Source organism: Scyliorhinus canicula, chromosome 3, assembly GCF_902713615.1.
Source record: "Scyliorhinus canicula chromosome 3, sScyCan1.1, whole genome shotgun sequence".
In the NCBI taxonomy this organism is placed as follows: Eukaryota; Metazoa; Chordata; class Chondrichthyes; order Carcharhiniformes; family Scyliorhinidae; genus Scyliorhinus; species Scyliorhinus canicula.
In genome coordinates, this window is record NC_052148.1 from 34,284,753 (window position 1) to 34,548,379 (window position 263,627).

The 263,627-nt window shown below is 46.3% G+C and overlaps 2 protein-coding genes across 3 annotated transcripts; both read right to left on the reverse strand.

Moving 5' to 3' along the window:
• Nucleotides 1–39,884: 39,884 nt before the first annotated feature.
• Nucleotides 39,885–90,105, reverse strand: LOC119963896 (transmembrane protein 127). Its single transcript, XM_038793278.1, has 3 exons — nucleotides 89,835–90,105; nucleotides 52,747–52,911; nucleotides 39,885–40,677 (listed from the first exon to the last, which is right to left on the reverse strand). The coding sequence occupies exons 1-3, from the start codon at nucleotides 90,019–90,021 to the stop codon at nucleotides 40,409–40,411; spliced, it is 621 nt and encodes a 206-aa protein (XP_038649206.1). The 5' UTR covers nucleotides 90,022–90,105; the 3' UTR covers nucleotides 39,885–40,408.
• Nucleotides 90,106–105,068: 14,963 nt separating this feature from the next.
• On the reverse strand, nucleotides 105,069–239,312 carry LOC119963897 (DDRGK domain-containing protein 1). 2 transcript variants are annotated; one of them, XM_038793279.1, is made up of 9 exons: nucleotides 239,154–239,312; nucleotides 165,700–165,852; nucleotides 147,671–147,783; nucleotides 140,852–140,953; nucleotides 123,143–123,265; nucleotides 121,497–121,535; nucleotides 110,726–110,782; nucleotides 105,558–105,606; nucleotides 105,069–105,288 (listed from the first exon to the last, which is right to left on the reverse strand). In XM_038793279.1, the coding sequence occupies exons 1-9, from the start codon at nucleotides 239,239–239,241 to the stop codon at nucleotides 105,116–105,118; spliced, it is 897 nt and encodes a 298-aa protein (XP_038649207.1). In that variant the 5' UTR covers nucleotides 239,242–239,312; the 3' UTR covers nucleotides 105,069–105,115. The 2 variants fall into 2 exon arrangements, with proteins under 2 accessions (XP_038649207.1, XP_038649208.1); XM_038793280.1 differs by having other exon boundaries at nucleotides 165,700–165,849; nucleotides 239,154–239,302.
• Nucleotides 239,313–263,627: the final 24,315 nt, after the last annotated feature.

A 263,627-nucleotide genomic window follows, 5' to 3' on the forward strand; every position in this document is an offset into this window, starting at 1 on the left:
TCTCTCTGAACAGCGGCATGCTTTAATATTTTATCGTTTAAATAATAATCCCGTTTGCTGTTATTCCTACCAAAATGGATAACCTCACATTTGTCAACATTGTATTCCATCTGCCAGACCCTAGCCCATTCACTTAACCTATCCAAATCCCTCTGCAGACTTCCAGTATCCTCTGCACTTTTCGCTTTACCACTCATCTTAGTGTCATCTGCAAACTTGGACACATTGCCCTTGGTCCCCAACTCCAAATCATCAATGTAAATTGTGAACAATTGTGGGCCCAACACGGATCCCTGAGGGACACCACTAGCTACTGATTGCCAACCAGAGAAACACCCATTTATCCCAACTCTTTGCTTTCTATTAATTAACCAATCCTCTATCCATGCTACTACTTTACCCTTAATGCCATGCATCTTTATCTTATGCAGCAACCTTTTGTGTGGCACCTTGTCAAAGGCTTTCTGGAAATCCAGATATACCACATCCATCGGCTCCCCGTTATCTACTGCACTGGTAATGTCCTCAAAAAATTCCACTAAATTAGTTAGGCATGACCTGCCTTTAACGAACCCATGCTGCGTCTGCCCAATGGGACAATTTCTATCCAGATGCCTCGCAATTTCTTCCTTGATGATAGATTCCAGCATCTTCCCTATTACCGAAGTTAAACTCACTGGCCTATAATTTCCTGCTTTCTGCCTACCTCCTTTTTTAAACAGTGGCGTCACATTTGCTCATTTCCAATCCACCGGGACCACCCCAGAGTCTAGTGAATTTCGGTAAATTATCACTAGTGCATCTGCAATTTCCCTAGCCATCTCTTTTAGCACTCTGGGATGCATTCCATCAGGGCCAGGAGACTTGTCTACCTTTAGCTCCATTAGCTTGCCCATCACTCCCTCCTTAGTGATAACAATCCTCTCAAGGTCCTCACCTGTCATAGCCTCATTTCTATCAGTCGCTGGCATGTTATTTGTGTCTTCCACTGTGAAAACCGACCCAAAAAACCTGTTCAGTTCCTCAGTCATTTCCTCATTTCCCATTATTAAAACTCCCTTCTCATCCTCTAAAGGACCAATATTTACCTTAGCCACTCTTTTTTGTCTTATATATTTGTAAAAACTTTTGCTGTCTGTTTTTATATTCTGAGCAAGTTTACTCTCATACTCTATCTTACTCTTCTTTATAGCTTTTTTAGTAGCTTTCTGTTGCCCCCTAAAGATTTCCCAGTCCTCTAATCTCCCAGCAATCTTTGCCACTTTATATGCTTTTCCTTCAATTTGATACTCTCCCTTATTTCCTTAGATATCCACGGTCGATTTTCCCTCTTTCTTCCGTCCTTCCTTTTTGTTGGTATAAACCTTTGCTGAGCACTGTGAAAAAATCGCTTGGAAGGTTCTCCACTGTTCCTCAACTGTTCCACCATAAAGTCTTAGCTCCCAGTCTACCTTAGCTAGTTCTTCTCTCATCCCCTTGTAATCTCCTTTGTTTAAACACAAAACACTAGTATTTGATTTTACTTTCTCACCCTCCATCTGTATTTTAAATTCCACCATATTGTGATCGCTCCTGCCGAGAGGATCCCTAACTATGAGATCATGAATCAATCCTGTCTCATTACACAGGACAAGATCTAGGACCACTTGTTCCCTCGTAGGTTCCATTACATACTGTTCTAGGAAACTATCGCGGATACATTCTATAAACTCCTCCTCACGGTTGCCTTGACCGACCTGGTTAAACCAATCGACATGTAGATTAAAATCCCCCATGATAACTGCTGTACCATTTCTACATGCATCAGTTATTTCTTTGTTTATTGCCTGCCCCACCATATCGTTACTATTTGGTGGCCGATAGACTACTCCTATCAGTGACTCTTTCGCCTTACTATTCCTGATTTCCACCCAAATGGATTCAACCTTATCCTCCATAGCACCGATGTCATCCCTTACTATTGCCCGGATGTCATCCTTAAATAACAGAGCAACACCACCTCCCTTACCATCCACTCTGTCCTTCCGAATAGTTTGATACCCTCGGATATTTAACTCCCAGTCGTGACCATCCTTTAACCATGTTTCAGTAATGGCCACTAAATCATAGTCATTTACAATGATTTGTGCCACCAACTCATTTACTTTATTCCGAATACTACGAGCATTCAGGTAAAGTACACTTATGTTGGTTTTTTTACCTCTGTTTTGAATCTTAACATCTCCAGTTTTATTCCTTTTGTTATTACTGGGCCTATTCACTGTGCTCCCCTCAGTCACTGTACCTTGTACTGTCGCCCTTATGGATTTCTGACTATGTCTTCTCTGCCTTGCACTTTTCCCCTTACTTCCTTTTGTTTCTGTCCCTGTTTTACTACCTTCCAACTTCCAGCATTGGTTCCCATCCCCCTGCCACATTAGTTTAAACCCTCCCCAACAGCTCTAGAAAATACCCCCCCTAGGACATCGGTTCCAGTCCTGCCCAAGTGCAGACCGTCCGGTTTGTACTGGTCCCACCTCCCCCAGAACCGGTCCCAATGCCCCAGGAATTTGAATCCCTCCCTCTTGCACCATCTCTCGAGCCACGCATTCATCCTATCTATCCTGACATTCCTACTCTGACTAGCTCGTGGCACTGGTAGCAATCCTGAGATTACTACCTTTGAGGTCCTACTTTTTAGTTTAATTCCTAACTCCCTGAATTCCGCTTGTAGGACCTCATCCCGTTTTTTACCTATATCGTTGGTGCCTATGTGCACCACGACAGCTGGCTGTTCACCCCCCCCCCCCCCCCCCCCCCAGAATGTCCTGCAGCCGCTCCGAGACATCCTTGACCCTTGCACCAGGGAGGCAACATACCATCCTGGAGTCTCGATTGCGTCCACAGAACCGCCTGTCTATTCCCCTTACGATCGAGTCCCCTATCACTATAGCCCTCCCATTTTTCTTCCTGCCCTGCTGTGCAGCAGAGCCAGCCACGGTGCCATGAACCTGGCTGCTGCTGCCTTCCCCTGGTGAGCCATCTCCCTCAACAGTATCCAAAGCGGTATATCTGTTTTGCAGGGAGATGACCGTATATATCTGTCTGTAAAATCTCTATCTCCTCTTCACTGCCTGCTTTCCCACCTATTTTGGTATCATCTGACTGGTTACACTCTGTCCCTGCTTCCAGATCATTTATATGAATTGTGGATAGTGGGAGAGGGCAAAATCGACAGACCATTTTGTGATTCACCCGGGCCCACTCCCGGTGGCGAGTTCCGAATCACACCCCAAAATGGCGAGAATATCATTAACCCTCATTTGCATTCATTTAAATCTCATGAACGAGATTGAAGCCGAATGCAGCAGTCCCCCCCCCCCCCCCCCCCCCCCCCGGAAATACACAATTCCCCAGCGGGATGTCACGCGGGCATTGTTTAGCATTCCTTTTCAAAAACGGGAACCTGGTGCGATGGCTACTGAGGTAGTGAGGAGCCATTTCCATTTTCCAGCAGGCAGCTCAAAGGGCACTGGAGCTGCTACCCCAGAGCCCAGGGGGAGGGGAGACCAGAGGGGAGTCCCTCAGGGGGGTTGGGCTTGGTCAGGGGGCTGAAGTGTTAAAACATAGAACATAGAACGATACAGAGCAGTACAGGCCCTTCGGCCCACGATGTTGCACCGACATGGGAAGTCAAAAACTAAAGGCCATCTAACCTACACTATGCCCTTATCATCCATATGCTTATCCAATAAACTTTTAAATGCCCTCAATGTTGGCGAGTTCACTACTGTTGCAGGTAGGGCATTCCACGGCCTCACCGCTCTTTGCGTAAAAAACCTACCTCTGACCTCTGTCCTATATCTATTACCCCTCAATTTAAGGCTATGTCCCCTCGTGCTAGCCACCTCCATCCGCGGGAGAAGGCTCTCACTGTCCACCCTATCTAACCCTCTGATCATTTTGTATGCCTCTATGAAGTCACCTCTTAACCTTCTTCTCTCTAACGAAAACAGCCTCAAGTCCATCAGCCTTTCCTCATAAGATTTTCCCTCCATACCAGGCAACATCCTGGTAAATCTCCTCTGCACCCGTTCCAAAGCTTCCACGTCCTTCCTATAATGAGGCGACCAGAACTGTACGCAATAATCCAAATGCGGCCGTACCAGAGTTTTGTACAGCTGCAACATGACCTCATGGCTCCGGAACACAATCCCTCTACCAATAAAGGCCAACGCACCATAGGCCTTCTTCACAACCCTATCAACCTGGGTGGCAACTTTCAGGGATCTATGTACTTGGACACCGAGATCCCTCTGCTCATCCACACTACCAAGAATGTTACCATTAGCCAAATATTCCGCATTCCTGTTATTCTTTCCAAAGTGAATCACCTCACACTTCTCCACATTAAACTCCATTTGCCACCTCTCAGCCCAGCTCTGCAGCTTATCTATGTCCCTCTGTAACCTGCAACATCCTTCCGCACTGTCTACTACTCCACCGACTTTAGTGTCGTCTGCAAATTTACTCACCCCAACTTCTGCGCCCTCCTCTAGGTCATTTATAAAAATGACAAACAGCAACGGCCCCAGAACAGATCCTTGTGGTACGCCACTCGTAACTGAACTCCATTCTGAACATTTCCCATCAACCACCACCCTCTGTCTTCTTTCAAATAGCCAATTTCTGATCCACATCTCTAAATCACCCTCAATCCCCAGCCTCCGTATTTTCTGCAATAGCCGACCGTGGGGAACCTTATCAAACGCTTTACTGAAATCCATATACATCACATCAACTGCTCTACCCTCGTCTACCTGTTCAGTCACCTTCTCAAAGAACTCGATAAGGTTTGTGAGGCATGACCTACCCTTCACAAAACCATGCTGACTATCCCTAATCATATTATTCTTATCCAGATGATTATAAATCGTATCTCTTATAATCCTCTCCAAGACTTTACCCACCACAGACGTTAGGCTCACCGGCCTATAGTTACCGGGGTTATCTCTACTCCCCTTCTTGAACAAAGGGACCACATTTGCTATCCTCCAGTCCTCTGGCACTATTCCTGTAGCCAATGATGACATAAAAAGTGTTCTAGGTCAGGAGTCAGCGCTGGGCTGGGGGGGGGGGGGGGGGTGGGGGGGGGGGGAGCGGGGGAGGGCTGAGGGGCTTTGCATCTGTGAGGCCTTCAAGCCAACTTCAAATATTGCGGAGACCCATAACGGGGGCAAGCACAGCTGTGGCCTGTCTGTCCAACAGACCCTTCCAGGAAGCCCTGCTTCTGTCCTGAAATTCAAATTTCACTCTCTTTGACTGTGAGCAGCCTCTAGCTTCACAGCTGAAAGCTATTTCAAATGAGCAATTCGCCTTGTTATGTGTGTTAGCACCACACACTCCTCAACTCTCAATTGCCTACTGCAGGGTACATGTGCCATGTCTCAGAGGATGATTAATGCACAGCATCTTAAGGAAACTTTGAAGCTTGAACAGTCTGCCAGAAATCTAGGAGCGTCAGCACCAAAGGGACAGTTTCCAACAATCAAACATTAAAGAGCAGGGCTTTAACATGTAGGATCCTCTCACAACCAAAGGGTGAGTGTGCAGAGCAAGGTTTGCCAGCATAACTGGCATGCTGGATGGCATTCTGAGAGAAGGCAGGACAGTCATGGTAAGGGTGAGGGGGTTGAGGGTCCCGGGATGGATGCCCTTATTTTGCTTGTGGCTGCCAAGGTGGAGAGACGCCCGAGAAGGCAGCAGCGACAACTCAGCCTGCACGTGGCACCTCATTCACACCTGAAGACACAGCCGCCCATCAGACTGAGGAGGGGCCCAGAAATAGGAGGCCAGCAGGGTCCAAGTTAGAAAGGCGTCGTTGCTGGCGGACACCATGAGCTGCGGAAGACTGCATCTCAGTGGGGAGACTGTGTGTGGCACCTGTGCCATATCCTCATGTGCATGACCCTCAACTTCCAAACCATCGGTTCATTCCAGGACTCGGGCCGTGACCTGTGTGGCATATCCCAATATTCCGCACACAAGTGCTTCCGGAAGGTGACGGATGCTCTGTATGCTCGGGCATCAGATTATATCACCTTCGAGCTGGACAGACTTATCAAGGTGCCTGGGCTGTAGGGTTTACTGTCATTGCCGAGATCCCCTGAGCCCAGAGGGTGATCAGTGGTGCGCAGGTCGCTCTGCAAGCATCGTGGTATCAGTGAGTATCCCTGGGAGCGTGCATGACAGCTACATCCTGGGGTACTTGGAGATCCCCGGTGTCTTTGAGGACCATCTCAGGCTGATGGGTTAGCTCTAGGGGACAAGGGATACCCGCTGATGGCATAGTGCAGAGGCCTGAGACCGAGGCGGAGATACATTATAATGAGGCTCACGTTGCCACCCGGGCTGTCATTGGGAGGTGCATTTACTCTGTTCCTCTCTCCACAGATGCGGTTCTCCCATCCCACTCTCCGGCCCTCCAATCCCACCCTCCAGCTCTCCGTCTCACCCTCCGGCTCTCCTTTCCCACCCTCCAGCTCTCCCATCCCACCCTCCGGCCCTCCCATCCCACCCTCCGGCTCACCCATTCCACACTCCGGCCCTCCCATCCCACCCTCTGGCTCCCCCATCCCACCCTCCGGCTCTCACATTCCACCCTCCGGCCATCCCGTCCCACCCTCCTCCCAACCTCCGGCTCTCCCATCCCACCCTCCGGCTCTCCCGTCCCACCCTCCGGCCCTCCCGTCCCACCCTCCGGCCCTCCCATCCCACCCTCCGGCCCTCCCATCCCACCCTCCGGCTCTCCCATCCCACCCTCCGGCTCTCCCATCCCACCCTCCTCCCACCCTCCGGCTCTCCCATCCCACCCACCGGCCCTCCCATCCCACCCTCCGGCCCTCCCATCCCACCCTCCTCCCATCCTCCGGCTCTCCCATCCCACCCTTCGGACCTCCCATCCCACCCTCCGGCTCTCCCATCCCACCCTCCGGCCCTCCCATCCCACCCTCCGGCTCTCCCATCCCACCCTCTGGCTCTCTCATCCCACCCTCCGGCCCTCCAATCCCACCCTCCAGCTCTCCCGTCCCACCCTCCGGCTCTCCCGTCCCACCCTCCGGTTCTCCCATCCCACCCGCCGGCTCTCCCGTCCCACCCTCATCCCACCCTCCGGCTCTCCCATCCCACCCTCCAGCTCTCCCGTCCCACCCTCCTCCCACCCTCCGGCTCTCCCATCCCACCCTCCAGCTCTCCCATCCCACTCTCCGGCTCTCTCTTCCCACCCTCCTCCCACCCTCCGGCTCTCCCATCCCACCCTCCGGCTCTCCCATCCCACCCTCCGGCTCTCCCATCCCACCCTCCAGCTCTCCCGTCCCACCCTCCGGCCCTCCCATTCCACCCTCCTCCCACCCTCCGGCTCTCCCATCCCACCCTCCGGCTCTCCAGTCCCACCCTCCGGCTCTCCCATCCCACCCTCCTCCCATCCCACACTCCTCCCATCCCACCCTCCTCCCACCCTCCGGCTCTCCCATCCCACCCTCCGGCCTTCCCATCCAACCTCCGGCTCTCCAGTCCCACCCTCCGGCTCTCCCATCCCACCCCCCTCCCACCCTCCGGCTCTCCCATCCCACCCTCCGGCCTTCCCATCCCACCCTCTGGCTCTCCAGTCCCACCCTCCGGCTCTCCCATCCCACCCTCCGGCCTTCCCATCCCACCCTCCGGCTCTCCCATCCCACCCTCCGGCCCTCCCATCCCACCCTCCGGCTCTCCCATTCCACCCTCCTCCCACCCTCCGGCTCTCCCGTCCCACCCTCTGGCTCTCCCATCCCACCCTCCGGCTCTCCCATTCCACCCTCCTCCCACCCTCCGGCTCTCCCATTCCACCCTCCAGCTCTCCCATACCACCCTCCGGCTCTCTCTTCCCACCCTCCTCCCACCCTCCGGCTCTCCCATCCCACCCTCCAGCTCTCCCATCCCACTCTCCGGCTCTTTCTTCCCACCCTTCTCCCACCCTCCGGCTCTCCCATACCACCCTCCGGCTCTCCCGTCCCACCCTCCGGCTCTCCCATCCCACCCTCCAGCTCTCCCATCCCACCCCCCTCCCACCCTCCGGCTCTCCCATCCCACCCGCTGGCCTTCCCATCCCACCCTCTGGCTCTCCAGTCCCACCCTCCGGCTCTCCCATCCCACCCTCCGGCCTTCCCATCCCACCCTCCGGCTCTCCAGTCCCACCCTCCGGCCCTCCCATCCCACCCTCCGGCTCTCCCATTCCACCCTCCTCCCACCCTCCGGCTCTCCCGTCCCACCCTCTGGCTCTCCCATCCCACCCTCCGGCTCTCCCATTCCACCCTCCTCCCACCCTCCGGCTCTCCCATTCCACCCTCCAGCTCTCCCATACCACCCTCCGGCTCTCTCTTCCCACCCTCCTCCCACCCTCCGGCTCTCCCATCCCACCCTCCAGCTCTCCCATCCCACTCTCCGGCTCTCTCTTCCCACCCTTCTCCCACCCTCCGGCTCTCCCATACCACCCTCCGGCTCTCCCGTCCCACCCTCCGGCTCTCCCATTCCACCCTCCAGCTCTCCCGTCCCACCCTCCGGCCCTCCCATTCCACCCTCCTCCCACCCTCCGGCTCTCCCATCCCACCCTCCGGCCTTCCCATCCCACCCTCCGGCTCTCCAGTCCCACCCTCCGGCTCTCTCATCCCACCCTCCTCCCACCCTCCGGCTCTCCCATCCCACCCTCCGGCCTTCCCATCCCACCCTCCGGCTCTCCAGTCCCACCCTCCGGCTCTTCCATCCCACCCTCCGGCCTTCCCATCCCACCCTCCGGCTCTCCAGTCCCACCCTCCGGCTCTCCCACCCCACCCTCCTCCCACCCTCCAGCTCTCCCATCCCACCCTCCGGCCTTCCCATCCCATCCTCCGGCTCTCCAGTCCCACGCTCCGGCTCTCCCATCCCACCCTCCGGCCTTCCCATCCCACCCTCCGGCTCTCCAGTCCCACCCTCCGGCTCTTTCATCCCACCCTCCTCCCACCCTCCGGCTCTCCCATCCCACCCTCCGGCCTTCCCATCCCACCCTCCGGCTCTCCCATTCCACCCTCCTCCCACCCTCCGGCTCTCCCATTCCACCCTCCAGCTCTCCCATACCACCCTCCGGCTCTCTCTTCCCACCCTCCTCCCACCCTCCGGCTCTCCCATCCCACCCTCCAGCTCTCCCATCCCACTCTCCGGCTCTCTCTTCCCACCCTTCTCCCACCCTCCGGCTCTCCCATACCACCCTCCGGCTCTCCCGTCCCACCCTCCGGCTCTCCCATCCCACCCTCCAGCTCTCCCGTCCCACCCTCCGGCCCTCCCATTCCACCCTCCTCCCACCCTCCGGCTCTCCCATCCCACCCTCCGGCCTTCCCATCCCACCCTCCGGCTCTCCAGTCCCACCATCCGGCTCTCCCATCCCACCCTCCGGCCCTCCCATCCCACCCTCCGGCTCTCCCATCCCACCCTCCGGCTCTCCCATTCCACCCTCCGGCTCTCCCATCCCACCCTCCGGCTCTCCCATCCCACCCTCCGGCTCTCCCATCCCACCCTCCGGCCCCTCCCATCCCACCCTCCGGCCCTCCCGTCCCACCCTCCTCCCACCCTCCGGCTCTCCCATCCCACCCTCCGGCTCTCCCGTCCCACCCTCCTCCCACCCTCCGGCCCTCCCTTCCCACCCTCCGGCCCTCCCATTCCACCCTCCAGCTCTCCCATACCACCCTCCGGCTCTCTCTTCCCACCCTCCTCCCACCCTCCGGCTCTCCCATCCCACCCTCCAGCTCTCCCATCCCACTCTCCGGCTCTCTCTTCCCACCCTTCTCCCACCCTCCGGCTCTCCCATACCACCCTCCGGCTCTCAGGTCCCACCCTCCGGCTCTCCCATCCCACCCTCCAGCTCTCCCATCCCACCCCCCTCCCACCCTCCGGCTCTCCCATCCCACCCTCCGGCCTTCCCATCCCACCCTCTGGCTCTCCAGTCCCACCCTCCGGCTCTCCCATCCCACCCTCCGGCCTTCCCATCCCACCCTCCGGCTCTCCAGTCCCACCCTCCGGCCCTCCCATCCCACCCTCCGGCTCTCCCATTCCACCCTCCTCCCACCCTCCGGCTCTCCCGTCCCACCCTCTGGCTCTCCCATCCCACCCTCCGGCTCTCCCATTCCACCCTCCTCCCACCCTCCGGCTCTCCCATTCCACCCTCCAGCTCTCCCATACCACCCTCCGGCTCTCCCTTCCCACCCTCCTCCCACCCTCCGGCTCTCCCATCCCACCCTCCAGCTCTCCCATCCCACTCTCCGGCTCTCTCTTCCCACCCTTCTCCCACCCTCCGGCTCTCCCATACCACCCTCCGGCTCTCCCGTCCCACCCTCCGGCTCTCCCATCCCACCCTCCAGCTCTCCCGTCCCACCCTCCGGCCCTCCCATTCCACCCTCCTCCCACCCTCCGGCTCTCCCATCCCACCCTCCGGCCTTCCCATCCCACCCTCCGGCTCTCCAGTCCCACCCTCCGGCTCTCTCATCCCACCCTCCTCCCACCCTCCGGCTCTCCCATCCCACCCTCCGGCCTTCCCATCCCACCCTCCGGCTCTCCAGTCCCACCCTCCGGCTCTTCCATCCCACCCTCCGGCCTTCCCATCCCACCCTCCGGCTCTCCAGTCCCACCCTCCGGCTCTCCCATCCCACCCTCCTCCCACCCTCCGGCACTCCCATCCCACCCTCCGGCCTTCCCATCCCATCCTCCGGCTCTCCAGTCCCACGCTCCGGCTCTCCCATCCCACCCTCCGGCCTTCCCATCCCACCCTCCGGCTCTCCAGTCCCACCCTCCGGCTCTCTCATCCCACCCTCCTCCCACCCTCCGGCTCTCCCATCCCACCCTCCGGCCTTCCCATCCCACCCTCCGGCTCTCCAGTCCCACCATCCGGCTCTCCTATCCCACCCTCCGGCCCTCCCATCCCACCCTCTGGCTCTCCCATCCCACCCTCCGGCTCTCCCATTCCACCTTCCGGCTCTCCAGTCCCACCCTCCGGCTCTCCCATCCCACCCTCCGGCCTTCCCATCCCACCCTCCGGCTCTCCAGTCCCACCCTCCGGCTCTCCCATCCCACCCTCCGGCCTTCCCATCCCACCCTCCGGCTCTCCAGTCCCACCCTCCGGCTCTCTCATCCCACCCTCCTCCCACCCTCCGGCTCTCCTATCCCACCCTCCGGCCTTCCCATCCCACCCTCCGGCTCTCCAGTCCCACCATCCGGCTCTCCTATCCCACCCTCCGGCCCTCCCATCCCACCCTCTGGCTCTCCCATCCCACCCTCCGGCTCTCCCATTCCACCTTCCGGCTCTCCAGTCCCACCCTCCGGCTCTCCCATCCCACCCTCCGGCCTTCCCATCCCACCCTCCGGCTCTCCAGTCCCACCCTCCGGCTCTCCCATCCCACCCTCCTCCCACCCTCCGGCTCTCCCATCCCACCTTCCGGCCTTCCCATCCCATCCTCCGGCTCTCGAGTCCCACCCTCCGGCTCTCCCATCCCACCCTCCGGCCTTCCCATCCCACCCTCCGGCTCTCCAGTCCCACCATCCGGCTCTCCAGTCCCACCATCCGGCTCTCCCATCCCACCCTCCGGCCCTCCCATCCCACCAAGAGATGTTTTTCAAGATTTGACATTGCAAGCCTAAAATACCTATTAAAACCTGCAACAAACAATTATACTTCATCAAACACACAACGACGTGTGACACCGAGGGATCCTGCATTGTAGCTTGTAGTTTCTGAAAAACAATCTTGTTAAATGCCAAGGCTGATACTTTGATCTAACTTACTATTTTAATATCTAAGCAAGAGAAAATAATTATGAATCAAAGTGACTGAATTCAGGCTGGTATCACATTAGTAATGGATGTAATTTCGTTACGGGTATACCTCCGTAATATCACCCAACATCACCTTTCCTTATCACATCTGCCACTGAAACACTACACGATATCTTTGTTATCTCTAGAGTTGACTATTCCCTACATGACTGGCTGATCTTATTGTACATACCAAAGAATCGCCTAAAGGCAGGTGTGTGTACTGGAATAGGCCTCTGTGTGGGTGTTTATTGTGACATACCCCCGGGAAGCATCATCTAATTCGAGTAGCTGATATGCATGACCCATATCCAGCTTTGTGTAAGATTGACCTCTTGCCAGCTTTGCGTATAGGTCTTCAATTCTCAGGATAGGATACTTATCCAGCTTGGCAGCCTGATTAATTGTTAGCTTATAATCGCCATAAATGCGGACGGTTTTGTCTGGTTTCAATACGGGGACAACAGGTGCTGCCCATTCCGAGAGCTGAACTGGCTGAAAAATGCCTTGTTCTTCCAACCTGTGTAACTCAGTATCCACTTTCTCTCATAAGGCACATGGTACCAATCTTGCCCCAAAGGCTCGGGGAGTCACCTCTCGATCCACTTAAATCTCAGCTTGTAACCCTTTGCTTTTGCCTAATTCATGACAGAAGGTGCTTTCATACTGTCTTATCAGTTCAAGCAGTTCACCTTCCTGCACTTGATAAAACACGGCCCAATTCAACTTGATTTCTTGAAGCCAGTCAGGGCCGGGAAGGATTGGTCCTTCACCTGTCACTGTTATCACTGGGAGCTGGGTAGACTGTTGTCCACAGCTTACAGGTACCATTGTGGTGCCTTTTATTTCCATTGCTTCTCCTGTATAAATCTTCAACTCAGCGGAGGTGCTCTTCAAGCTTAATGGTTGGACTCCCTCTCTGAGATACTGAAACGTATGGAGAGTTTACCTTTCCAGCCACACTGCTAATCTGTCTACAGACATATCTTTTAACTGAACTGCAGTGAGAGTAAAGTCTTGATGTCTGCTTATAGCTTCATCTAAAACTTCACTGACCAGATTTTCTGCAAACTGCCTAATACCATAGCTCCACCCAATAACTACATTATCTAATCAAGCTGAAATCTAAATAACCCCACAGAGAAACCCACTAAACCCAAATAAAACTGCATTAACTCAAGCTTTTTACGATGCGCTAATTGCACCCCTGGCTCCTGACCTTTCAAACCAGGATTCATTTAAAACATGACTGCAGCAGTCACACACACACTAACTTAACCCTTTCTGCACCAAATACCTACAACACAATGTATCTGAATTTCCAACATTCATCACAAGAATAATTAGCTTACTTTTACGACATCGCGATTGCATATTTTGCCGCCATTAAAGTCTGACTGTCCAGGATTTTAAAAATATATACACACCCTACCCCAGGATTTGAAGAACATTATTGCACCGTTTACATATAATAGAATATACATTGTTTGTTCTTTGTTGTTTAAGCATTACTGATTGACTGCCCATTCTGTACCTTTTTGTTTTGTTGGTGGCTGAAATTGTTTTTCGCTTTGTGGCTACTTCAGCAGTTCGGGCACAAAGGCTCACTGCAGTCTCCTGCCCTAACTGGTGAACAGCGCCAATTTGTGTACTCTGCAGCTCTTGTGCAGTTTCTTCAGTGCTTTCCAAGACCAATGATATCTCCATTGCTTATTTTAAATTAATGTCGATCTCTGCAAGAACTCTGCATTGAATAGCATCATTGTTCATGCCACAGACTAACCTATCTCGTAACATGTCATTTAGGGTGGCTCCAAAATCATAATACTCTAATAATTGCTTCCTTTTACCAATATAAGGCTTAACAAGAACAAAGAACAAGAACAAAGAAAAGTACAGCACAGGAACAGGCCCTTCGGCCCTCCAGGTCTGCGCCGACCATGCTGCCCGTCTAAACTAAAATCTTCTACATTTCCTGGGTCCGTATCCCTCTATTCCCATCCTATTCATGTATTTGTCAAGATATCCCTTAAATGTCACTATCGTCCCTGCTTCCACCACCTCCTCCGGCAGCGTGTTCTAGGCACCCGCTACCCTCTGTGTAAAAAACCTGCCTCGTACATCTCCTTTAACTTCAGCCAGAGAGTGGTAGGTCCGTGGAATTCATTGCCACAGAGGGCGGTGGAGGCCGGGACGTTGAGTGTCTTTAAGACAGAAATTGATAAATTCTTGATTTCTCGAGGAATTAAGGGCTATGGGGAGAGAGCAGGTAAATGGAGTTGAAATCAACCATGATTGAATGGTGGAGTGGACTCGATGGGCCGAATGGCCTTACTTCCGCTCCTATGTCTTATGGTCTTATGGTCTTTAAACCTTGCACCTCGCACCTTAAACCTATGCCCCCTAGTAATTAACCTCTATCCTGGGGAAAAGCCTCTGACTATCCACTCTGTCTATGCCCCTCATAATTTTGTAGACCTCTATCAAGTCGCCCCTCAACCTCTGTTGTTCCAGTGAGAACAAACCGAGTTTATTCAACCGCTCCTCAGAGCTAATGCCGTCCATACCAGGAAACATCCTGGTAAATCTCTTCTGAACCCTCTCTAAAGCCTCCACATCCTTCTGGCAGTGTGGCGGCCAGAATTGCACACTATACTCCAAGTGTGGCTGAGCTTGATCAATTCATCTGGGGCTCTCACCCATGAATTAAATTTGAATCTCTGGAGTATGACAGATTTATAATAATAAAGATTATTATTATGACTGAGGTTGAAATTGAGCCTTCATTAAATCCATGATCTAACTAAATGATTTGGAGTTGGGCACACTTGTGACTGTAAAACTATGAATACGATTATAGGTCTGAGTTCCTAAAACACTTAGGAGAATTGCTTTGCATTTTGCCTCCTCCTCTATTTCATTTGCTTGGAAATAATACGCAAGGTGCTCAACATATTGTGTCCAGTACTCCGTGGAGAGGTCAAGTGGGTCAATTCACCCAAATAAAGATATTCTGCTGAGAGATATTCAGACTTTGATTAAAACAGGATACTCTCAGGTGTCGTCGGGTCAGAGGCAGAGCCAGAATAATTTATCCTCGTCGCCAGATAGAAACAGACTTCATCCGTGAAAACATTTATTAATATTAATAAGAATTAATAATTATTAATAAGAATTGTGCAGCAGCCTCGTGGCTGTAGCTCGCTCCCAAAATCTCTCTTTGCCTCAGAAGCCTCTCTCGTCATGGGGTGATTCCACACACTGAGTCCTGATTGACCCCACAGCCCACGTGACCCTTACACTGTTGTGTTGGGCTTAAAGGGTCAATCACCAGACGTTCCACATTGTACCATCAGTAAGCCTGAGCTCATCCAAAACTGTGTTGCTCTGACCCAACTCACACCAAGTCCTGTTGACCCATCACCCCTTCATCCCTGTACTGGCTGACCTGCGCTCACTCCTGGTAACGCAATGTCACGATTTTCAAATTTAAACATTTTCATCCTTTTTTCCAAATCCTCGCCCAACTCTTCCACCTCCAGAAACCCCCCCCCCCCCCCCTCCCCTCCCCCAATCTCTGTAACCTCCTCCAGACCAATAGCCCTCTGAGATAAATGCACTCCTATAATTCTGACCTCTTCTGTATCCTCGGTTTTTTTTTTAAATTTTAGATTACCCAATTATTTTTTTTTTATATTAAGGGGCAATTTAGCGTGGCCAATCCACCTACTCTGCACATTTTTGGGTCGTGGAGGTGAAAACCCACGCAGACACGGGGAGAATGTGCAAACTCCACACGGACAGTGACCCAGAGCCGGGATCGAACCTGGGACCTCAGCGCCGTGAGGCGGTTATGCTAACCACTAGGCCACCGTGCTGCCCTTTGTATCCTCGGTTTTAATGGCTCCAATGGCAGTACCTGTGGCAACTCTGCGTGTGGGGCAATGGTCAACAAAATGTCTGGTGGGCCGCACCCAGATGGGCCACATGTGGTCCCCGGGGGGGCCGCAGGTTGCCCACCACCGGCCTGGGTCTGAGGATTTGGAATTCCTTCCCTGAAGTTCCCAATTTTGCTGTCCCCCTTTAGGACAGGGCTTAAAACATCTCCCCTAATATCTCAAGTAAAAGCGAAATACTGCGGACGTTAAATGAGTCATACGGCCTCAAAACTTTAACTCTTTCCTTCTCCACAGATGCCGGCAGACCTGTTGAGTCTTTGGCGCACTTTCTATCCCCTAACATCGCCGTGGCTCAGTGTCATATTATATTACTGCTCTTTTGAAGGGGAGCCTCCCAATTCCCTCCCCCTGGTCTCCCGAGTGTATTACAAAGACCTCACTTTTCCCCAGATTTAATTTATATCCCGAAAAGTCCCCGAACTCCGCTAGTATTTCCATAACCTCCGGCATTCCCCCCTCCGGGTCTGCCACATACAGCAACAGGTCATCCGCATAGAGCGAGACCCGATGCTCCTCCCCTCCCCTTGTCAGTCCCCTCCACCCCCCTGAACCCCTCAGTGCCATCGCTAACGGTTCAATCGCTAATGCAAAGAGTAAGGGGGATAGGGGACATCCCTGCCTAGTACCTCGATGGAGCCCAAAATATTCTGACCTCCTCCCGTTTGTTACCACACTCGCCATCGGGGCCGAATAGAGCAGCTTTACCCACTTGATAAATCCCTCCCCAAACCCAAACCTTTCCAACGTCTCCCACAAGTATTCCCACTCCACCCTGTCAAATGCCTTCTCCGCGTCTAGCGCTACCACTATCTCCGCCTCCCCCTCCACTGCCGGCATCATGATCACGTTTAACAATCTCCGGACATTTGTGTTAAGTTGGCGTCCCTTCACGAACCCCGTCTGGTCTTCATGGATTACCCCTGGCACACAATCCTCTATCCTGGTTGCCAGGACCTTTGCTAACAGCTTGGCATCTACATTTAAGAGGGAGATAGGCCTGTAGGACCCGCACTGGACCGGGTCCTTGTCCCGCTTCAAAATCAAGGAGATCAGGGCCTGCGACATTGTTGGGGGCAAAACCCCCCCCTCGCGCGCCTCATTAAAGGCTCTCACCAGCACTGGGCCCACCAAGTCCACAAATTTCCTGTAAAACTCCACCGGGAACCCATCCGGCCCCGGCGCCTTCCCCGCCTGCATCTGGCCTATCCCTTTAATTAGCTCCTGCAGCTCTATCGGCGCCCCCAACCCTTCTACCAGCTCCTCCTGTACCTTTGGGAACCTCAATTTGTCGAGAAAGCTCTCCATTCCCCCTCTCCTCTTCGGCGGTTCAGACCTATACAATTCCCTGTAGAAGTCCCTGAAGACCCTATTCACCTCTTGCCCCTTCTGCACTACGTCCCCACCCCTCTCTCTCACTCCCCCAATCTCTCTGGCTGCATCTCGCTTACGAAGCTGGTGTGCCAGCATCCTGCTCGCCTTTTCCCCGTACTCATACGCCGCACCCTGCGCCCTTCTCCACTGCGTCTCCGCCTTCCTAGTGGTCAGTAGGTCGAACCTGGCCTGTAAACTGCGCCGCTCCCTCAATAGCCCCTCCTCTGGTGCCGCCGCATATTTCCTATCTACTTCTAGGAGCTCCCCACCAGCCTCTCCCTTTCCTGCCTCTCCTTCCTCTCTCTGTGTGCCCTTATGGAGATCAGCTCTCCTCTAATCACTGCTTTCAGGGCCTCCCAGACCGTCCCCACCTGCACCTCACCCGTGTCGTTCGTACCCAGATAGTTCTCAATGCCCGTTCTAACCCTTCTGCACACCTCTTCGTCCGCCAACAGCCCCACATCCAGGCGCCACAACGGGCGCTGATCCCGCGCCTCCCCCAATTCCACGTCCACCCAATGTGGTGCATGGTCCGATATCGCAATGGCCGAGTACTCCGTGTCCTGCACTCTCGGTATCAGCCCCCTATTCAATACGAAAAAGTCTATCCTGGAGTACACTCTGTGGACGTGGGAGAAGAAAGAATACTCCCTCGCCCTAGGCCTACCAAATCTCCATGGGTCTACCCCTCCCATCTGCTCCATAAACCCCCTTAACACCTCTGCCGCTGCCGGCCTCCTATTCGTCCTGGAACTCGATCTATCCAGCCCAGGGTCCAACACCGTATTAAAGTCCCCTCCCATGATCAGGCCCCCTGCCTCCAGTCCCGGGATGAGGCCCAGCAGGCGCCTCATAAAGCCCGCGTCGTCCCAATTCGGGGCATACACATTCACCAGCACCACATTCTCTCCCTGCAACCTACCCCTCACCATCACATACCTGCCCTCCTTGTCTGCCACCACTTCTGCCGCCACGAACGACACCCTCTTTCCCACCAGAATCGCCACCCCCCGGTTCTTGACATCCAAGCCTGATTGGAACACCTGTCCCACCCACCCCCTTCTCAGGCGGACCTGATCTGCTACCCTCAAGTGAGTCTCCTGCAACATCGCTACATCAGCCTTCAGTCCCTTCAGGTGCGAGAAGACCCTTGATCTTTAACCGGCCCATTCAGCCCCCTTACATTCCACGTAATCAATCGGATCGCTGGGCGACCCGTCCCTGCTCCCTGTCGATTAGCCATGTTCTGTCCCTTGCTCGCCCCGGGTCATCCCCCCTTTCTGACCCGTTTCCCATAGCGATGCCCCCCCCCCCCCCCCAGCTCTCCCCTTCTCGTCCCTGGTCTTTCCAGCAGCAACCCGGTATCTCCCCCTAACCCTCCCTCCCCCCCCCCCCCCCCTCCCCCCCCCCCCCCCCCCCCCCCCCCCCCTGGCTAGGACCCCTCCTAGCCGCGATGTGCCCAACATCGTACTCCCGAGAGTCAGCTGATCTCCGCTGACCCGGCTGCTCCTGCCACACTCCGACTCCTCCCGGTTCGAGGGGGGGGGAGGGGCCTCCCCCCCGCCATTCCACTCTGACCCCGCTCCAGCGCGGGAAAGGCCGCCATTACTGGCCACGCCCCACTCTTCTCCCCTCCTCTCTCCTCCATCCCGCACGCGGGAAAAACAGAGGAAAGCCCGCGCTTTCGCCCGGCCACACCCCGCCCCCCCATCTTCCACTCCCCCCATCCCCATCCACGCCCGTGAAGGATCCCCTTAAAACCCCAGAGATAAACCCGCATGATCAACCCACTCCCCCCCGTCCTGTCTTCCCAACTTGACAATATAAATACCCAATGGCAACTAAATACATAAATACTTAACTACATACTTAAATAACAAAATAATTAAATAGCTATCAACTAACAATGTGCTTAACCATCACCCTCCATCAAACAGTATAAATAACCACAGATAACCATAACCAGAAAAGGAAGAAAAAAAAAAAAAAGGGACCAAACACCCGAAGAAAAAGGGGTAAAAAGGGTAAATGACTAAGGGAAGTTGGAAACGGGAAGAAACACACCATAAGAAGAAAACGACCCGCAATAGAAATTTCAACAGTTCAAATATACAGAAACACCAAACAACTCGAAACCTTCAAGATATTCAAAAAGTCAAACGTTCAAGAAAAGCCAAACAATCCAAGAAACTGTTACCCAGCTCCGACCTGGCCTGAAAAGATAAGGGCCACTTGCTCAATCAAGAGTACCCAGGCGGCTACGACCGCCGGTGCTCCCAGGTTTTAGTTCATGTCCAGCTTTTCTTCTTGTACAAAGGTCCAGGCCTCCTCTGGGGACTCAAAATAATGATGTTGGTCCTTGTAGGTGACCCACAAGCGCGCCGGCTGCAGCATTCCAAATTTGATCCTCTTCGCGTGTAGCACCGCCTTCGTCCGGTTGAACCGGGCCCGCCGCTTTGCCACCTCCGCACCCCAGTCCTGGTACACCCTTACCGTCGAGTTCTGCCACTTACTGCTTTTCTCCCTTTTTGCCCACCTCAGGACTTTCTCCCGATCACATAGCCGCTGGAACCGCACCAGCACCGCCCTCGGGGGGTCGTTTGCCCTAGGCCTCCTGGCCATGACCCGGTATGCCTCTTCCAGCTCCAGGGGCGCAGGACCGGCCCCTTCCCCCATCAGGGAGCTCAGCATCTCCGCAACATATCTCGGGAGATCCGACCCCTCCAGGCCTTCTTCTAGGCCCAGGATCCTCAAATTTTTCCTCCTCATCCGAGTGTCCAGCTCCTCGAAACGGCTCTGCCACTTCAGGTGGAGTGCCTCGTGCACCTCCACCTTTGCCCCGAGGACCGTGGCCTCCTCCTCCCTCGCGGTCATCTCCTGCTGCAGCTCTCTGATCGACGCCTCTTGGGTCGCCTGGGCCCCCACCAACCTGGCGGCCGTCGCGTTCATGGACTCTAAGAGCTCCACTTTCAGCTCCGTGAAAAAACGGAGGAGAGCGGCCTGCTGCTCCTCCGCCCATTTCCTCCACCCCTCCGGTGCGCCGCCGGCCGCCATTTTGATTTTCTTCCCCCGCTTTTTTTGGGGAGCTGCTGCCACTTTTCTTGCCGCTCCACTCCGAGTACCGACCATAAAATCGGTCTAGTTCTCCTCAGGGGACCTTCCCCCACCGGGATTCGTCTTTTCAGCACCGTTGGGGCCCTCCAATTGGCCCGAAAACACCTTTGTCGCAGGAGCTTCCAAATGTGCGGCTTAGCTAGTCATAGCCGCAACCGGAAGTCGTGTCATGTTATATTATATAAAGCTCCTGCGAAGAGCCTTGGGACATTTATTGTGTAAAAGTCGCTGTATAAATGCAAGTTGTTGTTGTATGTTTGGATAAAAAGACACCGCAAACCTTGAAGGCTTGGACTTTTCATGGCTATGACTATTTGGCATTATTCCTGTCACAGATTCTGAATCTATGGAGGCAATGGAGAAGGAGGCAATGGAGAAGGCTCCCTTTGTGCATTATCCAAACTAAAACCCTGAATATGTTCATTATAAACAGGTTTGCAATTTTACATTAAGCACGCATGAGAAATCTCTCCCTCAAAGAGCATCATCAGACATTACATCTGCTTCACAGAGGGGTAGATGCAGAGAGGAACATCCAAAGGTGAGTATATTAATTGAAGGAGAGCGGGAATCTGTCAACCTGTTTGTGGAATACTCCTTCAGGTGTGTGGCACACGGGAGGCCCCCCTGCTGTGTGGTGCCTGTGTGGCCCTCTCTCTCATTCTCACCTTGAAAATGTCCTCTAAACCTGTGCATTACCTCAGCTGGAGTCACTTGAGAAGCAAAATCAGGCTGTACTCTGCTGCCATCCTCTGGGCTATCCAGGTATGACATGCCTCCACAGACCACAAATAAAGATCGTACAAGTTGAATGAGAACACAAAGGGAGGTGAAATTTGTTTATCCGGGCAAACTTACCTCAATTCACAGATGTCAATTAAGACCGTCACGCAGGCTCCGCCTGGGGAATCAATGGAATGCTCTGTACACAAGCAAATTTCTCCCAAAGCACAGCAGGGCTGACAGCAAATGTGAAGAAAGAGATTTTCAGCTCAATGATGTCTCATCAGTACAAATTGAAGTTTTAGTTACTATCAGCAATTATGACTAAAAGAAATGGAATAACAATCACACCAAATACTTTAATACATGTTTCCCCATAATATGTTTTGTTTTTATTTTGACATCAGGTAAGTTTACAGCTGGTGATACCACAGCTGCTGTGAAGATTAAGTCATTGTCAGTGTACCTGCTTCCGGATGGCCTAACGTCTCCAGACTAAGGATAGATTGAGTGACCGGGCATGAGTTCCACAGTAGGTTTGGGGTCAATTTACAGCAATGCACCCTGGGTAGTATAACAGCTTATCGAGGGCCAATTAATTCCACCAAATGTAAAGTGCGCCTCTCATTTCATTGTAAACTCATATGTAAACAATAGTGACAAGACCACAGCACTTCGCAAATCTAGTTGCCCTGGTGGTGATGGGCCTTCTCCATGTGATAACTGTGAAGAATGTAGCAAATATTTATATATATTATACTATGTGTCCATTGCAGTAAAGTTATTAAAAGAACTTGGGTAAAGGTATCCAGATTACATATCTGCTGAAGCTGTGATTAAGAGGTTAACAGTAAGGCAGGCTGTAATGACATTCATGGGAGTGGCTGTTTTTAGTTTCGTTTTCAGCCCTGCCCCGTGTCTGTTGTTTTTAGTTTCATTCTTAGAGTTCTGCCCTGGGTTCTGAGGAAAGGAAGGGTGTTTTCTCAGACTGATTTCTGAAAGCTTCTCGCCCAAGGACTTTGTGCATCAGTGTAAGCCACTGAGTGTTAACTTTATTGATAAGTTGCATTTGACCTGTGTGTAGATTTTGCTTAATTGAAAGTTTGTAAGTTGATAGGAAATTAAGCTCAAAGACCTTTCTTTTTTATTTAGAACTATTGAACTGCTAATGGAAACGCTGTTTTTTTTCCTTAGCTGTTAATGGGTTAAGGGGGTTATATCTGCGTGCATAATAAAGTTTGTTTTAATATAAAAGATCCCTCGTTGTCAGTGGAATCACTCCTGGAGCGAAGTGTAATTTCCTCACAAGTTTGCAAACTAAAAAATTGTTTGGGTCTCATCCTAATATAAATTAGGATTTGGTCCAGATACCATATCAGTGACAATGTTCCCATAGGAAGAGAATTGCTAATTTTTGACTTAACAATGAAGAAATGGCAATACGTGTCTGAGCCAGCACAGCATGATCTTCTGAGAAGCCTTGCACCTTCCACACTCTATAAACTTCATCTAAATGTCTGCTGCCCAAACCTTAACTCACACTAGGTCCTGTCCACCCATCAATCATTCACCGAAACTGGCTCCAGGTATGGCAACTTCTCAATTTAACATTCTCACCTTGATGCTCATATCCCTCCATGGACTCTCGTTCATCCTTGCAACACTTCCTGATCGCTGTGCTCCTCCAAATCTGGCTTTCTGCAGATCCCCGACTGCCTGCTCCACCGGGAATGGCCGTGCCTTCAGCTGGACAGCTGGAAAACCCTGGAATTCCCTTCCTAAACCTCTCTGCCTCCTCACTTTGCTCTTCTCTTTCCCTAAAACCTTTGATCAAGTGTTTTAGTCACCTGCCTTATGTCTCCTTCTCCGGCTCAGTGTCAATTTCTTTTTGTCTAATTACGTACTTGCCATAGAAATGCAGGTTATTCTTGTTGATCTTGAAAGTGGACCAACCTTCAATTTTCTTGACCCAATTCTGCCCAACCTGCTGAACGCCCTATTTTCATGTTTGGCCCTGTGCCAGCTGACATTGTACGCAATCCCCTCTCTTCAAGTGCTGTCATCGTCCCTCTTAAATCTGTGAACACCCCGTCTTAAAATAAACCATTGACCTGCTCTATCCTTCAAAGCTGCCACTCCATCACCAAATTCTCTTTCCTTCCAAAATGGGTTGTCTTTCCCACAATTTAATATCTAAACCTTTCGACTCAGCTTTCACCCCCCACAAAAGGTTGTATTAAAGTCATAAATTGCATCCTATTTGACAATCCCTCATCATCATTTTCAATCTGGCTGCAGCTTTCAACTTCACTAACTAAATTGATCTTTCCAATGCCACTCCTCTATTGTTCAGTTGGGGTTGGCAGGTGACAGGTTGGGAGGCCGATGGGGGGGTGAGGGGTTGGGGGTAGGGTGGTATTGTCCTTGACAGAGATCACTCATAGCTATCCAGTCTTAGCCAAAGAGTCTCCGGCACTGGTTTTTCTTCCCAACCTGCAGAGTGGTTAGCACTGCTGCCTCACAGAGCCAGGGTCCCAGTTTCAATTCCAGCCTTTGATGACTGTCAGTGTAGAGTTTGCACATTCTCACAGTGCCTGCGTGGTGCTCATGTCTTCTCCCACAGTGCAAAGATGTGCAGGTTAGGTGGACTGGCTATGCTAAATTGCCCCTTAGTGTCCAAGGTGTGCAGGTTAGGTGGGGGTCACGGGGATAGGTCGGGGAAATGGGCCTGGGCAGAGTGCTCTTTCAGAGGGTTGGTGCAGACTCGATGGGCCGAATAGCCTCCTTCTGCACTATAGGAATTCTATGATTCTATGATCTGGTCTAGTATGCCCACATTGTTGTTTGGAAGGGAGTCCCTGGATTTTGATCCAGTGACAGTGCAGGAACGACAATGATTTAGTTCCCATATGCCATATGTCTGCTGGGGTCCTGTACCTCTAGGTGGTAGAGGTCATGGGAAGGTGCGACCAAAAGAACCTTGGTGAGCTGCTATATATTGTTGATAATACACACTGCAGCCACTATGCACCAGTGAAAATTCAAAATGGTGGATAAGGTGCTGATCATTCAAGTTGTTTTCTCCTGGACAGCTTTAGCTGCTTGGATGCTGTTGGAGCTGCTTTAATCCAGGCATAGGGGAAAGGATTCTATCACACTCCTGAATTGTAGCTTGTAGATGGTGGAGAGGTTTTGAGAGTCAGGTGGTGAGTTACTTGTCGAGGATTCCAACTCTGCCCAGTCTTGTAGTCAAAGTATTTGTATGTCTAGTCCAGTGCAGTTTCTGGTCAACGGTTAAACACTACCCCCCCACCCCTACCACCAGGATTTGGGGAATCAGTGATGGGAATGCTATTGAATGCTAAGCGGAGATGTTTTATGTTCAAGATGGTCATTGCCCTGTCTCCATGGTTACAATTCTCCAGCCCTTGACGCTGGCAGTATCTTCCAGTCCCACCAATGTGAGCAGAGATTTCAACGGCTCACCTTGGCAACGAGAAAATTCTGGCCCTTGTCCCTGATCTCTGTGCGGCTAAACGAGACAGTGACAGGCTTCTCCGGATTGGAAATGGGGACACAAATCAGCCATTGAAACATGAGAGCAGGAGGCCATTCAGCCCCTCAGGTGTGTTCCACCATTCAATGAGGTCATGATTGATTCTATCCCTAATCACCGATGGAAGCTGTGTGCACTCACATTGCCAGGCTTGCTTCTGCTACTGTCAGTAGGCAGATAGCTACCGACACCAATTGCATCGGCTCACATTTGAAGTAGAGAAGGTTCTGGAGAGTGGTCGGCTCCTGGAGAAGTGTGCTCCGCCGTGGCTTTAGAGTAGAAAGTGAAAGTGGGGCTGTTTAGCACAGGCTAAATCGCTGGCTTTGAAAGCAGACCAAGCAGGCCAGCAGCACGGTTCGATTCCCGTAACAGCCTCCCCGAACAGGCGCCAGAATGTGGCGACTAGGGGCTTTTCACAGTAACTTCATTTGAAGCCTACTCGTGACAATAAGCGATTTTCATTTCATTTCATTTTTCATTTCAAATACTGAAGGGTGATGGAAGATTCATTTGTAACATTTCACAGAGCAGTAGATGAACACACTTTCCTCTAAATTGATTAATATGACGCTCACTTTGTCGTATCTTTAGCCCTCCTGATTCATTGCACGCCCCCCAAAAACTAAAAAGTCAAACATCTCATCCTCGGTTTTACTTTTAGAAAACAACGCATCTGACAATTATATGCAAAATAAATAAAACATATATAACAAAAAGGTCACTTGTGATGAAACAGGAAAACAGATGGTTGCTATCCACGTCATATTCTTATCTGCAGAAAATATGCCAAATCAATTTGCATATTTAGGTTCCAGCACAGCATGCTGTCTTCTAATTTATCGAGTGATGAAGCCACTTCTATTAGTGTGATGCTAGCAGTATGATACCATGCATCTCAGGGCCACCAAGGGCCTTAGCAACAGGCTCCTTGCTGGGATGTGTTATTGTGCCTCTGCAAAAACCAAATTGCTCACAACTGGGTGATCAATAACAGCGGCAGATCCTACTATTGCTCTCTCTCTCCTCTGACTTGACTTCTCCTAAGAGATCTAGCTGTCTGCTTTCTCCCTTCACCAGGGTTTCCTTGATCATCCCCGATTTTCCATACAGCCTTTTCCCCAATGGAATCCATTCATTATTTTGATGAAAGTAGTTATCAGATTTTCTGCTTTCGGTTCTGTTAACTCCTCCAACCCCAGATGTTCTGGCTCTCGGATTGGATTGGATTGGATTGGATTGGATTTGTTTATTGTCACGTGTACCGAGGTACAGTGAAAAGTATTTTTCTACAAGCAGCTCAACAGATTATTCAGTACATGGAAGAAAAGGGAATTAAACAAAATTCAAGAAAATACATGAGAATACATAATAGGGCAACACAAGATATACAATGTAAAGCATTGGCATCGGTTGAAGCATACAGGATGTAGTGTTAATGAGGTCATTCCACAAGAGGGTCATTTAGGAGTCTGGTGACAGTGGGGAAGAAGCTGTTTTTGAGTCTGTTCGTGCGTGTTCTCAGACTTCTGAATCTCCTGCCCGATGGAAGAAGTTGGAAAAGTGAGTAAGCCAGGTGGGAGGGATCCTTGATTATGCTGCCCGCTTTCCCCCGGCAGCGGGAGGTGTAGATGGAGTCCACCACTGCTGACCACACATGTAAGGGGCCAGTCCCTCATTTCTAGAATTCCCTCCCTACCCCTCTCTGCCTCACACTCTTCCTTTGCAATGCTCCTTAGAATCTATTTCCTTGATTAAGCTTTGCTCATCTGTTCGAATGTCTTCTTATATGACTCGGCGTCAAATTTTGTTTCCTAACGCTCCTATGAAACACCTTGGAACATACTGACGGTGTTATATAGATACAAGTTGTTGTCAGTGTTTCCCGCATACAGCCGACCTATCAGTTACTCTTGAAAGAAGGTACTTGCATTTATATAGCACCTTTCATTACTTCAGAATATCCCAAAGTACTTTAGCAGCGCAGGAAGAACTTTTGAAGTGTTGTAATGTTGGTAACGCAGTAGATTTGACACAACAAACTGCTACAAACAGCTACGTGATAATAGCCAGATATTCTGGCGAAGGGATGTTGATTGAGTGATAAATATTGGCCAGGACATAACTTGCCTGCTTTTATTCTATGAACCCGTGTGTGCGTGGGTTTCCTCCGGGTGCTCCGGTTTCCTCCCACAGGCCAAAGATGTGCAGGTTAGGTTGATTGGCCATGCTAAATTGCCCTTAGTATCCAAAATTGCCCTTTTGTTACTAAGGTAGGGTTACTGGGTTATGGGGATGGGGTGGAGATGTTGACCTTGGGTAGGATGCTCTTTCCAAGAGCCGGTGCAGACTCGATGGGCCGAATGGCCTCCTTCTGCACTGTAAATTCTATGAATCTTTGACAGATCCCCCTGAGGGGAAAGAAGCTTTATTTTATCACTTCTGCTGAAATATAGCACCTGTGACAATGTAGTCCCCTCTCAGAGCTGTGTGGTCAGCCTAGATTTGTACACTCCAATTCCTGGACTGGGACTTGAGTTTTCTGACTCGGAGGTGAGAGCGCTGCCTACTGAGCCCGGGCTGAATTTCATCACTCTGTTCTCCATATTACTCCCTTGATATTTTCCCAGCCCATAAATACACTGAGAAATTCTCAGTATTAACAGCTTCCATCACTGAGAGTGCCAATGTCTCAGCATCCCTGTTTGCAAAATAGCTTGGTCTCAATATTTCAGAAAGTAGTTCCACAACTTGCAAATCCCAATGGAACTCTTTGGCACAAGTATATTTTTTAAAAATTCATTTTTACTGGACGTGGGCTTCGCTGGCTGGGCCAGCATTTATTGCCCATCCCTAATTGCCCCTGAGAAGGGGGTGGTGAGCCGCTTTCTTGAACCGCTGCAGTCCTGGAGGTGTAGGTACATCCCTTGTGCTGTTAGGGAGGGAGTTCTAGGATGTTGCCCCAGCAACAGTGCAGGAACGGCGCGATATTCCCAAGTTAGGATGGTGAGTGACTTGGAGGGGAACCTCCAGGTGGTGGGGATCCCAGGAATCGGCTGCCCTTGTCCTTCTAGACAGTAGTGGTCATAGTTAAGAAGGTACTGCCTAAAGAGCCTAGGTGAGTTCCTTCGATACATGTCTTCAATATATAACCAGTTCGCATGTAGAATTATGTGGCTGGTGCAGAGATATTCTCTATATAGAAAAGCCCAGCACAGTAAGGCTGCCACTTGTAGGTCACTTATTACCTTGTATTAATACTGCCTACATTTCAATAAATCAGATCTGCAAAGAAAACCGCCTCTTTCTTTGTTCTTTTAGGGTGGGGAATAGAGGGATATGGTCCCCAGATGGGTAGGGGTTTTTAGTTCAGACGGGCAGCATGGTCGGTGCAGGCTTGGAAGGCCGAAGGGCCTGTTCCTGGGCTGTAATTTTCTTTGTTCCATGGGGCCGATAACCCAACACGTCCTGTATGATCTACAATTTCCGTTAATTTGATATTGGGAAGACCAAGGCCATGGACGTCAGTTCTGCCACAAACTCCATACCTTCACCCGTACTCTAATCCTCTCCTGTTCTCTTTCTTAGTCCGTCCACAACTGCGGAGTCCTACTTAATTCCAGAACATGCTGACAAATATATTTCTTCTCTATCAGAAAGTCTGCCCACTTCCATCTCCAAAACATCTCCCACTCAACAATCTGTTGTTGAATATATACCCTTTGTCAACTCCAGCTCTGACTAATCAAATGGTTTCCTGGCTTGCTTTCTGCTTTTCATTCTTGGTAAATTCCAGCTTATCCAAATTCTTCGGTCTCTGTCCTACCCTGCACCAATTCCTGCTCACCCATCACCCCACTGCCTTGATCCCCCAATGCTTCAAATTAATTTCTTATCCTCATGCTTAAATCGTTCATTGGTTTTGCCTCGCCCTAACCATGGAACCTCTTTCACCACTAGAACCAGTCCTTGCACTCCCACCACCTCCTCTAGAATTCCCTAATTGGTCACCGCCTACCTTCATCTTGTTACAAGCTGTTATGCCTTCAGCTGCGAAGAATCCCCTTCCCTCTCCACCTCCCTCCCTTAAGACCTACACCTTGGACAGGTGTTTGACATTTCTCCTTCTTTGTTTCCAAGTCCCTTATGTCTTTTTAAAAAATATTCATTCTTGGGATACGTGCATCGCTGACTGGGCCAGCATTTGTTGCTTATCCCTAATTGCCTTTGAACGGAGTGGTCATTAGACCATGTCAGAGGGCAGTTAAGAGTCAACCACATTGCTGTGAGTCTGGAGTCACGTGTAGTCCAGACCAGGTAAGGATGGCAGATTTCCTTCCCTAAAGGACATTAGTGAACCAGGTGGGTTTTTACAACTGAACTGAACTCATGGCTCTGGATCATCAGTCCAGGTCTCTGGATTATTGTCCAGTAACATTGGCACCAAGCAAGCACCCTCCTTGGGAAGATTTTAGTTCCGGGAGGTTGAGGGAAATGTGGATTCACACTGCTCATGTATCGCAATGTCTTGGGTTGTTTAAAGGATCGACACACAATGGGTTAAAACAATTTTCAGCTCTGTTGACGAGGGATGCTTTGTGAGATTTGAGAAACTGAATTGATGGGAAAGTTGTTCATCCATCTCTGGAGGATCTGGTGCATATTGTTTGGTCAATGTTTATAATGAGAAAGAACTGAAGTTTGGGTGGATCATATAACCAGGGTAATGGAATTATTGGCAGAAATTGATTTACATAAGTATATCTTGGATATTTCTGAAAGAGAGACAGCAGTCTTTTCTCCTGTAGTATAAATTGCTGTGATCTTTCAAAATCTGACAACCTTGCATTTGTCAACTTGCCGTTAGTAGATGTTGTAATTATTATGAGATCTCAGTTCACCGGTAGGATTTTGGTAGAGTTGGCTTCTCAAACCCAGGGAACCTTTAGTCCAAAAGAGAGAGATGGAGGGACAACAGCCTTCAGCATGCTCCCTCGACTGAAGACTTTCTTGACTTTGCCTGCGTCATTTGCAATTATCTCTCTCTCTAGTGGCTCGGCAAACTTGCCTTGAAACACTCTGCCCGATTTTTAAAAATATTTGTTCAGGGGACGTGGGCAATGCTGACTGGGCCAGCATTTATTGCCCATCCCTAATTGCCCTTGAACTGAATGTGAGGCCATTTCAGAAGGCATTTACAGTCAATCACATTGCTGTGGATCTGGAGTCACGTGTAGGCCAGACCAGGTAAGTGTGGCAGATTTCCTTCCCCAAAGGACATTAGCGAATCAGATGATTTTTTACCACCATGGTGGGATTCGAACCTGGACCGCCAGAGCAATAGCCTGGGTCCAGTGACAATACCACAGCGCCATCGCCTTTTCAATGTGTATTTCCAAGGGTTTGGGGTGGGCTTCTCTGTGGTAGCCATTGCTTCAATATCCAGTACTTAGCATTTTTAATGTCCGCCTTAGACAGTTATGGGTTTTGGTGGGTGTCTGCGTTATAGGAAATGTCTCTCTTCACAGTGCCCTGATTTGTGTGTTTCTCAAATCCACCTTGGAATGTAACCTGGCATTTTTAAACAGTTTGCTCTGTCTCAGTTCAAATTGCAAAATTTCGAGTCAGTTGAAAGTTTGAATATCGTGGCCCGGATTCGGTGTCTGTCAGAAATGACAGTCGCGCGCGCGCAGTCAATGCGGCACCAGTCGGGGGCCGTTGAAAGAGGCCCGCGCAGCGATTCTCCGCGGACAACCGGCCCAAGTTCCCGCCGGCGTAGTTCACGTATGGTTCCACCTGAGGGGTGCTCGGAGTCGCGGCTGCGGTGGCCGTCCTGGTGGGGAGTGGGGGGGTGGGGGGAATCTGTCACTGGGGAGGGGGAAACGATGACCAGACCCGCAATCGAGGGCCACCAATCGGCGTGTGATCTGGGGGGGCCCACTTCATCGGCGCCAGTGCGGTGTGTGGGCCCGACATGTCGTGCGGGGCCGGCGTTGCAGGTGGCCGCCGCGCGCCTGCGCAGACCCACAGCCGGAAGTGCAGGGCCCCGTATTGGCAGCCAGAATTGCGTGGAGCACCCCAGGGCCCTGCAAGCCCCTTTAAAATGGAGAATCACCCCAGACTTTCTAGATAAAAGTCCAGAATAATTTGCGCCCATTTTCTCGCGGGCAGGGGGTCATAACCCCATTATTGGAGAATCTCGCTCCATGTTTTAATAAAAACAAAGGGGCATTGTCTCTGAGACAATGGAACAAATCCTATCCCAGCATGCGCTGAAATTGATTTCAATTAATGTGGTAATTAGTGGGCTGGTATTAGAAAGATGACCATAAAGGCAGGCGAACTGTTGGTAAGAAAAAAACTGTTTTACTGATGTCTGTTCAGAGGAGGAATCCTGACACCCCCACCCTGTCTGGCCTACTTTGTGACTTCAATCACACAACACCTGATTGTTTCTTAACGCTCTCACGGGGAATAAATTTGCCGTCACCATATCACCCATATTCCGAGAACAAATAAATCTTGGGCATCATATTTACTTCCAACAGTTCCGAACATGATACGACAAGTTAGCAGTTGATATGCTGAACATCGTGACACTTACCAGTAAATTGACACTTGACTTGGATGAAGAGTAGGCTTTCAGAGTGAAGAGTAGGCTTTCCAGCCATCTTTTGCATAATGAAAATTTGTGTGATCCAGGAAAGGATCTAATTTTATTCTGAAAAATACTGCTGTACGCTCATTTAAAGGAAAACATGTGTCATGTTTAGCCATATTGACTGTCGCACTAATTTTAAAAAAAGATTGCTTTTCCCCTCGAGGTTAAGTCCCGGTCCCAAATATTGATTCACTTGGCAATTATTCAAAGCAAACATGAGCACTCGAGTCCATACAAAGGGCAGAGGTGCAAAAATCCACCAAAAGTGCTATACGCCCCAGTGCAGCAGGGGGGGGGCATAGAATTCACAGTGCAGAAGGAGGCCATTCGGCCCATCGAGTCTGCATCGGCCCTTGGAAAGAGCATCCTACTTAAGCCCCACATGTACATCCTATCCCCTTTATCCCCGTAACCTAGTCGTGACACAATAACCCATACATTTATCTATTGTAAAAAATAAAATAAATTGCATTTATAGAGTCTTTTACACCCAATAGGTCCCAATTGTAGTAAATAAAACTGTAACCATTGCAGCAATGTCAGAAAACATGGCAGACAACCTGAAAGTCCCAGTAAACAGCAACAAAGTAAATGGCTAGAACACCTGTGTTGGGTGTTGGTTGAGGGATGTGTTGGCCTCGACTTGTCTTCAACTACAGCTCTGGGATCTATCACACCAACCTGAGAGGACAGACAGAGCTTTAGTTTAACGCCTCATCTTAAGATAACACCTCCAACATTACAGTACATTACCTCAGCACTGCATCGAGGTGCCAGCTGGGATGGTGTGTCCAAGCCTCCTGAAGTAGTGCTTGAAGCTCACAACCTCCCTGGGGCTGGTTTAGCACAGTGGGCTAAACAGCTGGCTTGTAATGCAGAACAAAGGCCAGCAGTGCGGGTTTAATTCCCGTACCAGCTTCCCCGAATAGGCGAATGTGGTGACTAGGGGCTTTTCACAGTAACTTCATTGAAGCCTACTTGTGACAAGAAGCGATTATTATTATTATTGTTATTAGAAGGTCAGAATGCTACAACTCAAACCATGAATTATGCCTTTTTAATCCAATCCTGCTCATCTCCGTGGGGTTAAGAGTGGAGGGGGTACGTGGCAAAGGTGTTTTGGGACAGTTACAGGGAGTAGGCCTACCACAGACATTTAGGTAAAGAGGGACCCAGGAGCAACGCACATTATATTGTTTTTATCTGAGAGGATTATGCTGACGGCTAACTGTAGAGAAAAAGTAACAAATAAGAAGAGACTACAAACTCCACAGATTACCGAAAACAGAATGCAACATTCAGTCATTTTTCACCAGATTGACCACTTGAAGGTCTTTGAATTTAGTTAAATGGCTTTTATGAATGAGAATTATTTTCAGTATGAGGTGTTTTGCTGAGTGAGAGCTCTATTAGATTGTGAGAAGTTTATTTTTATTTTCATTTCTGCATGGCTGTTGAGGTCTGCCCAGAGTGAATAGTGAATAGTGAGGTCTGCCAGGTGTAGTGAATTGATGGTCTCATCAATTTAATCTACTTAAGAAACAGTCAGGATCAATCATGGAATCAACCCTCAAGCCTGAGCGACTGGAACTCGACCCACAGGATGCAGAGGCAAAATACATTTTTTTCTCATTGGCTCCGGTGTTTTAAAGCCTGCCTGGCAGAAGCAAGCTCAGCCGAAACAATGGAGGAGCAGAAACTGAGCCTACTGCACGCAAGGGTGAGCCACAGAATCTCTACTCAACTAAACTGTGCCGGTTCGTATACTGAAGCCCTAGCGCTACTCGACAAAATGTATATGAGGCCTGTTAATGAAGTCTATGCACGACACGTGTTCACTACTCGCCGCCAGCGGCCTACGGAATCGCTCGCAGAATTCCTGAGAGAGCTTAAAACTTTATCTAGTGACTGTAATTACCAGGCGGTTACCGCGGCAGAACATAGAGAACTTGCTGTACGCGATGCCTTTGTTGCGGGCCTTAGGTCAAATTACGTGTGCCAGCGACTGCTGGAAAAGGGGGCCCTAAATCTTGAAGCGACTGTTGAACTTGCTACCACTATGGAGGTCTCCTTCCGCAGCCTCACCTCGTTCCCTGCGGACCCCGCGACACCATCATCGGCCCCCGACCAGCGACTCCACCAGGCCTGCATGCGCGGCTGCCCAGCCACAATGCTACCCCAGCCTGCCACTTTTGTGGCCAGAATCAGCACTGCCCGGCCCGCAACGCGACCTGCAGCAGCTGCGGGCTGAAAGGACACTATGCTAGAGTGTGTCTGCCGAAGAAAGCCCCAGCCTCTAATCCTCCCATGGCTCAAAGCACTCGTTCCGCCCCAGCCTCTAACCCTCCCACGGCTCAAAGCACTCGTTCCCTGAATTCACAGGCCTGCAGGCCCCGAAATGCTGCAGCCTGTATGCCGACTCCGCCCCCACCTGACATGTGCGACTCATGGGGGTGGCCATCTTGGCAATCTTTCTCCATGCGGCCGGCCATGTGCGACTCATGGGGGCAGCCATCTTGGAAATCCTCCTCCATGCGGCTGGCCATGTGCGACTCATGGGGATCCATCCCCTTCAAACTCTGAAACTCACCTCGAGGACTACGATCTCAGAGGTCAGTCATCACGGGGCCACTCCACCACAGCTGATCGAGCCTCCGACTACCCGCAACTCAGCGCAGTCACTCTGGACCAATCGCGCCCGAAGCATCTGCAAAACTTGATGACGACGGTCCAAATTAACGGGTGCAGCACGCCGTGCCTTTTCTACTCCGGGAGCATTGAGAGCTTCGTACACCTAGATCTGGTAAGACGCTGTTCGCTCCCCGTCTTCCCCCCGCGGCAAACTATCTCCCTCGCTTCGGGCTCCCACTCTGTCCAGATCCAAGGGCGCACCGCCGCGATGCTCACAATCCAAGGCGCTATCTATGCCAAATTCCAGCTCTACGTCCTGCCCGAACTCTGCGCCCCACTCTTATTGGGCCTAGATTTTCAGTGTAACCTCAAGAGTCTCACCCTCAGTTTTGGCAGGCCCCTACCCCAACTCACTATCTGCAGCCTAGCCACACTGAGAATCTCCCCCCCTCCTCTTTTTGCCAATCTCACCCAGGACTGTAAACCCATAGCCACTCGCAGCAGGCGGAACAGCCTGCAGGATAGGGTATTCATCAGATCAGAGGTCCGAAGGCTTCTCAGTGAGGGGATCATAGAGGCCAGTAACAGGCCCTGGAGAGCTCAGGCGGTGGTCGTCAAGACCGGGGAAAAATTCTGCATGGTCGTAGACTATAGTCAGACCATTAATAGCTCCTCGACGCGTACCCCCTCCCCAGGATTGCAGACATGGTAAATCAGATCACCCAGTCTCGACTCTTTTCCACGGTGGATCTGAAGTCTGCATACCACCAGCTCCCAATCCGCCCGGAGGACCGCCACTACACTGCATTCGAGGCCGATGGCCTCTTCCATTTCCTCCGGGTTCCCTTCGGCGTCACAAATGGGGTTTCTGAGTTTCAACGAGCAATGGACCGAATGGTGGACCAGTACGGGCTGCGGGTCACGTTTCCGTACTTGGATAACGTTACCATCTGCGGCTATGAGCAGCAGGACCACAACGCCAACGCCTACCGTTTTCTCCAGACGGCTCAGAAACTAAACCTCACCGATAACAAGGAGAAATGCGTTTTCCGCACGACCAGACTAGCCATCCTCGGCTATGTCGTGGAAAACGGAGTCCTGGGTCCCGACCCGGACCGTACGCGCCCCCTCTTAGAACTCCCTCCCCCTCATTGTCCCAAGGCCCTCAAATGGTGCCTGGGATTCTTTTCCTACTACGCCAGTGGGTCCCTCAATATGCGGACAAAGCCCGCCCACTCTTTAAGGCCACACTATTTCCCTTGTCAGCTGAGGCGCGCCAGGCCTTCAACTGCATCAAGGAGGACATCGCCAAAGCGGCCATGCGGGCGGTGGATGAATCCACCCCCTTTCAGGTTGAGAGCGACACCTCAGAGGTAGCTCTAGCAGCCACACTAAATCAGGCAGGGAGACCAGTCGCATTCTTCTCCCGAACCCTCTCCGCTTCGGAACTCTGACACTCAGCAGTCAAAAAAGAAGCACAAGCCATTGTGGAGGCTATTCGTCACTGGAGGCACTACCTCGCAGGTAGGACGTTCACCCTCATCACCGACCAAAGATCGGTTGCCTTCATGTTTGACAACTCGCAAAGGGGCAAAATGAAAAACGATAAAATTCTGCGGTGGAAGATCGAACTCTCCACCTATATCTACGATATTAAGTATCGACCGGGAAAGCTTAACGAGCCCCCAGATGCCCTATCCCGCGGGACGTGCGCCAGCGCGCAGAACGACCGCCTGAAAGTCATCCACAACGACCTCTGTCACCCGGGGGTCACCCACTACATCAAAGCCCGAAATCTGCCTTTCTCCACTGAGGAGGTAAAAGCGGTCACCAGAGACTGCCCGATCTGCGCGGAGTGCAAACCGCACTTCTATAGACCAGACAGGGCCCACCTGGTCAAGGCTTCTAGGCCCTTTGAACACCTCGCTATCGATTTCAAAGGGCCGCTCCCCTCAACCAACAGGAACGTTTACTTCCTAAACATCATAGATGAGCTCTCCCGCTTCCCCCTTTGCTATCCCGTGCCCCGATATGACCTCCCACACAGTCATTAGGGCCCTGCATAGTATCCCCAGCTATGTACACAACAACCAGGGTTCGTCCTTCATGAGCGACGAGCTGCGTCAGTACCTGCTCAACAAGGGCATCGCCTCGAGCAGGACTACCAGCTACAACCCCAGGGGGAACGGGCAGGTGGAGAGGGAGAATGCGATGGTCTGGAAGACTGTCCTACTGACCCTCTGGTCCAGGAATCTCCCAGTCTCCCATTGGCAGGATGTCCTCCCACATACGCTCCACGCTATTAGATCACTCCGACCAACCAGACCCCTCACGAGAGGCTCTTTATCTTTTCCAGGGGCACTACCACGGGGGTCTCACTCCCGGCATGGCTGAAGATACCGGGCTCTGTACTCCTGAGGAAGCACGTCAGGACACACAAAACTGACCCCCTTTTAGAGAAGGTGCGCCTGCTTCACTCAAACCCCCAGTACGCCTTCGTAGAGTTCCCTGACGGCCGTCAGGACACCGTATCCCTCCGGGACCGAGCACCCGCTGGATCCAGCATCCCCACTATCACTGCAGAGATACCCCTCACTCTACACCCCACCCAGCCACCCCCTCGCGCTCCTGAGCCCACTAGCTCGCTACAATTGTTTCGCGCACCCACACCGACTAACCACCAGCGCCCCCAGTCCCCAGTCGAACCAGATGGGTATGGAGCTCGGACGGAATCACCCCCGGAGTCCGCCATCATACCCCAAACCACAACACCCATCCAGTCACCACAAGAGGCTGCAACCCCGGTGCTCCGCAGATCGCAGCGGACAGTTCGACCACCGGACAGACTCAATTTATGAACCACCACCACCGCCGGACTTGATTTTTTTTGTAGGGGGTGAATGTAACTCTGTAATTCACACTGTGAGATATATATATGAGACCGTACGATTGTAAGCGCAGTTGTGTTTCCCGACCACTAGGGGGAGTAGCTCTGGAAATGCTTAGGAGTTTGTACAGGGCTCCACCCTTGACTCCTCCCCCTGGACTGCTGTATGAATATCGATGCCCAGAGCCAGCCGACCAGTTCATCGAGAGTTCAACGTGTAACAGGCTGGCTCTGTAGTAAGTAGATTAAAACCACTGTTCATATCTCAAAGCACATGTCTAGTGAATTGATGGTTTCATCAGGGGCCTGGGTTAGAAGGGCTGACATTCACCTTTAAAACTGGGCAGTTGTCCCAGTAAACAGAAGCTGACGTTCTAACTTGCTGGCTTGGCCATCTGCCTGCCTCCGTTGCCACCTTGGTTGTGCCTAACTCGATCCTGCCCCTCCATCAACCGGAAGCAAAAATACAGTGCACCAAGGCTGTTTTAAAGAGGACAGGCATGCCGTGGCGGGATGTTTCCCGACTAGGTTTTCCCACCTCCTCTGAGAATTCCGCCCAAAATATTTGTTCAACGTTCCTTTGTTTTTTATAAATTTAGAGTATCCAAATCATTTTTTCCAATTAAGGGGCAATTTAGCTTGGCCAATCCACCTATCCTGCACATCTTTTTGGATTGTGGCAGTGAAACCCACGCAGACACGGGGAGAATGTGCAAACTCCACACGGACAGTGACCCAGAGCCTGGACCGAACCTGGGACCTCAGCGCCGTGAGGCAACAGGGCTAACCACTGCGCCACCGTGCTGCCCTGTTCAACATTCCTACCAGTCCTCATTTCCATAATTCTTCCTGTTTCTGTCTCTGAGGGACAAACTTTACTTTAGTTACTCTCCTTCTTTTAAAATGTTTGTAAAAGCTCAATCTCTATTTATATTCTTAATTCAATCTCAATCAATTTCTCCCCTTTGTAATAACTTCAATATTGCTTTTTGCTGATTTTTGAAACTCACTCATTAATATTCTTCATAATATTAGAAGCCTCTTCTTTTAATCTAATACTATTGCTAACCTCCTAGTTTTTGTTTTTTTAAACAGATCCCCAAGGTCCATTTGTGACTAAATTAAAAGCAAAATACTGCAGATGCTGGAAATCTGAAATAAAACCAGAAAATGCTGGGAAGAGCCATCAGGTCCAGCGGCACCTATGGAGAGAGAAACAGAGTTAGCCTTTCAAGTCTGTAATATTCTTCTTCAGAGCTCTGAAGAGTCATATGGACTCAAAACATTCACTCTGTTTTTCTCTCTCCACAGAGATGGGGCTGCGTTTTATTATTCCTTTTGCTCCCAATCGCCTTTGGTCCTCCCACACCGGGTTTTCCATGTTTTCTTGCTCCCTTGCTAAACTCTTTAAATTGCAAAAGCTTTAAATTGTAAAATTTCACACCATGTGGGAAATGCTCAGTAGCCATATGCATCACCCTTCCCGAGTTGTTCCGGGATGGTGGCCTTCTTGAATCCCAGAATTTTTTTGCGGAGATGGTATTGATTAGGAAATTCCAGCATATTAGCCCAGGCTTGCTGCTCTCGTCATCACTGCCAAAGACTAGCAGAGCGGTGCTATCAAAGTTCATTGGTAAGTTCCAGCATTGCACCTTAAATATTGCGCACACTGTAACCATGGCATGTCAGAGGTGGGCAGGGTCATATTTAACTACTGGCGCGTGATCGCCTTGGCAGCTTTCCCATTAAATTTGTAACTTTACGAGACAAAATATTTGTGATATCAGTCAATACAATCTTTTCAGTAACTATATTAGCCCAGTTTGATACTGACACAATACAAGATGAGAATAGGAGGTGTAAGCGAGTTAGCCCCTTGAGCCTGATCCATCATTCACTAAAATCTTGGCTGATCTGATCATGGACTCTACTCTACTTTCTGCCTGACAATTTCCCCCCCCCCCACCCCGGCATAACCCTTCAACTCCCTCATAGATCAAATTCTATGGGGCAGCACGGTAGCACAGTAGTTGGCACTGTTGCTTCACAGCACCAGGGTCCCAGGTTCAATTCCCGGCTTGGGTCACTGTATGTGCGGAGTCAGCACGTTCTCCCCGTGTCTGCGTGGGTTTCCTCCGGGTGCTCCGGTTTCCTCCCACAAGTCTTGAAAGACGTCAGTTTATGTGAATTGGACATTCTGAATTCTCCCCGTGTACCCGAACAGGCGCCGGAATGTGGCGGCTCATGGATTTTAACAGTAACTTCATCGCAGTGTTAATGTAAGCCTACTTGTAACCATAAAGATTATAAAAATTCTGACTAACTCAACCCTGAATATATTCAATGACCCAACGACCAAAGAGATAAGATCTCCTGAGAGAAGTTCCCCCTCATCAACAGCACCTTAAATGGGTGACCCTTATTTTGAATCTCAAAATTGTTAGGGTACAGAAGGAGGCCATTTGGCCCATATGTCTGTGCAAGGAAGCTGTGCCCCCAGTTCTAGATTTCACATCCTCTCAGCATGTACCCTGCTACTAGAGACGTGGCTTTGAAATGGAAGAGAGCTCGGCTCCGTTGTCAGTGGTACTCACATTATGATTTATATTGACCAAAATACCTAGCATTCATTGGTAGCTTCTTTTAAAATGATGTGGGCACCATTGGAAGGGCCAGCATTTGTTGCCCATTCCCAATTGCCCTTTAGCCGAGTAGTTTACCAGACCACTTTGGAGGGCAGTTAAGAGTCAACCACATTTCTGTGGAGCTGGAGTGACATACAGACCAGACCAGGTCAGAGTGGCACATTACCTTCTCTAAAGGGCATCAGTGAACCATGTTTGTTTTTACAATAATCAATGACTGTTACATGGCCACCATTACTGAGGCTAGCTTTAAATGTCAATTTAAAAATATAATTGAACTTAATTTCCACCAGCTGTCTCATTGGGATTTGAACCCTTTGCACCCAGAGGATTCGCCTCGACCTCTGGATTATTGGTCCAGTGACACAGCCACCAAGCCACTGCCCCCCCCCCCCCAAACCTGATTCTATACTGATTCAGCAAAAAAAAAAAACACAGAATTGGGATTAAAAAGATTAGAAGTTTGCCAAAAAGGAAAAGAGAGCATTAATAATGAGTTCCATACTTTACTGCAAAATTCTCTGGATAGTAATCAGGAATCTAAAGAGCATCTGACTGTTCCACTTGACCTTGCCCAAGACAGTTAGGTTAATTGTAATGTGTCAACAGTTGCCACAGCTAAGATTGATAAATCCAGCACATAACAGGGTATCAAAGATGGCGTGTATGGCTCAGTGCCTGTTATTGATTTTAATCAGTGATTGAACAGCCACTTCAGAAAATCTACCACTACTTCAATCGGTGACAGCTGTAAAAAGAATAAAAATGTACAAAAGAAAAATTTAACTATGAAACATTAAAGCTTCTTGCATTGGCCTGAGCCATGAATATCCTCAGAGCAGTTAAAGCCCCTGGCTCTTTTCATTCTGTACTGAGCAGTCCCTTCTGCAGCATGGGCTGCATAATGTCCCTGGGTGCTGCATTCCTCCACCGCAGCATTGCAACCTCAGCCCGGGGTCAACGGCACAGATCCAAAGAAGTGTACGCCGATGTAGTACAAGTAGTTTCGTGAAACTAGTCATTGTTTTCGCATTGCTCGTGCGCTACCAGTGTGGACTCCTCTTCTGTTCTGTTCCCCCGCAGTGTCGTATCCTTCAACAGGGACTTGTGTAGACTTAGGGCTGCAGCAGTTACTGAGAACATCACACCAAAGACGGCAATGAAAAAGCTTTCACCCATAGTGGTCTTCATCGGCGTCTTCTCAAATTCTTTTTTCCGCAGCTTTGTCTTCACCTGAAAGAACAGGTAGCAACACAGTCCCAATGACCCAACATTCAGAATGGCTGAAAAACAAGAGAGCACAGCAGTCTCAGCCTACATTCTCATCATCTCATGCAACAACTATAATTGGTTAAATGGAGGAAAATCATCACTAGTAGCACACAGTGGGTTACCTTAACATAATTGCGTTAATCATTGTGCTAGCGATTCACATTTCTACAGAATCCTGTATGAACAGACATTTGCCCGAGTGTAGATTATTGAGCAGGGAAAGTGGATAATTAGGATTGTTGGAGGTGTGGGGAAAGAAATTACAAGTAATTAGTACCTGGAGCCAAATGCATTCTCAAATAAAAGGGGGTTAAGCGTCTTTACAAAAACTAAGGAAATCCTCCGAGTCTCCCAAGGACGATCGCTTAATGAACATGGAGCATAATGTTGGCAGCGAGCAATGATCAGATATTCAACTCAAGTGTTATTCCTTCATGGCTGAAGATTGCTTCATTACAAGTTGCATGGCTGAAGAGTCTCATCACCTCCCCTGGGAGGTGATGGCATAATGGCATTGTCACGGGATTAGTAATACAGAGAAATGCTCTGGGGACCCATGTTCGTATCCCACCACAGCAGATGGCGAATTCAAGAAAGATCCAGAATTAAATATTCACCGGCCTTTAGGGAAAGAAATCTGTCACATCTATCTACATGTGCCTCCAGATGAAAAGTAATGTGGTTGACTCTTAAATGCCCTCTGAATTGGCCTAGCAAGTCATGCAGTTGAGAGGCAATTAGGACTATTTACCCTTTCAAAAGTTATCATCTTGAACGCACCTTTTTTTAGTTCTGCCTGAAGGGAGGAGGTGGTGGAAGCAGGGACGATAGTGACATTTAAGGGGCATCTTGAAAAATACATGAATAGATGGGAATAGAGGGATAAGGACCCAGGAAGTGTAGAAGATTGTAGTGTAGTTGGGCAGCATGGTCGGCATGGGATTGGAGGGCCGTGGGCCTGTTGCTGTGCTGTACTTTTCTTTGTTCTTTGTTAGTAATCTTAAAATTGTGTCAAATCTGAGTCAGATAGAAGAAGAATGCATTGTCCGTTGCTTCTAAATCCTACCCACTACTACTTACAAGCTCTGTACTCTTTCAATACATATAGTCAACTCTTGAAAGAGGTGACAGATATGGTAGATCACAGAAATGCACACCACGTGCACAGACGTTCAGAAAGTGTTTGCCAAGAGCCTATGGAAGATTAAAGAATATAGAATCAGGATAGAAAATTGGGTGAAGAACTAGTTGGAAGGGGAAAGGGAATAGGGGGTTAAGGACAGTTTCTCATACAGGCTGGAAGACTCACGTTCTCACAGGACTGCTTTTACTTGTGTGTATCAGTTTGGATGTTGGGCTATTGGGAGCGATGTACAAATTTATATACTGTCATGAGGCTACCCCTTTATTTTTCCAAATTACATTTTTCATCTTTCAACTAACTGGAAATGTCATGATTTGAAAGCAGATAAAACAAATTTTTAAAAAATGCTAAATCACCCTCAGGGTAGCGTGAAGAGGAAAACATTTGCTATAATTCAGAGAATCATTGTAACGCATCACTAAGGAAGGGACATTAAATTGTAAATCGCTGATATTGAAACAATGGCTGCCACTGATAGTCACACCCAAAATGCCTTGGAAATACACAATGGGTGAAGTATAACAAGCCAAGGTGCAGCAGAGCAAAATTGCAAGAATGGTTTCAGCAGACAAAACAGGCTGAAAGATGGACTATCTCCTGTCTCTCTCTTTTAGGTCAGGTGTAATATTTGGTTCAGAAGGCAACATTATCAGAACTCTACGAGTGAACCACAACCCTTTAACTGTAACATGTTCTACAACTGACAGCATCCACAAAACCAGCTAATCCAAATCAGCTGCAACCATTTAAAAATCTACACCTCAAGGACAATAAAAGGGCACTAAACCGTATATTCTTTTAGCTTTTTTCATCGGCCTCTAACTCCCCTTATTCCTGATAACTGTGCAAGTGCCATGTTTTTAATCCCCTTCCCCCCCCCCCCCCCCCCCCCAATTTGGTTTGGTGGTTCAGAAATGGACTTTCTTTGACTTAAGAAAATCTTGTTTGATCGGCACCACAGCTTAAAAACTTAAAATACATTTGGATTCGGAAAAGGTATATCCTTGAGAAAATAGTAGTACACGTGTTTGTTGTGCACATTTGTTGTAATCAAGTGAGGAGGCTGACTAGAGGGAATACAGTTCAGTCTTTTTCACCTGGTCATAACAATACAACTAAATCTGAGGACCAAAAATATCGTTAAGGTGATTCATTGTTATGAAGTGTGAGATAGTGCTCCCTGATTAATGAAATGAAATCAAAATCGCTTATTGTCACGAGTAGGCTTCAAATGAAGTTACTGTGAAAAGTCCCTAGTTGCCACATTCCGGCGCCTGTTCGGGGAGGCTGTTACGGGAATCGAACCGTGCTGCTGGCTTGCCTTGGTCTGCTTTCAAAGCCAGCGATTTAGCCCAGTGAGCTAAACAGTTGTCAGTTTTCCCCCTGGACATTACCCCATATGTGTTCAAACATTTCACTCACTACTGAAATTAAATAGGCTATTGTATATTTTCTAGGTTCATATCTCACTCCATGTATTGATCAACCCTCAGTCTGCGGGGACAATTCCTGTGTTTAAGGAACTCCTGAACATTTATCAGAGCATTAGCCATTTCCTTTCTCATTTCCTTTACAACGTTAAGAGTCACGTCCCAGCTGACTCAGATAGCCTGCAGACACCTGGGGATTTTATTTCTTCTGTTAATGCACTACTACATTAATTTGCATAAAATTCATAGAGGTGTCATTTTAATTAGGTCATTCATCTATTTAAAATAAGCAACTGTGTTCAAATAGCAAAGGAACTTTACATGAACATATTAACTGGTACCCAGGAGACGTGGAATGAGAGGCAAAACTGGTTTATTTTATACTGCTCACCACAGGAACTCGTATTCTACGAAGCCCATGGGGAGTTCAATCAGCAATCCCCCGTGGCCCTGATGAGGACTATCACAGGACTAAAGGAAATTAAATGCTTTTGTTCTTTGAGCTGGTATAAGGCTCACAATTTACTGATATCTATTTGTTGTCTGTGGTCTCTTGGTCCTCCAGATTTCTCCTCAACATACCCTTAAGCAAAAGGTTGGTCATTAACACACGTCCCACAGCTCCCAGTCCTTTAACATGGCAGGCAGCACGGTGGCACAGTGGTTAGCACTACTGCCTCACAGCGCCAGCGACCCCGGTTTGACTCCGACCTTGGGTAGCTGTCTGTGTGGAGTTTGCAAGTTCTCCCCGTAACCACGTGGGTTTCACTGGGTGCTCTGGTTTCCTCCCACAGAGATGTGCAGGTTAGGTGCACTGATCGTACTAATTTGCCCCTTCATGCCCAGGGATGTGCAGGTTAGGTAACAGGGTCATGGGGATAGGGTGGAAGCTGGGGAGCACTAGGTGGGGTTCTCTTTTGCAGATCAATGCAGACTCAATGGGCCACTAGCCCTCCTTCTGCACTGTAGGAGGTTCTATGTTTTCTTAAGACCCCCCTCTCACTGCTTGCTGCTGTTTTCTATTGTTTCAAACCCATTATACCTTCCAATATTTTATGGTTACACTTTTCTGTCTTATGCATGAATTGAACTTCAATAACCTTTTAGTCTTAGTAACTTTCACAAATAATGTATTCCAGGTCGGAGGCCTGCCTACCTTTTAGCTGAGTGCCATAGAAATATCAAGCAGAGAACGATTGAAAAGCTCCAGTTCTCATTTTAATCCAGGTGATGGCGCACAGCTTGTCCAATTTACCAAAGGCCTCTATTTGAAGCAATTTTAATTAGTATAATGACTGAAGAGTTGACCGTTCCGCCAGCTGGATTGCTTTACTCATTCTAAATCTTTATTAAGTCAGCAGAATGATATTATAATGAGCAGCGAATGAAACCACAACCTCTGACTGGCATCAGGAAGAGATGTTCAGCAGAGATTAGAAGAATTTAATGCACACTTGCCTGCTCTTGAAAACTGCTCTCACGCTTCCGATGGCCAAAGATGGTTGGGGCCTGCGTCAAAAGAAATTCAAGGAGGCCACATGCCCTTTTTTTAAATACCTGAACCAGCTGCTTTAGGTTTAATGGACCCAGTGAAATTGACAGGTTTGGGGGGAGTCTAAGGTTAGTGCATAGGATCTGGGTGGGGGTGGTTGGGGGGAGGGGTCAGAGGTCAGGTGAGTTGGGTACGTGGGCATTTGGGGAGTGTTGGGGGAAAGCCGGGGAGTTGAGGGGCAGGTTGGAGGTCAGGGGGTGGGGATGTCAGGCGGGATTGCAGAATGGGGGGGGACTGTCAGGGGAAAGGGGTGAGGAAGGTTTGAAAGGTGGGGAAGTCAGGGGAAGGGGGTGGCACTGCTCTCTGTGGCACACCACTCCACATCTCGTCAACCTGAACAAGATTCTTTTATGCCTACCTTCCCTTTCCTGCTGCCAGCCAATCTTCTATCCTATACTGTGAGCTTTTATTTTACACAATACCTTTGATGTGAAACCTTATTAAATGCCTTCTGGAAATCGAATGCATCCACCGGTTCCCCTTCATCCACAGCACATGTTACTTCTTCAAAGAGCTCCAATAAATGGGTTAAACATGATTTCCCTTTCACAGAAATATGTTGGCCCTGCTCAATTATCTTGAATTCCTCCAGGTCCGCTGCTATAATATCTTCAATAATAGATTCTAGCGTTTTCCCTGTGACAGATGTTAAGCGAACTGTTTCCTACTTTCGTTTATCCTCCCTTTTTGAATAAAGGGAATAAATAGGAATGCTGAACACAGATGTTTTGGATTATAGCAGGAAGAGAGGTACAAGGTACAGGGCGACATTGCAGACATCTGTGTGCAAAACACAGCAATCATCCAAACTAATTTCATTCCTGTCTGTAAATTATCCGATGATGAACAACTTAAACTCTCTCAAAGATGTGGCTTCCAAAGGTTGTTTTAAGGGATTTCTATTTGTATTGGTAAACATTAGAAACAAGGTATAGTTTTAAGTGGGTTTAAATTGAATGTTTCTGTGCCTGGAAGGGTAGAACCTATAGTTAGATTCATGCTGGATAAAGGTCTTTATATATGTTTGGGGGGGTTGGTTAAGTTCCAGCTTCATTGCTATTGTAATTAGAGAGGGTTACAGTGTGAAAAATAAATGAGGACAAGCATGAGGCCGTTGCTTAGCAACTGGAGGTTCTTGCAAGGTAAAAAGCTTTTACGTTTAGTTTAGTTAGTTTGAGAGCAGTTGGAGCCAAGTCACCGAGGAGTGAACAGCTCTCAACTCTGACAGAAGACGTGCACAGGACAAAGGAGTTGCAAAGATGCAAGCTTCTTAAGAAAGAAGATACAGGTCGCGATTTAACCACCGCGTTACACCCGGTCCAGTAGTGCCGGTTAAATAGCGGGAGAGACCAAATAGAGATCCACAGCCGGCATGAATCAGTTCGCTACCTAACCGGCCCACTCCCACTTTCAGCTCCAACTGTGAGCAGCCTCGAACTTTACAGCTGAATGCTATTGCTAATAAAGAATTGGCATTGTTAGTTACGTGAAAACTTCACAGCTCCCAAGTGCATACTCGTGGCTACAGTACCATGTCTCAGACGAGCATTATTGCTGAGCATTCCAATCAAACTGTGAGGTCTGGCCACTTTTCCTGAACCCTGGGGGCATCAGCATTCATCACAAAGGCAGCCGCCAACAATCAGACACTCAGGAGCTGGATTTGTGCACTGGGGATATCCCTGAACCAGAGGGCGAGTGGGTTGATCAGGGGAGAGCTTCTGAGCATGGTCTCCCTAATGTTGCCGGCAGGGATATGGGGTCTGGGGTGTAGGGGCTCCTCCTGTTGCCGGGGTTGAGTGTGCAGAGTGGGGTTTTCCAGCACAGCTGGCTTGGTGGATGGCACTCGGAGACAGCGAGGTTTTGCTTCTTTCTAGCTAACCACTTGTTTGCAGAGTGATTCAGCTTCTTGCATTCAGAACACTGCTTTCCCCACGCTGGACAAGCCTCCCTTTCATTGGTATGATGACCTTTGCTGTATTTGCATCCTACCCTTTGTACGATTGTTCTACTCTTTCAGCCTGAATGTCTCTCAGCAGAATGTATCTCCTGGTCTGTTCAGCCGCACATCTGATCAAGTTGAGGTTTTACAACCTCTGCACTTATCCACGTCTTTGTTGAGAGTAGGTTTACATAGATACATAGAAGATAGGAGCAGGAGGAGACCTTTTGGCCCTTCGAGCCTGCTCCGCCATTCATCATGACCATGGCTGATCATCCAACTCAATAGCCTAATCCTGCTTTCTCCCCATAGCCTTTGATCCCATTCTCCCCAAGTGCTACATCCAGCCGCTCTTGAATATATTCAAAGTTTTAGCATCAACTACTTCCTGTGGTAATGAATTCCACAGGCTCACCACTCTTCGTGTGAAGAAATTTCTCCTCACCTCTGTCCGAAATGGTTTACCCCGAATCCTCAGGCTGTGACCCCTGGTTCTGGACACACCCATCATTGGTAACATCTTCCCTGCATCCACCTTGCCTAGTCCTGTTAGAATTTTATAAGTCTCTATGAGACCCCCCTCATTCTTCTAAACTCCAGCGAATACAATCCCAACCTAGTCTCTCCTCATATGACAGTCCCGCCATCCCTTGAATCAGTCTGGTAAACCTTTGCTGCACTCCTTTGAGAGCAAGAACATCCTTCCTCAGATAAGGAGACCAAAACTGCACACAATACTCCAAGTGTGGCCTCACCAAGGCCCTGTACAATTGCAGCAACACATCCCTGCTTCTATACTCGAAACCTCTCGCAATGAAGGCCAACGTACCATTAGCCTTCTTTACCGCCTGCTGCATCTGCATGCTTACCTTCAGCGAATGGTGCACAAGGACACCCAGGTCCCGCTGCACACTCCCCTCTCCCAATTTACAACCATTCAGGTAGTAATCTGCCTTCCTGTTTTTGCTTCCAAAATGAATAACTTCACATTTATCCAAATTATGCTGCATCTGCCATTGATTTGCCCACTCGCCCAACCTGTCCAGATCTTGCTGTAGGATCCCTGCATCCTCATCACAACTCACCCTCTCATCTAATTTGGTATCATCTGCAAACTTTAAGATGTTACATTTTGTTCCCTCATCCAGATCATTAATATATATTGTGAATAGATGGGGTCCCAGCACCGATCCCGGTGGTACTCCACTGGTTACTGCCTGCCAATTTGAAAAGGACCCATTAATCCCTACTCTTTGTTTCCTCTCTGGCAACCAGTTTTCTATCCACCTCAATACATTTCCCCCAATCACATGCGCTTTAATCTTGCACAATAATCTCTTATGCGGGACTTTGTCAAATGCCTTCTGAAAGTCCAATATACCACATCGACTGGCTCCCCTTGTCAACTTTACTGGTATCAGGCCCGAAAAAAATACATTCAAAAGATTTCCAACAGTTTTGGTCAAGGATGCTTGGGCCCTTCATACAATCCATGCTGAACTCTGACTGATCCTGCCACTGTGTTTCTAAATGTTCGCTATAAAGGTCCCTTGAAAATGGGATTCAAGCATTGTTCCCCACTACCGATGTTAGCTTACGTGGGTCTACTAATTCCCTGATTTCTCTTTACTCGTCCCTTTTTGAATATCGGAGTCGGTGGAGCTACCCTCCAATCTGCAGGGAAACTGTTCCAGAGTCTATAGAAATCCCAGAAGATCAGATCCAATGCATGCCACGATTTCCAGTAGCCACCTCTCCTTAAGCACTCTGGGATGCAGATGCTCAGGCCCTGTGGAGTTTATCCCGCCTTCAATCCCATCAGTTTCCCAGCACCATTTCTCTACTAATATTAATCTCCCTCAGTTTTTCCATCTCACTAAACCTTTCATTCTCCAACATTTCTGGGATCTGATTTGTGTCCTCATTTGTGAAGACAGAGCCAAAGTATGTATTCAATTGCTCAGCCATTTCTTTGCCCCTTATTATGCATTCCCCTGTTTCTGTCTGTAGTGGGCCTACATTTATCTTCACCAATCTCTTTCTCTTTACATATCTGTAGAAACTCTTAGTGTCAGTCTTTATGTTCCCCGCAAGCTTCCTTTCATACTGCACTTTCTCCTTCTTATCAATCCCTTCATCCTTCTTTGCTGAATTCTAAACAGCTCCTAATTCTCAGACTTATTATTTTTCTTGGCCACTCTGTATGCTTCTTCCTTGTATCGGATATTATTTCTAATTTCCTTTGTAAGCCATGGATTGGCCCTTTTACCAATGTGCCTTGCTTTTGTGCCAGACAGGAATGAACAGTTGCTGTAGTTCCTCCATGCGTTCCTTGAATGTTTGCCATTATCTATCCACTGTCATCCCTTTAAGTAACTCTCCCCAATCTATCAAAGCCAACTCACGCCTCATATCCTCATAGTTCCCTTTATTAAGATTCAGCACCCTAGTCTCCGAATCAACTACTTCACTCTCCATCTTGATAAAAAATTCTATCATGTTATGGTCGTACAGCCAGATTGGCAATGATTCCCTTCTCATTACACAGTACCCTCTGTCGGTGGACTTTTTCTCATTGCAGGTATCTAATACCCAAGACAATTCTATCTTTAATCAGATCATCTTTTAGTTGGTTCATCGCCCTAAACATTTGCTCTCTCCATCACTAGTGAACGCTGGCTGCAGTGTGTACCGTCTACAAGTTGCATGGCAGCAACTTGTCAAGACGTCTCGGTCAAAACCTCCATCATTCAGAAGAAGAAAGGAAGCAGACACATTGGAAACAATACCATTTCTCTTCCAAGTCACACACCATCCTGCCTTGTTAATATATCGCTGGGTCAGAATCCTGGAACTGCCTCCAAACAGCTCTGCGGGTGAACCTGCACCACATGGTCTCCAGAGGTTCAAGAAAGTGGTTCACCAGTGAATGAATAAGCAACAATCGCAACTTATGTTGCTATCGCGTCTTTAATGTAATATAATAACCCGAGGCGCTTGGCAGGGGTATCCCAAAAACAAATACAACACCAAGCCACATAAGGAGCTATTAGGACAGATGACCAATAACTTTGTCAACAAAGTCGGTTTTCAGGAGTGTCGTAAAGGAAGGAAGTGTGGTCGAGAGGCAGAGAGGTATAGGGATGGAATTCCAGAGCATCGGAGCTGAAGGCATTGGCACCAATGGCGAAGTGGTTAAAATCAGGAATGTTCAAAAGTCCGGAATGAGATGAGCAAAGTTGCCTTGAAGAGTTGTCGCCTTGGGAAGATTAAAGGGTTAGGGTGGGACAAAACCATGGAGGCACACAAAAACAATATGGGAATTTTAAAATCAAGATGTTGCTTGAACAGGACCTGGCATAGATCTGTGAACATGGGACAATAGGTAAACTGAACCTGGTGCAAATTAAGACACAGGGAAGTGGAGTTTTGGATTACCTCAACTTTATAGAGGGTAGAATGTGGGGAACCTGCCAGGAGTTGATTAATAAGAGGATCAGGGGTTATGGGAAGAAGGCAGGAGAATTAGGATGAGAAACATGTCAGCCATGATTGAATGGCAGAGCAGACTCGACTGGCCGAATGGCCTAATTCTGCTCCTATGTCGAATGGTCTTTTGAGTGTGTCGGAATAGTCAAAAAAGTAATGACTGACACACAATATTCTAAATGTTGCAAATGTTCCAAATCCAGGTTGGAAGAACTTGTTTTTGCCTATAGTCAAATTCCAGTACGACAACATTGAGCCCTGCTATGAAAATGCAACATTCACTGTCCAAACTCATGTTTGGTCCGACACACTCAAAAGACCATTCGACATAGGAGCAGAATTAGGCCATTCGGCCAGTCGAGTCTGCTCTGCCATTCAATCATGGCTGATATGTTTCTCATCCTAATTCTCTGGGCTGGTTTAGCTCACTGAGCTAAATCGCTGGCTTTTAAAGCAGACCAAGCAGGCCAGCAGCACGGTTCGATTCCTGTACCAGCCTCCCCGGACAGGCGCCGGAATGTGGCGACTAGGGGCTTTTCACAGTAACTTAATTGAAGCCTACTCGTGACAATAAGCGATTTTCATTTCATTTTTTCATTTCCTGCCTTCTTCCCATAACCCCTGATCCTCTTATTAATCAACTGCATGGAATTACCTGCATGGAACTTATTTTTTATCCATTTTTGGGATATAGGCGTCACTAGCAAAACCCATACTTATTGTCTATCAACAGTGGCTTGTTCAGATGTTCAGAAGAGTCGACCAATTTGCTGTGTGTCGGAATTGATTTATAGGCCAGACCAGATAAGGATATTAGGCTTTATAGAGAAGCAGGAGTAGGCCATTCAGCCCGCTCCACCATTTGATAAGATTGTCTGACCTGAATGCAGCTTTAACTCCACTTTCCTGTTTGTGCTCTGCAACTCATGGACATTTTGTTGGTCAAAGATCTGTCTTAACTAATTCTTGAAGATATATAATGACCCAATGCCAACTGCTCTCTGAGGATGAGAATTCCAAAGAAAATGGCACTCAGAGAAGAAATTTATCTTCATCACTTGTCTTTAATTTAAGACTCGAGTTGAGGAGGAACTTCTTCACCCAAAGGGTTGTGAGCCTGTGGAATTCCCTGCCCAATGAACCAGTTGAGGCTACCTCGTTAAATGTTTTTAAAGCAAAGACAGATAGATATTTGAACAATGAAGCAATTAAGAGATATGGTGAGCGGGCGGGCAAGTGGAATTGAGTCCACAAAAAGATCAGCTGTGATCTTATTGAATCGAGGGGCCAGGTGGCCTACTCATGCTCCTAAGTTCTTATGTTAATGTGAGACCCCTTATTTTTGGGCGCAGAATATTTAGAAGGGATTTGAGGAAAGACTTTTTCATCCAGCGGGTGATGGGAATCTGGAACTCATTGCCTGAAAGGGTGGTAGAGGCAGGAACCCTCCCAACATTTAAGATGCATTTAGATGAGCACTTGAAACACCTTAGCATACAAGGCGATGGACCAAGTGCTGGAAATGGGACTGGAATAGATGGTGCTTAATGACCAGAGCAGACTTGATGGGCTGAAGGGCCTCTTTTTTGTGCTGTAAAATTCTGTGACCCGATGACTCCAAGATCACGTTTTGTTCTTCTGAACTCCAATAAGGATAGGCCCAACCTTCTTAACCTTTACTGATAAGGCAACTCCTTCATCCCAGAAATCAACCTAGTGAATCTTCTCTGAACTGCTTCCAATGCAAGTATACCCCTCCTTACATTAGGAGACCAAAACTGTGCACAGTATTTTAGATCTGGTCTCACCAATGCCCTGTACAGATGTAGAGAGGCTTCCCTACGTTTATATCTATTCCCCTTGCTTCTAGCATTTTCCCAATATCAGAGGTGAGGGTAACTGGCCTATAGTCTGCCCCTTCCTTTCTGGAAGTTTTGCAGTCCGTTGGGTCCTTTCCAGAATAAGGGAATTTTAGAAGATTACAACCAATGGCTCCACTGTTTCTACAGACATTTATTTTTAGAATGAAGGTCATCAGGTCCAGGGGATCTGTCGGTTTTTAGTTCCATTAGTTTTGCTAGATTCATGAATTAATTGAATTTAAATTCATCCTGCTATCATGGTGAGATGTGAACAGAGCATTAGCCCAGGCCTCTGAATTAAAACAGAAAAGACTGGACAATTTCAGCAGGTTTGACAGCATCTGTGGAGAGAGAAGTGAGCTAACGTTTCGAGTCTGGATGACTCTTTGTCAAAGCTATTGCTGTCTTTGTTTCAGATTCCTGCATCCGCAATAATTTGCTTTTATTTAGGCTTCTGAATTACTTGCCCAGTGATATTGCCAAAATTCTATCATCTCCCTGTCTTTGCAATATGAGCCATCAGCTTTCAAAGAAAAACGTTGCCCCAGACAGTTCCAGTATTTTATAAGAAAGTAGGTACTTTTGCAGCACAGTCATTCTTGTCAGGTAAAAAACATAGCCAATCCAATCATGCCTTGCTGCCATCACGGAAAAGGTTTACCTGTTATAAAATGCAACGTCGTTGGTAAGTTAAACAAAAGTGGATGTCTTGATCCCAAAAAGCTAAGAATGAAGGCTCCAAAAGCGGTCAATATTCCAATGTAGCTGCAGGTGGCCATCACGATTAGCAGAGAAATCCCTTCATAGTTGAGGACAGTATTTGGATCTACAGTTTAGGAAATACAGGTTAGCGCAGCACATTAAATCAAATAAAAATCTTTTATAGAAGTCACAGCAATCCATCAATCATTCTTAATTACTTCTTCATTAATGTACTTGAATTGAAAAACTTTTAAACGTCCCTCCAAAGTGTCGATAGCAATGTTTGGATTTTACACTAAACTCTCCGGAGTTCGGTCCCAAAACATAAGAAAGTTGCAACCATATTAACGTTGACTCTCTTGTTGTAGGTCAGATTTCAAGTCAAGCTATTGCAAAACTGGTGGTCTGGTTTTCATGTTACAGCATGCTGAGGGATTTCCACTCACTGTCTCAACGGGAGAGCATGTAAAAATAATAATTATTATTTATGAGTGTCACAAGTAGGCTTACATTCCACTGCAATGAAGTTACTGTGAAAATCCCCAGTCGCTAGACTATGGCGCCTGTTCGGGTACACGGAGGGAGAATTCAGAATGTCCAATTTACCCAACAAGCACGTCTTTCGGGACTTGTGGGAGGAAACCAGAGCACCAGGAGGAAACCCACGCAGACACGGGGAGAACGTGCAGACTCCGCACTGACAGTGACCCAAGAGAGAATCAAACCTGGAACCCTGGCGCTACGAAGCAACAGTGCTAACCGCTGTGTTAAAGAGGCAACAGAGAGAGCTGGGGTCTCTGGGATTGGACCGAGCAGGTGAGCCCATCAAGCTGAGGGTTCCAGTCCGGACACCACGCTTACAACTATGGGCAAATAGCACACCTCTCAAATTTGAATTCACATGGTTCAATGCAGAGTTTACCAAAGAAATTCACGTTAGACTTAACGAGGGTCATGGTGTTGCAGACTCTCTTAAACAGAGTATGGAGTTGCCATAGCATCTCACCGACAACAAATGTTTGTCTTCTGAAAGCCCTTGTGTGACCAGTGACAACGTAAGGTTGTGAAAATTGGACCAGCAGAAGACTGACGAGGCTTCAAATAAGAAGGTTCAAAATTAAAGGACCCAGATGGTTACTATGTGCATTATGGGCAGCCAAGCGACAAAGGAGTAAGTGCTCGAGGAAGCTGGTGTGAAGAGGAACCTGCTTGAGGCCGTGTTGTTAAGAGGAACCTGCTTGAGGCCGTGTTGTCAAGGAAGCTCATATATTTGGACATGTCATGCGAATAGGAGTTTGAGCGTTTGGAAAAAAGTAAGTGCAAGGTGAGGCATTTGGAAAACATGCATAAGGAAAACCTAAGGTGGCATGAAATGAAAAAAGAATGAAAATCGCTTATTGTCACGAGTAGGCTTCAATGAAGTTACTGTAAAAAAAAACCCTAGTTGCCACATTCCGGCACCTGTTCGGGAGGCTGGTGCGGGAATTGAACCGTGCTGCTGGCCTGCCTTGGTCTGCTTTAAAAGCCAGCGATTTAGCCCAGCGTGCTAAACCATAAGTAGGCTTAGATTCCACTGCAATGAAGTTACTGTGAAAATCCCCAGTCATTACACTATGGCGGGATATCCCTGTGGAAGGATAATATTTGAATGTGGACTGACCACTCTATAGGGCAGACATTTAGAGCAGTGGAGAATAGAAATCAGTGAAGATAGGTTGTTCACGTTGTGGCCAAACTTTGGAACAAAGACAGATGAAAAGATAGTCTATCAACAATGAATGAAAACAGTTTCTGTGATTATCCCTGGTTAACAGTTAAAACCTGAGAGTTTCTCACTCTTTCAAAGCCGAAGAAACTCATAAGCATGTAGTACCGATGCCAGCACGACAATGAACGGACCAGCTTCAACTCCCCCGGAGTAGCTGATTAACACTTAAAATTACAATTACAAAAGTATTGTAAATGTTCTAAAAATTGGTTCAGGCAATACAGATAAAGACCAAACAGTACCAGTCTCAAATGTTTCATGGTTAACTTCCCAGTGACAGCTCAAAATTACCGGATATTTGAATTCACAACTAGTGAACTAATTCCACAGATAAGGTTTAAACTGGTAACCTCTAGGTTTCCAATTCAATACCATAACCAGTAACAGACTATGTTCAGAACATTCAGAGGCACTGTAGACCACCGATATCTTCAACTTCTGTTAGCCCGCCCCTGGAAATTCTCAGAGGGCATCTCAAAACTTTGGGACCATTTTGCTGGATTACCTTTTGTATGCCTAATGCTGTATTGTATGCACAATAAAATAAGAGACTGAACCAAATATTCATTTTATAATATTTGGCAGTGAATGAACTGTGTACATTTTTAAAGCACGATTTGTTCCTGTGCATCATGAACTTCTCTGTATAGGGTATCGTGTGTCCCACAACCTATTAGGTAAGGGGTTACCACTGATAGATGGCTGCACAGCCAGAAAATAATTTGCTTAGAATATAGAAAAGTTTCTGTTATCTCCAGCTACTTCTGATCAACTTGCAATGTCTCCTTTGCTATTGTCATTTTAGGCTTCTGAAATTAACATGCAGTGTCTAACGTCACTTCCGCATGGCTGCTTTAAGCAAAGAGCTACTACTTTCATAGCTGATCCAATGTGAGCAATGGTGTCACCTCTTGAAGGATCTCTCCTCACGCCATGTGATCAGTGTGACTGCAGAATGGTTAGGATCTGATCATAAAACAATGAGCATCTATGAGGTCTCAAATCTACTCCTCATAATTGCCTGAGACTACTCTTCACCTGGAGTCAAGGCTGCGTCTTGAAGTACTGAATACACAATTAGGGTTTAATGCAATTCTGCCTGTTGCTGATCGCTGACAGCACTTCATTTCTATCAATACTGCTCTGCATAGATGCTCTGCAACACTTAGCTTGGCGCGGATGAGGTCAAATTGATCAATAAGGGGATCAGGGGTTATGGGGAGAAGGCAGGAGAATGGGGATGAGAAAAACATCAGCCATGATTGAATGGCGGAGCAGACTCGATGGGCCGAGTGGCCTAATTTTGCTCCTCTGTCTTATGGTCTAATAGGTTTGCCATTGTGTTGGCTTCCCTCGCCACATGCCACAAGTCCAGTCTGACAGATATCTCCTTCAGGGCCTGGCCAGCTCAGTCAGTAGTGGTGCTTCTCAGTCACTCCGGTGATGGGCACTGAATTCCTCCAGCAAGAGAACATTCAGTGCCCTTGTTACCTTCAGTGCCTCTCGCATTCTCAAAAGCTGAAAGCTGTTCTCCAGATAGCGACCATCATCGAAACATACATTTCCTCTCATGGGGAGAGATGCCAATTACTCCAGCTGACATGTACTGCCCCTCCCCCACCCCACACCACTTATATTTTAGCAAACCAAGATAGGTAAACGTAATGGCAATGTGCAGAATGAGCATTTGAACTTTTTCTTTTGTGGGATGTGAGCATTGCTGTTTGTTGTCCATTTCTAATCGCCCTTGAAATGAGTGGCTTGCGTGGCTACTACACAGTCAACCACGCTGCTGTGGTTCTGGAGTCACATTAGGCCAGACCAGGAAAGCATGGCAGATTTCCATCCCTAAAGGACATTACTGAACCTGATGCGCTTTTTACAACAATCGGCAATGGTTTCATGGTCCCCATTCCTGAGACAAGTGTTAGGTTCAAGATTTATTAATTAAATTTAAATGCCACAATCCCAGAATGGGATTTGAACCCATGACCCCAGGGCTTTAGCTTGTGCTCCTGCATTATGACTATGTCATCATCTCCCCATAACTGTTTTTAATTAATTTAATATGAAATGAAGTATTTTAAAAATAATGAGATAGATGGGATTTTCAACCACTTCGAGAAACGTGGTTTGCAAATACTGTAAAGCCACAGATGAAGCCGATTACTGTTAATTCATTAATACATTTGTGTTTTGCTGAAAAAGGACATTTTGTCAAAACTTTTTGTCTTGGACTCATCTGGACAATCACAAGAATACCAATGTCAGGGGAAACAACAACTTCATACCATATGAGAAGAGAGTGCGGATTGGTCGGTAAGTGGACTGTGAGTGGTAGAAGCCTTGTCACGGAGAATACGCCAGTTAATGGTGACTAACAGTTAACTGCTAAGCATTATTTGAAATTTAAACCATACAACTTGACTCTGATTGGTCAAGGCATTGTGCTGTAGAATGAACCAGCAAATAATTGTCACTTACTTTGTTTAGCTGAAACAGGCACAGTGTGTGTACATGTCCTTGCTGTCTGCAAAGAACAGGGCCCTGCATATTAAAATATGTAGCTTCCAGTACATGCAAATGCTCCACACTGTGAGCCCAACTGACAATCTTGAATTGGTTATAGCATAACTTTTAGCACACTGCGGATTATTTAGCAAATGTTGTCCAATCTCGGAATCACATCTAATGTTCGACACTGTGTAGTGCACTTTTCAAGCACGATCTGGTTGGTTACGGTCTGAACCTTGTCCATTGTGAACAGGAGCTGGAACATGCTGTATGAAACAATCCACCAGTCTTTAGGATGTATGGCCTACATTCCTGGCGTCACACTGGCACTGAAATTCGTCTATCACATTAGTCAGTTGTGTGATAGGCAGAACATCCTTACATGCTTAATACATGCGTTGGGATTCTTACAGTTCCAAGCATTGTAAGATATGTCTCATCAGCAACCTCGTAAATAGGGCCATTTGCCCACCATGCAAGCTTGATGCTGAATTGAGGCACATCAAAGACAGGGTGTACTAGCTAGATGGATAAAGAACTGGCTGGGCAACAGGAGACAGAGAGTAGTGGTGGAAGGGAGTGTCTCAAAATAGAGAAAGGTGACTAGTGGGGTTCCACAGGGATCTGTGCTCAGACCACTGTTGTTTGTGATATACAATGATTTGGACGAAGGTATAGGTGGTCTGATGAGCAAGTTTGCAGATGATACTAAGATTGGTGGAGTTGCAGATAGCGAGGGGGACTGTCAAAGAATACAGCAAAATATAGATAGATTGGAGAGTTGGGCAGAGAAATGGCAGATGGAGTTCAATCCAGGCAAATGCGAAGTGATGCATTTTGGAAGATCTAATTCAAGAGCGGACTATATGGTCAATGGAAGAGTCCTGGGGAAAATTGATGTACAGAGAGATCTGGGAGTTCAGGTCCATTGTACCCTGAAGGTGGCAACGCAGGTCGATAGAGTGGTCAAGAAGGCATACAGCATGCTTGCCTTTATCGGACGGGGTATTGAGTACAAGAGTCGGCAGGTCATGTTACAGTTGTATAGGACTTTGGTTAGGCCACATTTGGAATACTGCGTGCAGTTCTGGTCGCCACATTACCAGAAGGATGTGGATGCTTTAAAGAGGGTGCAGAGGAGGTTCACCAGGATGTTGCTGGTATGGAGGGTGCTAGCTATGACGAAAGGTTGAGTAGATTAGGATTGTTTTCGTTGGAAAGATGGAGGTTGAGGGGGGACCTGATTGAGGTCTACAAAAGTGAGAGGTATGGACAGGGTGGATAGCAACAAGCTTTTTCCAAGAGTGGGGGTGTCAATTACAAGGGGTCACGATTTCAAGGTGAGAGGGGGAAAGTTTAAGGGAGATGTGCGTGGAAAGGTTTTTACGCAGAGGGTGGTGGGTGCCTGGAACGCTTTGCCAGCGGAGGTGGTAGAGGCGGGCACGATAGCATCATTTAAGATGCATCTGGACAGATATACGAACGGGCGGGAAATAGATCCTTGGTAAATAGACAACAGGTTTAGATAAAGGATCTGGATCGGCGCAGGCTGGGAGGGCAGAAGGGCCTGTTCCTGTGCTGTAATTTTCTTTGTTCTTTGTTATCCTGCGGGTTAATGGCTACCCTGGTCAAATCATTTTGTGCTGTACATCGCACAAACTCAAGAACAGGCCTAAGGCTGTCACTTTTGGCCCTGAAAAGTGCCCAATCTATATCCTATTACACTGGAAGGGCAAGGTATCTCAGAAATTCTGTGCAATGGGTGGAGCTAGCTGTTTCATCCTGCTATTTTGCCGTAGCAATACGAGTGGTTTCCACCACTAACAAGAAGCTGCCATCAAGCCATTCACACAAATGGATAACATTGTACAGGCAGTCCTTGGATTTATGACATGATTAGTTCCTGGAAACCGCGTCATAAGTCAAAATGTCATAAGTCATAAGCTTTCCCCAAAGGGATTGGTTAAGCCAGTGGGGCAACGCAGTATTTTTACCGGCCAGATTGTGATCTAATTTTCCGTGGGTTTTAGATGTTTGTCCCAATGCATTCAGGCACCTTCCGGCAGACCACAGCGACAGTGCTTCGTAGCTGGCCACACAAAATGCCTGGGCTCCAGCTTGGTCAGACAGCGCTCTGCTATCCGGCCACAGCGGCCGTTCTCTGTATCGACCATCCGGCCTGGTGAGAGAAGGGTGCAGGAGAATTCACAACTTGGCTGGGCTTATACAAAACATATCACATTGATAAATCGTATTTGTAAAAACAAAGGATGACATGGCATTGCAAAGTCAAAATCAATGTCATAAATTTGAAAAGGTGGCAGCACGGTGGCGCAGGGGGTTAGCCCTGTTGCCTCATGGCGCCGAGGTCCCAGGTTCGATCCCGGCTCTGGGTCACTGTCTGTATGGAGTTTGCACTTTCTCCCCGTGTTTGCGTGGGTTTCGCCCCACGATCCAAAGATGTGCAGGTTAGGTGGATTGGCCACGCCAAATTGCCCCTTAATTGGAAAAAATTAATTGGGTACTCTAAATTTATTTTTTTTAAACTTGAAAAGGCGTGACAATTTTTACATTTTGTCACGTCTGTCGTAACTCGAACATCCTGAAGCCAAGGATTGCCTGTATATGAATTTCATTGCCAATGTGATTCTAGGTATGTCGGGTGTACGTCCCAAGGACTGGTGGATCATATCAAACAGCATGTCCCTTCTGCTCTTTGCAACAGACAAGGTACAGACTGTACCCAACCTGCCGGTGTTTTCAAAACATAAAACAGTATCCAATCTCAGATGTGATTCTGTAATTGGACAACGTTTTCTAAATAAAATTACGCTGACAACCAATTTAAGATGGTCACTCAGGCTCTTAGTGTGCAGCATTTAATGGGCTGGAAGCTACATACATTGATACACAGGGCCCTGTTCTTTGCAGACAGAAGGAGCATATACACACACTGCACATGTTTTGGGGAAACAAAATAAATGACAGCATTAATTCATTCCACAGGGCAATGTCTTGACTAATCAGAGTCAAGCTGCATGGTTTAAGTTGAAAATAATGCTTGGCAGTTAACTGTCAGTCACCATCAACTGGTGCATTTTCCACGGCAATGAGTCTACCAATCAGAGTCCATCCACAACCAATCATCACCCTCTTCCCATTCAGTATAAAGTTGTTGTTTACCCGAACATTGGTATTCTTGTGATTGCCCTGATGAATGCAAGAATACAATAAGGGGAGGTTGTGGCGTAGTGGTGTTGTCACTGGACTAGTAATACAGAGACCCAAGACCCCTGGGATCCTTTTTTAAAAACATTAGAGTACCCAAATATTTTTTTTTCCAATCAAGGGGCAATTTAGAGTGGCCGATTCACCTACCGTGCACATGGACAGCGACCCAGGGTCGGGATTGAACCCGGGTACTCAGCGGACTCCAGATGTGGTTGACTCTAAAATACCCCGGAAAGGGCCGAGTGAGCCACACAGTTCAAGGGAAATTAAGTCAGTGACACCCACATCCCATGAGAGAATAAAAAAAAAGGCGAAAACCTTCGACAAAGTGTCTTTTTTCAGCAGTACTCCAGTTCTGTACGACCAAACAATTAGAACTAAATTTATCTCCTGAAACTTGTTATGATGCAAGTGTAATATTCTTCCACCCACCAAAAAAATATATATCACACAACCTGAAAGCTGAACTAGAGTGGCAAGCCTTTTCTGTTTGATCCTGAGTCACGCTACATTTACCTAGATTTGGGCAGATAAAGGCATACTCTCTTTCGCAAGTGACACAGGGTTTGCTTAACAAAAGTAGCCAGGGCGAGTCTAATGTATAAACCAAAACATTATCATATTTTACCTTCACATTATTCTCCTCTCTGCTGGGCCAATGCTAAGCTACAAAGGGGAAAAATCAAGACGTGTCCCACCATCTGTTCACGGCCTGGGATTGCTGCCGAAAGTAACACAGGCTCCAAATGTTAAGCGAGAGGACTGTACGTGGCCGTAACACGTATTTGATAAAAGAGCCTATTGGGGTGCACTTATGAATGATGGTAATTGGGGAGCGGGAGAACTGTTGTTGCCGACGGAGCCACATCCCCAATGTAAATCAGCCTCTTCAAGAAAGCAGAGAAGAAACCGGAAGGGTCAAAGTCCCTACCTAATTAACCGTCATATATCTACAATATATTACAAAATGCCCATATTTGATTTACACTGCAGTTCGACCACTGATCATAACTCAGCAATGGGCGGCACGGTGGCACAGTGGTTAGCACTGCTGCCTCTCAGCTCCAGGGACCCAGCTTCAATTCCACCCGGGTGACTGACTGTGTGGAGTTTGCACTTTCTCCCCGTGTCTACATGGGTTTCCTCCGGGTGCTCCGGTTTCCTCCCGCAGTCCAAGGATGTGTAGGTTAGGTGGATTGGTCATGCTAAATTGTCCTTAAGTGTCCAACGGTTAGGTGGGGTTTCTGGGTAATGGGGATAGGTTGGAGAGGTGGGCTTAAGAGGGGTGCTCTTTCCAAGGGCCGGTGCAGTCTCGATGGGCCAAATGGCCTCCTTCTGCACTTTAAATTCTATGATTCTATGATTCCAGCAATGATTCATCGAATGAGTTGTAGGTTAGCCCACTATCAGATTACAAATGACATCCAATACTTATCCCTCCCAGTCTGCAATAGGTTATGGTTTGGAAAATATGACTGTGAAACAAGCCATACTGTATCATCCCCCATACAAACCACATACCCACAAACTGGTGTTACAGTGACAGAATTAGAACCAATTTGACACACAGCTCATTTGGTACAGGATAAAACCTGATACATGTGAGGTGGGGTGGATATAACCATTAAATGATATATCACACCCACCCCAGCTAAGCCCATTTTGTTTTCACTCTACCTTTTGCAGCATTGTTCTTGGCTCTCTTTGATGTATAGTGGTGATATATTCCACTATTAGAACCTGAACCTAGGTCTCAGGAGGTCACTGGAAAGTCCCTTCCCACTGATGTGTTGGGCAGGCTGGGTCTATGTGGACTGCGTTTGATGCAGTGTAGCGAGAGACAGACTTCCAACATTTGATGAGACGCAACAGGATTTTATTTAACATCTAACTATTTTACATGTTCAACTGTGAGTTGACACTATGCTGACTTGACTGGAGACCTGAGGCTAGCCTGACCAGACTAACTGACTACCACATGGTGTTTGCACTGGCTAATGCTCACGAGCTCTGACTGTCTCAGAGGCTGGATCCCGAGAGAGCGGGAAAACTGGTGCCCTCTGGCTTTATAGTGGTCGTGTCCTGTCTGGTGATTGGCTGCTGTGTTCTGTGCGCTTACTGGTCATCCTGTGTGTCAATCAATGTCTGTCTGCACTCCATTATATACATGGATGTAAATTATGACACCCACATCCTCCCCAATCTAACTCATAGGAAGTGTTTGCAAATGAAGCAATGTAAAATAATGCTTTACTTGTCATAAGTATTGGATTCAAAAAGTATACTCACAATTGAAATCGCATAATTTCAATGAAATCAAGCATGCAAAAGTTATACATGGGAAACAACCCCAGGACATTCTAAATTTCCCAGGACCACATTGTAGACTCAGCTATGGTCAGCTCCCTCATGATTGAGTGCAGAAGTGGAGTGGGGCTGTTCATCGGTGATTACACAAAGCTCAGTTCCAGTTCCTCGAGTAGTTAGTGATCAATGTTAGAATCAATGTCTACACGTAACAACACCGGGTTAACATTAATGGAAAGCAACGTCCATCCCAGAACAATGGTAGCCAAAATAGTAGCCACTCCAACAGAAGGAAACCAAACCACCCTCACTCTCTAACATCAACGTCCTGCGGATCACCATTAATCTTAAATAAGTCAACCACAAAACTGGCATAACTACTGGAGATGGTCAGTGCATGGAGATCCTGCAGGATGGACACGAGTGAACCCAATCTTTTTTTTTTACAACAATCCAGTAGTTTCATGATTATTATTGAGACTACCATTTTATGACTATAAATATCACTATGATTCTGTTCATTGGCTGGAACGATGTCTTGTGGGAAGTAACAAACTATTGCCATGGAACAAACACCACATGTTGGCACTATTTAGGAGTAAAGATTAATAAATAATCAAAATATGGTTAGTTGTGTGGCTAAAACTGATAAAGACAACCTTATCATTTTTATGAGAAAATGATTAGTTACAGGGGTAAGTTACATAGACTCAAAAGTCACAAGTTTCTGGCTACAAATTCTTTGTGTTTGGCTGCTATAAATATCAACATATAAGTAGCCCACACAAGTAGTGATGCATAAACCTGTCTATTAGCTGTAAGAATGGTTTCCTGTTTCTCACTGGGACACATTTTCAAAGATGTTCATGTCATGAGTATGGGGGAGGCAGGAACTGGTGGAATTTATCAAACCTAAAAGGCAGAAATACTTAATTTAAAAAGTGAAGAGAGTGTATAAAGGAATATGGGCAAAAATTGGAAAGCAAATATTAAGAAATTGTACATTATGTAGCAGCTGCCCCACATTTTTAAGTATCTAATCTGAAATCTCTGAATCGGCAGTAACTGCACTGATTCAATACAGGGACATTCAAAAGTTATAGGAACTCGCAGACTTTTGAATATATTGCATCAAATTTACAGAGCAATAAGGCAAGAAACAGAAAGCTATAGGCGATATTAGGAGAGGCAGCTAAAGGCTTTGTCAAACTGATGAGTTTCAAGGAGGGCCTTGAAATTGGTGGGACCAGAGAGGTTTAAGGCTTACATTCCAGAGCATAGAGCCTTTGCGGCTTGATATACAGCCGGCGGTAGTGAAGCAAAGGAGTGAAGACCACAGGGAGAGTGTGAAAAAGGCTAGAGTAAGAGGGGAAAACTTGATTTTGCAGTGGCAGGGGGAGATGGGCTGTAGAGCTGAGTAAGGTTACGGACATAGGAAGAGTACACCATTTGGCCTCTCAAACCTGCTCTGCATTCAATAGGATCATGGCTGATCGGAGTTTGGCCTGAACTCCACTTTCCTTCATACCCACTATGCCCTTTGACTCCTTTGACATATTTAATTCAGCTTTCAAAGTATCCAATGACCCTGCCTCATCTCCATCTTAAATGAGAGACCCTTTGGGCTGGATTTTCCAAAGATGGGGCTCTGTCCACACGTCATAGAACGTAGAATATAGAACATAGAACATAGAAAAATACAGAACAGAACAGGCCCTTCGGCCCACGATGCTGTGCCAAACTTTTGTCCAAGATTATGAACAAATTAATCTACACCCCATCATTCTACCATAATCCATGTACCTATCTAACAGCCGCTTGAAGGTCCCTAATGTTTCCGACTCAACTACTTCCACAGGCAGTGCATTCCATGCCCCCCTACTCTCTGGGTAAAGAACCTACCTCTGACATCCCCCCTATATCTTGCACCATTCACCTTAAATCTAGGTCCCCTTATAATGGTTTGTTCCACCCAGGGAAAAAGTATCTGACTGTCTGTCTATTCCCCTGATCACCTTATAAACCTCTATCAAGTCGCCCCTCACCTTCTCCATTCTAATGAGAAAAGGCCTAGCACCCTCAACCTTTCCTCATAAGACCTACTCTCCATTCCAGACAACATCCTGGTAAATCTCCTTTGCACCTTTTCCAAAGCTTCCATAGCCTTCCTAAAATGAGGTGACCAGAACTGCACAGTACTCCAAATGTGGCCTTACCAAGGTTTTGTACAGCTGCATCATCCCCTCACGGTTCTTAAATTCAGTCCCTCTGCTTATGAACGCTAGCACACCAGAGGTCTTCTTCAGAGCAACTTTCAAAGATCTATGAACATAGACCCCAAGAACTCTCTGCTCCTCCACATTGCCAAGAACCCTACCGTTAACCCTGTATTCCGCATTCATATTTGTCCTTCCAAAATGGACAACCTCACACTTTTCAGGGTTAAACGCCATCTGCCACTTCTCAGCCCAGCTCTGCATCCTATCTATGTCTCTTTGCAACTGACAACAGCCCTCCTCACTATCCACAACACCACCAATCTTCGTATCGTCTGCAAATTTACTGACCCACCCTTCAACTCCCTCATCCAAATCATTAATGAAAATCACAAACAGCAGAGGACCCAGAACTGATCCCTGGGGTATGCCACTGGTAACTGGGCTCCAGGCTGAATATTTGCCATCCACCACCACTCTCTGACTTCTATTGGTTAGCCAGTTCGTTATCCAACTGACCAAATTTCCCACTATCCCATGCTTCCTTACATTCTGCATAAGCCTACCATGGGGAACCTTATCAAATGCCTTATTAAATCCATGTATACTACATCCACTGCTTCACCTTGGGGAACCTTATCAAATGCTTTATTAAATCCACGTATACTACATCCGCTGCTTTACCTTCATCGACGTGCTTGGTCACCTCCTCAAAGAATTCAATAAGACTTGTGAGGCAAGACCTACCCTCACAAATCTGTGCTCACTATCCCCAATCAAGCAGTGTCATTCCAGATGCTCAGAAATCGTATCCCTCAGTACCCTTTCCATTACTTTGCCTACTGAAGACTAACTGGCCTGTAATTCCCAGGGTTATCCCTATTCCTTTTTTTGAACAGGGGCACGACATTCGCCACTCTCCAATCTCCTGGTACCACCCCTGTTGACAGCGAGGACGAAAAGATCATTGCCAATGGCTCTGTAATTTCATCTCTTGCTTCCCAAAGAATCTTGGATATATCCCGTCAGGCCCGGAGGACTTGTCTATCCTAATGTTTTTCAAAATGCCCAACACATCTTTCTTCCCAACAAATATCTCCTCGAGCTTACCAGTCTGTTTCACACTGTCCTCTCCAACAATATGGCCTCTCTCATTCGTAAATACTGAAGAAAAGTAGTCGTTCAAGACCTCTCCTATCTCTTCAGACTCAATACACAATCTCCCGCTACTGCCCTTGATCGGACCTACCCTCGCTCTAGTCATTCTCATATTTCTCACATATTTGTAAAAGGCTGTATCAAGGTTTTCCTTGATCCTACCCACCAAAGATTTTTCATGCCCTCTCTTAGCTCTCCTAATCCCTTTCTTCAGTTCCCTCCTGGCTATCTTGTATCCCTCCAGCGCCCTGTCTGAACCTTGTTTCCTCAACCTTACATAAGTCTCCTTCTTCCTCTTAACAAGACATTCAACCTCTCTTGTCAACCATGGTTCCCTCACTCGACCATCTCTTCCCTACCTGATAGGGACATCCATATCAAGTACATGTAGTACCTGTTCCATGAACAAGTTCCACATTTCAATTGTGTCCTTCCCTGACAGCCTATGTTCCCAACTTATGCATTTCAGTTCATCTGACAGCATCGTATTTACCCTTCCCCCAATTGTAAACCTTGCCCTGCTGCACGCACCTATCCCTCTCCATGACAAGTGAAAGTCACAGAATTGTGGTCACTATCTCCAAAATGCTCCTCCACAATGCTCCCCACTAACAAATCTATCACTTGCCCTGGTTCATTACCAAGTACCAAATCCAATATGGCCTCCCCACTGGTCGGACAATCTACATGCTGCGTTAGAAACGCTTCCTGGACACACTGCACTGCACAAACTGCACAAACACCACCCCATCCAAACTATTTGATTTAAAGAGTTTCCCCTCAATGAAATGATATTTCATTTCCCAATCAATATTTGGGAAGTTGAAGTCACCCATGACTACTACCCTGTGACTTCTGCACCTTTCCAAAATCTGTTTCCCAATCTGGTCCTCCACATCTCTGCTGCTTTTGGGGGGCCTATAGAAAACTCCCAACAAGGTGACTGCTCCTTTCCTATTTCTGACTTCAACCCATACTACCTCAGTAGGCAGATCCTCCTCGAACTGCCTTTCTGCAGCTGTTATACTATCTCTAATTAACAATGCCACCCTCCCCCACCTCTTTTACCACCCTCCCTAATCTTATTGAAACATCTATCACCAGGAACCTCCAACAACCATTTCTGCCCCTCTTCTATCCAAGTTTCCGTGATGGCCACCACATCGTAGTCCCAATTACCAATCCATCCCTTAAGTTCACCCACCTTATTCCTGATGCTTCTTGCGTTGAAGTATACACACTTCAAACCATCTCCGTGCCTGCAAATACTCTCCTTTGTCAGTGTTACCTTCCCCAGTGCCTCACTACACACTTTGACGTCCTGAACATCGGCTACCTTAGTTGCTGGACTACAAATCCGGTTCCCATTCCCCTGCCAAATTAGTTTAAACCCTCCCAAAGAGTACTAGAAAACCTCCCTCCCAGGATATTGGTGCCCCTCTGGTTCGGATGCAACCAGTCCTGCTTGTACAGGTCCCACCTTCCCCAGAATGCGCTCCAATTATCCAAATACCTGAAGCCCTCCCTCCTACACCATTCCTGCAGCCACGTGTTCAACTGCACTCTCTCCCTATTCCTAGCCTCGCTATCACTTGGCACCGGCAACAATCCAGAGATGACAACTCTGTCTGTCCTGGCTTTTAACTTTCAGCCTAACTCCCTAAACTTGTTTATTACATCCAGACCCCTTTTCCTACCTATGTCGTTGGTACCAATGTGCACCACGACTTCTGGCTGCTCACCCTCCTCCTTTAGGATCCTTAAGACACGATCCGAGACAGCACGGTAGCATGGGCACTGGGCAGCACGGTAGCATGGTGGTTAGCATCAATGCTTCACAGCTCCAGGGTCCCAGGTTCGATTCCCGGCTGGGTCACTGTCTGTGCGGAGTCTGCACGTCCTCCCCGTGTGTGCGTGGGTTTCCTCCGGGTGCTCCGGTTTCCTCCCACAGTCCAAAGATGTGCGGGTTAGGTGGATTGGCCAGGCTAAATTGCCCTTAGTGTCCCAAAAAAAAATAAGGTTAATGGGGGTTGTTTGGTTACTGGTATAGGGTGGATACGTGGGCTTGAGTAGGGTGACCATTGCTCGGCACAACATCGAGGGCCGAAGGGCCTGTTCTGTGCTGTACTGTTCTAATTCTAATTCTAATTCTAATCCCTGGCCCTGGTACCCGGGAGGCAACATACCTTCCGGGAGTCTCGCTCGCGACCACAGAATCTCCTATCTATTCCCCTAACCATTGAGTCTCCTATCACTATTGCTTTTCTATTCTCCCCCCTTCCCTTCTGAGCCCCAGAGCCAGACTCAGTGCCAGAGACCTGGCCGCTAGGGCCTTCCCCCGGTAGGTCATCCCCCCAACAGCATCCAAAACGGTATACTTGTTTTGAAGGGGAATGGTCACGAGGGATCTCTACACTGTCTGCCCGTTTGTTTTCTTTCACCTGACTGTAACCCAGCTACTCTTGTCCTGTACCTTGGGTGTGGTTACCTCCCTGTAACTCTTGTCTATTACCCCCTCTGCCTCCATTCCCTCTTACCTTACAGAATACAACTGCACTGTGGACCAACTGGAACTCCGCCCTCCGACTCTGCTCCTCGTCAGCTGCACTCTCTGTAAACTCCCGGCTCACTTCACGCTTTTTGAGGAAACGTAGGAAATGAAATGAAAGGAGCACCTGACTCCCTCCTCACCTAACTCCCTCAGTCACCAAACTCTCACTATAGCACTCAAATGCACCCAAATTCAGCACTCAGTGCAAACCAACGCTGGCGTTTCACTGCAGATTTTCCTAAAAAAAATAAAGAGCAATTCACCTCCCTGCAGGGGGCTGGTAGGGACCAGGGGAGCTTCACGCAGCTTTGGCTGGAGATACAGACCCCCGCACTTCCGGTTCCAAGTCCGCGCATGCGCATGGTGACGGCCTCCAGCGGCCGCGCCGAATGCAATGGCGGACTCAGCCGGTGGACCTGGACCAAGAAACAAGGTCCCACCGTTCCGTCCCGCACCGCTCCATGTGACCCGCCCGATTGCCGCCCTGGCGGCCCATAAGGCCCCACCCCCGGTGCTTGATTACTCTGCCCCCCACCAGGGCGGCCGCAGACTGAATCCGCAGGCCGACTCGAGAGTCCCAACCGGCCAGACGTGGTTAGAACCACGCCGTCGGGAATTTGGCCGGTCGGGACTGGAGTATCGCTGGATGGGCCTCTGGCAATGGCCCCCAGCCGCGCCGCATAATTCGCGGGTGACTGCCTGAATGGCGTTTGCACTTTCCCGACGTGTCTGCATGGGTTTCCTCCTGGAGCTCTGGTTTCCACCCGCAGTCTATAGATGCGGTTAGATGGATTGGCCAGGTTAAATTGCCCCTTAGTGTCCAAAGATGCGTAGGTTAGGCAGGGTTACAGTGGCAGGTGAGTGGGCCTAAAGGAGGGTGGTCTTTCAGAGGGTCAGTGTAGACTCGATGGGCCGAATGGCCTCCTTCTGCACTCCAGAATTCAATCGAGTGAACCTTCTCTGTGCTTCCTATAGGAGACCAAGCTATGCGTGGTATGGTTGATGTGGTCTCACCAACACCCTACACAAATGGAGCAAAACTTGGCTACTTTTGTATTCCATTCCCCTTGCAATAAATGACAACATTCCATTCACCTTCCTAATCACTTCCTGTACCTGCATATTAACCTTTTGTGATTCACTTACCAGGGCGCAGGCTGAGAGGGCCCGTAGGGCTGTTCCTGTGCTGTATTGTTCTTTGTTGATACCCACATCTGCCACAGTTCTGTTATCTCTCTCCATTTAAATAATATGCTGCTTTTCAATTCTTTTATGCTGCTTTTCAATTCTTCCTACCAAATGGACAAGTTCACATTTTCCCACATTATGCTCTGTCTGCCACTTTTTTTATCCACTCACTTAACCTATTTATATTACCTTAGCAGACTCTTTAGGCGCCGGAAAAGCAGCTCGCCACAGCGTTGCCATTGAAAGCCAGGAGACCAGCTCCCGGGATCTACCCTGATCGCAATGCCGCGCGAGATTCAACGCAATCTTGCGAGACATTTCAATGCATGGGATCACCTTTATCAAATCTGCATATTAGGGCGAGCAGTAAGCCTCACTCTAAAGTGCAGATTCTCGTGGTATCAGAGGCTTTGTGATTCAGCCCCTTCGCCTCAGAGACCTTAGGAGAGCGCCGTTCAGCACTGGTCCCCACAGACAGGGACCAGGCAGAACGGCACATGTGGGGTCTCCCAGGGGATCACAGGCCTCCTGTTGCATGCCCTCTAGGAAGGGTGGTGCACTGGCATTTCAGTGCCAGCCAGGCACCCTGAGTGCCATCTAGGTGCCAGCCGGGCACTGCCAAGGTGCCCGGCTGGCATTGCCAGCTGGCATGGGCACTGTCTGCGTGTGATTGGGCCAGGGTTGCCCAATGTCGGTGTTGGGGACCTGGGGCAGGGTGAAGGGGGACGGGGGTGGAGAGAGGCCGGGCACCTTCCCGTATGGGGGGGGGGGGGGGGGGGGTGATTGTTTTGGGGATCTCGGAGATCGATACGCCAATTAAAGGTGGTGTCCTGATCTCCAGCGAGCGGAGCTCCCCCGTGTACAAAACGGGACTATGTACAGCCTCAACTGTGCATTCCCTGTTCAGGCCCCTTATTCAACGCGAGTCACGTTGAATAGCCATGTATTTCTCGGCACTGCGAGCATCGGGAAACACGGAGCTAACATGCTCGCTATGGGACTTTGTTCGCTTTTGGCAGAACCATGTTCCTCGTGTCCTCTTCACAACTTACTTTCCTACCTATCTTTGAGTCATCAGTAAATTTAGCAATCATATATTCAATCTCGTCAACCAAATCACTAATTTATAGAGGCCATGAATGAACTTAAACACAAACTCCAGCTGGTGATGGTTATCCAGCACCCAGAGTTCCCACATGGAACAAGATGTGCACTCCATGGATTGGAACCGCCTTCCCATTCCACTATCTTTTAGAAAATAAACCGTACTACTGAAAAACAAAAGAGAAAATTTGAACCCATGACAAAGAATAAATGGTTTGCTGAGGGAGATGGCGCTTCAAACATTCTGAGACAAGCCAAATCCAGAAGATACAATCTGAGTAGTCACACAAAGTAGATAATTCTTGGGCACTGGAGGGGGGTTCTGGAGTGCATCATTTCAGGGAAGATTATATCAGTACTGACTAACATTATACAGTCAGTTCTGAGCTTCTCCAGTAACCCTTCCAGAAATTACAGTTCTCAGTACTAATTGCTAAATTGCTATTCATAGAGCTTTTTCTAACGTAGTTGTTTTTTGGCACAGATATCAGCTGTTAGCAGAAAGCTTCAGGAAGTTCCCATGTACTTTGTTAGTGGCAGATACGCTTGCCATTTGATCTAACTTCCAGTATCAGTACAATGACGACAGCAACAGGAACAAGTTACATCACCTCTGCCAATAAAGTTTCTAAATCACTGGCGAATGGCACGTGACTATTGGACCAGATGCCTGGGGGCAAGAAAGATCTACAGAACAGTTTGAATTCAGACTTTGCCTCGCCACATCTCTCGCAAGCTTTAAAAGCCCCCTCAAAACTACCTCTTCCACCCGTTTTCAGTTCCCATCCTAAACGTCCCACCCGCTTTCAGTTTGGTGCCCCTGACTTCCCCTGAAAGGCACCTTTGTTACTGAAAGGGTGCTGTATGAAGATCAGTCGTTATCATCATGATAGTGTTAAATCACTCAAGTTTCCTCCCTCAGCAGAACCTCATCTTCCAAAATCGGGACCATCTTTTTCCCAATAATACTAAGCAGGTGGGCCCAATAACCTAGTCTTGACTGAAAACCAGAGACAAAAAGGTGAATAAAAGACATTTTGCATCTGATTAGGAGATTGGACCTTGAGTACTTACTTTCAAGGTAACAGGCAGGAGGTTACTCCTCAATAACAATTTAAAGGCACTCATGAGACTTAACTTCACAAGACAAATTGTATTTGTGGGAAATGTGCTAAAAAAGGTTGAACATTTGTATAACAAAGAATCATAAAATCTCTACAGTGTTGAAGGAGGCCATTCGGCCCATTGAATCTGCACAGACCTTCCGAAGGAGCACTCTACTCGGGTCCACTCCTTCGTCCAACCTGGCCTATCCCCGTAACCTAACTTGCATTTCCCTGGACACTAAGGAGTAATTTAGCCAAGTCAGAACGTTTAGTGTGCGTTTCTTTCTCCCCATGCAGGTATATTACAACTGATCACAGGAGGCAATCGAACAATGCAGAAAATGTGGTGTTGACAGGAAGAGAAAGAAACAAACCCCCAATTTGAAGCAAATTTTGACTTCTGCTCAACTAGAGACATGAGGTATGGTGCTCAGGGGCAGCATTGTGTACCATATGCAAGATGCACTGCGGCAGGGCAGCACGGTAGCGCAGTGGGTTCGCCCTGCTGCCTCACGGCGCCAAGGCCCCAGGTTCAATCCCGGCTCTGGGTCACTGCCCATGTGGAGTTTGCACATTCTCCCCGTGTTTGCGTGGGTTTCGCCCACACAACCCAAAGATGTGCTGAGTAGGTGGATTGGCCACGCTAAATTGCCCCTTAATTCGAACAAATGAATTGGGTACTGTAAAAAAAATTTTTAAAGATGCACTGCGGCAACTTGCCAAGGTTCCTTCAACAACAGCACCTTCTACCCCCGACCTCCACCACAGGGTAAGGCAAGGGCAGCATGTAGCCATCTGGGATGGCCACTTTCAGTATATAAAATGGATATTTCAGAGTCTATAGGGAAATATGGACAATGCAAAGCAACAAGCAGGCACAGAGCCTGAATATATATTTGGAAGGCAGTCAGCAGACGGAACCGAAACTCTGGGTCGATTTACATATTGATGTTCCATTTCCGAGGAACAAAGGACTAGTACTCAGGTAGCCGATACTATCTCAGACATTCCGGCACCACTACCCCAACCAGACACACACAAAGCAAGGCCAACGGCCACTTAGGACACGCCCAGCCATCAAGGCACCCGCCCCTTTATTGGTTTAGATCGATGACAATGATCAAGAAGCTGCCCAATTAATTGGGACCAAGTTTAAGGCCCGTCTAAAAGCGCGCAAAGCCCCTCCAAGTATAAGAAGGAACCCCCGCGAAAGGTTCGCTCTCTTGGAATTGGCTCTCAAGCAGAGAGACCCTTCCACAAGCTGCACCAGAAGCAAGTAAGTTCAAGGTCAACGCTCACTACCAGACGGATGACCTTAGCTGTACTCCTGTTACCTCTTCAAACCCAACAGCCTCAGATCCGAACAACGGCCATTGTCCCTCTGACTTAAGTGGCCACCCGAAGTTAAGTATAGGCGTTAGTGATAGATATAGTTTAGCCTGTAGTGTTATTGTGCATGAGTAAATCATACTGTGTGTAAATAAATACCATTGACTTTGAACTAACTAACTTGTGTCTTGGCTCTTTGATCGGTATTCGGGTTGAACCTTGTGGCGGTATCGAGAGATACCTGGCGACTCTGAAAGTATACTCACAATTAGGATTAAGAAAGGCGACCTTATTAACTGCTACATTTATAGCAAGTAAACAGAGCAACAAGCGTTCGCCTGAAAAAGCCACGACCTGCAAGTTCCCCATAATGGCGGCACATCAACCTGACGTGGAAATGTATCATCATTCCTTCATCATTACAGCGTTGAAATCCTGGAACCCCCTCCCTCATAGCACTGTGGGTGTACCCATACCACATTAAATGCAGTGGTTCTAAAAGGAGGATCACCACTATTATCACATGTATCATGGTGATACAAGGACTGATGGGCACAGGTTTAAGATTCTGGGCAAGAGTTGAAGGTGGAAAGTAAAAAAGAATGTTTTACATAGCGTGTGGTAATGACCTGGGACGTGGGATGGTGGAAGAGAAAATGATCAATGACTTCAAAAGGAAACTGGGTGGGCACTTGAGGGAAATAAACCTTCAGGGGCTAGAGGGATTGCACATGGACCCACTAGATTGCTCCCCGGGGAGCCCACATGGACAAAATAAGCTGAATGGCCTCCTTCTGGTAGGCAGGGTAGCACTGCAGATTATGGTTGACCACAGCCTCACAATTCTTCTTCAGATGCTGGGATCTTTAAAATCCACCTGAACAGACACGGGGGACTTCAATTTTGATTTTAATTGTATACATTAATGGGATGTGAGTGACATGTTAGCACTGTCGCTTCACAGCTCCAGGGTCCCAGCTTCGATTCCCGGCTTGGGTCAATGTCTATGCGGAGACATTTCTTCACCCAAAGAGTGGTGAGCCGGTGGAATTAATTACCACGGAAGTAGTTGATGCTAAAACATTGAATATATTCAAGAGGCAGCTAGATATAGCGTTTGGGACGAATGGGGTCAAAGGATTAGGCTACTGAGTTGGATGATCAGCCATGATCGTGATAAATGGCGTAGCAGGCTCGAAGGGCCAGAAGTCCTCCTCCTGCTCCTATCTTCTATGTATCTATGTCTGCACCTTCTCTCAGTGTCTGCATGCGTTTCCTCCGGGTGCTCCGGTTTCCTCCCACAGTCCAAAGATTAGCAGCTTAGGTGGATTGGCCATGCTAGATTGCCCATCGTGCCCAAAGAGGTTCGGTAGGGTTTCTGGGCTAAGGGGATAGGGTGGAGGTGTGGGCTTAAGCGGGGTGCTCTTTCCAAGGGCCGGTGTCGACTTGATGGGCCGAATGGTCTCCATCTGCACTGTACATTCAATGATTCTGGGCTTGAAATGACTCTGACCATCACCAACCCATAAGGAATGGTAACAAGTTCTGGCCTTGCCAGCAATGCTCACATCCCATTAATGTATATCGTTAAACTGAAAATTGAAGTCCCACCTGTCTGTTCAGGTGGATTTTAAAGATCCCAGTATCTGAAGTTGAATTGAGAGCTTTCCCAGGCTGTGGTCAAATATTCCTCCTTCAAATATTACTATCTACAAAGAAAAACCCCAAATAATTTCTTATTCATCTCTATTGTTCATGGAATATTGCTGATATAGAAAGGCTGGTGCATTCACCTGCTTAACAGTCATTGTATGAAGCACCTATGACATGTTTCAATACAATAAGCTGCACTGACAACCAAATATTAATTGACCAACATTCAAACTTTCACCATTTCTTTCTGGAAGGCACTGACACTTGGTGTCTCATGGTCAATGTTATATTGACCAAGTAAACACTTTCCACGTGTTAACTAGGACAGCACCGGTTAACAGGCTAATCAACAGTAGGCTTCCCAGTTTAGAGCAATCCTGTCCTTATCTGTTCACAATAATTCCAGCAAAACCTATTGCATAACTATCAGGACCGGAACAATGGATGATTTTCACACACCGTGCCCTTAAGAGTTCTTAGCATGGTCTAGAATTGCAGTTTCTGGTTTGTCTGTAAAATAGACCTCTTAAACCACCCCCACTTTGTGGCATTTTGCTGCAGATTAAGCACTTCAATGAAGGTGGTTCAACCCTCTCTTTGAGTACGTTTGTTCTCAGGATGTGGGCACCACTGGCAAGACCGCATTTATTGCCCATCCCTACTGAGACGGCACAGAGAGTAAACTACATTGTACAAGTCTGCAACTGGTAACAACGACAAGTACCCTTCTGCAACTGGCCAACGCTCCACTTTCCTAATTTGCAAGATTACAGTTTCCCAATAGACACTCCATGTCACGTCCCTAGCCGTGATTCCTCGACAATCATCCAAGCTATTTTTGTAACAGCAGGGTTTGCACCTGCGAGAAGAATGGTTGAAACAATTATAGAGTGAGAAGAGAGGTTGTTAGCTTTTGCAAGGTTAAAAACCATAACAGTGGATAAATATCTAAATCATATAACTATAATAGATATAAATACAGGGTGGGATTACAGGTTGTGTTCTAGAATCATAGGATCCGTAGAGTGCAGTAGGAGGCCATTCAGCCCATCGGGTCTGCACCGGTCCTATGAAAGCTTACTTCACCCAAGCCCACTTCCCGTCCTATCCCAATTATCCGTTACTGTAACCACCACATCTCTGGACACCAAGGGGCAATTTAGCGTGATCAGTCCACCTAACCCACACACCTTTGGATTGTGGGAGGAAACTGGAACACCCGGAGGAAACCCACACAGAAATAGGATAATATGCAAACTCCTCAGAGTCACCCAAGGCTGGAATTGACCCGGGTCCCTGGCGCTGTGAGGCAACAGTGCTAACCACTGTGCCACCTGTGAAGTTCTAGCTTTTAAAAATTCTTTTATGGGGTGTGGGCATCACTGGCAAGGCCAGCATTTGTTGTCCATCCATATATACCCTTGAACTGAGTATCTTGCTAGATCATTTCAGAGGGCAGTTAAGAGCGAACCACATTGGGTCTAGGGTCACATGTAGGCCAGACCAGGTAAAGATGGCGGATTTCCTTCTCTTTTAGTGAACCCAATGGTTTTGACAACAATTGGCAATGGTTTCATGGTCACTATTACTGAGGCTGGCTTTCAATTGCAAATTTTATTCATTGTGTTTAAATTCTACCAGTTGCCATTGTGGGATTTGAGTCCATGGTCTCTAGCGAATTAGCCTGGACTGTTGGATTACTAGTTTAGTAACATTAACATGCTCCAACTCCATTGGAAGCATTAAGAGCCTTAATAACAAATGTCTCCTGTTCCCAGTAAAAACTAATTTTCTATTTTAGAAACCTGACCTTTGGTTTCCAATTTTCTAGCTTAACTAAAAAGGCTCCAAAACCAGGAGTCCAACAGACCAGATAAATGCAATTCAACAACTTAGAACATAACTGCATCATACTAAACTCAATCCCTGACAGTTTCTTTACTAACTTGTATCGTTATCCAAAACTCCATATTATACTGTGCTTCATATCACCAGCTGTCTCTGTGCAATCTTCATCTAGGAGGATCTGAAGGTATATTTAGTGGGCTTATAAGTGCACTTATAATAAAGCAATGGAGAAGATGTAACTTTTCTGTGGTCCGGTGTTCTCCATTATAAGTCATTTTATTTGAATTGAGAAATAAATGCTGTCTACACTGCCCCATCTGGCAATTTAATTAATGCGGCAGACCCAGGGAGCACCAACCTGCAAGTTCCCTTCCAAACCACACAGCATCCTGATTTGGAACTATATCGCTGTTCTTTCACTGCCACTGGGTCAAAATCCTGGAACCCCCTAACAGCACAGTGGGTATACCAACACCACATGGACTGCAGCAGTTCAGCAAGGCAGCACATCATCAACACCTTTAACGGCAATTAGGAATGGGCAATAGAACATAGAACATCCAGTGCAGAAGGAGGCCATTCGGCCCATCGAGTCTGCACCAACACACTTAAGCCCTCACTTCCATCCTATCCCCGTAACCCAATAACCCCATATAACCTGATTGGACACCAAGGGCAATGTAGCATGGCTAATCCACCTAACCTGCACATCTTTGGACTGTGGGAGGAAACCGGAGCACCCGGAGGAAACCCACGCAGACACGGGGAGAACGTGCAGTCTCCGCACAGACAGCGACCCAGTGGGGAATCAAACCTGGAACCCTGGCGCTGTGAAGCCACAGTGCTAGTCACAGTGATGGGCGGCATGGCAGCACGATGGTTACCATTGTTGCTTCACAGCGCCAGGGTCCCAGGTTCGATTCCCGGCTTGGGTCACTGTCTGTGCGGAGTCTGCACGTTCTCCCTGTGTGTGCTTGGGTTTCCTCCGGGTGCTCCGGTTTCCTCCCACAGTCCAAATATGTGCAGGTTAGGTGGATTGCCATGATAAATTGCCCCTTAGTGTCCAAAAAGGTTAGGTGGGGTTTCTGGGTTACGGGGATAGGTTGGAGGTGTGGGCTTAAGTGGGGTGCCCTTTCCAAGGCCCAGAGCAGACTTGATGGGCCGAATGGCCTCCTTCTGCACTGTAAATTCTGTGATTCATAGTCACTTGTGCTACCGTGCTGCCATGTTGGCAATAAATGCTGGTCTAGTTAGTGACACCCAAATCCTATGAGAGAATATATATATAGAAGCATACAGCAGTGTGTGGCTGCCCTTATATTTCGCTCGCTGCCTTTCTCAGTAACATTAACATTTTGCAATTATTAAATTAGATTTTGTCCACATTATGAGTAGATTGCCTACTTGCATGTGCTTTTTATACACTAATCAGATTACATTCCATCTGCATTAAATGTTAAAGGGCTCCTTGATTTGCTCAACAACAGGGATTCTGTGTCTTGCGTAGTCACAAGTGATAAAGAAAAGTTCTGAGGGAGTATCATGTGGTCTCTCGCGTTAAAGTGACCTCATGCAGAAACAATAATGAAATGCTTGTTTGAAATCAAAGGCTATTCTAAGCTAGCTGCTTATTTTCAGTTTTCCTCCTTTCCCTGATCGGCAAGAATCAGTAAGATGCCAACATGCAGTCATTCCTTAGCCCTGAGTCTAAAGACTATTTACCTGGTGCAAAGGCATGAAGGAGCAACACAACCAAATTCAATGGCAATACCCACAGGGATACAATTCCCAGTTCCAATCACTGGAAATAATCCACGTAGAACACTTCCATCTGAGGCTGGTTTCATTTTGACAATGGTTACTTTTTAACTCAGGAACAGACTTACCAATCTATTTTTAATAGACTTAACAATAATTTTCTTGCTATTCAGCAAGATACCAATATATTGTTGTTATGGGCAATCAGTTGTAAAACGATCCTGTGGGTATTTAAGAATGCATTAATGAGGTGAAGATATCGAATGACATAAAACACGTTAACTAAAACATACTCGTCAAATCATTGTTGAAGCAACATGTTTCGGTACATGCAGGTTAGGGCGTTTGCCAGGCGGCAGATGGAGGAGTTCCCCTTGTTGCCCCCACGTGGGGTACGGGACAGGGTGCTCTCGGGGGTGTGGGTCGGAGGAGGGAGGATTTCGGACATATACCGGGTAATGCAGGAGGTAGACGAGGCCTCGGTGGAGGAACTGAAGGATAAATGGGAAGAGGAGCTGGGTGAGGAGATTGAGGAGGGGACGTGGGCGGATGCCCTGGAGAGAGTGAATTCCTCCTCTTCCTGTGCGAGGCTTAGCCTCATACAGTTCAAGGTGCTGCATAGGGCCCACATGACTGGGTCGAGGATGAGCAGGTTTTTCAGGGGAGAAGTCAGGTGTGCTAGGTGCTCGGGGAGCCCAGCGAACCACGCCCATATGTTTTGGGCGTGCCCAGCGCTGGGGGAGTTTTGGAAGAGAGTAGCAAGGACGGTGTCGGGGGTGGTGGGATCCAGGGTCGAGCCAGGCTGGGGACTCGCAATTTTTGGGGTGGCAGTGGAGCCGGGAGTGCAGGAGGCGATAGAGGCCGGTGTTCTGGCGTTTGCATCCCTAGTAGCCCGGCGGAGGATCTTGCTCCAATGGAAGGATGCGAGGCCCCCAAGCGTGGAGGCCTGGATCTCGGATATGGCGGGGTTCATTAAATTGAAGAGGGTGAAATTTGCCCTGAGGGGATCAGTACAAGGGTTTTTCAGGCGGTGGCAGCCTTTCCTGGACTTCCTGGCGGAACGGTAGGGAAATAGGCCGACAGCAGCAGCAACCCGGGAGGGGGGGGGGGGGGGGGGGGGGGAGGGGGGGTAAGGATTGGAGGGAGGGAGAACTGTGCACATGGGTTTGTGGAGGGTGCTATCTCTTTCCCTTTTGTTGTCTGGGTGCTCTTTTGATTTTTTTTGTTTTTGTTCTTTCCTTTTGTTTGAAGTTGCTCTTGAAGCTGGGGGGTATTGTTCATGGGGTGTTACCGCGGTTGTTTGTTAATAGAGTTAAGATGTTTATATTTTGTATTTTGTAAAAATGTCAATAAAAATTATATTTTTTTTTTAAAATCATTGTTGAAGCTCCTATTGTGTCCTGTGCTAACTTATGAATGAATGGACCATTACCAAAGAGGTCACAAATCTTCCAATTACAAGAGATAAAAGATAAAATCAGAATGTTTTGAGTGAGTACTTGGTTGCACAATAAATATTCACCTTCAAAGAATCACTCAGTTTTGCAATGCAGATTTAAATTACTAGTCCTACCAATTCTTCAGAAAGTTGTGGGCTCACGCCTTATCACAAGACCATAGCACACAATCTCCGCAGGCCTGGGGGATTACTGTACTCTCAGAACAGTCATCCTTTGGTTGAGATGTTGATCAAGGATTTACCCACCTATTCTGTGGGCTAAGGCGAACCTTCAAGATCTCAAAGTACTGGTTGAAGGTCCGAAGGGCTAGTTCTCCCTGTGTTCTGGTCGCTATCCCCTCCTCAATACCCAAGAAAATATCAACTGGTCATTCATCTCTTCATTGTTTAACGGCCCTGCAATTGCATAATTATTCGCAGCACAGAAAGAAGCCATTCAATCCAACAGGTCAGTGCTCGCGTTTATGTGCCAGACAAGCTTCCTCCCTTCTTCATCCAACCCCATTAACATACCCATCTATTCCTTTCACTTTCATGTGCTTATCTAGCCATGAGTTACATTTCTGCTGGGCTTGCTTGCACAGTAAGAAGTGCTGCAATTCAGTAATTCACTGTGGAAAGAGTTTAAAGCCATTTCTTTTGTTAGCAAACAATTTTATTGAGGTATTTTAGGCATATAGAAAAAGTGACATTGTACAGTACAAAAAAAGTCAAGACACAAATTAAACATAGTGCAAACCACGGCTCTGTTCACGCACAGACCTGCCTTAATATCCCCCAAATCTACTCTACCCTAACCCTCCCCCCCTCCCCCCCTGCTGACGCTTACTCCTCTGCGAAGAAGTCAATAAATGGCTGCCACCTTCGGGCGAACTTGACTTTCTCCAGGCCAAGAAAGCTCGCCATGACCGATAACCATCCCTCAGCCCTCGGGGGCTTTGAGTCCCTCCGTGCTAACAGTATTCGTTGCCGGGCTACCAGGGTAGCGAAGGCCAGAACGTCGGCCTCTCTCTCTTCCTGGACTCCCAGCTCCTCCGAAACCCCAAAGATTGCCACCTCAGGGCTCATGACCACCCCAGTTTTCAATACCCGGGACATGACATCTGCGAATCCCTGCCGATACCCCCTGAGTTTAGGGCACGACCAGAACATGTGTATATGGTTAGCCTGCCCTCCGGCGCATCTAGTACACGTCCTCCAGCCCGAAGAATCTGCTCAGTTGGGCCCCCGTCATGTGGGCCCGGTGCACGACCTTAAACTGGATCAGGCTGAACCTGGCACATGTTGCGGTCGTGTTTACTCAGCTCAGGGCTTCTGCCCAGATACCGTCCTCCATCTCCTCCCTGAGCTCGTCTTCCAACTTAAGCTTCAGGTCCTCGGTCTTCGTATCTTCAGCTCCCAGTTCCTTGCAGATGCCTGAGACTCTGCCCTCTCTCACCTCTCCCCAAGAAACTACGCGGGAGACGCGGGAAGGACGTAAGCATGTTGGTTCAGGGAAGAATATTGGCCAACAGATTGCTGATTTTTTTTACAGCTCTCTGGATTTTTAAACAGACATCTGAGGCAACCGAACGGGCAACATTAGCTTTGGAAGGACCGTTGCCTGTACAGCATTGGGACACCGGCCTTCCCATCAGATTTTATCTGGCCACAGTTCAACAATCTCGATTGGTGGTCATGCATTCAGCTGCCTAGACCCCAAGCCCTGAATTTACTGTCTAAGCATTTTCACCTGTCTGCTTCACTTTCCACCTCTAGGACACTCCTTAAACATAAAACATAGAACATTACAGCGCAGTACAGGCCCTTCGGCCCTCGACGTTGCGCCGACCTTTAAATCCACTCTAAAGCCCATCTACACTATTCCCTTATCATCCATATGTCTATCCAATGACCATTTGAATGTCCTTAGTGTTGGCGAGTCCACTACTGTTGCAGGCAGGGCATTCCACGCCCTTACTACTCTCTGAGTAAAGAACCTACCTCTGGCATCTGTCCTGTATCTATCTCCCCTCAATTTAAAACTATGTTCCCTCATGCTAGACAGCACCATCCGAGGAAAAAGGCTCTCGCTGTCCACCCTATCTAATCCTCTGATCATCTTGTATGCCTCAATTAAGTCAGCTCTTAACCTTCTTCTCTCTAACGAAAACAGCCTCAAGTCCCTCAGCCTTCCCTCATAAGATCTTCCCTCCATACCAGGCAACATTCTGGTAAATCTCCTCTGCACCCTTTCCAATGCTTCCACATCCTTCCTATAATGCGGCGACCAGAATTGCACGCAATACTCCAAATGCACCAAAAAATGCACCAAAGTTTTGTACAGCTGCAACATGACCTCATGGCTCCGAAATTCAATCCCTCTACCAATAAAAGCTAACACACCGTACGCCATCTTAACAACCCTCTCAGCCTGGGTGGCAACTTTCAGGGATCTATGTACAAGGACACCAAGATCTCTCTGCTCATCCACACTACCAAGAATCTTACCATTAGCCCAGTACTCTGTCTTCCTGTTATTCCTTCCAAAATGAATCACCTCACACTTTTCTGCATTGAACTCCATTTGCCACCTCTCAGCCCAGCGCTGCAGCTTATCTATGTCCCTCTGTAACTTGTAACATCCTTCCACACTGTCCACAACTCCACCGACTTTAGTGCCATCTGCAAATTTACTCATCCATCCTTCTACGCCCTCCTCGAGGTCATTTATAAAAATGACCAACAGCAGTGGCCCCAAAACAGATCCTTGTGGTACACCACTAGTAACTGGACACCAGTCTGAACATTTCCCATCAACCACCACCCTTTGTCTTCTTCCAGCTAGCCAATTTCTGATCCAAACAGCTAAAACACCCTGAATCCCATGCCTCTGTATTTTCTACAATAGCCTACCATGGGGAATCTTATCAAACGCTTTACTGAAATCCATATACACCACATCAACTGCTTTATCCTCATCCACCTGTTTGGTCACCTTTTCAAAGAACTCAATAAGGTTTGTGAGGCACGACCTACCCTTCACAAAACCGTGTTGACGATCTCTAATCAAATTATTCCTTTCCAGATGATTATACATCCTATCACTTATAAACCTTTCCAAGACTTTGCCCACAACAGAAGTAAGGCTCACTGGTCTATAGTAAACAGGGTTGTCTCTACTCCCCTTCTTGAACAAGGGGACAACACTTGCTATCCTCCAGTCTTCTGGCACTATTCCTGTAGACAAAGATGACTTAAAGATCAAAGCCAAAGGCTCAGAAATCTCCTCCCTAGCTTCCCAGAGAATCCTAGGATAAATCCCATCCAGCCCAGGGGATTTATCTATTTTCACAATTTCCAGAATTGCTAACACCTCCTCCTTATGAACCTCAAGCCCTTCTAGTCTAGTAGCCTGTATCTCAGTATTCTCCTCGACAACATTGTCTTTTTCCTGTGTGAATACTGACGAAAAATATTCATTTAGCACCTCTCCTATCTCCTCGGACTCCACGCACAACTTCCCACTGCTGTCCTTGACTGGCCTTACACTTACCCTAGTCATTCTTTTATTCCTGACATATCTATAGAAAGTTTTAGGGTTATCCTTGATCCTATCTGCCAAAGACTTCTCATGTCCCCTCCTAGCTCTTCTTAGCTCTCTCTTTAGGGCCTCCCTAGCTAACTTGTAACTCTCGAGCGCCCTAACTGAACCTTCACGTCTCATCTTTACATAAGCCTCCTTCTTCCTCTTGACAAGTGTTTCAACTGCTTTAGTAAACCACGGTTCCCTCGCTCGACCACATCCTCCCTGCCTGACGAGTACATACTTATCAAGGACACACAATAGCTGTTCCTTGAACATGCTCCACATTTCCATTGTGCACATCCCCTGCAGTTTTCCTCTCCATCCCACACATCTCAAGTCTTGCCTCATCGCATCATAATTGCCTTTCCCCCAGATATAACTCTTGCCCTGCGGTATATACCTATCCTTTTCCATCACTAAAGTAAACGTAATCGAATTGTGGTCACCATCACCAAAGTGCTCACCTACCTCCAAATCTAACACCTGTCCTGGTTCATTACCCAGTACCAAATCCAATATGGCTTCGCCTCTCATAGAACATAGAACATAGAACAGTACAGCACAGAACAGGCCCTTCGGCCCTCAATGTTGTGCCGAGCCATGATCACCCTACTCAAACCCACGTATCCACCCTATACCCGTAACCCAACAACCCCCCCCCCCCTTAACCTTACTTTTATTAGGACACTACAGGCAATTTAGCATGGCCAATCCACCTAACCCACACATCTTTGGACTGTGGGAGGAAACCGGAGCACTCGGAGGAAACCCACGCACACAGGGGGAGGACGTGCAGACTCCACACAGACAGTGACCCAGCCGGGAATCGAACCTGGGACCCTGGAGCTGTGAAGCATTTATGCTAACCACCATGCTACCCTGCTGCCCCTAATTCCTATCTACATACTGTGTCAGGAAACCCTCCTGCACACATTGAAACCCTCCTGCACAAAAACGGAACTATCTAAAGTACTCAAACTATAGCGTTTCCAGTCAATATTTGGAAAGTTAAAGTCCCCCATAACAACTATCCTGTTGCTTTCGCTCATATCCAGAATCATCTTTGCAATCCTTTCCTCTACATCTCTGGAACTTTTCGGAGGCCTATAGAAAACCCCTAACAGGGTGACCTCTCCTTTCCTGCTCCTAACCACAGCCCATACTACCGCAGTAGACGAGTCCTCATCAAACTTCCTTTCTGCCACCGTAATACTGTCCTTGACTAACAATGCCACCCCTTCCCCTCTTTTACCACCTTCCCTGAGCTTACTGAAATATCTAAACCCCGGCACCTGCAACAACCATTCCTGTCCCTGCTCTATCCATGTCTCCGAAATGGCCACAGCGTCGAAGTCCCAGGTACCAACCCATGCGCAAGTTCACCCACCTTATTCTGGATGCTCCTGGCATTGAAGAAGACACACTTTAAACCACCTTCCTGCCTGCCGGTACCAGCTTTGACCAACCTATTGGTCATTTGACCTAATATCTCCTTATGTGGCTTGGTATCATATGTTGTTTTATAATGCTTCTGCAATTGGCCAAGGAACATATTAATAATCATCTTTATTAGCGTCACAAGTAGGCTTACGTTAACACTGCAATGAAGTTACTGTGAATAGGGGAGATGTCAGAGATAGGTTCTTTACACAGAGTGGTGGGTGTGCGGAATGCACTGCCAGCGGAGGTGGTGGAATCAGAGCCATTAGGGACATTTAAGCGACTTTCAGACACATGGACAGCAGTAAATTGAAGGGGTGTAGGTTAGGTTGATCTTAGATTAGGATAAATGGTCAGCAAAATATCATGGGCCAAAGGGCCTGTACAGTGCTGTACTGTTCTATTCACTTCCTTGACTTCCCCGAGTCCATTTCTGATGATAGGCTATCAACTAATATTCCCTAGAAACCCACTGATTCGCACTGTTACCTTGACGACACGTCCCACACTCCGCTTCCTGTAAGGACTCTATTCCATTCTATCAGTTTCCCCGTCTCTATCATGTGTTGACAATGCAACCTTCCATTCTAGCTCTTCATATATGTCTTTGTTTTTTCCTCAACCAAGCGACCTACTCAGTGCGGTTGACAGGGCGCTCCACCATGCCCAATCTATTTCACGTACTTCTGCTCTCACACTTCCCTACCTCCCAGAACCATGCTAGGGTCCCCCTTGTCCTTACCTTCCATTTCAGCAGCTCCCATATTCAATGGATCATCCTTCCCCCAGCATTACTACCTCCAGTGCAATGCCACCACCAAACAAATCTCCCCTGCCCTCCCCGATGGAACCCTACCATGTCACTGCAAGAGATGCAACCCATGCCATATTACTTCAATCCATCCCACCATCCAAGACCCCAAACACTCCTTCCAGTAAAACAGTGGACTGAATTCTCTGTTTGGAACACTCAGTGTTCCCTCTGAGGCTGAATTGCATGTGATTCACATTTCCGTTCGGGATGCTATTCGGTAAGTGTGTCAGCACAAATTGAGAGCAATTCCCGGTTCAAAGGGCATTATAACCGTTGAGGCCGGAATTAGCGCTAAAGAGCCTGACTGCTGGAGCTGGTTTTAAGCACTCAAGCCGGTCTTCCTGAACAGCGCCTGGGAGGTGGTGGCATAGGCGGTCAGTGCTGCCAACCTCACCAAGAGGAGACAGCTGCTAATTCTGAGGGGTGGGGGTCACTGGTAAGGCCTCTACCCTGAGAGGGAGGGTTTCAAAGGCCACGGTGCAGATGTCCTTCGGTTGGAGTGAGCTCTGCTAATCCCCTGCTTCCTCTGCAGTGGGGCAGCGCTTCTGAGGAGTTCCAATTGGTGGGTCACTGACTGAGTTGGGCATGAACATCCCCTTGACGATACAGTTGGGGTATGAGGGTTTTCAGAGTGGCAGCCTGGGTGGGCTCCCAGATGACGATAGGCGCTTTGAGCATTCACAGGACGCAATAAGCAATATGAGTAGCCAGGAGCCTGTAAGTAGCGCCAAAGGGGTGCATTTAAATCACATGCTGTAGCAATGGTTGTCTGAGCCAGGACACCCCGATCCTAAGAGTCAACGGACTTGGCACCCTCGGCTGGGACAGCCCCCAGCAAGCCCAACACGTTTTGAGGCTATTTCAGAGTTTTGTTCAGCCTCCCGCTCCCCCTCAGCATTGACTCTGTTTTTCCCTCCATAGTTGCAGCCTGACCTGCTGAATTTATTTACAATACAACCTCCCCCATCCCAAGCGAGGACAAGTTGTGAATGGAAGGCAGAGGGGTAGTCTGGGGTAAATCACCAAAACAAACTGTTATTAAACCATAAAAACAGGGTGAGGATTCTGTAATCAATGAGACACAACGTAAAGCAAGACGAGTGTACAGGACTTTGCTCAAGGAAGAATGCAAGCTGTAGAGTTTTGGAGTGACTGGAGTTGGTGAAGGTAAATGGGAGCCTGAAGAGCAGGCATGGATTAAGGTCAAGGTGGCAGAGGAGGAGGGGTCACATACAAATGAGGCACAATTCCCCAGCTTCGAGGATAAGTGCTCCTGCCTGCGGGGAATCAGGACTGCTTCCTACTAGCAGTATGCATGAGCCATTCAACGGCACTTAGAAAGTTCTTGTCACAGTATCGGGTTTTATGTTGAACTTGAGAGGGATCAATCCTAAACTCGCTGACAGGTCCCTCTCCTCACAGATGGAGGTACCATTTGTTTTGGTAAATTTAGAGCACCCAATTAATTTTTTCCAATTACGAGGCAATTTAGCGTGGCCAATCCACCTACCCTGCACATCTTTGGGTTATGGGAGCTAAACCCACGCAAACACGGGGAGAATGTGCAAACTCCATACGGACAGTGACCGAGAGCCGGAATCGAACCTGGGACCTCGGTGCCGTGAGGCAACAGGGCGAACCCACTGTGCCACCATGCTGAGGTACCATTTTTAAAGGGTGCTCCGATCTCAGAATATTGCTGCAGCCCTCCCCCTAATCGCTGGATAAGCCCCTTTGCCTCAATTAGTGGCAGCCCCGCCCCCCACCCCCCAAGTGAGCAACACTTTGTTATGGGTTTGCCAAATGCCTCCCCCCACCTCAGTTTCGCCCTTCAGTATCCGCCCCTTGGCAGCACCAACCTGGTGCCTAGCACTCCAAGGGGAGTAAGGGGGGTGAGTACCCTCCCTACACTTGCCTCCAAAGTGCCAAGGGGGGATCCCTCAGGGGATATGAGGTCAGGGGAAGTGCTTGGGCTGGCCTGGAGGGGCTCAGGTCGGGAGTCTTTCCTGGGATGGAGATTGTTTGGCTGGTCTTCCGATCTGTAGCCTTGAAAATAATTAAACATGTCTTTCAGCCTGTCATGTTTCAGTTTACAATCTTCCCTCTGATGTGTTGGGATCTCCCAACATGTCAGGATCAATGGCCAAAAGAAGAAAGTGAAAGTGTTCCCTCTGTAGCCATTTTCTTGGTATCCGTTCCATCAAAACCTTTCATAATTTTAAAGAATTCAAGCAGGTCGATGAGAGGGAACCAAAATGTTCCGGAGATGAAAAAGATTTAAGGCTTAGGAACTGAGCACTGCGACGTAGCATGATCGGCACGGGGCCAAATACAGTCGCCATAGTGCCAAATGACCATAGGCTGCTTTCCCCTTTGAGGGGGAGAGCTGACTGGTGGTGATTTAACCTGAGGATCACCACACCTCAGGCCAGGGGCAAGGTTGAGAAGGCGGGGCCTTCATGAATAACCTCAGATGATATGGGAATTAAACCCGTGCTGCTGGCCTCGTGCTGTATCACGAACCAGCTGTCCAGCCAACTAATAAAGTGCGCCTTGAGAGCATAGGGAAGGTGGTAGTGCCTGTGGTAGCACAGCCCCCAAGTCACAAGGTTGTGAATCCAGGCCCTATTTCAGAATTTGAGCGCTTAATTGCATCTGAACCCTTCCAGTGCATTATGTTGGAGGCAAAATCTTTTAGATGAGAGATTAAACCCACATCTATCCTTTCAGATTGCCAAAGTGCTGATTGAAAAAGAGCACCTGGTCTTGTGGGTCTCTGTAATGATCCCACACCAACATCACCAAAACGGAATCTTGTCAAGAGCACCAGTCTTCAATGCGGAATGGTAGGGCTGTGCAAAAACCTGGCCAACTGCCTGCCCTACTTTTGATCGACCAAGAAGTACCTCATTGGCTTTTTAAGGCACTTCAGGGTATCCCTGGGGGAGATGGTTAGCAGTTTCAAATTCCTAGGGGTGCACATCACCAAAACTCTGTCCTGGTCCACTCACATCGACGCTATCACCAAGAAAGCACAACAGCGCCTATACTTCCTCAGGAAACTAAGGAAATTCGGCATGTCCACATTAACCCTTACCAACTTTTACAGATGCACCATAGAAAGCATCCTATCGGGCTGCATCACAACCTGGTATGGCAACTGCTCGGCCCAGGACCGCAAGGGACTTCAGAGAGTCGTGAATACCGCCCAGTCCATCACACGAACCTGCCTCCCATCCATGGACTCCATCTACACCTCCCGCTGCCAGGGGAAAGCGGGCAGCATAATCAAGGATCCCTCCCACCCGGCTTACTCACTTTTCCAACTTCTTCCATCGGGCAGGAGATTCAGAAGTCTGAGAACACGCACGAACAGACTCAAAAACAGCTTTGTCCCCACTGTCATCAGACTCCTAAATGACCCTTATTGACTGACCTCATTAACACTACACCCTATATGCTTCAACCGATGCCAATGCTTATGTAGTTACATTGTATATCTTGTGTTGCCCTATTATGTATTCTCATGTATTTTCTTGAATTTTGTTTAATTCCCTTTTCTTCCATGTACTTAACGATCTGTTGAGCTGCTTGCAGAAAAATACTTTTCACTGTACCTCGGTACACTGACAATAAACAAATCCAATCCAATCCTGAGGTGGTGCAGCTGGCATGAATGTGTTCATGTTATTTTCCATAACTCAACCTGGCAACTTTGATGATCTAGTTCGTAATTAGTGTCACCCCTCTAGTTAACTGGGGCATATTTTCTGTGTTCCCCCTTCCTGGGGGGGGGGGGGGAGGTTTGGAAAGTAAAGTTTAAAGCGAGGAGAGGGGAGGGGGATAACAACTGGTGTTGGTGTTTATGAAACTCTCAGGCTGCTGAGGGAGGCGGGGGTGGCCGCCTCTAACAAGAGGGATGCCGAGCGGTCTACAAGTGTCACTGCCTTCCCCCCCCCCCCCCCCCCCGCCCCCCGGCCGCCGCCGCGCCGCCGCCGCCGCCACCTCCTCCTCCTCCCTGCTCGGTCGCTTTACCTGCGGTGAGGTTTCCCTGCAGACGCACCACATAAGCCACTCCGTAGATCTGCGAGGAGGTGCCGTTCAGGGAGACCTGGAACCAGTTGGGATCGGCCACGGCCGTGCACAGTGCCACCACCGAGAAGCACTGGGTGACAGCGGCCGGCAGGTTGCGATTGTGCGGCACCGACAGCCCGCTTTCCATTCCCGCCCCCGCTGGCGCTGGATTGCCACTGAGCGGCGTCTCGGAGAGGGGAGGAGAGCGAACAGGAACCCGGCCTGACGTGCGCACTGCGTGGCCGCGGTGACACACAAAGGACTATTAACCCATTGGTGTGTGTCGAGCAGGTCCCGGGCGTATCGCAATGTTAAGATCACTATTTCCCCTCCTCCTCCAACGCTACCTGTCCTCCAATGACCAGCAACTCCGAGGAGGAGGAAACGCCTGCCCGCCCCAAAGCTGGGCCGTGCCCTGTCCACTGGGAATCACCAACTCACAACATAATTTCACATCCCGACTTCTGGATGTCCGGGAAATGAGACACACTGCTTTAGAAAGAAATTGGTGCTGCAATGCAGACTTTCTTGAGGATTTTTCAGGCTTTAGAATCATAGAATCCCTTCAGTGCAGAAGGAGGCCATTCGGCCCATCGGGTTTGCTAGGCAGCATGGTGGTGCAGTGGTTAGCATTGCTGCCTCGTGGCGCTGAGGCCCCAGGTTCGATTCTGGCTCTTGGTCACTGTCTATCTGGAGTTTGCACATTCTTCCCATATTTGCATGGGTTTCACCCCCACAACTCAAAGATGTGCAGCGCAGGTGGATTGGCCACGCTAAAATTGCCCCATAATTGGAAAAAATGAATTGGGTCCGCTATTTAAAAAAAGGGTCTGCACCGTCTTTTCGAATAATGACGTGCGTACTGCGTGGTCGCGGTGACACACAAAGGACTATTAACCCATTGGTGTGTGTCGAGCAGGTCCCGGGGTATCGCAATGTTAAGATCACTATTTCCCCTCCTCCTCCAACACTGCCTGTCCTCCAATGACCAGCAACTCCGAGAAAAGAGGCTGTTCCCCCCCCCCCCCATGTCCACTCCACCGTATTCCCATAACCCCATAACTTAACCTCCATATCCCTGGACACTTGAGGGGCAATTTATCACGGTCAATCCACCTAACCTGCACATCTTTGGTCTGTCGTAGGAAACCAGAGCACCAGGAGGAAACCCACACGTAAGACCATAAGACATAGGAGCAAATTAGGCCACTCGGCCCATCGAGTCTGCTCCACCATTCAATCATGGCTGATATTTTCTCATCCCCATTCTCCTGCCTTCTCCCCATAACCCCTGATCCCCTTATGAATCAAGAACCTATCTATCTTTGTCCTAAAGACACTCAGTGATTTGGCTTCCACAGCCTTCTGTGGTAAAGAGTTCCACAGATTCACCACCCTCTGGCTGAAGAAATTTCTCCTCATTTCTGTTTTAAAGGATCGTCCCTTAAGTCTGAGATGGTGTCCTCTGGTTCTAGTTTCTCCTACAAGTGGAAACATCCTCGCCACGTCCACTCTATCCAGGCCTCGCAGTATCTTGTAAGTTTCAATAAGATCCCCCCTCATCCTGCTAAACTCCAACGAGTACAGACCCAGAGTCCTCAACCGTTCCTCATACGACAAGTTCTTCATTCCAGGGATCATTCTTGTGAACCTCCTCTGGACCCTTTCCAAGGCCAGCACATCCTTCCTTAGGTGCGGGGCCCAAAACTGCTCATAATACTCCAAACGGGATCTGACCAGAGTCTTATACACCCTCAGAAGTACCTCCCTGGTCTTGTATTCTAGCCCTCTTGACATGAATACTAACATTGCATTTGCTTTCTTTACCGCCGACTGAACCTGCACGTTAACCTTAAGAGAATCGGGAACAAGGACTCCCAAGTCCCTTTGTGCTTCTGATTTGCTAAGCATTTCCCCATTTAGAAAATAGTCTATGCCTAAATTCCTCCTTCCAAAGTGCATAACCTCACACTTTTCCACATTGTATTTCATTTGCCACTTCATTGCCCATTCTCCTAGCTTATCCAAATCCTTCTGCAGCCCCCTTGCTTCCTCAATACTACCTTTCCCTTTCCAGATCTTTGTATCATCTGCAAACTTAGCAACAGTGCCTTCAGTACCTTCTTCCAAATCATTAATGTATATTGTGAAAAGTTGTGGTCCCAGCAGAGGCACACCACTAGTCACTGGCTGCCATCCTGAAAAAGACCCCTTTATCCCCACTCTCTGCCTTCTGCCAGTCAGCCAATCCTCTATCCATGCCAGGATCTTACCCTTAATACCTTGGGCTTTTAACTTATTTACCATCTCCTATGCGGCACAAAGAACAAAGAAAAGTACAGCACAGGAACAGGCCCTTCGGCCCTCCAAGCCTGCGCCGACCATGCTGCCCGTCTAAACTAAAATCGTCTACACTTCCGGGGTCCATATCCCTCTATTCCCATCCTATTCATGTATTTGTCAAGATGCCCTATAAATGTCATTATCGTCCCTGTTTCCACCACCTCCTCCGGCAGCGGGTTCCAGGCACCCACTACCCTCTGTGTAAAAAGATTTGCCTCGTACATCTCCTCTAACCCTTGCCCCTTGCACCTTAAACCTATGCTCCCTAGTAATTGACCCCTCTACCCTGAGAAAAAGCCTCTGACTATCCACTCTGTCTATGCCCCTCATAATTTTGTAGACCTCTATCAGGTCACCCCCTCAACCTCCGTCGTTCCAGTGAGAACAAATTTCAGTTTATTCAACCGTTCCTCATAGCTAATGCCCTCTATACCAGGCAACATCCTGGTAAATCTCTTCTGCACCCTCTCTAAAGCCTCCACATCCTTCTGGTAGTGTGGCAACCAGAATTGCACACTATACTCCAAGTGTGGCCTAACTAAGGTTCTATACAGCTGCAACATGACTTGTCAATTCTTATACTCAATGCCCCGGCCAATGAAGGCAAGCATGCCGTATGCCTTCTTGACTACCTTCTCCACCTGTGTTGCCCCTTTCAGTGACCTGTGGACCTGTACACCTAGATCTCTCTGACTTTCAATACTCTTGAGGGTTCTACCATTCACTGTATATTCCCTACCTGCATTGGACCTTCCAAAATGTATTACCTCACATTTGTCCAGATTAAACTCCATCTGCCATCTCTCTGCCCAAGTCTACAAACGATCTAAATCCTGCTGTATCCTCTGACAGTCCTCATCGATATCCGCAATTCCACCTACCCTTGTGCCGTCTGCAAACTTACTATTCAGACCAGTTACATTTTCCTCCAAATCATTTATATATACTACGAACAGCAAAGGTCCCAGCACTGATCCCTGCGGAACACCACTAGTCACAGCCCTCCAATTAGAAAAGCACCCTTCCATTGCTACTCTCTGCCTTCTATGACCTAGCCAGTTCTGTATCAACCTTACCAGCTCACCCTTGATCCCGTATGACTTCACCTTTTGTACCAGTCTACCATGAGGGACCTTGTCAAAGGCCTTACTGAAGTCCATATAGACAACATCCACTGCCCTACCTGCATCTATCATCTTTGTGACCTCTTCGAAAAACTCTATCAAGTTAGTGAGATACGACCACCCCCTCACAAAACCATGCTGTCTCTCACTAATACGTCCATTTGCTTCCAAATGGGAGTAGGTCCTGTCTTGAAGGATTCTCTCCAGCAATTTCCCTACCACTGATGTAAGGCTCACGGGCCTGTAGTTCCCTGGACTTGTCAAGAGCCTTCTGGAAATCTAAATAAATCATGTCCACTGGTTCTCCTTTGTCTAACTTCCTTGTTACCTCCTCAAAGAACTCGAACAGATTGACAAAGCCGTGCTGACTCAGTCCTATTTTACCATGCGCTTCCAAGTACTTCGCGATCTCATCTTTAATAACGGACTCTAAAATCTTACCAATGACCGAAGTCAGGCTAATCGGCCTATAATTTCCCGTCTTCTGCCTCCCTCCCTTCTTAAACAGTGGTGTTACATTAGTCACTTTCCAGTCCTCTGGGATCCTTCCTGCCTCCAGTGATTCCTGAAAGATCATCACCAATGCCTCCACAATTTCTTCAGCTGTCTCTTGTGGGACACTGGAGTGTAGTCCATCCGGTCCAGGTGACGTATCCACCTTCAGACCTTTCAGTTTCCCCAGAACCTTCTCCTTAGTAATGGTCACTGCACTCACCTCTGCACCCTGCTTCTCCTGGAGCTCTGGAATCCCACTAGAGTCTTCCACCGTAAAGACTAATGCAAAGTAACTATTCAGTTCTTCTGCCATTTCTTTGTTTCCTATTATTACTTCTCTAGCCACATTTTCGTGGGCCAATGTCTATTTTTGCCTCTCTCTTACCTTTAATATATTGAAAAAAATCTCTTCCCATCTTCCTTTATATTACTAGCTAGCTTGAACTCATACTTCATCTTCTCCCCCCTTATTGCATTTTTAGTTGTCCTCTGCTCGCTTTTAAAGGCTTCCCACTAATCCTCACCACTTTGTATGCTTTTTCTTTAGCTTTTATGCTGTCCTTGACATCCCTCGTCAGCCATGGATACCTTGTCCTCCCCTCAGCATGTTTCCTCTACCTTGGGATGAATTTCTGTTGTGCCTCCCTAATAACCCCCAAAAACTCCCATTATTGCTGTTCCACTGTCTTCCCTGCTTGGGTCCTTTTCCAATAAACTCTAGCCAGCTACTCCCTTATGTCTTTGTAGTTACCCTTATTTAATTGTAATACTGTTACATCTGGTTTAGCACAGGGCTAAATAGCTGGCTTTTAAAGCAGGCCAGCAGCGCGGTTCAATTCCCGTACCAGCCTCCCTGAACAGATGCCGGAATGTGGCGACTAGGGGCTTTTCACATTAACTTCATTTGAAGCCGATCTGTGACAATAAGCAAGTTATTTTCTTTTCTTTTTTCTGATTGCAGCTTCTCCCTCTCAAACTGCATGGTGAATTCTATCATATTGTGGTCACTGCTTCCTAAGGGTTCCTTCACCTTAAGTTCTCTAATCAAGTCTGCCTCATTACACATCACTAAATCCAGAATTGCCTGTTCCCTCGTAGGCTCTGTCACAAGCTGCTCCAAAAAAATTTAGACATTCCACAAATTCCTTTTCTTGGGATCCACTCCCAACCTGATTTTCCCAGTCCACCTGCATACTGAAATCCCCCATGATGATTGTAATATTGCCTTTTTTACATGCCTTTTCTATCTCCTGATTTATTTTCTGTCCCACATCCTGACTTCTGCTTGGGGGCCTGTACATAACTCCCATCAGGGTCTTTTTACCTTTGCGATTCCTCAACTCTACCCACAGAGTGTATGCCTTCTGATCCTATATCGCTCCGTGCTATCGAATTAACTTCATTCCTTACTAACAATGCAACCCCGCCCCCTTTGCCCATCTGCCTGTCCTTTTGATAGGACATTTATCCTTGGATATTTAGATCCCAACCCTGATCCCCTTGCAGCCATGTCTCCGTGATGCCCACAACATCGTAGCGGCCAATTTCAATGTGCGCAACAAGCTCATTTACCTTGTTCCGTATACTGCATGCATTTAGGTACAACACCCTCAATCTTCCCCTTTTACACTCACCTCAGTCACTGTACTCTGTACTGTGGCCCTTTTTGATTATGGCTTCTCTGCCTTACACTTTCCCCCTTACTGCTTTTTGTTTCTGGCCCCGTTTTACTTACATAGAACATAGAACAGTACAGGCCCTTCGGCCCTCGATGTTGTGCCGAGCAATGATCACCCTACTCAAACCCCAGGTATCCACCCTATACCCGTAACCCAACAACCCCCCCCCCCCCCCCCCCCCCACTTAACCTTTTTAGGACACTACGGGCAATTTAGCATGGCCAATCCACCTAACCCGCACATCTTTGGACTGTGGGAGGAAACCGGAGCACCTCCAACTTCCTGCATCGGTTCCCATCTCCCTGCCACGTTAGTTTATACCCTCCCCAACAGCACTAGCAAACACCCCCTCCCCCACTAGGACATCGGTTCCAGTCCTGCCCAACTGCAGACCTTCCGGTTTGTACTGGTCCCACCTCCCCCAGAACAGGCAGATGTGGGGAGAACGTACAAACCCCTCACTGACATTGACCCAAGGCTGGAATTGAAGCCAGGTCCCTGGCGCTGAGGCAGCAAGGCTGCAGGTTTGTCTCCATGCCCATGGCAACTTTGCGAATCTCTCCTCAGCTCCAACCTGCCATGGACATTCATTCTCCCCCCCCCCCCCCCCCCCCGGCCGCCTTACATCCTTTTTCAGTTCTGTAGAAGGGTCCATGTTAACCCTGTTTCTCCTTCCACAGATGCTGCCAAACCTGTTCCTTTTATCCAACAGTTTCTAGTTTTATTTCTCGATAGGGTTGGTCTCGCCAATGCGAGCTGCTTCCTCGCCCTCTCAAGTGTTGCTTTTCACAGCTGGTGACGGCATGCATTTTTGAAATTAATTCCACCGACAACCAGTTTTTTAACGTTGGAAGGATATTCAAGTGTACTTTCTCCCCAAACAGGTGCCGGAATATGGCGACTAGGGGCTTTTCACAGTAACTTCATTTGAAGCCTACTCGTGACAATAAGCAATTTTCATTTTCAAGTGTACTTTCTCCCCAAACAGGCGCCGGAATGTGGCGACTAGGGGCTTTTCACAGTAACTTCATTGAAGCCTACTCGTGACAATAAGCGATTTTCACTTCACTTTATTCAGAAATATTCAATGACTTTGGGTAGCTTTAGGATTTTCTTGCATTTAATAAGGGTCAGAGCTCAGTGCTGCCATTGGGTACGTAAGCATGAAATTCTTCCAAGGAAGCGCTAGAATTAACAAATGACGAGAAGTCGTAGGCAGCATTTTTACAAAGTGTGTGCCTGACAACAGAAAAAAGTGATGAAAGTGGAATCCACTCTTCCTTATCGTTTGTATGGTGTATAAAATATATTGAGTGACTAAAATCTAAATAATGTTATAAAGCCTGCTTTATATTAAACATTATGTATTTACCATCTGAAAACTATTGAGTTTTAGAAGGCTGAAATAAATAAATAATAAAAAAATAAACAATAAACAACCATTATTGTAAAAAGTAGGCTTACATAAACACTGCAATGAAGTTACTGCGCAAAGCCCCTAGCCGCCCAATTCCAGCGCCTGTTCGGGTACAGTGTGAGAATTCAGAATTCTCAGCTGGTATGGGAATTGAACCCATGCTGCTGGCTTTGTTCTGCATCACAAACCAGCTCTCTAGCCCACTGAGCTAAACCAGCCCTCCAATATAATTCTAGTGATCTGAAATAACAGTTTCTAAGATGACTATGCCTCACAAATTCCATCAAAATAAAGACAACCCCATAAGACAATCTGAATGTGAATGGGACCATCTCCTGAACATTTCGCAAAACATTCAGCCAATCACTTAATGTACTCAACTGGCCCAAGCATTGGAAGTAATCAACTGAGACAATGAACTCTGGCTGAAAAAGGAATTCATCCAGCCATAATCTATGAGGGAGGATCATTGATGAGGCAGCGAAGATGGTTAACCTCGGACACCACCCTGATGTCCTTCTACCGAGATGTTCTGGGACTAAGATGATGGACTTACAACAACCATCTTCCTTTGTGCAGGTATGACTCCAACCAGCGGTGTTTTACCTCTGATTCCCATTTACTCAGTTTTGCTGACGCTCCTTGATGCCACACTTACGCAAATGTCGCTTTGATATCAAAGACAATCGCCCTTGCATGACCAAAATTCAGCTCTTTTGTCCAGGTTTGTACCAAAGTTACAATGGGCTTTGGAACTGGTTGGCCGTGGTAGAGAATCCAAACTGAATGTCAGCGAGCAAGTTGTTGCTAAATAGGTGCTGCTTGATAGCACTGTTGACAACATTTTCCATCCCTTTGCTAATGATAGACAGCAGGCTGATGGGGCAGTAATTAGGTTGGATTTGTCCTTTTTGTGGACAGGACTACCCTGGACAGGGCATACCAGGACAATTTTCCACATTGCCTGGTAGAGATCAGTGCTATAGCTGTGATGGAGTAGCTTGGCTAGGGACATGGCTAATTCTGCAACGCAAGTCTTCAGTGCTATTACTGGAATGTTTTCTGGGCCCATCTTAGCCTTTATAGTTTCCAGTGCCTTCAGCTGTTCCTTGATATCATGTGGAATCAATCAAATTAGCAGAAGACTATGATGCTGGGGACCTCAGGAGGAGGCCAAAGTTGGATCATCCTCTTGCCACTTCTGGCTGAAGATGGCTGCAAATGCTACAGCCTTATCTTTTGAACTGATGTGCTGGGCCCCCCATCATGGGCATATCTGTGGAGCCTCTTTCTCTAATGAGTGCATAGAATCTACAATGCAAAAGGAGGCCATTCAGCCCATCTGCACCTGCCCTTGGAAAGAATACCCTACCTAAGCCCGCACCTCCACCCTATCCCCATAACCCCACCTAACCTTTTTTGACACTATGGGCAATTGATCATGGCCAATCCACCTAACCTGCACATTTTTGGAATGTGGGAGGAAACCATAGCACCCGGAGAAAACCCACGCAGATACAGGGGGGGACGTGCAGACTCTGCGCAGACAGTGACCCAAGCTGTGAATCGAACCTGGGACCCTGGAGCTGTGAAGCAACAGTGCTAACCACGCCACCCCAAATTGTTTAATTGTCCATCACCATTAACGGCTGGAAGTGTTAGGACTGCAGAGGGTTCTGGAATTGCTTGGTTCTGTCTATCACTTGCTGCTTGGGCTGCTTGGCAGACAAGTAGTCCTCTGTTATAGCTTCACCAGGTTGACACCTTATTTTTAGATATGCTTGGTGCTGATCCTGGCATACCCTCCTGCACTCAGGTTTGTCCCCTGGTTGTGGTAGAGTGGGGGATGTGTTTTTTTTTTAAATACATTTACGGGATGAGGGTGTCGCTGGTCAGGTCAGCATTTATTGCCCATCCCTAGTTGCCCTTCAGAAGGTGGTGGTGATTTACCTTCTTGAACCGCTGAGGTGTAGGTACACCTACGGTGCTGTTAGGGAGGGAGATCCAGCATTTTGCCTCAGCGACAAGGAACAGTGATATATTTCCAAGTCAGGGTGATGAGTGACTTGGAGGGAAACCTCCAGGTGGTGAGGTCCCAGGTGTCTGCTGCACTTGCCTTTCTAGATGGCAGTGGTCATGGGTTTGGAAGGTGCTGCCTAAGGAACATTGGCAAGTTACTGTAGTGCACCTTTTAGATTGTACACACGGTTCCAACTGTTCGTCAGTGGCAGAGGGTTTGAATGTTTGTGGACGGGGAAGCAATCAAGCGGGCTGCTTTGTCCTGGATGTTGTCGAGGCTCTTGTGTGTCTTGGGAGCTGCACTCATCCAAGCAAGTGGAGAGTAATCCATTACATTCCTGACTTGTGCCTTTTAGATGGTTGACAGGCTTTGAGGGGTCAGGATGGAAGTTACTCGCCGAAAACAGGCTCACAACCCTTAGATACATGTTGTTACTAAAATCTGAGGCATGCAGTCTCATCAACATAATTACTAACCTATCCTGCGAAAGCAGACCACCCAGGCACTCTAATCCAACCCAGTTAAACTGGAAGTTGGGGTTAGGTTGGGATCGCATTTGCCATTTCTGTTAGCTGCACTCAGGGCATCGTCAGACATTTCAACCTTAGCCAATACCAGTTTTAGGCACAGTCAATGGGCACTATATTTCAATCCTTTACAAATATGGTGGGCACAATTCAGACTGTAAAACGGATTGGCTTCAACAAAATTCTGGGCTGTGTTTCTATGGCAGCTGACTTTTAGGGAGGCACATTTCCCATGAAATGTAAATATAGCTCACCTTTTCAAAGTAATTTGATGATAGCGAAATCCCAATGAGTCAAAATTCGATGACATGAAATTCCGCTTGCGTCGAAGATACAAACCATTCCCGAGGCCAGACTGGCAACAGTTATGGAACAGTGCCCATGATTAACTGAAATTCCACACTGGTTGATCCGGTTTAGCCCAACTTTTGTTCAGCACCAACAAGAAAAGTAATGCAGAGATCTTTTACAAAAAATAAAACCCCAGTAGCTCCCACAGCGCAAGCCAGCCGGCCTCTTCCACCAGAGTCACGTTAACACGCTTGATCAGAGCAGGATGGTTAAAAATGTGCTGAGCTCATACAAGTGTGATAAGATGTAGTAAGACAGTTCCATTTGTTTCTGTGACAGTGCAATAAAGATTGATTTTTAAGAACTCTTGTCGCAGATCATGGGTGGTGTTTAATGGCTAGAGACAAGGGCTCAACGTACAGCATTTCACGTAGACTATATTTATAGGCATCATATCAGGTTGCAGAGAGACGCACATTGGGCCTCTGCGTCTTTCATGAAGCTTATTTATTCTGAATTTCAAATCCCCTGGGTTTTAACTCAGATTTTACTGTACTGCAAATTTTAAGTCTATTTTTTGGAAGAGGGTGGTTGGACCTTGGATTGAAGTGGTGTCTCATCCAAATGATTTATCCATTTTCTTTCAGATGTTGATAGACTCGACTGTGGATTTGCATGTTCTCTTTTTAAATCAAAGGAAGCTTTTCAGATAGTAAATATTCCAAATTATATTAATATCTATTCAAGACAAAGTGTTTTTCCCTCCAGTGTTAAGATCAGTACATTTTACCAGATTATCATTTCTAAGCGAAAAAGTACAATCAGCATTTTAAGATTTGCTCTGTAATTAAAATGTAGAATTAAATGTTGAAAATGAACTGAAAATCGCTTATTGTCACAGGTAGGCTTCAAATGAAGTTACTGTGAAAAGCCACTAGTCGCCACATTCCGGCGCCTGTTCGGGTAGTTATGTTCTAAACTGAAGCAATGTAACATATCAAATTTAATGGCCAGGAACAGAAATATTAAACCATCAATTTTATTTCTCAAATATCTACAACCAATGCTTCAATTTGTTTTTGAAAACCATTCAAATCAGGAGCCAAAAGCAGGAGATATAAAAGTACATTTTCATTCCAGCTGATATTTGGTACAAGGGAAAATACATAATTACAATGTCATATTGACTATAAATTGCAATTTATTAACAGAACTCTATATAAAAATTGTTTAATAGATCTACTCATCCCACTGTTAAGCTATCCTTTTAAGCACAACTGGCAGTATCTATCGAGAGAAACAGTTAACGTTGAGTCTGTATGACTCTTCTTCAGAGCTGAAGAGAAGTAGAAATGTGATGGAATTTATACTGTTAAATGTTTAATTCACTGCCACTTCTCTTCCAGGAAGGCCTAACTTGAAGAGGTTATGTGCTGAGCTCATGAGGTGAAATTCCGGTGGAATTTCAGTTTGTCTCTTTCATGATACTCACCTTAGGGGCTGGTTTAGCACAGGTCTAAATCGCTGGCTTTGAAAGCAGACCAAGGCAGGCCAGCAGCACAGTTCAATTCCCGCACCAGCCTCCCCGAATAGGCACCGGAATGTGGCTGTTCACAGTAACTTAATTTGAAGCCTACTTGTGACAATAAGCGATTTTCATTTTATTTTTCATTTTCGTTGCTTTCCATTTTCCTCCTGGTGTTTAAGGTATTTTGACCTTTAGGCCACTATTAGCATCTGCCTTAGTCTTTTTGAAGAAGTGACAAAAAAATTGATGAGGCAAGGGCTATAAAGGGATGTACTTTATATGGACTTTAGTAAGGCCTTTGACAAGGTCCCACTGGCAGACAGGTACAAAATCTAAAATCACATGGGATTCAGCGCGGGCTGGCTAAATGAATAACGAACTGGCTTGGAAGTCAGAGAGTAGCAGTCGAAGGGTGTTTTTCAGGAGATCTGCAGCTGGCGGTGTTCTGCAGGGATCAGTGCTGGGACCTCTGTTGTTTGTAGTATATGTAAATGATCTGGAGGAAAATGTGGGTGGTCTGATTAGTAAGTTTGCATTGCTGATAGTGCCAAGGATTGCCAGAGGATACAACAGGATATAGATAGATTGGAGACTTGGGCATAGAAATAGCAGATGGGAGTTTAATCCGTACAAATGATTGGTGGTGCATTGTGGAGGATCAAATCTAGGTATGAATTATACTGTAAATCCGTTAGGAACATTAACATACAGAGGGATCTGGGTGTGCAGGTCCACAGTTCCCTAAGTAGCAACACAGGTGGCCAAGGCAAATGGCATGCTTGCCTGAATCAGCTGGGACATTTGAGTACAGGAGTTGGAAAATCATTTTGCAGCTATATAAAACCTTGATTAGGCCGCATTTGACCTTGATTAGGCTGCATTTGGAACATTGCATGCAGTTCTGGTCAAAACAATATCAGGAGGATGTGGTAGCTTTAGAGAGAACGCAAAGAAGGTTCACCACACTGTTGCTTGGTCTTGAGGGTGCTGGCTATGAGGAGAGGTTGAATAAACTAGGATTGTTTTCACTGTATAGATGGAGGCTGAAGGGAGATCTACAAAATTATGATGCATAGACAGGGTGGATAACCAGCTTTTTCCAAGGGTGGAAGTGTCAATTACAAGGGGGCACAGGTTCAAGGTGAGAGGGGGAAAGTTTAAGGGAGATGTGCAGTGTGAATTTTTCATGCATAGAGTGGTGGAACGTGCTGCCAGAGGATGTGGAGGAATCAGGCACAGTAGCAACATTTAAGAGGCATCTGGAAGAGTACATGAATAGGGAGGAAATAGAGAGATACAGACCGAGTAAGGGCAAAAGGTTGTTTTTAAAGTTAGGGCATCATGATCAATACAGGCTTGGAGGGCCGAAGGGCCTGTTCCTGTGTTGTACTTTTCTTTGTTCTCACCATTACCACTCCCTTTGTCTTGTGTCCATGGCATCTTTATCAAATTTCTTCCGAGTTCCCACCTATCCCTACTTTACTCCACTCCCTTTCCAACAGTACAAAACCCATCATATTTCTACCTCACCTCAACTTTGAAGACGTCATATGGACTGAAACATTAACTCGGTTTTTCTCTCCACAGCTGCCACCAGACCTGCTGCGTTTCTCTCCGCATTTTCTGGTTTTATTCAAAATTTCCAGCACCCTCAATATTTTGCTTTTGTTATAATTTTGTGTCCAGTGACTTTAGATCTTTAAACTACATGTTAACAGTTCCTGCACAAGGCCTCTGTTATGTCCAAATGCTGGATTATACAAGCCAGTAACTTCTGTTTAACTTGCATAAAAGTTCATGACAGTAATTAGGATGGACACAAAATTTTACAAGCTGCCGATCATTCCTAGATCTTTCAGTTAAGTATAATAAAACTCAAGGCTTCATCATAGTGCTTGTGATAAAATGTTTTTATCTGGTAATGATGAATTTCTGCATTACATTCTATTAATCCTGCAATGCTGGTCACAATGCCCCTGTTAGCTGTTTACTGTTCAGATGCAATGTATTATTTATATCCAAATATCTAATTGCAATTCCGGTTTGTTACTCAAACTGGTTTACCAACACAGGCTGGGAGTTCTCAGCAGGATTATTTGGGCCAGCATTTTGCCCAAACTTGGTCAATTGGACAGATAATGAGCCGGACCACAAGTCAGAAAAAGCAATAGAAGATATGGAGAATCCTACGCGAGAGGAGAGTATAAAATAGGTGAAGGACGAGTTTCAGATAGGTGAGGAAGGATCACTGTCTTACAAATAAATAAAACAAAAGCCCCCACTAAATTATTGATGCAACAATAAAGCACCTCTTGAAATAAGAGACATGCCGTCGAAGCTTTTCTTCTTGTGTTCGTCAGGACAGATTAATAACATGACCAATAGTAAACAACAATTTATGCCGCATCTGAAGAGTGTTAATTGGTTGGAAAGTTAGCTGATTGGTAGAGGAGTTGCCATTGAGAATGCACCAGGGAACAGTTAACTGCAAAGCTTTTGTCAAAATTCAAACCAGGCACGTCAACTCTGATTGGTTGCGACATTGTCCTGAAATCAACCAGGGAATGATTGCCCCTTTTTCAACTACAGCTTAGGGAGCAATGTGTGGGTATGCTCCTTAGGTCCGCAAAGAACAGGGCCTTGTGTATGAATATAAGTAGCTTCTAACATGCTTTTAACACTCCCAAGTCTGACTGATCATCCTAAATTGGCGACCAGTGTAATTCTTTGTACGATCAGGACTGTTTAGTACGTGCTGTTGAATCACATCTATCATTAGATAGTCTGTTCTGAGTTTTGCAAGCATGGCTGGTTGAATACAGACAGTGCTTAGACTTTTGCAAATAGCCAAAGGGACGGGCTGTTTGATATAATCCTCCAGTCGTTGGGAGTTACGGCCTACCACATTATTAATTTCTTTGATAGGCAGAGCAATTTTTTGGCTTGACGGCAACAATCTATTACTGGAGAATACCACTTGTGTTGCTGCTGCACAGTGGCAGTGTGAAACAGCTAACTTCACCTGTTGATCAAAACGTTGAGACATCTTGATCTTACAGCACAATCTGAGGTAGGCTGGGCACTTTTCAAGACCAAAAACAGCAAACTTTGGCTCACCCCTGAGTTTGCATGCTATGAGTTGAGCAATAGTCTGATCTGGGTAGTCATTATACCACAGAATGACCCTGATGCTCCATATTGCTGCATCAAACTTGCATGGTGAACGATTTAGCTTAGGCAATATTTACAAGGTTGCCTAAAAGGGCAATCTTATTGTGTGCAGAACTGTAAGAATCCCAACACGTATATTGACCAGAGAATGCAGGCTTGCAGTAGACAACAGTAAAGAATCCACTGCCAGATTTCTCATCCAGCACATCAAGGAGCTGTCCATTTCAAAGGTGAATTTGAGCACAGGATGGAGCCTATTAAGGTCTGTAAGGAAATTCTTACATGCAGCTGCAGATTCAAATACAGAAACTGTATCACCTACATTTCAGATTATGCAAAGTGTAGGTGGTAAGGTGTGATTCCATCAAAGACCCGTTTCCTTGGAAACCGTCAAAGGTGTTTGAGAGAGCTGGGCCTAGAGGGGATACCATAGTAATAGCATATATGGTGTCGTTAAAACTGAACTCAACCCCACAAGTTGCTGAGTTCATAAGTTAAATGAAAACAGATTCAGACACTGATGGTATGTCTAGATTGTCATGATAATACAAAGCGGTAAATAAAAATATTTTCAAAAAGAATTCAGGTACAAGTGACAAATTAAAACAATATAGTTTGCAGCTTTATTTTTGTTTAAATAAGTGAGATTAGGCCACAGTTTCCGGAACAGATCTCGATTCTGGATTAAGATTGATTAGAGTATTGCTGGCTTGTGCCAGTTCAACTATCGAAATACGCCCTTGCTGCCTGATAAACTGAGCCACCGCTGCAAGTTCATCTTCAGTGATATAGATGAATTTTCCACGATCATCTAGGACACCTGGAAGAAAACTAACTTTCATAAATTGTGAACTCTATTTCTGGGTAATGTCATAGCAAATTAACTAAGTTTATCAATGTCGCCAGTTATTCACTTAAATAATACAAGTCAACACAAGAGTATATTGCTCTTTTGAAACTATTTCCTTGCTGATAATTCCACCAGTTCAGTACAAAAGGTCCGCATTATCACTTAGAAAATTGCATAATTCAGAAGGCACTCTAAAGAACCTACAAGTCTTTTCTTTTTAAATTGCACCAGTGGCTTACCTGTCAGAGTTCCTTCAGCAATCAAATCTTGAAGCCTGTTAATAGCATCCTTAAAATAAATTAAAAATATTAATTTGAAGGCAATAAGTCAAAATATTGAACCACATTCTAAAATCAACCAGCAATTAATTAAGCACATTGTATACTGTTCAAACTATTTCAGCTGAACCAAATCACCTGCACAGAAATGAATTTCCAGCTGGGGTTACTAGGTAGTGATTGGAAACAGGAAACCTTGCTGATCCTTAACGACCCAGCCCAATTTCGGCCAATTTTCCACTTTTCCTTGAACCACTGCTGCCAGCTGCAAAGTCTTTTTTTAAAACTTCTTTCATGGAATATGAGCATCGCTGGAAAGATCAGCATTTGTTGCTCATCCTTAATTACCCTCGATAAGGTGGTGGTGAGCAGCCTTTTTGAACCATTTAAGGTGCACCCAAATTGTTGTTAGGAGAGAAGTTTCAGGACAGTGAAGGAATGGTGATATAGTTCCAAATCAGGATTGTGTGTGACTTGAAGGGGAGCTTGCTTATGGTGGTGTTCCCATGGATTTTGCTGCCCACGTTCTTTAAGAGGGAGAGGTCACAGGTTTGTGAGATGCTGTCGAAGCAGCCTTAGTGAATTGTTGCAGTGTGTATCTTGGACATGGTACACGCTGCTGTCACCGTGCATCAGTGGTGGAGGGAATGAATGTTAAAGGTGATGGGGTGCCAATTAAATGGGTTTCTTTGTCCTGGATAGTGTCAAGCTATGAGCATTATTGGAGTGGCACTCATTCGGGCAACTGAAGAGTATTCTATTACAGTCCTAACTTGTGCCTTGTAGATGGTCAGGCTTTCTGGAGTCAGGAGGCGGATTATTTGTCACAGAACTGCCAGCCTCTGACCCACTCTTGTAGCCACTGCCTTTATAGGGTTAGTCCAGTTAGGCCCCCAGGATGTTGATAGTGCGAAAATTCAGCAATGGGAAGAGTGCGGGATTCATCGATGGGAAGAGTGCGGGATTCAGCGATGGGAAGAGTGCGGGATTCATTGATGGGAAGAGTGCGGGATTCAGCGATGGGAAGAGTGCGGGATTCAGCGATGGGAAGACTGCGGGATTCAGCGATGGGAAGAGTGCGGGATTCAGCGATGGGAAGAGTGCGGGATTCAGCCATGGGAAGAGTGCGGGATTCAGCGATGGATCAATGCTGTTGAAGTCATGGTAAGATGATTACATTTTCTCTGTTGAAAATGGTCATTTCCTGCCACTTGTGTGGTGCGCACGTTACTTGCCACTACCACCCCAAGGTTGTCCAGATCTTGGGGCACATGGGCACAGGCTGCTTCAGTATCTGAGGAGTTACAAATGGCACTGATGACTGCATAATCATCAGTAAACCTCCCCACTTGTGACCTTACAATAGAGGGAAGGTCATTACTGACAAGGAGTCGAGGGTTACTGGCGTCAGCGAGGAAAAAGTGGAGTTAAGGTCACAATCAGATCAGTCATGATGTTATTGAATGGTTGAGCTGGCTGAAGGGCCTATTCTTGCTCCTGTTTCTTATGTTCCTATATTGATGAAGCAGCTAAAGATGGTTGGACCTGGGGCACTATGGAACATGAAGAGATGTTCTTGGGCTGAGATGATTTGAGATGAGTTAAACATTAATCAGGGATTGAACATAAAATTTTCCTGATCTCTATCACGGTGGCACAGTGATTAGCACTGCTGCCTCACGGCACTAGGGACCTGGGTTCAATTCCAACTTTGGGTCACTGTCTGTGTGGAGTTTGCACATTCTCCCCATGTCTGCATGGGTTTCCTCCCAGTCCAAAGATGTGCACGTTAAATGGACTGGCCATGCTATACTGCCCCTCAATGTCCAAACGTTTAGGTGGGGTTACGGGGATAGCATGGGGGAGTGGGCTTAGATAGGAAGGTCGGTGCAGACTCGATGGGTCAAATAGCCTCCTCCTGCACTATAGGGATTCTATGATTCTACTAAATAATACTTCACTGTGCCAGCCTAATTGATCTTGCAGGGGAACTCAGTAGGTTTTTGTAATAATGAAATCAAAACAGCAAGTCTGCTAGATAATTATGGAAAATCAAAACTGAAATGCTGAAGAACATTATCTGGCCCTTACAGCAATATCCTGGGGATAACAGAATAAATTAGCATTTACTGGATGTGCAAATTTATGAAAAAAAGACCAATTATTGCAGTAAACCTTCAGACATGGAGTTTGCCTTATACAAACTGCTACTGCTTAGATTAAACAAAGATACAGCTTTCTTAAAGTTACCATACATCCATTTCCTCTTCATGGGAGTTTGCTCTGGACAAGTTGTTTGCAACATTTGCCTTCATTAACAACAATGTTTTGCAGTTCAAAGGTCAAGGGTTGTAATGGGGGGGGGGGGGGGGGGGGGGGGGTTGTAAACGGCGTTGTGGTATTGTCAGTGGATTGGTAATCCAGAGACACAGGGTAATGCTCTGTGAACCTGGGTTCGAATCCCACCAAGGGAGATGGTGGAATGTGAATTCAATAAAAATCTGAATTTAAAAGTCTAATGATGGCTGTCGCAAAAACTCATCTGGTTCACCAACGCACAAAGGAAATCTGGTGTTCTTACCCACAGCAATGTAGTTGACTCTTAACTGCCCTCTGGAAATTGATTAGCTGATTTGATTTGATTTGATTTGATTAGCTGGCCCAGCAACGGAAGAATAAGTTTAAAAAACACATTTCAGGATATTCCAAGGGCTGGATATAAAACCAAGTACTTTTTCAGTGGACAAAATATTTTATCAAAGTGGAGGTATGAGAGTAAAATTGCAGGGAACATAGAAACTGACCGTAAAAACTTCTACAAATGCGAAGAGAAAAAAATTAGTCAAGGCAAATGTAGGTCCTTTACAGTAAGAAGACAGGGAACAACGAAATGGCAGAATAATTAAACACATACTTTGGTTCTGTCTTCATACAAATAACCTCGCAGAAATGTTAGAGAACCAAGGGTCTAATGAGAGGGTGGAATTGAACGAAATCAGTATTTGTAAGAAAATGATGCAGGGGAAGTTAATAGGGTTAAAGGTTGATAAATCACCAGGACCTGATAATCTGCATCTCAGAGTATTAAAGTAAGTGGCCCTGGAAATCTTGGATGCATTAGTAGCCATCTTCTAAAATTCTACAGACTCTGCAGTTCCTACAGATTGGAGGGTGGCAAATGTAACCCCACCATTTATATAAGGGAGTGGGGAGAGAAAAAAGGGAGAATTACAGACCTGTCAGCTTGATATCAGGGCCGGGATTCTCCCCTACCTGGCGGGGCGGGGGGGGTCCCAGCGTGTCGGAGTGGCGTAAACCACTCCAGTGTCGGGCCGCCCCAAAGTTGCGGAATTCTCCGCACCTTTAGGGGCCAAGCCCTCACATTGAGGGGCTAGGCCCGCGCCGGAGTGGTTCCCACTCCGCCGGCTGGCGTGAACGGCCTTTGGCGCCACGCCAGCCGGGGCTGAAAAAGACTTCGCTGGCCGGCGTAAGTCCACGCATGAGCCGGAGCGTCAGCGGCTGCTGACGTCATACCGGCGCATGCGCAGGGGTCTCTTCCACCTTCGCGTTGGCCTTCACCATGGCAGAGGCGGAAGAAAAAGAGTACCCCCATGGCATAGGCCCACCTGCCGATTGGTGGGCCCCGATCGCGGGCCAGGCCACCGTGGGGGCACCCCCCGGGGTCAGATCGCCCCGCGCCCCTCCCCAGGACCCCGGAGCCCGCCCGCGCCACCAATCCCACCGGTTAGGTAGGTGGTTTAATTCACACCGGCGGAAGAGGCCTGTCAGCGGCGGGAAAATCGCCGCGGGGAGGCCGCCAACCGGCACGATTCCCGCCCCCACTGAATCTCGGGCGGCGGAGAATTCGGGACACAGGATGGGATTGACGCCGGCCCCGGGCGATTCTCCGATCCCCCCCAAGGGGGTCGGAGAATCCCGCCCCAGTAGTGGGGAAGATTCTAGAGTCTATTATAAAAAATGTGCTAACAGAACATTTGGAAAGCATTAATGTGACTGGACAAAGCCAGTGTGGGTTTATGAAAGGCAAATCATGCTTAACAAATTTGGAAATTTCTTAGGATGGAACTAGTCAAATAGCTAAAGGAGAACCAATGGATGTGGTGAATTTGGACTTTCAGAAGGCTTTTGATAATGTTTCTCTGAAGAGGTTAGTGGAAAAAATTAAAACACATTGGTTGAGGGTTATGTATTGGCATGGATCAAGAATTGGTTGACAGAGGAAACAGAGTGTGGGTCTTTTTCCAAGTGGCAGGTAGTGGCTAGTGGGGCACTGCAGGGATCAGTGCTTATGCTCAAGTTGTACAGGATATATATGACCTGGATGAGGGAACCAAATGTAACACTTCCAAGTTTGCTGATGACTTTAAACTGGGCGGGATTTAGAGTTGTGAGGAGAATGCAAGGGGGGGCAAACACATGGCCGATGCAGTACAACTTGGCTAAATGTGAAATTATATGCCTCTGTGTGAAATACAGAAAAAGCAAGAATATTATTTAAATGGTGATTATATTGGGAAGTGTGGATGTACAAAGGGATTTGGGTGTCCTTGTACACCAGTCAATGAAAGTGGAGGGGCAGGTGCAGCAAGAAATTAGCAAGACAAATGGTATGTTGGCCTTCATTGATTTAAGTTCATCAGTAGAGACATCTTATAGAGCCTGGAGTATTGTGTGAAGTTTTAGTCGCCCTGCCGAAGGAAGGGTATACTTGCTACAGCGGGAGTGCAACAGAGGTTCACTAGACTGCTACCAGGGTTGGCGGGATTGTCCTAAGAGGGGACATTGGTTCGATTGGGCCTGTATTCAGTAGAGTTTAGAAGGCTGAGAGGAGATATGATTAAAACGTATAAAATTCTAACAGGGCTGGACAGACGAGATGCAGGGAGAAAAACCTTCTTCACTTGAAGGGTAATGGAGGCCAAGTCACCAAATGTATTCAAGAAAGAGATGGATAATGTAGATTCTAATGGCATAATGGTTATGGGGCGAGAGCAGGAATATGGCATTGAGATAGTTTCAGCCATGACCATATTGAATGGCCTACTCGTGTTCCTAGTTTCTATGTTTCTGCACCTAGGAAGAAAGGAATTCTTTATAATCCATCTTACCTGTGTCCTCAAGCCTGCATGAGAGGCAAGATCTTCCAAAAGAACAACCTTTGTACTCTAGATTTAAATAAAAAATGTATAATAGTTATCATCCTGACAGCATTATAGTAATTAGAATTCCGAAGATTAAAAACTGGAAAGTCACTGAGAAAGAATCCTACAGTGTTTATTCAAAATTGTAACTTTACAAACATTAGTCTCAAGTTACCAGTCCTGAACAAAGCTCTCAGCTGCTGGCAATTTACCAACAAGTACTTGGTGATAAAGTCTCATACCGGCTAAAATTGAATAACTACTGGTTATCAAAGTTAAATTTAGGACACAAATTGACAAGTTTCTGCTATTATCCATCCTGCCTATTTTTGCTCATGAACTAATTTGTGAAGACAATAAATCCTCTGGAGGCTGTATGACAAAAATGTTATTTGGCTGTTGAATCAAACAGCATCTGGTATCATTGTTTTATTTTGGTTCAGCTATCAGATTTATGAGACAAGATTATACTCAAGTAAAAAACAGTTGAAAGATAACCATGAGAAATAAAACTTAAAAGAAAGTCATGCAGATTTGCTCAACCTAGAGATCAAGGCCGAAAAAATGCTGAAGGACGAAGCAGCCAAGCTGGAGAACTGTCTACTATGGACTGAGAAATAAAGTGTGCAACCAGCCCATGGAATTCAGTTCTCATAGCTGGGAACTGCCAAAATCCATCTTCTGTTCTTCTCTGATGATGTGGGGAAAAGGGTGCAGATGAGTCAAAAGCATGACAACATCACCCTCGGATGACCTGAATAATGAGAGGAGTTGGCAGGGGAAAGATGGAGAAAGTGAGAGCAAGAGAAGGGAGAGGCTTGCCTTTATAACATTGTGAAACATTAATTCTGCATACAGTTAATGACTAAGTAGTCCAAAAAGATCCAAGTGGACTTACATCAGGCTATAACTAACACATAAAGCAATGTTCATATGGGATATAACCCTAAACTTAAAAGTAATTCTCGCCCAAGTCCCACTGCAAATTGGTGTCAGATTAGAGTCAGCTTTTATAAAAAAATATACTTTCAAAAATACAAACAGAAAATCACAGGAGAATTTAATTCCAATAATATGTGTTGGACTTGAACAGAGGTTTCAAGGGGAAGCGCAGTGTCCAATTTATGATAACCCAATTTGAGGTCAGGGATTAATCTGCGGCAGTGGTTTGGTCAAAGATATAATTTATTTTTTAATCTGCTAGCAAGAAATATCTGCCCGTGTATTCTTGTATGGCATGAACAATACTGCACTACTGCATTGATTTGTAACCATTAGCTATGGTGAACTTTCCAGAAATGCCAACACACAATATGATTTTAAATATCATATTGAGTAGACAAGAACATCATATACTGTGCTAAGCAATACAAGTAATGAAATTTTCACCACTGTACTGTAAACACTCTGGAGAAAATGACTAATGGTTCCAACATTAAGTCATAGACCACAATGGTCTTTCCTCACTTTCACAAGAAACTGCAATCCCATCATTTCTTACCGTGGACTGTACTGCTGAGACAAAACACCTTCCTACTCTATCTGAAATTGCCTATCTGAAGATACACTCCTACTCACTTCTCAGTGATCCCACTCCTACTTACTTCATAGTGATCTACATGCGAACATTATTCATATATCCATCTCTTTTTGACTGTTTTAGATATACAGATCTGTCTTAATACCCATTGTCATAACAGGAATTAATGTATCTTGATAATGATCATTAAAAAAAAACCTTAAAGGTGAAGACAAATATATTTTGACATTTAATGTCACCCATCCTCCGGCCGATCATAGATATTTCCTTTGGTCTTTTCTCCACTCTTTCCCACTTTCGTTTGCTTAAAAACCATTACATTCCTAACTTTTCCAAGTTCTGATCATAGCTAATCACTGTGCTACCGTGCTGCCCATTATCATAGAATTTACAATGCAGAAGGAGGCCATTCAGCCCATCGAGTCTGCACCGTCCCTTGGAAAGAGCACGCTACTTAAGCCCCACGCCTCCACCCTATCCCCGTTATCCCCTTAACCCACTAACTCACCTAACTTTTTTTTGGACACTAAGCGCAATTTTACCATGGCCAATCCACCTAATGTGCACATCTTTGGACTGTGGGAGGAAACCAGATTAAGGATCAATGATCTGAAATATTAACTGTTTCTCTCTGCTTCAACTGCTGAGTATTTCCAGCATCAGTGGCGGCATGGTGGCACAGTGGTTAGCACTACTGCTTCATAGCTCCAGGGATCTGGGTTCAATTCCAGCCCCGGGTGACAGTCTGTGTGGAGTTTCACGTTCTTCCTGTGTCTGAATGAGTTTCATCCGGGTGCTCCGGGTTTCCTCCCACAGTCCAAAGATGTGCATGTTTGATGGATTGGCCATGCTAAATTACCCCTTAGTGTCCAAAAAGGATGGTGGGGTTACAGAGCGGGCGTGGGTGGGGTGCTCCTTCGGAGGGACGGTGCAGACCCAATGGGCTGAATGGCCTCCTTCTGCATTGAATGGAGTATACGAATCTATGGATTCTATGATCTTCTATTTCTATTAAAGAATATTAGGTTGGACCATTTATAGGAGCGTTTTCAAACTTTTTTTTCAGCGACCCACTTTTACTAAATGGCTAGCCCTTGCGACCCACACCATATTCACCTACTCCTTAGGTGAGCCTGTTCCCACTTTTATGCATGTCAAGTTAATATGATTGATCTTCCTCGCTGATGAAGGAAATTGCATTCAGTTCTGCATTATGTTGCTTGGCAACAAAATAATTCCACCTTGTATATATTGCAAATTTCATTTACCAACAAAGTTCCCCATCCCTGACATGGAAATCGCTGGTTTTGATCAATCGAACGTTTGCAACGTGAACCCGAAATTTAGCTCTGGGCTTCAAAATCCCTAAAAGTTGCTGAATCGATCTGAGGATTTGACACCACGTGTACCATCCAACCTACCTAAACACATTCACTCATCTGGTAGTGCTGTTTCAACATAGATACGTGAATTCAGCTTTGAAGAAATACAATAAATCTTATTCCTCTCTTCAACATAGAAATTCAAAATAAATGTCCGAAATCAGACAATGCACTCATTTACCGTGCATCAGCCATCCATGTTTGTCAGATGTCAAACTGATTCAACAGCAAAATATTTCACTGCACACGGTGAAAAATAATGAGTTGGGTTGTGAGATAATGTCGATACTCGTCAATCTCTGAAGCCATAGCTTCCCTTCATAATAATAATCGCTTATTGTCACAAGTAGGCTTCAATGAAGTTACTATGAAAAGCCCCTAGTCGCCACATTCTGGCACCTGTTCGGGGAGGCCGGTATGGGAATTGAACCCGCGCTGCTGGTCTTGTTCTGTGTTACAAGCCAGCTATTTAGCCCACTGTGCTAACCCAGCACAGTGGCGGGGAGTTTAAGACACAGGTAGAGTCCACTGACCAGGCAAGCTGCAGTCCTGCTGCTACAGTCACAATCTAAATGGGATTCACTGTACATTTAAAAATACACCTCACTCCCAATCCTTACCGTTTCCTTTCATAAAGTGCACGTAACTTGAATTGTATGAGACAAAACTAAGCTTTTCCTCCACGTCAAATGACCTCATGCTGACTATGTCAGATTGACTAATGTGTGAGGGGAAATGGCAGAGGGGCAGCACGGTAGCATTGTGGATAGCACAATCGCTTCACAGCTCCAGGGTCCCAGGTTCGATTCCGGCTTGGGTCACTGTCTGTGCGGAGTCTGCACATCCTCCCCGTGTCTGCGTGGGTTTCCTCCGGGTGCTCCGGTTTCCTCCCACAGTCCAAAGATGTGCAGGTTAGGTGGATTGGCCGTGATAAATTGCCCTTAGTGTTGGGTGGGGTTACTGGGTTATGGGGATAGGGTGGAGTTGTTGACCTTGGGTAGGGTGCTCTTTCCAAGAGCCAGTGCAGACTCGATGGGCTGAATGGCCTCATTCTGCACTGTAAATTCTATGAATTCTATGTCATCGTCTGAGAGGTCCTCATTGTCATGCCAGACCTATATGTAATGCCACACCACTGTTGATCCCACAGCCATTCCAAATATTAGATTTCATAATGAGACATTGTATTTGTATATTGGCTAGGTATCAAATTTAATCTCATGAATCTGCACTTTTTAAAAAAAAAACAGGATCAGTTTAGGGCAGCAAGAAATTACCCAGAGAGAAAACAGAAAAAAAGATTTGGCGATCTTTGGGAATCATTTTTGGCGACCCTTCCCCCAGAGCATTAGCTTGGGCATCAGGATTATTAGTCCTCAATGACACCATTTCCCCTCACACATTAGTCAATCTGAAATGGATCTGCTGCACATTTGGACCCACTAGCGGGTCGCGCCCTCCACTTTCAAAAACACTCGATGATCACCATTAACCAAGCCAAAATAAAGATGGGGGAGGGAATATGTCAAAAACCACTTGGTGGGTCAATTGAAATGGGTACTCTCACATTTTCTTTATTCTTTCATGGAACATTGGCATCACTGGCAAGGCCAGCATTTGTTGCCCATCCCTAATTGCCCTTGAACTGAGTGGCTTGCAACATCACATTGCTGTGGGTATGGTGTCATATGTAGGCCAGACCAAGTCATGACAGCACATTTCCTTCCCTGAAGGACATTATTGAACCAGTTAGGTTTTTATGACAATTGACAATGGTTTCTAGTCTCATTATTGATACTAGCTTTTCAATTCCATTTATTAGTTGAATTAAAATTCCACCAGCTGCCATGATGGGATTTGAAACCTTGCCCCCAGAATGTTGGCCTGGACGTCTGGATTATTAGTCTTCAATGCCACAGTTACCCCTTACACATTAGTCAATCTGAAATGGATCCGCTGCACATCTTATTTTAATGCAGCCTTTTACTATCCTATTTTCAATAAATCAAAATTAGTGGCGACAACCAGAATAACCAGTTCAAAAATCAAAATCAAGCCTTATGCTAAATTTTTGTTTCTCAACTAGAGGCTCAGGTCCTGGAGTTATCCATTCACTGCAGCTCACCAGTCACTGGAGACATGTTTCAAAGTCTCTGTTGGAGTCATAACAAGTACAAAATAAATATATGGATGCAGGTACAGAATGCAAATAGTATCAAAGTACTGTAGTGTCAAATGCATTAGCATCCATCATAGCCTGCAGACCGATTCATAAACCACTTCCATACATCCAAGTAGGATAGCTAAAATAATATTAATGCCCAATTAGTTACATCGACATCTTTCACTCTCATCTTGCGGTTTCTCTCTTGCCTACTCACTAGCTGAATAAATCACTAAGAAAGTGGAGGTGTTCAACTACTTCACTGACAGGTAAGATGCATTTGGATAGAACATTTAAATCATAGTATATTGCTGAAGGGCTCTGCAGCAATCAGGGGAGTTTGAGGGTATGTGGCGAAGGGGGGTGGGGTGGCAAGTGCTCATTAACTTCCAGCTTCGGGAAAATTACATTTGTTTTTAACAACTGAAATAAAATCATTAAAAGGGCAAGTTTCTTTAAGAAACCAGTATGATTTTGAAAAACCAAGCTGTTACCACAAATCCAACAGCATCACTGGGCAGCGATGCCATTAACAAAGGTAGAGCTTTGGGGAGACGGCCATATAAAATCCTGCAATCTCAAGTGTCGAAGATCTGGCAAGAGGTCACCTAAATCCTTCCACTGCTCTTGGATGGAAAATGAATTAGTCAGGTTACTTGTTTAGTTTAAATCAGGAATGCTTTTCAATACATTTTGATTGAAAGGGGCGAGTGGCAAGTTCAACAGAAACCTCTCTGAAATGAGGAGTAACCTAGGCTGGACAAGACTCTTCATGGGTAGTTGACTAAAGTTTCCCATTGAATGCTGCAGCTCTTTTTCTCTAGAGTTACATAGATATCATCCAGTGACAGGACACAATGACTAAGTTATACCCACTCATTTCACAGTTTGTAGACATGGCAGAAATTCAGGACTAGGTCATTTTATCAAACAGCAAGACTCAATGTTTATAATACATCAATTTCTGCAGTGTTATACATGTGTTTGCAAGGGAGCTGTTTAGGTTTCTGGGGATCCAGGTGACGAAAGAGTAGGCCACAATGCATAGGTGGAACTTGACAGGGTTGGTGGAAGAGGTTAAGGGGCACTTTAAATGGTGGGATATATTGCACGACGTTGGCAGGGATGATGCAGGTGGTAAAGATGAATGTGCGGCCAAGGTTCTTGCTCGTCTTTCAATCCCTCCCGGTTTTCCCTCCTATGGCCTTTTACCGTGATTTTGTGTACGCAGGGAAGGTGCCGAGGGTGAGGAGGCCCCTGCTACAAAGGCAGAGGCAGGGAGGGGGTTGGCACACTCCCGAACCTGATGCACTACTATTAAGCAGGGAATGTGGAGAAGGTGAGGTGTTGTTGGGTGTGGTGTTGGAGGGGTGGATCAGGTTGGAGGAGGAGTCCTGTAGGGGCTCAGGTTTGAGGGCACCAGTGACGGTCCCATTGCCACTGGCTCCAAGGAAGTATACGGGGAGTCTGGTGGTGGAGTCGACTATTAAGAACTGGAATCAGTTGAGGAGGCACTTTAGACTGGGCCACATGTCGGTGCTGACACCACTGTATGGGAATCACAGATTTAAGCCGGGGGGGGGATTGATCAGATGTACAGGCGATGGAACGAAGGAGCGGTTGAAGTGGGTCAGAGATATGTTCTCTGAGGGAAAATTTGCTTGGTTGCTTGAGCTGCAGGAGAGATTTGAGTAACCGAGGGGGACTGAATTTAAGAACTGGTAGGTGCTGGGCTTTGCGTGCACTCCCAATTACCGGAGTACAAGCTGCTGGAGAAGTTGCTGCCCCCAGAGAAGGTGGGGGAAGGACATGATCGGAGACATATACAGGTGGCTGGGAAAGTAGGGTAAGACGTTGGTGGAAAGGATTAAGTGGAAATAGGAGGGGGAGTTGAGGAGGGAGATAGGGTGAGGGTTCTGGTGTCATGCGATGTGGTGAGTGAACTCAACCTCCTCCTGTGCTAGAATGAACTTGATTCAGTTTAAAGTGGTGGGCAGATGACTCGGGCGTGGATGAGTGGGTTCTTACTGGGGGAGTAACAGATGGGTGTGAGCGTGGGGGCCGGTGAATCATGTTCACGTGTTCTGGGGTTGCAAGAAGTTGGATAGCTTCTGGGAGGTGGTGATTGGGACTTTATCGACTATAGTGGGGGCCGAGGTGAAGCTGGACCACAATGATGGCAATCTTTGGGGTCTCAGAGGTGCCTGAGCTGCTGGAGGGGAAGCGGCGAATGTCCTGGCCTTCGCCTCTCTGATTGCTCGGCAACGGATTCTTTTGAATTGGAGGTCAGAAATGCCACTAGGGGTTGCAGCCCGGCTGGGCGATCTGTACGTGTTTCTCCGGTTGGAAAAGATGAAGTTTGCGTTAAGGGGGTTGGAAGAGGTCTTTGAGATATGGTGGAGTCCGTTAATGATGATATTTGAGGAGCTGTTCATCACGGGTGAGGGGGGAGGTAAAAGGGAAAAAAATGTATTTTCAAAAAAAAGAAACGTGTTTGTTTGTTGCATATGCATTTATGCACACAAATGTGTGGAAAATTTAACACTAGATTTCAATCAGGTAATTATTCCACAAAATTGCAGATCTTGCAATATTGCAGAAAATATTGTTTTTCTTCCAGAAGAAAATTAATGTAAATATATATACTGAAACAGAGTAACAGTAGCACAGTGGTATGTAAATATGAGGTCGGAAATATATGATGGGAGGAGAATGGAAGCCTTTACAATGACCTGGAAATGGAAACAGCCATCTTTAAAAACTACTAAAAACAAAACTTTTCAAATTAGAAGTAAATACAGCTTATCCAGAAGAGGTTCAGGACATAATCAATCTCACTGCGTCTCTCCCCCACTTAAAAATCTCAAGATGCATTTCTTAAACTAAGTCTTCTGTAACTCCTGCTCATCGTCCATTTCCCTTCTCCCTCGAAAGAATATCGGGTTATTTTGAGCAATAAAAATAGCAATTCTATATCATTGAGTCAGAAGTAATGATGGCAAAGAAGGTCATTCTTCCCAATGAGTCCATGCCAGCTCTCGGTGGAAAAATCCAATCGGACCTTTCTCTCGCTCTCTGCCCACAACACAGCAATTTTATTTCTCTCAACTGCCTTTCCAATTCCCTTTGGAAATCAAGGATTGTCTGTTTCCACCACGCTTGTAGGCAGTGGATTCCAGGTCATTTTCACTTGCTGCGTAAAATCTTTCTTTGTTGTATCTACCCTGTAACGTTTTGCCCAAAACCTTAAATCCATATCCCCTAGTCATGCAAGCACTTATTTAACTTTTACAGAAAGGAAACAAAAAAGCAATTCTCTGAGTGTTAAACCAGAAGCTTTTACGTTAGTTGGAGATACAAAAAAAAAGGCACAATCAATCGTTTCAATCTAACCTAACTCACCCATCGAATCAGAACGCCCTTCCACGTTCTAATAACATCAGCGCAAAGTAAAAGCATGGAGAATAAAACAGGGATCAATCCCATCCCAGCAGCATCAGACCGGGTGGGTTAAGTTAAAATAAATCCCACAAATTGTGGAAGTCTGGAAATAAAAATAATCTCAGAAATACAAAGCATGTTATACATATATATTTATATACATAGAAGAGAAGGGAACACGCACAAAAAACAAAACAAACAACAAAAAAAAGTTAGAATAAAATAACTGTTAGGGTATTATGTGCTAGCTCGACAATAGCAGCTCTGTACAATTGGCAATATTGTTTTTAGCACACAAGTAGGCATCTGTTTGTGGAGGGGGGAAACTTGTGGGGGGTGTTTAACATTTTTAATGCAACTGAATTAACAGTTGAATCCATTTGATCGCCTTAGTTGCGAGAAATTTGGTCAACTCAATTTGTCTGATTGTGAGTTTATAACACATCAGGTCATTGATTTCAAAAACCCAATAAAAAAACATTTATTTTAAAAAATGTTAAACATACTGGGCGGTATTCTCCCCCCAACCTCCGGGTGGAAGAATCTCCGGGGCGGCGCACGAATAGGTCGTGCCCGGGCCCTGTTCGCACCGGCGTGAAACACGACAGCGCGGGCACTTGGTCCGCGGAGCAGAGAATCGTCCCCACTGTGTTTGAAGCATGACCAAATCTGTCCTGCTGCAAACGGTTCCTCAAATACAATGGCATAAAGTGCTCAGACATTATGGTGCAGAAGGAGCTCATTCGGCGGTCCATGTGCATGGCGGCTCTCTGTAGGGCAATTCTGAGTCCCATCCCCGCATAAAACTCAAAACAACATTCACAATTAGAAGTCATTTTAAGCACATTACTTTCTAAAATGGAGCTAATTTTTATCCTCCTATATATATTTATACAAAAGCTTAACCCTGGGGTGGAATAATCAAATTTCTTTATGACCAGGACAGTGGGCGGCACGGTGGCACAGTGGTTAGCACTGCTGCCTCACAGCTCCAAGGACCTGGGTTCGGGTGATTGTCTATGGAGTTTACACTTGCTCCCCGTGTCTGCATGGTCTTCCTCCATGTGCTCCGGTTTCCTCCCACTGTCCAAAAGTGTGCAGGTTAGGTGGATTGGTCATGCTAAATTGCTCCTAAGTGCCCAAAAGGTTAGGTGGGGGGCAGCACGGTGGCGCAGTGGATAGCACTGTTGCCTCACGGCACTGAGGTCCCAGGTTCGATCCCAGCTCTGGGTCACTGTCCGTGTGGAGTTTGCACATTCTCCCCGTGTTTGTGTGGGTTTCGCCCCCACGACCCAAAGATGTGCAAGCTAGGCGGTTTGGCTACGCTAAATTGCCCCATAATTGGAAAAAATTAATTGGGTATTCTAAATTTATTTTAAAAAAAGGTTAGGTGGGGTTACTGGGTTACAGGTACAGGGTGGAGGCTTGGGCTTAAGTGGGGTGCTCTTTCCAAGGGCCGGTGCAGACTCGATGGGCCAATTGGCCTCCTTCTGCACTGTAAATTCTATGATCTATGATTCTATGAATATTTGTGCTTTTCTGCACACATACTTCACACTCGCTGTGAAGAGCCAAAACAAAAAATTTACATACATCACAAAGCTGCTCTGCATCCGAATAAGTGAACGTACTTTGCAGCTCTTATTTCCATTACAATAATTGCTATTATACAAAAATAACGCATGCTACAAATCCTACATCAGTGAGTTACCTTTCTGGACTGAAAATAATTTAAATTTCCTTCTGCATTGTGCATTTTTTTGCAGCCCTATTTTGGGCCTCACTGTTTTTTGTTCAAAAACGTAAACTGCCTGCCTGTGTTTCATTCTCATTTACAACCACAAAAAGGCTTTCTGGTACAATGAGCACAACATTGTTGAATTGCCCAAAGAGGATGACAAGTTGCACATTCAGTCTACCAGTAAATGACATGAAAGATAGCGCTTCAGCATCATGAACACTTATCATCTCAGATGCCGCTAGTTTGTTTGAAGCTTAAACATGAATACATTAAGCTTTAAGACATTTAAAAATTATTATTTTCTCAAAGCCTGTGGAAAAATTGCCCCCCCCACTAAAGAAAAGCCAAATATGACAACAGTAAAGGAGAATTTTACTGAAGTTCAACATCTGTCTGCCACACTGGCTTCATAAATACCTCTTGCAATTTTCAGAAGATTAAACAGGCATTGCAACATAAAATACCATTACCTTGATGTAGTTTATGAAATCCTGCAGAAGATCTTGAGCCTGTGAAATAACAAAAATAATGAAACACTCATAGATTGAAAAATTACAAACATTACAACTAGTCACTGTCTATTAATATTGTACCAATTCTAAAATTTGGAAGTTTTGTTTTAACAATGGCAGAAGTTTCACTTTCATTTCATCAAATTTCTCTCACTGGGATTGGGGAACAATGCCCTTTATCAGGAAACTTTTAGCAAGGAAATTAAAGGAGGACGGTTACTTCAGTGCAGTAATATGAAAATGGGCCCTTATTGCACAAGGTATTTTATACTGAAGTGAAAAAGATCTTGTGCGTAACAAGAACCAAGAGCAGTTTTGTAATGGGGAACTCACAAGCCACATGTTTATTAGATGCAACCTTCTGTTTGGACATGAAAGCACAGACAATTCAGAGTGTAAAGAAAGGTATTTTCAACTGATTGAAACAAAACTTTAAACAACGAAGTTTCAGAACGATAATTAAAATTATTTGTAAAATCATAATGTCTGCATCATAGTTGCAAGGTATACAGTATTAATTCACTAGATCTACATATTTCATTTCACCAAACCACCTCCGATATAAAATTGCATTCCATTGATCAAGTGTTCAGCAAGTAAAGTGCATTATTGATCGTTTGGGCCATCCTTTTAAGTTGGGCTGGTACATTTATACCATGTTCAAAGTAAACTGAACAAGAATGAACAGTTAAAGCAAGAGATGCTGTTAACTTTCAGCATACTAAGAACAGCATACTTCTGGTATTTTATCTAAGATTGCTGCTTGGTTTCCTTTAGACAGCTCCAACAGGAGAGATAGCAACTCAAATATAGGGCGGGATTTACCAGCCACCCCGCCGTGTATTTTTCAGTGGTGGAAACGGGTCGGCAGTGGGATCTACCCACCCCGCCGTTGTTAACGGGATTTCCCTAATCGCCAGGAAACTTGGCATGGGACCGAATTTCCCGCCGGAGTGAACAGCCGGTAAATCCCACCCATATTGTGTTTCTCATTTTGAAGCTTGTTTAACTACCAGGGTAGGACAAGAAGTATTGTAATCGCAAGTCAATATATAAATAACATATAAAACACCTATAAACATTGAGTAACTGTTGCATTTAGAGTAACATCCAGGATCGCTAAACACTAGTTAAGTAGTACGAATTCCATTCAGTATCTATAATGCATAGACGGGTAGGTAAATTACAAAGCTACTAGATCAAACATTAGAAGTATTAAGTTGTAGAAAAGTTATTCATTTTTTTCTAATCTGCAACTTAAAATTAAAATAAAAGACAACGGGTAGCCACCAAATTTAAGGGATTACATTTCCTGCTTTGCAGCTGCACCAACTTCTGCACTAAATTTAAAGACAATTTCCGTCATTTTTAGAAAATAAATTAATATCTGCTTTCATAGTTGTATATTTTTGTACAGGGCATTGCCAGAATTTCAATGAGGCTGCACTCTTAAACTGGTAAATAAAAACATCCAACTCAGAAAGAAATTAGTCATAAAAGCCCCTTCCAAAATTCTAAAACGCTGCCAGCAGACTTGAACTGGTGGCAGGAGTTGATGATCCACGAGTTCTCAACTTCTTAATGCTTTTTATGTAAATATTTACCTCATTTTCATCTGGTTCTACCTCAATTCCTTCCTCTTCAACGGTAAATGCTTCTTTCAACTTGAGGTATTCCTCGTGGTCTCGGCGTTGCTTTTCTTCCCATGCTTTTTTCAATTCTTCTTCCTTTGTTATTGCAAAAAAAAAGAAGAGAAAATGATTTTAAAAGACATAATATTTTTCAATTAATTCCGTTTCTGCAATGAATTTTACCTAAATATTTTTAAAGAAGATAATCACCCATTATTTGTGTCCGGTATGGTGTACATTTATGCAGCTGACAAAACATACCCCATACACTGTGCAGGTGCATTACGTTCAGTTATGTGTTTATGAAGATATGCCACTCTTATATAGGAAGCAACCTCTACAATTTGCATAACAGTGTTTCCTAATTAGTATCGGGAAGTCCCTTTTCACCCCCAACAGTGCAGTTTAGATTTCAAGATGCCAAGCAACATTTTTTTTTTTGCAGGCAGAACGTAGGGTCTTAATGCTTCAAGTTACATCAGCAGCAACTGTATGCATGCCTTATACTGAACAAAAATAAAATTGTATATTGGGCAGCAGGTAGAAAACAAGTGGTAAATGCACAATGCTTTTTGAATCAAGTGACTCTGGAAGAATATAAAGGCATACTGTTGCAACTTCTATTCAGTTACCAGTATCTATTTAAATGCTATGTTGTCGCAATTCTTCAGCAGAATGGTAAATTTTCCTTTGTTGGGCCAGACTGTTTTTTTGACATTAAGTTGATGGGAGGGGGGGGGGGGGGAAAGAAAACTTGCATTTTTATAGCGCCTTTCACGACCACCAGATGACTCAAAGTTCTTGCACAGGAACAAAGGAGCAGGAGTAGGCCATTCGGCCCATCGAGCCTTCTCTGCCATTCATGACTGATCATCTACCTCAACACCATTTCCCCCCCAAAACCCCATATTCCCTGATGTTATTAGTGTCCAAAAACCTACTGATTTCCGGCTTGAATATGCCCAATGATTGAGCTTCCACAGCCCTCTGGAGTACAGAATTCCAAAGATTCACCACCCTCAGAATGAAGGCATTTCTCCTCATCTCAGTTTTAACCGGCCTGCCTCTTATTCGGAGATTGTGGCCCTGGTTCAAGATTCATCAGCCAATTAAGTTCTTTAGAAATGCAGCCACATATGTAATAAAGGAATCACGGGAGGCAAATTACACACAGCAAGCTCCCACAAACAGCTAGGTCAACATGTGCAAGTAATCTGTTTTTGTAATACTGATACAGGGATTAGTATTGGCCAGACATAGAGAATAACTCCCCTGTTCTTCTTCATAATAGTGCAACGGGATCCTTTAATCACCCGAGGAGGGAAAGGACCTTGGTTTAACATTTGAATCGAAATGTTATCTCCGATAGTGCAGCACACCCTCAGCTTTGCACTATCGTGTCAACCTTGTTTCTTGTGCTCGTCCTGGAGTGGGACTTGAACTCACAGCTTTCTGGTTCAGAAGTGAGAGTGCTACCAAATAAGCCATGGAGAGAGAAAGTGAACATTTCTATTGAACTAACCTTTTTAAATCACTGGTTTCAAACACTGAAGGAGAAAAGGTACCCGGAAAAGCAATTATTTTTACTTTTCAAATGGAGCAAAAAGAAAAAGGACATCTTTCACTTGTAGTAGAAGTGGAAGTGTAACAGGTGGTCACTTCAACACCTTACTTTTTTAAAACTCAAAGCATCAGAAAAAATGCAGCACAACAACATACTCGACTGAACAATCACAAAAACTAAATCAGACACAATCTCTAACAACCAGACTTTGCCCAGATATATTTCACAATAGAAAGCTTAGCTTTTAGTTCCAAGATGTAAATTGGTGCAAAGAACAAGTCACTGCAGGATATTACATCACGATGGAAGGATGAATAATAATCATCTTTATTAGTGTCACAAGTCGGCTTACATTGCACTGCAATGAAGTTACTGTGAAAATCCCAGAAAGGGTAGAGGGACAAAGTGGGAGTTGAAAACGGCAAACAGACTGTAACATTAAATAAATCGAAACAAATGACTAAACTAGTGAACAAATCGAATAGCTTTGACAATCCTGGCTTGGACGCTTAAAGCATTCAAAACTAAAATTCCTTGTTTTTTTTTTAAAAAGGTGTATTTATTGGAATTTTACATTTTAAAAGAAACACAACAAAGTTACAAGATAACCATACACAAGGATAACTGGAAAAAAAACGCTCAACAAGCACGGGCATAAAATGACCCGACCAGAGGCTAAGGAAAGAACAGGATTAAGCAATAAAAGCATGACAGGCAGGACGTTGCACATCCTCCCACTTCGCACTCCTCACAACCAGAACGGGCACACACCAATACACAACCCCCAAGGCTCCGTCAGCACAACAGCCATCAGCCACCCAGCTATCTCTCTTGGATATCAGATAACTGCACCCATGCAAAAGCCAAGAACGGATACATCATACCCAGCACTACAAAAAAAAACAAAGAGAGTCCACAAAACCCCCAGCTCTAAGGGGAAATTACATTTGCATCCAGAACACAATCAAAGCCCCATTCTGGCCCAGGACAGAATCAATGTCAATCATATGGTCAGAAAATAATGGAGGACTGGCAGCAACAAGTCCAAGTAAAACTCAGACCTGGATCTCTCAGAGAAGAGAGTTAAGACCAGAGCTATCAGAACTGAACCTTCCCCAATGGGGATGACAGATACTCACAAAGTCCATAACTTAAGAAAGGATAATCATTCTGGTTCCAGCCAAAAAGGGGGGCTCTGCCCCAGGGAGAAAGTGGGCAGCCAAGATGCGCCGCAAAAGGATACCCTGGGAAGGAGGGCCGACCCTCCCCCCACCCACCCCCGGCACCAGCAACCCGCCTCACCAACTAGCAGAAAAACCAACACCATCTTAAAATGCCAAGCACTGAAACCCAGCCGTCCTCAACATGGCCAGGATTGAACCACATCTCCCAATAGCTCAAGGGAAAAGTGAGAGACGCGGCAAAGGGCTCAGCCTCAAAGGCACCCCAGAAAAGGAGGAACATAAAAACAACACCCATCAGAGAAAAATACACAGGTAACAAGAAAACATCATCCAAATTATGTCCCCAAGACCTCTCGCACAATCCCAAACTTACACCCCACCAAACTTGCACTTGTTAATCTTAATCTTTATCATTGTCACAAGTAGGCTTAACATTGCAATGAAGTTACTGTGAAAATCCCCTAGTCGCCACATTCCAGTGCCTGTTCGGGTACACAAAGGGAGAATTCAGAATGTCCAATTCATCTAACAGCACGACTTTTGAGACATGTGGGAGGAAACCGGAGCACCATTGCCGTTTCCAATGATTCCTGAAAGATCATCATCAATGCCTCCACAATTTCCTCAGCTATCTCTTTTAGGACCCTAGGGTGTAGTACATCCGGTCCAGGTGACTTATCCACCTTCAGACCTTTCAGTTTCCCCAAAACCTTCTCCTTAGTAATGGTCACTGCACTCACCTCTGCTCCCTGATTCTCCTGGAGCTCTGACATCCCACTGGTGTCTTTCACCGTGAAAACTGATGCAAAGTAACTATTCAATTTATCTGCCATTTCTTTGTTTCCTATTATTACTTCTCCAGCCACATTTTCTAGTGGTCCAATGTCTATTTTTGCCTCTCTCGTACCTTTTATGTACCGTATATACTCGCGTATCATTCGATCTCGCGTATCATGCGACCCCTAAATTTTCGTCCCCAAAACATGATTTTATGGTATACCTCATGTATCATGCGAGTCACTTTTTTGGAAATTAATTTTGGAAACTAAAACTTCCAAATGGTATCATTGTGTGTGGTTTCTGCAGAGTGGACTCTGCTGTGAAAGCTGTTCGCGATTTGAACAGCTTTCCAGCTGGCTTTACTAGCGTCGTTCTGCCACTTGACGTTTCCATTCATAAAAACATGAATGGAAACGTCAAGTGGCTGAACATCTTCCCATCAGAATGCTGTGGTCAAAATCTGAAGAGTAGTATTCTGATGGGAAGATGGGAAGAGTGGATTCTGCTGTGAAAGCTGTTCGCGATTCGAACAGCTTTCCAGCTGGCTTTACTAGCGTCGTTCAGCCACTTGCCGTTTCCATTCATGTTTTTATGAATGGAAACGGCAAGTGGCTGAACGACGCTAGTAAAGCCAGCTGGATGCTATGTGACTTATCTTGGCCAGCATTTCACACCCGCGATTTTTGTACCTCGCGTATCATGCGACCCCCGAAATTTAGGCTTCAAATTAGGTGCTCAAAAGTCGCATGTTACACGAGTATATACGGTATATTGAAAAAAATCTCTTCCTATCTTACTTTATATTGCGAGCTAGCTTGCATTTGCACTTCATCTTCTTCCCCCATTGCTTTTTTAGTTGTCCTCTGCTCTTTTTTAAAGGCTTCCCAAACCTCTGGTTTCCCACTAATCCTCGGCACTTTGTATGCTTTTTCCTTAGCCTTTATGCTATCCTTGACATTCCTCGTTAGCCAGGGATGCCTTCTCCTCCCTTTAGCATGTTTCCTCCTCCTTGAGATGAATTTTTGTTGTGCCCCCCTAATAACCTCCAAAAACTCCTGCCATTGCTGTTCCACTGTCTTCTCTGCTCAGCTCCTTCTCCAATCAACTCTGGCCAGCTCCTCCCTCATGTCTTTGTAGTTACCCTTATTTAATTGTAATACTGTTACATCTGATTGCAGATTCTCCCTCTCAAACTGCAGGGTAAATTCTGTCATATTGTGGTCACTGCTCTCTAAGGGTTCCTTCACCTTATGTTCCCTAATCAAGTCTGCCTTATTACACATCACTAAATCCAGAATTGCCTGTTCCCTCGTAGGCTCTGTCACAAGCTGCTCCAAAAAATTTAGACATTCCACAAATTCCATTTCTTGGGATCCACTACCAACCTGATTTTCCCAGTCCACCTGCATACTGAAATCCCCCATGATGATTGTAATATTCCTTTTACATGCCTTTTCTATCTCCTGATTTATTTTCTGCCCCACATCCTGACTACTGTGAGGGGGCCTATACATAATTCCCATCAGGGTCTTTTTACCTTAGCGATTCCTCAACTCTACCCACAGAGATTCTATGCCTTCTGATCCTATATTGCTCCTTGCTATTGATTTAACTTCATTCCTTACTAACAATGAAACCCCGCGCCCTTTGCCCATCTTCTTGTCCTTTCGATAGGACATATATCCGTGGATATTTAGAGCCCAGCCCTGATCCCCTTGCAGCCATGTCTCGGTGATGCACACAATATCGTACCGACCAATTTCAATGCGCGCAACAAGCTCATTTACCTTGTTCCATATACTGCACATATTTAGTCACAACACCCTCAATCCTGCATTGGCCACCTCCCTTTTCACACTGTCCTCAGTCACTGTACCCTGTACTGTGGCCCTTTTTGATTTTTGACTGTGGCTTCTCTGCCTTACAATTTACCTGTTAATTGCTTTTTGTTTCTGGCCCCGTTTTACTTCCCTCCGACTTCCTACATTGGATTCCATCCCCCTGCCGCATTAGTTTAAACCCTCCCCAACATCTCCAGCAAACACCCCCCTCGGATGTCGGTTCCAGTCGTGCCCAGATGCAGACTGTCCGGTTTGTACTGGTCCCACCTCCCCCAGAACCGGTTCCAATGCCCCAGAAGTTTGAATCCCTCCCTCCTGTACCATCTCTCGAGCCACGCATTCATCCTATCTATCCTGACATTCCTACTCTGACCATCGCGTGGCACTGGTAGCAAACCCGAGATTGCTACTTTTGAGGTCCTACTTTTTAGTTTAACTCTTAACTCCCTGAATTCAGCTTGTAGGACCTCATCCCGTTTTTTACTTATATCGTTGGTGCCTATGTGCACCACAACAGTTGGCTGTTCACTACCCCCCCCCCCCCCCCTAATGTCCTGCAGTCGCTCTGAGACATCCTTGACCCTTGCACCATGGAGGCAAAATACCATCCTGGAGTCTCGATTGCGTCCTCAGGTGCACAGAAAAGGTACCATGGCACTATCTCCATGAGGTACAGGAAAATTTTCGCCAGTATCCTGGCTGATATTTATCCCCAATTAATATCTCAGAACAGATTATCTGATCATCATCTTTTCGGAGCCTGCAGTTCACAAATTGGGTATTCTGTCATGAGTGGCGCACATCCTGATACCCAGAACCTCTCCATTGGCCATGGCTCAAGTCAGGAAAGTAATGGAACACTTTCCAGTTATCTACATCAATGCAGACTATGATATAAATTATAGGTGGCCCTGTAACGACATTTGTGCTCCAAAATTACTTTTGAATAGTTCTGATGAGACAAAAGGTACTCATTGGCTTAGATGCCTGTTTAGAAGAAGCAATTTGTAGAAATAGATAGTGTATACACAATGCTTGTTAATATCAGAAAGGACACAAAATGGCTGTTAGCTATTTTAGCAACACTGAAGACACAAAATGGCTGAACTAGCTACTTTCCTTTAACAATAAGTTACAAACTGTATAAAGTACCTCATGAGAACCTAGGGAGTATTTCAATAGCCGCTGATAACAGCTTCACAGAACACGAAATGCTATGTGTCCTTGAAAAGCTCAAGGACCCCAGCTGCAGACAGGACATCATTATGTTAGTCTTGAGTGACTTTTGCATGAAGTTAGGGGCAAGTAAGACAACATCCACTTTAACCATATATGTGATAACTGGGATGCTAGGAAAATTGACTGATTGGATGTAATGAAGTGTGACGCGAATATAGTTGATTGATTGTATGTAAATAAGAATACATCTAATTCCGCCCCTTGAATCTGTATATTAACCATGTGAGCCTTAGCTCAAGTGAGAAAGAGTGCTGTCCAGGAGGCTGAGGAGACTCAGGCCTTTCTCCCAGAATTCTGATATAATAAACTGCTTTTTTACTTGTACTCAGGCCTTCGTGTGAATATTTTCACCTCTAACATTTGGTGTAGTCCGGCAGGAGGTTGCTGAGCTGAACGGCGATCGAGCCGGTGGACAAGGCAAGTAGCCAAACCTTTGACCGCCAGAAATTAGAGTCACACGGCGAGATGGACGGACGGACAACAAAGCAACATCCAACTATACCAATGGTATCAAGGCCAAGTGATTAAAAGACTCAGCTTAAAAAATTTTTTTTGGTTTTGTTTTGTTGGTCCGCTATATCATTTACTTTAGTACTAATCGGCTGCTCGAGGACCCATGCTGAGCCTGAATTAGGGGGGTAATTGAACTCTCACGTGACGGCCAGAGTTAGTTGGGAATCCGAGATGCACAGACTGTTGAGTGATTAACGGGTCGCGGAATCTACCGTGACACAGTGACAAGCCAGGATCGCCACCCTCCGGGAGTGGATGATAGGTAAAGCCTTGAGTACAGTCACCGAGAATACCGGATACTCGGGTGATAGAGACGACACGGTTAACACATTATGCATTTAAAAAAATATTCTTGATGGTCACAAGTAGGCTTACATTAACACTGCAATTAAGTTACTGTGAAAATCCCCTAGTCACCACATTCCAGCGCCTGTTTGAGTACACAGAGGGAGGATTCAGAATGTCCAATTCACCGAACAGCACGTCTTTCAGGACTTGTGGGAGGAAACCGGAGCACCACCGCCGTTCCCATCGTGAACCTATCAAACTGTCCCTGACACCTCTTCCTCTCCGTCAACAACTCCTTAATAGGTGTCCCAGAGTACCTCCTGTCCACCTTGACTCTCTTGTCCAGCAGCCGTTCGTGCTACTCCCTCCACCTCCTGTACCCGTGCGCCTTGAACGAGAGCATCTCCCTTCAGACCACCGCCTTCAACGTATTCCAGAATGTGGCTGCCGACACATCCCCGTTCTGAGTGCCATTTTGTATCCCAATTAGGCAAAAGTACAAAATCAGTTGAAAACTGCAAGGTTCTTAAGTCAAGCTAAACCAATTAGTAGATGATAACCAAATCTGTGAAAGGTCGGGCCTAAGCACTCAATCATTATTCTCAGGGCAGAATCACATGTCACAAGACAATCATGTCATTCAGTGGAAATGAAATTTCCTCATGACACAAATCAGTGGTCTGCATCTTTACTGCAACCCCCTCCCCCTCCCCCTCCACTCCCCCTACCCCCTCGACATACCACGGCCATCTGTCACTTGCTTTTCACTGACCTCTGCCCTTTGTTCTCCTATTAACACATTCTGCTATCTAACCTTTATGTTACTATCTGCACATTCTATTGCCTTTAATGCTACCATTCGCACTTCCTTTATCTTGTGCCCTTGTCAATCTCTCCTGAACTCCCACCTATCCCTGCCCTTCTATTCTACTCCTCCTTGTCCGCCCCACTCTCCAACTATATAATCCATCACATTTCCAAACGTCAACTAGATTTCTCTCTCCACAGATGCCAGATCTTCAGGGTTCATCTAGCATCTTCTGTTTTTATATTTTACAAGTTCTCACTTCAAATAAATTAGTTAGAAACCGATCAATGTCACCAGTGAAATTTATTAAATTGTTCAACATCGATTTAAGTAATTTCCAGTGTTTTTAAATTCGGGTTACTCGGGCTTATTAAAAACTGCTTATTTGGGTGATAAACAGGTTTTCAGCTCTATTAATGAAACGGCACCAGGTTACCGCGCTTAAATACAGAGAAATACTTTTTAAAGGATTTTGAAAAAGGATAGCATTAATCTGCCCGAATGCACTGGTTAATTGAAAATATTAATCATGGAAACATGAACTCTAATTTAAGTAGCACAATCTCTCATATATTGTTGATGCAATTTCCCAATTGTGCCCAATGCAGAAACACCATCCCTTTATTAAGCAGATCTGCTTGAAAGACAATTTTGACAGCGAGTTCTCTTATATTTTAGAACTTTCCAGTGTTGTGAACGACTATTAATTCATACAACAATACAGCACTATTCAAGCAATAATCTAAAGTTTTTTTAAAGATAGGCATGAGGTGCTGTTACAAGGGAAATATTAGGAAATAAATGGAAAAGATTACACTGGACTACTTGTGGGCCTATATAAAAAAATACAGGCATGGCTTCTGGCAACAAGGTGCGTGAAATAGGCAGCTTTCTGTACTACACAACTACATCACAGTAAGGCCATAGATCACTGCAGTTCATAACTATTATTACCACAGACAACTGCCATTCTAACTGGTAAGTGATGCCCCTGTGTCACAATACAAGGAGAAAGCAGCCAAAAGCTATTTTTAAAATGATTCTGACTGTAGACAATGTTTTTATGATAGTCTACACAGGAAACGCATGTTGTATTAAAACTGACTCCTGCATCAAACTACACTGTGAAAGGGCTTCATCAGAAATATTAAAACATTTACTAATATTACTTCTAATTAAAAGAAGGGGCGTGTTTTCCCTCATGCTATGAATTCCCCTGCACCAATAAAATTAATTTAAAAATATTTGTTGTGACATAAAAAATAACACTATTTTGGAGTCAAAAAGCATGGAAGGGACCTTTACTCAAACATGAGGTAAAAATTGAAATAAAACTTTCAAGAAAGCTTTCAAGTCTTAGACAATGGGCTGTATTTTTCATCTGCATCTGCCGCAAGATCGCCACAGACGGGAGAGGGACCATGTAAAGGCCCATTTGACCTCAGACAGGAATTTCCGGTTCCCGAGAAGGCCTGGGGTCGGGATCGTATCCAGGTCCTCAGCGCCGTAGGCAGCAGTGCTAACGACTGCGTCGTCCCTATTTTTTGATTTTAAAACAGGATGTGGGCTTCGCTGGCTAAAGCATCTTTAATTGCCATTGAGTAGGCAGCATGATGGCACAGTGGCTAACACTGCTGCCTCACAGCATTGAGGACCCAGGTTCGATCCCGGCCCGGGGTCACTGCCCATGTACAGTGTGCACATTCTCCCGGTGATGATGTGGGCTGCACACCTACAACCCAAAGATGTGCAGGTATGTGGATTGGCCACGCTAAATTGCCCCTTAATTGGAAAAGAATAGAATTGGGTACTCAAAAAAATTTTTTAAATAATAATAATCATCATCTTTATTACTTTCACAAGTAGGCTGACATTACACAGCAATGGAGCTACTGTGAAAATCCCCCTAGTCGCCACATTCCGGCGCCTTTCGGGTACTCAGGAGGGGGAATTCAGAATGTCCAATTCTCCCAACAAGCACGTATTTCGTGACTTGTAGGAGGAAACTGGAACGGCTGGAGGAAACCCACGCAGACACAGGGAAAACGTGCAGACTCCAAACAAAATGACCCAAGCCGGCAATCAAACCCGGGTCCCTGGCACAGTGAAGCAATAGTGTTAACTACTGTGCTACTGTGCCACCCTTGAGAAGGTGGTGATGAGCTGCCTTCTTGAACCGCTGCAGTCTTTGTGGGCTAGGTACATCTATTCTGCTATTCGGGAGGGAGTTCCAGGATTTTGACTGGTGATATATTTCCAAGTCAGATGGGGAGGACTTGGAGGAAACATCCAGGTGATGGTAGTGTTCCGATGCATCTGCCGTCCTTCTCCTTCTAGATGGTAGTGGTCGTAGGTTAGGAAGGTGCTGCCTAAGATGCCTTGGTGAGTTCCTGCAGTGCTTCTTGTAGACGGCCACACTGCTGGTACTGTGCGTCGATGCTGGAGGGACTGAATGCTTGTGGAAGGGGTGCCAATCAAGTGGGCTATTTTGTGTTGGGGGTTCTTGAGTGTTGTTGGAGCTATACTCATCCAGGCAAGTGGGAAATATTCCATCACACTCCTGACTTAATCTTCACAGAATTCCAAGCCTCTGGCCTGCTCTTGTGGCCACAGTATTTATATGGCTAGTCCAGTTCAGTTTGTGGTCAACATCCCAGGATGTTGATAGTGGGCGATTCAGTGATGGTAATGCCAGTGAATGTAATGGGGTGATGGTTTGATTCTCTCTTATTGGAGATGGTCATTGCTTGGCACTTATATGGCGCAAATGTTACTTGTCAGCCCTAGCCAGGTCTTGCTGCATTTGCATGAGGACAGCTTCAGTGTCTCAGGAGTCGCGGATGGTGCTGAACATTGTGCAATCATCAGTGCACCTGCCCACATCTGAACTTATGTTGGAAGGAAGGTCATTCATGAAGCAGCTGAAGATGGTTTGGCCAAGGAACTTCTGCAGTGATGTCCCAGGACTGAGATGACTGACCTGCAGCCACCACAACCATTTACCTTTGTGCTGGGTATGACTCCAGCCAGTGCAGAGATTCACTCCCCCCCTCCCAAAGTCCTCCAGTTTTTTTCAGGCTACTTGATGCCATGCTCAATCAAATGTTGCCTTGATGTCAAAAGCAGTCACTCTCGCCTCACGTCTGGCTTTCAGCTCTTTTGTCCATGTTTGAACCAAGGCTGTAATGAGGAGCTGAGTGACTCTGGCAGAACCTAAAATGAGCATCAGTGAGCAGGTTATTACTGTAACCTGTGGCACAATGGCACAGTGGTTAGCACTGCTGCCTCAGAGTGCCAGTGGCCTGGGTTCAATACTGGCCTCGGGTGACTGTCTGTGTGGAGTTTGCAAGTTCTCCACTGTCTACGTGGGTTTCCTCTGGGTGCTCAGGTTTCCTCCAACAGTCCAAATATGTGCGGATTAAGTGAATTGGCCATGCTCAATCGCCACTTAGTGTCCAAAAAGATTAAGTGAGGTTCTGGGTTACGGGGACAGGGTGGGGCTTGACTCAAGGGAGGGTGCTCTTTCACAGGGTCGGTGCAGACCCGATGGGCCGAATAGCTTCCTTCCGCACTGTAGGGATTCTATGTTTCTAGGAAGTAAGTGCCGCTTGATAGCACTGTGGACAGCCCCTTCTGTCACTTCATGATGGGGCGGTAATTGAACGGGTAGGATTTGTTCTGCTTTTTGTGTACAGGACATACCTGGGCAATTTTCCATATTACCGGGCTGATGCCAGTGTTGTAGCCAGGGGCACAACAGGTTCTGGGCACATGTCTTCAGTACTATTGCCAGAATATTGTCAGAGCCATAGCTGTTGCAGTATTAAGTGCGTTTAAAGACCCTTTGTTATAACACAGTAGCAAGCTTTTTTAGCCGCATGTTTCTCGGTGCTCGCAGTGCGAGTCGCAAAGAATAAGGGGCCTGAACGGGGAACACATGGCCGAGGCCTCACATAGCCCCGCTTTGTACAATGGAGAGCTCCACTCACTGGAACTCCCCATTGTCGTGAGATCGGAACGCCATTTTTAAATGGTATCCTGATATCCAAGACCCCTGCACAATCCCTGAAACAGTGCCAACCTGGCTGTGCCCATGTCAGCTGGCAGTGCCACTTGGGCACCTTAGCAGTGCCAGGCTGGCACCCAGATGGCATTGCCACGATGCCACGCCGGCACTGCCAAGTTGCCCAGGTGGCACCATCCTGCCCACAGGGCATGCACGTGGGGGCCTCCGAACCCCTGGAAGACCCCATGAGTGCCGTTCCTTCTGGTCCCCGTTTGGGGAGCAGTGCTGAATGGCGCTTGCCCGAGGTCTCTGAGGCGAAGGGATTAAATCTCAAAGCCTCAGATATCTCGTGAATCTGCACATTAGAAGCTTACTGCCTCGCTCTAATGTGCAGATTTGTCAAAACGTGATCCCGCCTATTGTGGGCGAGATTCACATCACAACACCTCGCGAGATTTAGGCATTGCGAGCCAGGTAGATCCAGGGTGAGGGGTCTCCCGTCTTTCAACAGTAACGCTGCGCCACGGCGAGCTGCTCTTCGGGTGCAACGTGGCCGTTGGTTTGCGCCCACAGAAAACACAGCAGCCAATTTGCAGATAAGTGCCACAAGGAGCACGGAGATGAATTACGCCATAATCTGAGTAGTGATGCTGGCTGAGAGGCAGGTAAACCGAGAGAATATCCTACGATCTTCTTTGAATAGCAACATGGGACTTTTTACACTTACCCGAGGGGGCAGGCAAGAGCTCTGCTCAATGTCATAATCCAAAAGGCTCCCCGAGTGCTGCACTGAAATGTCAGTCTAGATTATGTGCTTAAATAATAATTCTTGTAATGAAGCAACATTCTATGTCTTTTAAAGATCATATAAAAAGGTTAAGCAATTGAAAACTGGCTTCCTTCAACAAACCATAGTTCTGTCTCCCACAGTGAGTGGTTTGATGTCAGATCATTACGAGTACTTGGAAACATTGTTGCTGACCTACGTATTACAACCTAGGTGCTCACAGCACCACCTACTCAAAATCATACTACTAATGGCAGTTGCAAAACTGTGGGTATTGCCGCCTCCACTAACAGGCACACATGCAACATGGTGCAAAAAAAAACTTCTGCCACTTCATTCTGATATTGAACAAATTTCAGAATTATAGCTCCATACTTTCTTTAAAATAGCCTTCTAAGTAACACGTAGCTTCCTGCTGATTCATTCGCCCCGGAGCAACTTAATCACTGCAATCAGTGGGCAGCTCCAACCAGCACTTGTTCCAGATCCATTGGAGGGGATGGACGGTGAGGGGAGGAAGCCAGCACCACGGTTCACAGAGCGAGCCCTGACCAGACTCCTGGATGGTTTGGAGCAGAGGTGGGATGCCCTCAACTTCGTTGACTCAGGTGTCCATCCAGCCAGGTTAACACCCCCAACCAGGAGGCAGTGGCGGTCTTCGACAGTGTCATCTCACTGCAGAAGAGGAATGACGACCTTCTTCACACAGCCAGGGTAAGACTTCCATCTTCAGTCTCTTGCAGCACCCCGTCACATACATACCCCTTGCAACGCCAAGGTGATCTCTCACCCAGCCACCTCACGGGCTGCCAACACCTGTCATGGAGCCCTGTCGAACAGCACCATTGAAGAGGCATCACACCTGTCACCTGCACCCTCCAGCAGTGCAAATACTCACATCTCAGTGGGACTAAGAAGTAGGCATGTTTCTGGGTCATTCACTGGTGAGCGCCTCACAATTGAAGATCCACAGCAGGACGAGGCAGGGACATCCCAGGGAACCAGCTGTCGGAGGGATGCGGAGCCCAGGACTCTGCTGAGCTTCAGGCCAATGACGTGCCCCTGGGTCCAGTTGTCCCAGAGCTGCTGGAACTGCAAAGACAGATTCTCAAGCATCAGGAAGGGATGACAGCATCTCTCCTCGGAGTGAAAGGCCGACTGGAGGAGTCCCATCGCCTTCCATCCGAGGAGATGGTGCCGTCACACCAATGCAATGAGGCCAACACCGCGAGGGTGGCGTCCACAGCGGAGACCTTGGTACAGAAGTTGCAGTCCATGATGGGGGATGTATGCTCCATGGCTGAGCTTATGGCTTCCATGGCCGAGGGCATGAGCTCCATGGTGCAGGACTTCAATTGCATGGTTAAGGCACAGGTGGGAATCTACGAGTGTCTGTGCCAGAGGAAGGCGGGGTTTCTGGATCTCACTCCAGCTACTACTCTATCACACAGACGCCCCAGGCACCCGATGGAAAAAGGATTAGTCGGAGTGCAGCCTGGGGCCCTCCATTCAAGGGACCCTGGAACGTTCAGCTAATCTCACACCCCCTTCCTTGTGAGCAACACAAAGTTTTTAATTAGCAGCGGGATAAAGGGTTACGGGGAGCAGGCAGGAAGGTGGCGATGAGGCCGATATGAGATCAGCCATGATCTCTTGAATGGCGGAGCAGGCTCAAAGGGCTGAAACCAAAGAGAAAATGCTGGAAAATCTCAGCAGGTCGGCAGCATCTGTAGGGCGAGAAAAGAGCTAATGTTTCGAGTCCAGATGACACTTTGTCAAAGTGCTGAATTGCCTACTGTAGCCATCTGGGATGGCCACTTCCAGAACACAAAATGGACGCTCACAAAGAATGTAGGGAAATGTGGACAATGCTAGACAGCAAGCAGGCACAGTGCTTGAATGTATATTTGGGAAGCAGTTACCAGACGGAATCGAAACTCTGGGTCAATTAGCATATTGATGGCCCATCTCCGAGAAACAAAGGACTAACACTCAGGTAGTTGATACTGTCGCAGACATCCCGGTGCCAGAAAGACACAAACAAAGCAAGGCCTACGGCCATCTAAGACACGCCCAGCCATCAGGGCACCCTTTATTGGACAAGATCGATAACAATGATCGAGAAGCGGCCTAATTAATTGGGGCCAAGTTAAGGCCCGCCTAAAAGCGCGCAAAGCCCCTTCAAGTATAAGAAGGAAGCCCCACAAGAGATTCGCTCTCTTGGATTTGGCTCTCAGGTCGAGAGACCCATCCACCAGCATCACCAGAAGCAAGTTCAAGGTCAACGCTCGCTACCAGATGGACGACCTTAGCTGTACTCCTGTCACCTCTTCGAACCCAACAGCCTCAGATCCGAACAACGGCCATTGTTCCTCTGACTAAGTGGGCACCCGAAGTTAAGTTTAGGTGTTAGCGATAGAGATAGTTTAGTTTGTAGTACTGTTGTGCATGAGGAGATCTTACTGTGTGTAAATAAATAGTATTGACTTTGAACTAACTAACTGGTGTATTAGCTCTTTGATCGGTATTCGGGTTTGAACCTTGTGGCGGTATCAAAAGATACCTGGCGACTCTAAGTGTAAACATAATTAGGATTAAGGAAGGCAACCATATTGACTGCTGTATTTATAGCAAGTTAGCAGAGCAACATTACCCCTGCTCCTAGTTCTTAGGTTCTTATTAGTTTTCACACATGTGCTGACACACCGAGCTGTTCTTCACCACCACCTCTTTCAACTCCTCCACTGTTGTTAAATTATCGGAGTACTTATTTGAAATCCAGTGCTGCTCCAACAACACTCAAGAAGCGTGACACTCTCCAAGACAAAGCAGCCTGCTTGATTGGCACCCCATCCAAAAACACTCATGCCCTCGGGCACTGACACAGAGTAGCAGTAGCGTGTATCATCTACAAGATGCACCGCAGCAACTCACCAAGGCACCCTCGACCGTACTCTCTAAACCCATGATATGTACCACAGAGAAGGACAAGGGCAGGTGTTTGGTGGGAACATCACCAATAAGTGATGTTCTCCTCCAATAAGTCACACACCATCTCGACTTGGAACTATATTGCCATTCCTTCATGTCACTGGGCCAAAATCCTGGAACTCTAACAAAACTATAGGGTAACCTACAACACAAGGACTGCTGCAATTCCAGAAGGCAGCTCAGCACCGCCTTCTCAAAAGCAATTAGGAAGGGGCAATGCTGGTCTAGCCAGTGATGATGCCCACATCCTATGAACATATACATTTAAAAAAATTCTCCAATTAAATATTGGGAAAACTGAAGCAATTGGGTTCAGCACCACCCGAAGTTCTGTTCCTATCTGCTGACCCCATCCCTTACCCTGGCAACTGTCTGAGACTGTTCACAACTTTGGTGTCATATCTGACCCCAAGATGAGCTTCAAACCACACATCCATGCCATCATTAAGTTTGCCTATTGTCACCTCTTGTCACATCATCCGTTTTTGGCTCTGCCTCAGCACATATGCTGTTGGAACTCTCATTCACGGGCAGCATGGTAGCACAATGCAGTGATGGGTTGGAGGTGTGAGGCTCTTTCGAGAGTCGGTGTAGACTCGGTGGACCGGGGGGGGGGGGGGGGGGGGGGGGGGGGGCTTCCTTCCGCACTGTAGATTCTGGTTGTAGAATCAAGGGGCCGTTATGGTTCATGCCTTTGTTACCTCTAGACATGACTATTCCAATCAACTCCTGGCTGGTCTTCCACATTCTACCCTGTGTGAACTTGAGGTGATCCAAAACTCTGCTGCCTGTGTCTCAACTAGCAGCAAATCCTTTTCAACTCACCCCATGCTCACTGACCAACACTGCCTCCCGCCCAAGCAATGTCGTGATTTAAAAATTCTCATCCATGTTTTCAAATCCCTCCATGGCCACACTTCTCTCCATCTCCATATTCTCCTCCACAACCCTTCAAGATATTTGCACTCTTCAAATTCTGGCCTTGTATACCATCCCCAATTTTAATTGTTCCACCATTGGTGGCCATGCCTTCAGTTGCCTCAGCCCCAAACTCTGGAATAGTGTCTCTCTACTTCTCCATTTTGCTTTTCTCCTCTAAGACAATTCTCAATACGTACCTCTTTGACAAGGCTTTTGGTTATCTGACCTAAGAGCTCCTCAATATAAAAGAAAAGCAAAATGTCTTGCATACTGGACAGAAAGTGCTGTAAAAACACAGGTCTGGTAGTCTCTGAGGAGAAAATCTAATATTACTCTTCTTCAGAACTCTCTTTTATGTGGTTCAGTGTCATATTTTGTTTTATAATGCTCCTGTGTAGTGCCTTGAAAAGTTTCATTGTGTTAAAGGTACGATCAAGTTGCTGTTGTAGAAATCACACTCTTCAGCTCTCCAGTTGGAGAAGTATGATAATAAACTGTTACTTGTCCCTTCCTGCAATGATGCAATTAAAATGCATGCTGCATATTTTTGGCACCAATACAAATTAGTCCCCTTCAGCAATCAATGTGGTTGCATTCCTGCGCTTTTTGTCTCACTGCAGGAGGCTGGTTTCAGCCACCAGTCCTTTTTTTCATCTTAGATAAGAACACTCACTATTTGTCAAAAATTGTGCTCGTGAAGAAGCAGCCACTGTCAGCTGAACTCCATCGAATAAATTAAAAAGCAAAACAGTGGTCATACTTTTCGCTTCTCTTCAAGTCGTAATCGTTCCTCATCTTTTTTCCGGTCCTCATCTCTCTTCAGTTGTAATTTTCGCCGTTCCTCCCGTTCTTCTTCTTCAGCCTTGACAGCAAATAAAAATAAGATTGGATCAGATGAGAAACAGCTTCAAAGCTCATCCTGGCTGAGCTACAAACTGAATTTAATTGACAGTTTACTGACTTGTCTGATGCAGTGTTTTCAAAATACACACTTGAAAAGCACTTCACTCATATTTGAACACATCATGACATTGCAGATTATATGTACAATAGGGACAATCGCAGAAAGTGCTTTCTCACTTTCCAGAGGAAAACTCATTTTACTCTGTTTAAAGGGATAATCTATTAACTTACAATTGAATTCCCTGGCTGACACTCTAATCAACATGTAATATCGAGTAAACAAGTAGTTGCACAGCACCACTGCTGTCCATTTTATCAGCTTGTTAGTTGTGCTGTAGACAGTTGTCTCCATAAAATGCCCCCCCCCATACACATGAATACGAGTTAGGAGCAGGAATCAACTACTCGCCCCTCGAGCATGCTCCGGCATTCAATAAGATTATGGCTGATCTGATGGCAACCTCCTGCCTACCCCAGTAACTTTTCATCTGGTTGCTGCTCAAGAATCTAATTACTTCCCAATTGCTTATCAAGAATCGAACTGGCTCTGCCTTGAAGAAGATGTCAAACACCCTGCTCCCACTGCGTTTTGAGGACAGGAGTTCCAAAGACTCACAATCCTGAGAGAAAATAATTCTCCTCATCTCGGTCTTTAACGGGCAATCCCTTATTTTTAAACAGCGGCCCCAGTTATGGGTTCACCGACAAGAGGAACCACCCTCCTTGAATCCACCCTGTCAAGGTACCAGAGGTTCAAGGTTTCAATCAGGTTGTCTGCCCTGTTCAACCTTTCTTCGTAAGGCAGCCCTCCATTCCAGGTATTAGTGCAGTCAACTTTCTCCGAACTGTTTCTAACATACTGACATCCTACATTAAATAGTGAGAACAATTCTATACATAGTATTCCAGATGCAGATGCAATGTAGTGACAGTCCAAGGAAGAGGCACACAAATTGGCAAGAAAATACAGCAGACGTGAGGATTGGGAGCAGTTCAATTCAGCAAAGAAGGACAAAGGGATTGATTTTTAAGAAGAGCAAAATAAAGTGCGCAAGCAAGTTTGCAGGGAACATAAAATCTTGATTGCAAAAGGTTCTACAGGTATGTGAAGAGAAAAAGATTGGTGAAGACAATTGTTGGTCCCTTACAGTCAGAAATGGGGGAATTTATATTCGGAAACAATGAAATGGCTGAGTAACTAAATACATACTCTGGTTTTGTATTCGCAAGGGAGGACACAAATAACGTACAAGAAATATAGGGAAACACACGGTTTAGTGAGATAGAAGAACTGAAGGAAATTAGTTAGTAGGGAAATTGAACGGATTGAAGGCAGCTAAATCCCCAGAGCCTGATAATCTACATCCCATAGTATTTGAGGAAGTGGCTCTAGAAATAGTGGCTGCATTCGTGGCCATTTTCCAAGATTCTATTGACTCTGGAACAGTTCTTACAGATTGGAGGGTATCTAATGTAACCCCACTATTTAAAAAGAGAGGTAGAGAGAAAACAGGGAATTAGAGACCAGTCATCCTGATGTGGGTAGTGGGGAAAATGTTAGAGGCCATTAATTTATTATTTTTTTAAATGTTTCTAATTAAGCGGCAATTTAGTGTGGCCAATCCACCTAGCCTGCGCATCTTTGGGTTGTGGGGGTGAGACCCATGCAGACATGGAAAGAATGTGCAAACTACACGGACAGTGACCCGGGGCCAGGATCGAACTAGAGTCCTCGGTGCAGTGAGGCAGCAGTGCTAACCGTGCCGTCCCTAGGCTATTATAAAATAATTAATAGCAGAGCATTTGGAAAACAGTGGCAGGATCAGTTTAAGGGCGGCACAGTGGAAGAGTGGTTAGCACTGCTGCCTCAGTGCCAGGGACCCGGTTTCAATTCGCCCTGCGTGGATTTTGCACTTTCTCCCCTTCTCTTCGTGGGTTTCCTCCGGGTGGTCCAGTTTCCTCCCACTGTTCAAAGATATGCAGGCTAGGTGGATTGGCCATAGTAAAATTGCCCCTTAGTGTCCAGGAATGTTCAGGTTAGGTGAGATTACAGGGATTGTGCACGTGAGTGGGCCAAGCTCAGGTGCTCTTTCAGAGGGTCGGTGCAGACCCAATGGGCCTAATGGCCCCCACTGCACATTTGTTTAAGAAGGGTAGCAAGGATAATCCAGGGAACTACAGGCCAGAGAGCGTTAAGTCAGTGATGGGGAGAGAATTCTTCGAGACAGGATCTACTCCCATTTGGAAGCAAGTGGTCGTATTAGCGAGAGGCAGCACGGTTTTGTGAAAAATGAAAATGAAATGAAAATCGCTTATTGTCACGAGTAGGCTTCAATGAAGTTACTGTGAAAAGCCCCTAGTCGCCACATTCCGGCGCCTGTCCGAGGAGGCTGGTACGGGAATCGAACCGTGCTGCTGGCTTGCTTGGTCTGCTTTAAAAGCCAGCGATTTAGCCCAGTGAAGGGGAAGTCGTGTCTCACTAACTTGATAAGAGTTTTTCAAAGAGGTCACAAAGACGATTGATGTAGGTAGGGCAGTGGATGTTGCTTATATGGACTTCAGTAAGGCCTTTGACAAGGTCCCTCATGGCAGACTGGTACAAAAGGTGAAGTCACACGGGATCAGGGGTGAGCTGGCAAGATGGATACAGAACTGGCTAGGTCATAGAAGGCAGAGAGTAGCAATGGAAGGGTGCTTTTCTGATTGGAGAGCTGTGACTAGTGGTGTTCCACAGGGATCAGTGCTGGGACCTTTGCTGTTCATTTTATACATATTTTTTAATGATTTGGAGGAAAATGTAACTGGTCTGATTAGTAAGTTTGCAGACGACACAGAGGTTGGTGGAATTGCGGATAGCGATGAGGACTGTCAGAGAGGATACAGCAGGGTTTAGATCGTTTGGAGACTTGGGCAGAGAGATGGCAGATGGAGTTTAATCCGGACAAATGTGAGGTAATGCATTTTGGAAGGTCTAATGCAGGTAGGGAATATAAGGTGAATGGTAGAACCCTCAAGAGTATCGACAGTCAGAGAGATCTAGGTGTACAGGTCCACAGGTCACTGAAAGGGGCAATTCAGGTGGAGAAGGTAGTCAAGAAGGCATACGGCATGCTTGCCTTCATTGGCCAGGGCACTGAGTATAATTGGCAAGTCATGTTGCACCTGTATAGAACCTTAGTTAGGCCACACTTGGAGTATAGTGTTCAATTCTGGTTGCCACACGAAAGAAGGATGTAGAGGCTTTAGAGAGGGTGCAGAAGCGATTTACCAGGATGTTGCCTGGTATGGAGGGCATTAGCTATGAGGAGCGGTTGAATAAACTCGGTTTGTTCTCACTGGAACAACAGAGGTTGAGGGGCGACCTGATAGAGGTCTATAAAATTATGAGGGGCATAGACAGAGTGGATAGTCAGAGGCTTTTTCCCAGGGTAGAGGGGTCAATTACTAGGGGGCACAGATTTAAGGTGTGAGGGACAAGGTTTAGAGGAGATGTACGAGGCAAGTTTTTTTTTTTTTTACACAGAGGGTAGTGGGTGCATGCAACTCACTGCCAGAGGAGGTGGTGGAAGCAGGGACGATAATGACATTTAAGGGGCATCTTGACAAATACATGAATAGGATGGGAATAGAGGGATACGGACCCAGGAAGTGTAGAAGATTTTTGTTTAGATGGGCAGCATGGTCGGCACAGGCTTGGAGGGCCGAAGGGCCTGTTCCTGTGCTGTACTTTTCTTTGTTCTTTGGTTCTTTGTTCTGTAGGGAGTCTATGAGAATCAGCATAGAATTACAAAAGGGAAACCATGTTCGACAAATCTACTGGAATTCATAGAGGATGTAACTAGTAGAGTGGACGAGGGGAAACCAGTAAATGTTGTTTGTTTGAACTTTCATAAATATATTCAACAAAGTCCCACATAAGGGATTAGCATGTAAAATTAATTTGTACGGGATTGGAGATTGAGACGGATAGAAAACTGGTTGGCAGACAGGAAACAAAGAGTATGAATAAATGGTTTTTTTCCCTGATTGGGAGACAGTGACTATTGGGGTAGTGCAAGGATTGGTGTTAGGACCCCAGTTATTCGCAATATATATTAATGTTTTAGATGAGGGAACCATATTTGTAGCTGACACAAAGCTGGGTGGGAGGGTGAGCTGCGAGAAGGATGTTGAGATGTTTCTTCATGATTTGGACATGTTGAGTGCTTGGGCAAAGGCATGGAAGATGCAGGCTAACATGGATAAATGTGAGGTTATCCACTTTGATAGCAAAAAAATGAAATGAAAATTGCTTATTGTCACAAGTAGGCTTCAAATGAAGTTACTGTGAAAAGCCCCTAGTCGCCACATTCTGGCACCTGTTCGGGGAGGCTGCTACGGGAATTGAACCGTCCTGCTGGCCTGCCCTGGTCTGCTTTCAAAGCCAGCGATTTAGCCGTGCGCTAAACCAGCCCCTATGGGAAACAGGAAGGTAAATTATCAGAAAGGCTAGAAATTGAGAGGGGGAATTGTACACCTGTCCCTGAAAGTAAGCATGCAAGTGCAGCAGGTGGTAAAGAAAGCAAATTGTATGTTGGCATTCATAGTGAGAGAATTCGAGTACAGGAACAGGGATGTCTCACTGTAATTATACGCGGCTTTGGTGTGACCACACCTGGAATATTGTGTGCAGTTTTGGTTTCTATATATAAGAATGTGGAGACTAGGGGCTTTTCACAGTAACTTCATTGCAGTGTTAATGTAAGACTACTTGTGACAATAAAGATTATTATTATTAAAGGATATGGGGGAAAGTGGGAGTATGTTCTAGGTTTTTAAGTTTGAAGGATCGTAGTTTGAAGATAAGGGGACTGAAGTATGTAGAAATTTCTTCACCCAGAGAGTGGTGAATCTGTGGAAATCACTACCATGGAAAGTAGTTGAGAAGAAAACAGTGTAATTTCAGGAAGGAATTAAAAATAGCTCTTGGGGCTAAAGACAACAAAGGATGTGGGGCCAATCTGGGAACAGGTTACTGAGTTGGATGGTCAGCAGTGATCATAATGAATGGTGGAGCAGGTTTGAAGGGCCAAACAGCCTACTCCTGTTCCTATTTTCTACGTTTCTATGTAAACCTCCATACTCTTATATTCAATTCTCCTTGCAATAAACAATGACATTCCACTTGCTGTCCTAATTACTTGCTGTACCTCCATATGAGGCCTTTGTGATTCATGCATTTGAGCACTCTAGTCCCTCGGAATCCCAGAGCTCTGCAACTGTAACCTCTCACCATTTAGGTAATATGCTTCTTTTTTATTCTTCCTGCTAAAATATGCAGCTTCGCATTTTCCCAATTATACTCCATTTGCCACTCTTTGCCCACTCACTTAACCTATCTATGTCCACTTGTTGCCTCCTCATGTCTTATTCAGAACTTACTGTCCTACTTATCTCTGTGTCATCAGCAAATTTAGCAACTATACCTTCGGTCCCTTCATCCAAGTTATTTAATAATAATAATCGCTTATTGTCACAAGTAGGCTTCAAATGAAGTTACTGTGAAAAGCCCCTCGTCGCCACATTCCGGCGCCTGTTCGGGGAGGCCGGTATGGGAATTGAACCCGCGCTGCTGGTCTTGATCTGCATTACAAGCCAGCTGTTTAGCCCACTGTGCTAAACCAGCCCCTTTTATATAAATTGTTCAAGGTTGAGACCCCAGTACTGATCTCTGTGGCACAGCACTCGTTACATCCTGTCACCCAGAAAAAGACCCATTTATGCCTACTTTGGTTCCTGTTACCTCACCGACCTTCTATTCATGCCAATATGTTACTCCCATACACCATCAGCTTTTATTTTCCAGAATAACCTTTGATTAAAATTATTATTTTTTTTTTTACATGTGGCACCCGTGAAATGTCTTCTGGAAATCTAATTATAGTTCAGTTATTAATGCAGTTTGTAGGTAGTGTTAACTTGAACTACTGCAGAGCTGCTTTTGTGGATCATCTCACCATGTTTACCACCAGTACCACAGGTTCACTTATGCTAGGGACGGAACCGGATACACTAATCAAAAATAAGTCTATAATTCTGCTAAATGGGATAGGGAGAAACTGTTTCCTTTGGTGGAATCAGGGGGCACTGATTGACAAATGAAGAAACAACAACATGAGGAAAACTCTTTTTACGTAGCAAGAAGTCAGGATCCAGAATATACTGCCTTTTGGAAGCAGGTTTAGAAAAGGCTTTCAAGAAAGAATTGGATAATTATCTGAAGTGAAAACAAACTTGCAGGGCCACGGTGAGGGAGTGGAACGAGGTACGTTGTGTTTGCAGAGAGTTAGCAGGGATACGATTGGCCTAATGGCGTCCTTCTGTGCTGCTGCTATTCTATGCCAATTGGCCAATAACATCCAAGTGATAGAAATTTTAAAAAAGCAGTTAAGCTGCACTGTTGCCTCATGGCACTGAGGACCCGGGTGCGATTCTGGCCCCGGGTCACTGTCCATGTGGAGTCTGCACATTCTCCCAGTGTTTGCGTGGGTTTTGCCCCCACAAACCAAAGACGTGGATTGGCCACGCTAAATTGCCCCTTAATTGGAAAAAAATGAGTTGGGCACTCTTAAAAATTTATTTTCAAAAAGCAGTTAAGCTTTCCTATTTTTGGGGGGGAAATATGACTGTTGCTAACCTCTCTTTGTGCCTTTCGCTGTTCTTTCTCATCCAATTTCCGTTGTTTCTTGGCTCCAATTTTGCCCAATACTTGAACTTCTTCATGATCGTTTCCTGCTTCCTCTTCTTCAACTGTACAACAAACAGAAAGGAAACAAACGTGATCTAAATTTTTAATTGCAGAGGGAGAACACTTTCAATCATCCAAAAGCACCTTGCCTTAAAGGCAAATGGATTAACAATCTTGGATTAAAAGGTGGCACGGTGACGCAGTGGTTAGCACTGCTGCCTCACGGTGGCAAGAACCCGGGTTCGGTCCCAGCCCTGGGTTACTATTCATGTGGAGTTTGCATATTCTCCCCATGTCTGCATGGGTCTCAACCCCACAACCCAAAGATGCGCAGGGTAGGTGGATAGGCCACGCTAATTGCCCCTTAATTGGAAAAGTTTTTTTTAAAAACAATCTTCTATTAGCGCTTTTCTAACAAGAGTACCAAAGAAGCTTTAGAAATAATAACAGATTCATGAATTGTTGTGCAATCTTAAAATAAAATAAGCATATTAGGCATGGCTTATAAATATGCAGTTAGGATCCTGGATGAGAACCAAACTAGTTGCATTTTGTAAAACTGAGAAAAGCTGACACCACCACAGGAGTGATAACACTGACCAATAGTATCTTTTATGTTCAACAAACTTTAATTTAAACACAAAATCAATCACATCAGCAACAAAGTAATAACTCTACAGTTAACAGTTCTTAAAGAAAAGGGATCACATTTTAACTTATTCCCTATACCTGCTACTATACATCCCAATTCAGAAAACCAATATAGTTCAACGCCCACTTATAAATAAAGTTAACAATCAGGTTTACTTGCTCTCCTCCGTTCAAAGACCTTTGAGAGAATATTTCAGGAGCCAGCTGAGGACCTGTTGTGTCAGACTAAAATCCTTTGGCAAACTGCAAACTACATTCAGACCTGGCTCCACCCCTTAATTATATCATAAAACATTCTTTGGTCTCCTCCCACTAAGATGTCTCATGATCTGTTTATCCAGGACTAAGCACCATCCCTCATAAATTATCTACACCCCAGGGATCCTCCAAAATCAAAACAATGTTCCATTAACCATCAATCTATAAACAAGTAAATGGTCCAAATCAATGAATACCTCACTTTTATGGCCCCTTAATCATAGCTTTGTCAGACATACTGCCTCTGTATTCATCTTAAATCAGGGTTTTTAAAAATAACATTACTGCAACAAATACAAAATATAATATATAACAATTTCTTACATTCACCACAATACAGCAAAATAATATTTTAAACCGGACATTCTAACTATAGATATTGCTAGTTTCCACCTCCGGGTCTTGCATAAAAGACTATTCATTGAGGTTCAGAACATAATTTCCAGGTTACCGTTAGCAATATCATATAGGTCTCATTAGAAAAGACTGAAAAGTCAGTCCAGTAGTTTTGTTTAATGGTTGCATTAGACAATCTGAAAAGGGCTCAATTTAAAGCTGTGTTTGTTCACTTAATAACTAAAAAGGGGCTTTCTCATTTCCATGGTCTGAATAAACCCACTGTATTACTGGGTCTCGGCACCTGTGCCTCACTCGTCTGTCAAGACTATATTCAGACAACAGCAGTGGTTTCTGTTTTATACAAGCCAACAGTAACATACTTGTGACTTGTTTCTGTCACGTTCTTTGCATTATTTACCTATAAAACTGAGTATGTTGCATCTATACTTTTTTAGACACTGCAACGGAAATTTTTTTTTAAAAACTTTAAAGCAATGTTTACTCACACCATAACTAAATGGGACTTTCTCATTTCCATGGCCTGAACAACTCCAATATAATTTTATGGGCAAAAATACCCAGGCAAACAAATGAGTGAAGGTGCGCTGCAGAGGGGCATTAATGGAGTAACAGGCTCACCTGGAGAACAGAAATGAGAACATCCCCTTTAGTTTAAATTCGCTCTACATTAAGCCCTTTCTGATAGCCAGTATTTCCTCGCTTGGCATCTCCACAAGATCACGAATCAGGCAAGCAGCACTTCACTGTACTTCTTCCAATAAATACTCTTCGTTTTTAAATAGAAAAGAAACTGCATGAGAAAACTCTGGGGGCAAATCGAGTTTTATGATTTTATACTTCCCTGATTACGTTTTAGATAATAGCCAGGGACCATTGTTTAGAGTTAGAAGGGTCAAAATTTTCCTTTCATTTTGTGGAGTTCAATCCTTGCTGTAAAGTGATAGATATGCTTGAAATAAATGTGATAACTCATCCTTAAGTTTGGAATTCTGGAGAATATGAAGGCAGTAATGCTTCAATGCCTCTGCTCCCAAGTCTAACCCAAGTACTTTCTAATTCTAATTTCATTAACAGAAAAATATCCTCAGGAGCAGCCAACCCAAAAGAAACCACTGTACTGTGGCCAAGTTATCGGGGTGCGTTTTGCTGCTGGTTTGGTGGGGATGGGCTGGGGAGGAGGGAGAGAAAACTAGGAAAGTTCATGTTCCCGAGCTATTGTCCAGCAACATGAACGTACGAATTAGGAGCAGGCCACTCGGTCCTAGACTCTGATCTCCCATTCAAGAAGATCATGGCTGATCTGATTGGAATTTCGACCCCCCACATTCCTACTACCCCAATAACCTTTCGCCCCCCCCTTGTTTATAAGAATCTATCTCTGCCTCAAAAATATGCAAAGACTCTGCCTTGAGGAAGAGTTACAAAGACTCACATCTCTCCCCTCAACTGTCTTAAATGGACGATCCCTTATTTTTAAACAGTGATCCGTAGATTCTCCAACAAGAGGAAACACATTCACCTCGTCAACCTCCTCGGGATCTTGTATGTTTCAATGAAGTCACCACTTATTCATTTAATCTTCAGCGGATACCAGCCTAGCCTATCTAACCTTTCTTCAGACAACCCACTCATTCCAGGTATTTGTCTCATAAACCTCCCCTGAACTGTTTCCAAAGTAATTACATTATTTATTAAATAAAGAAGCCAATACTATACATAGATATAGATTCATTGTCACGTGTACTGAGGTGCAGTGAAAAGTATTGTTCTGCATACAGTCCAGGCAGATCATTCCATACGTGAAATAAATATTCCAGAAAGCACAGTATTCCAGATGTGAACAAAGAACAAAGAAAACTACAGCACAGGAACAGGCCCTTCGGCCCTCCAAGCCTGCGCCTATCCAGATCCTCCATCTAAAACTGTCGCCTATTTTCTAAGGATCTGCATCCCTCTGCTCCCCGCCCATTCATGTATCTGTCTAGATACATCTTAAATGTCACTATCATGCCCACCTCTACCACCTCCGCCGGCAATGCGTTCCAGGCACCCACCATCCTCTGCGTAAAAAACTTTCCATGCATATCTCCCTGAAACTTTTCCCCTCTCACCTTGAACTCGTGATCCCTAGTAATTGAGTCCCCCACTCTGGGGAAAAAGCTTCTTGCTATCCACCCTGCCTATACCTCTCATGATTTTGTAGACCTCAGTGAGGTCCCCCTCAACCTCTGTCTTTCTAATGAAAAGAATCCTAATCTATTCAACCTCACATCATAGCTAGTGCCCTCCATACCAGGCAATATCCTGGTGAACCTCCTCTGCACCTTCTCCTTTTGGTAATGTGGCGACCAGAACTTTACGCAGTATTCCAAATGTGGCCTAACTAATGAAAATGAAATAAAATGAAAATCGCTTTTTGTCACGGGTAGGCTTCAATTAAGTTATTGTGAAAAGCCCCTAGTCGCCACATTCCGGCACCTGTCCGGGGAGGCTGGTACGGGAATCGAACCGTGCTGCTGGCCTGCTTGGTCTGCTTTAAAAGCCAGCGATTTAGCTGAGTGAGCTAAACCAGCCCCTAAAGTCTTATACAACTGTAACATGACCTGCCGACTCTTGTGGTCTCACCAATGCCTTGTATAACTGAAGCATAACCTTCCCACATTTCTTTCTCCTCTACTTCTTTCTTGAAACAGTTATTCTTTAACAGGAGGTAAATATGAATTAACAGGCAAATTGTGGTCAAACACACCATACTGCATATTACATGGCAGGTGCAACCAAGGCAGATTCCACTTATTTCTCAACAACCCACCCAGATGTCAGTGAACACAGAGGCACAGCATCTCAGTAAAACTCAGTCTCCTTCAGGAGGGACTTCTACTCTTCATTTTTGAAGATCTAGCCTCTGAATTCCCTCAAAGGCCACTCTGATTCAGACTGCCCCAAAGATTGCTCACTTCCCCATGGCTCCTGCTCTCCTCCCACGACTGTGTTCCGCAGGATTCACAAAGCTGCGCTCCACATCTAATTGCCAGCATAATTCAGATCTTTATCAGACATCTTGCTTCACTGCCCTTGGGTGGCTCTGATATCTGGTCCACAGCTGTACTAAGCTATAAATGGTTCCAGAGGTTTCCTTTGAGCCCCAATCTTTTCCAGTACGGAACCAAGCTGCTTGAGTTTCATTTACTCCATTTTCTACAGTTAAACTTTAATCTTCCCAGAACTAAACAGTACCTTCAAAATATTACCTGATGTTTGTCACAAATGGTCCTAACTTTGCCAATCTTTCTTAATAACTGTGGTTCCTCATCCCTGGAACTGTTCTGGTGTTTCTTTTCTGCACCCGTTTTTAAAAATTATTTTTATTGAAGTTTTTCCATTTTAACAAATAATGCAGCAAAACCTCACGATTGGTACAGCACAGCCAAAATGTCTCCACATTCATAAATACCGAAGAGAAAAACCGAAGAGTTGGTTCAGTGTAATCACTAAACTTGGTGCATCCATATATACCTGCGGATATACTAAAGATGAGGGAGAGGAGAATGATGCCATGAAAACATGGTAAACTGGTGCACACCATCCTAAGCGACAATTGCATGTATCGCCCACGAATATTCAGGATGAGATCTTCACGCTGTGTTAGGGCGCACACCAGAACATATCGCCTTCAGCTCGAGCCGTAGCAGAGGCATGAATAACACATTATGACCTCCTTTTCTCGGATAGGAGACCGATTATGGGTGGCATGGTAGCACAGTATTAGCACTATTGTTTCACAGCACCAGAGACCCGGGTTCGATTCCCGGCTTGGGTCACTGTATGTGCGGAGTCTGCACGTTCTCCCCGTGTCTGTGTTGGTTTCCTCCGGGTGCTCCGGTTTCCTCCCACAAGTCCTGAAAGACGTGCTTGTTAGGTGAATGTGACATTCTGAATTCTCCCTCTGCGTACCCAAACAGGCGCCGGAATGTGGCGATTAGGGGATTTTCACAGCAGCTTCGTTGTAGTGTTAATGTAAGCCTACTTGTGACACTAATAAAGATTATTTAACCCCACAATAACAGAAATTTTAAAATTACAGGAAAAATTCACACGGGCACTGGATCAAAGGATATTTTACATATAACCAACCGATGCAACAAACCCCAAACTCGGGCACAGCACAGAACAATCATCGTTCCACATATTTACAGAGAAGAGCAACAAATATTCATACGGTTGATTCAAATTATAATCAACGCAGTCAGCCTCTCCCAATACTAACCATGACAGATGAAAAAGGAAACTACCAGGGGCTGAGGGTCTCAAGATAATCGGGACCAAGATATTTCCATGAGCACATGATCCCAAGGCCAAACTGAAAAGGGGCACTGCCCATTCAAAAACTTACTCAGCCACTCAGGACAACCCAGTCAAGAAGAAACATTCAGCACGGCAGCAAAAGTGGCTAGCACTGTGGCTTCAAGTGCCAGGGTCCCAGGTTCGATTCCCCGCACTGTCTGTGCGGAATCTGCACGTTCTCCCCGTGGGTTTTCATCTGGGTGCTCCAGTTTCCTCCCACAGTCCAAAGACGTGGATTGGCCATGCTAAATTGCCCTTAGTGTCAAAAAAGGTTAGGAGGGGTTATTGGATTACGGGGATAAGGTGGAAAAGAGGGCTTAAGTGGGTCAGTGCAGACTCGATGGGCTGAATGGCCTCTTTCTGCACTGTATGTTCTATGTTCAAGCATAAGGGGGCTTACCGGAAACCAACCACAGTGCGAGACCTGACCCGGCTCCATATACTCTTGCACGTAGGAGTCCACATACCAAGGATACATTCACCATGCCAAGACTCACTACACAACCAGCCTCACTCCTCTCTGATAACATCCAAGGCAGTGAACTAGCCCCGACAATGTCGACCTCAACTGAGGAGACCTCATCACCAAAGAGAAGAATTGTCAAGACATCCAAGAAGTAGGTGTCTCCGAAGGATCACGATCCTCCACTACCCCCCGGCAACATAAGGGAACGCTCTCCGCTCTCCGCTCCCCCCCCCCCCCCCCCCCCCCCCCCCCCCCACCACCACTACAACACTTTCGTGAGGGCCACGAAGAATTCAGCACGAGATTTCCTGCCCCCCTCATTGGGGAAGCTCATACTCCCATAGGATTGTGGGATTGTCATTAGTCCCCAGCCAATGGCAAGCAGGCAGGTTATAACATCCCTCCCCCCCCCCCAAAGTCCAACAAATCCACCGAAGACCCTGGCGAAGGAGGGCGTCGGACTCGTTTTGCCGCAGGTCGGACACCATTTGCACGAGGCGCTGGATAGGGCGGCGTGTAAAGAGACGGAGACCGGTGCTTCCACGATGAATGGCGTAACGGTTGTACATCCACGGCCCGTCGGCCCGAGGATTCCCCCTCTGAGGCGTCCTGTGTCTCCATCTTGAAGTTGGAGTCTGCTGCCTATGCCATCTCGGCATCTCTATCTCCCCACGGTTCTGTCCCGACCTTCGCCTGCTTTGAGTGAGGCACCAGAGGAAGATTGTGAGGAATACTTTCCATTGTGTCTGATCTCTGTCGCTGCAGAAATGAGCTCCGGGGGCAGGGAACCTTTGGAAGGGATAGTCTTCTGGACCGACCGTGGTCTTCAGGTTTACGCTGGAGACGACCCCAGGCTTGCACCTGGTAAGAGATAGGGCCCGTTTGGCGAACGATTACGCCAGGGACCCACTGGGCACCATCAGCAAAATTCCGAACGAACACTGGGTCACCGGGCGCAAACTGCCGAATCGGCCGATGCCGAGAAAAACCATGTCCCTGCCGTTCTGGAGTGCGGCGTACTTTTGCACCAATGTCCGGGAAAACCATGCTAAGGTGGGTGCGAAGTCTCCGGCCCATTAGGAGTTCTGCGGGAGCTACCCCAGCCACCGCATGGGGGGGGGTGGTCCAATATGAAAACAAAAAATGAGCCAATCTCGTTTCCATCGACCCGGAAGACTGCTTCTTTAGGCCACGTTTGAATGTCTGCACTGCGCGCTCCGCCAGCCCATTTGAAGCCGGGTGGTAAAGGGCAGTGCGGATATGGCGCATGCCGTTCATCTTCATGAACCTCGCAAACTCCTCACTTGTGAACGGAGTGCCGTTGTCCGTGACCAGAACCTCGGGAAGGCCATGCGTACTGAAAGACAAACGCATCTTCTCGATTGTTGCGCAGGACGTTGTGCCTCCCATCTTATGCACCTCTAGCCATTTAAACTGGGCATCGATTAATAGAAGGAACATGGATCCTTGAAAAGGACCGGCGAAATCCGCATGCAAGCACGCCCATGGCAGCCCTGGCCATTCCCAGTGATGTAGGGGCACGGCCGGCGGAAGCTTCTGATGCTCCTGGCAAATGGAGCAGTTTTGGGCCACCTTCTCAATGTCGGTCTAGGGCTCCACAAGAGGATGCCGTCGTCCACGCTGAATTCTGACAGCTTGGAGGAAAATGCCCGCATCAGTCACGATAATGAAGTGGCGGCCATACATGTACTGGTGGAAACGTTTCACCGCAAAGACCACTGCCAGATCCTCCTTCTCGGTCTGCGCGTACTTTTTTTCCGCTGCAGTCAATGTGCGGGAGGTGAAAGCTATCGGCCGCTTGGCCCCGTTCTCCATCTTGTGGGACAGGACGGCCCCAATACGGGGATGCATCACACGTGACAAGCAAAGGCTTTCCAGGATCTTAGTGGGTTAGTAATCTAGACAACGACAATTGTTGTTTTACCCGCCGGAAAGCGGTTTCTTGCGGCTGACCCCAAACCCAGGTGTGATTCTTCTTTAGCAGAAGGTGCAACGAGGCCAGCGTAGTTGCCAGATTTGGGAGGAACTTCCCGTAATAGTTTACGAGGCCGAGAAACGAACGAAGATGCGAAGTGTCAATCGGGGCGCGGGCCTGTTGAATCGCACGCACCTTCTCTGCGATGGGGTGAAACCTTCACGGTCCACCCGATAACCCAGGTAGACTACTTCCTTCGCCTGAAAGACGCACTTTGTGCGACGTAAACGGACTCCAGCCTCTGAAAAGCGTCTAAGGATAGCCTCCAAATTTTCCAGCTCCGGCGTTCCTGTGATCAAAACGTCATCTAAGTAGACAGCAACACACGGTAAACCTCTCAAAATGCCCTCCATAACGCGTTGAAAAATAGCCCAGGCAGAGGATACTCCAAAGGGCAAACATGTAAATTCATACAGGCCTCGGTGTGTATTAATCATTACATATGGCCGGAGGGCAGGGTCCAGCTCCAACTGTAGGTAGGCGTGACTCATATCTAATTTTGTGAAGTAGAGTCCACCTGCAAGCTTCGCGTAGAGATCCTCTATGCGAGGCATTGGGTATCTGTCGAGTCGGGAAGCCGTATTCACTGTAAGTTTATAGTCACCGCACAAGCGAACTGTGGCATCTGGCTTCATTACAGGTACAATTGGTGCTGCCCTGTCAGCGAAACGGACGGGCCTGATAATACCCAAAGTCTCCAAACGAGTGAGCTCTCCTTCTACCTTCTCGAGCAAGGCGTAAGGCACCGGGCGCGCCCAGAAATAGCACGGCGTGATTCCTGGTTCGACTTGGATACGGGCTATGCCCCTTTTATTTTCCCCAAACCGGGCTGGAATATATCTGGGTAACGTCCTAGCACCTGTCAACCCTCCAGAAACTGTTTGGAGGATGTGCTACCACTGCAACCGCAAATGGCGCAACCAGTCCCGACCCAACAGGCTGGGCCCATGGCCGCGCACCACGATAAGTAGGAAAAGCCCCTCCTGGCGTCCATAAACAACAGGTGTCATCGTAGTTCCTGCAATGTCCAATGGTTCCCCCGTGTAGGTGGCCAACCTGGCCTGTGTGTCAGTTTTTTTTATTATAAATTTAGAATACCCAATTCATTTTTCCAATTAAGGGGCAATTTAGTGAGGCCAATCCACCTACTCTGCACATCTTTGGGTTGTGGGGGTGAAACCCACGCAAACACGGGGAGAATGTGCAAACTCCACACAGACAGTGACCCAGAGCCGGGATTCGAACCTGGGACCTCGGCGCCGTGAGGCAACAGGGCTAACCCACTGCGCCACCATGCTGCCCTCCTGTGTGTCAGTTAATGTAAGGGTCTGTATACCCTGCTTGATGCGGTCGAATGTCCTCTGGGCGATCACGGAGACCGCTGCACCAGTGTCCAACTCCATCTCAAGCGGGTGAACATTGACCCGTACTGTCACTTTAATGGGGGCCACACGGGGAGCTGCCACACAATGCAGCTGCAGGCAGTCGTCCTCCGTCTCCATGTCCTTGGGGGTAGACGCCGAAGGTTCATCCACATGGAAGGCACGGCCCCTGGGCTGGCCCCAATTTCGGTCAGAACGACGGCGCCTCTGGCGCCCCCAGGACCGGCGTCTGCGACGGGGTCGGCGGCTACAAGTCTGACACGGTCATGGCTCCTCATCCATTGGTTCTGGAGAAGGCTTCCTTCGGGGAGGAATGTCCGACGGCCACTGGCGTCGATCCGGACGTCGCCTCGCCCAAGGTACCGCAGGGGTGCAGGGGGATGCTTTCGGACGGAAGGGGTTGCGCCCCAAGGCATGCACCTCCATTCCCTGTAGCTCCTGCACTCCTCGTTCTGCGCTCTCTCGGGACAATACTATTTGAATGGCCTGATGAAAAGTCAATGTTGGCTCAGCTAACAACTTTCCCTGGGTGGCCGCATTGTTAATACCGCAAACCAAACGGTCACGTAACATTTCTGACAAGGTCTCACCATAGTCACAGTACTCCGCAATCCTGTGTAGCCTGGATAGAAAGTCGGCAAGGGATTCTCCTGGGGTCCTCTCAGCGTGGATGGGGTTGGGTTAAAATGTTCACAAGTTCATCAAACGTTTTGTGGCCAGCGCAGCTGGGTACGTAAGACTCCTAATCACCCCGAACGTATGCGGGCCGCAGGCGGTGAGCAATATGACCACCTGGTGCTCGTTTTCGGTGATGTTGTTTGCCTGGAAATAGTAACGCATCCGTTGTGCGTACTGGCTCCAGCTTTCCAGTGCAGCATCAAAAACATCCAAACGTCCATACAGAGGCATGGTGTGATAGAAAAAAACCTTCCAACCTGTATCCAACAAAAATCCAGGGAGGTGGCTTCAGCAGCATAGACAGCTATTCACTTTAACCCTTGTCGCCAGTTTTGTGATGTCCACGAAGAATCCAGCACGGGTTTTAAGGATACGAAGAAATAACATTTATTTACAATAACATATATAAACAGCAGCAGCAACTTCCCTTGCTGCTCACTCCTCTCTCTGGCTGGTTCCAAACTGGCCAGCTTTATTTGTGCAGGGAATCTGCTAATAATTTCCCGCCCCCCTCATTGGGGAAGCTCATACTCCCATAGGATTGTGGGATTGTCATTAGTCCCCAGCCAATGGTAAGCAGGCAGGTTATAACAAACACGATAAGGAAGCCCCCCCCGCAACAGGATAAGGAAACTCCCCCCCCCAAACACGATAAAGGGAACCCCCCACCCACCCCATCCCTGCAACATGATAAAGGGAACCGCCCCCCCGCCCCCCCCCCCCCCCCCCCCCCCCACACCAAGACACAATATATACCAAATCAAGATCCACCATTTTCTCTTACCTTGTTTGCTGCTGACAAAAATGGAGGAAATGGTTTTGGGTCCCTTTGGCCCTCATACATGCTCCTCCAATAGAATCTGTTGGATGAAGATGAAGCCTTCCGGTGTCGGAAAGTATGGTGTCTCCATCTGTCCAAAGTTCTGCATTTTTTTCCTATAATATTTTATCGAATAAAACCCCCCCGAACTTGTAAAAAAAATGAATAAAATAAATGAAAAAAATAAAAATGAAATGAATAAAGTAAATGAGTAAAACCCCCCCTGAATTTTTAAAACAAAAAGCTGCAACCGTTTGAAAAAAAAAAGCGGCCGCACTGCGCATGCGCGCCGATGATCTGGCACGCATATGCAGTGTGGCCACATTCTTTTTACATGTTCGTGGCCATTTTGAAGGCCGCTTGCAGCCGGCATTATTAACAGCCGGCTGTTGAGCGCAGATTTGCACGATCGGGAGCACAGTGACGGACGGCTCCATGATTGCAGATGCACTAGTGATAATTTACCGAAATTCACTAGACTCTGGGGTGGTCCCGGTGGATTGGAAATTAGCAAACGTGACGCCACTGTTTAAAAAAGGAGGTAGGCAGAAAGCAGGAAATTATAGGCCAGTGAGTTTAACTTCGGTAATAGGGAAGATGCTGGAATCTATCATCAAGGAAGAAATTGCGAGGCATCTGGATAGAAATTGTCCCATTGGGCAGACGCAGCATGGGTTCGTAAAAGGCAGGTCATGCCTAACTAATTTAGTGGAATTTTTTGAGGACATTACCAGTGCAGTAGATAACGGGGAGCCGATGGATGTGGTATATCTGGATTTCCAGAAAGCCTTTGACAAGGTGCCACACAAAAGGTTGCTGCATAAGATAAAGATGCATGGCATTAAGGGTAAAGTAGTAGCATGGATAGAGGATTGGTTAATTAATAGAAAGCAAAGAGTTGGGATAAATGGGTGTTTCTCTGGTTGGCAATCAGTAGCTAGTGGTGTCCCTCAGGGATCCGTGTTGGGCCCACAATTGTCCACAATTTACATTGATGATTTGGAGTTGGGGACCAAGGGCAATGTGTCCAAGTTTGCAGATGACAGTAAGATGAGTGGTAAAGCGAAAAGTGCAGAGGATACTGGAAGTCTGCAGAGGGATTTGGATAGGTTAAGTGAATGGGCTCGGGTCTGGCAGATGGAATACAATGTTGACAAATGTGAGGTTATCCATTTTGTTAGGAATAACAGCAAACGGGATTATTATTTAAACGATAAAATATTAAAGCATGCCGCTGTTCAGAGAGACTTGGGTGTGCGAGTGCATGAGTCACAGAAGGTTGGTTTACAAGTGCAACAGGTGATTAAGAAGGCAAATGGAATTTTGTCCTTCATTGCTAGAGGGATGGAGTTTAAGACTAGGGAGGTTATGTTGCAATTGTATAAGGTGTTAGTGCGGCCACACCTGGAGTATTGTGTTCAGTTTTGGTCTCCTTACTTGAGAAAGGACGTACTGGCGCTGGAGGGTGTGCAGAGGAGATTCACTAGGTTAATCCCAGAGCTGAAGGGGTTGGATTATGAGGAGAGGTTGAGTAGACTGGGACTGTACTCGTTGGAATTTAGAAGGATGAGGGGGGATCTTATAGAAACATTTAAAATTATGAAGGGAATAGATAGGATAGATGCGGGCAGGTTGTTTCCACTGGCGGGTGAAAGCAGAACCAGGGGGCATAGTCCCAAAATAAGGGGAAGTAGATTTAGGACTGAGTTTAGGAGGAACTTCTTCACCCAAAAGGGTTGTGAATCTATGGAATTCCTTGCCCAGTGAAGCAGTTGAGGCTCCTTCATTACATGTTTTTAAGGTAAAGATAGATAGTTTTTTGAAGAATAAAGGGATTAAGGGTTATGGTGTTCGGGCCGGAAAGTGGAGCTGAGTCCACAAAAGATCAGCCATGATCTCATTGAATGGCGGAGCAGGCTCGAGGGGCCAGATGGCCTACTCCTGCTCCTAGTTCTTATGTTCTTATGACACCAGCCCGTGACCCACGTCGCGCCCCCAAGTTTGAAAATGCCTGATCTAGAAGGACAAGATACCTTCCCAGCAGATACCTGGGAACCCCACCACCTGGAGGTTTCTCTCCAAGTCACTCACCACCCCGACTTGGAAATATATTGCCACTCCTTCGCTCTCAGTGGGTCAAAATCCTGGAACTCCCTCCTTAACAGCACAGTGGGTGTCTCTACACCTCAGGGACTGCAGCGGTTCAAGGCAGCAACTTACCACCATCTTCTGACAGGCACTAAATGCTGACTTAACCAGCAATACCCGCATCTCATAAATTAATTTGAAAAAACAGCATGCTACCTATCCAAGTAAGGAGAAAAAACCCCCGAAAGAGAGGAACACGAGAGGATTAGCCAGAGTGTCAGACACGACCAGCACCGTACGCCATTACAAAATGGATACTGGGGCAGAGCAGCATAACCTCATCAGAGGCAGAACCACTTCCTCTTCAGAGACACGAGTTCAAAAAGGAGGGCATTCAGGAAGCCACTGTGTAAGACCACTATAAGACCACTCACCCGAACTTCGAACTGAAGGAGGACTCCAACATCGCCAATCCACAGCATACAGACTTTCACTCCAATCCTGCTTCCCACAAACTACCACCTCCCCAGTGGAACCCAAGCTCGGGCGGAGCAGACTAGGCGCCTCCAAAAGGGAACAATTGAGGAGAGGGAAACTCAGTCCATCAGACCCTCTACCTGATCCTGGGAAACAGTTACTCCTGTCCTCATCCACCCGATAAAGTGACCACTGCCACCACCCAAGCAGCCAAGAAAATATTGAAGACAAGTCAAGGATGGATTAACCAACCATATCCAGGTGTGTGCCATCACATATTTCCCCTTCGCCAACAACTCCAGAGACGCCAGCCGCAAAGAGGAATCACAAGGAACCCAGTCCTCTTTTGGATACATGATCTGTCTGACATTAGTATTGATTCCCGAAACCCAAAGTAACAGATATACAAAAGCAAACCCGACACAGATAGCTCTTAGCTCTAACTGCAGACATTCCTTAACCATAGTGAGCACTAACACAGCCATACGACCCACCACCACATCAACCATCCACCCACCAACCTGTCGTGGCTCTGCTCACCTTCTCTATAAATGAGGTGAGGGATATCTAAAATGCACTCCTTCTTTATAAATGCCAGGATTACAGCACATGAAAAAAAACGGCAAGACTATGCACAACCCTCATGTTAAAGTACCAGCTGAGAAAGGTTTTGCCGTAACTGGATAACAGGCAACCATCGCTTCCATGCTCATATATCATACACCCTTGTCAGGAAAAAGACAATAACATAAAATCAACAGCATAGTCAAAGGAATAAAATTCAGGATTATTGATGAACTGAAGGATAACAATGTTATCTGTGGAGATTGGGAAGACCAAAGCCACGACAGGATCGACCAGCAAGACTCAGGATTCCTCCAGAGTTCTATCGAATGAAGCGTCTTCACCACGCCATTGTCCCGGCCCCCAGGCAGCAAGAAACCTAGGTCCCAGCAGAAGGCAAAGACCCAACATGTCCAGGTCCCCCTCACGACGAGCATCGAGCACAAGGCAACGCAAGACCAGTGAACCAGTCCTCAAATACTGGGTACAATGTGCTCCGTCGAAATTGAAACAAGATTACAAAACAACTCTCAAATATGGCCGCGAATTCATCCCTTGCTTCCCTTAAAAGACCAGGCACACGAACACTCCCTGTCTGCCCCAACTCCCCGAGTACCACCAGGGAAATTGTTCTGTGAGGTAATCCGCTTCCACTATCCTCGCAAGGATATTTTGCAGTTCACCAAAATGAGCACCAATAATCTACACCACGGAGCCAAAATAAGCACCCTTTTTCTGCTTATCTTCAACTACATCTCTTTCTTCATGCAGGGACCTTTGGATTTGGTCATCCTACATTCCCTCCTCGTAGGAATATACTTCAATTAGAAGTAGTAGAGCTAGGTAGCCATTGTTCAGCGACAGTTTTGCTGAACTAGTCTAATTCGCTTCTAATTTATCCGGGCCAGACAAATTCTTACCCTCATTGAAGTTGGCTTTCCCCCAATATTCTCACTCTTGATTTCTCCTTGACCTTTTAGCCAACCTAATCATTATGATATTGTATAATGATCACTGTCATCTAAATACTCCCCTACTGATACTTGATCCACTTGTTTTTCAAGAACAAGATCCAGCAATACCTTATTCCTCATTAGACTGGAAACATATTGATGCAGAAAATTCTCGAGTCTGCTCTTGGAACTCCTGACACTATCTGCCTTACACTACTACTAACCTAGTCTATATTTGGCTAAATAGAATGCCCCATTATAACTGCCCTATAATTCTTGCATCCTCTCTGCAATTTCCATACAAATTTGTTCCTCTACATCCGGAGCACTATTTAGTAGCCTATAGGCCAGCCCAAACAATGGAATTGCTTATTTCTTCCTTAGCTCCAGCCAAATAAACTTTACCCTTGACCCCTCCGAGACATTCTCTCTCCAGCACTTCTCAATCAATATTATCATCCTCTCCTTTCCTTCCCTCTCAGTTTAAAAAAAAAATACTTTGTATGCAAGAAGATTTAATATTCAGTCCTATCTATCTTTGAGCCAGGTCTCAGTTATCACCACAATATCTTATTTTTGTTTTTATCATGTGGCTATTTGCTGTTCACCAATCTTATTTACTTTCCCTCTTTCGCTGATCCCACCCAAGACTTTTGTTTCTCCTATTCTATCCTCCCCCAATTCTCTTTGCACCTTGATGTTCGGGATAATTGTATAATAGCCATTTAATCACTTCCACAAATTAAACCAAGTGTTGTTTCAAATTATTAATTAACTACAAATTTAAACAGCTAAACGTAATCAACTTTGTTGTTGGGGAAAATAACTGATTATCTCAACCAATAACTGTGCGGGGCGCATAACCCTCAGTGTCCTTCTAAATGTCAAACAGAAAGCTTGTATAAGTAACTCAAGCAAAGAGGCTAATAACAGAATCACTGAAGCATCCAAATTGCAGTACCAAAAAGTTGAACAAGCTGACATTATGTCCTATCTTTAATAATGGTTTCATTACCCACAATACGGTATATTAAGTCCGCAGCTGTATGTATGAGAATGGGTGGGTTGTGAAATGTGGGCAACTATTGCAGTTACTGACTAAAATAAGTAAATGAAAATCCTTGTACCGTATGACTAAGGGGTGGAAGCTGCCTTGCTGGTAGCACATCCAAAAATATCACACAGGCCCAAAGCTCATGCAAATTATACTTTGAGTAACCAGTTTTCAGTAAACATTTTCCCAGCTAACAGCTGCCCACTGCTGTTTCCAGTTGGTGGAATAAAAAGGCAGTGAGGGAGTTGATACAGTCAATCTACATGACCTTGTTTTGCGAACACATCATCAGTTACTCAGAAGCACTGCCTATAAACATTATATTCATACAATGAAAACACATCAGCAGAGATTCTTTACTCAGCAATTCCACATGCTCAGCCAGCCTACAGTGTCAACTATCAACAACACTAATCACCTGGAAAATGTGTGTTGAAATTGCCATTTGCTGCACAAGATACCTTGCAGATCAAGTGCTCAGAATTAATATAAGCTATTACCAAATCAGATGGCAATTCCATAAACTTCCTTCATTCGGTTCCAATGCTGAAACTCCTGCATTCCAACAGGACATTTATGCTAGACATATGCCATCAATATATTTTGTTTTAAATAGAATTATTAAAAATGCTGGCTTACCTTTCACAGATTAAAAGAGTTTTGACATCATATTTCTTAGGACTGAGCACATCACTGGAAGACAGACAAAATCAACTATTGTCACCATCTTAGACTGACTGGACTGGCTTGTGACTTACCCTACCCTCCAGGAAACCATCTCAGTCCCTTATCAGTAGCTACACAATAGATCTGGACAATATCTCTATAACCCACAAGTTTGCTTCTCAGTAAATCAATTGATCAATCAAAAAAATTCCACGTCAACTATCATGTGGAGACAAATTTTCCTAATCTCTGACCATGCAGAAAGGTTGCAGTATTTTAATTATTTTCAATAATTAAAGGCAATTAGGGGTGGGCAATAATTGCTGGCCTAGCCAACGATGCCCATATCATGTGAAAGAATAATAATTGGAACAAATGTTGTTATAATTTTTTGATATCAACAGGCACATCTCTGGGTGCCTTGATGGTACCAAGAATTAACCATAAGGTACTGGACAGCAGTCATGTGTGGTGCAGGCTAGGTAGAGGTGGCAAGATCCATTTCCTGAAGAATTTTATTAAGTGTTTTATTTTTTGGTGCAAGCTCGCAAATCAGACTCATTACCATAATAGGATTTGAGATCATCGGATTACTCGTCCATTAGCAGAACCAGTAAGTCAGCGTATTCTTCTAACACTAACTCTCGGTTATGCAAAACGTCATATTTGCATCACTTAATAACTACATGCATACACTAAAGCATACAAAACAAACAATGCTTCGGGGTTCATCCCAGAAGATGGCTCCTAGATAATAGCACTGCCAGTCCCTTGGACCTCCCAGAATTCTCAAGTTGTAAGAAAGAATTAGTGTTGCTAAAACTCCTAAACCAAATGTTTAAACCATTCTAAATTTCACACAAAAAACTAGCCTTCTTTTCCTCCTCCAAATCAAATTTTAAACTCAAATCACAAATTTCTGTGACTCGATGAATCTGGTTATCTTTTTCTACCGTACTGCTGCAGTAATCCGATGATCTCAAATCCTACTATGGCAATGAGTCTGATTTGCGAGCTAGCACCAAAAAAATGAAACATTCACTAAAATTCTTTGGGAAATGGATCTTGCCACCTCTACCTAGCCTGGACCAGCAGTTTTTTTACTGGTTAATTTTATTGAAATGAAAATATGCTGGAATTTGTTAGCATCTGTCAACTTGCAGAACTTAAAGCATGTTCTAGTCTAAGAAAATGGGAGAAAATATAGTGCTGATAAATTACTTTGGGCCTCCTGTTCAGCTTCCAGAAGTCTCCGAGCCAGAACTCTGTTTCTGAGATTGCGTCGCATCCTAGGTGCACCAACCGGCCGATCTTCATTAACAGGCCGAGGCCTTCCAACAGCAGCCACTACATTTCGTTGTTGATTCTGATCTGCTGAGGTGCCAAAGAAATAAAAATATTTAGAATCAGTATGCATACCATTTATAATCAAACATTCTTAAATTGTACAGGCAAAACATTAAAGAGAGTGATGAATGATCAGACCTCAATTTGCCCAGAAATCTAAGCTCAACACAGGACCTCATGTACAAGTTCAAACTGTTCTAGACACTTTGATTTTAGCCAAAGTAGAGTGATAGAGAAGAAAAAAAGGAGACAAAAAAGAGTGACTGGTACACGATACCACAGGGACCACTGATACCAGCATGTCTGGATTAGACTGAATGGTGCAAAATTGATGGCAGATTTTTCCGCTGACAGATAACCCAAAAGCAAAATACTGCAATTCTGATGAAAGGTCACAGGCCTGAAATGTTAATTCTGTTCCTCTCGCCACATATGTAACTAGGCCTGTTGAGCATTTCCAGCATTTTCTGTTTTATTTCAGATAATTGTACATTGCGTTAACCAGAACACATTTTAACATTTGTTTCTAAGTCACGAGTTTAAATTGTTTTCAAATCTGAACATTTCTCAATAGTTCCGAAATAAAATCACTCAGATTACACACTGATTCATGAGGGCTTTCCAGATGTGAAAAAAAATTGCAATTTACATCTTTAGCAGGGAAGCATTCAACTACTATTCTCTAGGGAAACTGGTTAAAAACTGTTGTACAAGAAAAAAATGACATCAAAAGATATAAAGGGCGAAATATCGAGAGAGAACTTATTTTGTCTCAGTGCAGACTAATACAACGATGAAGACTGACTGCAAACGCACCTGAAGCACGGCCTTTTGCCATTCGTCGACTGACAAAATGATAATCAACAATGAAAATCCAAAATAAAATCTGGCAGCCTGTGAAACTAGAAGTCTAACCAGATCCACTTATTTCCTATCCAACAAGTTAATGATATTCATCAATTCTCTTCTCTGGTAGGCCAGTTTCATATTATCAATGTTCTCTATTCTTTTACTTTACTAACTTCCTGTAAATGTTCTAGTTGAACTCATTTCAAAAAGATTGCCTGAAAATACTGCAATTAAAGTTACATTCAGCAAGTTGAGCAGGCAGGTCTGAATTTTCTTTGTTATGGGGTTTTTGTAAACATTAATAATAATATTATTAATAATAATAATCTTTTTAACGACGGCCACTCGGCCCATCCCAAGAATCGCATGCCGGCATTGGGGCGGCACGGCCTTATTCGCACCGGTCGCGGGGATTCTCCGGCCCGTCCCCAGGCTGAGAGAATCCCGCCCAGGGCTCTTAATCTACCCCATCATTTCTTAGATGATTGCATTTTTATATCCTTGAGTTATTGACTAACTGACTGACAGAAATTATTTTTGCCCAATGTAGTTTAACAAAATCTGTTATCATTTGACTGCCTTCTTGCTCTTCCTTGTTCAACTAAAACGTGCACCATTTTTACTACTGTCACCGCATAATGAAGCCCTGGCATCTTCTCTTTTGCAATCTATTGTCTTTCCTAAAGTAATGCACTAAAACTGCACATAACATTCTGCCTGTGAATGGTTTGAACGTGACTCCTGCGCTCTTTCACAATGATAAGGATGCATTTTACAAAGGTAAATTGAGAATGCAGGGTAGTTCCCTCACAGACCTCAACAGCAATGCAAAGGCATCTCAAAATGGGAGCAAGTCGAACATAACACTCTCTTCTGGCCCATTACAGAGCAGCATTGTGGACACCAGGGGAGAAATATATTACTCCTCTCTCCATACTGGAAGCCTTGGCTGATGTCATAGTCCTAGAATTATAGTCATAGAGGTCTACAGCACAGAAAAGGCCCTTCAGCTCGTCGAGTCTGCACCGGTCAAAAATAACCACCTAACTACCTGTATTCTAATTCCATTTTCTAGCACTTGGCCCATAGCCTTGTGTGCCTTGGCATCACAAGTGCACATCTAAGTGCACATCTAAATTCTTGTCTCTGCCTCTACCACCCTTTCAGGCAGCGCGTTCCAAACTCCCACCATCCTCTGGCTGAAAAGATTTTTCCTCACATCCCCTCGAAACTTCCTGCCCCATACTTTAAATCCATGCCACCTGGGCATTGATCCCTCCAGCAAGGGGAAAAGTTTATTCCTGTCTACTCTACCTATGCCCCTCATAATTTTCTACATCTCAATCATGTCCCCTCTCAGTCTCCTTCTGCTCCAAGGAAAGCAACCTAGTCTATCCAATCTCTCTTCATAGCAGAAACTCTCCAGCCCAAGGACCATCCTAGCAAATCTCCTCTGCACCCTTAAAGTGCTATCACATCCCACTTATAATGAGGATTATTAGTAAGCACGCATTACTTTAGCTGTGGCCAATGTTTTATACTGTTCCAGCATAACCTCCCTGCTCTTAAACTTTTAGCCTCGGCTAATTAAGGCAAATATATCATATGCCTACCTTCTTAACGACTGTGCCAACCTGCTCTGCTACCTTAGGGGACCAGTCCCTCTGATCCTTGGTGCTTCCCAGGGTCCTGTTGTTTATCATGTATTTCCTTGCCTTGCTTGTCCTGCTCAAGTACATCACCTCACACTTATCTAGATTGAATTCTATTTGCCACTGATCAGCCCATCTGACCAGCCCGGCCTATATCCTCCTGTAATCGAAGGTGGCCCTCCTCACTATTTCTCACCCCACCAATTTTCGTAAAAACTTACTGATCAGCCTGCCAACATTCATGTCTAAATCATTTATATAACTCAGAAACAGCAAGGGACCTAACACTGATCCCTGTGGGACCCCAGTGGACACAGGCTTCCAGTCAGAAAAACACTCCTCAATCATCACTCTTTGCTTCCTGGCACTCAGCCAATTCTAGATCCAATTTGCCAAATTTCCTTGGATCCCATGGGCTCTTAGCTGCGCTATCAGTCTCCCATGTAAAACCTTATCAAAAGCCTTGTTGAAGCCCAAGTAAATTACATTGAATGCATTTCCCTCATCTATACACCTGGTCACCTCTTCAAAAAATTCAATCAAGTTGGTCAGACATGACCTCCCCTAGGGCAGCATGGTGGCGCAGTGGCTTAGCCCTGGTTCGATCCCGGCTCTGGGTCACTGTCTGTGTGGAGGTTGCACATTCTCCCCATGTTTTGCCCCCACAACCCAAAGGTAGGTGCAGAGTAGGTGGATTAGCCATGCTAAATTGCCCCTTAATTGGAAACAAATGAATTGTATACTCTAAATTTATTTTTAAAAAGACATGACCTCCCCTTAACAAAACCATGCTGACTGTTCTTGATTAATCCCTGCCTCTCCAAATGCAGATAAGTTCTGTCTCTCAGAATTGCTTCCAATAGTTTCCCCACCACTGATGTGTCCTTCTTTTGAAACTATTAAATGATCGGTGAATGTTTGTGCTCTAGTTTCATATCATAGTGGATTACTTTTTTTTGGGTATTTTCTGAAAATCAACTTCTGCAAACAATTTTTAAATGTAAAGGAAAAGCTAGATTTGAAATCCTTGTGCTGCTGCTGCTATCTGCTAAATTGTGTTGCAACCAATTACGTATGTCACTAAACATAACTTACCATAAGCGACTAATTTGAAAATAATCTTCTGTGATGACTTTATGGTCAAGGCTGTCTTCAGATTTACCAGAATGCTAGTCTTTAAATTTTTAACAGTGACAAAACCGATGGCTTAAAAAAATATATTGTAGAATTTTTAAATTGGTGACAATTTATTTAACGTTGGAAATACTCAGCAGATCAGGCAGTACTGTGAGGGAGAGGAAACAGTTAACATTTCAGGTCAATGAACTTCCATCAGAACAAGCTGCCATATCAAAATATTTTTATGTTGCCATTTGACCTACAGTTTTAAATTTTGTGATGTATATAAAAAATATTATACAGAATTAAAGCACATGATTTGGAATCATTTTGCAAAGTGTTTTCCGAACTAGAAATAGGCCATGCCGTGTTTGTGCTCCACACCAGCCTCACCCAACCCTTTTCAGCTAACCCCATCAGTTTCTCTCTCTATTCTGTTCTCCCTCACGCAGTTCTAACTGCACCTTGAAAGCCTCTATCCTACTCACTTCAACTACTTCTTGTGGTTGGGAAGCCCACATTTACTGTATGGGTAAAGAAATTTCTTCTGAAATCCTTATTGAATGTATTAGTCACTATCTTATATTTAGAGGCCTTGTGCCACAGTGGGTAGCTACCTCTCTCTGAACCAGAAGCTCCAGATTGGAGTCCCACCCCAGGACTCGATGGCCTAGAAATGTGTGTTCATAACACAGCCAAACAGGTTGTGCATCAACCTGCAATCCTTTCAACACATGCCAATGGCAGACAGTAAGAATGGGAGAGGTTGCTGGTCAGCCAAGTGATGTCAAAAACATTGGAGCCTCTACCAACACTACCCATCGCTCGAGGCTACCAGCCTCATGTAGAAATTGCATATTGCCGCAGCAACTCCAATTTACAAGCAAACTGTAACATACTACCACCATGTATTTATTGCTCCCAATTCTGAGCGTATCCGCCAGTAGAAGCATCTTTTTAATGTCTATCCGGTCAAACTATTGCATAATCTCGACAACCTCCATCAGGTCACTAGAAAAGTGCCCAAGCCTATTCAATCTTTCCTGATAGGTATAATCTCCCCTCAGTTCTGGCATAATTCCAGGAAATCTATTTTTCCCGACAATGTCTATATTTCACAGGACTATTTTATTATGGAACTGTTCACAATGTGTGGTCTAACCAAGGCTCGAAAGCGGTTTAATATAATCCCTGTAATTCCTCTCGAAACGAATCCTAGTACTTATTTTAAGTATTGCCATCTTTTACTTTATCCAAATTGCGAATAACGACGAGTCAGAATACAGGAGGGAGATAGAGAACCTCGTGGAGTGGTGTAGCGACAACAATCACTCCCTCAATGCCAGCAAAACTAAAGAGCTGGTCATTGATTTCAGGAAGCAAAGTACTGTACACACCCCTGTCAGCATCAACGGGGCCGAGGTGGAGATGGTTAGCAGTTTCAAATTCCGAGGGGTGCACATCTCCAAAAATCTGTCCTGGTCCACCCACATCAACGCTACCACCAAGAAAGCACAACAGCACCTATACTTCCTCAGGAAACTAAGGAAATTACGGCAAGTCCACATTAACTCTCACCAACTTTTACAGATGCACCATAGAGAGCATCCTATCGGGCTGTGTCACAGCTTGGTATGGCAACTGCTCGGCCCAAGATCACAAGACACTTCAGAGAGTCGTGAATACCGCCCAGTCCATCACACGAACCTGCCTCCCATCCATTGACTCCATCTACACCTCCCCCTGCCTGGGGGAAGCAGGCAGCATAATCAAAGATCCCTCCCACCTGGCTTATTCACTCTTCCAACTTCTTCCTTCGGGCAGGAGATACAGAAGTCTGAGAACACGCACGAACAGACTCAAAAACAGCTTCTTCCCCACTGTCACCAGACTCCTAAATGACCCTCTTATGGACTGACCTCATCAACACTACACCCTGTATGCTTCATCCGATGCCAGTGCTTATGTCGTTACATTGTATATCTTGTGTTGCTCTATTATGTATTTTCTTTTATTCCCTTTTCTTTCCATGTACTTAATGATCTGTTGAGCTGCTCGCAGAAAAATACTTTTCACTGTACCTCGGTACATGTGACAATAAACAAATCCAACCCAATCGAATCTAATCCAATCGCAGTTTCCTATGGAGCCTGTTGGGCAATTAGGCTTAAATTCCCTCCCACACAAAAGTAGTCAGAGAAAGCCTAGGAGAACTCATTACTCTTCATTGGTGGCTTTAAAAATATATATAAATAATAAACCATATAAAAATAAGAGACATGCTACCAAAGCTTTTCATCTTGCACTCATCTGGACAAACTTAAGAATAAGAAACATCAAACAATCATAACAGAGAAACATTTGGCAAGTTGATTGAAGCATTGCCATGGATAAAGAAACTGGGAACTAAAGGTTGGCCAAGCCCCTATGTAAATCAAACACACAAGGTTTGAATATATTTGCTTTATTTGCAGAAAACGGAAGCAACATGCATTCTTTATGTGCATACTGTAGTTTGGAGCTATAGGTTGTTATGGCAGAGGCCCCAATGTTCTCAGATCAACATATGAATGTATGTCATTCTAGCACGCACATATGAGCCACTTTAAGAGCTTCACTGATTATCTTAAATTTGTTAGCATAACTATTAGCGCACTCAAGATTATTCAGCAAGCGCTGCCCAATAACTGAAATCAACAGTAGACATCTGATCAAACAGCATGTTCCTTTGGTTGTTCAGAATATGCTCAATACAGACCACATTCCATAGAACCATGGAAACGTTATGGTGCAGAAAGAGGCCATTCAGCCCATTGTACCCGTGCCAGCCAAAAAAGAGAAAAAAGTCAGCCGCTCATTTTAGTCACACTATCCAGCACCTGATTTGCAGCCTTACAGGTTACAATTCCTCAGATGCAGATCCAGGTACCTTTTAAATGGAGTTGAATGTTTCAGCCTCAACCACCAAATTAGGCAATGAATTCCAAATGCCCACCACCCTCTGGGTGAAAATGTTTTTCCTCATGTTCCCTCAAGCTGCATTTGCTCAGCAGGAGGCAGTGATGTGTTGGTATTGTCACTGGACCCGTTATCCAGATAGCCTGGGTATCTTGCGCCCCAGGTTCAAATCCCACCTCTAATCCTTCTACCAATCACCTTCAATTTATGCCCCCTGGTAATTGAGCCCTTAGCTAGAGGAAACAAGTCTCTCCTGTCTACCCTATCTCGATCCCTCATAATTTTCTACATCTCAATTAGGTCACCCTTTAGCCTCCTCTGTTCTAAGGAAAACAACCCTGGCCTATCGAATCTCCCCTAAACACTGTAATTATCAAGACCTGCCAAAATTAGCCTAACCAGCATTTTATACAGTTTTGTCATTATATCTTTTGTAATCAATATCTTATCCAATAAAGGAAAGTGTTCTATATGCTTTCTTGACCACTTTGTCCACCTGTCTTGCCACCTTCAAGAGTTCGTGGACATGTGCACCAAGGTCTCACTTCTTCAACCTCTCTCAATATCTTCCTGTTTATTGAGTAATTCCCTTGCTGTGTTTGCCCTCCCTAAAACACATTATCTCACACTTTTCTGTACTGAATGAATCAACCCACACTTCCAAAATAAACTGTCTTCTATTAGATGTGATTTCAGGATTTGACTGCACTTGCTGCCAACAGCTGTACTGGAGAACCAATCGAAGATAACCAATTGAACTCTCTGCATGGATCATTTGTGCTTGCTGGAAACAAAATCAATTTATATCAAGGCTATCACATCTCTACAAACAAAAGGAATATGTTCAACCCTGGCCGCTCTTTTGAATCACTTTTCTTCGGTGGTATAAATTGCTGTAATCATTTGAAATTTAGCATTCTTGCATTTGTCCTGAATGCAAGACCACAACATTAGTCAACATGTCTCTCTTTTCAGGAATATCCCAAGTTCTGTACCGACCAAAAATAAAATATCCATGGAGAATCAAATAGTGCATTTTAAGCTAAGTGTCCTCAAAGATAAATATTTGTCTTTTTTTTGCACTTCTGTTTTGATTGGGATTATTCCCTAGCACAAAAACAGACTTTAAAGAAATCTGAGAAAGGTTTGAGGTTTAATTCTTCATCAAAACATTTCAGATTTGACCCTTGATCAGAATGAAAACAAGTCTCACAGAAAATAGAAATCCTCGTTTTTTTCTTCCAGTGAATGGTGTTTGGAATTTAGATAGTTAGAATTTCACGATTTAAAACGGAGTCAACAATTCATAAAATCAGCAGACAATAATATTTCCAGCATAGCACCTGGATTAAATATTCAGTTAATTGATCGGAGGCAGGATGGTAGGAATGGTGCTACCATTATACATAAACATATAGTGCAGAAGGAGGCCATTCGGCGCATCGAGTCTGCACCAACCCACTTAAGCCCTCGCTTCCACCCTATCCCCGTAACCCAATAAACCCTCCTAACCTTTTTGGTCACTAAGGGCAATTTATCATGGCCACCCACCTAACCTGCATGTCTTTGGACTGTGGGAGGAAACCGGAGCACCCGAAGGAAACCCACACAGATATGGGGAGAACGTGCAGACTCCGCACAGACAGTGACCCAGCGGGGAATCGAACCTGGGATCCTGGCGCTGTGAAGCTATAGTGCTATCCACTTGTGCTACCGTACTGCCCCATGGGCACTCTAAGAGAATGCTGGAAAACTGTAAATGCTGGAATCATAGAATTTATAGCGCTGAAAGCGGCTATTCGGCCCATCGAGTCTGCCCCAGCACTTGGAAAGAGCACCGTACTTAAGCCCACGCCTCCACCCTGTCCCCATAACTCAGTAACCCCACCTAACCTTTTGGACACTAACTCCACCTAACCTTTTGAACACTAAGGGGCAATTTAGCATGGCCAATCCACCTAACCTGCACACCCTTGGACTGTGGTAGGAAACCGGAGCACCTGGAGGAAACCCACGCAGACACGGGGAGGAAGTGCCGCCCATACTCTGCAGGTTAGTCAGGTGTGAAGAGAACAGAAATGGAGATGGAGCTGGAGCGTCTGAAATAGAAAAGTAAACTTGTCCTTCTCTCCACAGATTCCCACTCATGTTCACCTCAAGTTATCCCTCATGAAAGGTAAGTGCATATTGATGGAATCACTATGGTAAAGATGTCTGGTGACACTTAATTGTCAAGTTCATTGGGGCATCCTGCAGCCATTTATTGAGATAAATTGAGATAGAGTTTAATGAATTCAACTGTACTCAAATGAGTCAAAAAGCTTCATGGGGCGGCACAGTGGCACAATGGTTAGCACTGCTGCTTCACAATGACAAGGATCCGGGTTCAAATCCAGCCTTGGGGACTGCCTGTGTGGAGTTTGCACTTTCTCCCTGTGTATGTGTGGGTTTCCTCCAGGTGCTCGGGTTTCTTCCCATAGTCCAAAGATGTGCAGGTTTGGTGGGGTTATGGGTTAGGGTGGGGGTGTGGGACTGGGTGGTGTGCTCTTTTGGAGGATTGGTGCAGACTCGATGGGCCAAATGGCCTCCTTCTGAATTGTAGGAATTCTATCTTTTTGCAGGAATAAGAGATAATGTAAAAGTGTCAGTGTTATCATGTTTAAAGTGAGAGTTTCAGTTTTTATAGTCAAGGTGATGATCCTGGTGAACTTCAGAGGGTGTGAGGGGAAAAAGAATTATTTGGAAATCCTGAAACCACAAAATGGAAATAATGAGCTGCTTTTTCACATGGGTTTCCTGATTTAGCTCATTATACTGAAATTGTACACTGTTTCCTTCAGACAGAAGGATCTGTTCTTTAACAGATTATACCAGATTTACTATGCAATGCACCTTCCCACATTAGTGTAAAGGATGCCTTCTCTCACAGCTCTTGCTCAGTAATTTTAAAACAAGTTCATATTCTTCACACCCACACAAAGGAGAGTTATATTTTATAAAAGCTGTATTTCTGATCATCTGGAGACACAAGAAGCTTCTTTAGAAAACAATGCATCTCGTGTTAAAAGTTGATTCAAATGCCCTCTGAAATGGAGCAATTAGGGATGAGTAATAAGTGCTGGACAGTAATAAGTGTGACCAGCGATGGTCACATCCTGTAAAATGAAATATCCACACCACTTCACCGGACAAAGTGATCAAATGATGTGCTGTGCCAGAGAACATTACAGATGGAATTGTGGGGGGTCAAGTGAGCACGGGAGTGGCTGCATTTCCTTGAGCACCAGCTCTGCTCATATTGGGGCTGGTTTAGCACAGTGGGCTAAACAGCTGGCCTGTAATGCAGAACAAGGCAGCAGCGTGGGTTCAATTCCCGTAACGGCCTCCCTAAACAGGTGCCGGAATGTGGCGACTAGGGGCTTTTCACAGTAACTTCGTTGAAGCCTACTTGTGACAATAAGCGATTATTATATTATTATTATTTCAATCTTTATTTTTATCCGTGTGTCTTGTTTCAGTTCACATAGCTTTTGTACCGAGGTTTATTGATCAATGTTTCAGCACTTTCGAGTTGAGATAATATGCGTTAATACTCGTTGATTTGTGGAAACTGGAGGGAGTTGGGATGGGGCTGTTTCTTTGGTGGCCCTGCTGCTTTGAGAGGTTTCCTGCCCTGACGATATAGTGCACACCGATGGATGATAGCTGCTAGCAATGAAGGTGATCTGGCTGATGGCTTTAACGTCCTACACCGCAGAGCCAAAGCTCAGTTTCAAGAGTTGCCAGGCTTTTTTATGGAGGCAGTGGCAATGCACCAGGAGATTCTTGTTTTAGGGAGAGCACCGTCTCTGGTGGAAGCCTACCTCCACACGGTGGAGTTCCTGTTGCATGGCCTGTCGTCCATCCTGAGGAGTTTGGGTGATGACGAAGGGGAACCGATGAGGACCCTGATCATGCCTGGTGTCTCCGGTGATGAATTTCCCAGTCGAGTTCGAGAATGCTGCCATGTTTTGGGAATCTTGATCTGCAGGATGGGCAGCTTGCATTCAATGAAGCATATTTAATACAGACTCCAAGGCCTGGGATTGGGTTGGCCTACTAACCTCTGGTTCTGTGTGGTCTTGTTCCTGTTGTAGGTCGAGAGGGGTTGGGGTCACCTGAGCCGGCCGGTCATCCCCCCACCTTTTGGAGCTTCAGTAGTTGACCGCCTGGGCTCGGTTGAGATGGTATGTTGGAAGTAATGAGGTTCATGTTCTGATCGTTGGCATCCTTGGAAGATCCTGAAGAATGCTCTCCGTTCCACATCCTGCTTTATCCTGGATGTCTACTTTCTTCATGCACCTTTATCCTGATACTGCCCCGTTCCTCAGTTGTTATCCTGGACTTTATTCCCCGATAATCATGCTGTTGTCTGTTAAATTTGTCAATTTATCTATTTGCAGGGAAGTAAATATTTTGGGTGTGATGACCTGCATTGTAGGTTATCCTGATTAATAAGGTTTTATCACGTTAGATTGAATATTGATTCCAGGATTTGTGCACATTTTCTTTATCCTTGGTCACGGGAGGGAGGGGAGTGGGAGAAGAGAGAGAATTAGAAGAGCTGGAGCAGGGGAGGGGTGGAGGGTGTGGGTGATAAGGTTACTTCTATCCTCGCTACATTCGAGGAAGGTCTTCCATAGTCGAGTTTTTTTTTGGCTGCGTCTTTTTCTTCTTCAGGCCAGGTGGACCGTGTATTACCCTGCTGAGGACTGGGGTTTGTTGGACTCCATGTAGGGGAAGGGAATCAGTTGTTCTCCTGATGTCGGTCTCCCTTTTTGACTATTCTAACTGCTGTCAAATACCTTGCGAGTGAGGCCGGTCCGAATATCCTTTGTTGGTGGCAAGTGGTGCATCGAGTGGGAGGGTCATGTTTTTTGTCTTCTCCTCCCCTGTTGTGGTGTGGGGTATTGGTCCTGTTGTTGGTTTGTGTATTGGACAGTTTGTTGGTGGGCAGGGGAGAAGGGGTGTGTCCTTTATGGGACCGAACTGGCTAAGCTTTGGAGGGGTGCAAGGACAGGAGTATCACAGGCATCCTTGGAGGCAAGTCTCCAATCTTTCTTTTCTTCTTTGTGGCGGTGCCGGGCGAGGCCAAGCTCGGAATGACAATCAGCATGTGGTTGCTCCTTGGACAGGGGCTATCTCCTTTGGGGGAATCATGGGGGTGTTTGATGTGGGCATGCTCACATTCGGAGAGGTGAAGATTGGGGGTGGATCTGAATGTTGTGTCCAGTAATTATCCTTATTATTTTCATCTTGGGGGTTGGATGGGGACCACTTGGCGGTTAGCTGGCCGGTTCTCATCTAGTAATTTCTTAGGAGGTGATTTGTGGATGACAGTTCTGGTTCTTTTTCTCCATTCTCCTTCTGACTTTTGAGATATTTTGAGGTGTTGTTTCTACTTCTCTCTTAGTGCTGGTGCCTGTGAGGGCTGTCTCTGGGGGTGTTGAATGGTGAACCTTGGTGCCATGGACACTCGTATGGATTCATATAGGATTTGGCTCACCTAAAGACATTCTTCTTTTGAGTGGTCCTGGTTGTTTGAGGGCGGGGGGGGGGAAAAAGAGAGAAGCGAGTCAGCCCTCAGTTTGGGAGTCGCTGTGACGGCCCTCCGTCCTGGAGTGGGTTTCACGATTGGCACCAGTTTATATTTGTTTTGGTTCTTTGCCCTACAATATTCCCTTGTCCTTTTGAAGACGGTACTGATCCCAATCTGTGATAATCACCAGTTTGCCCCGGGGAGTATGGACAGGGGGGTTCCGGTTATGGCTGAGAGCGGGGATTGAGAGGATGGAGGATATGTTCATAGACGATAGCTTTCTGAGTATGAAGGCATTGGAGGAAAAGTTTGGGTTGGTGATGGGAAACAAATTCAGCTACCTGGAGATGCGGGACTTCCTTCGTAAACAGGTGTCAACCTTCTCACTCCTACCGCTAAGGGGGATTCAGGACAGGGTAGTTTCCAGAGGGTGGGTAGGAGAAGGGAGCAACTCGGATATTTACAAGGAACTTATGGGGTCAGAGGAGACGCAGACCGAGGAGCTGAAGCGCAAGTGGGAGAAGGAGCTGGGAGGTGAGATAGAGGATGGTCTATGGGCAGACGCGTTGAGTAGAGTTAACACGTCTGCAACATGTGCCAGGCTCAGCTTAATACAATTCAAGGTCGTTCATCGGGCTCATATGACAGTGGCCCGCATGAGCAGATTCTTTGGGGTGGAGGACAGGTGCGCAAAATTTGCCCGAGGACCGGCGAACCATGTCCACATGTTTTGGGGATTTTGGCCGGGGTTTGCGGATGTCATGTCCACGGTGTTAAAAACATGGGTGGTGCTGAGTCCAGAGGTGGCGATTTTCGGGGTGTCAGAAGAATCCAGGAGGAGAAAGAGGCAGAAGTTCTGGCCTTTGCTTGCCTGGGAGTCCGGAGACGGATATTATTAGCATGGAGGGACTCAAGGCCCCTAAAGTTGGAGACCTGGCTATCGGACATGGCTAGCTTTCTTTGTATGGAGAAAATTAAGTTCGCCTCGAGAGGGTCACTGTTGGGTTCACCCGGAGGTGGCAACCGTTCTGCGACTTCTTCGCGGGAAATTAATCGTCAATGGGGGGGGGGGGGGGGAAGAGTTTAAATTGTGCTGTCAGAGTTAGTCAATGCTCCCTTAGCACTGGGGGTCTCGGGTATCGTTTTCTTCTTTTGTCATTTTGTTTTGTAGCTATGGGTGAGATGTATGTCCATAATGTTGCCGGTATCCTGTTTGGGTGCAGACAGGGCACTTATCTGTGGAAGGAACATGTTGGGGATTTTGTCCCTGATTCATCCGATCTTATTTGTTCCCAATTATGTGATGACTGTTGTTTTGTGCTGTACCTGCTGGTCATTGATACCTGCAGCTATCTTTCCGCTTTTTGTTTGATGTAAATGTTTGTATAAAGAATGGAAAATCCCAATAAATAAACATTTTTTAAAAATTGAATTGTAGGAGATGAAAGAGAGAATGGCTTCAAAACAGGGTACCTGCTCCCTCAGGTGGCACAATGGCCAATCTCAAACAAAGAGAGGGTGGCATGTTCCCAATTATGATCACCTCACCCTCTTGTTTTTTTCCAAGTTAAACCGGGTTACATATTGCCTCATTTAACATACCATTAAAAACGACAAACATTTTGCGAGAATAATTCAAGTGAGTGTCTTCCTCAGTGATGTATATCAAGTAATATCTTCCATTTTCTCCTTTCACCTAATTTCACCAGTAGTTCAGTATTTCTCCCAAGTAGCTCTCCTTGTTTTGAATGAGTATCTAGACAATGTGCGCCAAAAGGTTATTCAACTATAACTGGCACTACAGCTCACCCCGATCCAGCATTCACATGACATCCCCACCCACGCATGGAGTTCCCCAACTCCTTTCAAAGAGTCATTAATAGCAATTGAGGACATGAACCTTAAACTTTCTCTTCTCAACCTCTTACTGGAGATCGAGTCTAGGGCCTTGTTGATCTGTCCAGCTCACTATCAGATTGCATCTAGTCAATGGGCCTTGAATCACTAAGACACATGGTTGGTGTACATCTTGTGCTAACTTTATTGTTCGCTGGATTTATGATAGTTATAAGTAAAAGGTGGAGATCAAAAACCAACCACATGGGAAACAATTCAATCTGCAGAAAACTAAAATTGGCAACTCATTCATAAAGGCATTATTTGTGTACTTTTAAAAAATTTGCTCATGGAATATGGGCATCGCTGGTTAGGCCAGTATTTATTGCCCATTCCTAAATACCCCGGTGATGGTGGTGATGTGCTGTCTTCTTGAACTGTGGCAGTCCATGTTGTGTAGGTACACCCACAGTGCTGTTAGGAGTTTAAGGGTTTTCACCCAGCAACAGTAAACGAACGGCGATATATTTCCATGTCAGGATGGTGTAGGACTTGGAAGGGAACTTGCAGGTGGTGGTGTACCATGCATCTGTTACCCATATCCTTCTTCATCTTAGAGGTTGCATGTTTAGCAGGTGCTGTTAAAAGAACCATGATGAGTTGCTGCAGTGCATTTTGGAAATGGTACACAGTGCGGCTGCTGTATGTTGGTGGTGGATGGGGTGTCAATCAAGGGGGCTACTTTGCCTTGGAAGCTGTCGAGCTGAGAGAATTGTTGAAGCTGCACTCATCCAGGCAAGTGGAGAGCATTCTATCACACTCCTGACTTGAGCCTTGGAGATGGTGGGTAGGCTTGGGGAGTAAGGAGGCAAGTGATCGCCACAAAATTGCCAGCTTCTGGCCTGCTCTCGTAGCCATAGTACTTATATGGGCTAGTGCAGTTCAGTTTATGGTCAGTGGTAACTCCCAAGATATGGATAGTGACAATTCAGCGAAGCTAAAGCAATTCAATAAAAGGGGATGATGGTTAGATTCTCTCTTTTTGGAGATGGTCAATGCCTGGCACTTCTGTGGCATGAATGTTACATGTCATTTGTCAGCCCAAGCCTTAATATAGTCCAGATCTTGTTGCATATGTACATGGACTTCTTTAGCATCAGAGCAGTCACAAATGGTGAACATTGCACAATCATGTGAATGTCTCCACTTCTGACCTTATAATGGAAGGAAGGTCATTGATGAAGTAGCTGAAGATGGTTGGGCCTAGGGCGCTACCCTGAGTTACTCCTGCAGTGAAGTCCCAGGACTGTGATGATAGACACATCTTTCTTTGTGCTAGATATGATTCAAAAACAGTGGACAGTTTTTGCCCCCACTGTTTCCTATTGACTCGTTTTGATAGCCCTCCGTGATGCTATACATGTTCAATGCTGCCTTGATATCAAGGATAGTCACTCTCACCTCACCCCTGGAGTTCAGTTTTTTTGTCCATGCTTGAACCAAGATTGTAATAAAGTAAGGAGCTGAGTGGCTCTGGTGGAACCCAAACTGAGCATCAGTAAGCAGCTTATTTTTTTTTTTTTTTAATTCATTCATTGGATGTTCGAATCATTGGCCGGACCAGCATCTATTGCCCTTCAACTGAATGGCTTGCTAGACCATTTCAGAGGGCATTTCAGAGTCAACCACATTCTGTGGATCTGAGATTACATGTAGGTCTGACCAGGTTAGGATGGCAGATTTCCTTCCCTCAAGGACATTAGTGAACCAGATGGGTTTCTTCAACAATCAACAATGGTTTTGTGGTCATCATTAGATTTTTATTTCCAGATTTTTATTGAATTGTAATTTCAACATCTGCATGGTGGGATTCGATCATTACCCTGGGTATCTGGTTAATGGGTCCAGTGACAATACCAATACATCACTGCTGTGATTTAATAGTCTTCCCTCACAGTCTTACAAATTGCAAATTGTTCGGATATGGATTCAACTGGCCGGAGCAGCAAGTTTGAATAAAACAGTTTGAATGAAGAACAACGGAACTGGACACTGAAGGGAGGGATGTGCAATCACAGAGACAGCAAATGTAGCTCTATGATTGACTAATTGTTGACAAGGACAGTGAATGATTGGTTTATGTAAATGTCTGTAAAACAATGCCATCCTGTGTGTGCTTAATCTGGGAGTCAGTGAAGCAGCCTGGCTGAGGTGCAGCCTCCTTTGCACAGAGTCATAGAGTCATCTCGAATAAACAGCTGGAAGCGAAGTTGAGTTTTGTCTGGTATGTTGGGTATTGGAGAGAGATTGAGCTTCTATTCTACTCTTTCAAAACCAAACAGAACAGAATGCTATATATTTAACCCCAGTGTTGCATTATTTAATCTCAGCCAAAGTAATGCTTGGGGCTCAGAAAAGGGATAAAACAAAGCACAGCTGTTGGACAACACAAGTTAATGGATATTTAGCAAATTCCCTACAACCCAATAAGCAGCCAGCATTCATTGTCTGGGTTTACATACAGAGAGGCTGGTTTAGCACACAGGGCTAAATCGCTGGCTTTGAAAGCAGACCAAGGCAGGCCAGCAGCACGGTTCAATTCCCGTACCAGCCTCCCCGAACAGGCGCCGGAATGTGGCGACTAGGGGCTTTTCACAGTAACTTAATTTGAAGCCGACTTGTGACAATAAGCAATTTTCATTTCATTTCATATAAACTACCCCAAAGAGAAAATGCTGGAAAATCTCAGCAGGTCTGGCAGCATCTGTAGGGACAGAGAAGGGCTAATGTCTCAAGTCCAGATGACCCCTTATCAAAGTTAAAAGACAGGGAAAGTGGGAGATATTTATACAGTGGAGTGAGAATGAAAGATGAGTCATAGCCACAGAAATCCAGGGAAACAGGTTGCTAATAGCCACAGAAACCAAGGGGAAAGAGTGCTAATGGCATAACCTACGCCTGTTGTATTAAAGGAGTGCAGCAGTGTTTGAGGTGCCATTTTTCAGGTGAGATGTTGAACCAAGGCCCTGCCATCTCCTTAGGTGGATGCAATAGATTGCATGGCACTATTTTGAAGAGCTGGGGAAGGATCCCAGGCAATGATTATCCTTAAAAACACTAAAAACAGCTTACCTGGACCTTGTTGCTGTGCACAAATTGACTCTCACATTTCTACAGTGCAGGAGGCAGTCAATTGGCCCATCTAGTCTGCACAAACACTCTGCACTCTACCTTGGCCCACTCCCTTGCCCAATCCCCGTAACATTGCACATTGATCATGGCCAATCCCCCTAACCTGCACATCTTTGGACTGTAGGAGGAAGCCGGAGCACCAGAGGAAACCCACGCAGACACAGGGAGAATGTGCAAACACCAGACAGACAGTCACCCACAAGGCCGGAATCGAACCCGGGGTTCCTGGTGTTGTGAGGCAGCAGTGCTAACCATGTGCCACCATGCTGCCCCTCAAGCTACTTGGGCAAAAAGTTGTTGAGCAAGTCCTATATTTCTGGCATCATGGATGGGCAACTGGAGTGAATTAACAATTGCTTTTCTTAAATATATATTAAAATAGGAGCTTCAATCTTGTTGGAAAATAATGTTTTTTAATATTAAGTACCGTTATTAATGCACAAATTGGCTGGTGTTATGAAATGCAAATATCATCTCGAAGGTCAGAAACTCCAGTTCCCAACAGGCATCCTGGGCACCCATCAGCCGGGAAGTTGTAAAATCACTTCAGTGCAGAAGGAAATAATTTGGCCTAAAGAGTCTGCATTGACCCACCAAAAGATCACCCCAGGACAATTCCTCCGCCCCATCCACTCAACCCCATCTAACCATTGGTCACGAAGGTGCAATTTAACATGGCTAATCCACCTAACCTGCACAGCTTTGGACTGTGGGAGGAAACCGAAGCACCCAGAATAAACCCACGCAGACACGTGGAGTGTGTGCAAACTCCACACAAACAGTCATCCAAGGCTGGAGTCAAACCTAAGTCCCTGGTGCTGTGAGGCAGCAGTGCTAACCACAGTGCCACTGTGCTTACCAAGTGGCTGCAAATTTGCAGTTGATGTTTTTTCTACTGTTTTCAAGCTGGCCAACGGCCATGCGCGCCTGCACAGAAGTGAAATGGTGCAAAACAGGGGCAGCACAGTGGCGCAGTGGGTTAGCCCTGCTGCCTCACGGCGCCGAGGTCCCAGGTTCGATCCCAGCTCTGGGTCACTGTCTGTGTGGAGTTTGCACATTCTCCCCGTATTTGCGTGGGTTTCACCTCACAACCCAAAGATGAGCAGGGTAGGTGGATTGGCCACGCTAAATTTCCCCTTAATTGGTAAAACAAGAATTGGGTACACTAAATTTATAAAAAAAAAAGAAATGCCGCAAAACTGCAGGTCAAAGAAGTTGAACCAGCACGCCATTCCAGAGGTTGCATCACAGGAAGCAGGGCACAAGGGGGACAGCGGGAGGCAGTGACAGTGGTGTTGTCACTGAACTAATACTCCAGAGACCGACGGCGAGATTCTCTGATCCTGAGGCCAAGTGTTATAGGGAGGTAGTCACACCTCAGGTAAAAGAAGAAGGTAGATGGGTTACCGTCAGGGGAGGGAGGGGGAACCGGCAGGCAGTGCAGGGAAACCCTGTGGTCGTTCCCCTCTACAACAAGTATACCATTTTGGATACTGTTGTGGGGGACGACTTACCAGGGGTAAGCAATGGGGCACAGGTCTCTGGCACAGAGTCTGTCCCTGTTGCTCAGAAGGGAAGGGAGAAGAGGAACAAAGCACTTGTCATTGGGGACTCCATAGTTAGAGGAACAGACAGGAGGTTCTATGGGAACGAAAGAGACTCATGGTTGGTGTGTTGCCTCCCAGGTGCCAGGGTTCGTGATGTCTCTGATCGTGTTTTTGGGATCCTTAAGGGGGAGGGGGAGCAGCCCCAAGTAGTGGTCCACATAGGTACCAACGACATAGGTAGGAAGAGAGATGGGGATTTGAGACAGAAATTCAGGGAGCTAGGGTGGAAGCTGAGAGCTAGAACAAACAGAGTTGTTATCTCTGGGTTGTTACCCGTGCCCGTGTCGCGTCTTTTCGTCCGACGTCACTTCGTCCAACGACACTTTGTCCACGTCTTTTGGTCCAACGTCTTTTTGTCCGCCCGTCTTTGGGTCCAACGTCACTTCGTCCAATTATCCAATTACAAATTAACTCCGTATAAAACCATTTAATTGATAAAATGCAAGTACAATACAGCAAGTGAATTTAGTTGCTAAAATGCAAGTAATTGATAAAATGCAAGTAAAATGCAAGTTGAAAAATGCAGTTTTAAAATCTAAAAATGCAGTTAAAAAATCTAAAAATTTACTAATTACTTCAAATTCCCGAAATTACTTAAAATTGATGTAAATTGTAAGCAACATTCCTAAAGAAATCAATTTTTGTTGTAGAATCATATTCAACGGCCAATCTTTTGAGGCGTTCAGTTATTTTCTTATATCGCGTACATGAAGTCGACTGATCTCCCCGAAGAATTTGAGCCTTTTTGCCTATTATGAACCCTTCCTCTTCCTTCAGAGTTTTGATTAACCTCCAGATATTCAAATGAGCTCCACCCGCCGAACGCTTTATGGCAGAATGAAACCCCTCAGCAGCATTATTTGTTCTCGGTAGATCTTGTAGAACACGCTGATTAACATTCCATACAGCTGTCGGGAATGTAGGTGTTTCACTCCTTCGTCTGGCACCACGTCCTCTCACAATGCCTATGTAAGTCAAGTCGAAGTAAACGATGAATTCAGCAGGTATTTCTTCATCGTCTATCAAATAGTGGAGTGGAGTGGAGTGGTACAAGTTACAAAAAGTCAAGTTACAAAAAGTCTTAGACAAAAAACTTTTAGATTTTTTAACTGCAATTTCAGATTTTTAAACTGCATTTTTCAACTTGCATTTTACTTGCATTTTATCAATTACTTGCATTTTAGCAACTAAATTCACTTGCTGTATTGTACTTGCATTTTATCAATTGAATGGTTTTATACGGAGTTAATTTGTAATTGGATAATTGGACGAAGTGACGTTGGACCAAAAGACGGGCGGACAAAAAGACGTTGGACCAAAAGACGTGGACGAAGTGTCGTTGGACGAAATGACGTCGGACGAAAAGACATAGCACCACCCGTGCCACGTGCTAGCGAAGTGAGAAATAAGGAGAGAGAGGAGCTGAACACGTGGCTACAGGGATGGTGCAGGAGGGAGGGTTTTGGTTTCCTGGATAATTGGGGCTCATTCTGGGGTAGGTTGGACCTCTACAAACAGGATGGTCTTCACCTGAACCAGAGGGGTACCAATATCCTGGGGGGGGAGATTTGCTAGTGCTCTTCGGGGGGGGGGGTTTAAACTAATTCAGCAGGGGGATGGGAACCTAAATTGTAGTCCCAGTGTACAGGATGTTGAGAGTAGTGAGGTCAGGGATAGGGTTAAAAGTTCGAAAGAGGGCACCGGCAAGCAAGACGCTGGTTTGAAGTGTGTCTACTTCAACGCCAGGAGCATCCGGAATAAGGTGGGTGAGCTTGCAGCATGGGTTGGTACCTGGGATCTCGATGTTGTGGCGATTTCGGAGACATGGGTAGAGCAGGGACAGGAATGGTTGTTGCAGGTTCCAGGATTTAGATGTTTCTGTAAGAACAGAGAAGATGGTAAAAGAGGGGGGGGTGTGTGGCATTGTTAATCACGGAAAGTATTACGGCGGTAGAAAGGACGTTTGAGGACTCGTCTACTGAGGTAGTGTGGGCCGAGGTTAGGAACAGGAGAGGAGAGGTCACCCTGTTGGGAGTTGTCTATAGAACTCCGACTAGTTCCAGAGATGTAGAGGAAAGGATTGCAAAGATGATTCTCGACAGGAGCGAGAGTAACAGGGTAGTTGTTATGGGGGACTTTAACTTTCCAAATATTGACTGGAAATACTATAGTTCGAGTACTATAGATGGGTCAGTTTTTGTGCAGTGCGTGCAGGAGGGTTTTCTGACACAGTATGTAGACAGGCCAACAAGGGGCAAGGCCACATTGGATTTGGTACTGGGTAATGAACCCAGCCAGGTGTTAGATTTAAATGTAGGTGAGCACTTTGGTGTTAGTGATCACAACTCGGTTATGTTTACTTTCGCAATGGGCAGGGATAGGTATATACCGCAAGGCAAGAATTATAGCTGGGGGAAAGGCAATTATGATGCTGTTCGGCAAGATTTAGGATGTATAGGACGGGGAAGGAAACTGCAGGGTATGGGTACAATCGAAATGTGGAGCTTTTTCAAGGAACAGCTACTGCGTGTCCTTGATAAGTATGTACCTGTCAGGCAGGGAGGAAGTTGTCGAGCAAGGGAACCGTGGTTTACTAAGGAAGTTGAAGCACTTGTCAAGAGGAAGAAGAAGGCTTATGTTAGGATGAGACATGAAGGCTCAGTTAGGGCACTTGAGAGTTACAAGTTAGCCTGGAAGGACCTAAAGGGAGAGTTAAGAAGAGCGAGGAGAGGACACGAAAAGTCATTGGCGGATAGGATCAAGGAAAACCCTAAGGCTTTCTATAGGTAGATCAGGAACAAAAGAATGACTAGAGTAAGATTAGGGCCAATCAAGGATAGTAGTGGAAAGTTGTGTGTGGAATCAGAGGAGATAGGGGAAGCATTAAATGGATATTTTTCATCAGTGTTTACACTGGAGAAAGACAATGTTGTCGAGGAGAATACTCAGGTTCAGTCGACCAGGCTAGATGGAATTGAGGTTCAAAAGGAGGAGGTGTTATCAATTTTGGAAAATGTCAAAATAGACAAGTCCCCTGGGCCAGATGGGATTTATCCTAGGATTCTCTGGGAAGCCAGGGAGGAGATTGCAGAGCCTTTGTCCTTGATCTTTATGTCGTCTTTGTCGACAGGAATAGTGCCGGAAGACTGGAGGATAGCAAATGTTGTCCCCTTGTTCAAGAAGGGGAGTAGAGACAACCCTGATAATTATAGACCTGTGAGCCTTACTTCGGTTGTGGGTAAAATGTTGGAAAAGGTTATAAGAGATAGGGTTTATAATCATCTTGAAAAGAACAAGTTGATTAGCGATAGTCAACACGGTTTTGTGAAGGGTAGGTCATGCCTCACAAACCTTATTGAGTTTTTTGAGAAGGTGACCAAACAGGTGGATGAGGGTAAAGCGGTTGATGTGGTGTATATGGATTTCAGTAAGGCGTTTGATAAGGTTCCCCACGGTAGGCTATTGCAGAAAATAAGGAAGTATGGGATTGAAGGTGATTTAGCGGTTTGGATCAGTAATTGGCTAGCTGAAAGAAGACAGAGGGTGGTGGTTGATGGCAAATGTTCATCCTGGAGTTCAGTTACTAGTGGTGTACCGCAAGGATCTGTTTTGGGGCCACTGCTGTTTGTCATTTTTATAAATGACCTGGAAGAGGGTGTAGAAGGATGGGTTAGTAAATTTGCAGATGACACGAAGGTCGGTGGAGTTGTGGATAGTGCTGAAGGATGTTATAGGATACAGAGGGACATAGATAAGCTGCAGAGCTGGGCTGAGAGGTGGCAGATGGAGTTTAATGCGGAAAAGTGAGAGGTGGTTCACTTTGGAAGGCAGGAATGCAGAGTACTGGGCTAATGGCAAGATTCTTGGTAGTGTAGATGAACAGAGAGATCTCGGCATCCAGGTACATAAATCCCTGAAAGTTGCCACACAGGTTAATAGGGCTGTTAAGAAGGCATATGGTGTGCTAGCCTTTATCAGTAGGGGGATTGAGTTTCAGAGCCACAAGGTCATGCTGCAGCTGTACATAACTCTGGTGCGGCCGCTCCTGGAGTACTGCGTGCAGTTCTGGTCACCACATTATAGGAAGGATGTGGAAGCTTTGGAAAGGGTTCAGAGGGGATTTACTAGGATGTTGCCTGGTATGGAGGGAAGGTCATACGAGGAAAGGCTCAGGGACTTGAGGTTGTTTTCGTTAGAGAGGAGAAGGCTGAGAGGTGACTTAATAGAGACATATAAGATAATCAGAGGGTTAGATAGGGTGGACAGTGAGAGTCTTTTTCCTCAGATGGTGATGACCAACACGAGGGGACATAGCTTTAAATTGAGGGGTGGTAGATATAGGACAGATGTCAGAGGCAGTTTCTTTACTCAGAGAGTAGTCGGGGTGTGGAACGCCCTGCGTGCAACAGTAGTAGACTCGCCAACTTTAAGGGCATTTAAGTGGTCACTGGATAGACATATGGATGAAAATGGAATAGTGTAGGTCAGATAGGCTTCAGATGGTTTCATAGGTCGGCGCAACATCGAGGGCCCAAGGGCCCGTACTGCGCTGTAATGTTCTATGTTCTATGTTGGCGCCGTCATGAACGCCTTCGCGTTTCACGATGGCGTCAACATGCCCTCAGGGGCAGCGATTCTGACCCCTACAGAGAGCCAATACAGCACCGGAGTGAACACGCCGCTCCAGCTGCCGATGCCGGCGTCAGATGGGTGTCACGGGTCTGCGCATGTGCAGTGGCACTGACGCCAATGGGCACATGGGCAGTGGCTCCCTTCTCCTCGCGGCCCTGGCACAACATGGCATAGGGCTACAGGTGCTGGTGCTGAACAAAATAATTCCCCAGCCCGAGAGACCGGCCCGCCAATCGGGAGGCACCGATCGTGGGCCAGGCCACAGCGGAGGCCGAGGCCCCTCCCGGGGTTGGGTACCCCCCACCTAGCCACTCCACGATGCATGCACGCCGAGGTCCCGCTGGGTGAGACCACACGTGGACGGCAGGACTCGGATTTTTTTGTACGGCCCATCCCGGGGCGGAGAATCGCTGGGGGGGGGGGGGGGTGCGTGTAGAATGGCCACGCGACCGCGCCGGCGCCAATTCTCCGCTCTCCGGAGAATCGGCGGACCGACACCAGGGCGGCGTTCCGCGATTCGCGCCTGGCCAGGCGATTCTCTGGCCCAGCCTGGGCTGAGAGAATCTTGCTCCCAGTGTCTGGGGGACCGAGGTTCAAATCCCACCATGGCACGTGGTGAAATTTGAGTTCAATAAAAATCTGGAATTAAAAGTCTAACGATGACCAGGATGCCATTGTCAATCGTCGTTAAAACCCATCTGGTTCACTAATGTCCTTCAAGGAAGGAAATCTGCCATCTTTACCTGGTCTGGCCTACGTGACTCTAGACCCACAGCAATGTGGTTGACTCTTAACTGCCCCCTCAAGGGCAATTAGGGATGGGCAATAAATGCTGGCACAACCTTCGATGCCCACATCCCATGGACAAATTTTTTTGTGAAATTAGCTGGGATGGGAACAGCTAGCACGTTCCGTGGAAGAGACACATTAGATGTTGCAAATCTCGAGAAGATTGTGGTCGATTCATGTCACTCTGCCATGAGCTTCATACACACACCATCTCACCTTTGCCTTCACGATTACTTTTCCTAATTTGCTGGATTTGTCCATTTTGAGCTGCAGAGTGCAGGATAATGTCCAACGTCATACACCTTTATATGCCCTGCGCCAATTAGATCCTCGTTACTCATTAACTAACGTGACTAACACAACACGGAACACATCAACAAAGTAAATAAGAGCTTAATATTTTTAGCATGCCTCATCTTCACTTCCTTAACTTTGATTGGCACTCGGGAATGGTGGTCAGGCCTATGTTCGACATACTGGATCAGTGCCACGTGTCAAGTTGCAGGAAAACTGCAATGCAGAGGAGGTTCAATATACTGAGCAAGGTGAAGGTACAGAATTGTTCTCTCATGGAAAGGAAAAAACTACGAAGAATTGACACCTAAAGCACAAACATTTTCCCACAACAGATGCTGCCTGATTGGTCGAACATTACCAGCATTTTCCATTTTTGTTTCAACTTTGACAGTACTTTGCTTTTCAAATTACTCTTTATAACAGCAAGCCACAGAAGTGCAAGGTCGCCAATTTCTACCAAATCAACCAAGAATAAGGCAGTTTGTTCCTTCAATTATTTCATAGAATTTACAGTGCAGAAGGAGGCCATTCGGCCCATCGATTCTGCATCGGCCCTTACAAAGAGCACCCTACTCAAGCCCACATATCTACCCTATCCCCCACTTAACCTTTTTGGACACTAAGGGCAATTTAGCATGGGCAATCCACCTAACCCGCACATCTTTGGACTGTGGGAGGAAACCGGAGCACCCGGAGGAAACCCACGCACACGGGGAGAATGTGCAGACTCCGCAGAGGCAGTGACCCAGCTGGGAAATCGAACCTGGAACCCTGGAGCAGTGAAGCAACTGTGCTATCCATTATGCTACCGTGCTATGTGGCTGATGTCCACATTTATAAGAAAAAGCATATGAGGCAAGTGTTGCATGGCACGTATCTCCAGACGGAACTCTTTACATGTGACATAATTATGTTAGAAACTGGGTAACCTACATATTGCCCATTTCTTTGGAGACTGGATCCATCTAGCTGATAAACAACATCCCCCGATCGTTTCACCTCCCTTATCTCTCCTCTCATGCTGTGTCCCACCTCTGGCAATGCCTTCAAGTCTGTTTTAACTGGCTTGATTATTGAATCTGATGGTCTTGACTGCAGTTACCAATGTCAATTCTCAAATCACACCATCACTGACATCAATTATTTGGCAAAGCTGACTTTCAAATGCTTGCTTGGCTGCAGGGTGACGCCATATCCTTCATATGGTCATGAGTAACAACAGTACCAAGCACAACTAGACTGGAATGACTTTTTTCATGTGAAAGCAGTTATTAGAAATAAAATTTCATGTTAACATTAGTGAAGTCAGAACATTATTCTATCAGGAAAATTGCAACTAGTCATCATTCATTCATAATATTAAAACCTTTAGCTAAAGTTTTCGGCAATATTTCTTCAGAAATTTACTGAAAACTTTAATTCTGGTTGGTTGTAAAAGCAGAGCCTAGTTTACTATGGCCGACACGGTAGCACAGTTGCTTCACAGCTCCAGAGTGGCAGGTTGATTCCCAGCTTGGGTCACTGTCTGTGCAGAGTCTGCACGTTCTCCCCGTGCCTGCGTGGTATTCCTCCCGGATTCATCCCACAGTCCAAAAAATGTTCAGGTTGGGTGGAATGGCCATGCCGAATTGCCCTCAGTGTCCAAAAAGGTTAGGTGGGGTTACTGGTTTACGGGTATAGGATGGAGGTATGGGATTAAGTAGGGTGTTCTTTCCAAGGGCCTGTGCAGACTCAATGGGCCGAATGGCCTCCATGATTCTACTGCTTTCACAGAATCTTCAGGGAAATTTAACCATCTTGAAAATTTAGATTAGAAATAAATCAACAATTTTCTGGTAAAAGAGAGCACCAAAACAGCAGGAAAGTAATGATTATGGTGTTAGTAACTATAGGGTTATGGTATACACTGACATTTTCAAATTCCCTCCATTACTAGAGAAAAAAATTCACAAAAAATTATGGAGAGCTGAAAGCAGAAAAATAATTGACTAAGCACAGCAAAATGTCCAAGGCACTTCAAAGAAGCAAATCAAACAAAATTTGACAATGTGCAGAGATCAGGCCGCCATTTAAAATGGCACCACAATCTCTCGCCACATGGGAAGGTTCCAGCGAGCAGCGCTCTCCACTGTGCAAAAGCAGCACGGTAGCACAAGTAGATAGCACTGTGGCTTCACAGCGCCAGAGTCCCAGGTTCAATTATCCACTGGGTCACTGTGCGGAGTCTGCACATTCTCCCTGTGTCTACATGGGTTTCCTGCGGGTGCTCCGGTTTCCTCCCACAGTCCAAAGATGTGCAGGTTAGGTGGATTGGCCATGCTAAATTGCCCTTAGTAACCAAAAAGGTTAGGAGGGGTTATTGGGTTACGGGGATATGGTGGAACTGAGGGCTTAAGTGGGTCGGGTGCAGACTTGACGGGCTGAATGGCCTCCTTCTGTATGTTCTATGTTCTTAAAACAGGGCTATCCCCTTATTCAATGCAAGTTGCGTTGAATAGCCACGTGTTGCTCAGCACTGCAAGTGCCGGGAAACACGCGGCTAACCACGCTCGCTAGGGGACTTTTCCCTTTTGGGAGAATCGCACCCATTTTCACGACAACAAGGCTCCTACATCAGACTCCTATTTATTGACTACAGCTCCGCCTTCAACACCATTATCCCAGCCAATCTCATATCAAAGCTCCAAAACCTAGGACTTGGCTCCTCAATCTGTACCGGATCCTCGACTTCCTGACCCATTAGTAATAATAAACAACAACACCTCCTCCACGATAGTCCTCAATAGCCCCCTACCACTCCCTTTACAGACACACACGCACACACACACACGACTGTGTGCGCAAAATTTGGTTCCAACTCCATCTACAAATTTGCTGATGACACGACCATAGTGGGTCAGATCTCAAACAACGACGAGTCAGAATACAGGAGGGAGAATGAGAACCTACTGGAGTGGTGCAGCGACAACAATCTATCTCTCAATGCCAGCAAAACTAAAGAGCTGGTCATTATTTGTTTCCTGAAGTCACTATACACCCACCTGTTTTCAGCAACGGGGCTGAGGTGGAGATAGTTGAAAGCTTCAAATTCCTAAATGTGCACATCACCAAAAATCTGTCCTGGTCTATCCACGTCGGCGCTACACACGTCGGGTGGATAGCAACAAGCTTTTTGCAAGAATGGGGTGTCAATTACAAGGGGTCACGATTTCAAGGTGAGAGGGGGAAAGTTTAAGGGAGATGTGCATGGGAAGTTTTTTTACGCAGAGGGTGGGTGCCTGGAACGCTTTGCCAGCGGAGGTGGTAGAGGCGGGCACGATAGCATCATTTAAGATGCACCTAGTCAGATATATGAATGGGCGGGGAACAGAGGGAAGTAGATCCTTGTAAAATAGGCGACAGGTTTAGATAAAGGATCTGGATCGGCGCAGGCTGGGAGGGCCGAAGGGCCTGTTCCTGTGCTGTCATTTTCTTTGTTCTACCACCAGGAAAGCACAACAGTGCCTATACTTCCTCGGGGAGGCTGGTACGGGAATTGAACCGTGCTGCTGGTCTGCTTTAAAAGCCAGCGATTTAGCCCTGTGCTAAACCAGCCCTTAAACAAATTGCTTTGAATGTTAATGTTTTTATATACCGACATGCACGGCCCGTCAAGTATAAAATATTCAGTTCAGCAACTAACAATGTCAAGGATAGCACTAGTACAAAAATTATTTTTCCATATGAAACTTCACAGTGCAATTTTGTGTGGTTAACATTAGTAAAGTCAGTAACACTAGAGTCAGTAACTCCTAGATTTCACTCATAGCTCCTGCAATAATTTTAAAATACTACACGTTAGATCTTGGGTTATATCCTGTTTTAAAGATAATCTGAAACATGTAATGACCATTAGAAGCTGAATCAATATAATAGAACCTTCTGAAATGAATTTCTATATTTTTGTATCAAAAAAATAAATCTTTTAAGCATTGCTGACAGAAAAATTATGTGGAAATGCCGGTATCGGACTGGGGTGGGCACAGTAAGAAGTCTCACAACACCAAGTTAAAGTCCAACAGGTTAAAAGTCCAACATAAACCTGTTGAACTTTAACCTGGTGTTGCAAGACTTCTTACTGCACAGAAAAATGAGCCTGGAATTGTGGTCTTATGGTCATTTTTAAAAAAACCTCTTCTCTATTTGTTTTTGCGGTGCCTCACAAGTTTAGTTCTAATTTGCATCCATTTGTCTCCACCACTCCTAAAAGTCTCCCTTTACCCATTTTCTATCTTCTGTATATTTCCAATTCTCTCATTCTGCTAACGTGTTCCGATGCCCCTGTATGATGTGCTGCATTCCTATCAAGTTTTTCAACTTTTTTGCCATTACACTGTCTTGCTTTGTTTTTATCCTGCCTTTTCCATCTGCTCCATCTTCTAATAGAAAGCAACGCCGTCTTCTCTCGGTGGACATAGAGGAGGGAAGCTCAGGGCTTGGTGTGCCTTCGGGGTTGAGACAGGACTGAGGGGATCATTGAACTGGGATCTCAGCTGGGTTAGATATTTTTTCTGCCACTGTTATATGGAATGTTGAGCCACAGTCCTACTCAGGACATGCACACCCAGGAGGTGACAACACAGATCTAATGGAGGAAGTCAGTTTGAGATAGATCAGACCCAAGTGTTGGAAGAGAACAAGACAGGGCAGCCAGATGCAATGTAAAAACCCTAGCCCCCAATAATCAGGTCTGTCTTTTTTTAAACATATGTCTGCCACCAGTCAATCACATGGGAAATTAAGGTCACGTGATTTACACTGACCAATAAAATGGATTAAAAATAGGCATAATCCGGAGGAAATCTAAATGAATCAACACGCATATCAGAACGTCCCTGGTCTGTGCTAAATTAGTTAGTTACTGTGATGGATTGAGTCCCAATGCAAATGCATCTGTTTAGGCATAAAGATGAGGATACAAAAATTGAACAAAATAATTGTTCCACTGAATTACAGGCCAACAGGTTCAACCATGATGAATGCCATAATAACAAAGCAAAAGAGATTTAAAAAAATAGAAATTGTTGAAAAAACTCAGCAGGTCTGTCAACCTCTAAAAGAGAGAGGGAAAGAAACAGAATTAACGCTCAAGTCCTTTATGTCTCTTCTTTGAAACTGGTAAGAAGTAGAAATGTGATGGGTGTAACGCTGTTGAAAAGGGGGAAGAGGGGCAGGAGGAACAAAATATATGGTCAGGGATAGGTTAGAGGGAAGGAGAAATTCTATTACAAAACATTTCATGGAACACAAGACAAAGGGAGTGATAATGACAGTATTAAAGACTAAAGCTTCTGCCCAGAGGGGCTGGTTTAGCACACTAGCTAAACAGCTGGCTTTTAAAGCAGACCAAGGCAGGCCAGCAGCACGGTTCAATTCCCGTACCAGCCTCCCCGAACAGGCGCCAGAATGGGGCGACTAGGGGCTTTTCACAGTAACTTCAATTGAAGCCTACTTGTGACAATAAGTAATTTTCATTTCATTTCATTTCAGAGTAGCTAGTAATAGCAGAATAAAGGTCAGCACTGCCAGAAAGCAAAAAGGTGAGAACAAGATGACAACTGACATTTGGGCAGAAAGAAAAGAAAATTCTAAACGGAGGAATGAAAGTTCAAAATGGAGGACAGAGTTCACTATCTGAACTTGTTGAACTCATGCCTAAGCAGAAGAAGAAGTACTATTGCTCCAGCTTGCACTGGGCTTCACTAATATTGTAGTAGGCCGAGGACAGAAACGTGAGCATGAGAGCAAGATGGGGTATTGAAATAGCAAGTGACCAGAAGGTCGGGGTCATACTTGCGTACTGAGCAAAAGATGTTCTACAAAGCGGTCACCCAGTCTGCATTTGGTTTCCCCAAAGTAAAGGAGACCGTGTTGTGAGCAGTGAATACAGTAAACTAAATTGAATAAAGTGCAAGTAAATTGCCTCTTCACCTGGAAGGAGTGTTCTGAGCCATAGACGGTGAAGAGGTAAAGATGCAGGTGTTCCATCTCCTGCGATTGCATGGGAAAGTGCTGTGGGGAGGGAGTGTAAATGTTGGGGGTGGTAAAAGGAGTGAATCAGGATGTCACACAGGCAATAGTCCCTATGGACAGGGGAAGGGAAGATGTGTTGGCATCATGCTGAACTTGGCAGAAATGGCAGAGAATGATCCTTTAAATGCAGAGGGGTGGAAAGTGAGAAAAAGGGGAACCCTTTCATGGTTCTGGGAGGGCAAGGAAAGAGTGAGGGCAGAAGTGCGGGAAATAGATCAGACACAGCTGAGGGTCCTGTCAACCACTGTGGTGGGAAAATCTTCGGCAAAATGACGTCTGAAGTGCCACTGTGGAAAGTAGCATCATCAAAACACATGCATCGGGGAGGTGGAGAAATTGAAAGAATGGCGTGGACTTCTTACAAGAAGTAGGGTGTGAAAAGGTGCAGTTGAGGTAGCTGTAGGTGTCAGTGGACTGGTAATGAATACTGGTAGACAGTCTATCACTAGAAATGGAGATAGAAGTCAAGGAGGAGGAGGGAAGTGTTGGAGATGGACCACGAAGGTGAGAGAGGGGTGGCAATTGAAAGCAAACTTGATGAATTTTTCCTGTTTAGGTGAGAGCTCAAAGCAGCAGAGACGCACATCAATGTAGAGGGCAGGAATAGAACTGGAACAAAGAATGTTCAACTAATCCCACAAAAAGACAGGCAGGTACCCATAGCCACACCTTTAATTTTTATTTTTTTTTGTTTTTTTATAAATTTAGTGTACCCAATCATTTTTCCAATTAAGGGGCAATTTAGAGTGGCCAATCCACCTAGCTTGCACATTTTTGGGTCGTGGGGGCGAAACCCACGCAAACACGGGGAGAATGTGCAAACTCCACACGGACAGTGACCCAGAGCCGGGATCGAACCTGGGACCTCAGCGCCGTGAGGCCGCAGTGCTAACCCGCTGCGCCACCGTGCTGCCCTCCACACCTTTAATTTGAGGGAAGTGAGACAACTCAAAGGAGAGAATGAGTCCAGCCAGGTGGAGGAGGGTGGTGATCATTTGGGCCTTCGTTTAAAGTAGGCGCGGCGAGCCCTCAGATCATTCTTGTGGGCTATGGAGCTGTAGAGAGATTGGATGCCCATAGATGTCCAACTGGATATTGTTGAATTGAGGTAGAACATTAGAAGAATCATGAATGAAAGTGGGAAGAGACTGGACAAGGGTGGAGAGAATGGAGTCAAGAACGGCAGGAATAAATTCAGTGAGGCAGGACTGGCTGAAAGGTTGGGTCTACTAGGACAGTCCTATTTGTGGCAAAAGAGAAAATGCTAGAAAATCTCAGCAGGTCTGGCAGCATCTGTAGGGAGAGAAAAGAGCTCACGTTTCGAGTCCAATGACTCTTTGTCAAAGCTTTCAGATTCTAGCATCCGCAGTAATTCGCTTTTTTTAAAGTCCTATTTGTGGATTTGGGGAAGGAAGGTAGTAGACGCTGGCTGTACGGGTATGGGCTGTACTGGGGAAACTATAAGGTTGGAGGTTGTGCACGTAAGATCTCCAGAGGCTGTGAGGTCTGTGACAGTCGTTTAAATAATGGCTTGATGTTCAGTGGTGGGGTAAGAATAGGCAAGAATGCCTTTTAGGTGAGGTACTAAAGAGCTGGAGCCACACCCAAATAAAGATCTCCGGTTTTGGAGGGGAGAACTAGCCAACATAGATTTATCCTTTCATTGCATCTATTAAGCCATCAGTTGCTTCTGCAAGTGCAATTTACCTGCTCAAAACTAGCTCCCGTCCCTTATTTCCATACAAATTCCACAGCTCATCTTGTATTCCATACTGCTTTTACACATGCAAAGAAAGCCAATCCAATCCAACCTGGAAGTCTTCCAAATGAGCCACCATTTATTTTCATAGGTATGCATGCACCAATTCTGCATGCCACAACTGCACATACGGTTAAGGATTCAATTAAGACTCAAGTTACTCAGATGCGTATTACTGAAGAGAGTGACATGCTGTCATCTTGCAAGGTGCAAGAATGTTAAATTTCAAAGAGAACAATAATTTATATTGTGTGAGAAAAAGGGGTAATTAGCAAGTCAATTCTGATTGGTCGAGACATTGTCATGGCGAGTGTACCAGATGGTAAATTACTTCAAAATTTACAACAAAGCACAGTGTTATTTTTAACCAAAAGTAAAAAGCACCATCTTAATGTACTGGTCACTGCAGTATAATTACTCCTTGTTTACTTACACCATCGTCCAAATCCAGCATTTAATTATTTGGATCAGGAAAACACCCATCTGATCGTGTGGGTCAATTTCGCAAGTCAGGAAAATAAGCATGGCAGTCACAATTGAAAGTGCCCAGGACCCCAACATGGGCTTCTGTTCCCGTTATGCTACACTCAAACTAAAAATAACCTAAATGAAAGAAACAGTATCCATCCATATATCAGCATGTTGTGTGCCTACAAACATATAATACATATTTCATAGTTTAAAGATGAGGGAGCAAAAGATTGTTATAAAAGGCTAGAATCAGTAGCTATATTGTTTAACCATTGAAAATTCAATATTGGAAGCTGGCTCTGTGACAATGGGCAGAATTCCCCATTTGAGAGACTCAAGTGTTGATGCCAACGACTGAACTATGGGAGTTTTGCATTCCCTTTGTGGGCGCCAGTTCCATGGTGTGAGCTAATGGGTCAACACTCTACTCACGTGAATCTAGTGCAGTTCTCATTAGTGCAAGCAGTGGATTCGCTGGGACCAGAATTGGCACAGAGAGCTTAACAAGCTGGAGTTGCTTATAAGCACACCATTTCCCACACACTCTCATTTCAACCAAGAAGATGACACCAGGGAGCGCAGCCCAGAGGTTCATGGATGCAGAGCTGGAACGGATGCTGGATGTGATGGAAGAGAGACTGTAGCCACCTAAGATGGACACTGGGCTACAAAATGGAGAACTGCTAAGGCTGCAGGGAAAAACCAGTCTTAGCAAGGACAAGCAGTTTGCAGAAGACTAATTAGCATTCTGCACGTACAGAAACCAGTTTGTGGCCAGGTGCAGAGTTTCAGCCAAAGGTGTAAATGGCAACAAGATCTACATAGTAATGAGGTGATCCAGATCCAGACCCCACACAATAGAAACATTTAAGTAGGAACGGATACTTTTGAGTAGACGCCCAGACAGAACGGCACCATAGTATCCAACACAAAGAACCATAGGTACCGCCCCACCCATCGAGAAACGACCCTCAGATTGGGGGGTTTGGAAGATATCGATTGGGAAAGGCCCAATCGATACATGGCAGGTAAAAGACCCGCCCCGAAGGGGCACGGACTTCTAGGGACTATAAGAATAGACCCCGCACATGGTTCGGTCTGTTTTGCTCCGGCTCTGACTGCTGCTTTGCTCCGGCTCAAGTCTGTTGCTTCCAGACTCCGGCCCAGACTTGTTACATCGCATCCTGACTCCAGTTTCAGCACCGGCCGTTGAGCATCAGCCATCGAACTGTAAGTGCCACTACAACGATCGCTACGTGATCCAGACTTTGCTAGACCCTGACAACTTTAAGTACCTGAGAGTTGCAGACCAAGAACGGGACGCAGGCCTTGCTCCCTGACCTTGACTGTTCCTGTCTAGATAAGTATTTTAGTTGTTTAGTATTAGAAGTAAGTTAGTCTTTTTAGCGTATGCATGTGTATTTATTATATTTGTCATAATAAATATCAATCGTTTGGACTTACTAATCGGTGTACAGATTTATTACTTTGAACCTGACCTTGATATACTTGTGAGGTGTCTAAATACGGCACCTGGCGACTCCTGAGCATAATTTCATTCACAGAGCCATAGTAGTGTTAAGCACACGGCCTTTAAACGGAGGCGTGTTAATACACTCCAGTAAAACGAGCAACAAGACGGACACCCTCTTCTGCAGAATGGGCAGGCGACAAACACCCACCGACATTAACTGGGCCTGGGTGGAGGTGGCAGAGGCAGTGAGCAACATGGGCCTCGCAAGGCGCACGGATATACAATGCCACAATAGATGAACAACCTCCTTAGGTCAGCTTGGGTGATTCATAACCTCTATGCCCTGGCATCCTTCCCATCCCTCTGTCATCACACACCCACCCCCCAGAGGCCAATCGAAACCCATCTGCCAGCATCCCCCTCACATCCCACCTGCACCAAACCCCAATACCTGTATTTTCCTCTTTGGCCAGGTGCCTTGCACACACAGGCCACCAGTTACAGAACCCCCCCTCGTGTCCAAGTCACTCACAATGTCCATTATCTGTCCCCCAGGAGAAAATGCCCCATAACTGCCTAGAGCAGATGTCCGAGGGAGACAACCGAAGCTCAGGGAGGTGGGAGAGTGGGCTATCTCAAAGGCGGAGGTCAGCATAGGTCAACCAAGTGAGCCCCTAATGCAGTTATGTTCCTACAGCAAGGTGAGTTACACCTCTATCCCCACGCCTCCTTCTCGAGATCTCACCACGTGTCGTCTTTTGTCTTGCAGGATTGCCTTTCAACGAGGCCCACCGGTCTGGGTACCCAGCATACTTACCCCGGGGACAATACTGACTAATCGACACTGCATCTACCTGCACCCTCCACCATCCCAGGGACTATCACCCTGGCGGGTTATATTAGTGAAGAGGCTCCTGGGACACTTTCTGGTGCGTACATCACACATGCTGCGGCATATTAGGTGGAGGTAGGAATTCCCAAAGGAGCAGGCAGTCGGACGGCTGCTGGATCCCAGGAATTAGCTGTAGTCCAGACAGTTATCGTGCTTCTGGAAAGATTAATCACAACACTGGTGGAGATGCAGGCGCAGAGCCAAGGTCCATACTAAGGGTATTAACAACATTTCAGCGTCTGCAGGTGCATTTGGAGGAGTCCAATTGCCTTCAGGTTCAGGAGATTGTGCCAACAATGCATGGCACCCAGGCCAACACCAAACGGCTGGAGTCCGTGGTGGAAGCCTTGGGTGAGAAGGTCACAGCCATGGGTCAAGACGTTCAAGGCTTAGGGCACACTGTGCAGTCGACGGCTGAAGTTCAGAACAGAGAAGTTCTGGGGAGGCAGCGGTGTAGTGGTATTGTCACTGGCCTAGTAAGATAGACCCCCCCAGCTAATGCTCTGGTATTTTTCTGCAAGCAGCTCACGCAGATCAGTTTGAATCCCACCACAGTAGATGGTAAAATCTGAATTCATAAAAGTCTGGAATTAAAAGTCTAATGATGACAATGGTTTCATGATTGTCGTAAAAACCCATCTGTTTCACTATAATAAAAATCTTTATTAGTGTCACAAGTAGGCTTACATTAACACTGCAATGAGGTTACTGTGAAAATCCCCTAGTCCCCTCGGTGCCTGTTCGGGTACACGGAGGGAGAATATCCAATTCACCTAGCAAGCAAGTCTTTCAGGACCTTGTGGGAGGAAACCAGAGCACCCGGAGGAAACCCACACAGGCATGGGAAGAACGTGCAGACTCTGCACAGACCCAAGCCGGGAATCGAACCCGGGTCCCTGGCACTGTGAAGCAACAGTGCTAACCACTGTGCCGTGCCGCTTAATGTTCTTTAGGGAAGGAAATCCGCCATCCTTTCCTCAGCTGGCCTACATGTGACTCCAGATCCACAGCAACGTGGTTGACTCTTAAATGCCCCCTCAAGGGCAAGTAGGGATGAGTAATAAATGCTGGCCCAGCCTGCGATGCCCACATCCCATAACGAATTAAAGAAAAGTCACAAGCAGCTATGTACCAGGCTTAGGCGGACATTGCTGCAGCACTCTAGAGCTTGGCCCAGTCACAAAGGCGGAGGCATTGAAAGCGTTGGCCAGACGCTAGCTGACTTGGGTCAGTCACAGAGGGACATGTTCCTCTCTCTGAGAGACGTGTCCCATCCTCGGTGTTCCATGGCTCAGGGCATTGAGACTTGAGAAAAGAGTGAGCATCCAGGTGATGGTAGAGCCTCCGGAGCTCTCTCTTGCCTCACCTTCATCCCATGGAAAAGCCCAGCGGCCATCGAACACCCGAGGGAGGAGACAGTGATGGGGCCTACGCTGGTGTTTTCTCCCCCCACCCTTGTAGGAGAGGTGTTGGAACACCCAGCGCTTCGGAATCCACCCCCCCCCCCCCCCCCCACCCCGACAAATCTGATGGGTTGAGGGAAGATCAAGGTGGCACCTCATCACCCGTGACACCCAAAAGTCAGCCGGGCCCCTTCAGGTCCCGACCGCCAAAGGCACCTCAGGTCATAGAACGAGAAATACACCATGCTGCCTCCACGTCTGATGTGCTGTCTGGGGAAACACGTAGAAGAAGCGGTAGAGCACTTCAATTTAAGAAGTTTGACAGCAGTTAAGTTGGCACGGGTGCAGCACATAGGTTAGAGTCAGGTGTCAAGGCCCAATAATGTCCATAGACACAGTAAAACACATATGCACCAAAATTTTGACCCACCTCAAACATCTGTCCGAAGAGTGTTGAGAGGTGGGCTGTGCTGGGTGTTGGAGGATGGCACAGGACAGGGCCCCCAGGACAATCTGACGTTCCACCTGAGGTCACCCTGAAAACTGTCCGTCGGAAGGTAACTAGAGAATTTTGCATAAGATGGAAGGCTCTTGCAAACAACATACCATCAGACAAGCATGAGGGTGGAAAATGTCAATCTTAATAGATCCTCCATGGTCATAGAATTTACATTACAGTGCAAAAGGAGGCCATTCGGCCCATCGAGTCTGTACTGGCCCTTGGAAAGAGCTCCCTATTTAACGCATCCGATCTTAAGAGGATCCTTCAGACACTGCTCAAGGGTAGTTTCAGACACAACTATTTTGTGATATTTATTCAAAATGAGGCCACCATTTTGTTGATTGTAATTGTTTTATTGATAAGTTTGGTATAATGCACGTTAATATTTTTTTTAAAAAACAAACAACATTAAATGCAAAAGTTCCTTTACAACCGGAACAAAAATGCAACATTGTAATCAATTATCACCTCAATTCAATTGCCTTGCTGTACTGTTCTGCAGCACAAGAACACATGTTATTTAAAACATTTACTATTTGATTGGGGTAACTGCAGCATCAAGATACAGTGAATTGACTGGGGCCTATTAAACTGCGTAGAATTTACAAATACGTTGAAATAGACTTTTCTGGTTTTCATTGTACTGCAAATGATTATCCACCATCATGCTCGAACAAGATTGTGCATTTATATACCCCCTCAATTTATTCTGGTTTATAAGCAGTTAACTTATACGGTTAACGTGGTGTCCCCGTTAAGGTGATAAGAAAAACAAAGTACTAAAAGACACCAAAAAATTCCAATCATTAGAAAATAGTTCTTTTCAAAGAGCACTGCTGGATTGAGAGGAAATTAGCAACATGGTTTAAACCAACTATCAGAATCTGTTGTTTCTGAGGGATATGCAGTCACATTGGAAATAAGCCATAACCTCAATATCTGCTTTTACATAATGCTCGACTTGCACCACAATCGTTACTGGTACAAGTGGCTGTGAGAACTGATATTTGCATATGCCAATCACATCATTGCTACATACCCGCAGGAAGTTGAAAATATCTTAATTACAAGTATCTTCAAATTCAGGAGACAAAGAAATAGAGATTCAAATTCATTAACCATGAAATTCAAACACAAATTCAAACATAATATTCAGCCAGTGATGCTAACATATCAGCCACTGATATATTAGCCGCAAGTGACTAACTTCATTTTTAATTAACACGTAAAAATGAATAGACATCATTGGCATGCGAAATGACATTAATTTACACATTGTCCACATACAATGTGTACATTAACCTTTTTGTGCACACGTTGGTCAAGTGGCAAGATGAAAAGCAGAAGTAAAAAACAGAAAATGCTGGAAATACTCTACTCTGTTGAGAGAAAAAACGAGTTAGCGTTTCAGGCTGATGACCTTTCGCGCAAAATTTTAAACTCTGACTTGCTGCACGTTTTCAGCATTTTCTGTTGACATTTCAGATTTCCAGTATCCAAAATATTTTGCTTTTCTTGAAAACAAAATGCAAAGTGTGCAAGTGTTTCGCTTTGATTGTTACGTGCAATTTATTTGCTCGATTAATGCTTGCAGTTACCGGTTAAATTGTGCGCAAAACGCAAGATTTCAATCCCATGGAAACACCGCGATGACATTGTAGTCAGAGAGTGCGCTCAACTAACGAGAATAACCACTCCACGTCAGCAAAATAAAACAAACCCACCAATACAATCATTTACAATTGAACATTGCAAAGGGCAAGCAGCATCCAACTATGTTCTGGATACAGAGCAGGGGTGGATTAAGTCCCTCATAAGAGACTGTTCTCTAAAGTTGAAGCTCAAGGAATTATTGACTTGTTTAAGGAATTGGCTAAGGACCAGAGGAAATAGTGAAGAGTACTCTAAGCACTTGAGTAATCATAGGGCACTCTTAGGTCAGCACTCTAATGGCAGAATGTAATTAGTGTTGTCAAATTGTTTTAAAAGACAAGCCACCCGCTTTACATAAATGAATGGTAGTCAGCATTAGTCCCGCAGAAAAGTTCGACACAATCCCCACCCCAAAGCTGCCAAATATTGTCCTTTCACTGACGGGCCTTGGTTACCAGGGTTTTCAATTAAGTGTCTCACATTTACTTTTTGGGGGGAGGGAAAGTGGGAGGCCAGCTGTCCTGTTCAGGTGCATCGAATTTAGACTTGCACATTGAACAAGTGCCATTGTGATACTGCTTGGTCTGAGTATTTCCACCATTTTCTGTTTATATTAACTGCTGGTTTGATTCCTGTAATTGTGGAAAAGCTGTCAGTCTGACTTACTAAGATATTCCATCAAGTATGATAGTGTAACTTGTTTCCTTGATTAAACAACACTAGGTTTGCACAGTTCTGTCAAATGTTCCCAAGAATGTCACATTTAATGAAGTACTAATTGGAGGGAAGGAAATTCAAATGTCTAAAAAGGTTTCCTTAAAAATATTAAGCTAATGTCCTTTGACTCTGTTAAATATCTAAATATGGTTACACCACTGGTAATAACTGATTTGATTGACAGCTGTTTGTATTGGATATAAATTGGCATATTAATTTCCTGAAATGGCGAACATATCCAACCTTTAACCACATTAGAAGCAGTTCAGTCAACATGTTAGTGGAATCACACTTATCCTTTATTTCTAATTTGTCTGGCCTGTCTCAACATTAGTTAAATAGTCCTCTTGGAGAAAACATAATTTAATAAAGCTTTGCTACTCTAAGAAGACACACACATGCAGCACTTTCGTATCAAGTAATTTACAATATTCTAATTTCATTTGGTGTGATCTGTGATCACTAATTGATCTGAAAAGGGCCCAAGAACCATTGTTTTAAGGGACAAGGGGTTGGGGGGGGGGGGGGGGGGGGGGGGGAATCGAAGTCAGCCATGATCTCAAATGACAGTAGATTTGAGGGAGAGATAGCCTACTTTTTCCTCTGACCTCACCAATCTCCATTTGCAGGACATTGAATACAATTGCTGTGCTCTGACCACAAAAACTCCCTTGATGACCCAACCTTAGAAATCTTATTCAGTGCTACAAGTCACTGCATATTGTGAATTATTCAAACTCAAATTCCCCACCCACCCCTCCCCACATCCCCATTCCGTTTTTGGTCACAAAGATGTCACAAGTCTTGGCCACACATTCTGCAATGCCTCAACAGGTTTGTGTTGTTACTTCTCTCCTCTCTTTTAAACATCTCCTCAAAATCTATTGGAAACAACTGGAAATGTTTGTGACCTGAAATATCAACTGTTTCTCTCTCCACAGAAAATGCCTGGCCTGATGAGTATTTCCTGCTTTAATTTCAGGTTTCTCACATCCGCTAGTATTTATTTTTGTTTCCTCACAAGATATCCCTTTGAATATGCCTTTAGCAAATCTTTTAATTCCACCAAAAGCTTCCAGGACCACATGGCCCCTTCCTCACCCACCACCTCACCCCACCTCCGAAATCTACTAATCTCGGCTATTGTGTAATGGCATGACAGACTAATTGTTTGAACATTTTTGCCCATTTCTGACACTGCTCTATTTTCCATTTTCTCTGTCCATTTGACCCTTGTAATATTGCTATCAATTTTCTTTCTTCCGGTTGCAATACCTTCATCCTTGGCTTTTCTTTGCAATTCCTACACAGGAGGTTTTTGATTGAGGCTCGGATCAGGTTCATTTTGAAAATGCCCACAAAATGATCTTCAGTCAATTGTTGTATATCTATATTTCTTTGCACGCCCCCTTGTCCTCTTTACACCTTAAGTGTCATTAGCAAATATAGCGACTATACATTTGGCTGATGAGACTGTACCATCAGGGTGGTCTTCACCTGAACCATGCTGGGACAAGCTTTCTAGCAACTCGAGAGCGGTAGAGAGGGCTAAACTACAAAGTGTGGCGAACTATCAAGCTTGGGAAGATGTGGGCAGCACAGTGGCACAGTGGTTCGCATTGCTGCCTACGGCGCTGAGGACCCGGGTTCGATTCCCGGCCCTGGGTCACTGTCCGTGTGGAGTTTGTATGTCCTCCCCGTGTCTGCGTGGGCTTCACCCCCACAACCCAAAGATGTACTGGGTAGGTGGATTGGCCTCACTAAATTGCCCCTTAATTGAAAAAAATAATTGGGTACTGTAAAAAAAAATTTTAAGTTTGGGAAGATGTGATAAATTAAATGGAGAAGCCAAGGCAAGATAGTACGGCAGAAATGAGGGAATGATGATCAGAGCATGACAGAAGGGAAAAACCCAAGAGTGCACCAGCAGATAAAGGTACAGAAGTAGTTTGTTGTAAAAAGGCAGAATAAAAGACTCTGGGTTCGATCTACCCTCCCCGTTGCGCCCGAACGGGAGCTCGATGAGGCCAGTAGATGCCGGAATAAACCTTTCACGGGCTTTCTGGCAGCCAGAACGCCTAGCAAGATCTATCCAGACTTCGAGGTGACACGATCACGGTTCAACCCACAATGAGCATGATCAAGCCTCACGCTCCCAAGTCGGTTTTAAACCTAGCTAGGGATGCTCACCGGGATCTACCGGACTCCCAGCATCTAACAGCCTCCCCAGTGACTCCTCAGCTGGATGCCGTTCAGTGCTGGTCCACACTAACGTGGAACGGCATCTGGGGGGGGGGGGGGGGGTATCTCCCGGGCCATTCGGAGGTCAGTGTCAGGACAGGGTGGTACCCTGGCCCTCCCCTGGAACACGGGCACAGTGGCATTGCCAGGCTGGCACCCTGCAAACGCAACAGGAGAATTGCCAGGGTGCCAGTGCCAGGGTGCTTGAGTGCCAGCATGGCACTGCCAAGGGCCAGGATCTGGGGGAGCCATGCCCATGAAAGGAGGGAGGGTGGAGGAGGGGTAGAGGGTGGATATAAACTTTGTAGTTTAGCCCTCTCTACCGGCCTCCGACTCGCCAGAACACTTATCCCTGCATGGTTCAGGTGAGGGGCCAAAATGGGGCATGAAAAGGTCTAAAAAGGGGAGCCCTCAGTGACCCCATGTCTGGGGGGGGGGGTCATCACATGGGGGGATGTGGGGTAATCCCATGTGTGGGGGGTGACACTACCCATGGGTGGTGGGTGTGGGGGGGATCCACAAGCCCTCTTATGGATCGGGGCACCCTTTCAATATGGTGGCCTGATCTCTGAGGAGCCAGTCTAACCAGCAACTTCAACTCCTCAGTGATGAAAATTATTCTAAGTCTGGGCTTGACCAGGGAGAAACTCGCCAGGCCCCAACAAGTGGCGATCAGAGAACTCGCCGGCAGGAAACTCTGAGCAAACCCACCACAAATTACACTGAGAAAAAATTTCCATTCGATCGCATCCAGTGTATCTGAATGCATGGTGTATGTCTTTAAAAAAAAAACAGATGGATTGACAATGTAAATTATAGAAATACATATATGATGTTCTGATAGTCATTACAGAGACATGACTGCAAGGTGAGAAAGTCTGGGATATGTCATGTTCAGGAAAGACAAGAAGGTATTTAAAGGTGGAGGAGTAGCTCTGTTAATTAAGGATGACTGACACTATAGAAGGAGATTATTTTAGTGCTGGACATCAAAATGATAATAATAATAATCCCATAGTAGGCTTACATTAACACTGCAATGAGGATACTGTGAAAATTCCCTAGTCGCCACACTACGGTGCCTGTTCGGGTACACTGAAGGAGAATTCAGAATGTCCAATTCACCTAGAACATAACAGCGCAGTACAGGCCCTTTGGCCCTCAATGTTGCGCCGACCTGTGAAACCACTCTAAAGCCCATCTCCACTATTCCCTTATCATCCATATATTTATCCAATGACCATTTGAATGTCCTTAGTGTTGGCGAGTCCACTACTGTTGCAGGCAGGGCATTCCACGCCCTTACTACTCTCTGGGTAAAGAACCTACCTCTGACATTTGTCCTGCATCTATCTCCCCTCAATTTAAAACTATCTCCCCTCATGCTAGACATCACCATCCAAGGAAAAAGTCTCTCACTGTCCACCCTATCTAATCCTCTGATCATCTTGTATGCCTCATTTAAGTCACCTCTTAACCTTCTTCGCTCCAACGAAAACAGCCTCAAGTCCCTCAGCCTTCTCTCAGAAGATCTTCCCTCCATACCAGGCAACATCCTGGTAAATCTCCTCTGCACCCTTTCCAAGACTTCCACATCCTTCCTATACTGTGGCGACCAGAATTGCACGCAATACTCCAAATGCAGCCGCACCAGAGTTTTGTACTGCTGCAACATGACCTCATGACTCCGAAACCCAATCCCTCCACACACCGTACGCCTTCTTAACAACCCTCTCAACCTGGGTGGCAACTTTCAGGGATCTATGTACATGGACACCGAGATCTCTCTGCTCATCCACACTACCAAGAATCTTACCATTAGACCAGTACTCTGTCTTCCTGTTATTCCTTCCAAAATGAATCACCTCACACTTTTCTGCATTAAACTCCATTTGCCACTTGTCAGCCCAGCTCTGCAGCTTATCTATGTCCCTCTGTAACTTGTAACATCCTTCCGCACTGTCCACAACTTCACTGACTTTAGTGTCATCTGCAAATTTACTCACCCATCCTTCTACGCCCTCTTCCAGGTCATTCATAAAAACCACTAGTAACTGGACTCCAGTCTGAACATTTCCCATCAACCACCACCCTTTGTCTTCTTCCAGCTAGCCAATTTCTGATCCAAACTGCTAAATCACCCTGAATCCCATGCCTCCGTATTTTCTGCAATAGCCTACCTTGGGGAACCTTATCAAACGCTTTACTGAAATCCATATAAACCACATCAACTGCTTTACCCTTGTCCACCTGTTTGGTCACCTTCTCAAAGAACTCAATAAGGTTTGTGAGGCACGACCTACCCTTCACCAAAACTGTGTTTACTATCTCTAATCAAATTATTCCTTTGCAGATGATTATACATCCTATCTCTTATAAACCTTTCCAAGACTTTGCCCACAACAGAAGTAAGGCTCACTGGTCTATAGTTACCGGGGTTGTCTCTACTCCCCTTCTTGAACAAGGGGACAACATTTGCTATCCTCCAGTCTTCTGGCACTATTCCTGAAGACAAAGATGATTTAAAGATCAAAGCCAAAGGCTCAGCAATCTCCTCCCTAGCTTCCCAGAGAATCCTGGGATAAATCCCATCTGGCCCAGGGGACTTATCTATTTTCACACTTTCCAGAATTGCTGACACCTCCTCCTTATAAACCTCAAGCCCTTCTAGTCTAGTAGCCTGTATCTCAGTATTCTCTTCGACAACATTGTCTTTTTCCTGTGTGAATACTGACAAAAAAATTCATTTAGCACCTCTCCTATCTCCTCGGACTTCACGCACAACTTCCCACTACTATCCTTGACTGGCCCTACTCTTACCCTAGTCATTCTTTTATTCCTGACATATCTATAGAAAGCTTTAGGGTTATCCTTGATCCTGCCTGCCAAAGACTTCTCATGTCCCCTCCTGGCTCTTCTTAGCTCTCTCTTTAGGTCCTTCCTGGCTAACTTGTAACTCTCAAGCGCCCTAACTGAACCATCACGTCTCATCTTTACATAAGCCTCCTTCTTCCTCTTGACAAGTGTTTCAACTACTTTAGTAAACGACGGTTCCCTCACTCGACCACTTCCTCCCTGCCTGACAGGTACATACTTATCAAGGCGGTAGCTGTTCCTTGAACAAGCTCCACATTTCAATTGTGCCCATCCCCTTCAGTTTCCCTCCCCATCCGATGCATGCTAAGTCTTGCCTCATCGCATCATAATTGCCTTTCCCCAAGATATAACTTTTGCCCTGCGGTCTATACCTATCCCTTTCCATCACTAAAGTTAACGTAATCGAATTGTGATCACTATCATCAAAGTGCTCACCCAACTCCAAATCTAACACCTGTCCTGGTCCATTACCCAGTACCAAATCCAATATGGCTTCGCCTCTCGTTGGCCTATCTACATACTGTGTCAGGAAACCCTCCTGCACACATTGGACAAAAACGGACCAATCTAAAGTACTCGAACTATAGCGTTTCCAGTTAATATTTGGAAAGTTAAAGTCCCCCATAAGAACGACCCTGTTACTTTCTCTCCTATCCAGAATCATCTTTGCAATCCTTTCCTCCGCATCTCTGGAACTTTTCGGGGGCCTATAGAAAACCCCTAACAGGGTGACCTCTCCTTTCCTGTTTCTAACCTCAGCCCATACTACCTCAGTAGACGAGTCCTCATCAAACGTCCTTTCTGCCACCGTAATACTGTCCTGGACTAACAATGCCACCCCTCCCCAACTTTTACCCTCTTTAACCTAAGTTTTTCGGGACTTGTGGGAGGAACCCGGAGCACCCGGAGGAAACCCCCACAGTCAGGGTGAGAACGTGCAGACTCCACACAAACAGTGACCCAAGCCGGGAATCGAACCCGGGTCCCCGCGCTGTGAAGCAACAATGCTAACAACCGTGCTACCATGCTACCCTCAAGACTTCGGTTCCAAAGAAGAGTCATAGTCAACTTGAAACATTAACTCTTTCTCAGTCCACAGATGCTGCCAGACCTGTTTTTCCAGCACTTATGTTTTTACTTTAAAATGTATGTATCAGCTAACGGATCCTTCGCAAATACGCCTTACAACCATATCCCATTAATATTTAAATGAGTACTTCAAAGGGCAGCACAGTATTACAAGTGGATAGCACTGTGGCTTCACAGCGCCAGGGTCCCAGGTTCATGTCCCCGCTGTACAGAGTCAGCACGTTCTCCCCGTGTCTGTGTGGGTTTCCTCCGGGTACTCCGGTTTCCTACCACAGTCCAAAGACGTGCAGGTTAGGTGGATTGGCCATGATAAATTGCCCTTAGTGACCAAAAGGTTTGGGAGGGTTATTGGGTTACGGGGATAGGGTGGAAGTGAGGGCTTGAGTGGGTCGGTGCAGACTCGATGGGCCGAATGGCCTCCTTCTGCACTGTATGTTCTATGTTAAAATAGGTGCAGTAGACCTCATGACTCATTTAATTGAATCATGGCTGATCTTGGGCTCCATTTTCCCGCCCGCTCACTATATCCCTTAATTCTGAGAGATCAAAACTCCATCTATCCCAGCTTAAATGTATTGAATGATGGAGCATCCACAACCTGCTGGGATAGAAAATTCCAAAGATTCCCAACCCTTTCAATGTAGTAATTACTCCTCAACGCAATGATAAATGATTGGCCCCTTAATCTGACATTGTGCCCCCCCCCCCCCGTGCCTTTGATCCCCCGACTAGCAGAAACAAAATCTCTCAGCATCTACCCTGTCAAGTCCCTTCAGAATTCTGTAGGTTTCAAGAAGTTCGCCTCACATTTTTCTGAACTCTAGAGAATATGAGCCCAATTTACTCAGCTCCTCATGATAGAATAGGTCCCTCATCCCAGGGACCAATTTAGTGAACCTCCAAGGCAATATATTCTTTCCTTAATGTGGAGGTAAAATCTGCACACGTTACTTACTCCAGATGTGATTTCACCAAAACCCTGTAACGACTACAGCAAAATATGTTTTTATTCTTGTGCTCCAATCCACTTGTAATTGTGAACTTTGTGATCCTTGTACAAGGAGACACATATCTCTTTGAACATCAATACTTACAAGTTTCACAACATTTCAAAAAATATTCTGTTTTTCTATTCTTACGACCAAAGTGAATAACTTTACATTTCCCCAAATAAAACTTCATCTGCCATTTTGTTGCCCACTCACTTAATCTGCCCAGATCTCTGCAGCGTCTCTGCACCCTCACCACAGACTATCTCCCCGCCTAGTTTGGTATCAAACTTGGATACATTACTCTCTTGTCTCTTCACCTAATAATAATCTTTGTCACAAGTAGGCTTAAATTAACACTGCTATGAAGTTACTGTGAAAATCCCCTAGTCGCCACATTCCAGCGCCTGCTCGGGTACACAGAGGGAGAATTCAGAATGTCCAAATTACCTAACAGCACATCTTTCGGGACTTGTGGGAGGAAACCGGAGCACCTGGAGGAAACCCACGCAGACACGGGGAGAATGTGCTGACTCCGCACAGACAGTGACCTCAGTCGGGGCCCTGGAGCTGTGAAGCAACAGTGCTAACCACTGTGCTATCGTGCCGCCCAAAGGTATGAACATAGATTGTAAATACCTGAAGACCCAGCACTGATCCTCATGGCACTCCATTATTCACTGCCTGCCAATTTAAAGAGCCTATTTTGCCCATTCTCCTACATCTAAAATATTACCTCCAACTCAATAAGCCTTTATCTTGCCCGTTAACCTTTTGAATTGCACCTTGTCAAAAGTGATTTGGAAATCCAGGATCCCCTGTTTTTAACCTACTAGTTTCATTCTTTGTCAGACAGGATGTTCTTCCACCCAATTTCAGTCCAAGCGCCTGTTGATTTAAAACCCAAGAAAATCCAGGAGATTAAATGCAAGGGAGAGATTCTTTCAAATCAGCATCAGTAACCAGGACTAAAGTCAGCAATAAAATTGACACTAAAACATGATGGCACACAAGAGTAAAGTTAAACAAGTCAACAGAATGTTCTGTTTTAAGAAAAAAAACAGAAAGAAAATGTTATGGACAACAGTGACATGATGGAGAAAATTTCAGTGAAGAGTTTAAGAACATTGATCTTCATCTTATGCAATGGCATGTACATTTGGGTGGATTTTAGAGAAAAAGGTTGTAATTTCTTCTTATCCTTTAATGGGATTTGGGCGTCGCATTTATTGACCATCCCCAAGTGCCCTAGGGAAGGTGGTGAACCACCTTCTTGAACCACTCCAGATACACCAACAGTGCTGTTAGGGAGGGAGTTAGGGAGATTTTGACCCAGCTACAGTGAAGAAACGGCGATATATTTCCAAGTCAGGATGGTGAATGGCTTGGAAGGGAACTTCCAGGTGGTGTTCCCATATGTCTGCTGCCCTTTTCATAGAGCATAGAACAGTACAGCACATAACCGGCCCTTCGGCCCAGCAGGGTATGGGTTTGGAAGGTGGTCTTAGGAACGTTGGTCAAGTTCCTGCAGTGCATCTCGTAGATGATACACACTGCTGTCACTGTGCATCAGTGGTGGAGGGAGTGCATGTTTGGGGGTGGAGTGCCAATCAAGCGGACGGCTTTGCCCTGGGTAATGTTGAGCTTCTTGAGTGTTGTTGGAGCTGCAATCATCCAAGCAAGTGGAGAGAATTCCATCGATCTCATTGAGAGATCGTCAAATTATCTTTATAATGCTGTTGTCACTGTTTGAAAAACTACCATTGACTACCTTAAATCCTCAGTTTCAACAGGGTAGCAAGTACTTGGTACACTACTATTAACTCCGATTCATATCATACTAGCCTTACTTTGTGCCATGCAGCTGATGGGCAGAGTTTGGGAGTTGGTAGGTGAGTTACTCGCTGGTAGCTTCTGACCTGCTCTGGTAGCCACAGTATTTATCTGGATAGTCCAGTTCAGTTTCTGGTCAACAGTAACCCCCAAGTTGTTGATAGTTGGGGATTCAGTGATGATAATATCACTGAATGTCAATGTGTGATGGTTAGATTTTCTCTTGTTAGATATGGTCACTGCCTAGCACTCAGTGTCGCACAAATGTTACTTGCACTTGTCAGCTCAAGTTGACAACTGGCATTGATTGCTGCGTGTAAACGATAACTGAAAAAGATAACTTTTTAAAACCCTGAGCACTCTGTATATTGCAGTGAAGCAATAATATAATTGTGCACCAAATGAACTACCAATAAAAATCAGAAAATGCTAAAAGTGTACATGGTATTAAAATAGAATGCGAACTAGGTGTAACTATCCAGAACTTAAAACAATTAATTTTCATTCAGCTAACAATCTTGTGTATTATACCCTTTTCAGTTTCATAGTTATCATAGGTTTTTGAAATTATTGGCATAGAAACGTCCATTCAAACCTACTGACCCTTGTCACAGCAGCCAACTATTTACTGTTCTTGGCTTTTAGAAATTAGCTTCCTCGTGTTTAATATATTTCAACTATATTCAACTAAAAATTAAGATTTAACAGTGTGCTAACATTGAAAAGTATGCTTTAAAAAGCAAAAATAGATACTTGCTGCCTTCACATTTATTGCATTCAGTGTTTTAGTCTGTGACGGTAATAGGTGTTAACAATTAGGGTCTTTGCACTGGGTCAATTTTTATTATGTCATGTAATTACCAACTTTTACAAAACAGCAACATTTCAACTACTAACTAGCCTGTTTCGTCACCATCCTAAGCATTAAAATGGTTTTACTGACAATGCACCAAAGTCCTGCCGGGCCTGTATCCTTTACTCAAATTTAAGTGGTGACTCAAAAATGCATTTCCAAGAAAGCCAGACAAATTAACATCTGCATTAAAATGAAAGACATTAAAGGATTTTTTTTTTTTCTTTTTCTCTTGAATTATCACCACTACAAAATGGCTTAGTGATGGAGAAAGAAGAAGTTTCCACTGCTGTTGTGGGGGAGCACGAGAGTCATTCTCATAAATGGCACAATACAATCCTCCCTCCCCCAAACCAAGGAGCTACACCATTTTTCCCCCTCATCTGTTTCAAAATGATTTTACCTGTATTAATAGTTAGTCAATCTTCTAGCTCAGCCTTTGAAGCATGTTCTTTTCAGTTTGCCTATATATGACAGGCCGGTTACATTAAGTACTGCAACCTTTTAAAAGTTTAAAGCACTTGCATTCTGTGGAAGAGAGCCAAAAAAGTTACTACAGGTAGGGTTTTCTGATTCACACATTTTTGTATGCAGTCTCTTCACCCAATTAAGCTTCTACCAGGCTTGGATTTTGTTTTTATAAAACAGACAAAGAAATACTGAGATACTAGGCGCCCAAGAATTCAAGTACTTGCTGTGAAACCACACAATTCCTCTGGTGCAACATTCACCACAGTCAGTTAAGGGTGGTTATACTGAAACCGAAAACCAGTTTGGTAAAGAAAAGATCAAATATGCATTGGAAAGTCAGAGAACCCCAATGTCTGTTGCTGCTTTCCGAAAACACACAACTTTTTGGGGGAGGCGATGGCATAATGGTATTGTCACTGGACTAGTAAACCAGAGATCCAGTGTAATGCTCTGGGGACCCAAGTTCAAATCCCGCCATTGCAGATGGTGAAACTGGAATTCAATAAAAATCTGGAATTAAAAGTCTAATGATGACCATGAAACCATTGTCGATTGTCGTCAAAACCCATCTGGTTCACTTATGTCCTTTAGGGAAGGAAATCTGCCATCCTTACCTGGTCTGGCCTACATGTGACTCCAGATCCACAGCAATGTGGTTGACTCTTAACTGCCCCCTCAAGGGCAATTAGGGATGGACAATAAATGCTAGCCCAGCCAGGGACGCCCACGCCCCATGAAATGATTTTTTTTTTTAAATCTGGGTGTCGCTACACTTAATAGTTTACAATATTCAAGAAATATTAATATTATTCTGTGAAAATGTCAAAAGGGAGTTGATGAAGTGAAAAAGTTGGAGGGAGGCAGTGGTCACTGGACTGGTAATTTAGAGACCCAGAGAGTAATGTTCTGGGGACTCTTGTTTGAATCCCACCGTGTAGGTGGTGGAACTCAAAACCTGCCATCATCAAGACTCCAGACACACAGCAATGTGGTTGACTCTTAGCTACTCTCTAACAATGCTAGCAAGCCACTCAATTGTATCGAACCAGTAAAACGTCTCGCAGAAACTGACAGACTAACTGGAATCAGCCTAGACACCGGAAACAAAAAGAGTAAATTCAGCCCATCGACCCTGGTTTATGCCAAAATTAGGAGAGCTGACTCACAGACTAGTTAAGCAACAGCCTGCAGATCATACGCACAGAATCATACCTTACAATCTCCCAGATACCAAACATGGTCAAGGAAATGTCCTGCTGCATACCATTTACCACCTCCTCAGCGGAATATACAGGACTTCATCCTCACCAGCCAACCTGACACAGATGTACATGTCCATGACAGCATCGGTAGGAGTGACCACCACAAAGTCCTTGAGGAGACAAAGTCCCATCTTCACATTGAGGATGCCCTCCAACATGTTATGTGACAATACCACCATGCTAAAATGGGATAGATTTCAATCAGATTTATCAATTCAAAATTGGGAAACCATGAGGCCCGGTGGGCCATCAACAGCAGAACTGTACTCAACCACAATCTGGAGCCTCATGGCCCGGCATATCCCTCACTCCAGCATGACCACCAAGCCAGGGAATCAGCCCTGGTTCAGTGAAGAGTGCAGGAGGGCACTCCTGGAGCAGCACCAGGCCTACCTAATGGTGAAGATAAACATAGGACAATCTGCGTGCCAAACAACATAAGCAACATAATAAAATTCCACAAGCAACGGATCGGAGTTCTGCAGTCAAGCCACATCCAACCTTGAATGGTGGTGGACAATAAAACAACTCATTGGAGGAGAAGGCTCCACAAACTTTCCCAATCCTCAATGCACATCAGTATAAAATATAAAGCTGAAGCATTTGCTACAATCACCAGCCAGAAGCGCCGAGTGGATGCACCATCTCAGCCTCCTCTGGAGGTTGCCAGCATCACAGATGCCAGTCTTCAGCAAATTTGATTCACTCCATGTGATATCAAGAAATAGCTGAAGGCACCGGATATTCCGGCTATGGGGCCTGACAATATTCCGGCACTAGTGCTGAAGACTTGTGCTCCAGACTTGCTGCGCCCTAGCCAAGCTGTTCCGCTGCAGTTACAAGACTGGCATCTATCCGGTAATGTGGAAAATTGTCCAGGTATGTACAGTACACAAAAAGCAGGATAAATGCATTCTTGATAATTACCGCCCGAACAGCCTACTCTCGATCATTAGTAAAGTGAGGGAAGGGGGTCATCAACAGTGCTATCAAGTGGCTCTTACTTAGCAATAACCTGCTCACACGCTCAGGGTCACTCGGCTCCTGACCCATTACAGCCTTCGTTCTAACATGGACAAAAGCGTTGAACTCCAAAGGTGAGGTGAGAGCACTTGATGTCAAGCCCTTGCTTGACATCAAGGCTGCATTTGACTGAATGTGGCATCAAGGAGTCCTAGCAAAACTGAAGTCAATGGGAACCAGCAGGAAAACTCTCTGCTGGTTGGAATCATAACCGAGCATAAAGGAAGATGGTTGTGGACGTTGGAAGTCAACCATCAGGGTTCCAGGACATCACTGCAGGAGTTCCTCAGGATAGGCTCCCAGGCACAACCATCTTCAATTCTCTTCCTTCCATAAGGTCAGAAGTGGGGATGTTTGCTGATGATTACTCAATGTTCAACACCATTCGTGACCCCTCAGATACTGAAGCAGTCCATGTCCAAATGCAGCAAGACCTGGACAATATTTAGGTTTTCGTTGGCAAGTGGCATCTAACACTCGTGCCACACAAGTGCCAAGCAATGACTGTGTCCAACAAGAGAGAATCTAACCATCTCCCTTTGATATTCAACAGCATTACTATAGCCAAATCCCCAACAACATCCCAGGGGTTACGATTGACCAGAAACTAACTGGACTAGCCTCATAAATAACATGGCTACAAGAACAGGTCAACGGCTAGAAATTCTGTGGTGAATAACTCACCTCCTGACTTCTCAAAATCTGTCCATCTATTTACAAGGCACAAGACAGGAGTGCGATGGAATCCCCTCCACTTCATCAGGCAGAGGATACAGAAGTCTGAAAACCCGCACATCCAGACATAAGAACAGCTTCTTCCCCACAGTTACCAGACTCCTCAACGACTCTCCCTCTGACTGATCTGTTCCCTATAAGAACACTATTCATGTATTTGCTTTGTTTGGCCCCTTGTTCCACATTGTAACCAATCACTGTTTGTCGATGAACCATTTGTCATTGTACTCTGTTGACTATTTTTTTTGTTTACTATGTACATACGGTGTACATTCTCTTGGCCGCAGCGGAAAAATATTTTTCACTGTACTTCGGTACCTGTGACAATAAATCAAATCAAATCAAATTCCCATCCAGGACAAAGCAGCACACTTTATTGGCACCCCATCCACATACATTCATCTCCATCACTGATGCACAGTAGCAGCAGTGTGTACCATCTACAAGATGCACTGCAGGAATTCACCAATGTTCCTGCCACAGCACCTTCCAAACCCACGCCACGACCATCTCGGACAAGGGCGACAGGCACATGGGAAAACCACCACGTGAATGTTCCCATCCAAGCCAATCCCCATCCTGACTTGGAAATATATTGCTGTTCCTTCACTGTCGCTGGGTCAAAATCATGGAACCTCCTACACCACATGGACTGCTGCGGTTCAAGAAAGTACCACCTCCTCAAGGACAAATAGGACAATAAATGCTGGCCTAGCCAGGGATGTCCACATCTCATTTTTCTTGGCAGTTTTAGTCAGTGGTGGTTTGCTATTGACTTCCATTCTCAGGGGCAGGGCAGGGAGGCAGGCCCCAACTGTAACTGGAACGATAATTAAACCCACATTGTCAGTGTTAATCTGAACCACATGCTAACAACCAGAGTTAACTACCCCCTTCCAAATAGATAACCCATTTTAAAATGTTTTGTTGACCGGTGGGCACATTGGTCTTTCAGCTCAGGTATTCTTGGGCTTGAAATTTGCCTAGGTGATCAGAGCAAGGACTTGTATCCCTCTCATAGCTTTTAAAACCTGTGTGAAACATGCTTGAGGTGACGCAGTGTAGTTCTAATGGCTTGGATCCACAGCAATAAATAAAACAGAAAAAAAAGGGCATTTATATACCACCTTTCATAACCACCAGACATTACAAAACACTTCTGAATGCAATCACTGTTGACCTCCAATTTGCATACAGCAAATTCCCACAAACAGCAATGTGATAATGATTAAATAATCTGTTTTTGTAATGTTGAATTAAGGACAGGCACTGGCCAGGACACTGGGGTAAATGGCTCACTTTGCTCTTCCAAATTGTACCATGGGATCTTTTACATCCACCGAGAGCAGAAGGGACTTACTTCTGTCCAATACAGTGTTGCGCGACCGAGGCTAGTGAGTGGGCCGAATGAGTAGTCCTCCTTCAGTTCAGTGGGCCACAAGACTGAAATCAGGCTCGTTCACTAACCATGACCCCATGAATAAAATTAAATATATGCCAAATATTTCATAATGAGCTATAGAAAATGCTTAATCATTTATATACGATAGAACTATCAACTTCAAATGATAAAACAAAATAAATATTTACACTTTGGACATAGAGCACGTCGCTCAGTCAATGTTGGCTGCAATCAGCGTACAACTACTTCACTTGCCCTTGTTTTACATGCATGTCATGTCAGTCATACCAGTAGGAAAAAACTATGTGACGGAAATCAGTGGAATGTGGCAACCCTGCATGTGGGCAATGGTCAACAAAAATAGAAATATTTTATCATAAGTAGGCTCACATTAACACTGCAATGAAGTTGCTGTGAAAATCCCCCATGGGCCGCACTCAGAACCAAGATGAGCGGCATGTGGCCACCTGTTGACCAGACAGTGTAACACTCTCTCAGTATTGCACTGGAATGTCAGCCTTAATTTTTGTGCTCAAGTCCCAGAGTGAGACAGAAACTCAAACCTTGTGACTCATGGCAAAAATGCTACCAAATGAGTCAAAGCTGACACCTACCTGGAAGTAAGTTAGTAATTTCACTCAAATGGCTTTAAAAAATCGTAATCTCCAACCACGCTCCACATTACATGGATGTGAGGTTGGAGACGTGCCATGCCCAACACCCCACATGGAGGTTGGACATGACCCACTTGGCCGACAAGGTCAGAAAACATCAAAGGCCATAGGCGAGTATATTACAAACAACTGGAACCGGGAAGGCTCACCTTCCAAGTTCTGGGAGGCACTGAAGGCCGTGATCAGGGGAGAAAGTATTGCCTACAAGGCTTGTAGAGATTGGGAAGAGAGGGCGGTTAGGATCGACTCCATACTGGAAGTTGACAGAAGATACTCAGAGGCCCCAACCGTAGAGCTTCTGCCAGAGAAGAAAAAGCTACAAATGGATTTAACCTGCCATCCACCAGGAAAGCAATGTACCAACTTACCGTGAACACAGGAGAGAAGTCTAGCCGCCGGCAGGCTCCCCAGCTGAGAAAGCAGGCAGCCAGGAGGGAAATTACGCAGGTGAAGGATAGTAGAGGCAGACTGGGACCCAAACCAAAAAAAGTCAATGAAGCGTTCGAGGCCTTCTACCGGGACTGTACACCTCCGAGGCCCCCGACAGGGACTCAGGGATTAAACGGTTCCTCGATGGACTGCACATGCTAGTCGTGGGGGATGATAGATGGAGGGAGCTGGAAGCACCAATAGGACTAGGAGAGGCCATGGAGAGCATCAACTCCATGCAGGTGGGGAAGGCGCCGAGACCAGATGTGTTCCCGGTGGACTTTTACAAAACGTTCGCACCAGCACTCGCCCTGCACCTGGGGGAGATGTTCGCAGACTCACTAATGAGGGGCACCCTGCCTCCAAACCTAACACAGGCCACCATATCGCTGACACCCAAAAAAGATAAAGACCCAATGGAATGCAGATCATGCACACCTACTTTGCTGCTCAATTTGGATGTGAAAATACTCAAACGACTGGGGAACTGCATGCCAGAGGTCGTTGTTAAGGGTAGACAGCTAACTGCAAACATCAGACGGCTGATGAATGTGATACTGACCCCAGACAGGGAGAACACCAGAGGTGACGGCTCCCTGGGCGCAGAGAAGTCCTTCGACAGAGTCGAGTGGAAGTACCTCATTGAGCTACTGGAGCGATTTGGGCTAGGGACAGTGTTCACCTCATTGGAGAAACTCCTGTACAACGCCAACCCCCCCCCCCCAAAGCAAACATTTGGACCAACACCACCAGCTCTGATTACTTCCAGCTGCACGGAGTGCACAAGGCTGTCCCCTGCTCTTGTTCATCCTGGCAATTGGAGGCTAGGGGGAATCCGAAGAAGAGGCAGAGAGCAAAGTCTCACTCAATGCGAATGATCTGCTTCTCTACATCTAGAAACCACAAGACAGCATGAAGAAAATCACAAAGCCCCTGGGAGAGTTTGGAGCCTTCTTGGGCTACAAAATCAACCGGGGCAAGAGCAAAGTATTCCCGGTGAACCAGAGAGGAAGAGGGCAAAGCTGGATGGTCTACCATTTAAAATAGCCCAAAGCAAATTCCGCTACCTGGGATCCAGATAGGCCTTATGTGGATATGGATCCACAAGTGGGACTTGACCAATCTGGGGAAGTAAAAAAAGGACCGACTGAGATGGGATGCACTCCCCCTTTCCCTGGCGGGAAAGGTGCAGCAATCAAGACGAACGTACTGCCCTGGTTCCTCTTCAGATCCATACTGATCTACATCCCCAAGGCATTTTTCCAAGCAATAGACAAAATGGTTATGGCGTTCGTGTGGGGAGGGAAAAATCCAAGAATCCCAAAAACTGTACGACAAAGGAGAAGAAGCATGGGAGACCTGGCCCACGTGAACCTTACCACTTGGCAGCCACAGCTGAGAGAGTATGGGGATGGTTAAAGGAACCGAATACGGAATGAGTGAGGATGGAGTCCTCCTGCACCAGAACAATCCTCCGGGCCCTCGCCCGCACTGACCGAGGCGTCCACCACAGCATCCCATCTGCGGCAACCACAAGTTTCCACCAGCCATGCTATACGCCACCTTTAAGAGGCGGAGACAGGACAGGGGACACCGATGGTTAGGGAGTTTTACACGGGGCACAGACTAGCGACCCTAGAGGAACTGATGAAGAGACTGGAACTACTGAACGGACAGGAACTCGACATCTGCAAGTCAAAAACTTTCTCCGCAAGGAGACAGCAAGGTACTCAGGGCCCCAAGGGACAACATGTTGGAGGAGTTAATGGAGGTGGACAGTCTGGGAAAGGGGAACTGCAGGGACAAAATGGAAGACTTTTAGAAAGGACACGCTCCCCACTGGACGGAACTAGGAAAGAAATGGGAGGAAGAGCTAGGGACGTAAATAGGGTGGGGACTCTGGAGTGAAGCCCTGAACAGGGCGAACTCCACCTCCTCCAGCACAAGGTTAAGCCTCATGCAGCTATAAGTGGTACACAGAGGACACCTGACAAGAACCCGAATGAGCAGGTTCTTTCCAGAGATGGAGGATAAACGTGAACAGTGCCGGGGGCCCAGCCATCCAAACCCACATGTTCTGGGCCTGTCGGGTTTTGGATAGCCTTCTTTGAAGCAATGTCCAAGGTTGTGGGGGTAAGGGTGGAGATGTGACGAAGAGTGACAGTCTTCAGAGTTTCGGACCAGCCAGAACAACATATGTGGAAGAGGGCTGACGCCCTTGCCTTTGCTTCCCTAATCGCCCGCCGGAGAATTCTGTTGGGCTGGCGATCAGCAGCACCACACACAGCTGCGGAGTGGCTGGCAGGCCTATCGGAATTTCTTCACCTGGAGAAGATTAAGTTCACCATCCGAGGGTCTGAAGATGGCTTCCACAAAGCGTGGGGGCCATTCGCCAACCTGTTCGGTGTCAACAACTAATAGAGCGGGGTAGAACACACAGGAGCCACGAGAAATGAGAGGGTGGTGGGGGGGGGGGGGGGGGGGGGGAAGAGAGAGAGAGAGAGGGAGAGGGAGAGGGAGAGGGAGAGGGAGAGGGAGAGGGAGAGGGAGAGGGAGAGGGAGAGGGAGAGGGAGAGGGAGAGGGAGAGAGAGAGAGAGAGAGAGAGAGAGAGAGGGGGAGAGGGAGAGGGAGAGGGAGAGGGAGAGGGAGAGGGAGAGGGAGAGAGAGAGAGAGAGAGAGAGAGAAAACAGTGGGAGAGAGACCAGAGGGAACAACGGTGGAGGCCAGAAGGCAGCCGACTCAGAGACCAACACAAGACCACACAAATGCTCAAAAGCAGGCTGACAACACGATGGGAAGAGGAGAAAAGAGGGGAAGGGAGGCCAAGCGAAAGGAGAAGGAGCGCACTGCCCACAGATAAACACCGGACAACCCCACAATGAAACAACAAAAGAAGGGAGGTGGGGGGAAATACCGAAAAGGAACATGTAAACTGGAATCACCTCATCTATCTCTAATGAATGTGCAGTGTAAAAATGTAAAACTTCAATAAAAATATTTTTCTTTCAAATGGGTTAAAGAACGGCTGGATCACTGATGTAAATGAAGTTTACGGTGGCACAGTGGTTAGCACTGTTGCTTCACAGCGCCAGGGACCCGGGATCGATTCCCGGCTTGGGTCACTACCTGTGCGAAGTCTGCACGTTCTCCCCGTTTCTGCGTGGGTTTCCTCCAGATGCTCCGGTTTCCTTCCACAAGTCCCAAAAGACATGCATGTTGGGTGAATTGGACATTCTGAATTCTCCCTCAGTGTAGCCGAACAGGCACTGGAGTGTGGCAACTAGGGGATTTTCACAGTCCCTTCATTGCAGTGTTAACGTAACCCTACATGTGAAACTCATAATGATTATCATTATTAAGATGTCTTCTGTGCACTTGACTGTTAGTCTGCCCAAACTGCAGATAAAACGGATCTTGTTCCAATTAGAAACAATTTGATTTGTCACAACTAGAGGCTTTTCACAGTAACTTCATTGCAGTGTTAATGTAAGCCTACTTATCATAGAATTCATAGAATTTACAGTGCAGAAGGAGGCCATTCGGCCCATCGAGTCTGCACCGGCTCTTGGAAAGAGCACCCTACCCAAGGTCAACACCTCCACCCTATCCCCATAACCCAGTAACCCCACCCAATACTAAGGGCAATTTTGGGCACTAAGGGCAATTTATCATGGCCAATCCACCTAACCTGCACATCTTTGGACTGTGGGAGGAAACCGGAGCACCCGGAGGAAACCCACGCACACACGAGGAGGAGGTGCAGACTCCGCACAGACAGCGACCAATCCGGAATCGAACCTCGGACCCTGGAGCTGTGAAGCAATTGTGCTATCCACAAGGCGACCATGCTGCCCTTGTGACACTGATAAAGATTATTACGTGCACCGAGGTAGAGTGAAAAGTATTGTTCTGCGTACAGTCCAGACAGATCGTTCCATACATGAAATAACATAGAACATAATATATAGACACAGACATTGGATGAAAAATACGGAGTGTAGTACTACTCAGCAGAGAAGGTGTGTGGATAGATCAGTTCATTCCATAAGAGGGTCATTCAGGAGTTTGGTAACAGTGGAGAGGCTGTTTTTGAATCTGTTAAGTCAGTGTTCTCAGACTTTTGTATCTCCTGCCCAATGGCAGAGGTTGGAAGAGAGAATAACCCAGGTGAGAGGGGTCTTTGATTATGCTGCCTGCTTTCCCAAGGCAGCGGGGAGGTGTCGACAGAGTCAATGGATGGGAAGCAGGTTCGCATGATGGATTCGGCTGTGTTCATGACTCTCTGTAGTTTCTTACAGTCTTGGGCCGAGCAGTTGCCATATCAAATCAGATGCTTTCTATGGTGCAAATGTGAACATGCCGAATTTTCTTAGTTTCCAGAGAAAGTATAAGTGCTGTTGCTGGTGATGTGCACACCTAGGAATTTGAAGCTGTCAACCATCTGCACCTCGGCACCATTGATGCAGATAGGAGTATGTACGATACTTCACTTCTTGAGGTTAATGACCAGCTCCTTAGTTTTGCTGACGTTGAGGGAGAGATTGTGGTCATTACACCACACCACTAGATTTTCTACCTCCCTCCTGTATTCTGACACACATTGTTCGAGATCCTACCCATGACAGTCATGTCATCAGCAAACTCGTAGATGGAGTTGGAGCCAAATTTTGCCACAGTCATGAGAGTATAGGGAGTATAGTAGGGGCCAAGACCGTAGCCTTGCAAGGTCCCAGTATTGAGGACTATTGTGGAGGAGTTTTGTTGTTTATCCTTACTGATTGGGATCTATGGGTCAGGAAGTAGAGGATCCAGTTGCAGAACAAGGAGCTAAGTCCTAGGTTTTGGCGTTTTCACATGAGCTTAACTGGGATTATGGTGTTAATGCCGAATTGTAGTCATGAATAGGAGTCCACATTGTTGACATGCTCCAGGAAGTGTAGGGCCAGGGAGATGGCGTGTGCTGTGGACCGGTTGTGGTGGAAGCGAATTGCAGTGGATCAAGGCATTCTGGGAGTATGGAGTTGATGGGTCTCATGACCAACCTTGAAGCACTTGATATTGATAGATGTCAAGGCCACCGGACAGTAGTCGTCGAGGCACGTTGTCTGATTCTTCTTTGGCACCGGTATGATGGCGGTCTTCTTGAAGCAGGTAGTGACCTCGAAACGGTGTAGGGAGAGGTTGAAGATTTCCGCCAGTTGGTCCACACAGGATCTGAGTGCATGACCAGGGACTCTTTCAGGACTCGTCCCCACAGCTACAAAACTCCTCAATGACTCCCCTCGGCCTGATCTGTTCCCTGTAAGAACACTATTCACAATGCCCCATGCTGCTCTTGCTCATGTCTTTGCTTTGTTTGCCCCCCTGTTCCGCACTGTAACCAATCACTGTTCTGTCATTGTACCATTTGTCAATGTTCTCTGTTCATTATTCTTGTGTCTACTATGTACGTACTGTGTATGTTCCTCGGCCACAGAAAATTACTTTTCACTGCATTTTGGTACATGTGACAGTAAATCAAATCAAAATCATAATGCCACCTTCAAAAATAGAGCTTCTGACATATCTGCCTTTCTCTTACCCAAGGATTCCTCCCCCCCCCCCCCCCCCCCCCACTGTGATTAACAGAGCTCTCAACTGATCTGACCCATCTCCTGCATCGCTGCCCTCACCCATTCCCCTCCCTCCCAGAACCATTGACCTCACTTTTCATCCCGCCAGCCTCCCCATTCAAAGGATCATCCTCCACCATTTCCGCATACACCAGGGTGATGCCACCATGAAACACATCTCCCCATCACACCCCACCTGTCAGCAATCCATAGGGACTGCGCCCTACTTGACATCCTGGTCTACTCCTCCATCATCCCCAACCCCTCATCCCCTTTCCAGGCAATCGCATAAGGTGCAACAGCTGCCTTTTAGCTCCTCCTACTCCACAGCCCCGAACACTTCTTTCAGGTTAGGCAGCATTTCACATGTACCTCCTTCAGTTTGGTCAACTGTATTCACTGCTCCCAAGCATTGGAGAGAATAAACATGGACTGGGTGACTGCTTTGCACAACACCTTCGCTCAGTCCACAAGCACAATCCTGACCTCCCCATTGCTTGGCGTTTTAACTCACCATCTTGCTCTCATGCCCTGCTGCAATGTTCCAGTGAAGCCCATGTAAACTGGAGGAACACCTCATCTTCTGATTAGGCACATTACAGCCTTCTGGACTCAACAAGTAAAACACCTTTAGACTTAACTTTCCCATCCATCTTGAAGCCTTTTTGTCCCAACACAATGCCTTCTCCCCGACAGGGCAATCTGTCACTTGTTCTTCAGTTTGCTTTCAGAGAACACTGATCTTTGTTTTCCTATTAATACGTTCCGCTATCTTAACTCTATACCACTATCAGCACCTTCTATAGTCCTCAACACTGCCATTAACACTTGCTTTGTCTTGTGCCCTAAACATCTTTGTGCAATCTCTCGTAGCTCCCAACAATCACTGACCTTCTAATTAGCTCCATCTTCCTCTTTAGTTCTGAAGAGGAGTCATACCAACTGCTCTTTTTCTCTCTTTCTACAGATGCTGCCAGACCCGATTTGTTGATCCAGCATTTTCTGTTTTTACCCCTAGTTCTACATTCTTCCTCAAGAGAATACATTTGTTTCAAATGCAACCTCTCAATTCCCTCAGCAGTCACTTACTCTTCAATTCCAGCAGATACAAGCCGAGCCTGTCCAATCTTTCCTCATAATACAACCAGCTAATTCCTGGTATTGGTTTAGTAAACCTTCTCTGAACTATGTTCCTAAGGGCAACATGGTAGCACAGTGGTTAGCACTGTTGCTTCATAGCACCAGGGTCCCAGATTCAATTACCAGCTTGGGTCACTGTCTGTGTTCTCGCCGTGGCTGTGTGGGTTTCCTCCGGTTTCCTCCCACAAGTCCCGAAAGACCTGCGGTTAGGTAATTTGGGCATTCTGAATTCTCCCTCTGCCAAAGTGTAGCGACTAGAGGCTTTTCACAGTAACTTCACTGCAGTGTTACTGTAAGCCTCTTTGTGACAATAAAGATTATTAATTCCACAAGACAGTTACAATAGTGTGCATCATTAGACCCAGTAGTGAATACCTTTCGAGTTTTAATTCAAGCTAAGTGCATGACTTCAAGTTTGAATTCAGATACTTTAAGGAGTGTTATCACCAAGAGGATCGTAGCAGTTTAAATTGAAATTGAAGCTGAAGATACCACTCAGGACAACCCAGGGAACAACGCCAAGTGCATCCTTGACAGCAATACCGTAATCTCACAAAGAAACTAAACACATCTGCGTAGTTGATTCATATATACACAGTCCACTACAAAATTACCGCCACATCACATTTTCAGATCATGAACTTGATTAAATTTGTTTTTTCCTTCATAGTTACTCCCTCGAACACTACATGTGCTGATGAGATGGGCAGGTAGATTCCCAGAAGATTTATATACCAATACTCCAACAGGTAGGAGATGCACAAACACAACAGATTAAAGATTTTTCTTCTGTGTGCACTCACGATTTTCTCCAACTACAAGTCACATCCAGAAGATCTTCATCATTTATAATTTTGAAATTCTAGGCTTATACGAGTACTGCTGCAATGAGGAGGTGGCTTCACATTTATCCCCATGTTCAATGATGGGGGAGCCTAGAACACCAGTGCTAAAGACATGGCTGAAGTATTTGCAGACATCTTCAGACACAAGTGTCAATTGGATGATCCATCTTGACCTCCTCCAGCGGTCCCAACAGCACAGATGCCAGTCTTTAGCAAATTCAATTCACTCAACGTGACACCAAGAAATGGCTGAACACAATGGATGCTGGAAAGGCTACAGGCCCCGACAACATTCCAGCAATAGTTCTGAAGACACGTGCTCCTGAACTAGACACACCCTGATCAAAACAATTCCAGTCAGTTATGACACTGGCATCTACCAGCGATGTGGAAATTAGTCCCACGTATGTCCTGTACACAAAAAGCCAGTCAAATCCAACCCAGCCAATTACTGCGACTTCAGCCAATTCCCGATCATCAGTAATGATGGAAAGTGTTGTTGACAGTGCAATCAAATAGCATTATTCATAGAATTTACAGTGCAGAAGGAGGCCATTCAGCACATCGAGTCTGCACCGGCTCTTGGAAAGAGCACCCTACCCAAGGTCAACACCTTCACCCTCTCCCCATAACCCAGTAACCCCACCCAACACTAAGGGCAATTTTGGACACTAAGGGCAATTTATCATGGCCAATCCACCTAACCTGCACATCTTTGGACTGTGGGAGGAAACCGGAGCACCCGGAGGAAACCCACGCACACACGGGGAGGATATGCTGACTCCGCACAGACAGTGACCCAAGCCGGAATTGAACCTTGGACCCTGGAGCTGTGAAGCGATTGTGCTATCCACAATGCTACCGTGCTGCCCAAAGGTATTCAGGTATAACCACCTTACTGATCCTTAGTCTGGATCCCGCCAGGGCCATTTAGCTCCTGACCTCACTACAGCTGGGATTTAAACATGGACAAAACTGATTTCAATTTCTCCACTGGGTGCAGTCATATCTAGCACAAAAGGAATATAGTTGTGATTTTTGGGGGTCAACCCTCTCAGTCCCATGATATCACTGCAGGGGCTGTTCAGGATAGTCTCCTAGGCCCAACCATCTTCAGCTGCTTCATCATTGACCTTTCTTCCATCATAAGGTAAGAAGTGGGGATGTTTGCAGGTGACTGCACAATGTTCAGCACCATTCGTGACTCAATAGTGAGGCACATCCAGAGTAATTTGGTGCAGTGAGGTAATTCAGTGCAGAGTGGGAGAAGGTGCTTTTTCTCTACTGTTTTGTTCTCTCTCTTTCTTCTGGCCTGTAACTTTTAATCTGCAGGGAGAGAACCAGGGAGCATCTGAGACCCTGGGTGAGTTCTCCCAGTGAGCCAAAGAAGACACAGCCAGAGTGAGGCACAACCAAGAGTGAGTTTGGGAATTTGAAGCTAGGTGGGAATTCGAAGCTGGGTGGGGAGGAGGTGCATTTTAACCCTGGTAAGTGACTGGTAAGAAGTTTTTCTTTTCATTGTCTAATTTATTTATTTTTCTTTTGTTTTTTTGAAATTATAAGTTAAGGTTTAAGACATAGCAGGAGATCCCATACCCGTGTCATGCTCCTCGTGTGCGATGTGGGAGCTCAGGGACACGTCCACTGTCCCTGGCTCCTTCACTTGCAAGAAGTGCGTCCAGTTGCAGCTCCTGTTAGACCGCCTGACGGCTCTGGAGCTGCGGATGAACTCACTTTGGAGCATCCGCGATGCTGAGGAGGTCGTGGATAGCACGTTTAGCGAGCTGGTCACACCGCAGGTGAAAGTTACTGAGGGAGATAGAAAATGGGTGACCAAAAGACAGAGCAAGAGTAGGAAGGCAGTGCAGGTGTCCCCTGCGGTCATCTCCCTGCAAAACAGATATACCGCTTTGGATACTGTTGAGGGAGATGGCTCACCAGAGGAAGGCAGCAGCAGCAAGGTTCATGGCACCATGGCTGGCTCTGCAGCGCAGCAGGGCAGGAAGAAAAATGGCAGGGCTATAGTGATGGGGGAACTCAATCGTAAGGGGAATAGACAGGCGGTTCTGCGGACGCAATTGAGACTCCAGGATGGTATGTTGCCTCCCTGGTGCAAGGACCAAGGATGTCTCAGAGCGGCTGCATTTAAACTAATGTGGCAGGGGGATGGGAACCGATGCAGGAATTTGGAAGGTAGTAAAACGGGGTCAGAAGCAAAAGGAAGTAAGGTGGAAAGTGTAAGGCAGAGAAGCCATAGTCAAAAATCAAAAAGGGCGACAGTACAAGGTACAGTGACTGAGGGGAGCTCAGTGAATAGGCCCAGTAATACTAAAAGGAATAAAACTGGAGATGTTAAGATTCAAAACAGAGGTAAAAAAAAACAATATAAGTGTACTTTACCTGAATGCTCGTAGTATTCAGAATAAAGTAAATGAGTTGATGGCACAAATCATCGTCAATGACTATGATTTAGTGGCCATTACTGAAACATGGTTAACGGATGGTCACGATTGGGAATTAAATATCCACGGGTATCAAACTATTCGGAAGGACAGAGTGGATGGTAAGGGAAGTGGAGTAGCTCTGTTATTTAAGGATGACATCCGGGCAATAGTAAGGGATGACATCGGTGCTAAGGAGGATAAGGTTGAATCCATTTAGGTGGAAATCAGGAATAGTAAGGCAAAAAAGTCACTGATAGGAGTAGTCTATAGGCCACCAAATAGTAACGTTATGGTGGGGCAGGCAATAAACAAAATAATAAATGATGCATGTAAAAATGGTACATCAGTTATCATGGGGGATTTTAATCTACATGTCGACTGGTTTAACCAGGTCGGTCAAGGCAGCCTTGAATGGGAGTTTATAGAATGTATCCGTGATAGTTTCCTAGAACAGTATGTAATGGAACCTACGAGGGAACAAGCGCTCCTAGATCTTGTCCTGTGTAATGAGACAGGATTGATTCATGATCTCATAGTTAGGGATCCTCTCGGAAGGAGCGATCACAATATGGTGGAATTTAAAATACAGATGGAGGGTGAGAAGGTAAAATCAAATACTAGTGTTTTGTGCTTAAACAAAGGAGATTACAATGGGATGAGAGAAGAACTAGCTAAAGTAGACTGGGAGTAAAGACTTTATGGTGGAACAGTTGAGGAACAGTGGAGAACCTTCAAAGCGATTTTTCACAGTGCTCAGCAAAGGTTTATACTAACAAAAGGAAGGACGGTAGAAAGAGAGAAAATCGGCCGTGGATATCTAAGGAAATAAGGGAGAGTATCAAATCGAAGGAAAAAGCATACAAAGTGGCAAAGATTGGTGGGAGACTAGAGGCATGGGAAATCTTTAGGGGGCAACAGAAAGCTACTAAAAAAGCTATAAAGAAGCGTAAAATAGATTATGAGAGTAATCTTGTTCAGAATACAAAAACAGATAGTAATAGTTTCTACAAATATATAAAACAAAAAAGAGTGGCTAAGGTAAATATTGTCCTTTAGAGGTTGATGGGTAGATGCCGGCGTTGGACTGGGGTGAGCACAGTAAGAAGTCTTACAACACCAGGTTAAAGTCCAACAGGTTTGTTTCAAACATGAGCTTTCGGAGCACTGCTCCTTCCTCACCTGAGGAAGGAGCAGTGCCACAAAAGCTTTTCTTTGAAACAAACCTGTTGGACTTTAACCTGGTTTTGTAAGACTTCTTACTTTAGAGGATGAGAAGGGAGTTTTGATAATGGGAGATGAGGAAATGGCTGAGGAACTGAACAGGTTTTTTGGGTCAGTCTTCACAGTGGAAGACACAAATAACATGCCAGTGACTGATAGAAATGAGGCTATGACAGGTGAGGACATTGAGAGGTAGTGATGGGCAAGTTAATGGACTAAAGGTAGACAAGTCTCCTGGCCCTGATGGAATGCATCCCAGAGTGCTCAAAGAGATGGTTAGGGAAATTGCAAATGCACTAGTGATAATTTACTAAAATTCACTAGACTCTGGGGTGGTCCCAGTGGATTGGAAATTAGCGAACGTGACACCACTGTTTAAAAAAGGAGGTAGGCAAAGAGCGGGTAATTATAAGCCAGTGAGCTTACCTTCAGTAGTAGGGAAAATGCTGGAATCTATCATCAAGGAAGAAATAGCGAGGCATCTGGATAGAAATTGTCCCATTGGGCAGACGCAGCATGGGTTCATAAAGGGCAGATCGTGCCTAACTAATTTAGTGGAATTTTTTGAGGACATTACCAGTGCAGTAGATAACGGGGAGCCAATGGATGTGGTATATCTGGATTTCCAGAAAGCCTTTGACAAGGTGCCACACAAAAGGTTGCTGCATAAGATAAAGATGCATGGCATTAAGGGTAAAGTAGTAGCATGGATAGAGGATTGGTTAATTAATAGAAAGCAAAGAGTGGTGATTAATGGGTGTTTCTCTGGTTGGCAATCAGTAGCTCGTGGTGTCCCTCAGGGATCAGTGTTGGGCCCACAATTGTTCACAATTTACATAGATGATTTGGAGTTGGGGACCAAGGGCAATGTGTCCAAGTTTGCAGATGACACTAAGATGAGTGGTGAAGCAAAAAGTGCAGAGGATACTGGAAGTCTGCAGAGGGATTTGGATAGGTTAAGTGAATCGAGCTTGGGTCTGGCAGATGGAATACAATGTTGACAAATGTGAGGTTATCCATTTTGGTAGGAATAACAGCAAACGGGATTATTATTTAAATGATAAAATATTAAAGCATGCTGCTGTGCAGAGAGACCTGGGTGTGCTAGTGCATGAGTCGCAAAAAGTTGGTTTACAGGTGCAACAGGTGATTAAGAAGGCGAATGGAATTTTGTCCTTCATTGGTAGAGGGATGGAGTTTAAGACTAGGGAGGTTATGCTGCAATTGTATACGGTGTTAGTGAGGCCACACCTGGAGTATTGTGTTCAGTTTTGGTCTCCTTACCCGAGAAAGGACATACTAGCGCTGGAGGGTGTGCAGAGGAGATTCACTAGGTTAATCCCAGAGCTGAAGGGGTTGGATTATGAGGAGAGGTTGAGTAGACTGGGACTGTACTCGTTGGAATTTAGAAGGATGAGGGGGGATCTTATAGAAACATATAAAATTATGAAGGGAATAGATAGGGTAGATGCGGGCAGGTTGTTTCCACTGGCGGGTGAAAGCAGAACTAGGGGGACATAGCCTCAAAATAAGAGGAAATAGATTTAGGACTGAGTTTAGGAGGAACTGCTTCACCCAAAGGGTTGTGAATCTATGGAATTCCTTGCCCAGTGAAGCAGTAGAGGCTCCTTCATTAAATATTTTTAAGATAAAGATAGATAGTTTTTTGAAGAATAAAGGGATTAAGGGTTATGGTGTTCGGGCCAGAAAGTGGAGCTGAGTCCACAAAAGGTCAGCCATGATCTCATTGAATGGTGGAGCAGGCTCGAGGGGCCAGATGGCCTACTCCTGCTCCTAGTTCTTATGTTCTTATGTTCTTAATACTGAAGCAATCTATGTTCATATGAAGCAAGACATGAATAATAATAATCTTTATTATTGTCACAAGTAGGATTACATTAACAATGCAATGAAGTTACTGTGAAAATCCCCGCGTGGTCACATGCCAGCGCTGTTTGGGTACACTGAGGGAGAATTCAGAGTGTCCAAATTACCTAACTCGCACGTCTTTCGGGATTTGTGGAGGGAAACCGGATCTCCAGGAGGAAACCCAAGCAGACACGGGGAAAACGTGCACACTCGTGACCCGAGCCGGGAATCGAACCTGAGACCCTGATTCTGTGAAGCAACAGTACTAACCACTGTGCTGCCATGCCGCCCAGTCATGGGCTGACAAGTGAAAAATAACATTTGTGCCACACAAGTGTCATGCAATGGCCATCTCCAACAATAGAGAATCTAACTATGGCCACTTGATGTTCACTTTACTGTGTACAGTTTTAGTCTCTTTACTTGAGAAATTATGTATTGGCACTGGAGGGGATACAGAGGAGATTCACTAGGTTGATTCTGGAGTTGGGAGGATTAGCTTATGAGGAAAGACTAAGCAGACTGGGAATATACTCATTGGAATTTAGAAGACTGAGGGGGAATCTTATCAAAACATATAAAATTATGAAGGGAGTAGATAGGATAGAAGCAGGGAGGTTGTTTCCACTGGCGGGTAAATCTAGAACTAGGGGGCATAGACTGAAAATAGGGGGGGGGGGGGGGGGCAGATTTAGGATGAGTTGAGGAAGAACTTCTTTGCCCAAAGGGTCATGAATCTGTAGAATTCCCTGCCCAGTGAAGCAGTCGAGGGTACCTCGTTAATGTTTTAAAGGCAAAGATAGATAGATTTTTGAACAGTAAAGGAATAAAAGATTAGGGTGAGCGGGCAGGTAAGTGGAGCTGAGTCCACAAAAAGATCAGCCATGGTCTTATTGAATAGCGGAGCAGGCTTGAGATGCCCGATAGCCTGTTCCTGCTCCTGGTTCTTATGTTCAATGGAATCACCATTACTGAATCCCACACTATCAATATCCTGGGGCTTACCATTGACATAATAATAATCTTTATTATTGTCACAAGTAGGCTTACATTAACAGTGCAATGAAGTTACTGTGAAAATCTCCTAGTCACACTCTGGCGCTTGTTCGGGTACACAGAGGGATAATTCAGAATGTCCACTTCACCTAACAAACACGTCTTCCGGGACTTGTGGGAGGAAACCAGAGCGCAGGGAGGAAATCCACGCAGACACTGGGAGAACATGCAGACTCCGCACAGTGACTTGCCAATGTCTGTCCACCATCCACAAGGCAAAAGTCAGGAGTGTGATGGAATACTCTCCACGTGCCTGGATGAATGCGGCACCACAAACAAAAACTTGACATCGTGAAGGACAAAGGAGCCCACTTGACCGACATCCCATTTATCGCAATAAACATTCACTCCCTCCACCACCAGTGCAGTGGCAGCCTTTTCCACCATCTACAAGATGCACTGCAGCAATTCACCAAGGCACCTTTTACCAGCACCTTCCAAACTTGCGACCTCAACTACCTGGAACGAACACCACATGCAAGTTCCATCCTGATTTGGAAAAAAAAATGCCATTTCTTCACTATTACCGCGTCAAAATACTGGAACTCCCTCCCTGACAGAACTGCGGGTGTTCCTACCACCACATGGACTGCAGTGGGCCCTGACGTCCTCCGGATCCGATACAAGGGATCCATCGTTGGCATGCAGCATAAGGAGCTGCTGACGGATCCTGCGCCTTCCTTCCAGCGAGCCGAAGGGGGAGCCATGGTCCATGTCCGTGAGGATCAGGATACTCAACCTCACATGGCCGCAGGACCACACGCCATCCGCGGACCAGAAAGTACGTTAAGTATCCCCTTAGGGGATTTTCACAGCAACTTCACTGCAGCGTTCATGTAAGCCTACTTGTCACAAATAAAGATTATAATTGATGGGAGACTTTGAATCCCCCTTTCTGATACCTCCTTCCAGGCCAGGCGGATGGAAAGCTGGTGCCGGAAGGAGTAGATGTGCCCGAGGGGCACCTTCAGACCACGCGGGAGTGGCACCACCTCTGATCGTACACCCACAAGTAGATGGATGTGGAGCTCCAGAGGAAGGTAGGGACAGACGTTCAATTTTTCCTTTATTCATTCAGGGGACATGGACGTCGCTGGCTAGGCCAGCATTTATTCCCCATCCCCGAGAACACTTAAGAGTCAACCACATTGCTGTGGGTCTGGAGTCATGTGTAGGCCAGACCAGATAAGGATGGCTGACGTCCTTCCCTAAAAAAAGGGCATTAGGGTGAACCAGATGGGTTTTTACAACAATTAACAATGGTGTCTTGGTCGTAATTGGACTTTTAGTTCCAGATTTTTATTGAATTCAAATTCCACCAACTGCCCTGGTGATTTTCAAACCCAGTTCCCCAGAGCATTACACTGGTCTCTGGATTACTAGTCCAGTGAAAATACCACCACATCACTGTCTCCCCAATAAGCATCTTTATTGTCACAAGTAGGCTTATGTTCACACTGCAATGAAGTTACTGTGAAAATCCCCTAGTGCCACATTCCGGCACCTGGTCGGGTACACAGAGGGAGAATTCAGAATGTTCAATTCACCGAATAAGTCTTTCGGGACTTGTGGGAGGAAACCAGAGCACCCGGAGGAAATCCACGCAGACACGGGGAGGACGTGCAGACTCCACACAGACAGTGACCCAAGCTGGAATCAAACCTGGGACCCTTGCGCTGTGAAAAAGAGGGTCCAGGTGACAAGGTGGACCACTTGGCCCTCAGAAAAAATACGACTTTGCCATACATGCGAGAGGCAGCCACAATTACCTTGGGGCCGATGGACCCGGCCACTAAGCAAACACACACCTCCAAGGTCATAGTAAGGTGAGCGTAACACTTAACCCCCAGCTTCCGGGTGAGCAACCGGAATAGTGGCAGGGCTGTGGGAGCAGTGGAGGCAGAGGAGACCACCAGCCCCGCATGTGACGTTTGAAGGCTCTGCCACTGGCAGAGATGGAATGGCCAAGAGGGCAAATATGCTACGCCCACACAGATGTGGAATTACTCGTGTCAGCAATTGTAAATAGTCGGGGGAGGGCTGAAGTGAAAAGAGTATGGGTGTTATATCATACTCCACTCGGAGCTCAAAGGAAAGCAGAGGAACAAGGAAAGGAAGGGGAAACAGAACAATGGTCACAGCAGGAGGAGGAGGATGGCGGAACAGGAGGGTCGAGCTCCATGAATGGCTGGTACCTGTAATGGGACGCTCCTGTGCAGCTGGTGGATGGGAGGATATGGGAGAAAAAGTAAGGAGGGACTCAGCAAACACACAGTTCACACTCCCAACGTGGGATGACCACACCAATGGAAAGCAGACACCCTCTCTGCCAAAAGCAGCCGTTGGTGTGCGCAGTTTGCGGCCTGGGAAGGGGCTCAGCAAACACACCGTCTACCAGCTCCGCATGTCCACCTTGGTCAAGCACACCTGATGGAAGAAGAAAGAGGCTTCATCCTTGCTGAGAGGCCGTTTTTGATGGGTGCAAGGACCAGGCCGGGCAGACCAGCAGCCCGGGAGGGTCCCAGAAAATAAGCAGTCCAGAGGGCTCAGCTCCCACCCTGGTCTTGATAGTCACCCTCTTCTCCTTCAACCCTCCTTTCTCCAGTTAGGCAGTCAGGTAAGCACCAAACAAAGCGGGAACTGGCAGCAAACAGATAAGCAGCAGCAGTAACAACAAAGAGAGTAGGGGTGGCCACTCTCCATGACAGCAACAACTCAAAAGTCTGCACTGCAAGTGTCTGCTTTGCAATGGTCATGCAAAATTGTCCATTGGTGTCCAAAAGATTCGGTGGGATTACAGGGACAGGGCTGTGAGGCTAGTTAGGGTGCGCTTTTAGAACATAGAACATACAGTGCAGAAGGAGGCCATTCGGCCCATCGAGTCTGCACCGACCCACTTAAGCCCTTCACTTCCACCCTATCCCCATAACCCAATAACCCCCCCTACCCTTTTTGGACACTAAGGGCAATTTAGCATGGCAAATCCACCTAACCTGCACGTCTTGGACTGTGGGAGGAAACCGGAGCACCAGGAGGAATCCCACGCAGACACAGGGAGAACGTGCAGACTCCGCACAGACAGTGACCCAGCGGGGAATCGAACCGGGGACCCTTGCGCTGTGAAGCCACAGTGCTATTCACTTGTGCTACCGTGCTGCTTTTAGGGGGTCGGTGTAGACTTGATGGGCCGAATGGCCTTCTGCCCCACAGGGATTCTATGTCAACAACGTACGGTTACGGTGAAAATCTTTCAATTAAAAGTACCGATTTAAATTAATTCAAACTAGGCTCACATTTACATTTTGCTGTGGGAATTAAAAAGCGAACAGCCACAGCTGTGGGTGCACAAAGTTACCTGGAAAGGGTAAAAACTTATTTGCACCCCGCCTTCCCCCTCGACTCAGGTGGGGACTGGATTCTTGACTTGTCCCTTCCCTAAAACACCTATTTGATTTAATAACGGAACACACGCATTCGCAAGTCGGGACTCAAGGAAAGGAGCAGAGTGCAAACAACACAGGAGTCTTGGAGCAGGTGAGAAAATTAAAGTTAAAGCAAAATCCCAATTGGAAATAACTGTCCCCGGTCCTTGACGCTGGCGAGAGGTCGGCCTCCCATTGATTGACAGCCAGGCGGACCAGTCCCTGGCCGCCAAGTCGCCGACAAGTCCTCCGTTACCCAATCAGGTGTACAGAGGCGGGACCTCCGGTGGCTTCACCCAAGCGGCTCCGGGTCACGATGGGCCCCACGCCCGCCTCCGATTCCAAACCGCACACCTGTTGTCACCAACAGTGGATGTCAGTCGCCTACCTTTCTGCGCCCGTCCTCTGATTCTCGATGCAAAGAAGATGAGGATCACCAGGATAGCAGCCGCCAGCACGTACAGCACCGGATCCATGTTTACCTCCGCCTGGCCCCGCCCCTGATGACGTCGGCCCCCCCCCCCACCGTGGCCGGTACCACTCCCGACGCCGGGGGCGGGGGTGAGCCGGCAGAAAAACGCCTGGGTACACATCAGCCATTCACATTCAAAACGTTTTCAGAACCCCATTCCGGAATTTTCTTCTGAATCTGGAACAATTCATGCAATCCATGCCATTTGGTTCAGATTTCACCCGGCAAGAATTTTATTCGCAAACAAAAATTCCCCTGCGATCCAATAGTCCTTGGGTGTGCGAGGAGAATCCCAAAGTCGCTCACAGCGCCATCGTTCGGCTGGGAGGCGAAACTGAGAGGATTCAACTATCACACAGACTGGGGCTCCCAAAGACTGAGAGGATACAACTATCACACAGACTGGGGCTCCCAAAGACTGAGAGGATACAACTATCACACAGACTGGGGCTCCCAAATGAAAATCGCTTATTGTCACGAGTAGGCTTCAATGAAGTTATTGTGAAAAGCCTCTAGTTGCCACATTCCGGCGCCTGTCCAGTGAGGCTGGTACGGGAATCGAACCGTGCTGCTGGCCTGCTTGGTCTGCTTTAAAAGCCAGCGATTTAGCCCAGTGAGCTAAACTCATGACAATAAGCGATTTTCAATTTTTCTATTTTTTCAGTGGTTAGCACTGTTGCTTCACAGTGCCAGGGTCCCAGGTTCGATTCCCGGCTTGTGTCACCGTCTGTGCGGAGTCTGAATGTTCTCCCCGTGTGTGTGTGGGTTTTCTTCGGGTGCTCCAATGTCCTCCCACAATGCCTGAAAGCCATGTTTTTAGGTGAATTTGCCATTCCGAATTCTCCCCCTGTGTACCCGAACAAGCGCAGCAGTGTGGCGATTATGGGATTTTCACAGTGCAGTGCAGTGTTAATGTAAGCCTACTTGTGACTCTAATAAAGATTACTATTATTATGAGGGATGAGCTGGCTATGACAGACTGGGAAATATTTCTGAAAGGAAGGGCAGTGGATAGCAGGCAATGGCAGGCATTCAAGGAACTCCCAAAGTTGTTTACTCCTATTTGGTGCAAGAGTAGAAAGGGAACCGTGGAAACCATGGCTTACAAAGGAAATTAGGAATAGTAATAGATTCAAAGAAGAGGCATACAAGATAGCAAGAGAAAGCAATTGACCTGAGTATTGGGAACTGTATAAATTTCAGCAAATGTGGACCATGGGATTGATTAAGAAGAGGAAGATACAATATGAAAGTAAGCAAGCGGGGAACATAAAAACTGACAGTAAAAGTTTCTATAGGGGCAGTGTAGGTAGCACTTAGGGTTAGAGGATATGTCGTTGTGGGAAACTATTTGTGATGTACATAGGTTTGTGCCAGCAAGACTCGATGTGAGGTTCCGGGTGTGGCGATTTAATGGGGATTTAGTAATAGAAACATAGAAAATAGAAGCAGTAGGAGGCAATTCCGCCCTTAAGCCTGCTCCACCATTCATTATGATCATGGTTGATCATCACGTTCAATCCTGATCCTGCCTTCCCCATATCCCTTTATCCCCAAGAGCTGTATCTAATTCCTTCTTGAAGTTACTCAATGTCTTGGCCTCGACTACTTTCTGTGGTAGTGAATTCCACACATTCACCACTCTCTGGGTGAAGAAATTTCTCCTCACCTCAGTCCTAAAAGGTTTACCCCTTATCCTCAAACTATGGCCCCTAGTTCTGGACTCCGCCACCATGGGAAACATTCTTTCTGAATCTACCTGTCTAATCCTGTGAGAATTTTGTACGTTTCTATGAGATCCCCTCTCACTCTTCTAAACTCCAATGAATATAATCCTACTTGACTTAGTGTCTCCTCATATGACTGTCCCACCATCCCAGGATACTTCAGGGACTTGTTTATTATGGGGGCAAATTTGCGGGGCTGGAGGAGTTGGAGGAATTGTTTGAGTTACCAAAGGAGAATGAGTTTAGCTACCTGCATGTTTGGGATTTAGTGAGGAGAGAGGTGCCACCTTTCCCAGAATTGCCGCCTCCGGTGCTGCAAGATAAGCTTCTGTCGGAGGACGAAATAGGGAAGGGGAAGGTGTTGGATATTTAAAAGGAACTGATGGAGATGGAGGGTGCCCTTGTGGAAGATGTTAAGCACAATGAGAGGAGGAGTTGGAAGAGGCGATGGGAGCTGGGACATGGGCTTAACAGGATTAGACAGGGTAGATTCAGAAAGAACGTTCCCAATGGTGGGGGAGTCCAGAACCATAGGACATAGTTTGAATAAACCATTATGAGGTGAGGAGAAATTTCTTCATCAAGAGAGTGGTGAATCTGTGGAATTCACTACCACAGAAAGTAGTTGAGGCCAAAACGTTGTGTAATTTCAAGAAGGAATTAGGTATAACTCTTGGGGCTAAAGGGATCAAGGGATATGGGGGAAGGTGGAATCAGGCCACTTGAACTTGAAGATCAGCCTTGATCATAATGAATGGTAGAGCAGGCTTGAAGGGCTGATTGGCCTCCTCCTGCTTCTATTTTCCATGTATGTTTCTAAAGCCATTGCAGGACTTTTGAAGTATAGTCACCATTCTCATGTCGGAAAAATAAGAGTCACTAACAAATCCAATAAGGATTCAATAATAATAATCTTTATTGTCACAAGACGGCTTACGTTAACACTGAAGTCACTGTGAAAAGTCTCTAGTCGCCGCACTTTGGCACCTGTTCGGGTACACAGAGGGAGAATTCAGAATGTCCAAATTACCTAACAGCACGTCTTTTAGGACTTGTGGGAGGAAACCGGAGCACCTGGAGGAAACCCACGCAGACACAGCGAGAATGTGCAGAATCCACACAGACAGAGACCCAAGCCGGGAATCGAACCTGGGACCCTGGAACTGCGAAGCAACAGTGCTAACCAATGTGCTACCATGCCGGAGAAACTTTTACTCAGAGGGTGTATAGAGTGTAGAATTCACTACCAAAGCGAGTAGCCCAGAGGAAAAGCTAAGATTTAATTAAGAAATGCTAGATACGTAGATGAGGAAGAAAAGGAATAGAAGTATCTGTTGATAATGTGAGATTTGTTGTGAGAGTAAGGTGGGAGGAGGTTCCTGTGCAGTGTAAGTACTGGTACAGACATTTTTTTTTCATTTTTTTTTAAATTTAGAATATCCAATTCATTTTTTCCAATTAAGGGGCAATTTAACGTGGCCAATCCACCTAACCTGCACATCTTTGGGTTGTGGGGGTGAAACCCACGCAGACACAGGGAGAACGTGCAAACTCCTCACAGACAGTGACCCAGGGCCGGGATTCGAACCCGGGTCCTCAGCGCCGTAGGCAGCAATGCTAATCACTGTGCCACCGTGCCGCCCTGTACTGGTACAGATATGTGGGTCAAGCAGCCTGTGTGACTCTGAGAAGAAATATTGATGCAGGATGAAAATGTAATAAATAGAGCAGTGTGCTTTAGAAACAAAGGTTTTGTGGGAATGTTTTACTCTTTACCACACCTAGTCTAAAACATTACTCAAGTCCCTTCAGAATTTCATCTTTCACACATATTTTATTTGAGAGAACACAAACTTTACAGTATTACCCAGTGAAACAATTTTGTATTCTTGCAATGGTTGTAAATTGACAAATTTGTATGTGATGGGATTTAAAATGAATAATGCATGTTTTTTCTTTTTGTTTTACGTGTCCTGTTTTGAATTGCTCCAGTTACGTTTCAACATGTTGTAAATTGCCACACGCCACACTCATGATTATCGTGTTTCTTCATCGGTCAGCACCGTCTGTGGGCCAAGGAATGAAGCTTTTGTCGTTGTTTCTATATCCTTCACGCTACTCACTGGCTGTAGTCAGTCTGTAGATGAATGGGTTACTCAGGTGTAGCATATTACTCTTTTGAAATGCCGCCACGTAAAAAGTAACCACAAGTCTGTTAGACAAGCATAAAAATGCATTCGTACAGGCAACTGCAGGGAAATTCCAGTCCAGAAAACAGAGGTTCATTCTGGATGTCTGCGGTGAAGCTACACATTGCTTAGATTGGCTGTAAATAGCCTCGGTTTGTCTTATCAATGTGATATCCTTACCCTGTCGGGGTGAGATTCCAATCAGTTAAGTGTTTCTACATTAACCTTGTGTGGAAATCAAAGAAAGAGAGATTACAATGTCCAAATTCAAATAAAGACCCCCCTCTCGCCCCTTGCATCAGTGGCCATTCATCATGTGTGACCCTCGAGTCAAGTATGGATGGAGTATTCGCCATTGGGTGGTGGGGGAAGGTGGGCTTTGAGGAGAAAAGGGAAGAGCATCATAACCAAGCACATTCTACACTCACCTGGCAACCCTGAGTCCAAGAGGTCATTGCCACATGACCTGATATAAGACCCCTGATATATTATTTTACCTTCCTCAACCCACAGACTGCTTATGTTGCCTCACAGTCCAGACAGAAATCTGAAAAGGTTCAAGGTCCCAATGTGAATAGCTCTATACCACTCCACTCTACACATTTACCCACCAAGTTATCAGGGCAACCTGAAGGAACATTATAATATAGTAGAATCATAGATTCATACAGCTCAGAACAAGGCTATTCAATTTATTGTTTATTCAATTGCCTTTTGAAAGTTGCCATTGAATCTACTTCCTCCACACTTTCAGGCCGTGATTTCTACATCTATTCACTGTATAAAATAAATCTCTCCAATACACCTTTTGCTAACTGGTGTAAATTGGTATCATCGTGATACTAGCCTCCTGACACTGGAACCTGTTTCTCTCAGTTGATCAAAGCCTTGGGCGCGATTCTCCGACCTCCATGCTGGGTGGGAGAATTGCGGGAGTGCCGGGCAATTCCCACCACGTCGCCCTGGCACCCACACGCAATACTCCCACCCCCCCAAAAACGGCGTGCCGAGTTTTACGACTACGCTCGCAGTTTCTAATGGTCGAGCAGCGATTCTCCGGCCCAGATGGGCCGAGCGGCCTGCCCAATCCGACCGGTTCACGCCGGCGCTAACCACACCTGGTCGCTTGAACAGCGCACGAATGCTGCGTGGGTGGCCTGTGGGGGGGGGGGGGGAGGATTGAGCACCAGGGGGGTGCTCAGTAGGGGTCTGGCCCGCGATCGGTGCCCACCACTCGGCGGGCCGGCGTCTCTAAAAGACGCACTCTTTTTCCTCCGCCGCCCTGCAAGATCAATCCTCCATGTCTTGCCCGCGGGGAGGACTGCAACCGCGCATGCGCGGTTTGGCGCCGGCCAACCTGCGCATGCGGGTGACGTCATTTAAGCGCCGCCGGCCGCGTCATTTATGCGGCGCCGCTTTGACACGGCGCCAAGGCCTGGCGCGCAAAATTGACGCGGCGCCGCTCCTAGCCCCCTGGGGGTGGGAGAATAGGGGGCTGGGAGCAGCCTCCGACGCCGGAGTGAAACACTCCGGTTTTCACTCCGGCGTCGGCACTTTGTCTCCCGTTGGGAGAATTTTGCCCCTTATCTTATGCGAGCCCTGGCTCCATTTGCAGCACTCTCACCGGCAAGTCACAAGGCTTCTGGTAACTCACGCTAGGTGTGGGCGTATATCTGTGACTCGGCACTAACAGTTTTACCCTCAGTCCGTTAACCCCTAAATTGCCCATGGCATCTTTAATCCTATTTCCACTCCAGGGCTTGAGCTCCAATAATCAAGTCTGACGCTCCAGTGCGGTATGGGTGAGGTGCTGCACTGCTGGAGGTGCTGTCTTTTAGATGAGGTATTGAACCAGGTCCCCGCCTGCCTGTCGGGTGGATGCAGGGCCGGCTCAAGGCACCGGCAACTCGGGCAGTCGCCCGGGGCGCCATGTGCTAGGGGGCGCCAGAGACTCTGGTCCCGCGCATGCGCAGTTGGGCAGGTGCCAACCAGCGCATGCGCGGTGGCCGCCCTCCCCCAGGGCGGCCCCCCCCCCGCTCGGACCGCCCCCCCCGCTCGGTCCGCCCCCCCCGGCTCGGTCCGCTCCCCCGCCCCCCCCCCCTTGGTCCGGCCCCCCCCCGACCCCCCCTCGGTCCGGCCCCTCCCGCTCGGTCCGCTCCCCCCGCCCACCCCTCGGTCCGCCCCCCCCTCGGGTCTCCCCCCGCCCCACCCCCCCTCGGGTCCGCCCCCCCGCCCCGCCCCCCCCTCAGGTCCGCCCACCGCCCCGCCCCCCCTCGGGTCCCCCACCCCGCCCCCCCCTCGGGTCCCCCCCCCCCCAAGGGCGCCGAAGTTCAGCTTGCCGGGGGCGCCAGCAACCCTAGGGCCGGCGCTGGGTGGATGTGAAAAATCTCATGGCACAATGATGAGGAAAAGCAGGGGAGTTATCTCTGATATCCTGGCCAATACTAATCCTTCAATCAATATGACATTTGATCATGATTACATTGCTGTTTATCAGAGTTTGCTTATGTGTTTCCTACAATACGACAGTAACTGCACTTCAAAAAGGTACGTCATTGGCTATAAAACCCTTTGGCACATCCAGTGGAAAATACAAAAATATTGTGTTTTTCTTTTTTCTTCCTCTGTGTTCAGGAGATCAGTAACAAATGTATTGAATTTTTAGTCTTTAAGTGTGCTTAACTTTTAATCATTAGTGGTCAGCAGGATTGATGAGAGATATGCCTGCCCATGGATACATCAATTACACAGATTAAGGACAGTTTATCACTGCGACAGGGAGAGTTACAGCAGGATTTAGCATAATGAGCATTTGGCTCCCTCTCCTGGCTTGGATAGGTACAACAGGATTTTTTTAAAAAGTGCTTCTGCAGATCAGCAAAAGCACAAAATGGTGTTTAATTATAGGAGAGGTATTAAGATTTTAAAACATTGTTGTAATGAGCCTCTTACAAGTCAGGTTGCTGTGTGACTGGAGGTGATGATAGTGTTCTTATGCACCTATTATCACAGTGGTTAGCAGGGCAGCACGGTAGTACAGTAGTTAGCACAGTTGCTTCACAGCTCCACGGTCCCAGGTCCTATTCCCGGCTTGGGTCACTGTCTGTGCGGAGTCTGCATGTTCTCCCCGTGTCAGCGTGGGTTTCCTCCGGGTGATCTGGTTTCCTTCCACAATCCAAAGATGTGCAGGTTAGGTGGATTGTCCATGATAAATTGCCCTTAGTGTCCAAAAATTGGTGAGTTGGGGTTACGGGGACAGGGTGGAGGCATGAGCTTAAGTAGGGTGCTCTGTCTAAGAGCCAGTGTGGACTTGATGGGCCGAATGGTCTCCTTCTGCACTGTAAATTCTATGATTCTACTACCCTGGTCCCATTCTTTTCTATATAAATGTAGCCAAATGACCACTTGCAATGGCATCAGTCCCTGCACCCACACCATTACTTCAGCTGTTCCCCAAGGACATATCCTTGGCCCCCTTCCCATTTCTCTTCTCCATGCTGCTCCTTGACAACATCATCCAAAGCCACATCATTAGTTTTTACTTTGATACTGATGACACCCAGCTCTATCTCACTAACACCTCTCTCGACTCCTCCACTATTGCTAAATCATCAGACTGCTTATCCGACATCCAGTACTGGATCAGAAGATATTTCCTCCAATTATATACTGGTAAGACTGAAACCATCGTTTTCGGTCTCTGCTCCAAACTCCGTTCCCTAGCTACCAATTCCACACCCTTCCTTGGCAACAGTCTGTGATTAAGCCAGTCTGTTCACAACCTTGATATCATATTTGATCACACATTGAGCTTCCAACCTCCTATCTCGCAACATTAAAACTTCCCATTTCCACCTCCATATAGTCACCCAACTTTGCCCCTATCTCAGCTCATCTCTTACTGAAATCTTAGTTTGTGCTTTCATTACCTCTGGGTTCAAATGTGGCTCAAATAGGGGCTTATTTAGCACAGTGGGCTAAATAGCTGGCTTGTAATAATAATAATCGCTTATTGTCACAAGTAGGCTTCAATAAAGTTACTGTGAAAAGCCTCTAGTTGCCATGTCTGTAGAAGTATAGACATTGGGCTGGATTCTCCGATTTGGAGGCTATGTCCGGAGAATCCGTGGCGTTTTACGTGGGAAAGATCGGTGGGGTCCCAGCACCGATCCTCCAACTGGTGAGGGGCTAGCAGCCGCACCACGTAAAACACCCGGCCTCCATGACAAAAACGGCCAGAGAATTGCAGTACAACATGGCGCCGGCCGTGCGCGGACCCGACCTGCCCGATAGTACCACCTGGACACACGACCAGTCCCCTCGCCGAAGCCCCCACACCCAGCAGTATGGCTCCTGCCCGACTATGGCGTCACTGGACACAGTCCGCAGCCACCACACCGGGTTCCCGACAGCTGAGACCGCACATGCGGTTGGGAACCCGGCCCATCGGCGCCGGAGAATCGGGGAACGGTCTTCAGAGGACACCCTGAGGCAACGGCGTGCAGCGAGCGCCTCGATGATGCTGTTTTGGAGGGGGCGGAGCATGCAAAACAGATGCCGTCCCTGATTCCATCGTAAAAGGAGATTCTCCACGCAATCGTCGATTACCAAATTGGCGTCAGGGAACGGACAATCCCACCCATTGTTTCAGTGAATGTCTCATATAATGAATTTTCAACATTTAGTAATAAAAATATATCAATTAATTAGTTACGTCAAGGTCTGTGGTCAGCAGTGGTGTGAAAAACATATTCTCATGAGACTGCCCTGAACTAACTTTGATGAACATCCATCAATCTTAAGTTGTGGCCAGTGTTTAATTAATAAATCATCCTCTGAGTAACAGACCATCTATTTGAGCAAATCAGGAGATTTCAGCTGAGAATTAGAAGCCAATGAGAGTAAATGAGGGAGTAGAGCATAGATAAGGGTTCCCTTAAAAGTAAGGCCTCATGTGCGAGGTGTTTCGAATTTCTGCTTTCCTGAATTCTTGAACCATCTATAGATTTATTTGTGTCTAAAAGTGATTTCTTTCGATTTTTCTTTATGTTTTTAAGTTTCATGCTTTTTGTTATGTTTTGACCAGTTTATGTATTATTTGATCTACGTTTTGATTCAGTTCATATGCAGACGTATTAAAGTGAATCATTAGCAATAAAGTCGCATTTCAATGCCCCCAATCAACTGGACAATCGACTCTTATTAGAAGAAGGTCAAACAAGGGGCACCAGGATAGCATGGTGGTTAGCATAAATGCTTCACAGCTCCAGGGTCCCAGGTTCGATTCCTGGCTGGGTCACTGTCTGTGTGGAGTCTGCACGTCCTCCCCCTGTGTGCGTGGGTTTCCTCTGGGTGCTCCGGTTTCCTCCCACAGTCCAAAGATGTGCGGGTTAGGTGGATTGGCCATGCTAAATTGCCCGTAGTGTCCTAATAAAAGTAAGGTTAAGGGGGGGGGGGGGTTGTTGGGTTATGGGTATACGGGTATTGGGTGGATACGTGGGTTTGAGTAGGGTGATCATGGCTCGGCACAACATTGAGGGCCGAAGGGCCTGTTCTGTGCTGTACTGTTCTATGTTCTATGTAAGAGTCCCAACAGTTAATTTAAGAAAATATTCAGCTGAATTTTCTTGAAACAAGGCAAAGTGTCAGGTTCTGGCTGAAAACCAGCGTGTTTCCCTCCAAAAACACAGCCATGTCTTCTGACCAGATTTTCGGACACTCTGTCAAAACCAAACAGGGGCATGGCTTGCCCTGTCACTCTGGCAGGGCAAGGCCTGATAGATCTGCATTGCCAGCTCCACAGAGATCAGGATGCCACCTTTAAATGATGCCCTGACCTGTGAAAAGTAAACCCTATCCCACTTCTCCACAGCACATGGAGTGCCCTCCCCAAAAGAAAAATGAGGCGAAACCCCCCCCCCCCCCCCACCCCCGTATAGGGGGACACTCTCCACCTTGCTCCACCCCCACACCTTCGCGCTGTCGTCCAGGCATCTCGCAGGCCCGGTGTGGTCATCTCAACTGGTTTTCATTTTAGAAAACCAGGAATGATTCATGCCGTTGTGCTGTCATGCCACCCATGGGGAGGATTGAACTTGGCCAGCCCCGAAGGTATTACTCCATTTAATGATATTAAAATGTATTTTAAATCACGCAAATCAGGTTCACGCCCTTTCCAGGCATGAACCTGATCACATCACTGGCAGGGAGTGGGGAAGATCGCATTCTGAAATCTTGCCCGTGCAAACTCCTATGGCCCTCTCGCGAGATTTTGCAACCGTAACAGGGTATGTGTCCACTGTGAGCGGGTCTGCTAAATCCCGCCAATTACCCCTCAATAATACAAAAGCATAATAATTTCCTCAAAGGAAGTAGTTATTTGTTACAATTAGACTCGCAAAAACCATTTAATTTAGTGCCACAACATTGTATTTTGATGATTCAAGAGGTCTTTATTATAGTGCTGCCGTGACCTGTTATTAATTCATTTGCGGAAAAATGGAGCGTGTTGTTGAAAGTTGCATTGATCGTTTAGGTTCAAAGAGATTTAGTTATGCCACATTTATAGCAGCACGGTAGCATGGTGGTTAGCATAAATGCTTCACAGCTCCAGGGTCCCAGGTTCGATTCCCGGCTGGGTCACTGTCTGTGCGGAGTATGCACGTCCTCCCCGTGTGTACGTGGGTTTCCTCCGGGTGCTCCGGTTTCCTCCCACAGTCCAAAGATGTGCGGGTTAGGTGGATTGGCCATGCTAAATTGCCCGTAGTGTAAAAAGTAAGGTAAAGGGGGGGGGGGTTGTTGGGTTATGGGTATACGGGTATTGGGTGGATACGTGGGTTTGAGTAGGGTGATCATTGCTCGGCACAACATTGAGGGCCGAAGGGCCTGTTCTGTGCTGTACTGTTCTATGTTCTATGTTCTATATCATAGAGCTACTCGGAGGTTTTGTAATGTATGTATTGCTGCTCACCATTTCACAGCGTAAATTTCAGAGCCCATGATGGGTTAGATTCAGAAGCTGTAGGCATCAGGGAAGCTAACAGGGAGGTTGGGCCAATACGTCTTCAGAACTTGACTGCGTTTATCAGTTTTGTAAATAAGTAATAATAATAGGTTCACTTACTCCTTTGTGTTGTTACCTGGTAACACAAAGAAGACGGAATTGAGACAACACTGTTGAGGTTCTAGTCTCTTGGACTGAAAGGTTACTCCAAATCACACAAGCTATTAAGCCCATACTTATTTTTTTTATAACATTAGTTAGTATAATTGACTTGTGACGGTGTAGTTTATGTATTCACATTCCAGACGCAGAGTTTGTCAGTCAAGAGCACACACTGGAATTTTGGGGCCTACAAGCCCGCTCCGCTATTCACAACTTTCCATCCTTTAAAATAAATAGAACATAGAACATTACAGCGCAGGACAGGCCCTTCGGCCCTTGATGTTGCGCCGACCAGTGAATCCCCTCTAAAGCCCATCTACACTATTCCTTTATCGTCCATATGGCTATCCAATGACCATTTGAATGCGCTTAGTGTTGGCGAGTCCACTACCGTTGCAGGCAGGGCATTCCATGCCCTTACTACTCTCTGAGTAAAGAACCTACCTCTGACATCTGTCCTATATCTATCTCCCCTCAATTTAAAACTATGTCCCCTCTTAAGTCACCTCTTAACCTTCTTCTCTCTATGTCACTCTTATAAACCTTTCCAATACTTTGCCCACAACAGAAGTAAGGTTCACTGGTCTATAGTTACCGGGGTTGTCTCTACTCCCCTTCTTGAACAAGGGGACAACATTTGCTATCCTCCAGTCTTCTGGCACTATTCCTGTAGACAAAGGTGACTTAAAGATCAAAGCCAAAGGCTCAACAATCTCCTCCCTAGCTTCCCAGAGAATCCTAGGATAAATCCCATCCAGGCCAGGGGATTTATCTATTTTAACACTTTCCAGAATCGCTAACACCTCCTCCTTATGAACCTCAAGCCCTTCTAGTCTAGTAGCCTGTATCTCAGTATTCTCCTGGACAACATTGTCTTTTTCCTGTGTGAACACTGACGAAAAATATTCATTTAGCACCTCTCCTATCTCCTCAGACTCCATGCACAACGTCCCACTACTGTCCTTGACTGGCCCTACTCTTACCCTAGTCATTCTTTTATTCCTGACATATCTATAGAAAGCTTTAGGGTTATCCTTGATCCTACCTGCCAAAGACTTCTCATGTCCCCTCCTGACTCTTCGTAGCTCTCTCTTTAGATCCTTCCTAGCTAACTTGTAACTCTCGAGTGCCCTAACTGAACCTTCACACCTCATCTTTACATAAGCCTCCTTCTTCCTCTTGACAAGTGTTTCAACTGCTTTAGCAAACCATGGTTCCCTCGCTCGACCACTTCCTCCCTGCCTGACAGGTACATACTTATCAAGGACACACAGTAGCTGTTCCTTGAACATGCTCCACATTTCAATTGTGCCCATCCCCTGCAGTTTTCCTCTCCATCCGGTGCATCCTAAGTCTTGCCTCATCGCATCATAATTGCCTTTCCTCCCAGATATAATTCTTGCCCTGCGGTTATATACCTATCCCTTTCCATCTCTAAAGTAAACGTAATCGAATTGTGGTCACTATCACAAAGTGTTCACCTACCTCAAAATCTAACACCTGTCCTGGTTCATTACCCAGTACCAAATCCAATACGGCCTCGCCTCTCATTGGCCTATCTACATACTGTGTCAGGAAACCCTCCTGCACACATTGGACAAAAACGGACCCATCTAAAGTACTCGAACTATAGTGTTTCCAGTCAATGGGCGAAATTCTCCGACCCCATGCAGGGTCGGAGAATTGGCGGGAAGCGGCGTTATTTCCGCACCCGCAGGTTTTCGAATTCTCCCGCCGGTAAAAAACCGGCGTTGTGCAAATCCCGCCGGCAGCCTGTGAAAACAGCTGGCACCGGCGGAATTTCATTTTTTTTGCACTGACCTTAAATCTCCGGCCCGGATGGGCCGAAGTCCCGCCGACGTGGCCACGGGTCACGTCGGCGAAAATCACAGTTGATTTAAAACGGCGTCAACCATTGATGATGATTGACGCCGTTCAGTGTCGGGGGTGGGTTGCGGCATTGGGGGTGGGTTGCGGCATCGGGGGGGGGTGGGTTGCGGCATCGGGGGGGGGGGGGTGGGTTCCGGCATCGGGGGGAGTGGGTTGCGGCATCGGGGGGAGTGGGTTGCGGCATCGGGGGAGTGGGTTGCGGCATCGGGGGGGCATCGGGGGGTGGGTTGCGGCATGGGGGGGCATCGGGGGGGGTGGGTTGCGGCATTGGGGGGGTTTGGGGGCAGCGGCGTGCAGAGAGGGGGGGCGACGGATGCCCGGGGCCAACGCACCTACCCCCCTCCCCACCACCCCTACCCCCCTCCCCACCACCCCTACCCCCCTCCCCACCACGCCAACCCCCCTCCAACGCCGCCCCCCATCTCTCGCAACGCCGCAACCCCCCCCCCTTAACGCCGGGTTCCCGCCCCCTTAACGCCGGGTCCCCCCCCTTAACGCCGGGTCCCCCCCCCCTTAACGCCGGGTCCCCCCCCCCCTTAACGCCGGGTCCCCCCCCCCTCAACGCCGGGTCCCCCCCCCTCAACGCCGGGTCCCCCCCCTCAACGCCGGTACCCACACCCCGTCCCCCTCCCTCTGAAGGCCGGTACCCACACCCCCCAACCTCTATCCTCCTCCCCCCCTTCCTTCCTCCCCCCTTCCTTCCTCCGTTAGTGGGGGGGGGGTGCGGCGTTAGTGGGGGGTGGGGGGTGGGGGGGTTGCGGCGTTGGAGGGGGGTAGGGGTGGTGAAGGGGGTGGTGAGGGGAGGGGGTTGGGGTAGGGGCAGCGGCGTGCAGAGGAGGGGGGCGACGGATGCCCGGGGCCAACGCACCGTCGCCCCCCCTCTGCACGCAGCTGCCCGTACCCCAACCCCCTCCCCTCACCACCCCTACCCCCTTCACCACCCCTACCCCCCTCCAACGCCGCACCCCCACACCCCCACCCCCACCCCCCACTAACACCGCACCCCCCCCCCACCCCCACTAACGCCGCACCTCCCCCCCCCACTAACGGAGGAAGGAAGGGGGGGGTGGAGGGAGGGAGGGGGGGAGGAGGAGAGAGAGGGGGGGAGGAGGAGAGAGGGGGGGTGTGGGTACCGGCCTTCAGAGGGAGGGGGACGGGGTGCGGGTACCGGCGTTGAGGGGGGGGGACCCGGCGTTGGAGGGGGGTAGGTGTGGTGGGGAGGGAGGTAGGGGTGGTGAGGGGGGGGGGTTGAGGTAGGGGTGGTGAGGGGGGGGGGGTTGGGGTAGGGGGCAGCGGTGTACAGGGGGGGGGCGACGGTGCGTTGGCCCCGGGCATCCGTCGCCCCCCCCTCTCTGCCCGCCGCTGCCCCCAAACCCCCCCCCCCAATGCCGGAACACACCCCCCCCCCAAATGCCGGAACACCCCCCCCCCCACCAATGCCGGAACACCCCCCCCCCCCAATGTCGGAACACACCCCCCCCCAAATGCCGGAACACACCCCCCCCCCCAATGCCGGAACACACCCCCCCCCAATGCCGGAACACACCCCCCCCCCAATGCCGGAACACCCCCCCCCCCAATGCCGGAACACCCCCCCCCCAATGCCGGAACACACCCCCCCCCCCCCCAAAATGCCGGAACACACCACCAACCCTCCCCCCAAATGCCGGAACACACCACCACCCCCCCCCCCCCCCAAATGCCGGAACACACCACCAACCCCCCCCCCCCCAAATGGCGGAACACACCACCAAACCCCCCCCCCCCCCCCAAATGCCGGAACACACCACCAACCCCCCCAAAATGCCGGAACACACCACCCCCCCCAAATGCCGGAACACACCCCCCCCCAAATGCCGGGTCTGTCTCTCTCCTCCTCCTCCTCAAAAATATGCCGGGTCTCACCACTTCCGCAGCTGGAGAAACTGACGCGTATAGCGTCAGTCAGCTGCTGGCCCCTTCGGGAACGGAGAATAGCGGCCTTAAAGAAGGCCCCGATGCCGGAGTGATTAACACCGATTTTTTTCGCAGGCAACCCGCGTTACGAAGGGCTACGGAGAATCCAGCCCAATATTTGGAAAGTTAAAGTCCCCCATAACAACTATCCTGTTACTTTCGCTCCTATCCAGAATCATCTTTGCAATCCTTTCCTCTACATCTCTGGAACTTTTCAGAGGCCTATAGAAAAGCCCTAACAGGGTGACCTCTCCTTTCCTGTTTCTTAACTCAGCCCATACTACCTCAGTAGACGAGTCCTCATCAAACGTCCTTTCTGCCACCGTAATACTGTCCTTGACTAACAATGCCACCCCTCCCCCTCTCTTACCACCTTCCCTGAGCTTACTGAAATATCTAAACCCCGGCACCTGCAACAACCATTCCGGGCCCTGCTCTATCCATGTCTCCGAAATGGCCACAACTTCGAAGTCCCAGGTACTAACCCATGCCGCAAGTTCACCCACCTTATTCCGGATGCTCCTGGCATTGAAGTAGACGGACTTTAAACCACCTTCCTTCGGTACACTCCTGCAACCTTGAAACCTTACTCATGACCTCACTACTCTCAACATCCTGTATACTGGAGCTACAATTCAGGTTCCCAATCCCCTGCTGAACTAATTTAAACCTTCCTGAAGAGCATTCGCAAATTTCCCCCCCAGGATATTAGTACCCCTCTGGTCCAGGTGTAGAACATCCCGTTTGTAGAGGTCCCATCTACCCCAGAATGAGCCCCAATTATCCAGGAATCTGAAACCCTCCCTCCTGCACCATCCCTGTAGCCACGTGTTCAACTGCCCTCTCTCCCTATTCCTCATCTCGCTATAGCACGTGGCATGGTTAACAACCCAGAGATAATAACTCTGTTTGTCCTAGATCTAAGTTTCCACCCTAGCTCCCTGAATTCCTGCCTTACATCCCTATCCCTTTGCCTACCTATGTCGTTGGTACCTATGTGGACCACGACTTGGGGCTGCTCCCCCTCTCCCTTAAGGATCCCGAAAACACGATCCGAGACATCGCGGACCCTGGCACCTGGGAGGCAACACACCAACCGCGAGTCTCACTCGTTCCCACAGAATCTCCTATCTATCCCCCTAACTATGGAGTCTCCAATGACTAACGCTCTACTCCTTTCCCCCCTTCCCTTCTGAACAACAGGGACAGACTCTGTGCCAGAGACCTGTACCCCATGGCTTACCCCTGGTAGCCCCCCCCCCCCCCCCCCCAACAGTATCCAAAGTGGTATACTTGTTACTAAAGGGAATGACCACAGGGGATCCCTGTACTGACTGCTTCCTCCCAGCCCCTCCCACCGTCACCCATCTATCTTTATTCTTCAGAGTAACTACCTCCCTGAAGCTTCTATCTATGACCACCTCTGCCTCCCGAATGATCCGAAGTTCATCCAACTCCAGCTCCAGTTCCCTGACACGGTTTTTGAGGAGCTGGAGTTGGGTGCACTTCCCTCAGATGAAATCAGCAGGGACACTGACGGTGTCCCTCACCTCAAACATTCTGCAGGATGAACATTATACTGCCTTCCCTGCCATCCCCCCACTAGATAAAACAAGAAAAGGAAAGGAAGAGCTTACCTGATATTCACTCAACCCCTTAGGTTAGAGGAGGTGGAAGGGTGGGGGACACTACAAGTGTAGTGTCTCGGGTTCAGCAACCGCCCAACTTATATACAACCAATTCAATCTTGCCTCTTACATATGTCGTGTCATTCCACGAATCAGTTTGGTAAACCTTCGCTGCACTCCCTTTCAACAAGTATACCATTTTGGAAACTGTTAGGGGGATAGCCTACATGGGGAAAGCAGCCTGCACAGTGGCAACACAACTGGCTCTGTTGCTCAGCAGGGGAGGGAAAAGTGCAGGAGAGCAATAGTTATAGGGGACTCTATAGTAAGCGGCACAGATAGGCACTTCTGTGGACTTGAAGGATGGTATGTTGCCTGCCTGGACGAACACAGGACATCCTGAAGGGGGAAAGTGAACAGTCAGAGGTCGTAGTACACATAGATACTAACGACATAGGCAGGAGTGATGAGGTCCTGCCGAAGGAGTTTAGGGAGTTAGACAGTAAGCTAAAAAGCAAGATAGGGTTGTAATCTCAGGATGTGCCATGTGCCAGTGAGGTGAGAAATAAGAGGATAGTGCAGCTAAAAACGTGGGTAAACTGGTGGTGTAGGAGGGAGGGTTTCAGATTTCTGGACCATTGGGATCTCTTCCGGGGCAGGTGTGACCTGTACACGAAGGACGGGTTGCATCTAAACTGGAGAGGCACCAATATCCTCGATGAGAGGTTTGTTAGATTCACTCGGGAGGTTTTAAACTAGTATGGCAAGGGGGTGGGAACCAGAGCATTAGCTTAGAACGATGTTCTTCAAAGTCAGGGTCATGACGGAGCCGTTGTCCGCAGCGCTCCCAATCACACAAATCCCCTTTTCATAACGCTGGCTGCAAGCGGCCGCGAGCATGTAAAGAAATAATTCGGCCGCATTGTGCACGATGATCGGGCACGCATGTGCAATGCAGCCGCTATTTTTTTTAATAGTTGCAGCTTTTTGTTTTACAAGTTCTGAAGTGGTTTTTATTAATATATTCATTTATTTTATTAATTTAATTTTTATTTTCTTCATTTATTTTACTCATTTTATTTTTTATTTTTTTTCAAGTTCGGGGGGTTATTTGATAAAATTCAGAACTTTGGACAGATGGAGACTCCATACTTTCCGACACCGGAAGGCTTCACCTTCATCCAACAGGTTCCATTGGAGGAGCGTGTACGAGGGCCAAAGGGACCCAAAACCATTTCCTCCATTTTTGTCAGCAGCGAACAAGGTAAGAGAAAATAGTGGGTCGCAAAGGTCAGCCGGTGTGGGTCACGGGTCACAAAGGTCGGCCGGTGGGGGTCGCAAAGGTCGGCCGGGTTGGGTCCCGAAGGTTGGCCGGTTGGTAAAAATGGGTCCCCGGAAAAAAAGTTTGAAGAACACTGGCTTAGAAGGTGTAATAACTGAAGGAGAAATAGAGAACAAAAATAAGAGACCAACATCACCCTGTCTGCTCAAACGCAGTGGTTTTAAGTCTATTTGTTTCAATGGCACAAGTATAGCAGGTAAGGCAGATGAACTTAAAGCACTTATTAGTACTTGGAACTATGATGTTGTGGCTATCACAGAAACATGGTGAAAGGAAGGGCAGGATTGGCAGCTGAATTTTGGAGGATATAGATGCTTGAGGAGAGATAGAGGGGGATGTAAAAGGGGTGGTGGAGTAGCATTACTGGTTAAGGAGAATATTATAGCCGTACTGCAGGAGAACACCTCAGAGGGCTCATACACTGAGACAATCTGAGTAGAGCTCATGAACAGGAAGGGGGCAATCACAATGTTGGGGGTTTATTACAGGCCTCCCAACTACCAGTGAGAGATAAAGGCGCAGATAGGTAGAGAGATTTTGGATTGGTGCAAAAGTAACAGAGTTGTTGTGGTCGGGGATTTTAATTTCCCCTGTATTGACTGGGACTCACTTAGTGCTAGGAGTTTGGATGGGGCAGAGTTTGTAAGGTGTATCCAGGAAGCCTTCTTGATGTAATATGTAGATAATCCATCCAGGGAAAAGGCAGTACTGGATCTGGTATTGGGGAATGAGCCTGGACAGGTGGTTGAGGTTTCATAGATTTCATAGAATTTACAGTGCAGAAGGAGGCCATTCGACTATTCGAGTCTGCACCCCCCGAGTATAAAAAGAAGAGTTCGCCATATGCTCGCTCTCTTTCGGCCTTGGTATCCCAGCCACGGCCATCGCCAATCGCAGCAATCAAAAGCAAATTTGAGTTCAACGCCCACTATCAGACAGATGAGCCCAGCTGAGCAGCAGTTACCACTTCAAACCCAAGAAATCCAGAATTGAACAGCGGCCACTGTTTACTGACCTAAGCTGGAAGTTAAGTACAGGTTGTTTTAGTTGATAGGTGTAGTTAACTAGTAGTGTTTATGTTGCATGACTAATTGTGTATAAATAAAGTATCCTTGACCTTGAACTAACTAACTGGTGTTTGGCTCTTTGATCGATAGCCGGTTGAAACTTGTGGTGGTATCATTTGATACCTTGCGACTCTAGGCATTCGGACATAGACAAAATAGAAAGAAGGCAAATTCACTGATTTCCATAATTGGAACAGAGCCACAGAAAGGACAGACAAAAGAGTATAGTAAAAGAAAGCACAACACCTCTAGTTCCTCATCCGAGGTATCATCAGGGTTGAAAATGAGGGCCTGACTTGTGGATGTCCTTGGGAGCTTTCCAGAGATGCATGTGAAAGAAAGGAGAGATTATTAGTGCATAGCAGATGACTCTAAAATAGGACAAAGAACTCAAAGTATGCCTGTTTGTGGAATGAGCTGGGTCCTCACCATCACCACAAGCACATTTGATGGCCCCTCAACAGCCTGCTCCACGGCTCAGTTTTCGAATTATGAGGAAATGGAGTTTGGACACTTTACCTCCAGTCTGGGAACTCTCCCTTTTATTGTGCGCAAGCTTGTACTGCATAAAGACAGACAAAGAGTGTGAGCAAGATGCATGTCAGGGCAAATGATAAGGATGCCTGGCATGTGTGGGTGGTGAGTGGAGCCATGGACTTGGATGAGGACACAGACTCTAAAGTAGATGAGGGTAGAAGGCAATGTGAGGGCGTGTGTGTGAGAGTGAGTGGTGATGTCCCTTGAGCTGGCAGTGAGTGACATGCCAGCAAATGGGCTGGTGAGTTGAGACTGCTGGGGTTCTTAAAAGATTCTTTCATGGGATGAGGGCATCACTGATTGGGCCATTTATTTCCCATCCCTAATTGACTTTCTGGGCAATTTAATAATCAACCACATTGCTGAGTCTGGAGTCACGTGCAGGCCAGGCCAGGCAAGGATGGCAGATTTCCTTCTCTAAAAGACATTAGTGAACTAGATGGGTTTGTATAGAAAAATAGAAAAGAGGAGCTAGAGGAGTTCATTCAACCCTTCGAGCCTGCTCCGCCATTCATCCTGATCATGGCCAAGTGCCATCACTAAAACAAGCAACAATGTTTTGGCCTCAACCACTTTCTGCGGTAGTGAATTCCACGGGCTGACCACTCTCTGGGTGGAGAAATTTCTCCTCATCTCTGTCTTAAATGGTCTAGAACTATGACAGTCAACAACGTTAGATTTTTAATTCCAGATTTTTATTTGTCATGTGAGAGTACCTTTAAGAAATGGGTGTTTATAAATGGGTTTGTATATAAATATCTGTAGTGAAATGTACCTTTAAGAAATGGGTGTTTATTTCTGCAGTGATGTCAGAGTGTGGGTGGAACTGGGCTTTCTGTCAGCGTTTTACTTTTGTTTTAGGCTGTTTGCTGCGCAGAGTGTATTTTAGTTTCGTTTTCAGAGCTGGATAGCTGCAGTCACAGCCAGAAGGGGTATTCATCTCTCTCTCTGTAATCTAAAAAGTATAAATCGATCCTTTGGTGATTTAAAACTAATAACTGCTCTCAGTCGTGTCTTGAACCTGATGTGCTTCTGTTAAAAGCTCTTTTTTTAAGTCTTATGGATGTTAAAAGGACAGCTTAAGGATTACTTAATGGTTGCTAAGATGTTCATTGTATGTTTTAAAAAAGTTAACTTGAGTTCATAGAATAAACATTATTTTGCTTTAAAAAATAATTTTTCATTTCAGCTGTACCACACCTGTAGAGTGGGCCGTGTGCTCCCCATACCACAATCTATTAAAAGTTGTGTGTCAGGTGAACTCCATGATACACTTTGGGGTTCTCTAAACCCTGGCCCATAACATATTGAATTCAAATTTCACCATCCAACATTGTGGGATTTGAAACCGGGTCCTGAGGACATTTCCCTGGGTCTCTGGAGTCCAATGACAATACCATTACACCACTGCCTGCCCTTGTGGCATGGGTGAGATCATTCACCCACTTCCTGCACTGGATGGCTGACTTCTGCTCAGCGTTGGCACTGACCGCCGTTGCCACCACCTCTCAAACCAGATTGGTGGCCTTGCTGGACCTCCTGCGGGCACAGCGGTTTAGCGGACATTGCAGCAGGCCCCACCTGCACGAGTTTCATCTTTCTGATTTGTAGCCATCCTGGGCTGCAGAGATTAACAAAGTTGTGCAGAGGGATTACTTAAATATGGCACCCGAAGTGAGGAGCTGGTGAGCTCACGTTACTCATGGCAGGGCGGTTCCTGCATGTTACTCATGCATGCATAATTAATGGAGCAAGAAGCGGACAATATGGCACAAAAGCCAGTTATTATGTCCAGCGAGTAAAACACCATTTTTTATGCCTGCTGTGTCCAATGGGGGAATCCCTACCCATTAACTCTGTTTTTCTCTCCACAGCTGCTGCTTGACCTGCTGACTATTTCCAGCATTTCTGTTTCTAGTTCATATTTCCAGCATCTGGAGTCTTTTGCTTTTGCCCGTTAAGTTTCTCTGCACAAAGAAGAAAAACCCCAACTTCTCCTGTCTCTCCACCTCACTTAAATACCAGATCCCTGGTACCACTCCAGTAAATGTCCTCTGCACCCTGCCTAAGACCTTGACATTCATCCTAACGTGTGGTGCCGAGAATGGAACTCAATACTCCAGTGAGTTAGCCCTTTGCTTTTGTACTCAAGGAATCTGTTTATGAAGTGAATGAGTCCATAGGTATTGTTTAATGGCCTTTTTAAAAATAATAATAATCTTTATTATTGTCACAAGTAGACTTACATTCAGTGGTGGACTGGCCAGGGTGTCAGCTTGCCCGATGGCAAGTGGGCCCCTGATGAAGTAAAATAAAATGCAATAAAGAAACAAACACAGACAACTGTTTTAGTAATAAAAAGGAATAAGAAAAAAAGAGAACAGGACACAAATAAGCAGTGCATGAAAAGGAACGAAGCAGGGGAGGTAGTAGAAGGATGTGGAATAGGGGGGCCCGGGTCGGGCATAATTAAGGAAATTCCATGTTTTCAGCAAGAGTGTGTGAATTTAAAGATAAAGTTACAATTCGTGATTTGAGATGGTCGGCAACTTCAAAGGATATCAAGCAATAGTCTTGGTTCAGCCGGTACATCGGTCCAGGGCCCGGAGAGCCAAGAAGGGGCCCGTGAATCTCTGAAGGGCCCCTAAAAATTATAATTAATTAGATAAATAAATCTCCAACTTCTTTCCTGAGATTTGTATTCTAACTTAACAAAATATAATTGTTTTTAAAAAGAGCAATACCAAATAAAAATGCAATAAAGAAACAAACAAATAATCACTCAGTGTATGAAGGAACGAAGCAGTGTTAAACGGATGTGAAAAGGAGTGGGGGGGGGGGGCTACTGGTTCACCCGGGTCAGACATAGTTGGAAATCCACGTTTTCAGCAAGAGTGTGTGAATTTAAAGATAAAGTTACAGTTCGTGATTTGAGATGGTCGGCAACATGAAAGGATATCAAGCAGTACATTGGGTCGTGAGGTCACCAAAAAGGAGAAACGGTACCTTTGACCGTGAATCACGAGGTCAAAGATATTGAAGTGATAAGCCATGATCGGTAAACTCAAAGGGTTGCGACTTGTAACACTACACTGGTATCAAACTGGACATGTTAACTTTGGTCGTGGGACCATTCTTAATGTCTTACTATAGTCGGACCAAACTTCTAAGTTTCAACAGTTGTCTCAGTTGCTTGCTGGTGTGAACACTGGACAGTGGATTGTCTCCTCTTCTGAAGCTGCATAGGCCACAGTAGTATTGACTAATGAACATAGCCTATTGAAGTGTAAGTGCTATTTTATATTTTTTATCAAGCAGGGGTTTATCTGGCGTTCCTTCAAGTTATTCTTGCAATCATCAATATTCATTTTTCCCAATGTGGGTTATTTTTAATTAAGTTTTTATTTCAGGAATATTACCCCTACCAGCATGGAAAAGAAAAAGCATAAATCTGGGTCACTAAAACGCAAAGAACAAAAAGAAGCAGAAAGGAAGGAATCAGCCAAGCGATGCAGGCCTATTACAGAGTTTATAATACCACAAGCACAATCCACATCAATATCCAGTTCTTCAACAAATAATCAAGAAGCAAGAAACAATGCTCATGGTGATGATGCAATGACATGCGAGTTACAAGAACAGAGAAGAGCTACTTTGAATGTAGAGACAAATACAAGTGCATCCATTACTAATCAACCCAGGCCCAATATTTCTTCTGGCTTCCTTGTTCCGGTATATGTACTGCCTGTAGTTGCAACATCTGAACACATAGCTTCAATTAGTGACAGGGAATCAGATATTCCTTCAAGCATAAATGACTTGGTTTCTGAAGCACATCCTGTAAATGAACCTACACAAGAAAATGAAAGATCAATTACTGGAATCTTCCAATATCCATCACGAGCAAAGCTAAAACAGTTTTTTGCTGAACATCCACTTCAGCCACTTGATAATCTGCCATTTGATGCTCGTTTGTATGAGAGGAAAATTATGAATGACTCAGTCCCAAGAAAATGGCTAACATATAACAAAGAAAATAGATGCTTATATTGTTCATACTGTTTAGCCTTTGAGTTTCCCAACACTTGTAATCCATCACCCTTTGTACGTGGCTTTAGTGACCACAGGCATATTAGCCAGAGCTTGACTTTACATGAATTGACAACAACACATGTCAGAAATGCTCAGCAATATATCAGTGTGGTTAATGATGGCACGTTAGATAAGAAGTATTGAAACAGAGAATTATTGTCATGAGGATTAGAGACATCATAAACATGTTAGGCAAGCAAGCACTTCCTTTTTGAGGTCACAGAAATGAATCGGCCTACACTCTACATAATGAGGTTCTGAATCATGGCAATGTTTTAGCTACAGTGCAGTTGATGGCAAAATATGACCCCATTATGGCAGCTCACGTTTCTGCAGTGCAAAACAAGTCTAAACAAAGAATCAAACGATTAGAGCAACAAGGAAAGGCTCAAAGTAAAGGCCGTGGTGGACTTGTTACATACCTGAGTAAAACAACTATAAACATGTTAATCAAAATTATGAAGAATATGATACAAGAAAGAATTAGTCATGAAGTTTCTCAAGCAAAATATTATTCTATTCAGGTTGATTCAACACAAAATAATTCATCCATCGATCAGTTTTGCATTATTATTCGGTATGTGCTTAAAGGTATTATCTGTGAGCGACTACTTTCAGTTGTGCCAAGTAATGATGGTACAGGACAGGGACTTTTTGATCTATTGATTGAAACATTACAGCATCTTAAAATTGACCCCCAAAAATGTTTGTCTGATAGCACAGATGGCGCTGCAAGCTACCATGGCCAGTATAATGGTTTACAAAGTAAAATTGCTGATGTGGCTGATTAACATGTT

Excerpts from the sequence above, each read along its gene's own strand:
- LOC119963896 (XM_038793278.1), bottom strand. The coding sequence starts at position 90,021 with ATGGAAAGCGGGCTGTCGGTGCCGCACAATCGCAACCTGCCGGCCGCT. Across the intron at positions 52,912-89,834 it reads GCAGGGAAACCTCACCGCAG|ATCCAAATACTGTCCTCAAC; the intron begins GTAAAGCGACCG and ends CCTAAACTGTAG. Across the intron at positions 40,678-52,746 it reads GACGTTGCATTTTATAACAG|CCATTCTGAATGTTGGGTCA; the intron begins GTAAACCTTTTC and ends CTTGTTTTTCAG.
- LOC119963897 (XM_038793279.1), bottom strand. The coding sequence starts at position 239,241 with ATGGATCCGGTGCTGTACGTGCTGGCGGCTGCTATCCTGGTGATCCTC. Across the intron at positions 123,266-140,851 it reads GACTTGAAGAGAAGCGAAAA|GAAGAAGAATTGAAAAAAGC; the intron begins GTATGACCACTG and ends GCAATAACAAAG. Across the intron at positions 105,289-105,557 it reads TGCTGAAGGAACTCTGACAG|GTGTCCTAGATGATCGTGGA; the intron begins GTAAGCCACTGG and ends GTTTTCTTCCAG.